Raw genomic sequence first — 246564 nt, 5'->3', positions numbered from 1 at the left:
TTATACTATTTATATGATGCATATTTGTTTTGTATTGTGCACCTTCGGGGTACCTTGCTATTGTGTTCTTGTTGTTTGCATCAATAAAAATTGTTTGAACCTAAAATAAATAAGACATGTCCAGGTTTTCCTGGACGTCTGGTCACCCTACCTAATAAACTATTGGCTCTTATAGTTGTTGGGAGGAGAGAAGTCATCTTCTCAATCTTTGGAAGCTGTAGACCTAAGACCAGTTTTCATTTTAAACTGATCTTCACCCTTAAATGCTCAGCTTTTTTTTTTTTTTTTGATAGGTGAAATCCTTTTTACCCTGCTTTTTATTCCAAAATCAGGTGGCTGTTTTTCCTAAATCACTGCTCCAGGACCTACTTTTACAGCTTAGCACAGGAGGCTCAGTGTTTTCAGGCAGGCTGCAATTTTGCATGGCTCAGACATTTGGAGCCATGTGGTGCTTGTAACCCCAATCTGTTCTCATTATGATTGTCCAGAATTGAAGGATTATAAGCCCAGCATGCACCTCCAAGTGCACAGAAACTGGCAGAGTTTGCTAGGAGTGAGGGTGAGTAAATGGGAGCGTTATGGTGTCCTATGGAAACACCAGAACACTTTCTATGTCTGTCAGGACTCACCCACCACAAAATGCTGCAGTTAGGAAAAATGATTTGTAAACAGACCATTGCTCTTATCCAGTGTGGCATATCTTACATTTTATAAATACTTGCTCAGTACAAATTTTAATTATATGTTCATGTAATTAGATCACATTTTCCTTCTAATTATCTACAAACACAAATATGGTACCCGGAAAAATGGTGATCCCCTCTCTCTCAATGATTTTCTCTTGGTTTTGCTCTTGAAACAAACAACAATGAAATCCTGGGAAAAATAAACTACAGTACCCTCAAAGCTTGAAACAAAAGATCCCAAGGAACAGAGCATACCACCTGAATGAGAAAAGTACTTCAAACCTTTCTTTCTATATGTGTCCCTTTAAAAAAAAATAAAAAATAAAGAACTTCTTATTGCTTCTATTCTAAAGTGAAAAACCAAAACTTGTTCCCCAAGGCAATCTTTCCAAATGGATTAACTCTGGGAGTTAGAAGGGCAGACGGCCTGTAGTACCCAGAGCTGTCAGGAGTCATTTTCCTAAGATTACACAGGAACCTCCTGCATAAGGTCCACAATAGTTTAGTAAATCTTAAGACTGCTACTTGGGGATGTGAAAGCCCTGCAAATTAAATATTTCCATGACTTCAGGGAGGGCAGAGGTAAATCCTGCCAAGATTTCAAACAAAATAAAATCTGATAGCACAAACTGAGTGTTATTAATCAAGACTCAGTTGTGTTAGAGTCCTAATAGCACTTTAGCCTTTTTTGGTTTATACGACTATATACTTGCTTAAAGACCTACATACAGTTTCCTTGAAAAAATATGCTATAACCTTAATTTTTTTTTTCCAAATAAGAGAAATCAAAAAGCAAACAGGATGCAGACCTCTTGGCAGAAATGCTCACAAGGGTGCACTGATTTTGTGCCATTCAGGTGAAATAAGCAAGCCAGTTTAGAACTAAGATTACATGAACTAGTAAGCTAAAAGATTATACGAACCAAGTACAGTGGTACCTCGGTTTACAAGTGCACCGGTTTGTGAGTGTTTTGCAAGATGAGCAAAACATTCGCAAAATTGGCACCTTGGAAACCGAGCATGGCTCAATTTACGAGCACCCCCCCCGCGATCTGGCACCCTCCCCCCCCCGACGCGATTGGGCACCCCCCCCCCGATGCTTCTTACCGTCATCTGGGCACCGGCACGTCCTGTGCGTTGGTGCCGGTGCCCAAAGATCGGCCTCCTCTTCTGCTGGGCCTTGAGCATCTGCGCATGCTCAAGGCCCGCGAGTTCACGTTCTATCATTTTGCATGATGATGATCTGCTTTGCATGTATTGAAATGCTTAGTTTTTACACATATTGAGCTGCAAATATTTTGCATTAAGCTGTGTAATTGGTAAATAGAGCACATTATTGCCACATTGCAGTTTAGCAAATATTGCCCCCCTCCCTTAAATTGTGACTCCTTTAGGGACACTGTTGTATCTATGGTATAGAAATGTAACCCACCTTGAGCTGAAGACAAAAAAACGTGGAACTGACGATCTTGTTATACAATTTATTTGAAAATGGTGTAGAGGTATACAATAAAAAGGACAAAAGCACACAACACAGTAAAATGTAACATAGACCCAACACGGGCCGTGTTTCGGTCGTGACAACGATCTTCTTCCGGGGTCCGGTCTTACTATGGGCCACAGGCTTAAAAATGCAAAACAGCATAATAAAAACTGTATATACAGCAAGAAACATGGCCCGTGTCGGGTCTATGCCACATTTTACTGTGTTTTGCACTATTGTCCTTTATATTGTATAACGCTGCACGATCATCAGTTCCACGTTTTTTTGTCTTCTTTGCGGTTCATTCTGTGGAACATTTTTTGGTGGACTTTTTTTTGGTTTCCTACCCACCTTGAGCTACCAATGAAAAGATGAGAGCTTAATCCAACTAATATAAGTTAATTTCTCCAATTTCCTCTACTTCTTCCATAACTAAGGATCCTCTATGCCAGGGGCGTGCAGCCCTGTGAAGTATTTTGTGCGGCCCCGGTCGAGAGCGATGCAGTGTTTTCCTCTGCTGCCCCCAGGTGTTTACCATCTCCCTCTTGTCTTGCTGCAGCGTTTGCACGTTTATGCGGCCCCAGAAACATTTTTTTCGGCCAATGAGGCCCAGTGAAGCCAAAAGGTTGGCTTTGGAAGTCCAGTATTTTTTTTTTTTTTTACATTACTCCACTCTAGTCTCATACATGACCTGTTGTAGCACTTCTTCTCCAATAAAAAATGTTTCATTATGATTATATCTGTTATATCTCTCTGTATTTCAAAAGATCATAGATTGCCCAATTACTTTATTGGTCTTTCAGAATTGTAAGAAATACTGCAGTACTGAGAATCTCTGTAAAAAAATTAAAATACAGTACTAGGGATCATCATGAAAAAAATGGCTTGTATAAAACCTTAATTTATTAAATAGATATATGAAAAGGATTCATTTTAACAGAACATATCGGCAGAAAGGAACGAATGTTTCCAATACATTTTTTATTGTCACATAATTTTTAATAAAACACTTTCAAAACATTCTGTACATTTTCACCTACTTATAACCGCGATAAAGCATGTATAAAGAGAAATTTATTTTGACTAAATGCCATGATGTCTCTGTACAAAGATGTACAATATGTACAGTCCCTTGATGTGCAACTTAAGCAAAAACAGGATCCATACCATTAGTTAAGGAAGAAAACATTACATGCAGAGAACCAAAGCTCAAAATCATTTCTTCTGTGCAAATAAATGATTCGTTTATAAACGATACCGAATAAATATATTAAGATATAGATATGTATATAAGCAAATGCAAGATCACCGGATTTGGTTTGACCATTCAGTTCAGCTAGACTCACATGCAGCTGACTGGACAGATGCTGTACAGGGGCACTCTGCTGCTCATTCAACACTGTTCTGACAGCACCATTTTGCTGGACTTCCATAACTTAGGTCTCAGGAGACTTTGGATGCCGCTGTGACTTTGGGAGGAACAGAAGAAACATCTGAAGATTTGAATTTTGGAAGATAAAGGCCAAATTTGTTTTCTATGCCAGCAAAGGTGGCTGCTGCAAGTCTGTATCCACCAATATGCTCTGGATTAGCTGGAGGAAGGTCCGATATTCTTGATTTTGGCATTGGTCCTTCCCCAGGATGTTTGCTGTTTAGGGAGAAAACACCTTCATTACCTTAAGCCACTCCCTATGTTTTTAAAAATTTTCTATTGAATTTAGCAGGATGTCAGAAGCAAAGACCTCGCCTTGTTCATCGAAGATGTACAATGTTGGTAGCCAACGCTTCCCTACACTCTCCTGTTAATGTGTCTCAACTTTATTCTAAGAAAAAATAAGGGCCAATTACATTTCCATGGCTGGGTTTTTGGCATCCCTCTTTAGCAGGCAAACAAGAATTGGTGCCAATCTGATTTCTGATCAAGGATGCTACATGCCTGTTCTCCCTGAACAACACATTCAGGGCCTCTCTTATAAAGCTGAGGTAGTGATGCTGCTGCAGTAAATGCACTGAAGCCCTTAGGAATTGGATGGGCTTTGGAGCATTTATCATGGCAGCATCGCTACAGTTTTCAGATACTGATGGGCAGAGTTTGCTTGTGTAAAGATTTCAAACCACCACCTATGGTTTAAAAGCTCTGTTATCAATCCCCTGAGCCATCTCAGGATCTATGCAACTAATTTCATAGAATTATATTTTAGGAAACAGAAAACCTAGTTCCACTTGGGTAAAATTCATATATAATGCAAAATAAATACCAATTACATGGCACTCTTTATTCATCACAGACTATTTTTCAGATTAATTTTAATGTAAATCTTGCACTTGCATGCAAGGTGGGCTTATATAAAACTTAACTGTCATTCATTATATATGTAATTTTAATTTAAAATTTACACCGTAATCAAGGTGGATTACCATGAAAGCATTAGAGCAAATAAAGGCCCCCCCCTTTTTTTTTTTTAAATCGACAGTCGTGGTGGTAATAGTTCCGATGCTCATAGGAATTCTATGAGCAGAGCTTTTACCGTTAAGGCTGGTGATAAAAAAAGCCAAACGCGGCTTCGTAAAGGGGGGTAAATTACCAACACTAGGCCAATAGAAAGGCCAATTCCTTTATGCTCACCTGGAATGATAAAGGTGTCAGAAATTTGTACGCACATCAGTACATGCCTAATCATATATTAGTTTAAAAAACGACTTGTCAGTATGGTATATCAATTCAAATTTACCTAAAAATATATCTTTACACTTGTTATTGCACAAACTTATCTGATGTGTAGATTACAGTTAGTTGCAATGATCAATCCAAGTGTTAAATCTCTGATATTTTATGAAGACATAGCAGCATGGCACACTTTCTTTTCACCTGAAAGTTCTGCCTGCACTATCATTTATTCAGCTACTTCGTATATTGTAAATATCAGAACTTACACTCCTCCAAAATCAATGTAGAACCATCGCTGCAGAAGCTCGTAAGTCACCAAAGTGACACCAAACTGAGGAGAAGACCTGAAGACTCGAGCTGAGGAATAATATATTTTCCTTAGAAGATCCGTTTTCCAATTCATTTTTCATGCAAAGAATTCAGTGTAATACATTTGAATTTGAACCTTTAATGATTGCGTATTCCCAGTGTTTCTCAAACTTTTTTTAGCTCCGGCACATTAAACAGAGCAAATGTTTTTCTTGGTACAATATAATTGAAATTATAAAATTGCAAAACCAACAAAAAATTAAATCCAACAGTTATTTATTTAAAGTTCTTTATTAAGCTATGTTTGGGTAATTGTAGCAATGGTGAAACTAAGGTAGGTAGATAGAATAGAATTGCTCATGAATGCAATGGATGTGCTTGTTTTTGAGTGCAAATTAACTCAAAACTCAGCTCAATAGTCAACAAGCAAACATATATTTCATCATCTACCATTTAATTTCTGTCGGAGTTTAAAATCCAAGTTATCAAAGATAAGAAGATCCAAATGGTTAACAATGCCTTGATTGCTTTGTTGCTCAAGTTATGAAAACTATTACTTAAAAAAATTAAAATAAAATTACTTGCTGTTAGTTATCAAGGACCAATTACATCACAGAATGATGCTTGTCTAGGCAGTTGTAACCTTACACACATGTAGATGCTAACAACACTGACAGACTCTTGCGTATGCAATGTACATGTTATTTAGTGTATACTTATGAAGGGAATTTTTTTTAAATAAAGTAAAATTCTGGAATCTCCTGTGGCACACCCAGAATCTCTTCAGGGCACATCACTGTGCCATGGCACATAGTTTGAGAGACACTGGTCTATACAGATATAGCCAATATTTGCATGGCCCATATACAGACTCTCCATGGATCAGTCAAGTTCATGTGCAGTCACTTGCTTACTATGCACTACAGAACAGCAGTGTGCATTAAAACCTGTTTAGTGCACATAGTGGAAACACAATGCATGCTAATGCCACCCAGAATGTCCCAGTTCTAAAGAACAAGAACAGCAAAAGCTTGCCACCATAACCTGAAACTCATTCCATTCAGCTAGCATCTTTCCCAAACACTGCATCTCACTTTTTACTGCAATGTGTTTGCTGGTTTGTCTGTTAAAACGCGGTCACAGATATACACAGCTGGATTGACACAATCTATACTATATATCTTTTGTGTCTAAAAACAAACACAATGCTTCCTACCTCCTGCTCCTTTCCAAAGGGCTCTAGGTCCTTCCTCTCTGAGTATCTTTCGGAAGCAGTCAATAACCCCGTTGTATGTAGTCTGGCCAGCGCGAGCTGCCACTTGCAGTCTTGTCTTGATGACATCAGCAGGGGTCACCAAAGAAGCAGCAGGTACACCTGGCAGAGGAAAACACTTTCATTTAGTCAACGAGTGTGTTTGTATGTGAGATAAAGCAGAACAATCTTTCAAGCCTTGCACATCACAACTAGACACTCCAACCCTTTGTAATCTGAAAATGAGTAAAATGGTGCGGTTGCCGTGTAAGTCCATTCTTCAAGGTAATATGTAGAAATAAAAACATAAAAGGAAAAAATACTACCTTTTTTATTGGACTAACTTAATGTAGTTTATGATTAGCTTTCAAAGGTAACCCCTTCTTCCTCCGATCAGAAATAAGCAAATGTTGGTATATATGTATATATATATATGTATATATATATATATATATATAAAAGGGAAACATGAAAGCATTTCAATGGCAGTTGGAGACAAAGCATTTTGAATTTCTTTGTAGTGGGAGACAGAGGCAAAGCAATTTAAAATAATCTGAAAATAAATTATATTAAAAACAAAAATAATATACATAGCTTTACTAAAAGCAAAACAGTATGTGTTCTGTGCTGTCATTTTGGTTATTCCATTCTAATTTAGGTTATTTCTTTCCTTCCAATGCAACACCTCTCACACTGATTTTTAATAGTCGATTTTGCAATTGTTGGGACTATAAAACATGGTAGAAATGCAGACAAACAGCTTAAAAAAAAATCCTGTTCAATTAAAAAAAACCCTGAAGAAATGCTAAATGCTTAAGACTTCTGAAGCTTAGTAGTGATTGATGAAAATTTTCCTGTGTTTAAGTGACATCTGAGGTCAATAGATGTGGAGATGAGCAGAACATACAGCTCGGTCCATTTAGAAGGCTCCACTCATTTTAAAAGCATCGACCTATCTTCCGTATATCATGGGTTATCAATCAATTTTATAATTAATATTAATACATGCTAACTTAAAAAGAGGTAGTTTCTCTGTTTAATTAATACAAAAATCAATAAAACAAATCCCTTCTTCCTGAATAAGTAAAAGAATGAGGCTGGGCTTCTTGCTTGCTCTATGTCTAGCAAAAAGTTGAGAGGATGAAGGATCCATGCTGAGCTCCAGGCTACACAATATACATTAAAAAAAGGAGCAAATTATACTCCTGGTGCGATTCTGCATAATGACGATTTTGCACAGAATTCTTCATGTGCATAATCTGCCCTCCTCTGCACAGTGTTCTTGATAAGCTGTGTTGTGTGAGCACAGAAATATGAACAGCAGGTTCTGTGAGCTGATAGGGAAGAGGAGGTAGTTTGGCTGTGTCTATTTGAAGAGCTAAGCACTACAATTCCACAGGAGGAGAGTGAGCCAGTAGCATCTCCATCCTGCACTGCACAACTCTCGCTCTCGGAGCTGTGTCGTATCCAAACACCCATGGCACTCTTGAGAGACTGAAACAGTGCAGGTTTCTGGGCAACTTGTGGCTCATACCTCTTAGAGAGCTGTGCCATGAACGAAGACAGCGGTGCCTACTTCACAACTCCAGAGGTGAGCAAGAAGAGGAGGGGGACAAGGGAGCAGACTGGTGAAATCTGCTTGAAGTGAGTGAGGTAGTGACTCACTGGTGTAGGTTTCAAGTGAGAAGAACTAGGATCAAATTTCAGAGAAAATCTGGTGGGGGGTGTGTGTGGAAGAGACAAGTTGGAGAAGGGATTGGGACGGGGAAGGAGTGAGAAAACATTTGTGATGTAGTGTATAGGAGAGGGGGGATGAGCTGATAAGATAGACAGAGTGATTGTGGTGACAACTTGGAGGGTGGTCTACTCCCATATGGGTGGTGTATCTGGTTTCATATGGCCATCAACTGGTATATGTGTCATCAATTCAGAACAGCACTAGGTTGCTTTTAAGTACTGGCTACTGCAAGAATTAGCACCATCTGTAGCTCAGAACTCCAGAAGCTGTAATTAGGGCGCATTACGACAACTCTCCAGCTGAAATGCTGCATTCAGTCTCTCTGCTATGGCTTTGTCCATTTCAGTAACCCTTTCACTCCTTGATGATCTAATGGTCCCATGGATTCCCTCATAGGCTTTCTGCTTCTGAAAAAGTTTTTACTGGTTTTGTCTCTTCATATTCTCTTTGAGACTTCTTTTTCAATGTTTTGCATCTAACTTGTCAGTGCTTACATTGCTTCTTATTTTTCCATTCTTTGGAAGATGTTCTTCTGACTCTAATAGCCCCTTTCACTTCACCTTTTAACCATGCTCTTCTTTCCACATATCTGGTCAGGGCTTCCAAGATGGTATTTTTAAACAACGCCCATGCCGGGAAGGGGTAAAACGTGGACCTCACGGACCTGACGGAACTTGCGGATCTAAAACTGCACGTCCTTAAAAATCTGAGGTCCGTGCCGCTTGTAGTTAGTTTCTGGCTCTGACAGACCTCGATGACAATTTAGCTCTGACGGATCCGTCTCAGTATAGGGAGGGAAAAGTATTAGGATCTGTCAGCGCTAAAATGTAATGTAATTTATTTCTTATATACCGCTACATCCGTTAAGTTCTAAGCGGTTTACAGAAATTATACATTAGAATTATAAGAAAGAAAGGTACTTAGAAATTCCCTTACTGTCCCGAAGGCTCACAATCTAACTAAAGTACCTAGAGAGTAATAAAGAAGTGAAAAGTAGAGATAGAGGAAAAATAATCAAGTAAACATTCTAACAAGACTGTTTTGAACTAAGTACTTTGGAAGGTAGAAGAGAGGAGAGAAAGGAATAGATGCAGAAGGAGGAACCGTTAGACAAAAGAATTCTGGTGAATTTTAAATGATAGAGATAGAACAAAAACAAAAACAAGTGGAAAAACAATGAATAAGATTAAAAATAATTCAAAAACTGGAAAAAAATAAAACATTATTTTCAATCCACTGTTTAGATAGAATGTCATCGAGGTCTGTCAGAGCCAGAGACTAGTGCTGGAGCGGCTCTAAAATGAATCCTTTAAACCGGTTTCCTGCAGTCCTAGTAAATTTAAAAATCTGAGGTCCGCGGCTCTGACAGACCTCGATGACAATTTAGCGCTGACGGATCCATGTCAGCATAGGGAGGGAAAAGTATTAGGATCCGTCAGCGCTAAAATGTCATAGAGGTCTGTCAGAGTCAGAACTATCTATAAGTGGCACGAACTTCAGATTTTTAAGGATGTGCGGTTTTAGATCCACGAGGTCTGTCAGGTCCGCGTTTTACCCCTTCCCTCCCATGCCCAGTTTAAAGCTCTAACCTTTGCAGTCAATCCTTTTAGCTTCTTTTTAACAATTTCCTAATTTATGACAGTTGCTCTTTTGAAAATTAAATGCTGCTACAGTAGATTTCCTTAGTGACTTCACTCCAGATATGAACTCAAATTTGATCATGTTATGGTCATTGTTTCCAGTGGACTCAACACGTTACCTCTCATACTGTGTCTGGAATTCCACTAAGGGCTAGGTCTAAAACAGCTCCTCCACTTGTTGGTTCCTGGACAAGTTGTATCAAGAAACGGTCATTTATTATATTTAGGAATTTTACCTCCCTAGCACTCTATGATGTAACATTTATCCAGTCAATGTTGGGGTAATTGAAATCATCTATTATTATACTGTTGTCCAATTTGCCAGCTTTCCTAATTTCTATAAACATTTCATCATCTATCTGTTCATTGTGTCCCAGCAGACAGCAGTACAGCCCTACCAGTATACTCTTTCACTTCACACATGCACAGTATAGTATAAGGATTACATGCTATACTATCTATGTCACATAAAATGTTTATTTTGTTTGACTCAATTCTCTCTCTAACATATAGCACAACCCCCCTTAAATTTGATCCACTATCATTATACTATAATTTGTACCCTGATAACACAGTGTCCCATTGATTGTCTTCCTTCCACTAGATCGCTGAGATGTCTATTATATCTACCTTTACATTTAGTGCCATTTTCTCTAACTCTCCCATCTTATTTTTAGGCTTTTAGTATCTGTATACAGACACTTCAAATTTTTTCCCTGCATCAACAGGCTGCTTAGAAGTTGATGGGGATAATTTGCACCCTTTACTCGGTTTTCCCTTTAAACACTCCTGGCTTCCTTTTACTATTCTTGAAATCTTTCTATTGGGATTTTCTAAATGTCCTGTTTCAAGGATACGCCACACCAAACCATGCAAACCAGTGTATCAAATAAGGGGCCTCAGCAGTGTTTACATCCCAGGGCCAACTCCCAGAAGTCTCTCACCGGGGGTGGACAGATCCAACTCACTTCTATTCTGCTCTGTTGCTGTTTATCCACATTATGCAAATGTAATTAGCTCTCATTAAAATGACACTAACTCAGGCAAAGAATACAAAGTGCTCAAGTGTAAACCAAGATAGGCGAGAGTGACACTGAGTTTTAAAATGGGCCTCATGAATATAATTTCCATATTTTCTACATTAGGCTTCTTGCCATGCTCCTATATATAGTGGTCTTTACCTGCAACAGCACCAGCTGTAAGGAGTTGAAATGCTCCCACGCGACCATTTTCATCAGAAAGCAAATGTTTGCCGTGAGCATAGACAGGGAAATAGATTGCCGAGAAGGGTATGTCTCTGAGGAAGCATGCTTTGGCACCCTGTTACATAAAACATAAAAACAAACATGTTACATCAGTAGCGCTAGAATTAAGAATGGCCAAGGTGCCCAAAGCCGGAGCTTACAATCTGACAGTGGGTCCTAAGGAAGCTGCCAAGTAAACAGATTCAACTCCTGCTACTTCTTAAGCAGCAAAACAAGTTGAAACCTGCATCTTTATGGATCTCAGAGACAACATGCCGCTGTCACACCGATTACATTTCTGTCAAAGATACTGCAATGTTTTATGATGTTCAACTTCACAAAATGGCTTTTTTAGAAAAGTTTCAATTATAGTTTATCATTCTTAATATACTGCCTAACTGCTTGGGCAAACCCAGCAGTTTACAAATAAAAATTGCAAGTAATTAAAATCAAGAAAAGAACACTGTACAATAGGAGAGCCTCTTGAAAGAACCTTTGCCCCAGCCTTAACCTAAAAAATATTAAAAATTAAAATTAAAACAAGAATTAATTCAGCCTGTCAACCACATCTTCCACTTTCCTCATGTGCTGATCCTCTGGCAGAGAGACCCCAAAGGCTTGATTGAAAAAGTGAGCCTTCAATCATTTCCTAAAACATGACAAAGATTGCTCTTCACGAAGGACCCCTGGTAAAGAATTCCACAATGTAGGGGCTAAATAAATTTTAAAAAATGCTCCCTTGTGTGTCAACTGAACTGCTGGAACCCTAAGCAACAAAGCTGAATTTGACCTTAGAACTCATTTTGGCACTTGTACAAACATAGATATATGATGGCAGATAAAGGGCAAAGGGACCATCCAGTCTGCCCATTGGCAGCACCCTCTTTCTCCTCCTCTCCCCGAGAGATCCCACGTGCCCATCCCACAGTTTCTTGAATTCAGACATAGTCTGTCTCCACCACCTCTACCAGGAGACTATTCCACACATCTACCACCCTTTCTGTAAAAAGTATTTCCTTAGATTACTCCTGAGCCTTTCACCTCTTCACCTCATTCTATGTCCTCTCACTCTGGAGTTTCCTTTCAATTGAAAGAGACTCGCCCCTCATGCGTATTTATGCCACGTAGGTATTTAAATGTCTATCATATCTCCCTTCTCCTGCCTTTCCTCCAAAGTATACATATTGAGATTTTTAAGTCTGTCCCCATAGGCCTTATGACACAGACCATCAACCATTTTAGCTGCCTTCCTCTGGGCCTACTCCATCCTGTTCATATCTTTTTGAAAGTGAGGTCTCCAGAATCGTACGCAATATTGTAAATGAGGTCTCACCAGAGTATTATATAGAGGCAATAATACTTCCTTTTTCCTACCTAGGTACCTAAGCATCCTTCTAGTTTTCTTCGTCACCTTTTCAACCAGTTTGGCTACCATAAGATCATCACATGCTATCACACCCAAGCCGCACTCCTCTTTCATGCCCAAAGTTCTTCGCCCTGTACCATTCCCTCGGGTTTCTGCAGCCCAAATGCATGACCTTGCATTTCTTAGCATTAAATCTTAGCTGCCAAATTTCAGACCATTCCTCAAGCTTCACTAGGTCCTTCCTTATGTTTTCCAAGCTATCAGGGGTGTGTCTACTCTATTGCAGATTTTGTTATCTGCAAAGAAGCAAATCTTACCAGTCAGCCCTTTAGCAATATTGCTTACAAAAATGTTAAAAAGAACAGGCCCAAGAACTGAACCTTGAAGCACACCACTGGTAACATCCCTTTCCTTAGAGCGATCTCCATTGACCAATACCCTCTGTCGCCTTCCAACCAGTTCCTGACCCAGTCCGTCACTTTGGGGCCCATCCCGAGGGCACTCAGTTTATTTATTAGATGCCTGTCAAAGGCTTTGCTAAAATCTAAATTTACATTTACTGCTGTCCCTCTATCCAATTCTCTGGTCACTCAGTCAAGAAATACTAAAATTGCTCAGTTTTATTGGCTGTCTGGTATATAATAATAATAATAACTTTATTCTTGTATACCACATTACCATGGAAGTTCTATGCGGTTAACAAATAAGAGACTGTACATTTACAGCGAAGTTACAATTTCAGTAATGTTACACTTACATTTAGGACGATACATTTACAGTGATGTTACATTTACATTTTAGAAGATAGATTTACGGCAAAGTTTTTTTTTTTTTTTTCTTTTCCGCTAGGTTGACATATACTGAGTAGTTACATTTGCTGTAAGTTACCTGCTGCGGTGTTACATTAGTAGAGTTACATACGGCGGAGAAGAGACTGGGGGAGAGTCGAGGTCAGAGGGGGAGGCAAACCAAAATCTTAAAATGCATCCTACAATATATACTGTATACTGGCATCCAATGATGTTTAATAACATAAAAATTTATTTCTATACTGCAATACCATTAAGTTCTATGCGGTTTACAAAATATAATTTAAAAAAAAAACTGCACTTATGCAGTTGAATATAATACATTAATTTCCTAAAAATTTTGCAAAAAATACATTTTTAATTGTCTCCTAAAATGCTGATAAGAACAAGAAGTCGCTAACTCAGATAAAACCAAGTTTTTTCTGGCAAGCCCAAATGATAAAATCAAAGATTCAAAAATTTCCTTGAACACTCAGGACTTCCCTATTCTGGGAGTGACTCTCGACCAATACCTTACTTTAGACGCTCACATGGATCTACTGACCAGAAAATGCTTCTCAACATTATGGAAGCTAAGAACCATCAAAAAATACTTCGATGCAGCATCATTTCGTCTACTGGTACAATCTTCTATTCTAAGCATGCTGGACTATTGCAACATTATTTACTTGGGATCTTTCAAGAAAACTCTTCAAAAACTCCAAAATATTCAAAATTCGTCAGTACATCTGATTTTCGGTTTAAAAAAATGGGAACACATAAGTCCCTTTTATCAAAAACTTCACTGGCTGCCCTTCGAGGCTAGAGTATTATTTAAATTCTCTTGTCTCCGTTTCAAATCAATCTTTGGTTTGGCCCCTATATACCTGGTCTCCCACTTCAATTTGGGTTGCACTATTAGGCCCACACGTAAAATTCACATATTTACACACCTAACAATAAAGGCCTGCTGTTACAAAAGATTCCTGGAGAGAACTCTAGCCTTCCAGGCAGGTAAAATGAACGACTGGCTAGGTAACATTATCATGCTCTCCACATCCTATCTAGGTTTTAGAAAATTAGTAAAAACGAAACTGTTCAACCGATTTGTCACCTAAGAATTTGTTGTTCATTATCTCTCATATTCTGTATACTGAATTAATTGCTATGTCGCTGACTGTCCATCTCTTCTTATTTGTACTTGCATTCAATGTACTTGTATTCATTGATTCTATATTGTAACTATATCGTTGACTGTCCAGCTCCTCTTATGTAAACCGCCTCGAACTACCATGGCTTTGGCGGTATATAAGAAATAAAATTATTATTATTAATAAAGAATTCAAATTTTTATCCCATATTGCTGCTTGAAACGACAAAGGACTATGATAATTTTTATATTGACAGCCTTTAACTGAAGGAGAGGTACCGTATTTTTCGCTCCATAAGACGCACTTTTTTTCCACCCAAAAGAGGGTGGAAATGTCAGTGCGTCTTATGCAGCGAAGATACTTTTTTTTTTTAAAACACCTTACCCCCATCCCGTTGTACCTTTTTAAATGCCCACGCCAAATACAGCTCTCCCTAGCGTCTGTGAGCACCCGGCTGTCTTCTCAGCTTCCCCCACAGCATCCTCCAGATTCCCCCTTTAAAGTTAATTAGGCTCGCGATGGTCCGGGGGGGGGGGGGCGCTTTATCTCTAAGCTGCTTCCCGCACCCAGCAAGAGAGGTAATCTTCTGCATTGTGACCATCGCTGAGCTAATTACGGCAGCTTGCAGAGTGAACCTAGCAAGATGCCATTGGCCTCCGAAGCATGTTGCCTCTGCCGCAGTCCTGCCCCTGACTTCAGAGAAAGGGCGGGACCGCGGTAGAGGAAATGTGCTTCGGAGGCCAACGGAAGTCTGCTAGGTTCACTCTGCAGGCTGCCATAATTAGCTCAGCGGCAGTCACAGCATGGAAAACGACCTCTCTACAGAAAAGGAGAGCTGTGTCTTCCCCGATCTCCTGCCCCAGGTAACGAGCAAGCAGAGCAACTGTTGGGGAGGTTATGACAGCCTGCCAACTCTGGAGCATGCATTCAGATCCAGACAGAAGCTTCAGCTCTGCACTATGAGGGCTTCTGCTACCCATCCCAGCTCAATCCAGCACCGTCTGGGAGCCGGAGACAATGACCTCGCAGGAAGTAGAGAAGGTAAGGCTCTGCCCATCATGAGGGCCCTGGCGGGAGAGAGAGACAGAAAAGGACCTTGAGGAGGGGTGGGAAACAGACTTGAAGACAGAGCAGATGTTGGATTAGAGGGGGTAGAGAGGGGAGGACTCAAAATGTTAGCAGAAGGAAGATACAGAGAGGGAAAAACCTGAAACAAAGAGGAGGCAGAAGAGAGGGGGGCAGATGTTGGATTTGGGGGTGTATAGAGGGAAGAGAGAGAGAGAGAGAGAGAGAGAGAGAGAGACACTACAGAGAGGTGGAAAGATTCTGGACCAGTGAGGGAGGAAGGAAGGAAGGAGAGAGAAGCAGATAAAAACCTGGAAGAAAGGAGAAAAAATGTTGGACATTGGGGGGGGGGGGAGGGCTGGGGTTGTTAAGCAGAAGAAAGACAGAGAGAGAGAGAGAGAGGCCCGGACCAAAGGGGAAAGACAGAAGGCAGATGCTGGACTATGGGAGGTGCAGACAGAAAAGACAGAGGGGGAGAGTCCTGAGGAAGAACAGAGAGATGCAAGATCATAACAGAGGAGGGAAAGAAAGGGAGACCTGGAACAAAGGTAGTGGTAGGTACAAAGGAGAACCGACATTTGATCTGGGGAGGGTAAGCAGAGGGAGAAGAGATAGAGACCTGGGCCCAAAGGGGATGGGGCTGGACTGTGAAAGAAATGTTGGATGCACAGTCAGAAGGAAGTCCAACCAGAAACTAATTAAATCACCAGACAAAAGTAGGCAAAATTATTTTATTTTCAATTTAGTGATCAAAATGTATCAGTTTTGAGAATTTATATCTGCTATGTGTATATGAATAATGAAAGGAAAAAATTGCATTACAATTAGTAGGAGATGGGGGACAGGGTGCAGAGCCTGGCAAGGAGTGTGGGATTGGGTGCAGAGCTTGCAGGGAATGAGGGGGTCTGGGTGCTGAGCCTAGTATATGTTAGTACACAATTTGGTTTAGAATGTTTTTTTGTCTTGTTTTCCTACTCAAAATCTAGGGTGCATCTTATGGAGCGAAAAATACGGTAAATACAGCATGCATGTGTTGAGTGTTTTGAATTTACAAATGTGAGCAAATCCACAAGGCTAGTTAGGTGGAAGGCCAAACAATACCTTATAGCAAATACAACCAAATTTGTAATTCACATGAGCCTCAACTGGCAACCAATGCAATTCATGAAAAGAAAAAAAAAGGGGTGACATGGTTAAGAGGGGTGACATGCTTGTAACGACCCACTCCACTCAACATCGAATTGCCATGTTTTTGCATAGTCTGCAACTTACAAACATTTATTTCCATAAGCCCTGTTAACACTACATTTGTACAGTTAAATTGAGTCATGAATAATTATCAGTCATAAATGATGAACTATTGATCAATTCACACACAGAACATAACCTCCACAGGGTAGTATTTACCCACCGGACGAGGCTAACTACGTGAGCTGAGCAAGTTAAAGTTTCATCAATCAAAATCCCAAAATATTTACAAGAAGACAACACAGGCAATGATCGATCAAGTAGATATAAGAACGCAGTGTCACATGACCATTCTGTATTCAACAGACAACAGTATTCTCAACACTTAGACATTCGATATGATATCAACTAGCTCTGAACCTTAGACAAATAATTTGGTAGAGAACAAGTCAATATTAGCCTTCCGAGTATGCCAAATTTTAAGATCATCTGCATACATGTATGAGCTAACACCAAACATCGGAATGGAACTAACCAGTGAATTGACAAATACATTAAAGAGAATGGGTGATAACAGGGACCCTTGTGGTATACCACACATCTGCACTTTGCGAGAAGATATCTGTTACTTATGCGCCCCTGAAAATGTATGCAGATGCAAAAAAAAAAAAAGCTCCTAAACCACACCAGCACTGTACCTACCATCTATTCTCAAAGACTGAAACTGTAATAGTGTTGGATCAATAGTGTCTAAAGCTGACACCAGGTCAACAAAATCACCAATGCCACATCCCCCAAATCGAGGATCACCCCCGATCTCATTCAGCACTTCTACCAATGTTGTCTCGGTACTGTACTCCTGGCAGTATGTTGCTCGTCTTGGATTCAATACCACCTTAGAGGTCATAAACTCTACAAATTGTTCTGCCACAACATGCCTACAATCAAAACTGGATCATGGAAAAAGAAGTTGCTTTGAAAAAGTTATTTCACAGGACATGGTAGACAAATCAACAATTTATCATATATGCAAAAAACAAGTACCTCCTGCCCTTTGAAGGAACACCAGCAGTATGACAAGTTGCTAAATTTACAAGTGCCCCAGGTACAAAACTTAGACTGTGAGCCCACTTGGGACAGAGAAAGTACCTGTATGTAATATGTAAATTGTTTTAGGTATACTACAGAAAAGACCAACAAACAAAAAATAAACCTACAATTACAGGTAACTTTCTATTGTATCCCTTTAAGACAGAAAAATCAGGCAACAGAATATTCATCAGGCCCACTGCTGTCACTACTAAGTCTGTTGAATTTACCTATTACCTCCAAGCAATGACACGTAGTACCAGGAGAAATGTTTTCTATTTTCTTGTTTAAGGAAAACTAATAACTTCTGCTCCATTACATCTGATCTGTATTGATGTTAGTAAGTGTACCTGCAGGGAAAGGGTCTACGTTGACTGGCATTTTGCTAAGGTAGGGTGCAGTGTGGGCTTTTCTTCAGCGGAATTCATTATTGACAAATCCCACCACTTAATGCCTTAAAGAGCTAAATCCCACTAAAGTGTACCACACTTTCACTGCTGTCACATTATTAAGATAGAGAGAGGGTCATGCTGCAAAGATAACAATGGGGATAGCAAAGGACTGAAATAAATGCTGGGCAGTCTGGTGCCCAAACGAAACCGACAAAGGGAACAGCTTAAGAAACTTTTCATGAAACCAGTCGAAAAGCGTTCTACTGCAGAAGACAGCAGTGAACAGCAATGAAAAGAACCAATGCTCTGCCATAGAGGGCCCAAGATGCGTCTCGCTGCCACAAAAATATAATGCAAAGTTTAAGCGGTTTCGGCTGTGAACAATACCAATGCTCAGGTGTTTAAAGTCAGCAAAAAAATAAATAAAAATGGATCAAACACGTCTTAAAGTACAGTTTGGAACTTAGCACAGTAGCAAACTTACTATATAGTCCTTGCAGGAATGCAACAAATACAGCATCTCCTGCAATCCACAAGAGATCTACAGCAACTTGCAGACTACTACAATGTCTGAGAAATAGAGTGACAGCCAGAAAAGTACAGAAAAAATGGGGAGGGGGAAAAAAAAAATAAAAAATCAGTGTAACCCTTATCTGCAGGTGATAGAGATCAATAATACGTGACCAACAGCAATAAACATGGCATTCACCTGTGGACATTGACGGGAGCAAGCGCTATATTCAAATCCTAACTTTTGCAGCCTAAAACTTGATCATAATATGGCTGATTATATAATCCAGTGTTTTTCAACCTTTTTTGGGCAAAGGCACACTTGTTTCATGAAAAAAATCACGAGGCACACCACCATTAGAAAATGTTAAAAAATTTAACTCTGTGCCTATATTGACTATATATAAAGTAATTCTCTTGAATAGGAATCAAATAAACACAAAGAAAGTATTTTATAATTACTTTATTATGAAATATTAAGTAAACAGAATAGTGAAAAATTATAAAATACTTTATTCAGTGAGAAACCTGGGCCTGTTTGGCTGAACACAAAGCTGATATTCTGGCTGGAATCGAAGAAAGACACACACGTAGCTCTTCGTCAACAGCTCTCAGTCTCTCTCTGTATTTGGTTTTTATAGCATACAAAAATAGACAAATATACCCTCCATCCTTTTTATTAAACCACAATAGCAGTTTTTAGCGCAGGGAGCTGCGCTGAATGCCCAGCGCTGCTCTTGACGCTCATAGGCTCCCTGCGCTAAAAACCACTATTGCGGTTTAGTAAAAGGTGACCATATTGTAAAATATAGACAGCAGATATAAATTCAGAACTGTGCATAGTAAGTGAAGGGAAGTTTTCATCTCTGGGAATTTACCCAGTTAACTATTAAGTTATTTGGGCAAATTCCTTTGAAAACTGTGGTAATACTGCCTCCACTTTGCTAAATTTAAAATAAAATCATTTTTCCTACCTTGTCTGGTGATTTCTGGTTGCACTTTCTTCTGACTGTGCATCCAATCTTTCTTCCCTTCTATCAGCCTGTATGCTTTCTCTCCTCCACACCTCATTCCCTCCCCCAACTTTTTCTTCCTCTCTCCCTGACCTTTCTTTCTTTTTTTCTGTTTCTCTTCTTTCCTTCTGTTTCCCTGCCTGCCCCCTTTCTTTCTTTCTCCCTGCCATTCCCCAAGCCACTGCCACTGCCGCTGCCATCGGGGAACAGGACCCACCAATGGATAACAGGCCCCAAAGCCGACGCCGATGCATGCTCTCCCTGACGTCAATTCTGCAATCGGAGAGGAAGTTCCGCCCAGCCAGGCAGCAATTGGCTGGCCCGAACTTCCTCTCCGACTGCAGAATTGACGTCGGGGAGAAGAAGACTTATCGGCTCGATAGATTAGATCGCCAAGACAAAGTGAGTCCTGGGTGATCGACTCACTTTGCCTTGGCGAAGCTACTGGCGCCCCTGCCTCGGGCCCCCTGTCAGCTCCGGGCCCCTGAATGCAGGACTGGTAGTACTGCCCTGATGGCGGCCCTACGGCACACCAGGCAACATCTCGCATAATCATGTTTTCTAATAGAAAAGAAACTTCAGGAAATGTGTTTTAACCTGTTTTCAAACTTCACGGAGCTGGGACTCTTTCTTATTCCGTACAGAAAAAGATAGATCACAGAACTACACCTGGATATTTACAGCCTGTAAATGAATAGCCCATGTTTATTTTCTTTTCTCTCCCTTACATTTTTTGGCAGAGTTCATGTTTTTTGGATAATATCATGTGCCAAAACTGACCATGGCTGTAAGAAAACTGCTATTGTGGTTTTCTGTACCCTGGATATTTACTACTCCAAAAAAGCCTAGTGTACCTCCCACCATCTGGCTAACAGAGAAGCACTGGAAGCTTCAACCCACACTACTGCCATGCAGAGGACCTGAGAACAGTTGCCAGATGAGGTCTTCTGTTGCCCTGGTTGGTAGCATACTGAGGAGTCAACATTCATAACCCCTGGCAAGGGAGAGGAGTGGGATTATTTCAGCTGCTCAACTTGTGACCAGGGGTGGGATAACCATATTTTTACGCACATAATGCACTCAAACATATAACGCTCACAAATTTCATGTTTATGTAAAAATAAACTCGTATGAAATGCCCCCGAATACAACACGCACTAATAGCAGTATATTTTTCAAAGATGTGCTAATTACAAATCTAGCATTTATTTTTAAGGCTTTTTCTTTTTAAATTCTTGCAAGCGCAAAAAAAACAAAAACAATAAACAACCAAAAACTTCCAACAACACCCCCACCCCCCGAAAAAGCAAAGGCCTTAAAAACAAATGGTCTAATTTTGCAATTAGTGTATCTTAATAAAAAATCTCACATATACAGCACACAAGGGATAGAGCATGGTTTGTTGAAATGTGTTTAATGCGCAGGTTATGTGAATAAAAATATGGTATTCCTATCGCCAAATGATAGTGGCAAGGGAGGATGATGGCATCCAGAAGATAAAGGGCAGAAGGTGATTCACAAAAGGAAGTGTCATAAATAAATACTGTGCTGCAGTTCTGAAGACAAAAACACGCTTACTTTGTAAAGGCCAAAGAAGCCCAAGTCCCTTAGGACCGTCAGTGCACTGACTCTGGGACCAGTAGTGATCTCTCCTGCCACCTGCAATCGGATCTTCACAATTTCCAGAGGATTAGTGAAGATTACTTGGGAGCCTCCAGCCTGCAAAGCAAATATGATGACAAATAACTGATTCCACCTGACAGAAAACCAAATGTAGTAACAAAATGAAAATCCTAACTTTGTGTCTTCCTGGGGGAAGAATTTAGAATAGAAAGGTTTGGTAGGTTGCTGCTCTCATCTTGGTAAAAACAAACAAACAAACAAACAAAAAAACCCCCAATGTTTTTTGAGACAATTAGTTCACTTTATGGCTGTTTCTGAGAAATGTTTCTTGCATTTACCCTGTTGCTGTATAAAGCAAGATTTTAAAAAGTACAGGAAAGCTTTACTGGTTCTGTCGGAAGATATTGATCTCTGTTACTAGAGGAACAATACACAGTGTCAAGGAGAACCTCCTCCTCTCCTTCTAGCACCCTGTGGACTCTCTCCATTTGTGGCATCTTTCACAGTTTCTAACATCTGTAGGCAAAAAGGGCACCAGAGCCCAGCACTCGTCATCTTTACAAAAACAGTCAGAAACAACAATGTTCCAAGCACTACCAGTCTGATTAAGATGGTGGGGGTAGGGTACAAAAGGACCTAGAGCAGGGATGAGCAACCACAGTTGAGTTTTCAAGATTTCCAGAATAAATGTGCATGAAATCTGTCTACATACATTGCAAGCAGTACATGCAAATCAATCTCATACATATTTGTTGTGAAAATCTTGAACACTCAACAGAGTTGTGACCCTAAAGGACTAAGATTGCCCACCCCTGGCCTACAGTATAACACTGAAAGAAGAGAATGAAATTCCTATCAAATGACACTTTTTTTTTTTAGTTGTTATAGTTTTACAGTGAGAAAAAAAAAAAAATTTACCACATTTTACTGTAATGCCCAGTTTTGTATTCTAGAACTGGCAATTAAAACGTCTCAATAAAGTAACATGGATGGTTGCCACGAGGTAGCCAAAGTTCTTCTACCAGGAATGCCACATTCAGAAAACAGAGCAACTATGTAGACAGTGTTACAATCTAAGCCTCAGAGTCCTTTAACTAAGCAGAGATGTAGCTAGGTAGGGTGCAAGGGGAGAGGCTGCTCCTTTAAAATGGATTTTGAATGAAATGGCACCTATGCGAATCAGCCCTTCAACCTCACACCATCACATTACATTACATTAGTGATTTCTATTCCGCCATTACCTTTCGGTTCAAGGCGGATTACATCCAAACTAAAACAAAATTACATTCAAAATTTGAAGGAATAGAATAAGCGATGACATAGAATTTTTAAGGTAATATATATTGGGTAAAGAGTTACCAAAGGGAAGTGGAGGTCTTTAGGAGATAAGAATAGGGTGAAATTATGGGTTTTAGATAACGTTTGGTAGATAAAAGAGTATTAGAGAGATCTAAGGGTAAATAGAGTGTTGGATATTGGGTTGGGATTGGTTGTGCTGGATAGGTTTTATGTGTTTTTTGAAGAGTATGGTTTTAATATCTCTCCTGAAGGTTTTGTAGTCTGTAGTCGAAGATAACAGAGTGGTGATTTGTCTGCCCAGTTTAGCTGCTTTGGAGGCTATTAGGTTATTTTACAAAAGGTCTGGTCCTCCTGACGTCAAAGCTTGGCTACTCTTCTGTTACCAAGCTGTGGCAACATGTGGTCTTAGTGTGCTCTTATTTGGGTCTTTCCTGCACACTAAGGTCATTTTTACAGCAGCCATAAAACCCCAGATTTTCTATTTATTTCATTAATGGCCATGTGTTAATGTTATCTAACACGATTCACCTAAGAAGTATTAACAATATAAGGGCAAATTCTACAAGAAGCGCTTAGAAGTTAGGTGCCGAAATAGGCATGTTCAGCACGATTCAAGTAAAATAGGTTGCTGTTTAGTGAATCAACATTGAGAAGCACCTATTTTGGAGGTGCCCAATAAATAGGACAGCTCTAGGCACAACTCAAAGTCAGGCAGCCATGCGAGCACTTGATCACGCTTAAGAGCAGCAATTCTGTAACAAGGTGCCTAACACGAACCCACGCCCAACATGCATATTTTTTTGAAGGCCGCCTAAATTTTCAGAGGCGCCTTGTTACAGAATCGCTCTTTCTAGATAGATGCCTAAGTTTCAATTATTGCTGATTAAAAAGCTTAACTGAGCTTATTATTCAATTTAGATAGGCGCTTATCTAGTTGGGCTCCTCTAAAACAGGTGCCTAACATTAGGCGCCAGTTACAGAATTTGGGCCATAATGCCTCTGCGGGTCACTTATAGCACACACCTTATAGAACACAGAGTGAACATTCTTTAACATAAAATCATGCTACTAAATTATAATGAATTGCTCAGACCTACCACTAATGTGCTCATAGGGTCGAGCAATGAAGGCTATTCATTTCTTTCTTAAGAAATGTTCACATATCGATGTCAAATCTTTTTTTTTTTTTTTAAATCTCTGGAAAAGAAAGTGATGTAATTGCAGGTAAACAAAAAATTTTCCTTGATTTACTCATGAAACAAAAGATATCCACAAAAATGTGTATTCTAACTGAGGAATAAATTAGGACACCCCCCACATATCTTCCCACTTAAAGTGGCTCAAATCACACACAGGTGTATCACATCAGGTGCACATGATTAGAACATCGTTACTCAGCATTTTAAAGGAGGTTTGCCCTACTTAAACCTCAGACATTTAGTTTGGTGTGCTCATGACTGCTGCGGTAAGAGTGAACACCATGGTGAAATCAAAAGAGCTTCTGAGGCCTTCAGAAAGAAGATTGTAGCAGCTTATAAGTCTAATAAGTGATTTAAAAAGATCTCGAAAGAATTTGACATTAGCCATTCCATGGTCTGGAAAATAGTGTACAAGTGGAGGAATTTCCAAACAACTGCCAACATGCCCAGGTCTGGCCGCCCAAGCAAGTTGACCCCCAGAGCAGACTGCAAGATGCTAAAAGAAGTCTCCAAAAACCCTAAAATGTCATCACGGGTCCTACAGCAGACTCTTGCTACTGTTAATGTGAAAGTGCATGCCTCTACAATCAGAAAGAGGCTGCACAAATTTAACTTGTATGGGAGGTGTGCAAGGAGGAAACCTTTACTCTCTAAGAGAAACATCAAGGTCAGACTGAAGTTTGCCACAGAGAACGTAGACAAACACCACGTGTTCTATGAACAGATGAGTCTAAAATTGAATTATTTGGACATCAGAAAAGAGGACATGTTTGGCGTACACAAAATACAGCATTCCAGGAAAAGAACCTCATACCAACTGTGAAGCATGGAGGTGGAAGTGTCATGGTTTGGGGATGCTTTGCTGCAGCAGAACATGGCCAGCTCACCATCATAAAATCCACTATGCTTGAGGAACATGTGAGACCATCTGTAAGAAAATTAAAGCTGAAGTGGAACCTGACCCTGCAACATGACAATAACCAAAAACATACCAGTAAATCCACCAAGGACTGGCTGAAAACTAAGAAATGGAGAGTCCTGGAGTGGCCGAATCAAAACCCTGATCGTAATCCCATTGAAATGCTGTGGGGTGATTTGAAATGGGCTGTACATGCAAGAAACCCCGCAAACATTTCACAGCTGAAATTAATTCTGCATTGAGAAGTGGGCCAAACTTTCCTCAGACCGATGTCAAGAGACTGATAGATGGCTACAAGAAACGTCTCACTGCAGTTATTTCAGCCAAAGGGGGTAACACTAGCTAGTAGGGCGTAGGGTGTCCTAATTTATTCCTCAGTTAGAATACACATTTTTGTGAATATCTTTTGTTTCATGAGTAAAATCAAATAAATTTTTTGTTGTTTACCTGCAATTCCATCACTTTCTTTTCCAGAGATAAATAAAAAAACAGATTTGACATCGATATATGAACATTTCTTAAGAAAGAAATGAATATTTCATGGGGTGTCCTAATTTTTTCCACATGACTGTAAGTAAAACTGCTTTCCTCAGCCATTCATTCAGCACAAGCAGAGAGTGTGCTATAGATTATGGTGCACCTTTTTTGGTAATTTTATTGCTTCTTCTGTATTCACTTAACAAACAAGAACTACCTTAAACTAAGAAGGAGGAGATGACCTCTGACCTCCACCCTCAGAACACACTGCTCTTTACTGCTAATATAAAGCCCTCCTTTGTCTGACACACAAATGAAGGGCCAGGGAGATAAGTCAGGGTTTCACCAATGTTACTTACATGGGTTCTAATTCACAACTGGACAGCAACTTTCACAGCAGGAAGCACACACTTCACGCTATTACTTTGGGTACAGACTTCTATTTTTCTTTTTAATTTTTCTGACAAAATACACCTAAAACCATCTGATAAAGCCTGAATTAAAAATCTTTTATTTTAGTTTTCCTGTTTAATTAAGCACTTCAATCAGGCCTCAGTGCTGGAAAAAAACCAAACCTTGTACTTTATAAAGGAAATTTTCAAGACATTTACCCTACTAACTAGGATTTTACTCAAGTAACCTGGCTGTTTGAAAATTGTCCCACCTTTATCTGATTAAATGGGGATTTCATAAGTAGGGGAGATGGGAGATAGACAATGTAGAGCAGTGGTCTCAAACTTGCGGCCCGCCAGGTACTATTTTGAGGCCCTCGGTATGTTTATAATCACAAAAGTGAAATAAAACAGTTTCTTGATCATTATGTCTCTTTAGCTATAAATTACATTATTATTATTAAGACTTAGCCAAAAGGAAAGATTTATAAACTATAAAGAGTTTTACCTCACGCAAAATTATCATTTTTTTAATAAGACTTTAACTACTTTTTCTGAGGCCCTCCGAGTACCTACAAATCCAAAATGTGGCCCTGCAAAGGGTTTGAGTTTGAGACCACTGATGTAGAGGATGCCAATTTTATTTTTTTGTTTCCAGAAATGTTTTATTGAGTCAACAAATCTATAACAGCAATTGAACCTTTAAGATTGTTATGATAATCTAGTGGGTCCTGATGTAGTCTTTAGTGTGTTAGGCTCCCTCTTACTTTTATTTCCCCCGTCTGCCTTCAACTTCTGTAGCAAATATAGCAGCGTCTCTTATGACACTTCTTTAATCTGTAGTCCTTGTCATGATTCTGTGACGATCTTATGAAACCTTGGTTTTATGATATGTGTATAAGTCGCGTTTGTTTTACTTTATGCAAGTTGCTTTTGTAATGCCACTTAGGAATAGGCGGTTGACACATTTTTAAAATAAATAAATAAATAAACAGTGCACACTTATAGCCAGTTATAAGCAAGAAGTCTGGGAAATGTTTAGGTCAGGGAGAGAAATAGCATGCACAGGTTACGTTTTTCAAACCTATGTGCATTATTTTCAAGAGCAAAACACACAGAAAAAAAAAATAGATACAAATCTCTGCAGGTATATTGTACTGGATTCGTTTTCAAAGGGGAAAGTTTGACCCAAACTACTGTACCACAAAAACCTGGTGCAAAACTTGCTAAGTAAAATCAGCTAATTACAAAAAATCTGGGAAAATTGGGATAGACTACATTATATCTTTTGGAGGGAAACCTTATGCCAATTTTATAAATATAAGCGAATGCACTTGAAACAATTGGGTCATTATAACAAAATTAAAGAGATTTGGGGTACATTAGCAAAGTTTGTAAAGAATTGATCTCTAGTATAAGCCTTTGATTTCTGAATGAATTTTATGCACATCCAGGGAGGGTGGGGGGAGGGGGGAAGGCAGGAGATATGTAATTATATAATTATTTGGTAGATATAAGTGCTGATTATTTTATCATTTGTTCATATGTTCTATTGCACTTTATGTTTGTTTTTGAAACTAATAAAGATTTATATAAAAAAAATCAGCTTTTTCTATGTTATGCTTAGTGAGCAGGATGAAACTGTTGCTTCCTACAGATAATTTTGGAATGATTGTTCAGGCTTTAGATTTAGGAAGGACGTTATCAATGTGGGCTACTGTTAAGACAGGTTATTTTATTACAAATTGTGCTATTTTAGAACAGGGTCCCCACTTTATGCGATGAGACCCTTTGCTAAAATAGTACAACCTGTGGAAAAGCAGCCCATTGGTAACTTTCCCCTAAGCGTCTACAAGATTCCTTGTTTTTGGGCACCTAGCTTCCAGTTTAAAGGCCTTATACATAAACACGCTCGAGAAATGGGCCGCAATATGACAGATGAGGTTCAACGTGGATTAGTGTAAGGCAGGGGTCTCAAAATCCCTCCTCGAGGGCCACAATCCAGTCGGGTTTTCAGGATTTCCCCAATGGATATGCATAAGATCTATGTGCATGCACTGCTTTCAATGCATATTCATTGGGGAAATCCTGAAAATCTGACTGGATTGTGGCCCTCAAGGAGGGACTTTGAGATCCCTGGTGTAAGGTGATGCATGTTGGTAACAAAAATCTTATACACGAATACAGGATGTCCGGGGCGGTACTTGGAGAGACGACCCCACCCCCACCCCCACCCCAGGAAAGAGACTTGGGAGTACTGGTCGACAAATCGATGAAGCCGTCCGTGCAATGTGTGGCAGAGGCAAAAAGGGAGAACAGAATGCTAGGAATGATTAAGAAGGGGATCATGAACAGATTGGAGAAGGTTATCATGCCGCTGTACTGGGCCATGGTACGCCCCCCACCTGGAATACTGCATTCAGCACTGGTCACCATACATGAAGAAAGACACAGTACTACTCGAAAGGGTCTAGAGAAGAGCAACTAAAATGGTTAAGAGGCTGGAGGAGTTGCTGTACAGCGAGAGATTAGAGAAACTGGGCCTCTTCTACTTTGAAAAGAGGAGACTGAGAGGGGACATGATAGAAACATTCAAGATACTGAAGGGAATAGACTTAGTAAATAAAGACAGGTTGTTCACCCTCTCCAAGGTAGGGAGAACGAGCGTGTGCACTCTCTAAAGTTAAAAGGGAATAGATTCCATACAAATGTAAGGAAGTTCTTCTTCACCCAGAGAGTGGTGGAAAAATGGAACGCACTTCCAGAGGCTGTTATAGGGGAAAACACCCTCCAGGGATTCAAGACAAGTTCCTGCTAAACCGGAACATATGCAGGTAGGGCTGGTCTCAGGGCACTGGTCTTTGACCTGGGGGCCGCCACGTGAGTGGACTGCTGGGCACGATGGACCACTGGACAGACCCAAATGCTGTTGCATGGAGTCTTTCTTGCTACCCTTGCTAAGAGCATATTACGCCACAGTCGGCCCCCTTTTAATCGGTTATCCACCCCGCCTGGAGGAATAAAATTAAAATACCTGTGATTATTTTTAAGATGTTGAAGCCAGAAGGGTCAGAGTATTTCAGAAGTCTTTAAAAGAACATCATCCACCTCACTACAGTACTTTCATTATGAAATGCCTTTGCTGGTATCTTCTCCAAAAATGTCCCATTGGTGAAGACATGATTTAGAGCATTACCAATTTCTGCTCTGATTCTTTGGAATGACCTCCCCCCCCCCTAGTTCATCTTTACCAAAAGCCCCTCTATCTGACCTCTCTCAACAAAGTGAAGGCCTGTTTCATTGAAAAATCATTTGGTCATGCATGAATTAGGAAGAAGTTGATTTTAATTAAATTTTTAGGGCTCTTCTTTGGTTTTGTTTCTGTAAGTTATTTTATTTTAAATGTGCTATTTTGCTTGTCATTTCTCCTAGTACCATGCATCACTGAAAGGAGGTAACAGGTAAATGACAAGGAAAATTTGCTTATTTTCATGTATTTGTTTTATTGTTCTATGTCGTTTTCTAGTTATCATGAATAAGCCATTGAACTCTGTGGGCAAAAAATAAATTTAAAAACACTGGTATATTTTACATCAATTGGCCCAGTTTTTAAAACTGTCCCCTTTGTGCATAAACTATTATGGAGAAAGCCCACAAAATTTACGCTTCCCAAGTACTTTCAGAAAAATGTAAAAATCCATCTGGAAAATTGAATCCAATGTGGATGAAACTCGTTTGCATAAGAGCTGGTCAAACAATGGCTTAATCTACAAAAGCACTGCAAGAAATCTAATTTTACACCCCCCCCCCCTCTCTACAAAAGTGTAGCACAGATTTTAGTGCCAGCTGCGAGGGTAACAGCTCCTACGCACATAGGAATTCTATGAACATCACAATTGTGCTAAAAACCACCCTACACTTTTGTAAAAGGGGGTGTGCGTGTGTTAATCTTTATAAATGGTAACTCTTTTCTTGGTACCTGTTATATATTGTAACAAACATGTATCAATTTGTTGACAAATTAGAGCAGGGGTAGGGAACTCCGGTCCTCAAGAGCCGTATTCCAATCGGGTTTTCAGGATTTCCCCAATGAATATGCATGAGATCTATTTGCATGCACTGCTTTCAATGCATATCCATTGGAGAAATCCTGAAAACCTGACTGGAATACGGCTCTCGAGGACTGGAGTTCCCTACCCCTGAATTAGAGCCTAAATAAAAGGTAATCACAGGTAACAGAAATATCAGTAATATGGATGTCTGTTTAACCTTGTCACAGAAACGGAAACACATCTCTAACATGAGGAAGTAAATAAACCAGAAGTGACAGAAAGGGTCCCAAGAGAAAGCAGCTTCAGATTCGACAGAATGCGCCCTATGACATGCACAGGGCTGGAAGGGATACAGCTATGACCCCTGTCACATCAGACCTCTTGCCTTTTCTAATCCTACCTCCAGCATATTCTACAGTGTCTGGAAAAAAACTTGGACCTCTTGCATAGTTTCAAAATATGAGTACTTTGCAACTGTTTAAACATTCAATATGATCTTTGAAAATAAGAGCGCGAATCAAACAATTAAAGGCAATTGTTAAATTACATGATAACCGGAACAGAGCTGGTGAAATGCAACATGCGTACTCGTACACTGCCTGTTGGATAGTTTGTTCCTGCACAGTGCTGCGTGGCCTTTAGTTATGTGGTAGTCACGAGGTCAGAAACATGGACGCTCAATTGCTAGATTGTACCATCAAAGAACAACGTACAGTAGCGTGCTTTCTTTGAGCAGAGGGAGTGAAACCTGTGGAAATTCTTTTTAAAATTTTTTTTATATTTTCAAATCAAAGAGTACAATACTTTGACAAAGGAAATAAATTTAATTAATTAACGAATACAAAATTCAAAAGAGAAAATAAATGAAAAGGGGAAAAATGCAGAGATCTTTGGATTAATTAATCAATTAGCCTGAATAGCGGGTGCCAAGGTTGGTTCCAAGAAATATTGCAATTGATCCAGTTCATTAAAAATATATCTGTTTGTCTGATAAGTAATGCAACATTTACAAGGAAAACAGAGCTGGAAGATAGCTTACTGACTGCAGCCAATCACAGAGCAGCGCAGGACCAGGCAGGAAGTGCAAATATCACTCTCCTGCATTGCGCGTCACTCTTCTAAGACAAAGGCAGCCGTCCAGGAGACCGCGCTGGATCACCACCACTAAAAAGGTACCGGGAAGGGGGGGGGGCCTATGGGTGGCTTCGGGCAGCTTCGGGCTTTGGGTTTCCCAGCACCAGATGCACCTATGTACAGAGGAAAAACCAAGAATAAAAAAATTTGGAACCAAATTTTTTTTTCTTGGGTTTTCCTCCTCTACAGGTGGGTGTGTCTTATGGTCCGGTGCGTCTTATGGTCCCAAAAAAATACGGTACCCTGATTGGCAGCAGCTCTATAACAGGACACCCATGTGAGAACTTTGGAAAGGTGCCTCTCTTATAAAGGCCTATGTATCTTTATCAAATAAACTCCCAGTGTTAGCCCAGAAAGCTTGCAAATGTACACCTGCTCTGAAAAAGATACACCTGCTCTGAAAAAGATTACCAGTTCAATATAGATCTGTTTAAATTGTTGACTTTTGCTTATAAAGCACTGTACACTGAGATCATATCTTATCTAGCATGTATGGTAACATAGAACATGGTAGTACTTTATGCTCCAGGGAGGGCTCTTAGATCAACTATGGCACATAAATGAGTGATGCCTCCTCTTTCTAAAGCATGATGGGAGTCTACTAGAGAAAATATATTTTTCTAGTTAGTTTCCTCTCTTTGGAATCAATTCCCTATTAATATTATTGCAGAAAATTCCCTTAAAAACTTCAAAAAAATGAATAAAGACAAACCCCTTCTCTTTTTATAAAACAGTAGTATGGTTTTTAGCACCAGCCACAGCAGTAACAGCTTCGATGCTCATAGGAATTCGGGGGATATTGTTTTATGCACACTTTTAGGTTAGAAGATCAATATGGTTGTTAAGTTTTAATTGGGTGGAATTATGACGACTTTCTTTCTGGGTATCTTAATGCTACAGATTCATCTTCTAGGAGTGATGGCAATAATAGTATTAAGCTGGATTTAAGGGGGGCCCATAACTCAATATGTGTGATTCACACCTTGCCTAGGATACCTGAAGAAAGATTCCAGTATCTATCTATCTATATAAAAATATATAAAAGATGAAGCTGAATGATGTAGAAATGCTTTAGAGTTGCAGTAAAAGGAATATTGTATGGTTAGCATTACTGACAAGTGTTATTTAAAGTTTTTAAATAGATGTATGTCTCAGCTGCTACTTCCTGTAAGATTGGGAAATAGATGGGTCCTAGAATAGGGAACAGGTCACTGTACCCTAAGTGAACACTTTGTTACAAGATGTCCAATAAATTGAACTAGTTCGAACGCCCCCTATATTGTTGATAGCAGTGAAACTAAATAGTGCATGATAACTAAGTCATTATATTGTTGCCAGGAAAAATTACTAATGAAATAGGATTGACAAGAAATTATATGATCAGAATTAACCAAAAGAATGTTGCTGGAGAATGCAATTTATCATTGGATCTTAATGAAGTAAATGTATTGTAACTTACATATGCTAATAAAATGGGTTGTCGCCCATGGCTCAGGGAGATTCTTGGTTGGTTTTCTACAAGTTAGTAGGTCACCAAGAACTTCCAAGGTCTTGATGTTTAAACTACATTTATGACTGGTAGCTATTTCTTGATCTCCTCCAGAGATGGAAGAAAGGTTGAGGGGGTATGAAACCTGTCCATGTAGCTATTCAGAGCAAACAGGAGGTTTTACTTTTAAAATTGTGTTTGATTAGTTTGTTTGATCTTGTGTAATGGGCCTTTTCTAGAAATAACTGGGAGTTCTTATTATCTTTATTAGTTTCAAGTTTATTTAAAATTTAATTGGATCACTTTTACAGAGTTTCAAAGTGATGTACATTTTAAAATTAATAGGAAATGGACAACTTAAAATAATATGCAATTACAAACTACTTTGTTATGTTCCATGCTTAGCGGTATAGCAAATTTTAAATAAATCATAAATCATTCACTCCAGTTTCTAAGCCACCTTGGGACCCACACTCAGACTGCTTGGTTTATTTCTCAGCATCCTATATAAAACAGTAATAAGACCTTTGCTGACCTACAAGTAAACCACATCTCTGGTCACCCAAACAAGAAAACAAATCCTGCAGACAGTAAATTTTATGCATTACAAAGCGCATTATAAGTTGCCAAATTTTCTGCTCTCAAAGTTGGGCGCGATCTCAAGATGTACATGCGTTTCCATTGATAAACAAGCTAATTAACTTGCCAATAACTGAATGCTAACAGACTCTGCAACTTCAAAAGGGAACATGAACATGGGAAGGGCATGAGCATATCAGGTAGTCGCATGCACAAGTTCTAAAATACTAGCAATTACACGTTTAACTGCCTAGATAGACAAAAGCATTTTTGCCAGCAATTGAGCTAGCATAAGTGATTGCCGCATAAAGTTAGTATTCTGTAACAGCAGCTGTGCACAGAACAGCCATTATAGAATTCACACTTAATGCACATTATCTCAACACCTAAATTTCAGCCACCTTTTGAGAGTTTACCCCTAAAATGCCTAACTTTACTAATCTACTTTATTTTCAAAACTTAACAGTACAGCATTGGGGCAACTGAGAGTCATGAGTACATCTTGCTGTGCTGTATTTTTTAATGCTGCATACCCCAAAAAGGGGCACGGGCCAGACAGTGGTATTCTCCCAAGATGCGTACACTGTTACAGAATCCGAGGGGGTCTGCGTTCAACATGTGTACCGGTATTTACACCAAGTTTCAGTTGGTGTAAATCCTTGTGATCAAAGTTGTGTGTGGGAAGAGGGGAAAGAACAATTCTATAGTGTGCAATTCTCAGAATGCCCTTTATAGAATATCACTGAGCGCTGATTTCTCCTAGTGCTCAATTTTCAACGCCATTTACCGAATCCAACTCTGTGTGTTTTATTGCTTGGAATGGCTTCCAGTTGCTACACGCAGTACTAAGAAGGCAACTCCTGCAAGATGACAGGCAAAAGAGCTCAAGTATATGCCACACTTCCAAAGTAGCCAGAGGAGGAAGCAGCCGCCAGCTCCATAGGGCATTCGGGCAAATGCTTTCACCAAATTACAAGCTTGTGGGGGGAAGGGAGGTGCCACTAACCCTGCAGCCCCAGATTTTAAAGCAAGCTGGGAGGTTTTATTCCCATCAGCCTCATGTGACTGAAAACTATTAAGGCTCAGATGTTAAATAAAAGAACTTAGACTAGTTATGAGAACATAACACTACAAGCAAACATCGGAAAGATCATAGAAAGGACACAGTCAAAGCACTAGAGACAAGTTTTGTATCATAACATATTCAAACCTTTTCTAATTACAGCCTGCTCACAGAGATACTAAGCTATATAATCCTTCCTGCCCAAGCCCAAATTCCATCTATATTTCAGCTGTGCACAGCATATTTCAAATGCTGATGTGTTGGTCTGTTTCTTATTCCAAATAGAATCATCTGCGAAAGTCCCACTGTATCTGTGTTAATATAACAAAAACTTCATTTGCTGTTCATTTAATCTCATATCTATAATGTGCATCATTTAGAAGGAAGATTACACAGAAATCTGATGGAGGCAGCAGTGAAGTGCTGTTCCTAACTTTGCTGATTCAGCCGTGAAACCGAGGCTCAGTGGAACCACTGCCAGCTTGCTCTAATGAAGAAAACAACTGTTTACCAATCCCTGTAGGATACTAAATCCGACTGCCTGTAATGCATGACTGAATCACCAAGGTCTCTGTTGTTATATCTTGCCCTATGCTGTAAGATAGTGGTGTCTTCTTCCTCTGTCAGACTGTGTGTGTTCAGCTTGGAATCTCATCCTCACCAAATCAACCTGATAAACAGATATGGCCTAGTTATGGCCTATTCAAGCCAACCTTGGTACAAGTCTGGGCAGGAGTCAAGAGTGCTGGCATGCTCATTGAGAGAGTACAGAGACAAGAGAAAATGCAGAAAGACTTTATGAAGTTTGTCTTCAACTTTACAATGAAGGGTAAACTCTTGATTCCGTATCCATTTTCCATTAGATGTAGCTAAGAACAAAGATAATTTTGTGTACATAAAAACAGATACTTACACAGCCACCAGCAAGAATCTCTGCAAGCAATGGAATTGAGCCATCCTTCTGGGTGAACTTGTCTCTGACAAAATCATTTACCTATTAGAAAGTTATCAAGATATTTTAAAAATATTCGGGCTAGTATTTCAAAAGAAGTTATACATTCACCAGCAGCCACTAACTTCTAATTCTAAAAAGTTGCACATACAAATTTGTATCCAGCTCACAAATTTGCACACACAAGTTATAGAATATTTATTTATTTTAAAGACTTACATACTGTACTTTCATAAAAGTCTAGATGGTTCACATATCAAACATTCACAAGCAAGTTCAGACAGATCTTACACATCACAAAATTAAAAACAAGAAGAAAAAACCTCAGCTTCCATCAGACCCAATATCAAGTAGTTCAGGGGTGCTCAAATGGTCGATCGCGATCGACCAGTAGATCGCAAAGACAATGCGAGTCGATCGTGTTGTCTTTGCGTTCTTTTTCTCCCTGCTGCTTCTCCAAGTCAGGCCTGGTGCGAAGAGCACCAGACTTACAAAACTTCTCCTCCGACGTCAATTCTGACGACGGAGAGGAAGTTCTAGGCCAGCCAATCACTGCCTGGCTTGTCTGGAACTTCCTCCTTGACGTTAGAATTGACGTTGGAAGTGAAGTCTTGTGGGCCCAGGCCTGGCTCGGGGAAGCAGCAGGGAGAAATCGCATTGGTGGCTTGGGGTGGGGGTAGGGAAAGAATTGGGGAAGTGGAGAAATCGGCACAATGGCTTGGGGGGGACAGGGGGAGAGAGAAAGAAAGGCAGAAAGAAAGAAATATTGGCTTTATAGAAGAAGGAAGTGCAATCAGAGCCTCATGAAATCACCTTACAAAAAGGTAGGAAAAATGATTTTTTTCAATTTAGTGATCAAAATGTATCCGTTTTGAGAATTTATACCTGCTGTCTATATTTTGCACTATGGCCCCTTTTACTAAACAGCAATAGCGGTTTGTAGCGCAGGGAGCCTATGAGCGTCGAGAACAGTGCAGGGAATTCAGCGCAGCTTTCTGCGTTAAAAACTGCTATCGTGGTTTAGTAAAAGGGGGAGGGAGTATATTTGTATATTTTTGTATAGTTGTTACTGAGGTGACATTGCCCATTTTAAAGTCATCTGCCTTGACCTCTGGAAAAAACCCCAAATACAAATGATAATTAACATTTTCTCTGGGTACAGTGTGCTTTGTGTTTTTTTAAATTTTATTGTTGGTAGATCATTTTGACTTGGTCATTTTAAAAGTAGCTCGCAAGCCAAAAAAGTGTGGGCACCCTGTTGTAGATGTTCAGCATACTGCAAAAGCCAGTTGAAAAAGCAACGTTTTAAGTTCTTTTCTAAACAAGCTCCCATTCTGGATATCCCTCAATAAAGGCAAATGCACATGTAACATTAATGACCAGAAAACTGATATTATCTGTAGAAGGGGATGAATTTGGGGACAGGGCAAGGTTGAGTTGAAAAATTATCCATTTTGCAGTGATATTCAGCCAATACATTTATAAGACAATTCTACAAAACTTGGCAGCTCAAATTATGTGCCTCGATGCAATGCAACAAGCACCAATTCTAGATCATCTTGGCACCAAGATTCCATTATAGAATACTGGCACAAGTCAGCATCGATGTATCTACATTTAGGCATGAACGCCTAAGCAAGGCCTAGGTTGCTAGAGCAACTATGGGCACCTTGTAGTACATGTAATTTATAATATTCTATAAGGTATGTGCCTAAGTTAGAATCACACCTATGACCTGTCCATGTATCAACCACATGTATGCTCACACTTATGCACTACCTTATAGAACAGTGTGTAGTGCATTTGGGTGCGTAATTGTGCAGTTATACAACTGCCTTTCACTGTAGCCCTGCTGAACAGTCAGGTGGCTGTGCTATCCTTATACAGTAAAACCTTGGATTGCAAGTAACTTGGTTTGCAAATGTTTTGCAAGACAAGCAAAACGTTTGATTAAATTTTAACTTGATACACAAGCTATGTCTTGCAATACAAGTACATACAGTATACACACCTCACAACTGAGCCGATGGTTCTTCTCTCTCTCTGACACTGCAAGAGTGTAGTGACTGTTCTAAACGAGCAAAGTCTTGCAATATGAGTACATACGGTATACACGTGTCACATCATCACAACTGAGCCGATAGTTCTTCTCTCTCTGAGGCTGCAGGAGTGTAGTGACGGTTCTAAACGAGCGACGTCTTGCAATACAAGTACGTATAGTATTTTGTATTAATGTTTTTGGGTTGTGGAATGAATTGTCTGAGTTTTCATTATTTCCTATGGGGAAATTCACTTTGATATACGAGTGCTTTGGATTACAAGCATGCTTCTGGAACGAATTATGCTTGCAAACCAAGGTTTTACTGTATTAAGAACTGCTCCCTATACGGATAATAGCATGAAATATACAGATTATGTTAAATGTCACTGTACTGACTAAATATTCTCAAATGTATGTTTTTTATGCTGTATAATCAACCCAACTCCCCCAGGTTTATTTTTCTACCCTTGGCCTTGTGTATTTTTTTTTTTTTTTTTTAATCAAAAAAAATCCTTCTTGGATAAGGTGAAAATAGCAGAAGCCAATGAAAAATGGTTAAATTTCTTCAAAATATTAGTGAAATGGGGGAGTCCTCAGTTTACCCAACTAAGAGCCATTTTTCTTTCTTGCCTTGTGACTGTGGATCGCTGGATTATCGAATTGCAAGCTTTTTCAAGCAGTGCGGATATTCCCAAAGAAGGGGGATGTTCCCCCGAAATGGAAACTGTTGAATCTAAGGGCTCCTTTTACGAAGCCACGTTAGCGGCTTTATCGCATGCACATTTTTAGCGCGCGCTAACCCCCGCGATAGCTGAAAAACTACCGCCTGCTCAAGAGGAGGCGGTAGCGGCTAGCGCAGCTGGCAAATTAGCGCGCGCTATTATACGCGTTAAACCGCTAATGCGGCTTCGTAAAAGGAGCCCTAAATCAAGCACGTGGACATTACGGCTTTTTTCATTGATTACAGCTACAAAAGATAAGCATTGTGTGAATTTTCATCACAATTTCCAGTTATATAATCTTGTTGAACTCTCTTACTATAGGCTTGATATTAACAATGCATCGTGCTTAATAGCAGCAGCCAATCCTGAATGTGTTTTTTTGTAGATTTTTTTTTCACATTTGATTTTCACTGAGGCACGTTTGTGGAGTGTAATTTTCACAACGGGGAAGGAGTCTAGGCATGTTACACTATCTAACCCTGTGTGGGTATAAAAAATAGCGCTTTGGTCTATCTGCGCTTAGTTGTGTAAACTGAGCACTCTCCCCCATTTCACTAATATTTTGGAGAAATTTAACCATTCTTCTGCTGGCTTCTGCTATTTTCACCTTATTCAAGAAGGATTTTTTTGACCTTCAATATTGTGCTATTCTTCTTTTTGGGTTTATAGTATTTGTTTGTGAAAACTTTTTTTTTTTGACACAGCATGCCCTTTGAGTTAGGGACCACAGCAGTTTGTCTGTGTTAACTGGCTGACATTTATTTATTTATCTGTGTGCAGATATTCCAGATTTCTGCCATCCTTTATAAAAATTAACACAAAAGAAATTACAAAAGGCTGAAGGAGATTGTGTGTGTCGAGATGAGCTCAATTATGTGACATAAGTAGAGGATTATAAGTGTTTGTTGGCATGAAGAGAGAGGCCTGTGTGGAAGCTGCAGCCTACTCTCAGCCTTCCGAACAGGAAAGACTGTTCACACGTGTGCTTGCACATAATGAGAACAACAAGGAGTGACGCTGGGACAGAGAATGTGGAGAAAAAACTACATGAGGAGAGACTGGGGTAGACAGTGAGTCAATAGGAGATCACCATGGCGAAACCTATGCATGAGATGAGGAATGACTAGCAGGGGAGACAGTAAGAAAGCAAAACGAGAGAGAAGTTGGAAGAGGTGGTGGGGAGTTAGAAGTAGTCTGAGAACTTGTGGGTAGATGGGGACTGAAGGAGTGGAAAGACAGAAATGAGTTTAGAAACAAAGGAGAGAATTCAAGCAATGGTACTGTTTTAAAGGAAAGATGAACTCTTTTGCAGACTGCAAACAGTGTTTACTGGATCTCCGTGTGAATTATCGAAACCACCGATGTACATAAGAACATAAGACTAGCCTTACTGGGTCAGACCAATGGTCCATCAAGCCCAGTAGCCCGTTCTCACAGTGGCCAATCCAGGTCACTAGTACCTGGCCAAAACCCAAGGAGTAACTATATTCCATGCTACTGATACAGGGCAATGAAGACCAAGCAGGTTCTTTCCTCAAATGAGAAAGGGGCCATTGTCCTGCAGAATCTCTTCTATGGATAATTCTTATGCTGATCTGCAAAAGCTATTACAACCTGCAGAGAAGCAATGGCTTCTTTTACATCTGTTGATTCACTGAAACTATCCTAAAATGACTATTAAATAGACACCAGATCTGTTATCACTCTGAATCAGAATCAGATAACTTTCATGAACAGAAATTATTATACTTACCGTAAGTTTAATGGCTTTTTCTGGGGCAACACCTACAAGCTGGGGCAACAGTCCTGTGTAAGAAAAAGAAAATCATCTGAAATGAGTATCAGCCTTAAATCATTCTTACATGGAAAACATAGTCCTATGCCCTTAGAAGATCATTCAGGCAATCTATCAAGTTGCACAAATAATATGATCACCATGAGTCAAAAACACAGGGGGGGATCTTTTACTAAGGTGCGATAGCCAATTTAGCGTGTGCTAAATTGGCTAGCACGCCTTATACCACCTGATACCACCAGATCCACCAAAAAAATTTAAACTATCCTTCCCCTCATTAAAAGGCATCATCTATGCGGGAAAATTAGGGACTTCTTTCCCCTTCAGAATCACAGAACTTTGGAATAACCTTACTACCCCACTTCGGAATCTGGGGTCCTTTCAACTATTCCAAAAACATCTGAAAACTTGGCTATTCTCAAAAATGTAACACTTTCTTCCCTCTATATTCCTCCTGTAATCCTTACTACGGTGTTCCCTCTTTATACTAAGCTCCTGTAACCCTTACTATGGAGTTCCTTCTTACTAAACTCCTGTAAACCGTGCCGAACTCTACGATTGTGGAGATGATGCAGTATATACTTAGGTTTAGTTTAGTTTAAAAGACCCCCACAGTTCTTACACTAATTAGAATCCACCTAAATAAATAAATAAATAGGCAGGCTATAGATAAGTAACAGTACATATGAAAATCAAAAGTACATACCACTATCCTTACTAGTAAATATCTACTCAACCATAACAGTTAGAACCATTTTTCTTTTCCTGCTTTAGCAATTACACCACACTGGATTTTCCTCTCCCTCATTCTATGTGCATTGTACTGAACGTACATCAATGCTGCATATTTGCTCAAGGCTTTTGTGCATATTATATGATATTAAAAAGAAAATAGGTTTACTAATCAACTTCAAAAATGTATTATTTCTTATACATTACAAAAAAATTAATATACAATTTTAATACATGGAGGAAAAGGAACTCAGTTGGCCTCGATCACTGCATTTCCTTTGGGCTTAATAGACTTGTTCGTTGGTCCAGATAAACTTCCATAATTTAATAAACTTAGATGCACCTCAGTGTCTTGACTTGGGGTTTTTTAGTTAAAATATGCAGAGACATTCATGCCTTCATTCTATAAAGTTAGTGCATAATTTTAAGCTTACTGCTCCTCGTGACCCTGTGCAAGTTACTTAATCCCCCCATTGCCCCAGGTACATTAGGTAGAGTGTGAGCCCACCAGGACAGATAGGGAAAAATGCTCAAGTACCTGAATCTAAATCACTTAGGCTATAAGTGGTATATAAATACTTAAATAAATAAAATAAATTGCACGTGCAACTTAATGCCAATTAATGCCTAACAATTAACAACCAAGGGACCTGCACAAATTAGAAGAGTGGGCAGATGAAGTTTAATGTAAAGTCTTGCATGTAGGAAACAGTAACCCAAAGTACAGCTACACGATGGGAGGGCTGGTAATGGGTGAAAGTACCCTAGAAAAGGACTTGGGGGTAATAGTGGACAAGACAATGAAGCCGTTGGCACAGTGCGCAGCGGCCTCTAAGAAGGCGAATAGAATGTTAGGTATTATCAAGAAAGGTATTACAACCAGAACGAAAGAAGTTAAAACGAAAGAAGTTATCCTGCCGTTGTATCGGGCGATGGTGCGCCCGCATCTGGAGTACTGCGTCCAATATTGGTCGCCGTACCTTAAGAAGGATATGGCGATACTCAAGAGGGTCCAGAAAAGAGCGACACGATTGATAAAAGGTATGGAAAACTTTTTGTATGCTGAAAGACTGGAGAAACTGGGGCTCTTTTCCCTGGAGAAGCGGAGATTTAGAGGGGACATGATAGAGACTTATAAGATCATGAAGGGCATAGAGAAAGTGGAGAGGGACAGATTCTTCAAACTTTCAAAAACTACAAGAATGAGAGGGCATTCGGAAAAATTAAGAGGGGACAGATTTAGAACCAATGCTAGGAAGTTCTTCTTCACCCAAAGGCTGGTGGACACCAGCAATGCGCTTCTGGAGGGTGTGATAGGACAGAGTACGGTATTGGGGTTCAAGAAGGGATTGGATGATTTCCTGAAGGAGAAGGGTATAGATAGAGGATTACTATACAGGTCCTGGACCTGATGGGTCGCCGCGTGAGCGGACTGCTGGGCATGATGGACCTCTGGTCTGACCCAGCAGAGGCACTGCTTATGTTCTTAATTGGCTATCTGCCTCTTTTACAAAGCTGCGCTAGCGTTTTTAGTGCTGACCACTGTGGTAACAGCTCCGATGTTCATAGAATTCCTATGAGTGTCCAAGTTATTACCACTGCAGCTGGTGCTAAAAACACTAGCGCAGCTTTGTAAAGGAGGGGGTATAATTGATCAGGAGTGGACTGACAGTGATCTGGGCCCCTAGGCACCAAGGCCTGGATTCTCTCTAGGGTGCTGATATTGGTGGCTACTTAAAAAGTAGCCACTAACTGATGTCAACCATGTGGCAGCACCCTACAGAGAATCACGCCTCTGCAAAAGATAGACATGTGAAATTTAGGCCAGGGTTTTCTGGGCCTACATTTCTGACTGTGAATCATGCCTAAGTAGGCACTTTAAGCCATCTAACGCCACTTCCAATGTTAGCCACGACAATAGTGGAATTTGGCAGCCTAAAGAGCCTATGTAGGCGCGATTCTGGCATGTATTATTTAGGTGCCAGAAGGTGCTTTAATGGTGCTCTTTTTTGCCATTTTAAATGGCGTTTTGTTACTTAACTTAGGCGCCAGTAGGATGCCTAGACTTTTCCCGTCATAGGCTCCTAACCACTTATCAATAGTGATTAGAATACGTAGAAACTAGGGGAAAAGTTAACTCACTACTGTTAAGGACCCTTGCGCATCGCCCTATTTTCCAAAGGTCAGTCTGCCCCTAATGTTCACTGGCACTAATTGGCACCAATTTGTAGTTAGAAGCAGTCCTCGGGTTAAGAACAAGTGACATTTTTAAAGCTGCTCTTAAGTCACATTTGTACATAACTCAGAACTTGTAGATTTTAAGATTCTTGCTGCTTACCTCTGCTCCTAGCTTACAAAAGGGACAACTGTCCCTCCAGTGTTCCCTCTAAGGTACAGTATACACAACCACACATTGGTTTTTATTTGGAGATGCATCATTCCTAAACGTGCTGCAGGAGAAACATAGGAGTCTATGGCACTGGAAATACTGCTCAGTGAAATCAATGAAGCCACAATCATGTTCTTAAGTACAAATTGTACTTAAGTTGGGCGATTTTAACTCGGGGACTTGCAACTGCATATAAAGTTTCAAGTTTCAAGTTTATTAGTTTTTCATATCCCGATCATAAAGTAAATATCTGACCGGTTAACAATAAAAATTTAAAATAGAAGAGTAAGAACTAGTTAATAGTGTATTAAAGAATATTGGGGAAAACATATTAAACATATACAGACAAACATGACCGTGAGGATGAATGGGAAGGAAGGGAAAAGTTACATAATATTAGAAGAAATGATATAGTGGGAAGGGAAAGAACATGGAGGGTAATTGTGCGTGATGTTATGAGATGCCCTAATGTAGAAGATGAGAATTATGAGAGTGTTGAAAATTTAATAGATGAAGTAAAGATTAGGATTTGGTAAAGGCATCTTGGAATAGGAAAGTTTTAAGATTGGTTTTAAATTTTTGTAGATGATTTTCGTCACGAAGAAATTGAGGGAGAGAATTCCATAAGGTTGGAGCAGTAATAGCAAAGTTAGTTTTCCTAGTATAGTATGACTCTTTTAGAGACGGAATAAAAAGAAGTTTTTGATCGGTGGATCGTAAGGATCGGGGAGAGCTTTGGGGAATTAATAATTTATCGAGGAATAAAGGTAAGTGAGATTGTTTGATTTTGAAGGTAAGCAGTAAGATTTTGTAGGTTATACGATGCGTGACTGGGAGCCAATGAGCCTCTTTAAGAAGAGGGGTGACATGTTCAAATTTACCTATTTTGTAGACTAGTTTTATTGCAGTATTTTGTATAAGTTGCAACCGTCGAAGTTCTTTTTGAGGTAGTCCATTTAACAAAGAATTACAGTAATCTAAATGTGAAATAACTAGGGAATGAATGAGGATGTTAATTGAATCATTATTTAGAATAGAGCTGAGTGAACGGATGATGCGTAATTTAAAGAAACAGGTTTTTACGACTGAGCTTATGTGGTCATGAAAGGAAAGATCTCTATCTATAATTACTCCTAATAGTTTTATTTTAGTATCCATAGCTAAAATAAAACTATTAGGAGTGGATTTGATATAGACAGTTCCTGGTAAAGTTTCAGATTTTTTGATGGGGAGCAGAATACCACAAGATTTATCAATGTTTAGTGAAAGTTTGTTAGAGAAAAGCCAATCACTTATAATATCTAGTTTGGTATTTAGATCATTTATTTCTAAAGGGTTTGAAGTATTTATCGGGAAGAGTAGCTGTATATCGTCAGCATAGGCGAAAATTGAGAATCCCAGGTGATTGGGCGAGAGAAAGAAGAAGGGAAAGAAAGATATTGAATAGTAGTGGTGACAAAATAGAGCCTATAGTTGGTATTCCATTACCTTAGTGTGAAAATCCCATTTTATCCACTTGCGAATGGATTGTGGACCTGGGAAGGGCATGGGTGTTTCAAAGGTGTGCTCACCTCTTATGCACTAAGATTACAGAATACAGTGGTACCTTGGATTACGAGCATAATCCGTTCCAGGAGCATGCTCGTAATCCAAAATGCTCGTTTATCAAAGCGAGTTTCCCCATAGGAAATAATGGAAACTCGCTTTGATAAGTTCCCACCCCCCACCCGAGGCCAGGGTGCTGCTCCCCCCCCCCCCGCTCGCAAAGTCACCCCCCGCGTGATCCGTCACCCCCCGTGAGAACAGGCACCCCCTCGCCCGACCAACTTTAACTCACCCCCCCCCCCCGTCTGGCACCGGCACGAGAACCGCTCCCTCCTGCTCGCAAAGGCTCCCCCCTGCTCGAATCGGCCCCCCCCCCCCCGCGAGAACAGGAACCCCCCGCCCGACCAACTTTAACTCACCCCCCCTTTGGCACCGGCACGCAGCCCACAAGTGCCGGTGCCGCTTGAAGATCTTCTTCTTCCCAGTCTCTGCCGGCTTTGAGCATGCATCTGCGCATGCTCAAGCCCTTCTAATTCTCCCTCTCTCCCATTTTGTTGTTTATTTTATGGTATGATACAGGACAGAAAAAGGAGGTGATAATGCCTCCATATAAGTCTCTGGTGAGACCTCATGTGGAGTACTGTCTGCATTTCTGGAAACCGTACTTTCAAGAAGATATAAACAAGATGGAGCTAATACATAGGGGCAACTACAAAAATGACCAGTGGTCTTTGTCATAACACAGTGTCTCACAAACTTTGCCAAGTCGTGGCACACTAAATGTGGTGGCCGCAGCTCGAGGCACATATGCAAAGGCCCTCTAGTTGGGCCCTGAGCCGCAAGTGGGGGGTGATATTAGGGAAGATGCATGGAGAGAAGGAGAGGTGCTGGCTGACTACCTACAGAATGTGCCTCTTGCCGCAAGAGGAATGTCCTGTAAGCAGTCAGCCAGTGCCAGCGCCTCTCCTCCTCCCCGGCGTCTTGCGGCACACAGTTTGTGATATACTGTCATAAAACATATGGAGGCAGACTTAAGGATCTCCATATGTATATTTTGGAAGAAAGGCAGGAGAGGGGAGATATGAGAGAGACATTTAAATACCTCCTCGGCATAAATGCACAGGAGGCAAGATTAAAGGGGACAGACTCAGGAGTAACCTAAATAAATATTTGTTAATGGAAAAGGTAGTAAAAATACTTAAGGGTACCTGATTACTATTCAGTGTATTGTAAACCGCTTTGGGTAATCCTCTTCATGAAAAATGCAGTTGTTAAATCCCAATAAATAAAATAAAATAAATTCATGGAACAGCATCTAGGTGGAGGTGGTAGAGATAAAGACTGTATCTGAATTCAGGGAAGCTCTAAGGGAGAGGAAGGGTTAGTAGATGGTGATGGTTGGGCAGACTAGAAAGGCCATATGGGCGCCAACCTGTCTCAAGCTGAAAAGAGGTAAAGGCTGAAGGACACTTTTTGGGCCCGCTCCCCAGTTTCTGCCCTAGGCCCCTGAATGTCTAACACCAGCCCTGTTGAAGGTAACGTAATCTTTCTGGATTAACATAAAGATAATGCTACTGTTGTAAACTCCTAGGAATGGCTAGCTTCTTAAGCTGTAACCAACTAAAATGGAATCTTGCAGGTTATAAAAAATAATATGGTACTGTAATCCATACGGGGTTTTCCTTCACAGATGTAGGTCCTAGTTTCATTACACAGTTTTCGCTTAAGTGAGATAGCAATAATAGTTTTTATTGTTTATAAACTGATGCCCATCCACATAGGTCTGCATCGATGTTGCATGGCTCCGGTGCCTACATTCAAGCACAAGGAAGCAACTTTGTACAGTTCACAGAGATCCGACTTCTCATCAATGGGCCATACTTCCAGACTCAATTAGTGGTAGAAACACACTGAATTCAGCGTGATCATAAAACCAACAAAAAGGCCATTGATTTTTCTGATTTCTGAGCAAACAAGAGAATAAAAGATAGGATAGAGCGCCTTATTACAAAAGCAAATGTTCCTAATACAAACACCTTTCAAATCAGATGGGAATTTTTTTTTTAAAAAAAAATATTTGAGAATTTTCAAAAGCACATTTTCGACAGAAAGAGCCACATCTCTAGCATGGCAGAAAATAATATTCAAAAGCCATATTTAAAAAAAAAACAAATAAGAAATAACGAACATTTTAAGCCAGGCCTGGGCTCAACCAATCCTCAACAGGAAAGCAGGATTCAGAGTGAAATTTAAAAGAAATGTTCAAAAGACAGACTTAACAGCAGCAAGGAAAACATAACATTTACAATAATGAAACCACAAAGTAGCAGGAACCACAGAGAACCATATCCCTCAAAAATAAATAAAACTAACTAATCTACCTGACAGAATGAGAAACCAAAGATATGCAAGGGACAAAAATGTAGCCTAGATATTATGACTTCACAATACATAAAATAACCAATGACGGAAGATGTACTGAAAGCAAAGGGCTGACAATACTTATCTTATATCAGCTGGATCTTAATATCCAAGAGAGTTTAACCATCATTCAAATTATTCACCAGACTCCCTCTGCCTCCCATCTCCCAGCCCTTCAGCTTGTGATTGGAGGAAGACTCCAGAAAGAAATGTCTACTGCTTTATTAACACATTCATTTGACAACTGTACATAAACAGGGCAATGCACTGGCTCACACATCAATGTGAAATTGCATGAATTGTGGTTTGAATTAAATCCCCATCCACCAAACTCTCTGGATTTGGCTCTGTGCAACTTCTTTCTGCTTCTGAAACTGAAAAAATGTCCAAGAAGAAATTTTCCTCAGATTGAGGTTATAAATGCTGTAAATAGCTATATTTCCAGTTTAGACATTTCATATTTTACTGAAGGCATGAAAGGTCTGGAGCAAATGTATTGAGTTAAAAAGAGACTACAGTATGTTGAAAATAAATTTCATTTCCCCTCCCCCCCAAAAAATGTTGTTTTTTTTCTTAGTTAGGCTGGAAACTTCATATGTATGCAATTTACACGTGTAAAAGCCATAATTTCTAAGAGCAGATGCTTCTAAAATGACCACATGTCCAGGAAAGATAGGTTTTACTTCAGTTGCTGCTGGAAAGACTTCTCATACTGCTGCTCAATTACTGGGTACAAGCTCTTCACATGCACACCCTGTAACCTTTCCCTCCTCAGCCATCTTTCCATTCCTTCTTTATTCACTTCTCCTTAGCCTTAGGGTAAGAGCTGCCATGTGGCCTAGTGATGGTCTCCTCTACTGAGTGAACAGGATGCTTCTATATCCTGTCATGAATATAAGAACAAGAGAGCTGAAACTGAGTAGTGAGGTCAGCAATAAAGTTAACTTTCTAGTTAAAATGCCACGAAATATACACCAATAAAATTAACTAGAAAAAAATATCTGGCTAATTTTAGTCTAAAGTTAAGTTGACCTATCCAGCTCTGATATTTGGTGTTGTTATTCTAAACAAAAGTCACATCCACAAAAAGCCCAAATTGCTTTTTTTAACCTGATATTTTTGCCCAGCTGAGTTGGCAAAGAAGGAAATTTTCTGGATAACTCCCAAAACTAGAGACAGATTTTTGAATACTACACTCTAGGATTTTTACCCGTTCGGTCCAGAGTGCTCAGCTGCACTTACAAAGTTGTTGCTCATCTGTTTTGCATCTTTGTTAGCTATTCCACACATTTTCTGTTTTTACTCCATGCTTTGAAGACACTGGCGAGTGATTTCTCACCTGGCAGCCACTAAACCTACAGGCTCACTAAGCAATCAAGGGCTGGAACAGAATCTTACTCCAAACAGCACAGATAAGAGACTGGTCACTAGATGGCGGTCTTTTCTTCTTTCCAGAACGATAGGACTGAAGTCTGCTAATCGCTCATATCCCTGAAGACTGGTGCTGTTACACTATGTCAAATCTTAGCTTTCTAACTACTGACATACTGGGATTTATCTATGTTTTATATATAATGATTTATTATTCAGATATTTCTTGGTAGCATTATTTTCTTTTTGGGCATACACTGCAAAGATGCCTTACTGACTTATGAAAATAACTAACTCGTAATTCATAAATTGTAATTTTGATTTCAATTCCATTTAGAATGCTTCCTGGTGTGAACACATTGAAATTCATGAGCTTCAAAGAAATCCCCCCCCCCAATAAAAACCCAGTATTAGCAATGACAATCTCCTCCACAATTCTAATGCAGGTCTAGAATCTGTAAACTCACTCACCCCATTACAACATTCCCCAACCACCCCCTCCATGAAAGCTAAAGTAACTCTGTATATGAGAAAGAACGGCAGCTAATGCCTGCAGGATCTCTGCTTTCTTCTAACATGTTCTGTCTGTAATTTGCAGGCTTACTCTGCCGCAGAAAGGTAGTTATTAAATGCAAAGAGGGCTGAAGATAACACAAAGAAATGTTTCCCTCCCACCCAAGTCTCTGATCCTTTTTAAAAAGAAAAACTCAGCTCTACAGTGCAGAGGGTCTTTAAAAAAAAAAAAAAAAAAAGCACTAGACAAAAACACCCAGACACACCTCTCAATGCCTTTCATGTGCCGGTAAGTGCAGCACACATGCTCTGAAAACTAAAGCCTACTTCATAGTCAAGGATCTGCATGTTCCAGCAAGGTGTGGAAATTAAATTCTGGAGAGAAGTCTTCAAGAGTTATGTACAGTTGTTTCTGAGATTCAGAGCAAACTAGAACAGTCATACTTGCAGAAGACAATACTTTAGTGTAGCTGCTTTGAATGTTCATGTACACATTATACCCAGCGTACACATGTAAGAAGTCAAAAATATCCAATCTGTTCTTTTCTATTGGAGTTATCTATGAATGTAGACTGTAGAGATGCCATATGTGTTTTCAGATGTAGAATTTTCCAATCCACATATTCAAATCTAAACTGAAGGAAGAACGGTACCTTGAAGACAGACTATGACACAAGATTAAGGACCGTGGCTTTGTGCAAGATTAGCATGAACAGAATTAGCATGGCTTTAGAAAGGTTTGGACAAGTTCCTGGAGGAAAACTCCATAGTCCGTTATTAAGACAGACATGGGAAAGTCACTATTTGCCCTGGATTGGTATCATGGAATGTTGCTAATATTTGGGTTACTGACAGGTACTGTGACCTGGATTGGCCATTGTTGGAAACAGAAGACTGGCTAGATAATCATTGGTCTGACCCAGGTGACGTACCAAAGCAACAGTAGCATCTAGGGAGGGGCAGAAGAGCGTGCCCTCAAAACCAAGGTCCCAAAAGTGGCATCAGACCAAGCCGCAACATCCACGCTGTAAACCGTGTAACGGTATGAAGAGAGGACCAAGTAGTTGCCCTGCAAATTTCAGCAAGATGAATCACGCGATACTCTGCCTACAACGCAGCAACCCTTCTAGTGAGTGGGCTTTAAGAGCAACCAGCGGCTGCTTGCCGCGTGCGATGTAAGTCGCAGAAATAGCCATTCAAATCCATTGAGTAATCGAGGACTTGGATGCCAGCCGACCAAAGCGAGGCGCAGCAGTCAGGACAAAAAAGTTATCAGACAGCCTGAAGTCATTAGTCTTCCTCAAATAGTAGAGAAAGACTCTCCTGACATCCAACTTGTGCAACATCAGATCCATCTGTTCTGAGCCTGTGAAATGAAATGCCAGCAAATGAACCTCCTGGTTGACATGGAAGGCAGAACCACCTTCAGTAGAAAGGAAGGTACAGTCCAGAAAACAACTCCTGCGTCCATAATATGGAAGATGGGCTTCCTGCACAAATGAGCCTGAAGCTCCGAAATATGCCATGCCAAGACAATGGCGACCAGAAAGACAGTATTTATCATCAAATCCAGAAGAGCAGCATACTTCAGTGGCTTGAATGGGGTTCTCTAAGGCCATGAAGAACAATGTTAAGATTCGACAAAGGGAAAAGAAGACCCAAGGAAGGTTGCAAACAAAGTGCCCCTCTCATAAACCTGGATGAGCAGTAGGTGAACTAATGCCTCCGCATGCTCTAAAGCCTGAAAAGCCTGAAACTAGAACTTTAAGGGAGGCCACTGTTAAACCTTTCTCTAGACCCGCCTGAAGAAAAGTTAGGACCACTGAAATGGGAGCCCTTTCAGGCTTCACGGCTTTGTCACAAGAATCTACAGTAGAGGGTTTCTTTGAGTGCAAGAGAGTCAATATAACTATATCTGAATAACTGTGCTGCATCAAGGCAGAGTGCTCAAGAACCATGTCTTAAGACCAAAGTACCGTGGGTTCTCCATGGGCACCTACCCTCGATTGAGAAGGTAGTGATGAAGAGGGAGCTGAAGTGTCTCGTCTCGCTAAAGACGGACAAAATTTGCATACCACAGGCGATGAGGCCAATCCAGAATTACCAGAATCACAAGGCTGGGATGCATCGCTATCCGGCAGATGACCCAACCGACTAGACGCCACAGATGGAACACGTACAGAACCTGCAGATAAGGCCAGGGCTGAACCAAGGCATCCAGCCCTAGGCTCCCACACTGTGTTCATCAACTGAAAAAGCACCTGGCCTTCAAGTCCATCTGGGGTTGACCCCAGCGCAGTACAATCAGACAGAATACCTTTCACGATAGGGATCACTCTCCTGGGTCTAGGACCTGTCGGCTGAGGAATTCTGCCTGAACAATGTCAACTCTGACCATATGGTTTGCTGAGAAAGACAGAAGATGTACTTCCGCCAAGTGGAACAGCATGCGAACCTCCTGGCCCAAGGGAGTGCTTCTTGTGCCGCCTTGATGATTTACGGATGTCACCACTGTGGTGTTGTTGGAGAATACTTGCCCCACTTTCCCTTCCAGAAGATTCTGGAGAGCAAGTAGCACCAGCCAAACTGCCTGAAGCTCCAGATGACCGATTGGCCAATGTTTCAAACAAGGAGTCCATTGCCCCTAAATGGAGTGGACTCCGCATTGAGCACCCCAACTCAATAGGCTGGCATCCTTCATAAGAGTCATCCACTCAGAAATCCAAAGAAGCCAGCCATGGCAGAGAGCCTCCCCCTGAAGCCACCAGCTTAAGCTACTGCGAGCTGGCACCATCTAGGGGAGAGGCATATGAAGGGACCACCAAGAAAGGAGGGACTCCAGTAAAGGGTGCATGTGTGTTCTGGTCCAGGTGATTGCCTCCAAGCTGCCATTGACCCCAGAACCTGCAAATAATGCCAGGCCGTGGGAGCCGGATGGCCCAGGAGATCTCTGATCTGTTGCTGAAGTTTCCATCTGTATGCCTGTGTGGTGTCAAAGAGAAAGCCCAGATTCTCCAGGGACTGCAAGGGCATCAAGTGACTCCTCTTGAAGTTGCCAATGCTTGCAGCAGAGACACCCCTGTCTCCACCGCACTTTCGCACGCTTGATGAGATGGAGGCCAGATCAACCAGTTGTCCAAGAAAAGATGGACCTGCACCCCCTGCCAGTGCAGAAAAGCCGCTGCAACTACCATCACCTTGGTGAAAGTGCAGGGTACTGTTGTGAGGTCAAAGGGCGGAGCTACGAATTGGAAATGCCCTTGCAAAATATGAAAAACGCAATGGAGGTAAGCCTCTGTGAGATCCAAGGACGCCAGAAACCCTCCAGGAGAGAAAGCAGCTATCACTGTGCATTCTATTTCCATGTGGTTAACCGACTTTAGATCCAGAATGGGTCTCCAACCCTCTGAGCCTTTCTGTGGCACGATGTTGATTTGTGTTCTGGAATAGGTTCCATTGCTCCAATGTCTAAGCAGACCCTGGACTCCTTTTCCAGCTGACATATCAGAATCTAGAAACAAATTCGGAGGCAGGCAAAAGAGGTCTAACTTGTGCTCCCTTCTGAATGATGGCCAGCATCCATTGATCTGATGAAAGTCGAGTCCACCCTGAATAAAAATGAAGTCGGTCTCTGATACGAGGAAGCCCTGCCTGACCCCTGGCGTTATTGGGGCTTTTTAGATGCAGCAGCTGCATAGAAACCTGAGGACGCCTGGAACTGAAACTGTTGTAGTTTAAAATCCAAGATGGCCACTGCCAGCAAATTCATGCTTAAAACGGCAAAAATAAACAAAACCCAAAAATAAAAAATAGCAATCTGGGGTCTGGGGAAGTGGTGGACCTGAATCCTACCTTCAGAAACTGTGAAAAATGATTTTAAAATTATTTTACAAGCAACCCCCGAAGTTCCCATAGGAAATAATGAGGGTTCACTCACAGTTATGCAGTGCCAGATTGGCAGCAGCTTTAAACAGCATTAGAATGGAGGAAAAGGATTTTCAGTCTCAGAAATAGCTCCAAATGGACCAAACTTGAAATCTTCAGACTGCCAATCAGCCGGACACCAACTGTGACCTCCAACCCCACCAGGGGACTCAAAGTCCCTCCTTGAGGGTCGCAATCCAGTCTGGTTTTCAGGATTTCCCCAATGAATATTCATGAGATCTATGTGTATGAACTGCTTTCAATGCATATTCATTGGGGAAATCCTGAAAACCCATCTGGATTGCGTCCCTCAAGGAGGGACTTTGAGATCCCTGACCCCCATGGATCCTTGTCCATGCGGTCTGGGGGCAGGAAAAGCAGCCTGTACCTTGAAACCCGGGAGTTTCGCCCCAGAAGTACACAACCTGTGCTTAAAACCCATGAGAAGGTCAGCAGGCAAGCAAACTCCCAGGGGAAGGAACCCTGAATCTAAGAAGGGTGGCATACAGCAGGCTGGCTCCACAGATCCACCAGAGTTTCTCTATGAAGCAGCAGTCTGGCTCCGCAGGACTGTGTCCTTTTCTTCTGACAGTGAGTCACCAGAAGGGGTCTCAAGGTACTGAAGCCACCGAACAAACGAACTTTAAATGAAAAAAAACAAAAAAGAAAAGAAGCAAAGCAACCGCTAAAGACTTTTGCATGGATTGCTTGCAGAAATTGAAATTGGATATGCTTCTAGCTTTCAGTCTAAGGCAGGGGTGTCAAAGTCCCTCCTCGAGGGCCGCAATCCAGTAGGGTTTTCAGGATTTCCCCCAATGAATATGCATGAGATCTATTTGCATGCACTGCTTTCATTGTATGCTAATAGATCTCATGCATATTCATTGGGGAAATCATGAAAACCCGACTGGATCGTGGCCCTCGAGGAGGGACTTTGACACCCCTGGTCTAAGGGGAAGGAGCATGTGCTCAGAAAAATGTTAGATTTCTGCAACTACCGGATTGTGGATTGGGATTAAACACCTAGCGTATGGAATCTGGAAGTGACGCAACAGAACAGCAATTAGGCATAATGTTGGCTTTTACTTGCGTATATGCACAGATATATGCCACTACCCTAAACACTTCCCCCCACCCCCCAATGTTAGTGTTTTATTACTGGCTGTGGAAGTAAAAGCTCTGATGCTCATAGAATTCCTATAAACACTGGAACTTTTACTGCTGTGGCCAGCAACGAAAAACACTAACGCGGCTTCATAAAAGGGAGGGGGAAGGGGTAATGCACATAACTGCTGGAGCCTATATTATAGAATCAACCCCTTTGAGTATGTTAGAAATTTTTTTTTAAATTCTTTATTGATTTTTAATCAAAAACAGTGTCATACAAATGAAAGAACAAAAGATATTCCACATATTACACTATTATCTATATAGGTAACATAAATATCATTCAATAATTTCATTTTCCTGCTTATAATAATATTATAATATATCCTAATATACAATACAAATAAAGAATAAAGTTACCCAAATATCACTATCAATATTTATTCCCCTCCCTCCAACCTCCCACCCCCCTGGATGTGTAAAGATAAATAAATCAAAGAAAAAGAGAGATATGATGAAAATACATTATTATGTTTTTACAGATTTAGTCAATGGGCTCCAAATTTTATTAAATCCTCACTAAAACCCCTACATTCTGCTTTAATTCGTTCGTATCTGTATGATGCTTTTAGCGATTAACGATCTTTTAATATTATATTTTTAGTAATTTTCCTCCCCCTATGTTATTACCTTCTTTTTTTTTTTTTTTTTTTTTTTATTATTTTGAATTTAATATGCATTGTAACCATTAATGAACTTTCCTTTTGTTTCTAACAATGTCCAATAATCTATTTTTATTTTAATATTGTGATTTGTGTTTATAACAGTATGTATTGTATATAATATTTTACCCATGTCTCTTAACTATGTGTTTTATTTTATTTTGTACATCGCCTTGAATTTTGATATGGCGATTAATCAAACTATTTAATAAACTTGGAAACTTGGAAACATTCACCCACCAAAATGTATAATTATTTCTATCATGGTTTTTCCAATTACTTGTAATCAACTGAATGGCTATACCTGTTAGGATCATAAATAGACGACTCTTATATTTATCTAGAGTGGGTTTCAAATGTAAAATTGTTCCACAAATTATAGCCTCATATGACATTGGAACATTTGAATCTAGTACTAAATTTATTTGTCCCCAAATTGACTTCCAATATATTAATATAAATGGACAAAAATACAACAGATGATCCAAAGTCCCTATACCAGTATGACAATGCCAGCATCTATTAAACTTAGATTTTATTTAATCGAACTGGGGTCCAGAAAATCCTATGTAACAAAAATAACTATTTTTGTCTCATAGATGCTGACGCTGTACATTTCAATCTCCAAGTCCAAATTCGTGGCCATCGAGACACAGAAATATACTATTTTAGCTCGATGCTCCAGATGTCTCTAAGACTATTTTTTGGCTTTTTATTCAAAAATCCAGAAATCAATTTGTACCACTGAACAGCCTGATGACCTACTAAATCAGTTTGGTAGCAAAGGATTTGCAGGCTAAAATATGTTTTAAAATTTTTCCATTCAGGGAACCCACTCTGAATAGCCTGCTTCAACTGCAACCATCTATATTGTTGAGATTTTAAAATTCCAAATGACTGTTGCAATTTTGAAAAATCAAGATTTCCATTAGACATAATGTCATCTAATGTCCGAATACCTGCCTGCATCCAATTCTTCCAAGTGATCCCAGCACCGCCTATTTGAATCTTGGAGTTTAACCATAAGGATTGCTTAATACAGAGGGGCCTTGCACTGAAAGAAGAGAGACTTTCAGAGTAAACCTTTTGTCATAGAACTATCTTTTTCTAAGTAACCTCTCAAGAACAAACTACAAAAAAAAAATGTTAAAGTGAAATTTGTTTTTAATATTTAGTTATGTTTAGAGCTTTTATATCTTGGTATTTATACATTGTAAATTTAGATGTTTATTTTTTGGCTAAATTTTTTCAGGGTTCAAAACTTGGGTTGTGTAACAAGTTACAGACAGGAGGAGATTCAAAGTGATGACATGAAATGGACATTGTAATATGTTCGAATTGTTATGTCAAACCAGATAATGGGCTCTTAGATTGGAGCTTCTGACCTAAATTGTCTGTAAATTGCAAATAAATGTATTTATTTTTCAGGCAATTAGCTACTTTCTGGAGGGCAGTGTAGTATTATCACTTGCTACCTTATCTAGTTGAATTAAATATATACATGTGTGCAGTAGGCAATCATTGAAAAAGTACACAGAGTGAAGAATCCAAGGCAGGGAAGGAAAGGGTGAGCAGTTTTCCCCCTAGTATTTATCCAATAAACCCCCATTTCCATTGCAATGTGTCTAGTGGTCCTGAACACCAGGGTTATGCATCTGAACCTGTAAGTTGCTTGCAGAATTCCGTCAATCATCTTTTCAACTCCGCCTCCTTCCCAGGGAGCTGCTCCTGCCCCTTCAGTTTTTATCTGACAAACAAGTTGCTCACAATTGTTTCTGCTCTGTGGTTTTATTATTTTTGGGTGATTTCTGTAAGTGTTTGTTTGGAGGCTCAGTGCCCAGAGGTTCTCACTTGTGGGATCCTCTGCCTGGGAGAACATGCAGACTCGTGCTGCTGAAGTCTGTTGCTAGTAGGATCAGCCCTTGGTGATACCTAACCAGCCTGCTTTTGTATTTTTTGGAGCTCAGGGGCCATCCTCTGCATTAGTGCTGCCTGATTCAAGAAAAAAAATTTCGATTCGATTCAATTCAGCCTATTGAATCTATTTTTCAATTCGATTTTTCTGCCCAATTGGGTGTTTTTTGTTTTCAAACATCCTGGTGGGTTTATTTTCTAGCCTCTTCATTCACTCTACCCCCTTTGCAGATAGAAGGCCTTTCCTGCTTCCAAGCACAGGGGGGAAGAGGTGCTCTGGCCACTCACCCAGATGTCATCCGGTTCATTAAAGAGACTCTTCAGTTGCGCCCTCCAGTGTGTCTCCCTTTCCCTTCCTGGAATCTTAGCACCATATCACAAGGTCTGAGTACAGCTCTGTATGAGCCTTTACAGGAGGCCTCCCTTCTGGATCTTACAGTCAAGATGGTGTTTCTGGTAGTGATTACATTGAAGAGATAAGTTTCCGAGTTACAAGCTCTGTCCTGCAGGGAACTGTTCCTTAAGATTATGAAAGCAAAAAGGTACAAGGGGGTTCCAAGATGGCGGCAGCTTACCCTCGGTATCTCTGACTTCGATCTGCAGGAGCGAATCTTTATCAATTTTTGCCTAACTCGTGGCCAGTATGCCACATTCAAAGAGAAATGGAGTAGTCCAAGTCGATCCTCCTGCGGCATGAACTTCTACTCCTTCACAATGCTCCATGCTGGAGTTCGTCGGGGCAGATTCCCCTTTCATCGGAGCAGAGTCTGGCGGTTCCCCGGCTGGAAGAGAGGCTGGGGTTTGGACTGGGAGGTTTCTCTTTCCCTTCTGATGTCAGTTCTACCACCGATTCCAGTGCCTAACGTGGCTGACCTGGATGAGACCCCGGTAGCAGGGGCTGCAGCCGTGCAGAAACAGCTGGAGGCAGGAGAAACTACTAAGATTTCTCCCCAACTAAGAAAACCTGAGGCAGTGTCACTGGAGAGAAGATGACGGCAGATAAGGGCCATAGCCCATCAGGTCTGCCCACTCTACTGACTCACCCCCAAGTCTACTATCCTAGGGATCCCACTCCTGGTGACAGGTTCCCTTGGCTTAACCCTCTAAGGGATCCCACATGGGCATCCCATTTGCTTTTAAATTATTGCACACTGTTTGCCTCGATCACCTGCACCAGGAGCTCGTTCCAAGGATCAACCACTCTCTCGGTGAAGAAATATTTCCTGGTGTCGCCATGAAATTTCCCGCCCCTGAGTTTGAGCAGATGCCCTCTTGTGGCTGAGGGTCCTATGAGAAAGAGAATCTCTTCTTCCATCTCGATATGGCCGGTAATATACTTAAACGTCTCGATCATGTCTCCTCTCTCCCTACATTCCTCAAGTGAGTACAGCCGCAAATTTTTCAGCCTTTCCTCGTACGATAAATCCTTGAGCCCCGAGACTATCCCAACTCTACTCTCAGCACATCTTTTCGGTAGTGTGGCCTCCAGAATTGCACACAGTATTCCAAATGAGGTCTCACCATGGTTCTGTATAATGGCATTATGACTTCAGGCTTCCGGCTGACGAAACTCCTGCGGATGCAGCCTAACAACTGTCTTGCCTTAGATGAAGCCTTCTCTACATGATCAGCAGTTTTCATGTCTGCGCTGATGATCATTCCCAAGTCTCGTTCTGTTGAAGTTCTAGCTAAGGTCTCACCATTCAAGATGTAAGTTCTGCACGGATTTCTGCTGCCGAGGTACATGATCTTGCATTTCTTAGCGTTGAAGCCCAGCTGTCAGGTCGAGGACCAAAGCTCCAACAAATGTAGGTCCTGTGTCATACTATCGGGTGAATTGCCGTCTCTCACTATATTGCATAGTTTGGCATCGTCAGCGAATAATGTTATCTTACCTTGAAGCCCCTGAGTTAGGTCCCCTATGAATATGTTGGAAAGGAGCGGGCCCAAAACTGAGCCCTGCGATACTCCACTGGTCACCTCTGATGTTTTAGAGAGGGTACCGTTAACTACCACTCAGCCAGTCATTGACCCATGTAGTTAGTGTTTCTCCCAGCCCCATTGATTTCATCTTGCTCAACAGCCTGCGATGCGGGACACTATCGAAAGCTTTGCTGAAGTCTAGGTATACGACGTCCAGCTTTTCTAAAGAAATTGCAGCGCTCGTGAGTACTGTCAATACCTAAGGAGAGAAACCACAAGGTACTATAGACCAATTTAATATGGAAGTATCCCAGGTTAAGGCTAAAGTTACTGATTTACAGACTCTAGCTTCAGAACTGGTAAAAGATAAACTTAATTTGAATAGGAAAATAGAACAATTGGAAAATTATAATAGAAGATTAAATGTGCAGATTCTCAACTTTCCTCATTCTATTGGAGCGTCACCTATAGAAATGTTAAGAAAATATCTTGTTGAAATATTGAAGTACTCATCTGACTTAATTCCTCCGGTTAATCGTATATATTATATTCCTACAAAAAAATCAGAAGCCACTCCTGATGGACCAGCTGTGGAGCAATTAAATCTTACAGATATGCTTGAATCATCTCCTACAGACTCCAGAGAGCGAGCCATTTTATTGGTTTCTTTTGTGTTTGAGCAAGATGCTAATTCACTTCTGAGATTATATTTTCAAAATTCCCAAGCACCATTTTTGGGGAAAAGGGTCTGGATATACCCAGACGTCGCAAGACAAACACAAGAGAGGCGTAAACTTTTCTTGGCAATGAGAACTGAGACGTGACACTGGGGGCAACATTTTTATTAGCCTACCCATGTTAATGTTTAGTTAAGTACCTTGCAGTGAAATATGTATTTATTTTACCTGAACACTTGTGCGCATTTCTTGATATGAAGAAGTTGTCTACTGCTAGTGTTAATTAAGTTGTACAGGCAACTTTACTGCTAAGCCTATTCTTTATATATCAAGTTATTACTAGAAATATTTTTCTCTTCACATTTTACAGGAACTCTCTAAGAAGTGATTGTGGTCTAAGAAGGTTTAATTTGTTTTCTTTGAGAACCGATTTAATTTTGTATTCTTACAGCTGATTTTCTTGAACAAGGTTATCTTGTGTATATTTTGAAAATTCAATAAAGATAAAGTTAAAAAAAAAAAAAGATTACGAAAGCAGGCTTTCTTACCGAAAGCCTTCCAAGTCAATCAGGAAGTTTGTTTGTCCACTTTTTATCCTATGGGGTCTAAGAAAAAGGATAAAGCGTTGCATTTGTTGGATGTCAAGTGAGTGTTTCTCTGGTACATTGAAGTTACCATTGAGTTTCATCTATTGAATCACCTTTTTGTTCTGACCGGTCATGCAAAGAAAGGGAGGCTGGTGTCTAAAGCCTTCAATTTCAATATTAAGGGACATCCTCTCTCAGTCGAGCGATCTTATTTCCTTTATGATGTTTTGTACTACTTTGTTTATACTCACAATTTAATCTTGGATCAAATTTGAGGACTTGAGTTGAAGTTAAGCTAAGTCTTTATTTTCCTTATATAAATTTGTATTTGAAACAACAGTGCGACAGGTGTTCCAGGCACGCTAGTTGTGTTTTAGTTGTTTGTTTTTCTTCAACTTTCTGTACAAGTGGATACTTGAATTATTAATTTTAAATCTATAAATAAATAAATAAATAAAGCTTTGATTTCTAGATGGATTAAAATGGCCATTTCCTCCGCGTAAGTGGGCTGCGGTAAGCAGCTGCCAATTGCATTGAACATAAGAATTGCTGCTGCTGGGTCAGACCAGTGGTCCATCGTGCCCAGCAGTCTGCTCCTGCGGCGGTCCTTAGGTCAAAAACCAGTGCCCTGAGTCTAGCCTTACCTGCGTAAGTTCTGGCTCAACAGGAACTTGTCTAGCTTTCTCTTGAATCCCTGGAGGGTGTTTTCCCCCATAACAGCCTCCGGAAGAGCATTCCAACTTTCCACCACTCTCTGGGTGAAGAACTTCCTTATGTTTGTACAGAATCTATCCCCTTTTAACTTTAGAGAGTGCCTTCTCGTTCTCTCTACCTTGGAGAGGGTGAACAACCTGTCTTTATCTACTAAGTCTATCCCCTTCATTATCTTGAATGTTTCTATCATGTCCCCTCTCAGTCTCCTTTTTTCAAGGGAGAAGTGGCCCAGTTTCTCTAATTTCTCACTGTACGGCAACTCCTCCAGCCCCTTAACCATTTTAGTCGCTCTTCTCTGGACCCTTTTGAGTAGTACTGTGTCCTTCTTCATGTACGGCGACCAATGCTGGATGAAGTATTCCAGGTGGGGGCGTACCATGGCCTGGTACAGCGGCATGATAATCTTCTCCGATATGTTTGTGATCCCCTTCTTAATCAATCATTCCTAGCATTCTGTTCGCCCTTTTCGCCGCTGCCACACATTGCGCAGACAGCTTCATTGACTTGTCAACCAGTACGCTCAAGTCTCTTTCCTGGGGGGGGGGGGGGTCTCTCCAAGTATTGCCCCAGACCTCATGTATAAGATTTTTGTTACCGACATGCATCACCTTACACTTATCCACGTTAAACTTCATTTGCCATTTCTCGAACACACACTCCACTAGAGAAGTTGCTCCCTCATGGGCAGAGACTCAGACGGTTTTGCCTGAGGAAATCTGTAGGGCAGCTGCTTGAACTAACTTTCATATCTTTACCAAGTTCTATAAGGTGGATGTTGCAGCCAGGAATGATGCCACTTTTGGGTCCTCTGCTCTGAAGGCAGGCTCAGTGGACTCACCCTAGACTCCAGGAACTGCTTTAGTACATCCCTAACATTCAGGACCACTAGTCACATTGGATTAGAAAGAAAAATTAGGTACTTACCTTTTACAATGAATAAAGAAGTTTATAATCATGTTTCTTGTAGATGTGCCAAATGGGCTTCGTCTGCCTTCTGCTTTAAGATCAGTGTGGATTTGGAGAATTCTCTCTCAGATGAGCTGAGAGGATGTAAAAAAAGAAAAACACTACAGAAAGTAAAGTATGGTTTAAGTCTCTGCTTGATAGCAGGATATGTGAGTAGTTACGAGCTCTATTTCAGATTAGTGCTGATTGCACTGCTTTTAGTCAGTTTTGAGCAGTTACTAGAATGTTATAATGTTAATTAGTAAGATTTGTTACAGAGCAGAACAGAATTGTAGTGCCAGGGATTTTTCCCCATCTACCTCCTTCCTGTTATGTCTTTCATTACAGTGCTACTTGACTGCTTTTGTACAAACTGAGCAGGCAACTCCCTAGGAAGGAGGCGGAGTTGAAAAGATGATTGACAGCTTTCTGCAAGCAACTTGTGGGTTCAAATGCATAACTCTAGTGTTCAGGACCACTAGACACATCTACAAGAAATTAGATTATTGAAGAACTTAATCTTTCTTTTATTTACATCTAGAGTGCTTAATGGGTGTCAATCAGTTAAATCTGAAATCAGATGCCTTATTTCATATTAGGAATATGCATTCATTCATTTGAAACAAAACCTTTACCCCTGAAATGACAAGAAACCCCCCCATAATATTGAGCTATTCCTTGTGTCATAAATCATGCATACTCTTTGCAAAACAGTGCATACTATTTACAATATCACCTACACAAATTAGAAAACAAAACGAAAAATTTACTTTTGCCTATTTGCCTCAAGACTTGCATAATAGTTGGATAACAGCAACATGATGCATTTTGCCACTAAGATTCATTTCAGTTGTACGATGCCTTAACAATTTCTTCCCTCACCTCTGTAGAGGCCAAAGAAACCTTCATAGCGCAGAACTTTCTTAAAGCAGTCAAAGCTGTTTTTGTACATCAGCTCTCCTACAAATGAAGAGCGTTGGTTCTGCATGCGAGTCTTCACCAGATCTATGGGATACACTGCAGTAGCCCCCACAGCTGAAAAGTAACCGATATGAATTAAATTACCGTTTTGATAAAAAAGGAGCAAGACAACTGCTTCAACTTCTATGTAAATAATTTATAGAATTTAAAATCTATATGGAAATGCACTTATACTATATATTTGGATTCAATAACTAGTCTGTTAAAGCTTTTATTTCAGCAACCACCAATGGATAAATCAGGTGTAATTTTTGATTTTAAAACTTTAAGTAAAATTCTAGACTGCACACACACAACAGAGCAATGATGACCAATCAGACAGCACTAATGACCCAATCATTTCATAGTGGCTAATGATATCACAAAGGCACTTGGACAATTAAAATGAACAATAATTAAAAAAAAAAAAAAAAACCCCAGCAAGAATGTATAGGCCCCCTTCAATCATAAAAGTGAAACCTGAGTTGCTGATGCAAGGCTATTTTGTGATTTACAGTTGAATTTTATCTATAAAAAGTGAAGATATGATCTTTCTATGTCCTCAGTTAATCCATGGGAATTTGCAATGATTTTTTCAGGAACAGATATCAAGAGACAAAAGCAGCTATCAAAATAAATCAGCCTGAGTGTTCTGTTTTAGTGTAGTGAATTGTAACTTGAAAAGAGGTCCATTTTTCCATCTTTTCTAGCAAAATATCACTCAGGGGTGAGCCACAGGGGCCATGGTCCTACCAATTTTATGCTCCACCTAACATCAACCAGGGCGATTTGGGGGCGACTCAGGAACAGAACTTGTTTTTTTATGGCCCTCTCAAATGAAAAGGTTCCACTGCCCTTGAAATGGACTAAACATGAAATATGATATTTATTAGATGCGGGGTTTATTCTGCCAGGGAAGGAGTAATCATTTCAGGTCAATATACCCTTCCAAAATGGTGAATTTTCCATTATTGAACACAATTTTCCTTACAGAAGTGTTCTAATATGCAGATAAAGGAAACCTGTAGTTATTATCACAAATGGTAGCAATTACTATTTATTCTTAGAGCAATAATTATAATGTTGCAGTTTTATACTCTAAGATACTGCAAGATTTCATTTATTTAATTCATTTAATCACTTTTCTAACTTCAAATGCATCAAAACCTCAGATACACCACTCCAACATCTAGTATATATTTTTCCTAACGGGGAGATTTTTGGGTGTTAATTCCTCATAGGCCTGAGCATTTTTTGATAAATAACTTAATTTAAATCATTTCTATAGTTTTTTGAAAATGTTTTAACTTATCAGATATGCAAATAATAATAAAAAATATATGTGCATCAAAGTCTACACTTCATTACTGTAAGCCTTTGGCACAATCCTTGTGGATAAGTTCAGGCACCACAGAGGTTATGAAACTAAAATGAGGTAGCATTGTAGACTATAATCTTTTTTTTTTTCTCTTCTATCGCACCACATGAAAATGTAATAGGATTCATAATGGAGCCATGAAGACATATTTTAATCTAAACAATTAGCCATGTCTTGTCTAACCATCAAAGCTCTTTGTTTTACCATATTTAGTATCTTGAACTTAATTACAATAGATCAGTGGTTCTTAAATCTGTCCTGGGGGACCCCCAGCCAATCGGGTTTTCAAGATATCCCTAGTAAACATGCATGAGCAAAATTTTCATGCCCGCTACCTATTTTATAGGCAAATCTCACTTATGCATATTCTTTAGGGATATCTTGAAAATTCGACTGGCTGGGGTGTCCCCTAGGACAGCTTTAAGACCCACGGTTATAGTTAGTAAAACACCTGTAGAAACATCATTGTATTTCCTGAGGATGCTGTATATCTTATCTTAGATATTGGTCTCTTTTTTTAAATTGAGTAAGATCTTGTGACATGTCTCTTTTTATTATGGAAGAAAGACTTTCATTAACAATTAAATAATTAAAGAATTATTTTGTGGACCGGCAAACTACTAAGACTGAAATAAAAACCACCTCTGCTTCCTTGTCCCTTCTGTGTCCCCATCCTTTCTTCATCCAGCATTCCCCCTCTGTGTCTGTCCCTATTCTCCATGCACAGAATCTTTTCTCTGGGCATCATCTCTCTTTTCTTTTCTGCCAGGAGCCCAGGCCCCCCACCATATGGCTTGCATGCCTTCCTTGCTCTCCCCATGTTGTTAGCATTTCTCCCTCCCTGAGTCCACTGTTCCTGTCCACCAAGTTACTCTCTCTGCCCCCTTCTCCACTGCCCTCACCAAAGTCCAGCAGCATCTCTCCTTCTCCCTCCCTCCAGGTCAAGTAGCAGCCCTCCCTTTCTTTTCCTCTGTCCAGCAGCAGCTCCCCCTTCACTAGTCTCTATTTCCAGTCCAGTGTGGCAACTCCCCTGACCAGCAGAAGCAGTTCCCCCTTCCCCCCAACCAGCTCTAGCTCCCCCTTATCATTTCACCCCTAATCAGCAGCTCCCCCTTCATCATCCTCTGTTTTTAGTCCAGTGTGGCACCTCTCTCTCTCTCTTTTTTTTTTTTTTTAAATGTATTTTTATTAGTACAACAGTATAATCACAAGAACCAATAAAAGGTACAGATATAGTAACAATATAGGAAGGCAACCAACTATACAGGCTTCCACTCAGATGCCAGACCCAAAAGAAATTAAACAGGACTAGCAAATAAGCAAAAATATAATCATGGAAGATCAATGTGAAGTCGTGACATACAGGCTGCAGTTTTCCTTATTTTTATACATAAAGCAAACCTTCCAATCAACCGTCTGATCTCCACTATTATAAGAAAAGAAAAACAACCCCCCTAACACACACACTACAGGCATCCAACAACCACTCCCCCCCACTCCAGCCCCCCCATGCTGTTGAGAAAAGAGAAAAGAAAAGCGGTGACACCGTAAGAAACAGAAATAGACTCCCAGGTAAGGCAAGGCCAACCCCAAAACATGCCCAAGAGCATTCATACAACTAAACATTGCTGCCAGGCACCTTTCTATCTCACTCAGCACCTTCCCTTACCCGGACTAGCAGCAGCTCAGTGTTTTAACTTGCCTGCAGCAGTGTCAGTAGCATCAGCACAACGATTCGCTTAGGCAGCCTTGGGTCCTTTGATGGGTCTCACCCACCTCTGAGGAAAGAGGAAGTTGCATCATCAGAGGCGGGCCTTGACTCAGCAAAAGCCCCAAGGCTGCCTAATTGAATCACTGCGCTGACGCTACTGGCACTGCTGTAGACAAGTTAGAATACTAAGAGCTGCTGGGAGGGGAGGAAGCCACTGTTAGTCTGGAGGCTGGGAAGAATATACACTGCTATTCCGGGGGGAGGGGAGGGAGAGAGAGCAAAACATCAACTGCTGCACAGGAGGGAGGGAGACACGTGGGTACCCAGCTCATTGGGCCACGGACCGGCAGGAAATTTTTGCAGACTGCCACCAGTCTGTGGACCGGCGGTTGAAGAACACTGATCTAGAGGAAAGCAATCTAATAAGAAAGGTCCCAGCGTTCAGAATTCCTTCTCATTGCCTGAGGTACACATATGGTTTGTGTGCATGTATTTTTAGTCACAGGGACAGAGACGTTCCAGAGAGAGAGAGGTGGCAAGAGGATGACTAGAGAGTCATTTACGCTTAGGTGCATACTTATTTTTTCATGGGAAAATTATGCACAGAGTTACAACAACAAAAGGTACACACGTTTAGTTCTTGCTAACGTGGACAGTTAAGAAATTTCCACCTAACTGGACAGCAGATTTTTGTTAACTTGAATAGGATGAAAATCAGAATCTGGAAAATCAATAAGACAACTAAGGGCCAATCTCCCTTTTTATAAAGATCTGGAGGCCATTGGAACGATATTGTAAGGAGTAAACATCATTTTCCTTGGATGAATATTTGTACACATTGGGGGGTGGGAGGGAGTTTTTCAGGAAATTTCACTAAATTATGTGTTTATATTATATTTATGATATAATTGATTATAATATTTGAAAGAAGGTGGGTGGGATGGGATATAATTTTTATGTTTATAGAATTATATGAGAATTACAAGTGTTATTGTTGTTACTAATGATATATTCCTGTACGCTTGCTGTAAATTTTCAAAATGAATAAAGAATAAAAAAAAAAAAAAAAAGACAACTAAGGGCTCCTTTTATTAAACTACAGTAGAACTTTTTACCGCGGGCCGGCAAGGTAAATGCTCTGATGCTCATTCAATTCCTTTGAGCATCGGAGCATTTATCTCGCTGGCTCGTGGCAAAAAGCTCTACTGCGGTTTACTAAAAGCCAGAGAGTGAAAAAAAAAAGCTTGAATAAAATCGCAACAGCTGTTGAAAGAGAAAGACGACTTGATTTTGTGAAGACTTATAACTAGTAACTGAGGAACAAGCTTAGTTTGGAGATTCTTTATATTACTACTATTTATCATTTCTATAGCTATGAAAGGCATACCAAGCACTGTACATTTAACATTCGATAGATTGTAAACTCTTCTGAGCAGGGACCATCTAATTTGTACAGACAGATAGGACATCTCAGGGTTGACCAGATCGAATGCTGCAGATAGATCGAGTTGAATTATCAACATCCTTCTGCCTTTGCTGAGGTGCTGTCGGGCTGTGTCTAGTAGGGTTACTAGTAAAGTCTCCGTGCTGTGGTTGGATCTGAATCCCGATTGAGAGGGGTGGAGAAGATTGTGGTCTTCCAGGTAATTTGTGAGGAATTGTGCAACTAGTCCTTCTATAAGTTTGAGGAGAGAAGGGGAGCAGGAAGCAGAGGAGACAGGCAGCGTTGGTGCCGAGCACCGAAGAAAGCAGAAGGAAGTAGGAGGACAGTAGGCTCGGGGTAGCGGCGAGAGTTCGCTCCGCCCCCCCCCACGCGTCACAGGCAGCGCCGGACTCCCCCTTGAAAAGGGGAGGAGCCAGCGCAGCACACGCGGTGCCGAAGAGAGAGAGGAGAGAAGGGGAGCAGGAAGCAGAGGAGACAGGCAGCGTTGGTGCTGAGCACCGAAGAAAGCAGAAGGAAGTAGGAGGACAGTAGGCTCGGGGTAGCGGCGAGAGTTCGCTCCGCCCCCCCCCACGCGTCACAGGCAGCGCCGGACTCCCCCTTGAAAAGGGGAGGAGCCAGCGCGGCACACGCGGTGCCGAAGAGAGAGAGGAGAGAAGGGGAGCAGGAAGCAGAGGAGACAGGCAGCGTTGGTGCCGAGCACCGAAGAAAGCAGAAGGAAGTAGGAGGACAGTAGGCTCGGGGTAGCGGCGAGAGTTCGCTCCGCCCCCCCCCCCATGCGTCACAGGCAGCGCCGGACTCCCCCTTGAAAAGGGGAGGAGCCAACGGCGCCCAGCCGTTCGGCGCGCGGCGAAGGCGCGCGGTAAAGGCGCTCGCCTTAGCGAGAGCGCCTTTGCGAAGGGCCTTGCAAGGGACGAGCGCTACTCTCAAGAACACCAGAGGAGAACAGACCGGTAAGGAACCGACAAGCACAGAAGATAAGGAAGAGACAGACACAAAAGAAACCAACCCGCACATACAATCAAGGTGAGGAAGAGCAGAGACAGCACACACGAGAGAGACAACAAGGCAAGAAACACAAGGAAGCAGCAGGTAAGGGACACAAGCACACAAAGGCACAGGCACTGTAACACAAACAGACTCACTCAAATAGGAAGACTGCAGTCAGGAAGTCAGAAGGTAAGGGGGAGGTAGGATCAGTAGGAAAAAGAGCAGCAGTAGGTCACAACAAATCACTCAGACAACCCACGAGTGAAGCACGAAATGGAAGCCCAAGGAAGTCAGAAGATGAGCTTTCCTGTCTTCTGTATCGACTGCAATATGTATGACTACCTCCCTTCGGGGATCCAGGCATACATTTGCGATCGATGCATGGAGATGGATAGCTTGAAATGTCAGGTAAGACTATTGGAGGGAACAGTGATGGAACTTGAAGACAGAATCCGAGCACAGGAGAAGATTCTAGTGGAGCACAGCCCAAACGACGAGGTCAAGGATCTAGAAATGTTCATAGAGGAAGCCCATCAGCACAACGTAGAGATCCCAGGGCTGGAAAACTGTACTCAGGAAACCCAAGTGAGGAGAGAAGACACCCATGCAAAAACAGAAGAAAATGAAGACGAGGTAGGAGACAACCGCACACCAGGAGGAATAGTGAGAGCACAGGAAGATGTCCCCCCACCCAAAGAACAGGAAACAATTTCAAGAGTATCATTGGAGGAAGATGACAGGCCCTACTCCAAGGACATAGACCTACGCCCCCCAAGGAACTCCCGAATAAAGAAGATGGGGATCATCGTAGGCGACTCCATTATACGACACGTGGACAGCCACACCGCAGGAGGAAGAGAGGACAGAGTAGTCGCCTGTCTGCCTGGAGCAAGAGTAAAGGATGTGACCAACAGGATCTCCAGGATCATAGATGGCGCACGGGGAGTGGACACCGCTGTGCTTATCCACGTAGGAACAAATGATGTGAGCGGGCGGAAGTATGACAGGGAAGAGATGAAGGGCCAGCTCCGCTCACTCGGAAGACAACTGAAGATCAGGGAGGTGAAGGTGGCCTTCTCTGAAATCCTCCCTGTACCAAGAGCAGATGGAAAGAGACAAGGGGAATTGCAAGTGATCAACGCCTGGATGAGACGATGGTGCGAAGACGAAGGCTTCGACTTCGTGCGCAACTGGAGGGCGTTCTGGGGAAAAAGCAAGTACTACAGAAGGGATGGACTACACCTCAACAAGGAAGGAGCAAGAGTTTTGGCAGGCAACATGAAGAAAGCAATAGAGAAGGCTTTAAACTGAAGGACAGGGGAAAGCCGACAGTCGACCACCGGTCGATGGCACGGACAACAGGATGCCCCGACGTAGGAACAAAGGACTACTACTCATACACAAGAGAGGTCGACCTCACAGCCAACAAAGGAGAACAAGCAGGAAGGGACAACTCAGACACAGGAGGGGATGACCACACAGCAAACATGGGAGATAACACAGGAGCAGTAAAGGATACCGTAAATGAAACTGTAAGGACAGCCAAGAGTAGAAGGTCCAAAAAGGTAACACGAAGGGAACTTAGATGTATGTATACAAATGCTAGAAGTCTAGGAAACAAAATGGGAGAACTAGAGACGATAGCAAGATATGAGAACATGGATATCATTGGCATAACAGAAACATGGTGGAATGAAGAAAACAAATGGGACACAGTACTACAGGGATACAAACTATATAGAAGGGATCGAGAAGGGCAGAAAGGTGGAGGTATTGCCCTATATGTTAAGGAAGGAATAGATTCTGTTGGAATGATTACAACAGACAGGAAAGAGAAGCTGGAGTCCCTCTGGATCAAAATTCCTGGTCACAATGGCGCAGATACAAAAATTGGCCTTTACTATCGTCCCCCAGGACAGGCGGAGGTCACTGACTCAGAAATGATGGAGGAAATCAAACAAGTATGCAAGACAGGCAATGTAGTTATATTGGGAGACTTCAATTTCCCAGGAATAGACTGGAAACTAGGAGCCTCCAACTGCGGCAAGGAGGCCAAGTTCCTGGAGGTGCTAGGGGATTGCTTCCTGGAGCAAATGGTAAAAGAGCCGACAAGAGGCGACGCCACCTTGGACTTGGTCCTAAATGGTCTCACCGGACCGATAACAGAAGTAGAAGTCATGGTTCCACTGGGAACGAGTGATCACAATGTAATCAACTTTAAACTTGACATCGGGAAAGGGAAACATGCCAAAACCTTAACCACCACCTTAAACTTTAAAAAGGGTAAATACGATTGCATGAGAGCCATGGTAACAAAACGACTCGAGAAGATGTGGACAAACTTGAAACAGTAGACCAGGCATGGTGCCTATTGAAAAATACTATTGCAGAAGCACAAGATCTCTACATTCCGAGGATTTCCAAAGATCGGAGAACTAAAGGCAAAGGAGAACCGGCATGGCTTACCATACAGGTGAAGGAAGCCATAAAAGAAAAGAAGGACTCTTTCAAAAAATGGAAATGCACGAAGACAACCGAAGCCTGGAACAAACATAAAGATGAACAGAAGAAATGTCACAAGGCGGTGAGGGATGCAAAACAGGACTATGAGGAAAAAATAGCCCGGGAGGCCAAAAACTTCAAGCCCTTCTTTAGATACGTGAAAGGGAAAAAACCTGCAAAAGAGGCAGTGGGACCCCTGGACGACAAGGGAAGAAAAGGGTACATCAAGGAAGATAAACAAATCGCAGACAAACTAAATTCCTTCTTTGCGTCCGTCTTTACGAAGGAGGACACCTCAACAATACCTGAAGTGGAGAAACTGTTTACAGGAGAAATAAAGGACAGCCTCACCACAGTTGAAGTGAACTTAGATCAGATATACTACCAGATCGACAAACTTAAAAGTGACAAATCCCCTGGACCGGATGAAATTCACCCGAGAGTCTTGAAGGAATTGAAGGTCGAAATCGGAGAGTTACTGCAAAAACTTGCAAACCTGTCAATCAGAACTGGTCAGATACCAGACGACTGGAGGAAAGCGAACGTCACGCCAATTTTCAAAAAAGGATCGAGAGGAGAACCGGGCAACTATAGACCTGTGAGTCTTACATCTGTCCCCGGCAAGATGATTGAATCACTGATCAAGGATAGCATAGTTCAGCACTTGGACACACACGACTTGATGAAACCCAGTCAACATGGATTCAGGAAAGGGAAATCGTGTTTGACGAATTTACTCCAATTCTTTGAGACCGTGAACAAGCAAATTGATAGTGGAAAGCCGGTGGACATAATATACTTGGACTTCCAGAAAGCATTTGACAAAGTTCCACACAAAAGACTTCTTAGGAAACTACAAAGCCATGGCATAGAGGGAGATATACAAAGATGGATAGGCAAATGGCTGGAAAACAGGAAGCAGAGAGTGGGCATAAATGGGAAGTTCTCCGACTGGGAGAAAGTGACTAGTGGTGTACCCCAGGGCTCGGTACTTGGGCCGATCCTTTTTAATATTTATATCAATGACCTGGAAAACGGAACATCCAGTGAGATCATCAAGTTTGCAGACGACACAAAACTCTGCCGGGCAATCAGATCGCAGGAGGACAGTGAGGAACTCCAGAGCGATTTGTGTCGGTTAGAAAAATGGGCGGAGAAATGGCAGATGAAGTTCAACGTGGAGAAATGCAAGGTAATGCATTTAGGCAGTAAAAATAAGGAATACGAGTACAGAATGTCAGGTGCAACTCTGGGAAAAAGTGAACAAGAAAGGGATCTGGGTGTACTGATAGATAGAACCCTGAAGCCGTCGGCACAATGCGCGGCAGCGGCAAATAAGGCAAATAGAATGTTGGGCATGATAAAGAAAGGAATCTCGAGTAGATCGGAGAAAGTTATAATGCCGCTTTATAGGGCAATGGTCAGACCCCACTTGGAATACTGCGTCCAACATTGGTCTCCCTACTTAAAGAAGGATATAAAACTGCTGGAGAGGGTGCAGAGACGAGCAACTAAACTAGTGAAGGGTATGGAGAAACTGGAATATGAGGATCGACTTAAAACACTGGGATTGTTCTCCCTTGAGAAAAGGAGACTGCGTGGGGATATGATCGAGACCTTCAAAATACTGAAAGGAATCGACAAAATAGAGCAGAGATTATTTACATTGTCCAATTTGACACGGACAAGAGGACATGAAATGAAGCTAAGGGGGGGCAAGTTCAGGACTAATATCAGGAAGTTCTGCTTCACACAGAGAGTGGTTGACATCTGGAATACTCTCCCAGGGGAGATTATTGCGGAATCGACAGTCCTAGGCTTCAAAAGCAAACTAGATGCATATCTCCTTGAGAGAGGCATATAAAGATATGGTTGGCTATAAAATAAATATAATAGCAAGTGGAATATTAATAAGACACACCACCAAAAAGTATTCCAGTAAATGCTCACTGCTATGGAGAAAATACAGACTAGAGATAAGGATATGTAGTTATATGGAGAAAAGACCTCAGTTTCCTCATAAAGAGGTCTCTATGTCTGCCGTACACAACTTAAAGCAGCATAGGAGAAAACATCCCTGGTCAGAAAAACTCCACTACATACTACTAGCAAAACGACTATTAGTTAGAATCAAAGGGACTAGTAGTAAGACAAAAAAACTTATCTCTTAAAGTCACAGTTCTCCAGGTGAGACAAGAATCCAGTTAGGTAACATAGGATTATCACATTAATCTTCATTCATTAAGACTCCCGACAGGCCCTGTTTCGCTATTCGCTGCATCAGGGGAAGTCTCTAGAGATGAAATTCAAATAAACATGTAAGTATTATTCCATTCATCTCAGTATTTTTTAAAAAAAGGAATAACATATCGTTACTTACATGTAACTTAAGCTGCCGCTCTATAGATTCTCTAAAACAGAATGGCGGCTCGGCGTTGTGGGCAGGGTTTAAAAAGAAGGCAGAATCTCAAGTTTAACCAATCATGATAGAGGAGGCGGATAACAACAAACCGAGTTCAAAAAAAGGCACGCCATTCAATTTTGGCATTTAACCCTGTGGGAATAATAGATTTTAATTTAAACACCCATTTCTGTTCCCGCTGTCGCAACAGTGTCTTAAAGTCACCCCCTCCCATCATTTGGGAGGACTCTGTGTTGGAATTGCATAAGTTTGTCACTTTTTTGAATACCTGCCTTCCCACAATTAAGTTTACATCTACTTTTGAAAAACAAAACATCTCTTTTTTAGATGTTAGTATAGATATTAAAGATAATATCTTTCACACTTCAATACACCGGAAAACAACTGATCGTAACACTTTTCTAGATTTTTCTAGTTCGCATCCTCGTCACTTGAAGGAAAGCCTACCTACTTCGCAATTCTTGCGCTATAGGAGATTATGTTCAACCAAACATGAATTTAAAGTTCAAGCGCAGAGTTTGAGTAAGAGATTAGCGGATCGAGGCTACCCTGAGAAATGTATTAAAACATCTTATAAGAGAGCACTGCACAATCACTCTCAACAGGCGAGACGTTTTGCCAAAGTCATCAAAAAACATTGGAATTGTTTATCTATACATTCTTGTTTTAAAGAGAGGAAGGTTTTGACTGCATATTCGAGGAATAGAAATCTGTTAGAAACCATCTGTCCTACTAGTACAGGTGCATTAGATTCCATCACTATTCCACTTGGTGATGGTAGACCTGGACATACACAGTGTGGGCACTGCACGATATGCCCAATATCGCTAAATTGTGACAACTTTATTAATCCAGTAGATCAGAGAGTTTATAAATTAAAAACGTCTACTTCATGTGAGTCTAGGGGGGTTATTTATGCAATTCAGTGTCCTTGCAAAAAACTTTATGTAGGACAAACGTCCCGATTGTTCAAAACACGAATAATTGAGCATAGATCATGTCTGAACAATAGAAAACTAGAAGCTCCTATGGTGCAACATTGTTTAGATACCAATCATTCCTTTATGGACATGCGATGTTGGGTCATTGAACAGCTGGTCCCATCCAAGAAAGGGGGTGACTTTAAGACACTGTTGCGACAGCGGGAACAGAAATGGGTGTTTAAATTAAAATCTATTATTCCCACAGGGTTAAATGCCAAAATTGAATGGCGTGCCTTTTTTTGAACTCGGTTTGTTGTTATCCGCCTCCTCTATCATGATTGGTTAAACTTGAGATTCTGCCTTCTTTTTAAACCCTGCCCACAACGCCGAGCCGCCATTCTGTTTTAGAGAATCTATAGAGCGGCAGCTTAAGTTACATGTAAGTAACGATATGTTATTCCTTTTTTTAAAAAATACTGAGATGAATGGAATAATACTTACATGTTTATTTGAATTTCATCTCTAGAGACTTCCCCTGATGCAGCGAATAGCGAAACAGGGCCTGTCGGGAGTCTTAATGAATGAAGATTAATGTGATAATCCTATGTTACCTAACTGGATTCTTGTCTCACCTGGAGAACTGTGACTTTAAGAGATAAGTTTTTTTGTCTTACTACTAGTCCCTTTGATTCTAACTAATAGTCGTTTTGCTAGTAGTATGTAGTGGAGTTTTTCTGACCAGGGATGTTTTCTCCTATGCTGCTTTAAGTTGTGTACGGCAGACATAGAGACCTCTTTATGAGGAAACTGAGGTCTTTTCTCCATATAACTACATATCCTTATCTCTAGTCTGTATTTTCTCCATAGCAGTGAGCATTTACTGGAATACTTTTTGGTGGTGTGGCTATAAAATAAGCCAGGTGTATACCTAGCAGGGCCTCCGCGTGTGCGGATCGCCGGACTTGATGGACCGAAGGTCTGATCCGGAGATGGCGCTTCTTATGTTCTTATATATTGGTATTGAGGCGAAATGAGGCTTGCGCCATAAGATGTATGAGGAGAGACTAGAAGTAGAGAATGACACGGTGGCGGTTACCCGCGGCTAGCCGCGGGTAACCCGCCGAAACGGGGAATGAAAACTAGCAGTGGCTGCGGGAACGGGGACAAGGCCATTCACCGCCCCGTGGAGCGGTGAATGGTCTTGTCTCTGCAGTGAGGCATCAAGGATCGCGCGGTCCCCGCAGCTCCCACCCACCTGCCTAATCGATACTAATGTTTAGCTAGCTCTCTCCCTTCTCCTCACCTTAGTTTGTAGGTTTTCTTTTTCGGCGACCCGCACACTATGAAAGAGCCGCACACCCGCGGCTGCTCAGTGTTCGATCTTCTGCTCTGACGCAACTGGAAACAGGAAGTTGCAGCAGAGCAGAAGACTGAACACTGAGCAGCCGCACATGCGCGGCTCTTTGGGAAAGCGTGCAGGTCGCCGAAAAAGAAAGCCTGCAAACTAAGGTGAAGAGAAGGGAGAGAGCTGGCTAAACACTAGGATCGATTGGGCAGGCGGGTGGGGGCTGCGGGGACCGTGCGATCGCGTGTGTACCCGGCTCAAACTGGAAGGAGGGAGTGAAAGGGAAAAGGATTCTGGGCCAAGGGGATGAAGACAGAAAGAAAAACCCACAGCAGGAAAGAAAGGGAAGGACAGGCAGGTGAGCCAGATGCTAGAAGCAGGGGGGGGGGGGAAGAAAGAGGGAAAAAAGCTAGATGGGGTTTAAAAGAAGAGACACACTGGTATGGAAGAGGAAGATAGGGGAAATCTGGACACAGGAAGGTAACAGAAAGAGGGGAAATTATGTGCATGGGGCATAGGGACAGAGACATAAAGGGACATGCCATGGGGATGGTATATGGACACAGGGGGGGGGCAATGGCAGATACATAGGGGAGATATTAGAAATGGGGAAAATAGGAGCACAGAAGTGAGATGGTTTGTGGGGATGGGACAGGGACCGAGCTCGCAGGCTCCAGTGGCTTGCACAAATTACATTGTAAAGTGCCACGAAAATAAGAGGGAGGAAGGTAGATAGATAGGCCATGCGAGAGGAGCTGAAGGGTGGTAGAAAGGAACAGATGTAAAAGGAGGGAGGGAAGGGTGGTGGTGGAAAGGAATAGAACAGACATTGAAGGAGGGTGGAGAGGAACAGACCCTAAAGGGAAATGTGGAAGACAGAGTGAGAAGAAGACAGATGCCAGACTATGGGGGAGCGGAGGGAAGAAGATGGGTGCTAGACCAATTTGGGGGGGGGGGTGAAGGGAGAAGCACAGTAACAGCAAATGGAAGACGCAGAGAGAAGACACACAGTGGATGGAAGGAATTGAATGAGAAGATGTGGAAAGCAGAAACCAGACAACAAAGGTAGAAAAAAAAATTCTATTTATTTATTTATTTTTTGCTTTAGGATAAAGTAGTATATTAGTTATGTTGATAAAAATTTATAAACAAAGCCCTGCCAGCCGAACATCTCTTTCTCTAGTTCAGCAGCAGGAACTTTGATTTATAAGAAAGGAATAAGCTAAATATTACAGTACTAAGGCTTATATGGATGCAGCAGGAACGGTGAAGGGGCGGTGAATGGGATGGCAGTGGCGGTGAAAGGGATGACGGTGACGGGGCAGTACAGAGGATGGTGGGACGGGGACAGATTTTTTCCCCGTGTCATTCTCTAACTAGAAGCCCTGAATATGTATACCCTAGAGCAGTGGTCTCAAACTCAAACCCTTTGCGGGGCCACATTTTGGATTTGTAGGTACTTGGAGGGCCGCAGAAAAAATAGTTAATGTCTTATTAAAGAAATTACAATTTTGTATGAGGTAAAACTCTTTATAGTTTATAAAACTTTCCTTTAACAGTTAAAAGGAAAGATATATAAACTATAAAGAGTTTTACCTTATGCAAAATTGTCATTTCTTTAATAAGAAATTAACTATTTTTTCTGCAGCCCTCCAAGTACTCTATATTTTCTGCAGCCCTCACATTTAAAGTTTAATATCTTTTCTTTCTCAAAACTGACACATTTCAATCACTATATTGAAAATAAAATCATTTTCCCTACCTTTGTTGGCTGGTGACTTTATTTTTCTGTGCTTTTAACTATGTTTCCAGGGCCTTCTTGTCCTTTGACTGTTTTTCTCTCCGTCTTCACTTTCTGCCTTGCATCCATCTTTGGCATTAACTTAATATTCAATTTTTTTGCTTTCTTTTCAAAATCTACGTTTCCATATCTTACCTTTCCTTCTATCTCTCTCTTCTTCCATCCCTATTTCCATGGTGTGACATCTCTTTCCTTCCTTTTCTCCCTCACTCCTTCTTTCCTTTTCCCTGGTCTTGCATCTGTCTCCTTCCTTCCCCCCTTGCCCTGGCATCTCTACCTCCCCCTCTCTGGTCTGATATCTCCTTTCCTTCCCTCCCTCCCATGAACTTGGCATCTCTTGCTCCTCTCCTCTCCCTCGTCTTCCTTCTCCTTCCTTCCCTTTCTTTCCCCCAATTGGGTGCAGCAGCAACAAAAGTAGAATTTCCCTTCCCCCTTTCCTGTGCAGGAGAGGCATTTCTCTTCCCCTTCCCTCCCTCTCCCTTTCCCTATGCAGCAGAAGCAGCATTTCCCTCCCCCCCTTTCCTGTGCAGGAGAGGCATTTCTCTTCCCCCTTTCCTGTGCAGGAGAGGCATTTCTCTTCCCCTTCCCTCCCTCTCCCTTTCCCTATGCAGCAGAAGCAGCATTTCCCTCCCCCCCTTTCCTGTGCAGGAGAGGCATTTCTCTTCCCCCTTTCCCTGTGCAGCAGCAGCATTTCCCTAGGGTCCTCATATCCATATGCAGCAGAGCATTTCTCTCTCCCCTCCCCTTCGGTTCCCTTCCTTTTGTAGCAGCAGCGTGTCTGGCCGGCTCCCAATCGATCGTTCCGTTCAAAGCCGCGGGTGGCGGCTCCTCGCGAGATCTGCGCCTGCGTCAGAAGCCTCTCTGATGTTGTGACATCAGAGAGGCTTCCGATGCAGGAGTGGATAGCGCAAGGAGCCGCCACCCGCGGCTTTGAACGGATTGATCGACTTGAGCCGGCCAGACACGCTGCTGCTCCACAAGGGACGGGGGAAGAGAAATGCGCGAGGAGCTGCCGCCGCTTTACAGTTGATTATCGCGTCCAGACCATGGGCCTCAAAATAGCACCTGGAGAGCCACATGCGGCCTGCGTGTTTGAGACCGCTGCCCTAGAGGAAAGGAGGGACAGGGGAGATATGATTCAGACGTTCAAATACTTGAAGGGTATTAACGTAGAACCAAATCTTTTCCAGAGAAAGAAAAATGGTAAAACCAGAGGACATAATATGAGGTTGAGGGGTGGTAGGAATTAATACCCTGTTACCCTGAAAATAAGACCTTTCCCCTAGCATGATTTTTAAAGATGCTCCTAATATAAGCCCTACCTCAAAAATAATCCCTAGTTAAGATCAACTCCTGAAGCTCCCCCCCTGAATGTCCCTGACACTCCCTGACTCCATCCCTGGCACTAGTGCTGCTTGATTTGCTGAAAAAAATCGGACTCGTCAATTCAACAACTCCCATCCCTGCTACTTTAGGAGGCCTTGGAGCGGAGGTATGTCAGTCTCACGGTGGGAGGGTCGGTGAGGTTCTGCTGCACAAGGGAATGGGTGAGAATGATGCTGCACGTGGGGGGGGGGCACGCGAAATAAAAGAGGAAGAATTGGGGTAGAGGAGAAGAAGGGAGAGATGACTGTTGTACATGACAAAAATAAGACATCCCCGGAAATAAGCCCTAGTGCGTTTTTTGGACCCCAAATTAATATAAGACAGTGTCTTATTTTTGGGGAAACACAGTAATTCCTGGGAGAGGAAAGCATATTCATCATCAAGAGTGAAATCTGGTGGCCAGATTTAAAGCCTATAATACAGAGTTCCAAAAGGAGACCTAGTGCAGGCCTCCTGGTTTCAAAATCAATGATACAAAGACCAGTCAAGGAGCAACAGGATGGTGTCAAGATCTATTAAAATAGGGGGAAAAAATTCTCAAATACTTGTGAATGAAGGATCATGGTGCCAAATCCCAGCACCCGCTCTAAGTTGGAAGAAAAAGAATAAACATAAATCTAATCTAACCTAATCTGAATTTCTGTATTATACTTATCCAGAATAGGTTCAAAGTGATTTACAAATAAAGAAGCCCATATAATATATGGGGAATTACAATGACAGCAATATTTTGATTACAAATTTTAAAAGTTTCATAGTAAGCAGAGAAGGTCTGACATGCAAATTGCAATTTTTTGGAGGTTTTTCACCAACCATCTTGGAAGAAGGAACCACCGAGCTGCCACTGAGTTATGCTGCCCTGGCCCCCACTCTCTCATTGCTTTGCTTTTTTTTTTTTTTTTTTGGGGGGTGGGGAGCGGGGGAATGGGAAAAGACAGAAACCACAGAGGGCAGATAGCAGCCTGGGAGTGGAGGAAACAGAGAGGGGAAGCTAGGGGCAGAAGCTGACATCACCAAACTTGCACCCTAAAGACCCATCTCAAGTAAGATCGACTGGGGTCCTATTGATCAACTAGCCCAGAAGCAGCCCATCCAGAGTCAGAGCTGATACTCCTGACCATCCACCTGCTTGGAGATAGAAAATACTGAAGGAGTGTGGTCAGGTAAGACATACTGTATATATGGAGCAGCTCTTCTATGTGATGTGGTCAAGAGGGACCTACCGTACATATAGAGCAGCTCTTCTATGTGAACTCTATCTCCATCTGCGGGTCAAAGGACAGAACTATCCCACTGGTCTGGAACAGTGGGAAGGATGCCATGGAAACTGCAATTTTTGGAGGTTTTTCTTGGTATATATATATATAATATATATAATAGATGTAATAGAGGTAGTTTATGAGGTTTTATTTTTGAAAGCCGAGGTATTTGACACTAACCTTGTCATGCTCCTAAGTTATTTAAACTTTTACCCTCATCACATATGTACAGTCTCTTATTGAATCTCTGTTAACCATATCAAACTTCACAGTGTATCACAGTAGACAAAGTTTTTTGTTATGCTACATTAGTTCAATTCGGTCCTAATGTTTGTTGGGAGATTGTTCCATGTTTTGATGGCTGTATAGGTGAATAGGGAATTATAGATTCATTTATATTTGACTGCTTTGGATGAAGGAAGCATTAGTGATTTATGCTATAGATCCTGGATGATGAGAAGTGTGATTTGGAGAAAAGTTGAATTATTTACTCTGAGATGTTAGCGTGTAGGGTATAGATAGTTTGAATGTGATGCGTGAATTTATGGTTAACAAGTGAAGTTTGTGGTAGTACTCTGATAAAGCGTTGTAATTTTTTAGTCTGAACATCAGTATGATTTCTGTGTTTTGAATCATTTGTAGTTTGTGTTGTAAGGAGGAACTCAGGCAAATTGCAGTAGTCAAGCTGAGACAAGACCAACATTTGGATTAGGATGGAAAAGAGGTGATTATAGAAAAAAAGTCGAATCAGTCTTAGTTGCTTCAGTCTGTAAAAGCTTTTCTCTGTAAGTTGGAGGTCTGGGGTTCATATGAGAGTGAGGAGTCAAATATGATTCCTAGAACTTTGGCAGTTTTGTCTATGTTTAGCATCTATCCTGATAGTAGTGTTAGGGATGTGAGGACTGTCTGGAATGAGTTGTGGAACCATAGTAATTTGGTTTTGGTTGTGTTTAGCTTGTTTGTTATGAAATGCCCAGGAGTAGATTTTTTTTTTTTTTGCCGTCTGATACTTTTGTGGATGTTTTATTCAAGTCAGTTCCAAGTGGAATGAGTAGAAAGATGTCATCAGCATAGGATAGGAGGCATTCACCCTTGGTGATGGGGATGTTATCTAGGGAACTCATGAATAGGTTGAATAATATGGGAGATGGAGGGGAACCCTGAGGGACACATCAGAAGGATTTCCAGGTTTGTGAGACTATGTGTTTTTCCATACACAGTATTCTCTATTTGTTAGAAAGTCTCTGAACCATTTAAGAACTGACCCGGTTAGGTCTAGCTCATTTAGTTTGGTAAGTAATAAGTCATAGTCTAAAGCAGGGGTCCCAAAAGTCCCTCCTTGAGGGCCGAATCCAGTCGGGTTTTCATGATTTCCCCAATGAATATGCATTGAAAGCAGTGCATGCACATAGATCTGATGCATATTCATTGGGGAAATCCTGAAAACCTGACTGGATTTGGCCCTCAAGGAGGGACTTTGGGGACCCCTGGTCTAAAGAATTGAAGAAGGCCGATATGTCAATTGGAGTGGGACTGATTTTTGTCCTATACTCAGCATCTGTTTGATTTTGGTTAAGGTCAGTAACAGAAGTTCTGTGCTGTGATATGCATGAAAACCAAACTGAGTGGGACGAAGGCAGTAGAATTTGCTGATGCAGGTAGTAAGTTGAGTGCAGACTAGGGTTTCAAGTAGTTTGGTCTGAAATTTGATGGGTTGGATAGGTCTGTTCCTTGGGTTTTTGGAATTGGTACAAGAGCAATGTGTCCCATACATTCTGGTAGTTTGCCTGCTGCTAATAGTGAGACTAACCATAGTCTTTGGGTTGCACATGTAGAAACGTGATAGACATTTATCCAGCACACAGCTTTTGTTGGATAATCTTTTCAGTTGACAATATGTCATCTGGGGTAAAAGGGTCAAAAGCACACTAGATTTGATTGGCTGTGCAAGAGTCTGTGATTTGGTGCATTGGGATAGTATTGTTTTGAAGGTTATTTATATCAGTTTGTGCTCCCTTGATCTTGTTTAAGAAAAAGTCAGCTAATTCCTGTGCATTTGGCTGCGAACTTATGTTGGCAATGCCTAGTGCAAGAGGTGGTAAGTGTAACAGTTGGAATAGTTTCTCGATGTTGAAGGTTTTGTTTTCGATTATCTGGTGTTTGTATGTTTTTATAGCTGATTTCCAAAATAGTTTGTGGTCATGAGTGTGGCTTTTCTGCCATCGTCTTTCTAAGCGTCAACATGCTTGCTTCTCCATCTTTAGGATCTCGGTGTACCGAGGTGAGGGTTTGGATATTCTGACACTGCACAGATATGTAGGAGCGATGGAGCCTAGTGAGTGTATGATTGTACTATCCCAGTCTCTGCTCAAAAGAACTTACATCTAATTATGACAGACAAACAGGACAAAACGGTTGAGTCTATATTTGCTGCTCAGGTAGGGAATTACAAAGGGAATGATGAAGAGGATAGGGTAGGGGACTATAAAGGGAATGACAAACAGATATGGGTGTTTTACAAGTGGGTTGGGTTAGGACTTAAACACAGCTTCAAAAAACATGGGCTTTCAGCATGGATTTGAATACTGCCAGAGATGAAGCCAGGCATATGTCACAGCAAGGTAGAAGGGACAGAGTCAGGAGTAGAGGAAAAGGGTACAGGCAAGACAGACTTACCCGATCAACGGAGTTCCCAAAGCAAAGTATAGGAAGAGCTAAGAGAGGAGAGATCCTGAGGAGCTGCAGAGTGAATACACTTGTAGGTCAATAAAAGGAGTATGAACTGTATGAGGAAGCGGACAGAGAGCCAGTGAAGTGACTTGAGGAGAGAGGTAATGTAAGCATAATGAAACTGGAAGAATTCTGAACAGATTGAAGGGGAGAGAGATGGCTTAGTGGAAGATCTGTGAGAGTCAAGTTGCAGTAATCCAGGCAAGAGGTGATGAGAGCACAGATTTATTTATTTATTCGATTTTTAGCCTGTTCTCCCAAAGGAGCCCAGAACGGGTTAAAGTACATCCATAATAATCCAGACAGAGCAGAGATGACATCGTTTACATAAATTACAATACAGACATGACAATAATTTACAATATAGACACGACAACAAAACATATGCACTAAGTAGCATCTGGTGAGATTAAGTGGCATAGGTGCGTTGACTGGGCGGTATTTCAGGGTGAATTACTTTAAGGCACTGGGTTAATAAAGAGGAAGGTTTTCACGGCCTTCCTGAAGTTCCAGAGTCCATCTAGTGATCTGACAGATGGATTGTGTGCCAAAGTTTGGGTATGAACTGTGAGTAGGAGCGTTTGCGGGCAGTTTCAGTTTTGAGGGAGCGGCCAGAAGGTATGGTCAGTTGTTTTTCTCCTTGGGACCTCAGTGGTCACTTTGGGAAGTAGATTTGTAGTTTAGTTTTCATGAAGTACAGAATCGTTTCATGGAAGGTTTTGAAAGCGAGGCGCACGGCCTTGAAGGTGCAGCGTTTTTGAATGGGCAGCTAGTGCATGGAAGCTAATGCAGGGGTAACATGGTCGCGGATGCCTAGGTTTTTCAGAAGGCGGATTGCAGCATTTTGCACCCTTTGGAGGCGGGAGAGAGTTTTGGTAGGCAGGCCCACTAGTAGAGTGTTACAATAGTCTACGCAGGATAGAACAAAAGCGTAGAGTAGTTGGGCAAATTCAGGTTCTGAGAAGTAAGCACGTATGGTTTTTAGCTGGCGGAGGTAGTAGAAGGAGGATTATACTAGTTTGGATATGTGATCTGTCATTGATAAATTAGAGTCAAGAGTTACTCCTAGGCTGCGGACGTTGTCTTTGGGTGATGAGCAGTGTTCTCAGAAAGGAAAGGCCAGATTTTAGTGACATTGTAGAGAAAGAAATTATGGGTTTTGGCGATCTGTTGGATATGAGAAGAGAAGGAAAGAGATGAGTCAAAGATGATCCCAAGGTCGAGAAACAAAGAGACAGGGAGGGCAAAATACAGAATGAATGAAGAGGAGAGACAGGTTTAAGGGGAAGGATAAGGAGTTCAGTCTTTGTCATGTTTAATTTTAGATGGTGGTAAGATATCCACGTAGCAATGTCATACAGACAGGCTGAGACTTGGGCCTGGATTTCTGTAGAAATTTCAGATGTAGAGAGGTAGATTTGCAAGTCATCAGCATAGAGGTAATACTGGAAGCCATGGGAAGAGATCAGAGCACTGAGGGAAGAAATGTAGATGGAGAAGAGGTTCTAGGAAAGAGCCCAAAGGTATAATGACCAGTAGTGGAATGGTGGTGGGAAATTCTGTAGAGCTTACACTAAAAATGCGATGGGAAAGAAGAAATCCATGAAATAACAGCCCTGAAACCCAAGTGAAGACAGTGTATCGATGAGAAAGCGGTGATCTTCAGTGTCAAAAGCCACAGATAAATCAAGGAGGATGAAGATGGCGTAAAGGCCTTTGAATTTGGCCAGAACAGGTCATTGGTGACTCTAGCAAGGGTAGTTTACACTGAATGAAGAGGGCAAAAGCTCGATTGAAGTGGGTTGAGGATAGCTTGAGATAAGAGTCAAGAAAACATCAGTGAACAGCACATTCAAGTAGCTTGGATAAAAAGGGGAGGAGGGAGACAGGGCAATAACTGGAAAGGTAGGTAGGGTCCAGCAAGGGTTTTTTGAGGAGCAGCATAACTACGGTGTGTTTGAAGGTACTGGGTAGTCACAGTGGAGAGCAATAGGTTGAGGATATGGCAGATAGATAGGATGACAGTCGGAGAGATGGTGATAAACAGATGGTTGGGGATGGGATCAGAGGAACAAGTAGTAAGTTTGGAGGAGGAAAGAAAATGTGCAGTTTCCTCTTCAGTGATTTCAAAGAAGAAAGATATGGTGGCAGGAGTTGACGGAGGGTCGGCAGAGTGGACCAGAGAAAGAAGAGGTGCAGGCTATTTGGTTAAGACAGGGTTCATCTTGTGAACCCTGTCATGGAAGTACTCAATCATAGGCCGTGAATAAAGCAAAGGAGGAGTTGGATGTGAGGACACTTTGAGTAGAGAGTTGAGTGTGGCAGAGAGATAGCGAGGGATAGAGCCAAGAGAATTAGTCAAGTGGGCATAGTAGTCTTGTTTCGCAAGTGAAAGGGTGGATTGGAAAGATTTACTTTATGCTTAACCACCATAGACTGAAACAATATCCCTATATAAAACTATTACTGCCACTCTGAATTTTTGTCTCAGGTTTCTAAAAATATCAAAGACAGATAACAACCGCTTTCAATCCAGTCCTCAGAAAAACACCCAGAAACAGGTTTTCAGGATATCCATAATGCATATGAATGATTTGGATCTGCATAATATGGGAGTATTGCATGCAAATCTCTATCATGCATATTCAATACAGATATCCTGAAAGCCTGACTATCTGGATGTGTCTTAAGACTGGGTTGAGAACCAGTAACAATGTTGTTAAAACTGGGTTAAAAACCAGTAACAATGGCTCTCCTTTAATGGGACCAAACTAAAATGTCCTTAGAAAAGCACTACACTATCAGAAATAAAGCCTGCTAAGGGTTTTAATTGTGTTCTCACACAAATTTTCTTGCATCTTCATTGTCTGTGTCTGGCCCATCTCACAGAACTGATGCATTCTCAGCCCTGTATCCAGAAGGCATGCAACAATGTCATAGGGAGTTTTAGCTTGAAGACTGTCTGGAGCCAGAAGTGCCACTGCTGTGCTCTGTCAGATCTTCTGATCATAGGTAAAAATAAAGAGCGCTTCACAGAGCCCTCCAGTTCTTGCTCTTTCGAACAATGGATTGCCCCTTAGCTGATCTGCACTAGTTTAGTGAGATAATATTACATGAAGTCAGGCTTGAAACTAGTATGCAGACATGTCACTCACCTCCAGCAATTGAGCCCAAAGTGAACCTGTAAGCAGACTCAGCAATCTGGAGCCAGATGGGTCTACCCCGATCATCATAAGATTGCTAAGAGGGAAAATAAAATGAAAAAAAAAAACTGTAAAAGCATGAGGGAAATGAAAAAGCATATGAATTGGCTTTTGTACAACACAACAAAAGGAGGTCTATAGAACGTAACGGGAGAAATTACTTTCAACATAAAGATCGGTTCCTCCTGACCTCAGAATTGTTTTGAAACTATGCTTTTGTAACACACTTACAGATTTCTGAAAAAAAGAAAAGGACCCCCCCCCCCTCCCCACCAACACAGCACAGTGCTAAAAGAAGCAATAGTAAATATGTCCTCTCTTTTAATAGATTTGCACAGTAAAAATATTTGGTGGTATTATTCCGCCAGTGGAGGTAAGTGGCTTGTAAGCAGCTCACAGTCACGGGCTGAACTAACCTTAAGTTAGTCAATGCTGAGGCATGTGGGGGTGGGGGGCTCCCAGAACTTAATATATAGAATGTGTGCCAACCCGGAAGTTAACCAGGCACCAGCTGACTTTCAGACCATCAGATCAATGTCCAGTTAACTCAACTCAGCCTTTCAGATGTCCTAACTTTTATACACTTAGTTAGCTGGTTAACGGACTGATATCGCTGCTAACTGACTCTGCCCATACTCTACTCCTGGACAATCCCTAACTTAGCTAGTCAGGGAATGGCTGGTTTGGTGGCGATGTTAAGCAGCACTACCTGATTAGGTTCCATGGCAGATCGGTAGCCAGCCAGCTCAGCAAGGTTTGGCCAGTTAAAAACCTGTGGTGTTCTGGACTAGCTCAGTGGCAGAGAGTTGAAGTCCTACCTGGAATTTTAGGTCTCCACTGGGCGAGAAGTGTCTCACATTGAAGATTTGCTGGATGTGAATTGTGACAAAAGGGTTACTTAAGGGCATATTTTTTTCACATCCTATTCTGTCCTGCCTCCCCAGCAATGGAACATGAAAAATGACAGGATTAGGATAGACCAATGCTTGTCAAAGAGGTGCTCTCTCAACATTAACACAGGCATTTATCTCTGCCAGCTAAAAATATTTCCCTTATCTGACTAGCCAGGTTGGGAGTTGGGTGCAGGGAGATGAAAAAGATGTAAAAAAACAAACAAAGCAAGCAAAAAAAAAACCAAAATCCAAATCCTCCATTGTTAAAACTCAAAAAATTAATTTGTTATAAAGGGGAACCAAAAACCGTGAAGTGCCCTAATTTGAAAGAAAGCTATTAAATTGCAAACAACAAAAACAAAAGTATTACTGTAGGCAGAACTGCAAATTATATTCCCCACTTTGAATGCCAGTCAAAATAAAAGTACCACAGGAGTCTTCCATATACACACCATAACACAAATTTGATTTAACATCTCATTGTAAATGTTTTATGACTAATCATTGGGCATGTGAAAACAATGACAAACTACAACAGAGAGGAAGCAGTAACAGTTTGGCTGGAAACCACTTTTTAATTCACACTGCAAATTTGTTTGAAGTATCCCTGTTTCCCCCCCTCACCCCACCCCCAACAATGGAGTTAAAAATAAAACACAAAAACAAAACAAATGAAAATTAAAACACATGATGGCTTAACATGTTCAGGCTTCCCAGAAGCCAAGAAAAAATATACAGTAAATAATGTCTCTCTCTACTCTTAACAGTGACTCCTAATAAGACTTAGACACTCTGCACCTCTAGAAGAGACTTCTCTTGCCTTCAGCACACCTGCCTCATTCTTATCCTTTTTTGAAACAATTCTTTTCCTTGTAAGCCTCACAAAGTCGTACCAAAACTGAGGGGATTATACTATGCTTTATCTGAAAGCCTCATCTTGGTTAAAAGTTCTTTGCTTCTAAATACTATAATTTCCTTTGAAGGGAAGTGTCACTTTCATCCAATTAATCCACCTCTAGTAGGTAATATACCCGTTCCCAATGTTTCAGTGATCACTATGGCGTATGGTTCACCTACAGTCACAGAACCTATAAGCTACAAGTATACGTTCTTACAATAATATGTAATTATATGCAATCAGTTTTTCCAATTATGAACGTGTCCACGGGTGTGAAGCTTTACGAATTCTCTTGTTCTTATATAAGAGAATTGTAATTTAGGTATCAAATATGTATCATCCCAAATAATTAAGGGTTCAATGCACCAGATTTGAGAGGAGCATAAATGGGTGAATACAGAGAGGTATTTAAAGTTTGTAGGGTTTTTTCCTCTTGAGAGCAAAACAGAGATTTGATCCAAGCATTGTGCAGAAGTATTAAGCCATGTAGTAGGAGCAGCATCCTGTTTGACTAGGAGGCAGGAGCACTGCCACATGGATGGTATCCTTGACCCAAGAAATAGCAAGTGGGGGGGGGGGGGGGAGTGATGAATGTATACAATGTATCCACTGGTGTGTCACCAAAAATTTGACAGCTCTTTTTTTTTTTTTAACATGTGGCTGATTGGGGATAGTTGAGAACCAGGAAGTCAAATATTTAAATTTCCATAACTCCAAGTGAAAATGTTCCAGGTCTATGGCACATCCTTCTCCTCCACCTCAGTTGTCACCACCATTGCATCTGTGTAGACATTCTGGAGACAAAGTCTGGGTGGGGCAGATGCAGAGTTAGTTTATAAAATAGACACACTCATTTAGGGGGTAGGTGTGGCTCACTAGTGGAGCTGCTGCCTCTGCTGCTCCTTATGACTCTGGGCAAGAAACTTCCTTTTACGCCAATCGGGCCATTAAAAACTGCCTCCTCAATATACTTCTCCTAGTACTCTTCACTATGACCAGTCTGGTCTCTAGAAGAAGCTCTGTTATTGTCTACTGTAACCTATTTGTTGTCATGACTAGTCTGTTTTCAAACAATTGTGAATGACTACCTGTATCCCGTTCTGAGCTTCTGGGAGAATGGGATAGAAATCGAAATAAATAAATAAATAAATAACTTAATCCTCCAATGCCCACTGCTTTGAAATGCCACAGTATACAAGTCCCCATTCCCTTTCTGTATACACACATATTTATACCAACTTTAGAGCATTTTCACAATACAGGGGCTGGTTCTGAGTGCTTACGTTGTAAGGCAGACACTGTAGCTGCCTTTCTTGAGTTCTCAAATAACCATAAAATCAAGCTCTACCTGCTCACCTGTCTTCTTCCTCTATTTTGTTCTTCTGGATCATTATTACCACAACACTCTACACTTACCACTTTTACTTTCTTTTTTTTTTTTTTTTTTTTTAACATAGTAACATAATAAATGACAATAATGACATAATAAATGAACGGTCCATCCAATTTGCCCATTAGTTGAACGCCTTATAAAATCATGAATAAATTGTCTTTTTTCTTTGATATTTAAGAACATAAGAACTGCCATACTGGGACAAACCGAAGATCCATCAAACCAAGTATCCTGTTTCCAACAGTGGCCAACCCAGGTCCCAAGTACCTAGCTAGATCCCAAGTAGTCAAACAGATTTTATGCTGCTTATCCTAGGAATAAGAAGTGGATTTCCCTAAGTCATCTCAATAATGGCCTATGGACTCTCTTAGGAAATTATCCAAACCTTTTTAAAACCCTGCTAACTAATTTCACCACATTCTCTGGCAACGAATTCCAGAATTTAATTACACATTGTGTGAAGAAATATTTTCTTTGGTTTGTTTTAAATCTACAAATCTACTACTTAGTAGCTTCATCACATGCCCCCTAGTCCTAGTATTTTTGGAAAGAGTAAACAAGTGATTTACATCTACCCTTTCCTCTCCACTCAGTATTTTATAGACCTCTATCATATCACCCCTGGGCCACAGAACGTAAAGTCCACCCGGTACTGTCCTTAGTTTCCAACTACTGTTTTCAGCAACGTCCTATAAGACTGACAAAAGCAGCATACAAGCAAAACTGTAGTATAGTCAACACAAGTTTGTGAAAACAGCAATGAAGATAAGTTATTTGGTTTTTTGCTAATTTTTGCTTGTATGCTGCTTTTGTCATGTTTTGTAGGACGCTGCTGAAAGACTACTACAGTTTTGCAATTTACACCCATTGAAAATGAAATACATTTCTGTTGCCATAATTTATAAGTCAGTTGTTTGTGGACTTTCACTAAAACATGGATTGAATTTACGTATGAGTGAATTTGTTTTTGATTTAAGTGGAGTTTTTTTCAGACCCGTGATGATTTGAGCTCTAGTGAATACTATATTGGTTCAAGAGCTGTTTTTTGAGGTGTTTTTCTCCACTTTATTATTGTTTTTCTTGTTTTCAGTCTTTTGTATGCCCCTTCTCTTACAATACAGATAGTAATTTAAGTAATAGGTTTTTTTTGTTTGAAATAATTTTTATTAGACAGAAAATAAGATGAATATACAAATCAGCAACAGATGGTAGATGGAGATACAAGATCAGAAAAAAAGCGGGCAAGATAACGGGACGGAGGCCTAGGCCCCACAATCCCCCCCCAACCAGTCCCCATCAATCCAAAAGTTTAAACAAATAAGGAAGGAAAAGCCCCCCAAACAGAAACACCCAGCCACGCAACTGATCATACATACCGACACAACTAGCCCCCCCCACCAGAATGATTGGAAAGGAAAGAAGAAAAGGCGAAAGCTATCACATGGAGGGAATCCCCTCCAAGACCGCCTCCCAAAGAGAACGACACAGCCATTGAGAGGGGGACACCCCCCCCACGCACTGCAAAGCTCCCAACGAGCCACCTCCACAAGGGAATCTGCCAGCCCAGCACCTCAGGGGCACACTCATCCAACCACATCCACAGCACCCCCCGCTTAGCTACCAAGAAGGCAATATAAAGGAAACGCCAATGCTCCGTCCCCAAGCGCTGGTCCCATACCTTCCATCACAGCCCAAAACAAGGAGCAGATAGGACCACTGAAAAGGCATCTCCATAATCTCAACCAGGAAATCCAAGACCCCATTCCAGTAAGCATGCAGCAGCGGGCATTCAATCAGCATATGCAGTAGAGTCCCCCTCATTCGCTTGCACTTAACACACTCATCTGATTCCCATAAACCCGCCCGTGCACGATAGGTTTTTAACATACATCTGGGTCCATCTGTGTGGAGGATTTTTTTTAATGCCAGCGATAGTATTTGCAAGCGTGGACTATGCTGGACCAATAATCTGAGGCTTTTTTCCTCCCTCATACATTCATTGGTATGATAACTACTCTAATCTATTGTGTTTAGAATTTTGTCTGGTTCCTACATATTTTAATGGGAATTTTTTTGGAAAATGTTTTTAGAGTTATGTTTCTCACTTCCTGTTTGTTTCATTTTTAGGCAGTGCCACAACAGTTCAGGGGTGGAGCTGGATCAGAGTTAGCCAGTTCATGGCAACATTCAATCCACTAACCAGGAAATTATCCAGGTAAAGTCAAGATAGCAAAGAGGTGTTTTTAACTTGAATATCCAGGTGCTGGTCTGATTAGTGTCAACAGCAGATGGATGGGCCTGATCCTAAAGTGTGTGTGTGGGGAGGGGGGCCCACAAAATTTTGTCCCAACTCCAACTCACATTGTACATACCTCAGCTGGTAGGGACCCCCAAAGCCCAGCCAGCTGAAGAGGTCCTCATCTGTCAGTGGACTTTCTATGGGTCACTAGCACACCAGCCCAACACCTCCCTTCCCCTCCTTCATGCTCAGTTTTTGCACATGTGTGAAAATCATGCAGAGACAGTGAGGCAGCACAGTGGTGGCCCATGGAAAGTGACACCAGCTGCAAATATAAAGGAGTTTCTGGCCACCACAAAAGAACCGCTTTAGCTGGTGAAGCTTGGGAGTTCCCACCAGCCATAGCAACAATGCTACAATTTTGGGTAGGCCTCAACCCAAAATAGGGGGGGGGGGGGGAGTCAAGCCACTCAGCCCCTTCTGTTGCTATGCCACTCATCAGCAGCTATGTTATACTCAGATATTCAGTCCTGGTTATCTGAGTACTGTTCAACAATGAATCCAGATAAATAAAGCCTATTAGGTAGCCAGTACTAAGTTAATGACAATGTTGACTACTGTGAGCTGAATATTGGACAGATTTTATTTTTTAGATTAGTAATTTCATACATTTTATAAAACTGTAAATCCCACGTGGAGTAGGATTATATGGTAAAGCAGGATATAAATTAAAATAAAAACAGTACTAAAAGCCAGCTATCACACTACCCGGACCCTTGTTCACGCTCTCGTAACCTCACGCTTAAATTGCTGCAATCTACTTCTAACTGATCTCCTGCAGTGTCGCCTCTCCCCTTGCAATCTGTGCAAAACTCTGCTGCATGACTAATCTTCTATCAACCCCACTATGCTCATGTCACCCCCTCTCCTTAAGTCACTTCACTGGCTCTCTATCCACCATTGCATACAGTTCAAGCTCCTATTGCTGACCTATCAAGTATGTTAATTCTGCTACCCCTCAATATCTCTCCTCTCTCCTTATACACCTCCCAGAGAACTCCGTTCATCAGATAAGTCACTCTTAGCTTTACCTTTCTCCTCCACTGCCAATTTCAGACTTCGTTCCTTTCATCTAGTTGCCCCCTATGCCTGGAATAAATTACCCGAGTTTGTCCGTCAAGACCCTTCCCTTGTTTAAAAGCAGATTGAAAACCAACCTTTTTGATAGAACCTACTCTTCTGCCCTCCAACCTAGCCAGCTGATTAACCGTTCCCCTTAACTGTATCCATGATCTGTTTGTCTGTCTTGGCTTTTAGATTGTAAGCTCTTTTGAGCAGGGACTATTTTCTTCTTCTTTGCGACTCTGTACAGCGCTGCGTATGTCTGGTAGCGCTATAGAAATAATTAATAGTACCCACGATAAATATGCATACAATATATTTTCAAATATTAACCTGGTTCTTACACCCACTATGTGCAAATACATTCATGCATATTCAATTTGAATAGCATAAAACACATTTACTAAGGTGATTGCTGCAGTTGTCCGGGTCTCGCCGCATCTGGGTAGGTAGAACCGATGTTTCAGCACAGTATGGTATAATTTTGATCTAAACGATTTTACAAAGTGACGTCATTATCAGACTAGGGCTTTGGTAAGAGAGGGTGGGGATGACACACCTATTCTTCTTGGGTCGCTTGAAGAGGCCTCTGCGCTATATACTCTCTCCCTATTCCCGGTCGACCCCACCTCACTCCTGCATTTACTGCTGCTCAACATCTCATCCTTGCCTGCACCTCACCTGCTCCAGTCAACCATGTACGAGGCCCCTTCCTCCTGTGCGGCATCAGGGGTCTCGAGAGGGGAATGGAGGCTCGTCCGGGATTTGAACCCGGGACCTCTCGCATGGCAGGCGAGAATTCTACCACTGAACCACAAACAGGTACTTTGATACTCACAGATCAAGCAAAGACTTGGGCACACTGTGTAAGAAAAAAACCAAAAACTTAATAAAGCAAGGGAGAAGGAGGCCAAGACCACCAGGGCCGAAGGCCACCTTCAATTATCACAATGAATATGCATGAGACAGATTTGCATTTAATGAGTCCTAGCTCTATGCAAATCTCTCTCGAGTCAAATTAAATCAAGTGTGCAAAAATTTACCTTAGCATAACATTTAAAAAGTTCTATATTTATCTTATTGACTTATTCCACAGTTATACTGCTCTCAGCTCACCGAAACATAACCAGCACAATCATGTTTTGAGCTAAGAAGCTCTGCCTCGGGGTTTGCAGTTTTAATTACTCTTGATTGAGAAAATAAATAAATAAAAACATAACATAACGTAACGGTAAAGATAACTAAACTTTTGAGGTAAGAGTGGAAACCAGAAAGAATAATGATATAAACTTCCCATTTAGAAAGAAAAAGTATATGTACACTTAACCTTCTAAAACTTCTATTTACACCTAGGTATATCTGGTGACTCCATGAATGTCCTTTGGAGCAGATATAAAATAAATATGTATATTTGTATTTTCTGGGATTTACAAATGTACTTTGCAGTTTTGCAAAGGGTAAATATAAACCTTGAACTCCACTCCAAGGAATGCCTACTTATAAAATGTTTAAAAGTATGAATGGGTCACGTATCTGTGCATTATTTTAGAAACAGTTCTTGCCTCATGTAATACCCACTTTTACACATGAAAAGTCCTTCTAAAATATCTTCCTAACTGTTAGAAACATTGAGGGCATTTAATTAGGAGTCAAGAGTCACAAGATGCTATGTTATCTGTGGCAGAGATCTCAATGAAACTGAGTAACATTCCAAACATTATGAGGTGTGGACAGCCATGCTTGGGGATAGGAGGGCACAAACAGACACAAATGATGTTATAAGGCCAGTCTCCTTATGAGGAAAAAAAAAGGCTACAAATGCACAGGAGGGCAAAAGTTAGAAACCTGTGCATGTTAAGAGAAAACCAGTATCTTTTACACTCTCCAACACCTGACTGAAGGGAAAAACTGCAAATTAGATGGAATTAAAACTATGGGAAGCCTCTAAAGATTCCCAAAGATTCAAAAAGCAGTACATAAAAGGCAATTAAAGATTTTAAAAGTAATTCTTCAGGTATGTGCAGTTTGCAGTTAGCAAAAGGGTTATGAATGTTGCTGCTGCTACTCCTACCATTTATTATTTCTATAGCGCTACCAGACAAACGCAGCCTGTACATTGAATACGCAAGAGATGTTCCCTGCTCAGTTTCTGTTCTAGGACCACAGTATTTATTTATTTATTTATTTAATTTATTTATTGATTTTCATTTAAGTACAAAAATGTGCTTAACAGGAAATTAACAGATATTGATACATCCAATTCACTGATGGATTTAGAAATTAAATTAAGCCAAAATGGCTGTGAAATAATATACCTTAATACATAGTCCTCAAATTTGGAGAGAGAAGGCAAGAAAGAAATTCTTCCAGGAAAGAAAACAACTTATTAATATTATTAAGGAAATTAGAGCATTAACTTCGGCTTTAATTACAGACTTGAATTACTTTATCCTTCACTGGGGTGCAAAAGAAATCCCTTTCCCTTCTAAAAAGAAACGCAACTGGTCGGGATCATAAAATATATACTTATTATCCTGATACAATAGGAAACACTTGCATGGAAACCTTAACTGAAAAGAAGCACCCAATGAAATCACTTTATCACGATAACCTAAGAATTCTTTTCTTCTTAATTGTGTCCATTTGGAAACATCAGGATATACAAATATTCTTTCTCCTAAATAGGAAACTTGTTTTAAATTATAATAAAGTCTCAAAATTGAGTCTTTATCCTGGTGAAAAACCAAAGAAACTATTAATGTAGCCCGTCCTGTTAATTCAATATCTGATGATTCCAATATTGATGAAATTTCTTTATCTGTAGTTATGTGTAGCTCTCTTAGTGTTCTTTTCAAAAAATAAACCTTCTGCAAAGGGGGCAAATGCCCGTCCGGTATTTTCAATGTTGAGGTTAGAAAATCATTAAAAATCTCCCTAGGTGTTTTAAATTTAGGTATAGGAAAATTTAAAATCCTTAGATTTAAGCTCCTATTTTGATTTTCCAGATTTTCTATTTTACGCAGAAGAAAAGTTTTATCCAATACTTGCTGTTTGGTTGAAGATTTTATATCCGCCATAGTCTTCTGGATCTCTCCCATCTTCTCTTTTTGATCCTGAATATCAGTCTCAAGTTGTTTAACTTTAGTTGAAACATTAGCCATAAGGGAAATGAAACCGGAACATACCAATTGCAAATTTTCTATGGCTCCCCACAGTGAGTCCAAAGTAACCACTGCCGGCTTGACAAGAGGCTTGAGCTCTGGCAACTGAGGAAGTTCTTGCTCGGGTGTCCTCCTAACTTCCCGGATCTCTCCTCCCCTGAGCTCACCACCAGTTGTCTGCAGTGCTGTCTCCTCCAAAGATGCTCCCCCCGGAGTTACCGGCAATGGTATCGCCTCCACTCTCAGTTGCTCCTGAGGTCCCTCTTCACGGGGGTCGATCACTGATGCCATTATCGGGGGTGGAGGAGGGTCAGGTCCCAAGGGGCTCAGCGATATCTCGCTGTCCATGCTGAGTCGCTCCTGGGGCTCAGCTAAGGAAACGCCCGACGCCGAGGTTAATGAGACTGCATAGGATGTAATGGCAGTCTGTCGCGGTGTTGAAGAAGCTGACAGAGAAAGAGGGATACTTCTCTGCCTTCCCCTTCTCTTAGGCATGTGTATCGCAGGTAATTATTATTTTTAGCAAAAAGTTCGCTGCCGAAGCGGGAGCTTAAACACGCACGTCTGCTCTGGTCACCATCTTGCCTGACCACAGTATTTATTGACAATAGCACATAAGAATTGCCACTGCTGGGTCAGACCAGTGGTCCATCATGCCCAGCAGTCCGCTCACGCGGCGGCCCTCTGGTCAAACACCACCGCGCTAACTGAGACTAGCCCTACCAGCGCACGTTCTTGTTCAGCAGGAACTTGTCTAACTTTGTCTTGAATCCCTCGAGGGTGTTTTCCCCTAAGACAGACTCTGTACATACATACATACATACATACACTCTCACCCATCAGAAGTTACAGTTCCTAAAGTGTCCTACTACTAATGCAGTTAAATGTGCATGGTATTTTACCATAGGCCCCCATTTTATGCCATGGCATCTAGCCACTAATATCAAGCATTAACAGCATTAGTGAACATTAGTCATTTTAGCTGTAAGTCTTTGTTTCCTTTTTTAATAGTTTGCAGTCTACTATGTTGGGAATACTTTTTTCTTTGTTTCATAGGGGTTTGGGATAAAATGTTCAATTTGTACCACTTTAAAATTTAAATAAAAGTTTTTTTTGTTGGGGGGGGAACACATCTGCTTTGAGCAGGATAGCTTCACTCTAGGGTACTGTACAAAAAGAATTCTACTGTTCCATGTGCAGATGTAACTGAGCTGCACAATATTCAAAAGCACTTATATGGGCAGCAGCCCCTATACCTGATTTCTAACATCATTATCCAGTTGACATTGAAAATCACTGCAGACTGCTTCAGTACTAGCTGGATAGCACAGAGTGGTCCATGAGCAGAGCAAAGGAGGTCCCTAGAGATATGTGGGTGGTGGCAATATTCAACCCACTAACTGGATAGTTATCCAGATCAAGTCAAGACAGCAAACTGGCTGCCCTAACTTCATATGGTGAGCTATCAGGACAGCAGAGAAACTGAATATTGCTGCTATCTGGATAGCATGAGCATTGGCTGCCCTATCCGTAGATTCAGCTCCATCCAATATCCTGTGTTGAATATCCAGATTTATTTCAGCCACAGCCAACCAGGATCACAGCTATATTTGTCTTCTTTGATCACACCTTACATTCTCTCTCCCCCCCCCTCCCCCCACCTACCCAGTGCACTCCAATCCTCAAATAATAATAAGACTGGACTCATTCTGTCCTGGCATCTTTTCTTTGGAACTTTCTTCCTATTGATATGCCTCACTGGAGTCTGACTGGCAAATTCAGGACAGCACTCAAAACATCACTGCTCCTAAGGGTGTTCCCTTCCTAAATTGATTTTTGTCCACTTTTTACATTATTTATCCTCCCTCCCTTCTGTATTTAGTTAGTGTTGTGCTAAATAGCTCCCTCCCACATGCTTCGAGTAATTTGACTATTACATTCTTTTTTATGCCTATTGTAGCTGTTTCTATGTCATCTGATCTAGGTAAACCTCTACAATGTTCTTTTATGAATGATGGTATATCAAAAGCCATGTAAACAAAAACATAAAGAAAATGTATTGACCACCCCCTGCTGAATATTGACAATCTTTTATTAAATCTATTAATAAACACCTCTACCAAATAAAAGCAGATGTTAATATCTATTTAAAGTGTGAAGCAAGAGTACATCTTATGAAGCATGTTAGTGAAGAGAGGACCAGATCAATAAGCCCTGAAGTAGTTCCGATTGTGAAATGATGGCCATTGGTGGTGGTGTTGATCCTCCGTGTGAAGATAAGTACTATTTTTCTCAAATAGATCTTTAGATTTGAGTCAATTGCATTGCACAAGGCTTTAAAGTTTGAGTGAAGAGGTTTTTTTTACGTCGATGAGGTTCCCTCACCCTATGGAACCCTATTACCTAGCCTCTGTCAGATATAGGTGGGGTTCTGAGGCTTTGACTTCCCACTTTTTTTCAAACTTCATTGAACCCGATTCAGTGTTAATGACTCAATTTCTAGTATTAGGGTATGATTTGCATACACATTTTGCATGCACATTGTTTAAATAGATATCAACATCTGCTTTTTTTTTATAGAAGTGTTTATTAATAGTTTTGACCTTGGGTTTCTACTTTGAGTGTGTTGCACCAATTTTTATTAAATGCCACTTTCAAAGTAGAGAAATATTACATGAAAAGGGAGAGGTTTTGGTACATATACTGAAGAAAAGCTACCAACTCTTTGAAGAGGACTAGGAAGGCCCAAGAAGAGCTGTCTTAGGTGATGACGGCATTTAGCTTGGGATAAGATTAGAAAAGTGAGGAGGCACCTGCTGGCTGATAATAGTAGAGGTATATTTAGAATGAAAAAATAAATTGCAATCCATTCCATCTGAAACAAGTGCTGCTGTCTTGCTGTTTAATACAGAAGGATATGAAATGTTGCTATGTTATAAAGCCTTATTTATCTGCCATAACCTTCTTTAGTACTGAAAAAAAGTAGCAAATAGCACACGTGAGAAAGTATTTGCATTCTTCTTGTCTTCTGTGTGCAAGTCATGTTAACAAAGATCTAGCATTACTAGAGTGTTACGACTACACAATGGAACTGACCTTCCCTCTCACTCCCTCATGCAGATAAAGCAGATGGGGAATCAGACCTCAAGGGAGCAAAGGAATGTTATCAGAGGAAAACTCAAGGCAGGGTAAAATGGCAGAATTAATGCTGGTCTTTCTTCACAGTCATACAAGTTTCAAGTTTCAAGTTTATTAAGTATTTTGATTTATCGCCTATTCAAAATTCAAGGCGATGTACAAGTAAATAAAATTTTTGGTAACATACTTACAATTATTAAATTAAAAAATGATAATCTAATATATACAAATTACAGTACATTTAGAGGGTATTTCTACAAATTATAATGAAACAAAAGGAAAATTACTTAAGTCATAGAACTCTAAATGGAATTTATAGATATTAGAGTAGCTAAATCCCTGTGCCATTGCTCTCAATTATGAATTATGTTATTTGCAAGACAATGTAGAATGGAATTTTAGAAAAGACGTTCAAATCAGACATCCAAATTGGGATGTCTGAAGTTATGCTGGCGACTTAGAGCCTGTTTCAAAAGCTGACCTATTTAATTAAACCAGAGAATCTAAGCATTCTAAACTATTATCACAGAGAAAAGGAACAGCCTTAGATTATACATGATTGTTTTACAGCTAAAAACAAATAAACAGTACATGCCATCAAAACATGGTGCATACTTTTCTGCTAGTCCGTATTCTATAAGATCTCTTTCTTTATTCTTAATAAGTGCACTACATGAACAATCAATTGTACCGATTACAATAACCAACAGAGAGGACAACCTTACGCTAGTATTCTATAATGGAACCTTGGCGCCATGATGACATTATGGAATGTAGGCAGATTTATGGGGTAATAAACTAATTAGTGGAATATAAACACCTCGTGTCTAGGTTTACACCATAACTGCAGCCACAGATTCGGCCCTTTGCCAGCTTATACAAGTGAAACAGAGAAACCCAAGATATCTGTAATAGTTTATTATAAAGGTATAAAAATAGATATTCACACAAGCTAACAGTAAATAACAACTAATAATTGTTCACAATATCTCTGAATACATATATATATATATATATATAAATATGTCAGCACACAATTAGTATACAATAATCACTACGTAAATTACTAAATATATGACTAATTCTTACACACAAGTATAATTCCTTACAATACTAATTCCTGATAATTTATCAGCAATCTATTATAGCTTATCACTAAGGGGACCGAACGTTCCTATCCACAGAACAAGAATCTATATAACCCAGCACTGTAAAAGATAATTCCTTTCTCACCCTTTGATAATGCCTCAGCAAATCCGGGAGATAGAATCCTTCTTTCTTCAGCTTAGCAAGATTTAGATATTCGTCTGGTCAGACGAGGTAGTTTCTCATTGGAGCAGCTGTAATATATTTTCCAGAGTTCCTTTTGCGATAGAAACCAGATCTGTTTAAAAGACAGTTCTGCGTCTTCACTCTCTTATGAAAGCTAGCCACAAGAGGGAACTTTTATCAGTTCTTAAGCGGTGCAAGGTAAGAGAAAACAATTTTTGATCCGAGTTCACCCAAAACCCAAATTGTCTAAGTCTTCGCAAATACCGTTCTCCTTAGGTCGTGTCAGATCACCCTCCAGGACCAATCAAAGCAGAACAGCAAGAATGAATAGTCTTTTCTTGTGCAGAGGCCTTGGAAGGCGTCATAAATGATAAGCACAAAACATAGATCATAACATAGTTCATAACTCCTCCAGGTTTCACACAGGAGCTGGACACACTAGGGTGGGCACATGTCCTTGACTACAAACACACAGTTCTTGTAAACACATCCCGAATGCATCAGGCAGGAAAGATGGTTTGAGGCCTAACATTAGGTGAATCGGGAATTACCCCTACAGGAATAGGCACCAAGTTCCCGGCATTGGGGCACAAATTTATACAATTAAAAATCTGAACTTAGTATGAGATAGGACAATGGCAATCAATGTGCAGCCTTAAGTAAAGGGGGTGATAGGATCAAATTTTTGTTAGTAATTAGTTTAATAGCATTGTTCTGCACCACATGAAGTTGTGTTGTACAAGACTATTGTAAATGCACTGCAATAGCTGAGAGAGCGAATAAGAAGCATTCATTACTAATTGCAGTTAAATCGGACTTGCTGAAAAAAGCTTGAATAGATCAAATAAACTGAAATACCAAAAATAACATTTGACGATTGTTGTTACTTGTGCTACAAAAGAAAGGTGGGTATCAAAAAGATATCCTAAAATCTTAACAGATGTTTCCAATGGAAATGTCCAACCAACTAATACTAGCACTATCATGGGAGAAGTACATCTTGTGATCCAAATTCCCTTGGATTTTAAAGGATGTATCTCCTCTAAGAAGCAATTGTACTTAAGGATTGTGTGCACAGAGTTTCAGAGTTAATTTACTTACATGACAGAATAGGCTGGTTGCCCAGCACATGTAACCATCTTATCATTTACTGCCTAGACCCCGAAGCTGCCAATGTTGGAATTTTCCCAAGAGAGTAAGATTATTTAAGAAATCATAACATTCAGTCTAAACACCAAGAAAAACAGCTTTGGTACTGGTGGTATCATGCTATTCTTTTCTGATATCCAGGAACATTGCCTTTACTGAAATAAAACTCAATAGACAACATTTAGGGCTCCTTTTACAAAGGCGTGCTAGCGGTTTAATGTGCATAATAGCATAATAGCTAAACCGCCGGACGTGCTAGCCACTACCGCCTCCCCTTGAGCAGGCAGTAGTTTTTGGCCAGCGCGGGGGTTAGCGCGTGATGAAAAGTCATGCACGGCTTTGTAAAATGAGCCCTTAAAGTCAATTACATAGGTAAATATTGATTTTCTGCATGCCAATTTGCTGTCTGAAAATCGACTTCTCTCTACCACACATACCAAGGCCAATGTCCTTCAGTATAGTGTTTTAAGAACATAAGCATCGCCTCTACTGAGTCAGACCACAGGTCCATCATGCCCAGCAGTCCGCTCCCGCGGCGGCCCCCCAGATCAAATGACCTGTAAGTCATCTATTACTCTAAAGCATACCCCTCAATCCCCTTTCCCTTCAAGAACTTGTCCAGTCCCATTTTGAATCTCACAATCGCACTTTGTTCTACCACTTCCTCTGGAAGCACATTCCAGGTGTCCACCACCCTCTGAGTGAAGAAGAACTTTCTGGCATTTGTTCTGAATCTGTCTCCCTTCAACTTTTCCGAGTGCCCTCTAGTTTCTGTTTCCCCGGCCAGTCTGAAGAATCTGTCCCTCTCTACCTTCTCTATACCTTTCATGATCTTGTAAGTTTCTATCATATCTCCTCAAAGTCTCCGCTTTTCTAGGGAGAAGAGCCCCAGCTTCTCTAATCTCTCAGCATACGAAAGATTCTCCATGCCCTTTATCATTTTTGTTGCTCTTACTTCTGATTTTCATGCACTAATCTTATTCCTGATGTACTAAGAGTTTTCAGTGCAGGAAAATGAATGAAAACCCACCACCACAGTGGACAAGCAAAATGTCATCTAATCAATACCCTTCAAAATCCACGCTAAAATTTGGTGCAATATTTAACTTTTTTTTTTTTTTTTTTTTAAATACCTCAGGCTTGCAGGATAGATTCCAGCATATGAGCAAGATAGTCATCTGAGGTGAACTAAAGCACTTTACCTCACATGACCTTTCTGCAAGGCCTCTCTAGTAGGTGCCTGTATTCCCAGCTTACCCTATTAAAAACTTTCCTGGTGGTATGGCGGGCCTGAGAGTACCACCTGATCCCACTCCCTGTATCTTCCTAGTAGTCAAGTGGATCCCTGTATTCCCCAACAACTTCCCACCTTCAAGGGATGGGTAATAGGTACGAAAATGGCAGTGACTGACACCTAGCAGTACATTAGGAAGGGCTGACCAGGAATTTCCCACCCTACATCCAAGTATACTATTATCCTTCTCACCTGCTTTCTCATACTGATTATATAGTACACCAACATAAGAATTACCCAAGTATGGTATTATATTTCTGAAAAAACTGGAGAAAAAGCCTAAGGAGGCCTGGGTTCAAACCCCACTCCTCCAGTGGCAGTGTTTGTGCCCTAGACAAAGTCAATTTACCTCCTATTACTTCATATCCATTTGGATTGTAAGATCTTTGGGGTAGGTACTTATTGTACCTATTACTATGGTATAAGCTACCATAAGCATTATTTGGAAAGGCAGGTTAAAATCTAGCTAATTATTAAGAAGAATGGATCTAAGTGGTCTTAAAAGCTTATTTAATTCATCTTTGGAATTTTTTTTTATCTTGGCCTAATAAAAAGTATCATGAAAAATAAAGAAAATAAGACATTTTCCAAAGTGTATGTCATTCTGAACCAACTTTTTCAGGGTGCCCTTGAAGGAGCCGTTTACTTCATATAAAAGGGGCAATACTTGAAAATTGGCACCTCCTTTTCAGAACCCCGATGCCATGCAATAACAGCCTATTTCTGTAACAGCATCTAGAAGCTCAAATTCAGTATCAGCATGCCTTACATTCATGAGCCTGCAATTACACCAGCCGTAGACCTTGCTTAACTACCAGCGCCTAAATGCAACAAGGTGAGCAAAACTTACAGTATTCTAAGTGGCAGCATTGCCCATGCCCCTCCCAGGCTCCACCAATATGCATTCCCCCTGCATTTAAGTACTATGCCACTTACATGCCCTTACAGAAGTATCTCAAATTGTGTGCCTTGGCACACTGAGGAGGAAGAGAGGTACCTGCCAACTGACTTCCCTACTTGGTACAGTGCCAACGCTGCCCAATTCGCTGAAGGCCTGTATGTTTCACCCTTCTCTCTAGCGACCTCCCGCTTCCACTCTGTCCTCAAGGTCTCACCTTTAAAGCTAATTACAGCAGCCTGCAGAGGATAGCCGGTAGGTAAAATGATTTTATTTTCAATATAGTGATTGAAATGTGTCAGTTTTGAGAATTTGCTGTGTATACTGTGTGTATATGAAAAATTAATGTAAAAAATTGCATTACAATTAATAAAGGGGATGCGATCTGGGGCAGAGCTTGGGTGGGCCAAAGGAAGTCTGTGGTTGGGGTATTCAGTTGATATTTGTTAGGGGGTACTTAGCTTGAAGTAGTTGTGAAACACTGCTGTAGGCAATCAGTTGGCGCCAGTGCCTCTCCTTCTCTCCGGCCCTCTTCCCTGCTGGCACCCCCCTACTGTCGTCTCAGGGCCCATCTGGAGGGTCGCTGCACATGCACGGACGTCGACATGATGATGTCACATATATGCGTGATGTCATCACGGCGATGTTCATGCACTTCTGGGTGCCTCAAGCCGTAGCCACTACCTTTAGTGTGCCCCGGTTCCAAAAAGTTTGAGAGACACTGCCTTACAGAGAAGAGTTTAAGTGCTTTACTGTCACTTACATGCATAACTGTTCCCTCACCTGCAGATTTCTGCACATGTCACATCAATGCAGATGCCCAGTTACAGAACTGCCTTTGAAATGTTTTTCCCCCATTTTGGAGGTCATTTTAAAAAGGTGTTCTTGCAGTGGCGTAGTATGGGTGAACGGCGCCCCCTGCCCCTTCCCGTACCTTTTTAACTTCTCCGGTACGAGCAGCGTGCCCAAGTCGGTGTCAACTCGCCCTTTAATGTCACTTCCTAGGCACGGGTCCCAGAAGTGAAGTCGGAGAGAGTGTTGATGCCGGCAGCAACCTCACGCCGAAGGGTGCCGTGCCCTTAGGCAGACCTCACCCGGCGTGGACCATCCTACCCTTACTACGCAACTGTGTTCTTGCATAAAATAGGATTTGCAAAACAACAACAACAACAAAGGTGACCAATGGTATTCAGTCTCTTTTTATTGTGATTGACTCGACACGATCATGCTTCAGCCCACAAGGGGCCTGCCTCAGGAGTCTTGGAGTTAAGTCTTGATAGACAAAATCACAATGCTCTTTTACTCATCATGGAAAGTACTATTCCGTATAAAATCTGCATATGCGGCTGAACTGCTGGCTTGAAGAACCAACAGGTGCTGCTGTCCGTGCCATATGCAGGTTTTATACAGAGTAGTACTTTCCATGATGAGTAAAAGTGGACTGTGATTTTGTCTATCACGACTTAACTCCAAGACTCCTGAGGCAGGCCCCTTGTGGGCCGAAACACAATCGTGTTGAGTCAATCACAATAAAAAAAAACAACTGAACACCATCGGTCACCTTTGTTGTTGTTGTTTTGCTACTCACGGTTGTGAAGGCAGATTCTCCTGTTCATATTCCAATTCTAAAATAGGATCTAACATGCAGAATTTGCCTTTCATATGGCTCCTGGATCTCTAGCATGTTAGAGGAACAAGATGATATGCAGCCATATAAAACACTTCCTTAGGTAGAAGTTCTGCATTCTGACAGCAGTAGTCAAGTTCTCTTTTTTAGCCCTTTCCAGTCACATTTTTCATGTGCCTCCTACCTGTCTCTGGACTTCTGCCAAGTTGTAAGGAAGGGAACCTTCTTCCAGTGGCTCTATTCTCTCAATGTCGGCTAAAGTCAAACGACTCAAGGTAAAAACAAAAAGCAGAAAAATAAACTGTCAGACAAAATGTAGCATTCATGTTGATGAGAGAAAAGATTGGCACTTTTTAAAAAAATGATTAGTAGTGTTTTAAGGTCGAGAATGTTTTAGACACTATAATTAGATTGTGGGTTATTTAAAAACAAACAGCATTTGTGCATGAGGAAAGGTATTTTCAAACAGCAACACACCATAGTGCAGTGGTCTTTTTTTAACTATCAAAATATAATTAAACTAACCACATTACAGCACTCAAGTAATATCACATTGCTCAAATTTGTCTCATGCTAAGTTTCTATTGCAATAATGCCTTTGAACACGCTATCACTTTTACCCACTTGAAATACAAGTTAATACCGCAAACCTCAGCCTAAAACTCAGTCTTCAGACAAATGCAGCAGATTCAAAGCCAGTTTCTGAAAACAGTATAACATATTGAATATAATTACCCCGTAGCATTGAATAAGTCCGCCAGCTGGAACAATATATCAATTTCCAGAGGTGTGACTTGTCCAAATTTGTTTGCTGCATGGGCAAACTCCTCTGTGATGAGGACAAAAAAACAGGAGAGAGATCTGTTTCAGTTACAACATTCTTGCCTCAAGTTGTTAACACTGACTGTTCAAAGACTGGAGTGGTAGTAAACCTTTTTTACCTGTGAAAATGTGCTTTTTGAAAATTACTCACCCACCCTGCAGCTAAAGGTACGAGAATAATTAATCAACATGCATTTCTTTCACTCACATCTCAGCCGAGGAATTCCAAGGGCAGGGTTAGGGTACAGATTACAAAAGTATATTCAGCAGTGCAACAGCAAGCAAGTATAAGAACATGTATAATTAAACATATGGCTAAATTCAGTAAATGGTGCCCAAATTAGTGTCCTGAAAAAAAAAAAATTAATGTGACCTAAACGCTGTTGTATTAATGGTGCTCTGAATTGGGCGCTGTTTCTAGAAGAGCGTTTAAGGCCAGGATCCATGCCCAACTGAAACCTGGTGTAAACCCTCGCACCTAAATTAGGTATAGATCGGCTGTATTCCATAACACACGTAAACTGTAGGAACACCCTGACCCATCAATGCCCCTACCATGGCCATGCCTCCTTTAAAAATTTACACAAGGAAGACCATTTGATGCCTTGAGTGAGCAACACACAGGTCTGTGCCGCTCCAGTGCCCCACATCCAAACGCGCAAATGATTTATCTCCGAGAGTGGACCTAAGGCATCATTAATCAGTAGAGCCTCGTTTTATGGACAAATTTGACCTGAAGTCTAAGACCGGGATGTTGAGCCACTCTATCCAAAAAAGAGAAAGAAAAGCCACAGAATGCTGAAGACAAGATGGACAAAGCTCCACAACCAGCAGAGACCAGCTTTACAGAGCAGCAGTTAAGAGCAACCAACTGCTGCAGTAAGCAAAGCACTAGCACCTCGGTTGTTGGGGGGTGTGATTGTGGGGGGTATCTGATGTATGCTTATTGTGACTTGAGGCCAAGTGTTAGGGTTTGATTGGGTTTGTTTGGGGGTTTTCAGCTACTTAAAATGTCAATTGTGTTGGGCGTTCAATCAAGGGGTTTTATACTACAATTCCCATATTGTTCTGTTCTGTTGATTTCCCTGGCTGTTATGCTATTACCTGCTTCCCCCTCCCTGGTTGTATGTTCCCTTTGCAATTGCTAATAAAGATATATACAAAAAAACCCCAAAAAAACAGCTGTCATCGGGAACTAAAAAAAAAAAGAACAGCTGTCATTGAGGTTTGCCACAGTGGAGATACTTCTTGCTGAAACGACTAACCAGACAGCTGCCCTTGAACAACGTGTCTCTGACCTGGAAGACCTCATGCTTGAGGATTCAGGTACGGTCATCGACCTTTTGAAATGGGTAACAGCCCAGGAAGACAAACTTGAGGACACGGAGATCCACTCGAGGACAGCAAATTTGTGTCTCCTGGGAATACCAGAGCAAGTACCAGAACATCTTCTCTCCGCACTGTTAGAACCATGGTTCAAAAAAGAATTTGCATTGGCAGACTGTTTTGGGCCTCTGTGCCTGGAACACAGGGGCATAGTAAGGGGGAAGCAGACCGCCCCAGGGCCGTCTTTATGGGGGGTGCTGGCGCGAGCAGTATCTTCTCAGCCCTAAAAGCTGTTTCAGCTTCGGCAATAAAATATTCTTAATGGAAAAGATTCAGAATGGAAAAGATTTCAAAATGGAAATGCTTGAGAATGCTGATAGAGCCAGGAATTTGAGAATTATTAATTTTCCTATTATATATTTGCTCTCACCTGAGATCCTATTGAGGAAGTACCTCAAAGAGATTCAAAGTATAGAGAATGTCACCACATTAATCTTTTTGAAATGTTATATTCCTGTTAAGAAAAGACTCCCAGGAGACCAAGTAGTTGATACTTTGGTATCCTCAGAATTGGATCTAACTGCTTTTTTGGAAGACTCACAAGATAAGATACATACTAAATCCGCCCTTTTGATGTCCTGTCTTAATGAAGGAGATAAATCTTTGATAATGAGATTATATTTTAAAAAGAAAGATCAAGATTTCTGTGGAGCCAAGGTAATGTTGTTTCCGGATGTAGCCTCAGCACCCTTCTGACATCACTTCCTGGTCGCAGGACCAGGACATGACATCAGAAGGGAGCTGAGGCCGACGCAAGCAGCATGTGAAAGATACTGCTCACACCAGTGAACATTTCAAGAGGTATGCGGGGAGGCACTCAAGCGACGGGGAAATGTGGGAGGGCGCACGGCAAAGCAATGCTGGGCGCCAACCTCCCTCGCTATGCCACTCCTGGAATGGGCTCGCCATGTTGGGTAGCCACAGGATGGTCAACAGATTCCTTGAGTGGTAATGATTAAAGTACACAGTTATCTTCACAAAATTGAGATATTACGAGGATGCCGGAAAAAAATGGGATACATTACAATATAAGGGTTCCCTGATAAAAAAAATTTTCAGGATTATTTGATTGTTCTACAGGAGAAATGGAGAAATTTTACTCCACTCTGCGCTGTAAGATTGCGCTGTGTGCACAATTTTGAGTGCTATTTAAAGAATCTGGGGGATGAGGCTGTATATTAGGACTTCTATATACAGTATAAGCTATGCGTAGAAGTTCCATCAAATAGCTATGTTTGGCTTGGACACTCCAGGTTTGTGTCAGATCCAAACACCTTCCTCTAATTCTATAATCTTGAACGCACATTTTATTTACTAGAATTTGATATACCACATTTGGAGGACATCGTGGTGGTGAACAAAGTAATGGGTGCAAAAATTTCACATGTACATGTTATAGAATAAAGGCAGATATGGGCAGAACTTAATTGGTAAATTAGCCACTAACTGGAACTCGAAATATTGGGCTACAACTGGAGTTACTTGAAGCTAATTGACATTAATATGCAGTTGTGTGCATAAATATCCTTAGTCGTACTTCTAACACCTTAGCGCATAATTTCTTTAGCGGACAACTGCTTGGAGTGGTATGGACATCGGAGGGGGCATGGGCAGATCAGGGGCAAGCCAAGCACTTAATATGCTAAGAGGGCATTTTAAAAAAAAAAAAACAAAAAAAAACAACAAAACAAAGTCCAACTTGGACGTTTCCAGTTGAATGTCCAAAGTTGGAGGAACAAAAACGACCATTTTTGAATGGCAACCTGCTGGACGTCTAACTTTATATATACCCCATTTTCGATCAGAAAAACATCCATGTTGAAAACGTACTAAACGTTTCTACCTGACAAAGATGCAGTGAGATCCGGAAACCTGCAACAAGCACAATGCCAGCTGTGGAAACCCTGAGAGAACATCTAACCCAGCTCCACGTCCCTATCAGAGACTTTTCCATTGTATGGACTTTCCCGTTAAAATTCAAATTTCTGACCAACTGACTTTCCCGCTTAAATTCAAATTGGTGGACTGCCCTGTTCCCAATCAGGTCAGTGAATCCACTATTTCCAAAGTCACACTGCAGACTTCAGAGCATACCCTGAAGAAAGCCACAGCATGGTGGCTAAAACATTGGTTTTTACCAGACAAAGATGCAGCGAGACCCAGAAACCTGCAACAAGCACAATGCCAGCTGCGGAAACCCTGAGGGAACACATCCTAATCTGACCATTTGGATGTAGGTGGGGCCAGCATAGTAATGGACTGGTCACATAGATATCCCAACAGAGCAATGGGACACCTTAGAGGGCACTGCTGTGAACTTCACATAAAGGGTACCAGCTGTATTTATCACCATAACCCACTTATAATTTAGGGTGAGCCCCCCCTACACCCCAAAACCTACTGTATCCTCCTTTGTCCCATCCCAATAGCACTTATAGCTGCAGGTGGCACCTATATGGCAGTATAGTAGGCTTGGGGTGGGTTCACACTTTCTACCATAAATGTAGTAGTTAGAGTTGCTTATGTGCTTAGGTTCTCCTCTCTATACTAGCTCACCCACCAGGCTACTTAAGAAATCTGTGTGCAGCTCTACAAGGCTTCTCCATACCAGATTCTGCTGTTTGAGAAACAGATATGTACCTGTTTGTTCTCATTTCTGTGTGGTGGAAGGGGGTCAGTGAGCACTAGGGGAGTGTGGGGGTATCTTACCTTGATGCATGCAGTGGTCTTATGGTCAGTTTGGGCACCTCTGTGGCACTTAGACCCTTCTAAAACAGGTTTAGTTCCAAACATGTAAGTTCCATCCAAGGTGTCTAGAAAATGTTTGATTATTGCTGCAAGATATCTATGTCTAAACTGCCCTTGGGAATGCCCAAAGCCCATTTATTGCATACCTTTACTATGCCCATCTCATGCTCTGTACGAATAGAGGCTGGAACACCTCGCTAGATGTACAGAAAGACAGTTTGGATTATCCACACTTGAATATCCTGGCAATTAGCACGTCCAAGTGCCGATTTAGGATGCTTTTTGGACGTCTATGTTTTTTGATTATGAGCCTGTAAGGCTATGGAATGCTATCGACTCGTAATTGACAGCAGTTAGGTGCAAGCCTTTACACAGCCTTTGATGTGGCAAAAGTGCTCATGACTAAAATTAGGTAGTAAAATGCTGACGTACGTTAGCATTCTATAATGGCAATTGTGTGTTTATTGCCAATACACGGTTTGCGCTCAGGCTGTTCGCATAAACTGAATATCAGTACTGCCTCTGGAATGCCCTACCCACATATAGCCTCTGCACCACATATAGCGCTGTACATATAATGCTGCCACAATTTTTTTTTTTTAATAAAAGGATTCATATATTTGGCATGGTGCCAAATGTCTGAATGCTCTTTGAATATTGGGCTAATTGTTTTCACTGGAAAATGTATCTGCAGAATAAAAAGTGAATTAGGACTCTTTATCCTTAGGCAATTTTAATTGTGGAAGCAGGCAAATACTTGAAAACTGATGCAAAATTCCATAGATATGATCTTTGCAACAATGCAGGCAGTGCAAAACTTTATATGCATCACTGGCCAGCCATGCAGGACCAAAGGTATACGATTAAACACATGGAGAATAATTTTATAGCAAACATGATACATAGAGCATACAATGTGCCCACTGTATAAAATTCCCTTCCCAAGGCAAAAGTACTTTTGTGCATATATATATCTGCTGGTCCAAATACATGCATAGGACTGTTTCTAATCCCGTTCAGGCAATTCTTTACCCCCTGGGACTGCCTACACATACATCACATAACAGTAAGAGGATTAAGTAAAGCTTTGTCTCACATGAAAAGCATGCATTACATACAGAAAATGTGTCTTATAAAACTGCCTGTGGATATGCAGGCATGAAGAGTAGGCACACTGCTAGAATAATCCTTGGGGGTGAAGTTGAGACAAAGTTATGATGTACCCTGCGCACACATATGTTTACACACCTCTTTGGAGAAGGTGCACATTTGTGATGCGAGACAGAATTTGTGCTACTAAGGATGTTCTTGAGAGCCTATTTTATAAAGGCAAATAGGCACCTCTGCTGCTCTTATAAAATCAGTCCCCCAGAACATTGCATATAGGTGCCCTCTTTTAAAAAAAAAAAGTGACTTATTCGTCCTCATAGTGCGTTCTTTTACATGTATATATCCCCAGGACAATTTTATAAGCACATAAAACTGAATGGGATGGGCTTCTGAACCCATGCTCTGACTAATACGTTTCCCAATGCCACATAAGGATCTTGGTGGTGGGGCTGAGGATTGGCTTGTTTGGTTCTCCTGTCAAAAAAGGTGTTCTGCAAGCTTAGGTTATTTATGTTAAATCTGTTTTATTGATAAAGTCAATAAAGATTCCAATAAATCATACATCATCTCAGTTTTTTTTCCTTTGCTAAAGAATTCCAACTCCTAAGTTATATTTAAATATTATCTGTGAAATAGCCCTACTGCTTCATTAAAAACAAACAACCAAACCAAATATATATGTTTTTGTGTTTAATTGCATAATCATTAGGTGGGAGGGTGGGGGGGGGGAAATGGTTGATTGTAAACATGTGTAAGTTTAATGTGCCTTTATTGTATAATTATATGCTAAATTTGTTGTATTGCACTAATGAAGGTTTGAAAATTAATAAAGATTAAAAAAAAGGCATTGGCTTATCAAATCATTTCAGTAAGGTACTAACAAAATACATTATATCACAGTGAATTAGAGTCACTAGGTATAAACAAACATTTAAAACAGAGAAAGTATTGCACACATGCCTTTAGTGACTTCTACATCCTTTCTTGAGCCAGCAAGAGTGCTGTATATCTTTCGAACCAGTTCCATGTTATTCAGCAAGGAATTAAACGCATTAAAGTATGAGAAGCTGACCTGATGTGCAATGGTTCCACCTGCTACCTAGAAAGGGAAAAAAACCCCAACAAAACAAGGCAAGGTCAGGCTCTGAGCATGTCATGGGTGCACAATGATAACCAAAGAACCCCGAGTTAAAACAGATGAGCCTCAGAGATGCTTTCTACTGAGAGAGAAAACTGGTCCCAAGAAATTTTATATTCAGTCCTCCTTTTGCCAGGCTAGCAATTTAGCAAGAGTGATAGCACTTCTGTAGTTAGAGACAGCCCGACATTTAATTTAGCTATCCTCAGAATTTTGTATGTTAAGTTCATTGTGATGACATTTTTCAAAAGGTTTGTACGTGAGTAAACATTTGTTTCCTGCATAAAAATGACTTTTGGAAAACTGTGTCCTCCTCAGCATGGGTTTCATAACATGCGTCTTTTGACCTGTGGTGAGAAAGGGTGGGGTTGTGGGGTTAGCTTAGGGAAGTAAAAGCACGCATATTGATTTTATTTTGAATCAGAATGAAATCTCCATATATTGAACCCACTATAAATCAAATGCATGCACATGCCAGCAGATTTTCAAACAAACTCTGCTGGACACTTTCCTTTGAAAATAAGCTTGCATATCTGTGTACCTGGAAGCAGCTCAGGAAGTCTGAAAATTGCTTTGAAAAGTGCCGCATAATTTCGCTGTACAATTTTTTTATTTTTTTTTTTAAATAGGCAATTACTTGAATAAATTGTTCCATATTTATAGACTATAGGTCTGATTAATTAGATCGAATAACACAATCGATGTTGACCTTAAAATGGGTTGACGTGCACAAAAATTGCTGAAGCTTCGTTATTTTAAATGGAGCCAATTCACTAACCTGCTTTCATTGATCCACACTATAGTTAACAAGCACTGCATTAATTTAGCACAGGTTACCACAGAGACTTAGAGCTCTTTTTACTAAGCTGCACTAGTGTTTTTAGCACAAGCACGAAATTTACAGCATGCTACACCGTGCGGTACGCTTCTAGAATAACGCCAGCTCAATGCTAGCGTTAAGGTCTAGCACGCGCGGCAATTTAGCGTGCGCTATTCCGCAAGTTAAGGCCCTAACGCACCTTAGTAAAAGGAGCCCTTAGATTTATAACTGCTCCTAAGATTTAACTGGCCTAACAAACCACAGTTTATTCCTTTGCAGCAATCAGTACCTGGAGTATCAGGTTTAACTTTTTAAAATTAACATTGCAAAAGCACTGCTGTTTCCTAATGATAAACAGTATCGGCACTGGTGTTCGCTTTGGTTTAGATACTACCTCATTGTTTCATCTCAGTTCTAAATTGTGTAGTTTCTGGGTCCAACAAAAACCAATTAACAGAACAGATACCTTTGTTCTTAAAATTATCCATGGCTGGCTGAGGAGGAAGCCATCAGATATGAAGATGCACTCAGCATCAGGCAGAGACAGTAAGCAAGAGCAGCATACAGCAAATATGCCGTAAAGAGTGGCATTGGGACAAAGAGGGCATGAAGCCAGAACAGCACATGAGGTCAGAGAAGTGTGCAGGTTCAATCACCATTACCAGAGCTGACTGCGATCACCATTTGCTGACCTATTTATTTGAACATTTGTTGCACCACCAAATGATCCTGAGATATCAAGGCGGTTTACAAAATAAAGATACACAAGTTAGTGGAACATAAAAAACTGAAATATATAAAAACAGACATTGACGACGATACCCAATGTGTTTCTTGTCCATGTGGATTATAATTACTGCTTATTAAGTATTGCTCACACTTGTATTTTCTCAATTGCAATAACTGATTTAACCATAAATATTAGACTGGGCCCTAAAGTACCAATATACCTACTACTGGGAAACTAAAATGAGCTGGACTGTTGTGCCTTCCCACATCACTATATGCTATTAGAATCAACTTCAGTTACACATGCAGAACAGGGATAGACTTCACCTTATACATACAGTAACCATTCAAATTATTCATTACTTACTGAAACTAAGTTTTCTTCTACAAAGGGAGTAAGCATGTGCGGGCGAATAGTCACCATGATGTTACTAAAGTCCAGGCCAGTAATAGTGCCCGTTCTGTTTTTGTCTTTCTGTGCAAAGGCCTGTCTTGCATGTTCCAGCTGCAGCTCCTAAAAACAGAAATCAGAAATATTCCAAAGCCATTACCAATTGTGGTTACTTGCCAACTAACTTAATAAAGTTAAAAAAAAAAAAAAAGCCCCAGTGGGACCTTCTCTCTCTCTCTCTTTTTTTTTTCTCAATATTTTATTTATTAAAATTTTCCATGAAAAACTATTCACTTAAGAAAACAGCACAACATTTAAGGTGCAAAGACAAAGACAAAGATTCTGATCCCAATAGAGAAATTAATCAAAAAAGAAAATCATAAGAATTCAAGAATGAAAATGTTCGATGGCTGTACAACAGGGACAGTAGAAGAAATTTATGGATGTTTGGGAACCGTTGACTAAATTCTGTAAGGAATGATAACTGATTTTATTTTATCAACCCTTAAGCATACACAACCAGGGTGGGAGGGGAAAGGGTTTTGCATCGGAATTCATTAGGGGAATATATGGAGGGTTTCCTGTAGGTATGTAATTTTTCTGATTATTTGGTGGGGGGGTGGGGGGAAATAGTTGTGCATTAATGTTTATAAGTTTAATGTGCATTTCATGTAAACTTACGTATATTGAAATTGTTTGTTTGCACTATGGTAGTTTGGAAATTTAATAAAGATTTACAAAAAAAAAAAAAAAAAAAAGAATTCAAGAGAGGAATATCACGTTGAATTAAGACATTTTACTCTAACAGTATACAGATAGATATGAAGCAGTGCACTCGATCACCAACAGAGGCGTCAGACTGGTGAACAGGTACTGAAATTGGGTGCTTGAGAAATCCACACAGTATGCTATGTGGTTTGACTTCTTCAGCTTCCCATAAAAGCCACCCAGGCTTTAGTATGATGCAATCTTAATTAGAAATCAGGCTCATGAAACTACACTCACACATTTAGCACAAGCAAAGACAATGGTGTTATAAACGCAGAGGAAAGAAACATGTTCTTCTGGTCATATAACAGAAAAAAAAAGCAAGAAAACAACTAACCTTCAGAAACTCTGTGAATTCAAAGTAAGAAAGATTCTTCTTTCGGTTATGTCCAAAATGCAGTCGGATAAATTCACAATCCCAGTTAAAAGGGATATGATGGTGAATAATAGTTTGTCCAAAAATCTCTTTCACATTTTCTAGTGGAAAAATACATATGTAGATCAGTTTTCTGGGAAATAGTTCAACTCTTATTTCTGTGCAACTGATAATAAGAGAGAAATATATCAGAGTTTTAAGAACTACTCATTACATTTTCTGAAGTTTTGTTCTGCATATGAAATGTCGACTATGGGTCTAGTTCAGTATATCAATATGGACAGAAAAGTCACAACATAACATATACAGTATAAGAATTTGGGGCCCTTTTACTATAGCTTAGCATTTTATACCCATGGGCCACTTAGCACATGCTAATAAATATTAGCATGCACTAAGCTTTAGTAAAGGGGTCTCTTTTTTAAATAAACTACTCAATTTGAGGTTTTCTGTTTCTAAAGTTTTGAGTTATCAGATGGAGGCAGTTGAAAGAAAAGAAGAATCAATTTCTTTGTTATTTTCTGTAAAACACTTAGGCCACCTTCAAAACAAGCCCTCAATAAGACCTATACAAATTTAAGATGTCCATGTCAAAAGACTTTAGGCATAGACATTTTCAGTTTAAGCATTTGAATTCACAGCTGAAGACAAGGCAGAAGTCACAATTTAAAGCTAAAATTTAATTTATTTTGTATAAATACGACATAAAAAACAATCAATCCACCTTTTTCTTCTAGTCTAGAAATCTCCTTCTGCTTAAGACTCTCAGGAGTCTATCATGAGCTTTCTGAAAATCTACAATACATCAAGCAGCTCACCTTTATCCATGTTTATTCACACCTTCAAAGAAATAAAGCAAATTGGTGAGGCAAAACTTCCCTTGGCTGAACCCACGCTAACTCTGTCTCAAACCATGTTTGTCTTCATGTTCCATAATTTGATTTCTTATAATAGTTTCCACTATCTTACTTACTGGTCCGTAATTTCCCGATCACCCCTTAAGCCCTTTTTAAAAATTCGCATTATGTTGGCCACCTTCCAACATTCAGATACTACAGATCATTTTAATGGTAGGGTTACAGATCACCAACAGCAGTTCAGCAATTTCATGTTTGAGTTCTTTTAAACTTGTAAATTTGGTTAAGTACGTCTTCCAAGTTCACCAAGATTTCTTTCAGTTCCTCCGCATTGTCATCCAAGAAAACCAATTCTGGTACAGGTAGATCTTTGAAATCTTCTTCTATACAGACTGAAGCAAAGAATTCATTCAGTCTCTCCACTATGGCCTTGTCCTCCTTCAAAGCCCCATTTGCACCTTCTGAAGTACCTAAAAAAGTTGTTACAGTAAATTTTGGCCTCTATGGCAAGTTTCTCTTCTTTATTAATGCTTTGCATCTAACTTGCTAGTGCATATGTTGTTTCTTATTTTCTTAATTCAGATCCTTTTTTCATTCTTTGAAGGATGTTCTTTCGGCTCCAAATAGCCTCTTTCACTTCACCTTTTTAACAATACTGGAGGGCACTTATTAGGCATCTGGAACACATCCTCCAACAGAATATTCATTTCCATCCAGGTGGGACTCTTCTGGGACAGGCCTCTACCTTAGGGATTTGGGGCAAGGGTCTGAGACTTTGGATGATAAAGGCATGTATCGTGGGAAAGAAATGTATTCTTCAACATTGGACTCAGGATGTTGCACTCTCTTTCTGGCACTGGCGCATGAGTTACGAATGGAAATCAGAGATTTGCGTTTTACTTTTAAAAGACACAGGCATGTCTATTCTGTATGGGGTCCTTTTATAGTATCTTTGCCTTCATGAACTTGCAGTCATCTTTTAAATCGCCTGGGGGACACTGCGTTACACTACTGAGATTGGTTTTGATTAGTAGTCCATAAAATCTATGTATTGTAATTTCCTTATCATTACTACTTAATCTTAGATTTCCTTTCTACAAAAAAGGGGGAGGAGAGGCTATCATTTTCTAGGATTTCCTCTGTTCTTTTCACAAGGGTCCTATAATGGGGAGCCAAATAGACTGAGTATCAGGCTCTTATACTACAGGAGGAGTGTGTGGCGCAGTGGTTGGATCTACAGCCTCAGCACCCTGGGGTTGTGGGTTCAAACCCCGCGCTGCTCCTTGTGACCCTGGGCAAATCACTTAATCCTCCATAGCCCCAGGTACGTTAGATAGATTGTGAGCCCACCGGAACAGAGAGGTATAAATGCTTGAGTATTTGATTGTAAAAACCTCTTAGATAACCTTGATAGGCGGTATATAAAATCCTAATAAACTTGAAATCTATTGTTTTGATCAATACGATTGTTGTTTCCATGTAACTGATCTGCAGATGGGACTTTATTGTTCTATTTACTTTTCTGGTTTTCCCTTGTTTATTTGAGTCCTGAGAGTCCTCTAATAGTGTGTGTATGTGTGGGGTGTTCTGATACCTTTTGTGTGTGTGTGTGTGGAGGGGGGGGGGGGGGTTTAGGGGACAGGATCTTGTAAGCGATAGTTTTTTTATGTACAGTATAATCTCATTATAACGGACTCGCTTATAACGGAACCTCGCCTATAGTGGACGAGGTCCGCTGGCTCCAGCCATGTGCCATTATATACATACAGAAAATCATCGCATATAGCGGACTCGCATATAACGGACAACCAATTTGGTCCCCAGAGCTGCTTTTAACTGTAGTTTTCCTTGGCTATAATGGACATACAGGCTCCGCCTACAGGGCGCGTGGCGTGCCGGTGATTCTGTACAGTCAAAATGGCTGAGAAGTCTGCTACGAAGCGTCGTTCTATAGCATTATATGTAAAATATGAAATCGTTCTTTTAATCGAAACTAAAAACAAAACACAAGCGGATACACTTCTCCCTCGTTATTCGAGGGAGATATGGGCAGAGCCGGACCACGAATGGCAAAAAACCGCAAATATTTGGCTCTGACCCACCCCTGCCTCCCTCCCGCCTTCCCCCGGCATCCCGGCCTTACCTGGTGGTCTAGCAGGTTTTTGGGACAGGAGCAACCTTTCTACGCTCCTGCCCCGTGCAGATCGCCAAAGGAAATGGCTATGGGGAGTTCCCGTTGTAGTCTCGAGAGACTACGGGACCTGATGGATGGCTGGATCTGTTCAAGAAGCGCAGAGCTGTTATCTTTCGTGTCCTGAGTGGCGAATCAGAGTCTTTATCACAAGAACTTGCTGCAGATTGGCTACAGACCAAACTGCCACGGCTGCTGGACCAATATGATGAATGCAACATTTTCAACACTGACGAGACTGGGTTATTTTTTAAGTTGTTGCCGGATCGCACAATGACGTTAAAAGAAGATAGCTGCCACGGTGGCAAGAGAAGTAAGGAGCGTCTGACATTAATGTTTGCTACCAATATGGATGGATCTGAAAAGCTACCGCTACTAGCTATTGAAAAGTCAATTTGGGTTTTGGGTGAACTCGGATCAAAAATTGTTTTCTCTTACCTTGCACCGCTTAAGAACTGATAAAAGTTCCCTCTTGTGACCAGCTTTCATAAGAGAGTGAAGACGCAGAACTGTCTTTTAAACAGATCTGGTTTCTATTGCAAAAGGAACTCTGGAAAGTATATTACAGCTGCTCCAATGAGAAACTACCTTGTCTGACCAGAAGGATTCTATCTCCCGGATTTGCTGAGGCATTATCAAAGGGTGAGAAAGGAATTATCTTTTACAGTGCTGGGTTATATATTATCTTTTACAGTGTGCAAAAGCAATCATAAAGCATGGATGACAGCCAGTCTATTCAGTGAATGGTTGACAGAAAATTTGTGAAGGAAAAATGTCGCAATCTGATTATCGTTGATAACTGTCGTGCACATGACCCGGCTGTAGCTGAACAGCTTATAGCAATACAGATGGAGTTCTTGCCACCAAACTGTACTAGTCAACTTCAGCCATGTGACATGGACATCATACAGAACTTCAAAGTTCTGTACATAAAGCATCTTATGCATAAACCTATCATAGCCATTGAGAGCAGCGACATGGACAACTTTGCCGTCAACATACTGCAGTGTCTGCGATGGGCTCAATCAGTCTGAGAGAACGAAATCACAGTGACAACAATCAACAATTGTTTCAGAAAGGCAGGAGTTGTCAAGAATGTTGTTTCTGACATTTCTGCAGAGACAGGAGAAGATCGTTCAGAGACACCCCCATCTGCTCGTGACAGTGATAACATTTTTGAATGGCTGATGGAATTGCATTTTTTGGACCAGACTACATCTGTGGAAGAATTTCTTGCCATTGATGAGCAGGTGCAGACATCAGCTGTGTTAACCGATCAGGAGATTTTAGCAGAAGTTAAGGCAAAGTCTGGCAGTGCCAATTATGCACAAACTGGTGACGAATCCAGTGATGAGGAGGCTCCAGGTGAACTTCCACCATCTACACGTGAAGCAAGCATGGCGTTGACACTGCTGCAGTGTTACATTGAACATAACGCTAATGATGCTGTTGAAGCTGACGTACTGATGTATTGCGTTGGAAAACTTGATGCGTACATCACTACATAAGAACATAAGCATGGCCTCTGCCGAGTCAGACCATGGGTTCATCGTGCCCAGCAGTCCGCTCACGCGGCGGCCACCCCAGGTCCATGACCTGTAAGTGATCTTATACCTAAAACATTCTATTCCCTAATCATTTAATATCCTGTATGGTAACCCTCTAACTATACCCTTCAATCCCCTTTTCCTTCAGGAAATCATCTAATCCCATTTTGAAGCCCAAAATCGTACTCTGTCCTACCACCTCCTCTGGTAGCGCATTCCAGGTGTCCACCACCCTCTGAGTGAAGAAGAACGTCCTAGCATTTGTTTTGAATTTGTCTCCTTTCAATTTTTGCGAATGTCCTCTTGTTCTTGTGGCCCCTGCTAGTCTGAAGAATCTGTCCCTCTCTACCTTCTCCATACCCTTCACGATCTTTTTTTTATTTATTTATTTATTTATAAAATTTTTTACAATATTTCCAAGCGTATACATCTTGTACAGTAAAGTGAGATCAAACAAACATATTAAATTAACATTCCAAAATTAATATTACTACAAGGAACTTCTAATCTAGCTGATCTCACACTAGTCCTCAATATTATTGGATCCATAATTAAGAGTAGAACATATATAATTCAAATTAGTTAAATAAGAAAAATCCTTATCTGACTAAAGTGCAGGGAACTAACTTTCCATAGACGTTGTTATGTTGTTATTCCTTTTTCTAGACGTTTCATTGAGAGAAAGCTAAGCAGTTGAGATGGCTCTGTAAATATATACTTAAATGATAAATATCTAACTACACATTTACATGGATATCTCAAAAAGAAAATACCCCCTATTTGAGTCACTCCAGGTTTTAGAATTAAAAATTCTTTCCTTCTTTTCTGAGTCTCTCTAGAGACATCAGGAAAAATCTGAATATGCTGCCCCAGGAAGTCTTTGGATCTATTTTTAAAGAAAAGTTTTAATATCCAATCTTTGTCTGGAGCCAAAGCAACAGACAACAAGAGAGTAGCTGGAACAGCCAGTTCCCTATCTGATTGTTCCAGTATTGCCGAAATGTCCATTGACCTCTCCTCAATTTTTTTTTTTTCTTCTTCTTCTTTGGATTTGGGCTTAGCAGGTAGGTAATACACTCTTGTAAGAGGAGGTAAGGAGTTTTCAGGAATTTCCAAAATTTCCATAAAATATCTTTTCACCATTTCTCTAGGAGAAGTTGACGGGATTCTTGGAAAATTTATAAATCTCAAGTTATTTATACGACCATTATTCTCCTGCACTTCCAACTTCTTCCTGAGTAATATATTATCTTTAACCAACATATCTTGATTTTGTTTCAGTAGCATTAGCTCCTTATTTGTATTTTGTGTCTCAGTTTTAAATTGTAACATATCCTGCTTTAAAACTTTTATTTCTTCCTTTTGTTCTTTTAATTCTTTATCCAAACTTTTTATTTGAGGATTTAAGGAATTCCCCAGATTCACTACCAAGTCCCATAATGCTTCGAGTGTGACTGTAGGAGGTTTTGTAGGTGAAAAAAGTTGTAATGGTGTAGTATCTAAATGTTCTGAAATTAGCTTTACCTCAGTGACGTCTTGTATTCCTCCAACCTCTGTTGTCCCGGTCGCAAGTCCCGTTGTCATATTCAGCGAGCCCTCCATACTAGCCTCTGTGGACAAAGAAATAACCACCTCCTCAGGTGGATTCTGGTCCCGTGGAGAGCTGGCAGCTTGCAGCGTAGGTTGGAGGGGTGGCGTCCTAACGTCGGGGCTAAGAGTGACATCATGCTCAGGGGAACCCACCGCACTACTCTCCGTCATGATCTTATAAGTTTCTATCATGTCCCCTCTAAGTCTCCGCTTTTCCAGGGAAAAGAGCCCCAGCTTCTCTAGCCTTTTAGCATATGAAAGATTTTCCATGCCTTTTATCATCCTTGTTGCTCTTCTCTGGACCCTCTCGAGTATCACCATATCCTTCTTAAGGTACAGTACTCCAGATGCGGGCGCACCATCGCCCGATACAATGGCAGGATAGCGTCCTTCGTTCTGGTAGTGATACCTTTTTTGATAATTTCCAACATTCTATTCGCCTTCTTTGTGGCCACTGCGCATTGTGCCGCCGGCTTCATTGTTTTGTCCACTAAAACCCCCAAGTGCTTTTCCAGTTTGCCTTCTCCCAGTATCATCCCCCCCATCGTGTAGCTATACATCGGGTTTCCTTTCCCTATGTGCAAGACTTTACATTTCTCCACATTGAAGCTCATCTGCCACTTGTCTGCCCACTCACTCAGTTTGTTCAGGTCCCTTTGTAGTTCTTTGCATTCCTCCACAGTTTTAACCCTACTGGAGAGTTTTGTGTCATCCGCGAATTTTATAACTTCGCACTTCGTCCCTGACTCCAGGTCATTTATGAATATATTGAACAGCAGAGGTCCCAGTACTGACCCCTGCGGGATGCCACTCGTGACCCCTTTCCAGTCAGAGTAGTGTTCCTGTTTGCCAGCCAATTTTTGATCCATCTGTGCACTTCCCCTTCCACACCGTGATTCCACAGTTTCCTTAGAAGGCGCTCCTGGGATACCTTGTCGAAGGCTTTTTGGAAAGAAATGTAGCCCAGAAGAAAATGACAGGTTATTTTTCTTTCCAGGACAGTGCGACATAATGCTTTAGAACATCTCTTAGTGTTCTGGTTTTGCAATCATTTCATGCCATACCAGTGTTTTGTTGAATTTTGTTATTGATGTTGCTGATATGCTTGTGCAGTGACTGTTGTTCATTGATTGTACGTTGTTTCAGTTGACTTAAATAAAGTTTAAAAAATGCAACTCTGGATATAACGGACTATTTTTCGAGGTCCCTTGAAGTCCATTATAACGAGATTATACTGTATAGCAAAACAAAGATTTCCAGTATCATTGTGAATTTATATTTGTTTATTGAATGATGTTTTCAATAAAAAGATTTATACTGACCATGCTGGCTGTCATTTGGTCTTCTTTCCACCTTTGTTAATATGTGCACTTCATCTGGTCTGGGCTTCCAAGATGGTATTTTTAAACAACATCCATGCCTGATTTAATGTCCTAACTGCAGGCTAAGGCACACAGACATTCAGGTTCAGCTATCTGAGGTCCCCCCACCTCCCATCAATTTGAACAGTCTCTCTGGCAAAGAGGCATAGAACATGATCCTTCAAGAAGCTGGCACAAGTGATACTGTTGCACAGGGAAACAGGTCAAGGGCAGGATGCCTTCCACCAAGAGCTGCTAATGCTGCCTCTGCAACTATCTCAGCCATAGCTGGCCCAAGAATCAACCCTCATTACCATCAGGCTGTTCCCAACCACTTATTTTAAGATTTATGTAAGCAAACCAAAACAGAACCTAAAACAGGAGAATTTGATGTATAAATTTTCACCAGAAATTAAATATTTGTACCAGTGCACTTCTGTGCACTGTGCACACAGTGTGGTAACATGGGGCACAAAAAACTACTTCCCACCTATTATCTCCCCTGTAGTAGCCACAATGCAGTGAGAAGGGTAGGGGTACATGATTATGGTTAGGGATAAAGAATGATATGGGGACAAAGTTTTCCCCATCCCTTCGGGAACTCATTTTACCATCCTGCCAAATTCTTTTCCTGCCCCATTCCTACAAGCTCTGTCCTCATCTACACAAACCTCAAACACTTTAAAATTATAAGCATTTGAGGCTTGTACAGTTAAGGCAGAGCATACAGGAATGGGGCAGGGACAGCGACAAAACTTGCAGGGACGGGACAGGAAAATTAAGTTTCTGCAAGGACGGGGAAAAATTTGTCCCCATGTCATTCTCTAGTTAGGGACACTACTGATTTGTACTCAAAAGAATCATGTCCATCTCATTTTGTGTGAGAAAAAAATGCTAGATAGTACGCTGAAAATGGAAAATTAGCAGTGTAAGCTTTTTGTAATACAAGTGGTGTATTACATTCGAAGATTAGCATGGTACTGTATCACACAGTTGAAACCAACATATTAAAACAATATAGAAAAAACAAACACCATCTTTGCAAGTTGTGATGCCTTTTTGAAGGGCCAACAGAAAATGAATACATCGAGGGGCATTTTCAATAAGACTTCTAGGTCCGACTTTGGACATTTTGAGAAAAACATCCAAAAATCAGTGGAGAAAATGTCCATTTTCAAACCTGCAAGACTTCTATCTTTTTTTTTTTTTTTTTTAAGAAAATGGTCCAGTGTGATGGGGTGTATGTCCCGTCACTAGAAACTACGAACTTGAGGAGAAACTCCTCACTGAGAAAGCATTACCAGAAGATGGCATGGGTCTAAGGAAAAGGGAAGCAGTCTACAAAATCCTGAGTGGTGTAGAATAGGGGTACAGGTGGATCAATTTTTTTAATCCATCAAAAATTACAAAGACCCAGTCCATAAAATTACAAGGGTGATACTTTTAAAACCAATCGGAGGAAGTATTTTTTCACTCAGAGAATGGCTAAGCTCTGGAATGCATTGCCAGTGGATGTGGTAAGAGTGGTTAACGTAGCTGGTTAAAAAAATAAATAAAGTTTGAACAAGAAGTTTGGACAAGTTTCAGGAGGAACAGTCCATAGTCTGCTATTGAGACAGACATGGGGGAAGCTACTGCTTGTCCTGGTTTGGTAGCATGGACTGTGAAGATGGGATACAAGGCTAGATGGACCATTGGTCTGACCCAGTAAGGCTATTCTTACGTATGCTCTTAACTTACCACAGGATGCCTTAGTGCAGGGAGGTCAAAGTCCCTCCTCGAGGTTCCGCAATCCAGTTGGGTTTTCAGACTTTCCCCAATGAATATGCATGAGATCTATTAGCATATAATGAAAGCAGTGCATGCAAATAGATCTCATGCATATTCATTGGGGAAATCCTGAAAACCTTACTGGATTGTGGCCCTTGAGGAGGGACTTTGACACCCCTGCCTTAGTGTATACCATGGTAAGCTCTTTTAAGTTGCAGTAAGCATACCCTATGCTTAGTATACCCTAAGCATAGTAAGTATACCCTATGCTTAGTAAAAAGTATACCCTATGCTTAGTAAAAAGAGCCCTAAGCTTGTAGCTTGCGATTAGCAGCCTGCTAGGGAAAAAAATGTTAGCATTACTTCAGAATACTGTAAAAAAGTAAACCATTCTTTCAAGTTATTGAATTATTTTTTCAAGAGTTTTACCCTTAACACAACAAGGGAGAAATCTTTCAGAAGCCCAAGTCAGTTTCTGTCTCCTGTAATGCATATCTCATTACATTTATGTCTAACATTAGAATTTATACATTCATTTAATTTTTACATTTTCTTACCAAATGTTACTTCTGCGGTACCACTTTTGTCAAACAACTGAAAAGCTACAATAAACATAGCATCTGGGGAACAAAGAACTGACTCGAATGCCAAAAACTCTTGATAGGAGATCAACCTAGAAAGCAAAAAAACACATTTAAGCAATTTTGTACAAGTAACTGTTCCATTCCATGACAAGGGTTCTTGGTGGAATCGCGTGCTGCTGGGGGAAATTATCTAGGGCTATGAGTGCTGCAGGAGCAGTGTTCACAGCTCTCAGTTCCATCTGAACTTGCTGAGGATAACCATCGAAGAATGATCCTCTAAACCAGTAGTACAGATAAACCAATTCTATATCAGCAAGTCTCTGAAGGAGTACCAAGTGACTCATTGTATCAAAAGCTGCATAAAACACTCTGAACCTGGTTCCTCCAGACCATGAAGTAGAAAGTCATAAGCAGACAATAATAAAGGTCTCAGAACCGATATGTTGATGGATATCCAGGACCTCATACTATGTATGATTCATTTGTCACATAAATGGCTTTACCAAGATTTACAGCTTACAAATAAAATACTTGGAATTCATACAAGAAGGAGAGGGTGATGGATCTAAAGGAAAAAACAAATAAGATAAAAAGATACCTGTATACTAATTTATAATAAAGGTGCAAAAAAACAACACACATTAAATACAAAGCCTTTGTGGAAAATATTGGGAGCTTGCCCAGCATTTACTATACAGGATAGAAATTGCATGGATAATAAGGGCATCCATGCTATCTGCCAATCCACTTACCATGGTTCTATGCATTTAGGGAAAAATTATGTACATGGTTCTCAAAGTTCAGTGCTAAAAAAAAAATCAACACTGAACAATCTCTACAATAAAACCCTAAGCCGCGCATGCGCACTTCTACTTGCGTGTTCCGTGTGTCTGTGGCCTGAAGAAGTGCGCATGCGCGACTACAACTGCCCCACACTCGCGGCCCTGTTTGCATTCCAGTGGCAGCCACTGAGTGGTGGAGAGCAGCCCCGCTCCACCCGTTGACCCTCCACAAACCTCCCGGCTCCAGCGGCGTAGGCAGCACTATAAACACGCTGCTTCGCGCCCTTCTACTGCCGATTTCCTCTGCCGCGTCTCTGATGACATCAGAGACAGACGCGGGAGAGGAAGTCGGCAGTAGAAGGCCACGAAGCAGCATGTTTAAAGTGCTGCCTACGCGGCTGAAGCCCAGAGGTTTGTCAGCGGTGGGAGGGTCAGGAGCAGGCCAGATCGAGCAGGACAATGGCAGTAAAAGAAGGGGGAGGGGCCGAATGGAGCAGGCCAGATCGCGGTAAGAGAAGGGAAAGGGGGTGGGGGAAAATGCTGCTACTGCTACACAGGGACTTGGAGGGGAAGGGAAATACCGCTGCTGCTTCTGCACAGGAAAGGGAGGGATAGGAGGGAAATGCTGTTGCTGCTGCATAGGGAAGTGGGATGGAAATGCTGCTGCACAGGGAAATGGGGAAAAATGACAGACAGACAGCGGGAGGGAGGGAGACAGAAAGAAAGAAAGACACAGGGGCAGGGAGAGGGACAGAAAGACAGACAGAGAAAGGGGGTCAGGGAGAGAGAGAGAGTCAGCAGGAGGGAGACAGACAGACATATATTCTAGCACCCATTAATGTAACGGGCTTAATGACTAGATAATAAAACCCTAAGCGGCACATGCGCACTCCTACCTGCGTGTTCCGTATGTCCGTGGCCGGAAGGAGTGCGCATGCGCGCCTACAACTGCCCCACACTCGCAAAGGGAGAAGATACAGAAACAAAGAAAGACTGACAGCCAGCCAGGGAGAGAGACAGTAAGACAGGGGGCCAGGGAAGAGACAGAGACACACAGGGGGACAGAGACAGAAAGAAAGGGGGGCAGGGAGAGAGATAAAAAACATAAAGTAAGAAAGAAAAAAATGCCTCAGCGACCCATTGTGCTAAAACTCTACACATCTATTCTAGCACCCGTTAATGTAACGGGCTTAAACACTAGTATTCTATAAGAGGCATTCTGGAGTCAGTGCCCTTTACAGAACAGAACATAATCGCAAGATTCACACTCAACTTTGTGTGCAAGGAGTTGTATCAACTGAAACCAGGTGTAAATCCCAGCAATGTAATGTAATGTAATGTAATGTAATTTATTTCTTATATACCGCTACATCCGTTAGGTTCTAAGCGGTTTACAGAAAATATACATTAAGATTAGAAATAAGAAAGGTACTTGAAAAATTCCCTTACTGTCCCGAAGGCTCACAATCTAACTAAAGTACCTGGAGGGTAATAGAGAAGTGAAAAATAGAGTTAGAGGAAAAATAAAAATAAAATAAACATTTTAACAAGACAGCATTGATCTAAATACTTTGGAAGGTAGAAGAGAGGAGAGAAAGGAATAGAAGCAGAAGGGGGAGCCGTTGAACAGTAGAATTCTGGAGAAATTTAAATGATAGAAATAGAACAAAACAAAGACAAAAGGCAAAACAATAGATAAGATTAAAGATAAATCATAAGCTGGAAAGAAAAATAAAATAAAACTTTGTCTTCAATCCACGGTTTCAGCGTCAGTGATGAAGTGGAGCAAGTAAGTTTAGGAGGAGCGATTGACGTTTCCAGAAAGGGCTTCTTCAGGGAAGAGACTTGGCAGACAGTCCCAGGATGCCTATGTCTCCTCCCCTGCGATGTTCTCCCATCCATGCATTCCCTCCCAGACACACTGCCCATGCCCCAGCCACTCCAAGGAGGCTGCCCCAGATGAGGCCCACGGTGAATGCAGGATTCTCTCCTCTGCGGGAAAGCCGCCCGGAGCCGACAGTCGATCTTCTTAGCGGATTGCATGGGGGGAAGAGTTCACACTCTTGGTAGGATCGGGTCTGTGTGCTCTCGGTGGTTGTGGCTGGTCTCGTTGCTGCTTAGGTGTAAAAGCAGTTGATCTCCACTGCTGCTGATATTTAAAAGCAGGTAGATTGATCTCTCCAATGGACTGCAGGGGGAGGAGTTCACACTCCTGGCAGGATCGGGTCTGTGGGCTCTTGGTGGTTGCGGTAGGTCACGCTGCTGCTTGTATGTAAAAGCAGTTGTTTTTCTACTGCTGCTGATATTTAAAGCAGGTAGATTGATCTCTTAAACGGGATATAGGGGGAGGAGCTCACATGCCTGGTTGGATCGGGGCAAGGGCTCCTATTATAGGCAGCTGGTCTTGCTGCTACTTAGGTGTTAAAGCAGTTGATCTTCCTAGCGGACTGCAGGAGGTGTGGAGCTCACACTCCTGTCATGATCTGGTCTATGGGCTCTTGGTAGTTGCGGTTGGTCCCAATGCTGCTTAGGTGTAAAAGCAGTTCTCCCACTGCTGCTGATATTTAAAAGCAGGTAGATTGATCTATCCAATGGAATGCTGGGGGAAGATCTTATATGTCTGGCTGGATCGTGGCAAAGGGTTCCCGGTAGTGGCGGCTGGTCCTATTGCTGCTTAGGTGTAAAAACAGTTGATCTTCTTATCGAATTGTAGGGGGGGCGGATCTCACATTCCTGGCAGGTTCGGGTCTGTGGGTTCTTTCTGGTTGCGGATGGACCCGCTGCTGCTTAGGTGTAAAAGCAGTTGTTTTCCCAATGCTGCTGATATTTAAAAGCAGGCAGATTGATCTCTCCAACAAATTGTATGGTGAAGAGCATACACGTCTGGCTGGATTGGGACAAAAGCTCTCGATAGTGGCGGCTGGTCTTGGTGCTGCTTAGGTGTAAAAGCAGTTGATCTCCTACTTCTGATAATATTTAAAAGCAAGCATATTGATTTTTCCAACGGAATGCTGGGGGAAGAGCTTACTTGTTTGGCTGGATCAGGGCAAAGGGCTCTCGGTAGTGGTGGCTGGTCCTGTTGCTGCTTAGGTGTAAAAAACAGTTGATCTTCCTAGTGGACTGCAGGGGGAGGTGGAGCTCACACTCTTGGCTGGATCGGGTCTGTGTGCTCTTGGTAGTTGCGGATAGTTCCGCTGCTGCTGAGGTGTAAAAGCAGTTGATTTCTCACTGTTGCTGATATTTAAAAGCAGGTAGATTGATCTCTCCAATGGACTGCAGAGGGAGGAGCTCACATGCCTGGCTGGATCGGGGCAAAGGGCTCTTGGTAGTGGTGGCTGGTCCTGCTGCTGCTTAGGTGTAAAAGCAGTTGATTTTCCTAGCGAACTGCAGGGAGGGTGGAGCTCATATTTTTGCAGGACCGGGACTGTGGGTTTTTGGTGGGTTGGTCCCGTTGCTGCTTAGGTGTAAAAGCAATTGATCTCCCACTGCTGCTGATATTTAAAAGCAGGCAGATTGTCCAGGGAGAGGAGCTCTGCATTCAAACTGCCATCCTCCTTGCCTCCAAGCAGTGGCGTACCTAGGGGGGGGCGGGGGGGGCGGGCCGCCCCGGGTACCAGCCCTAAGGGGGTGTTCCCGGCCTTGCCGTTCAGTCCCCCGCCACCCCCGAAGGACCGCTCGCCCCCCTGGCCTCCCCGCACCACCTATGAACAGCCGCAGCAGGATCGCGAAGTCAGCGTCAGCATCCCTGCGCTGCTTCCTACGACGCGATCCCGCCCCTCCTCTGACGTCAGAGGAGGGGCGGGACCGTGGCGCAGGAAGCAGCAGGGATCGCTGACGCTGACTTCGCGATACTGCTGCGGCTGTTCATAGGTGGTGCGGGGAGGCCAGGGGGGCGAGCGGTCCTTCGGGGGTGGCGGGGGACTGAACGGCAAGGCCGGGAACACCCCCTTAGGGCTGGTACCCGACGCTGACTTCGCGATCCTGCTGCGGCTGTTCATAGGTGGTGCGGGGAGGCCAGGGGGGCGAGCGGTCCTTCGGGGTGGGTCGGGGCATCAGGCCTTCAGGGTGGGGCGGGCGGGCAGGCAAGCAGGCTTTCAAGGGGGAGGGGGTGACAGGCAGGCAGGCAGGCCTTCAAGGGGGGACAGGCCTTCGGGGGGGGTGCAGACATTCAAGGGGTGCAGGCCTTCAAGGGGGGCAGGCAGGCCTTCAGGGGGGTGCAGACCTTCGGGGGGGGGGTGTAGGCCTTTGGGGGGGTGCAGACCTTCAAGGGGGTGCAGGCCTTCAAGGGGGGAAAGGCAGGCAGGCCTTCAAGGGGGGGACAGGCCTACAAGGGGGGGGGACAGGCCTACAAGGGGGGGGACAGGCCTTCAAGGGGGGGTGCAGGCCTTCAAGGGGGGGTGCAGGCCTTCAAGGGGGGGTGCAGGCCTTCAAGGGGGGGAAAGGCAGGCAGGCAGGCCTTAAAGGGGGGACAGGCCTACAAGGGGGTGGGACAGGCCTTCAAGGGGGGGACAGGCCTTCGGGGGGGTGCAGACCTTCAAGGGGGGAAAGGCAGGCAGGCCTTCAAGGGGGGGACAGGCCTACAAGGGGGGGGGACAGGCCTACAAGGGGGGGGACAGGCCTTCAAGGGGGGGTGCAGGCCTTCAAGGGGGGGGCAGGCCTTCAAGGGGGAGACAGGCCTTCAAGGGGGGGAAAGGCAGGCAGGCAGGCCTTAAAGGGGGGACAGGCCTACAAGGGGGTGGGACAGGCCTTCAAGGGGGGGACAGGCCTTCGGGGGGGTGCAGACCTTCAAGGGAGTGCAGGCCTTCGGGGGGGGGGTGCAGTCCTTCAGGGGTGGGGTTTAGGCCTTCAGAGGGGGACAGACCTTCGGGTGGGAGGTAAAGTTCTTCGGGGGGTGCAGGTCTTCAGGGGTGGGGTGTAGCCCTTCGGAGGGGGGACAGACCTTCGGGGAGGGGGGGCCTGGTGTAAAAGTACACAGAGGGAGAGAGGGAAGGGGGGGTTCAAAGATACATGCATATGCCAGACTTTGGGGGTTAGAAATAATGGGTCTAAAAACAGAGGAGTGGGAGAGAGATGGTGCATAATGGGATTTAGGGAGGGAAGGAACAGAAAGGGAGAGAACTTGGAAACAGGGGATGGTGTGGAGGGGGGATAGAGATACTGGATAGGAGGATAGTTGGGAACAGAAAGGGAGAGATGGTGGATCCTGGGGTGGTGGGGAGTTGAGAAAAGGTGAATCTGTGGATGGAGACAAAAAAAAGGAAAGATGCCAGATCTCCGGGAGAGGGAAGGGAAACGGAAGGGGAGAACAGAGATGGCAGACGGATGGTTAGCACGGAGAAAGGAGACCCTGGCAAGCAAGACAACAAGAGCCTGGGACCAACAAGATTTGAATATTGATCAGAGAACAAAAGGTAGAAAAAATAATTTTATTTTCTGTTTTGTGATTACAATATGTTAGATTTGAAAAGTGTACATGAGACAGCTTGAAATGGGAACTTTTCTATTTTTGTGAATGGCAAGGCTGAGTTCAGTTAAAATATATGCTTTATAAGAAAATATAATAATGTGTTTTATAAAGTTTATAAGCATTGCTGGCATACTCGGTGAGGTGTTCCTAGTGTTGGTGGTGGTGGTAGCATGTCAGTGTGTTGAGAGGAAGAGGTAGTCTGGGAAATTCTGCTGAGCAAACTCTGGGCCCATTTCCACCCCCAGTTAGTCCACTCCACTCAACTGGTTCACACACTGAGTGGGTCTTTGGGTGTTATTTCTGGGTAGTTGTTTTAGAATCTCTTCCAGTGGTTTGTCAGTATCTCCTTCTGGTCCAAGGAAGGAAACTTTGTCAACCTTAGCATTGACCTTCAGAATATGTTTGTAACAGCGCTGCTTGTGTGGCATTAGGCTATGTAGTGATCGAAAGAAAAAAACAGACCTTTGCACATTTTTACACTATATGGTGGGTGTATGAGGAGATTCATTTCCTGCACAGTTAAGTCCATTTTTTCTACTGAATAATAGTATAGGTACAATGAAAGTAAATAGCAAAAATGTTTGAGTAGATAATTAAGGAAATCTTTTTCATATTGCTTGCTTATGGACTGGGAAAAAAGACTGTTCAAGCAAATGTCTCCAGAACTGCTTTAATGGAAAAATGTGATTTTTTTTTTTTTTAAGTACTTTGTGAAATTTATTGTTGTTGTGAAATTTATTGTTATACTTTGTTTAAACTTAAAAAGCGGTGTCATTAACAGTGAATCTAATCGAAAAATCGATTCAACAGGGTGAATCGGATCGAATGAAATATTTTTCTCTGAATCGGGCAGCACTATTGGCTACCATGAGAATGGGCTACTGGGCATGATGGACCATTGGTGTGACCCAGTTAGGCTATTCTTATGTTATGTTCTCATCTGTAGGGGCCTTTGTTTTCACTTCTTATTTTAATGTATTTTTTTCCTGGGAACTTATCAGTGTTTTTTTATAATGGGAACAAAAATGGAAGAGAATTAATGTGTGTGGAATGGGGGGGGGGTAACTAATTTCTTCAGCTAAATAATTCAATCCACTTCAAACAGACATAGGAGAACTCACGCACCATTCACACACCCTCCAACCAAAAACGTCAAAAGAAAAAAACTGTTCGACAACCTCCTAGCCATTCGAGCTGCAACACTTGACCCCCAACTCTACAACCTATTGACCTCGACCACAAACTACAAAACCTTAAAAAAAGAAATAAAAACCCTTCTATTAAAAAAACACATAAAACCAAACTAACATAATCAGAACTGTCCCAAGCATCACCTGCAACTACTCCATATGTACTTCTGATGTCATGACAATTCAGACATAATTTATGTTATGTTATGTTTGGAATAATGGTTACATAAATGAGGTTCAATAAAAGAAAATTTTCTGTGGGAGCATTTGTTGGAACTTCTGTTATCCTGATTTCTTCTATCTGTGGGCTTTCTTTAGCTAACCTACTTATCTGGGGCTTTCCACTTCTGCAGCTGCCCTTTTCACGGTCCACTTTGCGCTTGCACTCTCTGGGGAGGGGGGGTTGGGTCTGGGCTTGGTGGGGTAGGTGTGTCTGGTAGTTTTGTCTGGGTGGTGGCTGGGTGTTTCTTGGGTGCTTGTTGTGCGGATTGGTGTGTCTGGTGAGCGGTCTGGGTGTTGTTGCTTGTGGGGGTTTTTTTCATTATAAAATATGGCTGAGGGTCTAGTCCGGCTTATTATTCTTGTGGGTTCTGGGGTGGGATTTGTTTGCTTGCCCCAAGTTTTGGCCTTTTGTTGTGTATTGCTATGCCTCTCATTGGCAATTTTCTCTTGGGAGAGGCTTGTTCATGCTTGTTGTTGCTGTTACTCTCATTCTGTGTTCTTTTTGATAATGTATAAGTTTCTGTACAGACCATGGTTGCTTGTCTGGACCTTTTGCCATTCTCAATAAAAATACTTTTGAAAAAAAAAAAAAAAAAAAAAGAAAATTTTCACTGCCTGTTTCTATTCTGACCATTTATTCCATTTCATGGTTATTGCAAAAAAAAAAAAAAAAAAATTTTACATGAGGGGGGGGTGTCAAAAAATGATGGGCCCCGGGTGCCACATACCCTAGGTACGCCACTGCCTCCAAGTTCCGGAACTTGAGCAAGAAAGATTAACACAGATCTTCTATAATACTTCACGCATTTTAAGGGCTCATGGCCATGTCCACTTTGCAGATCTACTTGGAACACTTATAAATGGGCATGTAAGTGTATTTTCTCCCATCCTAACTCATTTTGGCACTTTTCATGCCAATAATTTGATACAGAAGTAGCACCAAATGTTCTGTGCCATATATTGAATTTTCCCCTAAATGCCCCCCAACCCCCATGTATTATTCTGTACCCCCAATCTACCCCCTATTCTCTGCCTTAAGCACAGCATTAGTTCCGCCCCTGCAAAGCCACCCAATCCCCCTCCTCACCTCAGGACTTATCCAGGACAGTGGTTTAGTGATAGGGTAAACATGATCCCCAGATACTCTTGCCCCATGTGGTCCTGGGTTCAAAATGGCAGCTCTGACCTCTAACAGCACTACCAATAAAGGGGGGGGGGGATCATGGATTTGATATACAACCTCTCTGTGGTACAACTGAAGTGGTTTACATATATTATATACAGGTACTTTCTTTGTCCATAATGGGTTATAATCCAAGCTTTTGTACCTGGAATGCATTAGTTTTCAGATCTGCACATGCTACCAACATGCTAACAAATACTTTTTATATTTTAGCGCTTGGGGTGGATGTTTGAGAGCAGAGAGTAGGCATGCCCAGTGCTACCATAGTAACATAGTAGATGACGGCAGATAAATACCCGAATGGTCCAGTCTGCCCAACCTGATTCAATTTAAATTTTTTAAATTTTTTCTTCTTAGCTATTTCTGGGCAAGAATCCAAAGCTCTATCCGGTACGATGCTTGAGTTCCAACTGCCAAAATCTCCGTTAAAACCTACTTCAGCCCATCTAAACCCTCCCAGCCATTGAAGCCCTCTCTAGCCCATCCTCCCCCAAATGGCCATATATAGACACAGACCATGCAAGTTTGCCCAGTACTGGCCTTAGTTCAATATTTAATATTATTTTCTGATTCTAGATCCTCTGTGTTCATCCCACACTTCTTTGAACTCAATCACCATTTTCCTCTCCACCACCTCTCTCGGGAGCGCATTCCAGGCATCCACTAGCCTCTCCGTAAAGTAGAATTTCCTAACATTTTGAATCTACCACCCCTCAACCTCAAATTATGTCCTCTGGTTTTACCATTTTCCTTTCTCTGGAAAAGATTTTGTTCTACATTAATACCCTTCAAGTATTTGAACATCTGAATCATATCTCCCCTCTCCCTCCTTTCCTCTAGGGTATACATATTCAGGGCTTCTAGTCTCTCCTTGTATGTCTTATGGCGCAAGCCTCCTATCATTTTCATCACCCTCCTCTGGACCGCTTCAAGTCTTTTTACGTCCTTTGCCAGATACGGACTCCAAAACTGAACACAATACTCCAAGTGGGGCCTCACCAATGACCTGTACAGGGGCATCAACATCTTCTGCCTTCTACTGGCCATGCCTCTCTTTATACAGCCCAGCATCCTTCTGGCAGCAGCCACCACCTTGTCACACTGTTTTTTCGCCTTTAGATCTTCAGACATTATCACCCCAAGGTCCCTCTCCCCGTCCGTGCATATCATCTTCTCACCTCCCAGCATACACGGTTCCCTCCGATTATTAGTCCCCAAATGCATTACTCTGCATTTCTTTGCATTGAATTTTAGGTGCCAGGCATTAGACCATTCTTCTAACTTTTGCAGATCCTTTTTCATATTTTCCACTCCCTCTTTGGTATTTACACTGTTACAAATCTTGGTATCATGTGCAAAAAAGCACACTTTTCCTTCTAACCCTTCAGCAATGTCACTCACAAACATATTGAACAGGATTGGCCCCAGCACCGAACCCTGAGGGACTCCACTACTCACCTTTTCTTCCTCTGAGTGACTTCCATTAACCACCACCCTCTGGTGTCTGTCCGACAGCCAGTTTCTAATCCAATTCACCACTTTGGGTCCTAACTTCAGCCCTTCAAGTTTGTTCAACAGCTTCCAATAAGGAACCGTATCAAAGACTTTGCTGAAATCTAAGTAAATTACATCTAGCATATGTCCTCGATCCAGCTCTCTGGCCACTCAATCAGGTTTGTTTGGCACGATTTACCTTTTGTAAAGCCATGTTGCCTCGGATCCTGTAACCCATTAGATTCAAGAAAGTACACTATCCTTTCTTTCAGCAACACTTCCATTATTTTTCCAACAACCGAAGTGAGGCTCACCTGCCTGTAGTTTCCTGCTTCATCCCTGTGACCACTTTTGTGAATAGGGAGCACATCCGCTCTCCTCCAATCCCCAGGAACCACTCCCGTCTCCAGAGATTTGTTGAACAAGTCTTTAATAGGACTCGCCAGAACCTCTCTGAGCTCCCTTAGTATCCTGGGATGGATCCCGTCTGGTCCCATCGCTTTGTCCACCTTCAGTTTTTCAAGTTGCTCATAAACACCCTCCTCCGTGAACGGCGCAGAATCTACTCCATTTTCTCGTGTAACTCTGCCAGACAATCTCGGTCCTTCTCTAGGATTTTCTTCTGTGAGCACAGAACAGAAGTATTTGTTTAGCACATTTGCTTTTTCCTCATCACTCTCCACATATCGGTTCCCAGCATCTTTTAGTCTACCAATTCCATTTTCATCTTCCTCCTTTCACTAATATATCTGAAAAAATTTTGGTCTCCCCTTTTTACATTTTTAGCCATTTGTTCTTCCGCCTGTGCTCTCGCCAGATGTATCTCTCTCTTGGCTTCTTTCAGTTTCACCCTGTGGTCCTTTCTGCACTCCTCTTCTTGGGAGTTTTTATATTTCACGAACGCCAACTCTTTCGCCTTTATTTTCTCCGCCACTAGTTTGGAGAACCATAACGGCTTTCTTTTTCTCTTGTTTTTATTTATTCTCTTCATATAAAGGTCCTTAGCCATTTTTATCGCTCCTTTCAGCTTAGACCGCTGTCTTTCCACTTCTCTTATGTCCTCCCATCCTAACAGCTCTTTCTTCAGGTACTCTCCCATTGCATTAAAGTCCATACGTTTGAAATCTAGGACTTTAAGTATTGTTCGGACGCTCTCCACTTAGCCGTTATATCAAACCAAACCCTTTGATGATCGCTACTTCCCAGGTCAGCACCCACTCGAACATTAGAGACACTCTCTCCATTTGTGAGGACCAGTGTAGCTACATCACTGTGCGCTAACCGAATGGGAGGGCAGGAACCCTTACCACCTAGAAAACAGGTATCGGTAAGAGCTCCCATGCTAATGGGGAAGTTAACACGTGATCATTAATTGAGGAAACTGAAAATGCAGCCAATTTACAGCAGTGCTAAAGAGCGGCCTCATCGCATGGGAAACCATGCATTAGTAACAGTGCAGGCTACTTTTTAGTAAAAGGGTCCCCATAGTGCCCCTGAATGTACCTCACCTTCAGCTAGTACTGAAAAAAGGTGCAAGCAAAATCAAAATGCATATGATGGCATCAGAAGCATCAAAACTTAGTATTTTAAGAGTGACTCTCTCAAATCTACAACAATCCAAAACGCGGCTGAATCTGAAAGTGATGCCAGCATGCCACAGCAGGTTTTAGTCCTGTACAAAAGAATATATTGTTACAGAGAAAAGATATCTTTACTGAGTTAAAGTAGGTATTCCTGTCTCTCCCCCAGATACATTCTCTGGTTTAATATATATTTTTATACGCTTTGAGAAGAAAAAATGTCCAAAAAAGATTTTCCTGAGCAGCAGTGGTACTATATAAAGCAAGGCATGTTCTAAAAGGTAATTCATACCACTTCTAGCTTCAGGAGCACCCTACAAGTTTCACTTACAAAGTGAAGCAAGGACCAGCCCTAATATTGTGGAACAGACGCACTTGTCTAGGTACAGGCCCAGACAACAGTTACTCCCTGGATAATCCTTAAAAGGGTACACACAAACAGCCCGCCTAGCCTGCAAGGCAGAAAAACACACAAGTTATACCTGTTTTATAAAAAGGGTCTCTATGTGTCTGTCTTTATAAAGTAACCCTCTTGGAAGTACCTGCACACACTTTCACCTGTTCTCACTCTTGTACAAATCTCTCCACTTACTTTATAAAAGGACCCCTTCACTAAGCTGCACTATGGTAGTAAAAGGGCTTAGCATGTCTTTACGCAGGGCCTTCTCAAGAATTACTGTATATACACAAATATAAACTGAGATTTTTGGCCCCCCAAAATGGTCCAAAATTGGGGCCTTGGTTTATATTCGGGTCAGCGCTGACCCAGCCCCCTCCTGAACCTGTTGCAGACCTCTGCCGGGCCTGTCATGGGACCTGATGGTCCAGTAGTGGCCAAGACAGGAGGGATCCCTCCCGCCTCATGTCCCAGCCAATTCTAAGAATTTTTACCTTCCTCCCACCTCCCCTGCATACCTTTAGTATCCCTGGTGGTCCAGAGGTAAATCACAGCAGAAGCGACCTTCCTTCGCTCCTGCTCATGCAGAGCTGCTAGCAGATTGGCTGCCATCTCGTAGAAACACGATGGCGGCAGATAAAGGCCAAATGGCCCATCCAGTCTTCCCAGCCGCAGTAACCATCATCACTTCCTCTCTCTAAGAGATCCCATGTGACTATCCCAGGCTTTCTTGAAATCAGACACAGTCTCTGTCTCCACCACCTCTTCCGGGATACTGTTCCACGCATCTACCACCCTTTCTGTAAAAAAGTATTTCCTTAGATTACTCCTGAGCCTATCACCTCTTAATTTCATCCTATGCCCTCTCATTCCAAAGCTTCCTTTCCAATGAAAGAGACTCGACTCATGCGCATTTACATCATGTAGGTATTTAAACGTTTCTATCATATCTCCTCTCTCCCGCCTTTCCTCCAAACTATACAGATTGAGATCTTTAAGTCTGTCCGCATACGCCTTATGACGAAGACCACGCACCATTTTAGCAGCCTTCCTCTGGACCGACTCCATCCTTTTTATATCTTTTTGAAGGTGCAGCCTCCAGAATTGTACCAAATATTCTAAATGAGGTCTCACCAGAGTCTTATACAGGGGCATCAATACCTCCTTTTTCCTACTGGCCATTCCTCTCCCTATGCACCCTAGCATCCTTCTAGCATTCGCTTTCACCTTTTCAATCTGTTTGGCCACCTTAAGATCATCACATACAATCATACCCAAGTCCCGCTCTTCTGTCGTGCACTTAAGTTCTTCACCCTCTAAACAGTATCGTTCCCTCAGGTTTTTACAACCCAAATGCATTAAATTTTAGCTGTCAAATTTCAGATTCACCACTGGACCACCAGTGATACTAAAGGTACGCAGGGAAGGCAGGAGGAAGGTAAAAATTCTTAGAATCAGCTGGGACAGGAGGGATCCCTCCTGTTCCGGCCACTGCTGGACCACCAGGTCTCACGGCAGGCCCAATGGAGGCCTGCAAGTCATTGGGAGGGAGGGGGGGGACAGGGTACAAAACCTGGCTAGTCAGGGGAGGGAGCAAGTGAGAGGGCTGGATACAGAGCCTGGAAGAGCAGCGAGAGAGGGGGGAACAGGGTGCAGAGCCTGGCAGGGCAAGGCAAGCACTGCCCTTGAATATTAGCACCCTCTCCCCATCCCCGTTTATATTCGAATCAACCTTTTTATCCTCATTTTTTGGGGGGAAAAAAGGTTACCTCGGTTTATATTCGAGTATATATGGTAAGCCTATTTCTAATTGTTGCATATCTGTCCATGTTCTCATGTTAGCATTAGCATGCTCCCCAATCACACTAATGGTCAGATTATAACAAAAATGTCCCCAAAATCCTGAACAAATCAACAAACAAAACAGGGGACTATAAAAAGATATAATCCTTTAAACTCTGTATTCTTTAATTTTTTGGTTACAATTTCCCACCCCAGACCTGAAAGCCCCACAACATTCTCCCTCCTCAGATCTGATCTCTCCTCCAATTACACTGAATTCTCCTCTCCAGTAATCTCACTTTCCAACTTCAATCAAACCTCTCCCTTAGCTTGATCTTTCCTTCTCCATGTCAGGTTCAACTACCAGTTTTCTCTACTTCCTTTCTAAAGTGGACACTTCCAGCATTCTTTCCATCTCTTTCTAGCCCCAGCAAGACCTCCTAGTTTCTCACTATCCTCTGCTCTCTCTATGCCTTTCTCACACACAGCCATAGCTTTCTAAACCACCTCCAACACAGACCTCCAGCTCCCCCTCTTCCTATCTTCCCCTCAAGCCAATCAGCACAAGGGGAAAAGAAAGGAGAACCTTGGGCCATATCCTCTTCCTCTGCTGCCTGGATCTACTGACTTAAACTGTGCAAAACACCCTTATATCTTGGGGGTCAAAGCCATTGGACTCAGCAGCAGAGAGCCGCTGCATGATGGGCTGTGTCCTCCTCTTTCTCTTCCTGTGCCAATCTGTGTCAGGAGTGAGGGTGAGCCAAGCAAATTACTGCTGCCTCTTTTTCCCTGTTCAAAATTGTGCAGAAGAGGGGAATTATACACAAATTCTGCATTGTGCAGTGCCAAGAATTCTCTCAGGAATAGAGCTCAACAGAGTTCTATATACTAGAAATCACCCATCATACATCCACCTTGTAATCTGAAGTGAAAGACAATGCTCATTACAGCAGATTCTCCCATATAAAGATGGAGCTGAAAGGACTTCAGCATCAAAATGATCAGGGGCTTTTCTGATATTAAAGCTACCTTTCTCCAGGCAAAAAAAAAAGCTAAAGCAGACTGATGCATCAACACACACCACAGCATCACAGATCTGCATCAAACTGATAGAACAATGTAAATCAAGACCTAGAGAATTTGTATACTGCCCGAATACAACAACATATAAATAAAAGCAAACTATTTAATGGTCAGAGCAAATGTTTACAAACTAAAATCAGTGAAATTTATGTGAAGGAGAGGGGTGAGCCAGCTAAAATAAATTATACAAAAAAAAAGTAGGTCTTAATTGATCCAAAAGTAATCCTCAATTCAAGACTGTCAATGAGCAACTCTGTTCCCCCAACACTATGGAACCCTATGCGATTACTTGCTATAGTCTGCATATATCTGCCTATAGTGTTCACAGTACATCTCTTTCTTCTCTTCGTATTTCTCTAGCCTGTATTTAAATACTTCTTACATAGATGCTCTAATTAAAACTGTAAGCCCACTGGGACAGAGAGGGAAAATTTTCAAACGATTAAAAAGGTAACCCTCATTTCTAATGTATTAGTATTTTAAACCACTTAATACTCATATATAAGCAGTATATCAAATATAATAAATCCAATCCAATAGTTTGTCAAATCCTGACAGCAAAGAAAGAACTCCAATTCACTTCCACTCTCTAACTTGCAACAGTTGCATTAATCTGGTTTTACGTTTGTGCTGATCAATCAAAACTACAAGTGCCAAAGTATATTCACATCTTGTCCTGATACAAGGTTTGCTGCATTCCATACATGTTTGCAACAGTCCATTTCCTGATCTCCCTACTGTGGTCATGGATGTCTTCAGCATTAGAGAAGAGGGAAGGATTTATGTGAAAAAAGGGTTTGCATGCATGAAAGCACACAGAAGCAAGCAAACCAATCCATACCGCTTTTTTCTTCCTAATATAGTCAAGATTCATACATTTCCCTTGTTTCTCCAAGCCAAATCCCTTAACAATGATCTGATGAATTCTTGCCTCAAAAAGTGCGCCCCATTCAAAACCAAGTCAAAGATTATCCTCTCCCTTTAAAATGTCCATCAAGAGCTCTTAATGTAAGTGTTTTTCTCCTTCAAGGTACTGCATTCCAACATCTCAAATCTGATCTCTGCACTTTCCTATGGTACCCAACATTTCAAACATTTAGAACAATTAAAAGTAGTGAAATACAGTGTAGTAAGTTAAATCCCCTCCCTCCCCTTTGTCTCCCATACTCAAGTTAACCCTCCTAGCCATATGTTCTACTCATCTCCACAAAAGGGAGAGGAAGAAGAAACAGCCGTAGCAAAAAAAGAAAAAAAAAAAAAAGATAAGCAGACAATGGAAACAGCAAGCTGTAAAAAATACCGTATTTTTTGCTCCATTAGACACACCTGACCATAAGATGCACCCTAGATTTAGAGGAAAACCAAAAATAAAACATTCTGAACCAAATTCTCCATGCCAGGCTCTGCACCCAACCCCACACTCCTTGCCAAACTCTGCACCCTGTCCCCCCTCCCTGCCAGGCTCTGTACCCTGTCCCCCCTCTGGTGGTCTAGTGGTAGGCCGGGACAGGGCAGGCAGGGACAGAGCACAGGTCAGGCAGGCCTAGTAGCTGGTAGACAAGTAAGGAGAGGGCAGGCAGGTAGGGACAGGGCGGGTAGGTGGGTAGGCAGGCAGGCCTCTCCTCCCCCCCCTTCCCCAGGCAGGCAGCAGGAAAGGGGACTCCTTCCCTATTTTTAGTTCGGCAGGGCAGGCAGACTCCAGCTTCTCCCTCCCAGGCAGGCAGCAGGCAGGCCCCGGCCTCTCCCTCCTCCCTCCCTACCCCCACACAGGCAGGCCCCGGCCTCTCCCTCCTCCATCCCTATTTTTAATTTGACAGGCAGGCAGGCAGGCCCCGGTCTCTCCCCCCTCACCCTCCCTCTTCCTCTGCTGCTGCCCCCCCCCCCCCGCATGTACCTTTTTTAAAAAACTTCTGGCGCCTTCACTCGCTGAGAGTGGCGCACAAGGCTGGCTGGCTTCCTGGTCCCCGCCGCTTCCCCTGAGAACGGCAGATGCAGCTGCCTCCTCAGTTCAGGCGGGAAGGACCAGGCAGGCAACCTGGTGCGCCACTATGCCACAAGAGAACAGAAGAGGAGGCTGCTGCGTCTGCTGTCTGTTCTCGGGGAAGTGGCTGAGACCAGGCAGCCAGCCAGCCTTGTGCGCCGCTCTCAGGGAGGAAGCCGTGTCCAGCAAGGGAGGGTGGCAGCATTAAAATAAGGTAACCGGGGGGGGGGGGGCGCTTTGGGTATTCGCTCCATAAGATACACCCTTATTTCCACCCACTTGGGGGGGAAAAAGTGCGTCTAAGGGAACAAAAAATATGGTAGATTTTAAGTCAGGCAAATGTTTTGTTTACAATGTATCAATATAAAGATATTAATATTTTCTAGCCACAGCTATTTTTTTCTTGTACAGTGCTCCCCTGCGAATTTGCGGTCGGCGGTTCGCGATCCCGGTCATTCACGGTATTATCTGACCGCGAACCACCGACCAGGAGAGGACAGCTGGAGAGGCAGGCAGAGGCAGCTGGACTGCCGGCGAGTGAAGGAAATCACTCGCTGTATGCTCACTATATGCTTTGACACGCAGCTCCTGATTGGTAAGGCCCGACTTTAGTACAGGAAGAGGCGGTCAGAGTATACTGCGAGTGATTTCCTTCACTCGCCATACTCCGGCTACCCTCTCCTGCTGCCCTCTCCAGTCTCCCCCACGAAAAACCGTATTTGTGGTTTTTCAAGATTCGTGGGGGGTCCTGGAATGGTCCTAGAATGGAACCCCCGCGAATATCGGGGAGTACTGTATACAATTTTCAATGCTTGCAGAATTCAATAAAGACATTTAAAAAAAAAAAGAAGAAGAGAAACCTCTGGTAGTAGTGCATCTGTATTGTTCTTGTTTTGTTTTCTCTTTTGCAAATTTTTTCCCTTCTTTTTATTGATAGATAATTGTCCAACATGTTTCCAGCAACAGATGTTTGCCTCAGGGGCAAATTCAAAGGTTCTTTTACTAATAAACTGTATTTTGACAGTTACTGGCCATTTCCATTGGCAATTTCCACTATGGCTGTACCAAATATTTAAATTGGATTCAATTCAGTAAAGTATAAATGATTGGATTATATGTTACACTTCTTGTGAGCTTTAAAAATGAATAAAGATTAATTTAAAAAAAAAAAAAGAATTGCCATACTGGTCCATCAAGCCCAGTATTCTGTTTCCAACAGGGGCCAACTTAGGTCATAAGTACCTAGCTAGATCCCAAGTAGCAAAACATATTTTATGCTGCTTATCCTTATCCTACTTGGCCAAATAATAAATTTAAATTTGAATACAAACAGGTTTCTACTGTGCTAAATAATATTGAAATGGATATTTGATTTCCGATTTTAAGTTGCTTCTTTTATTATGTTAAAGTTCAATGCACATTATTCATATTCGGCCGAATAATAAAATATGCTATTTGATATAGCTCTAATTTTTATTCATCCTCACCTCACTTCACTCCACCCCACTCTCCATCACTGAAATTTCCTTGTGTGTAATAAATAGTAAGGTTTCCCCTCTTGCCAACTTGCATGAATGCATTGAAAATACTGATAGTAAGATGCAATCATAAAATTAGATATACCATATGCACTTACCTATAAACCAGGATTTTTGGGCCAAAAATCACAGGTCTCTGGAACGACCTTACTTTACATTACATTAGTGACTTCTATTCCACCTGTACCTTGCAGTTGCAGAACCTGGGCTCTCTCCAACTATTCCGCAAGCAACTAAAAACTTGGCTCTTCTCTAACATGTAATTCTATTTTCCCCCTTACTCTTCCATTCTATATATAAGCTCATGTAAACCTTTTCCTTTCTCTTCTTATATTTTAAGTTCTTGTAAACCGTGCCGAGCTCCACTTCCGTGGAGAGGATGCGGTATATAAACTTTAGGTTTAGTTTAGTTTAGTTTACAGAAAGGGTGGTAGATGTGTGGAATAGTCTCCCGGTGGAAGTGGTAGAGACAGAGACTTTGTCTAAATTCAAGAAGGCTTGGGATAGGCACATTTGGCCTCTTTGAGAGAGGAAGAGATAATGGTTACTGCGGATGGGCAGACTAGATGGGCCATTTGGCCTTTATTTGCCATCATGTTTCTATGTTGAACCACTGCAAAATTTAACAATAGATATAAATACATCAGGGCAGTGGTCTTCACTAATTTTTATGTCAGGGCCACTTTGGATCCAAATGAGCTGAAGGAGAACCACTAAATATCATCATATATGAGGACGAGACACTACTGACCAATGTGTGTCAGCAACATTCATCCCCACCAGACCACCTTCAAACATTTCATTGGGGATAAACTCAAGGAGTAGCACTTCCAAACGCATTCTTTGTTTCTATGTCTATTAAGAATATCCTTCAAGCATGCGGCTCTTTCTCCCCATCCAATATCCCCTTATGTGGGGAGCTTGGATAGAAAAGAACATTGTATCAGAAAGAAAATCCTGAATGATGAGAGGAGCTGCCCCAAAGGTCTTCAGAGGCCTTGCATTGAAGAACACTGCATTAGGGGGTTAAGGTTTCGCCAGAGCAGTTACAATGAAGGTGGTGGTACACAGATTTCAGTTCCAATGTATAGCTGAAGATCAATATATGCTACCAAATGAAAGCCTCAATAAATAAATTTTCTAGAAATATCATGTTAATGTTGTAATCTTAACATTTTGAACTGCTGAAAAACCTATACAATGACTCTGAAACTTTGAGAACACAAATCAAATTGAGACAATGGCATCAAAATAAACTCGATACAAGGTTCAGTAGAGTACACTGGACTGATTACATTGTAAAATTTGTTACCCATCTTTCGTCTGATCTGCGACTCCTGCTAGCAGCTGTACAGTCTTGGGGCTGTGATGAGGTTCAGTGTGCAGTCCCAAGTACTTCTGCACAAAGTCCGACGGGGTCATGTAATGCTCTCCATCCGTCTCAACACTGGCATACTAATATTGAACAACAACAACAAAAAAAATGACAATACATTCATTTTGAAATACAAAAGCTCCTAAGACAAAATAAAAGTAATAATGGTCACAAGAGAATCAAATTTTAGTACAACCAATACAGATGAAACAGACATCTAAGTTTCTATGATAGAAACACATTTCAAAAGCCCAAAACAATATGTAAGTGAAAGAAATTGGTTGGCCATAGATAGGCAATTCTGGTCTTTGAAAGCCGGAGCCAGATCAGGTTTTCAGGATATCCACAATAAATATGTATCAGATAGATTTGCATGCACTGCCTCCTTGAGATGCAAATCTATCTCATGCATATTTATTATGGATATCCTGAAAACCTGACCTGGCTCCAGCTCTCGAGGACCGGAATTGCCTACCCCTGGGCTAGGCCATTATCCTTTTTTTTTTTTTTTAAACTCTTTATTAATTTTTCATTCCAAAACAGTGCATTAAAATATACATACAATTGACTTCAAGATAGCACTTACAATCGATCAAATACTACAAAACATTACCCCCCCCCACCTTAATTCAAGAACAAAAACAAAGTGGATACATACAGTAAAAATCATAAACAGCACTTTCATTTGGTCAATGAATACAAGAAAATATAATACCCCCTCCCCTCCCAAGGCCATTATCTTTCAAACAGCTTCTGGTTCATTCATTTCTGTAATGTCCCAATGGGTGTAAACTCTTCAAATCTCCATGTTCCATGTTACCGTATATACTCGAATATAAGATGAGATTTTTGGGCTATAAAGGCCCTAAAATGGGGGTCTTGTCTTATATTTGGATCAGCGCCCCTGCCCTCCTGGACTTCTTGCAGGCCTCCACCAGCTTGCTGTATGACCTGGTGGGCTGGGACAGGAAGGATCCTTCCCATCTCCTGTCCTGGCCAACTCTGACAATTTTTTGCCTCCCTCCGTGTACCTTTTTGAATCCCTGGTAGTCCAGCGGTGTACCGGGCAGGAGTGAGCTTTTTGCACTCCTGCCCCATGCTGAGCCCCTCCCTGAATGGTTGCCTCGAGTTCTCACAGCCCAGTGGTGTACTGGGCATGAGCAAGCTTTTTGTGCTCCTGCCCGGCCCTGAGCCGCTCCCTGAATGGCTGCCATCAGTTTTTGCGGGACTCATGAGAACTGGCAGCAGCCATTCAGGGAGCGGCTCAGGGCCGGGCAGGAGCACAAAAAGCTTGCTCATGGCCGGTTTACCGCTGGGCTGTGAGAACTTGAGGCAGCCATTCAGGGGGAGCAAGGGGCAGGAGCGCAGAAAGCTCTCTCCTGCCTGGTACACTGCTGGACCACCAGGGATTCAAAAAGGTACGTGAGGGAAGGCAGGAGGGAGGTACAAAAAAATTGTCAAAGTCAGCCGGGACAGGAGACGGGAGGGATCACTCTTGTCCCGGCCTAACACTGGACCATCAGGTAATATGGCAGGCTCAGTGGAGGCCTGTAGGACATTAAGAGAGAGGGGGATAGAGCCTGGAGGGGAGGTAGAGAGGGGGGGGGACTGGGTGCAGAGCCTGGAAGGGCATATGAATATTACCCCCCACCCCAGGTTATATTCAAGTCAACTTTTTTTCCTCCTTTTTGGGGGGGGGGAAAAAGGGTACTTAGACATATTCGGATTGTCTTATATTCGATTATATATGGTAATTGAATCATAAAATCACCAAGAATTGTCTGTTGACTTATTTCTATGTATCTATGTGAACTAATATGACCATCACATCACTTGGCTCATTCAACAAATCATTTTAAATTATGTTCAAGGAAGTAAACAATTAAGTTTCAAGTTTATTGACTTTTAATATACCGACCATCAACAAGTATCTGGCCGGTTTACAATAAAAATTTAAAAAAAGATAAATATATAAAAAAATAATGAAAGTGTACACCAAAGACATTAACTAGACGGACTTGAAGGTGAGGGAAAGTAGGAAGGATGGGGGGAGAGTTACATGTTCAAAAGAAGAAAGGAGAGAGAGGGAAGAGGGTAAAACATATAGGGTGGGATCACTTTATAAAAGCGGTTGGCTGAATATGAAAAGAAGAAAAAGACAAAGAATGAAAGAAAGAGGAGAAAAGGAAAAAAAAAAAATATATATATATAAAAGGAAAAATCTAAACACAGGAAAAGGCATCGCTAAATAAGAAAGTCTTCAGGCTTATCTTAAATTTGTCAAGTTGATGTTCGGATCGGAGTAGCTGCCCTCAAATTGAACATATGTAAGTGCATTAGTATAATGAACTTTGACTCTGTAAACCATTTAGGTATCATCACAGCCCACATAAAGTGACTATTCTATAATAACATTTATGTGTACAACTCTTCTTATAGATTGCTAAAGTTAAGTCAGTACCAATATGCCTATTTGCAAAAACGGCTATGGCTGGTGTAAGTGGGCACGTCTATATGCAGCATTTACGAACACAACTTATCGTATTCTATATGTGTCCATGCCCTGCCCATGAATAACCCCTTGCATTTTACATACTGAGGTGTCCCTAACAGATTTAGCACACGCTAAATGTCATGCAGTCCACTGTACATCTATGGGCTTCTTAACATTTAACACACACTAATTCATTAGCACATGCTAAATCCATTAACACACCTTAGTGAAAGAACCCCTTAGTAGTTTGCACACTTAGAATTATAGAATAGTGCCGAGTGCTCTGCTAGCACTTATGCACACAAGTATACATTCACAAATGCATACACTTCTCCCTCCGTATTCGCTGTGATAGGGGATTAACAGAACCGCAAATACAGAAAAACCGCAAATAACTATTTCATATGTTATTTGCTGTTTTCTATTAAAAACCATCATGAATATGGTGAAACCGTGAATAACATGGCGGGAGACCTGGCCTGTTCCTGAAGGAGAGTCAAAACACGGTGAAGAAAGCGATTTTCTCTGAAAACGCTTGCAATCAGCAATTTCTCTATGCAAGCTGATGTAATTTGGGGGGAGAAGCCAGCAAACTAAAATCTGTGAATAATCGAAACCGCGATTGCTGAAACCGCGAATACGGAGGGAGACCTGTATACTTAGTATTAAGCATGCAAGTGGAACAAGTTTAAGGGCTCCTTTTACTAAGCTGCAGTAGCGTTTTTAGCACGCGCTGCAGATTAGCGCATGCTAACCCCCGTGCTACACTGAAAAACTAACGCCAGCTCAATGGAGGCGTTAGCGTCTAGCGCGCGCTAAAACCGCTGGCGCAGCTTAGCAAAAGGAGCCCTAAGTGTCCTATAATGAGGAGAAAAGTGCATACAGTATAGATATAATCAGACAAAGCTCTACCCACTTAGGGGCACATTTACTAAGCCAAGTTACTTGTTAACTCAGCAGTAATGAGCACCATTAGTTAACGGGGCTAATGCAGATTGGGTGGGAACTGCACTTTACAGTTAACACATACAATATGGTGCAGTCAATGCCACCTTAATTGGGGTTTTGTGTTATCTGCCATTTGGTTAAGGGAAAAGTTCCAAAAATATTTAATAGAAGAGAAAATTTATGATGGCAGCAGTCTCCATGTGTAAATATTTTAATAAAGTTCCTGCATGAATAAGGCAGGAATACATGCAGAATGCTAGTAGTCTAAGAAGGAAATGCAAAACCTGGTTGCCTCAATGAAACAGTATTTAGAATTGCTCCTGTTTTGAAAATAATGAGAGGAATATGTCTAGACATGCAAGATGTTAAGATTAATAAATATTCCCACGGTTTACCGCCTAACGACCTCAATAAGCATTTGCTTTGGTATTAAATTAACCCCCTGTTTTACTAAGGTGCGCTATGCATTTTAGCGCATGCTAAATATACGCAAGTGCTAACTGCTAATGCGCCCATAGACTAACATGCACGCGTTAACGTTTAGGATGTGATTAGCGCGCGCTAAAACGCTTAGCGCACCTTTGTAAAAGGAGCCCTCAATGTCAAAAAAATGAAACCTGCATCTGAGAACCGACAAATTCAGATTAAGGTTAAAGAGAATAATTTTGCTAGAAAATGAAGATTCTAAAGAATCTCCCCGATTAGTGATTTAAACCGATTCGATTTAAATCAAATCTATCCTTGTGACTGAAACAGCATCTTTGTTTACGTATAAATCTTTTTTATTGTTATGCATAACAAAGCAAGTACAAATACAGCAACATGTCCAAAATCGTCTCAAAAGAGGAAAAATTATATCATCCAACACTGGATCTTAGGAAAGCAATGATGGAGTCAACCAAACATGTATCAGATAATCTATGTGTAATTGAGAGAGCTGTACTCCTATCCAGTCTCAGAAGATACCACTGTCATTCCCAACAGCATTTTTGTTTGACTGTAGCATGAATGCCTGCTCCTGAGGCATTACTCCTTAGGGGCATGCCAAACGGACACGTCACCCCCATTTGTATGCCCTTTGTGCGGTCTTCATGCAATTTTGCATGGCCTACCAGGATTTGTAATTTTACCATTTTTTTTTTTTTAAATGTTTAGCTTCTTATCAGTTTTGAAATGCTTTCTTTATTTAACTTTATGTTATGTTTACCTGCCTAGGTATTAGGTCAGGGGTGAGAAAAAGAGGCAGATAATCAAAATGCTTCTAAATCAACTGCGCCAAGGCAAGCAATGATTTTTAGGTTAAGGAATAACAGTAATCCAATTAACATAAGAACATAAGTAGTGCCTCTGCTGGGTCAGACCAGGGGTCCATCACGCCCAGCAGTCCGCTCACGCGGCGGCCCGTCAGGTTCAGGACCTGTATAGTTGTCCTCTATCTATACCCTTCAATCCCCTTTTCCTTCAGGAAAGCATCCAATCCTTTCTTGAAACCCAATAGCGTGCTCTGTCCTTTCACACCTTCTGGAAGCTCATTCCAGGTGTCCACCATCCTTTGGGTGAAGAACTTCCTAGCATTGGTTCTGAATCTGTCCCCTCTTAGTTTTTCCGAATGCCCTCTCATTCTTGTAGCTTTCAAAAGTTTGAAGAATCTGTCCCTCTCCACTTTCTCTATGCCCTTCATGATCTTGTAAGTCTCTATCATGTCCCCTCTAAGCCTCCACTTCTCCAGGGAAAAGAGCCCCAGTTTCTCTAATCTTTCAGCATACGAAAGGTTTTCCATACCTTTAATCGGTCACGTCACTCTCCTCTGAACTCTCTCGAGTATCGCCATATCCTTCTTAAGGTACGGCGACCAATACTGGACACAGTACTCCAAATGCGGGCGCACCATCACCTGATACAATGGCAGGATAACGTCCTTGGTTCTGATTGCGATACCCTTCTTGATAATACCTAGTATTCTGTTCGCCTTCTTAGCAGCTGCTGCGCACTGTGCCGACGGCTTCATTGATTTGTCCACCAGTACCCCCAAGTCCTTTTCTAGGATACTTTCACCCATTGCCAGCCCTCCCATCGTATAGCTGTACATCCGGTTTCTGTTTCCTACATGCAAGACCTTACATTTTTCTACATTAAAGTTCATCTGCCATTTATTCGCCCATTTATTGACTGTCATGCTTAATCCTTGCAAGCTCCTAAGTTATTACTGGTAATACAAGATATTTTAAATCATACTCGGGGGATAGGAAAAGTAGATCATTAGCTAATTTATGTTTCTATATTAAAACAAACTGAATATTTTGATAAATATATTCCAAGTCAAGGCTTATATATTAACCCCAGATCAGTGTGTAATAAAACTGCACGGATTAGGTATTTGATAGGAAATTCCCATGTCATATTATCTTATATAGCTGAAACATAGGGCTCCTTTTATTAAGCTGCGATAGCGGTTTTAGTGCTCACTAAGCACACACAGAATTGCCGTGCATGCTAGACGCTAAGCTGGCGTTAGTTCTAGCTGCGTAGCGCAGGTTTAGCACATGCTAAAAACGCTATCGCAGCTTAGTAAAAGGGGCCCTTGGATTCCAAACCTAAACTTCTAATTTTGTGTATCTGTCCACTAGGCTATAACATAATCAACTGTTCTATGTCTAGTAGGGGAGGGGTGGCTTAGCCTTAATTTATAAAGATTTTTCTCTCTTTGAAATTAGTAGACAGTTGTTCGGGGGTGGGGGGGTTAAAATTCATGGCTCAGAGCTGATCGCATGTCAATTTGTGGACTTAGTTTGTTCCATTTCCTTGGGGGTGCTGCTATTTTACAAACCTTTTTTTGCCATTGTGCAAGACTTGCTTGACCCCATTTGATCGTGATTGGTGTGTGTTTGTTATCTTTTATGCAGTTTGCTTTATACCTTAACCACCATGGACCCCTGAGGAAGGTGTGTTATCCGAAACACGGACCGTGTCGGGTCCCTTGGTTGGCTATAAGGTTGTATATGTTACTGCATTTATTAATAAACAACGCCTGCATCTTGTACATTATCTGCAGTCTGTTCGTTGTTTTCTGCTACTTTACAAACCTCCAGAGAATGGGACTTGAATTCCACATAAATTGTATGAGATTCTCTCACACTCTTCTACCTTTTTAAAGAAGGGTGGTTGTTGTTTGGAGAGGGGGGTTCTTGGGGGGGGGGTCTAAACCTGCATTTGGATGACTCCAAAGATGTATCCACTTGCCAATTTGTTCAATTTTTACATTCCTTAAAATTTAGGTCCTTCTGCTCCTACACTTCTAGGGGAGGAGGGGGGACACAGAAGCGAGAGGGGCAAGGGCAGGTCAGGTGTATCAAGAAAAAAAGAAGGAAAAGGCCTCATGCAAAAAGTCAAAGAAACAAAAAAGTAAGACAAAAGGGGCAGCAGTTGTCAAATCAAATGTCAGTTTATTATATCCAGTGTCATGTGGCTCAAGAAGAATGATCCAATATATTAATGTTTACATCTATATTTATGTTTACATCTATACATCTATTATTTATTGTCAAATTTTTTAACTCTTAATTTGTCTTTTGTAGTTATGTTTGTACATATTTGATCCCAAAATATCTGATCCCTGATGCAGCCTTTTTTTTTTTTTTTTTCTGAAACACAGCTGTGTCAGATCATTCTCCTTGTGCCACTTGATTCTGGATTTAATAAACTGATCTTAGATTGTACAACTGCTGTGCTTTTTGCCTTACTTTTTTGCTCCAGGTCAGGAGTGTACCTAGGAATTAGGTGTGCTAGTTATAGAATTCAAGGAGTTACATACCTAACCACCAACAGTTAAGTTGCAAGCACTCAAGGGCTCACAGCTAAAGTTAGGCACAAAACTGCAGACTTACACTATTATTCTATAACAGCAGCTTTGCAGGAAATGGCTATTATAGAATTTACGCTTAATATGCATCATCCCGGTGTCTAAATTATGGCATTCACTTTCCTGAATCTATGCTGCAGTAAAAAAAAAAAAACCCCAAAAAAGTAAAGAGGGAAATCAGATTGTATGGTGTCCGATATTGCATCAAGAAAGAAACTGGAAAGACTAACTAGCTTTTATAATCTTTACTGGTCGTCATACTCTGCTTCTATGATGGGAATATCATTTGAAAGGGTACAAATAGGCATATTTCAGCGTATGTTTATATATTTATTTTTATTAGCAATATCTGCTATACCGCCTAGAAAATAAAATATTTGTTCTTCTATATATTTTTATTTATTTAAAAACGTATTGACTGCAGCATCCAACAAGTCCGCTTGGGATACAATAAAACATATACAATAAAATCATAACAAACAGACAAACAATCAAATCATACAAGAAATATAAAAACATTCAAGAAAAAACTTACAACACTGAGCAACAGCTATGCACCAGATAGCAAACACATATGTGTGGCACAGTGGTTAAAGCTACAGCCTCAGCACCCTGGGGTTGTGGGTTCAAACCCACGCTGCTCCTTGTGACCCTGGGCAAGTCACTTAATCCCCCCCATTGCCCCAGGTACATTAGGTAGATTGTGAGCCCGCCGGGACAGACAGGGAAAAAATGCTTGAGTACCTGAATAAATTCATGTAAAACCGTTCTGAACTCCCCTGGGAGAACGATATAGAAAAAAAATTGAATAAAAAAAAATAAATAAAAATATTTCACTAATTCTTTGTAGGGTTGAAATCCATGTATTTTGCTAGTTTGAGCAGCTTCAATTTAAAAACATTTTTTAAAAATTAGGAAATTATTAGTATAATTATCATTAAGCTTTTACTTTAGTCAGGATAATATGGATTTTACTAAAATGCAGGGTTCCTGGGTCTCCTATAATCTTCAGCAAGTGCCATAAAATCTTCCCCTTGCAAAATTTCCTGCATTTCAACACTGGGAGTGGGGGGTACAAAGAAGGGAGATTCCACCATGCTACAAAGTTGAAGGGCAATGTCCTATTGATGCATTCCAACACCCCCCCCCCAAAAAAAAAACCACAAAAACACACACACACTGATCATACAGTCAGAGAGAAAGAGAGTGCAAATACACACTGGGCCACTTCCTTCTTGGGCATTGGCTGCAGATTTGAACCCCGCTGACATACAGAAGTGTATCGCAAACTGTGTGCCACAGCACAGGTGAGATTCTGGGTGTGCTGTGTGACACTGGCAAGGAGGAGTCATGCTGGCACCGGCTGACTACCTACAGTCAGCCGACACCCGCACCTCTTCTCCTTGCCTCTCCTGCTCTAGCACTTCCCACTGGCGGCTCAAGGCCTTGTCTGGAGGGCCCTCACGCATACACAGACATTTAAATGATGATGTCGCACATGCATTCAACATCATCATGTCAACATGTCAACATGTCAACATCTGCACATTTCCTGGTGCCCTCCAGCCATTGCCTGGAGTTTACTGTGCCACCGAGTAGTTTGCAGGAAACTGCTATAAAGTGCCCTGTAGAATTCAAATTAGCAGTCAATCCCAGAGCAGTGGTGATTCATACAGCCTGATGTGCAATACCTCTGTTCCTACTCTTGCATGTTATCAGTTTGAGGTTGGAAGATGATTTCTAAACTGGGTGCCAGCAAAAGAGGGAAAGGAAAAGTCCAGTCTGAGACTCTGCACAGATATTCCCCAAACAAGTAAAAGGGGGGAGGGGCAAAAGGGAGTTAGGAAACAGGGAGGATAGCAGTTAGTGAAGTGATTGAATGGCTATAGAAGTGACGGGATAAGAGGAGGGTGCAGGGTGTGAGTGAGATCAGAGCAGGTGGAGGTGGAGGTGGGAAGAGAAGGAATAAGGAAACTGGAGGCACTGTGGTGTGAGAGAAGTAACACTATCACATCTTGAATATTGTAACTCTTTATATTTTGGAATTACAGCTAACTTGTGGAACTTTGCCTTCTCTCACTCACTGGCTCTTTTTTTCTTCCCTTCATATTTTTTTTTTTTTTTTTTTAAATAAATACTGTTAACCGAATCAAGCTCCTTTGGAGATGATCCGGTATTCAAAGCTATGTTTTAGGGCTCCTTTTACGAAGCAGCTTTAGCGCACGCAACTTTTAATCACGCGCTACCCCCACGCTAGCTGAAAAACTACTGCCTGCTCAAGAGGAGGCGGGTAGCGGCTAGCACGTCCAGCGGTTTAGCACGCGCTATTACGCACGTTAAACCGCTACTGCGGCTTCGTAAAAGGAGCCTTTAGTTTTAGTAATGAATACTGTATGGCAGTTTGTCTTATTTTTGGGACATCTAGATTCGAGCATGTGACTCCACTTTTTAGAGAGCTTCATTGGCTCTCGATTCAAGAGTGAATACATTTAAAAATTTCTTGCTTTGTTTCCAAAGACTTTCATAGGACTATTCCTGATCAACTGGTCTTATATAGTATTTATATTTCTTTCCTGATAAACTAGATTGGAGATTGTCCAGCAAGTTTGATTTAATGTTTCCTTCTTTTATACCTCTTCGTTTTAAGAAAATTCTAGAAGTCTTTTTCTTATGAAGCTGTAGCTATTTGGAATGCTCACCCAACCAGGATTAGAATTATTAATTCTTATGTCCTGTTTAAGTCATTTTGGCCCCCTTTTATCAAGCTGTGTTACAGTTTTTTTTTATCGCAGGTTGCTGCGGTAAAAGCTCCAGCGCTCATAGGAATTCTATGAGCATCGGAGCTTTAACTGCAACAACCTGTGATTAAAAAAAACCCCTAACACAGCTTGATAAAAGGGAGCCTTTATTTTGGCAGCTCGCTCTTCTGAATTAGTTCTTCTATTTTTATTTTTTTTTTTATTGTGCTGTTTTGTAATTTAACTAACATGTGTTTCTGTTAAAGTTGTAAACCACTTCGGGAACTAATTTTAGGGTAGAATGTGGTATAAAAGTGTAACAAATAGAATAGTAATCAGAGGTGTGGATCAGAAAAAAGCATGAGTGAGAAAAATAGAGTGTTGTGAGCATTAAAGGATCCTTCCTCCTCCTCCTCCTCCCTCTGCTCCCCATACAACCTTCATTCTGGAACTTTATGTCCCTACCTCAGATGCTTTTCTCTTCCTAGCATTAGCCACTATGATTCCCTTTCCCCAATCTCTGGAACAAAAACTGCATGCGACAACTTCAGAAAATGGTTTTCTTTTTATAAAGTAAAATCTGAAACACAACTTAATATGCAAACATGCCACATAATTTTCGCAGTATTTTGGAAACTCCACTGCAAAATTTGTTCTCTTTGCTTAGAATACTGAAAGCTCTGCCATAAAAAAAATTAAGAGGTGGGGGGAGGGGGAGAGAGGAGGGCATCTGTTAATATGTCATGCACATCAATGATTTGAAGACAGTATAATCAACTTTTTTCAGGTCTCTTTTGGGGAGGAAATCATGAGGGATTGATATCTGACTAAGACTATTAAAAAAATAAAATAAAAATCTAAATGGATTCTTTATTTAGATACTTTAACACCACATGGGATAAATTAGATTATTTTCAACAAGTACTAATGTGCCTGACACATTATTAAGATCTTTATTAACCTGGGTTACTCTGATAATTATTTTAATAAATGCCTAATGAATGGCTTTAAATTATACTTCCTTAACAATTACAAATAATTATGAGCTGTAGTGTCATGCACATATTATCCCTACAAAGCAGCAAATCAAACAAAGCAAATTTTCAGGTAACCGATGCTTAATTCATTATACACAGACAGACCTGGACAGCAGCAAACTGGGGAATTTTTTTTAAATTAAATATGCATAGCCTAGAATTGCACGCGCACTAATTCAACTGTATACAGATATATCTCATTCATATTTCTTAGGGGTATTAAAAAAATTTCTGACATTTGTGGCCACCAGGAGTAGACTTAGGGCCTATTTTACAAAGCTGCGCTAGCGGCTGCAGCATGGTAACGGCCCCGAAGCCCATATAGATTTAAAGGGCTTCGGGGCTGTTGCCGCGTGGCAGCTGCTAGCACGGCTTTGTAAAACAGGCCTTTAGTGGTTAGCACAGTGGGCTGAGAACCTAGTGAACTGGGTCCACTGAAGTAGAGAATGACACGGTGACAAAATTCATCACCATTCCCTTCCCAGAGGATAACCGCGGGAAACCATCTTCATGTCATTCTTTAAAGAGAGAGGGAAGAATCAGAGTATGAATGGCCACAACCACTGACATGGGATTATTTCCCGCGGTTATCTGTGGGGACGGGAACGGTGATTAATTTTGTCACCATGTCATTTTCTACACTGAAACACCTGGTGAACTGGGTCCACTGAAGCACCTGGTGAACCTGGGAAAAGTCACTTAACTCTTCATTGTCCCAGATACAAAACTTAAGATTATAAGCCCCCTAGGCACAGAGAAAGTTCCTTATGAGGGACAACCTGAGAAAAATTAAAGAATTATGGGATAAGTGGCGATGTTCTGTTAGGAATTGTTTATTGGACAGAAAACAGATGGTAGGGTTAAATGGCCATTATTCTCAATGGAGGAAGGTAAATAGTGAAGGATCTGTACCGGGATCAGTACTATTTAACATATTTATAAATGCTCTGTAAATTGAAATGGCAAGTGAGGTAATTAAATTTGCAAATGACACAAACCTATTCAAAGTTGTCAAAACATATGAGGACTATGAAAAATTGCAGGAAAACCTTAGGAGATTGGAAGGCTGGGCATCCAGATGGCAGTTGAAATTTAATGTGGACAAATGCATAGTGATGCACAGCGGGAAGAATAATCCAAATCATAGTTACCTTGTGATAGGGTCAGTACCCAAGAAAATGATCTGGGTGTGATTGTAAACCAACGCTACGCTGAAATCTTCTGCCTGGTGTTCAACTGTGGCAAAAAACCGTAAAGTATGCAGGAGGCTAGGAGTTATTAGGAAAAGAATGGTAAATAAGGCCTAAGCAGGGTAAACATAACCGCGCCCTAAAGCGACAGTCCCATCTGGGGTGCCACTTGAGCTGCGCAAAGCGTGCTACATTATAATGCCTCTGTACTGCATCCTCACCTTGAGGATAGCGCACAGCTCTGGTCACCGTATCTCAAAAAAGATATAGTGGAATTAGAAAAGGAATGAGGAAAAGCTAAAAAGGTTGGGGCTCTTCAGCTTGGAAGAGAGGTGGCTGGGGGGGGGAATAACTGAAGTCTACAAAATCCTGAGTGGTGTAGAATGGATAAGAGTACATTGATTTTTCACCTTTCCCAAAAGTACAAAAACAGGGGACACAATTAAATTACATGGAAATACTTTAAAACAAATAGGAGGAAAAATTATTTAACTCAAAGAATAGTTAAGCTCTGGAACTTGGTATACTTGGTTTTAAGAAAGGTTTGGACAAGTTCCTGGAGGAAAAGTCCATAGTCTGCTATTTAGATAGACATGAGGGAAGCTACTGTTTGCCTGGATCAGTAGCATGAACTGTTGCTACTATTTGGGTCTCTGCCAAGTACTGTGACATGGATTGGTCATTGTTGGAAACAGGAATTTGGGATAGATAGACCATTAGTCTGACCAAGTATGGCTATTCTTTTTTTATTTTTTTTTTATTTTCAACTTAAATTTCAAGTATTACACTTGTACAGAAAGCAAGAATAGAATAGATATCAAATACAATAGTAATATAATTCCTAAGTTAACAATTATACTATTTATGCTCAAGTCCACAAATTAAGATCCAAGAATTAAAGAAAATTGGCGAAATTATAAGGAAAAACAGCAAGTATGGCTATTCTTATGTTCTTAAATATCTGCATACAATATATGTAAAGCGCTTTGGTTGTTCCACAGAATGGCAGTATATGAAATCCATGATCTGCATTTTTAAAACTTGCCTGCATAATTTAACTTGCAACACTGCACATGCAAGTTATAGAATATTCATTATTTATTTGGTTTTATATTCCATCCTCCCAGGGAGCTCAGAACAAGTTTGCATGCATATTAGTATGTTTTTATACAGGGTGCTGGCAAACATGGTATGGCAGGACATTGTCTGACAAAGATGGAAAACAGTTAAAGCATGGTAAAACATAACATAGTATGGTGAGATATAGCATGATGAGCATTGAATGACAAAACATAGCATGAAAAACCTGGTATTACATATACAATATATGGCATGGCAACATAGCATGGGAGATATAGTATAGAAGTGTGGCTAACCTAGTATGACATGACAGTATATATAACAAGGTGGAACCTAGCACTGTAGACATGGGATGGCAAATATTGTGTTGTGTAGGTCAGTACCAAGTCAAAGAAGAGTTTGTAGGCCATTACTAGGTCTTTAAATATACATCTTTTGTCAATCGGCAGCCAGTGGGCAGCGCCGTGGTGATTGGGTCTCATATGTGAAGATTTCTCAGGAGTCATATGGCAGTGATGGCAGCCAAGTAAGATCTGTTTGAAGCTTCATGGACATATCTGACCTTCAAGCAGAACTTATCACCATAACCAAGGAATTTGACTTATTTCCCATATCCTTCTGGATGCAACATAAAATCTCACTCTTCATTCACAAAGTACTATGCACTGGCATTCCATTCTATCTTTCCAGTATATTTAACCTTACAACCTCAATTAAATTCCCCCTCCAGCCTTTAATCACCAGTTGTAAAGTACGGTATTAGGCAAATTTGCTTCTCCTACTTCAGCCCTTATTACTGAACTATCTCCGCCCCAACACCCCCACCCTCCCAAGTTAAGGAGCAAAATAAATTGTGGTTGATTTAAAAGCACTTTAAAGATTCAATTATTCAGGGAAGCTTAAGACGAGTCCTAGACAAACTCTACCTGAGCTCAAATTGAGGCAATGATATCAATGCTTCCCTTTCCTTTGTCTTTCCTATTCCACTCTCTCCTATAGGTTTCTCCTGATAACACTGCATTGTCTTCTTTTTTTTTAACCTTTATTTTTGTACTGTAAATTACTTTGATATACTGCCTTTCAAAATTTACAGAACAACAAAGTTAAACTAAACTTTACCTAGAATATTAAGCTCAATTCTGGAAACTATGGGCTCCTTTTACTAAGGTGCGCTAGCGTTTTTAGTGCGCGCTAAAGATTAGTGTGAACAAACCATGCGTTAAATGAAAAATACTAACGCAAGCTCTATGGAGGAGTTACCGTTTAGCGTGCGCTAAAACCGCTAGCATACCTTAGCAAAAGGAGCCCTATATCTCTGAAAAGTTGTAAGAAGACTGAAAAGTAATTCCACAATAGGCCAATGCCTACAACATGAGTTATATTTGGTAAAATTAAATGACCAAAATATGTAAAGGAAATACAAGGAGATACGATATAGAGTGACATTCAAATAATCTCAAAGATATAGCACAAACTCAGAACTCCATTTTCAAAGAAAACTAAATGTTACAGTATGATATTCCCAGAAGCAACATCAGGAAATATTTCTTTAAAAAAAAAGAAAGTGATGAATACGTGGAACAGCTTCTGAGTTGAATTGGTGGAGGCAGAATTCAAGAAAGTCTAGTTATGAAGATGCAATAAGGAACGCAGATCAAATTAGTCTTAATGCAATCACATCAGGAATGAAACCGACACGCTTAAAGGTCTTCAAGTACACTTTAAATAAGCTTAGTCTCGCCTCCACTTGAGGATATACTGCATATACAGTATCTTGGAAAAGTCTTCACACCTTTGTATATTTTTCACATTCTAATCTCTATAAAAATGCAATTCAAAATGCTGTTAAGTACGAGTTTGTTTCACTGATCTACTCAATATACTCCACACTTTCAATGTGAAAGTACAATTACAGAAATATTCAAAAAGTAATTAAGTACAGAAATTTTTGGTTTCTAAGACACACTTTTGTCACAGTACTCCCAAATTAGCACCTTTTGCAAAAACTGCTTAGTTTAAAGCTCATAATTGCTGGGCTCCATTTAACTTATATCCAGTCACAGCAATTAAGCTGATTCAAATACTCCTGGATAAATAATCAAGTTGTTTTTGTTCCATGAAATGAATTTGAAGCAAGGGTCTAAACATAATGAACATGCGGATGCCATAAAAACTCCAGTATAAATTTATTCCAAATTTACAGATTTAGGGAAGGCTATAAGAACATTTAAATGTGCTTGAACACCCCTTGGGTATTGTTAAGTCTATCATCGTAACATGGAAATAGTTTGTCTCTACCAAGAATTACCTGAGTTAGGCTAAACCTCCAAAGCCAGCAGCCATAGGTTAAAGAAACTACCAAGGAAGGTCACCGTGAATCCTAAGATTACGGTACTTTAAAATTATTATACAGGTCTGTAGCTAAGACTGAGGAAAATGCTGACTGTTCAGACATTTCACGATTATTCTGTAAACATACTCTGTATAGAAGGGTGGCAAGAAGGAATCTGCTGATGAGAAGCCATATGTTGTATCAGAAAATGCTGCAACCAGACCGAGTTTTGGAAAGAAAAAATTTGATCAACTGTCACCTCTGTTGAGGAAATTACATTGGCTTCCATTTCAATTGAGAGATCAATTTAAATGTGCCTGTATAGCCTTTAAAATTTTACATGGCCTATTTGTTCCTTTGATGTCTTTATCTCTAAACATCATGAGATCTTCAGGCACGAGAACAAGCTCTCTTTTCTATCATTGAGAGGAATCAAGTCCATTAGTAAAATTTCACACTCCTTTCCATACTTACTAGCTGCGATATGGAATTGACTACCTCCTCAAATTAGATCGGGTTTATCTCTTCAGATCTTTTGTAAAACCTTAAAAACCACTGTTTCATCGCTTTTTAGGCTATAGCTCCAATGAATGTTAATGGATTTTTCTTTGTGATCTAATTATGTAAACTGAATCGAGCTCATATTTCTAGGTGATGATTCGGTATAAGAATTAGATTAGATTAGAATTAAGGAATATCACATACAGGTGAAACAAGGTTTTATGATCTGGTAAGACAAAAAAGTAGACCTTTTGGCGTCAGTGATTTATGCCATATGGGGCTTACTAAACACCATCCCTACAGTAAAGCACATTGGTGGCAGTATTATGTCACAGAGATGCTATGCAGCAGCGGGGACAAGGCGGCTTGTGAAGTTCAAGGGAAAGATGCATAGTACAAATCACAAACACATCCTGAAGGGAAAATCTGGTTTAAAAACATAGAATATGATGGCAGAAAAGGGCCTACGGCCCAACAAGTCTGCCCACTCAAATAACCTTCCCCTCTAAGTTCCTCTTTGAAGTGAGCCCACGTGTTGATCCCATTTGATCTTAAAATCAGTCACGTTACTGGCCTCAACTACCTGAAGTGGAAGATTATTCCAACGGTCGACCACTCTTTCAGTGAAGAAGTACTTCCTAGTGTCACCATGGAAATCTCCCTCCCCTGATTTTCAGCGGATCCCCTTATCGCCGTAGGGCCTGTAAGGAAGAAGATATCTTCTTCCACCTCAATGCGGCCAGTAACGTATTTGAACGTCTCTATCATATCACCCCTCTCTCTGCGTTCCTCGAGAGAGTAAAGGTGCAACCTACCTAGTCGTTCTTCATAAGGGACATCCTTGAGTCCTGAGACCATCTTGGTGGCCAATCGTTGAACCGATTCCATTCTTAGCACATCCTTCCGATAGTGTGGCCTCCAAAACTGTACACAGTACTCCAGATGTGGTCTCACCATGGTCCTGTACAGCGGCATCACCACCTCGGGCCTTCGGCTGACAAAGCTTCTCCGGATGCAACCCAGCATTTGTCTAGCTTTAGATGAGGCTTTCTCCACCTGATTGGCTGCCTTTATATCTTCACTAATGATTACTCCCAGGTCTCGTTCTGCCACAGTTCTGGTTAAGGTCTCACCATTCAGAGTGTAGGTTCTGCATGGATTTCTGCCACCAAGGTGCATTATCTTACACTTTTTGGCATTGAAATTCAGCTGCCAAAGAGTAGACCAGTGTTCCAGAACAAGTATGTCCTGTGTCATAGCGTCGGGCATGGTATCTCCGCTCACTATGTTGCACAATTTAGCATCATCGGCAAATAATGCAATTTTCCCCCGAAGTCCCTGAGGCAGATCTTGTATGAAGATATTAAAAAGGATTGGGCCCAGGACCGAGCCCTGCGGAACTCCACTGTGCACTTCCGACTTTTCAGAGGGGGTACCGTTTACCACCACCCTCTGATGTCTACCACTGAGCCAGTCTTTAACCCATGCAGTTAATATTTCTCCTAGCCCCAATGAACTCATCTTGTTCAAAAGTCTACGGTGTGGGATGCTGTCAAAAGCCTTGCTGAAGTCCAGATACAACACATCCAGGGACTCTCCTTTATCCAGTTCTTTTGTTACCCCGTCGAAGAAGCTGATCAAGTTGGATTGACAGGATCTCCCCTTAGTAAATCCATGCTGGTGTGGATCCCTAAGTCTCTTGTCATCCATAACCGTGTCTAATTTGTGTTTAATCAATGTTTCCATAAGCTTGCACACTATTGACGTGAGACTTACCGGTCTGTAATTTGCAGTGTCTAATCTGCATCCCTTTTTGTGGAGCGGAATGACATTAGCTGTTTTCCAGTCTAGTGGACTTTTCCCGTGCCCAGGGAAAGATTGAAGAGCGCGGCTAATGGTTCTGCCAGGACATTTCTCAATTCCCTAAGCACTCTGGGGTGCAAATTATCTGGTCCCATGGCTTTATGCACTTTGAGCCTTGATAATTCTTGGTAGATGCTGCTGGTGGAAAATTCAAAATTCCTGAACGGATCTTCTGAGCTCTCTCTTGTTTGCAGCTGTGGGCCGGATCCTGGTGCCTCACAGGTAAATACTGAGCAGAAGTATTTGTTCAGTAGGTCGGCTTTATCGGGGTCCGATTCTGCAAAGTTGCCGTCAGGTTTCCTTAGGCGCACTATCCCGTCTGTATTCCTCTTTCTATCACTAACATACCTGAAGAAGAATTTATCCCCTTTTTTAATATTCCTAGCTAAATCTTCTTCCATCCTGAGTTTGGCGTATCTGACTGCCGTTTTGACAGTTCTAGATTTTTCTAGATAAGCTTCTTTGTCTTCTGGTCGATGTGATAGTTTGTGGGATACAAATGCTCTTTTCTTCTGTTTTATGAGTTCTGAGATCTCTGCAGAGAACCATTGGGGTTTGTTATTTCTCCGCCATTTACTCACAGACCTTATAAAAAGGTTGGTTGCCTCCTGTAGGGTAGATTTTAAAGCTGACCACATGACCTCCACATCATCTGTTGTGTCTTGGGTTTGCAGCGCCTCATAGACAAAATTTAGTCTGCAATGGATCTAGAACTGGGGAGAAGAAGATGATCCCATGCAGAAAACAAAAGCAAAGAAAGAGATGCTCAGCAAGAAGCTGAATAGCCCAGTCAAAACATATACCTGAATCCACTTGACATGACATACACAAAATAAAAGACTGTTGTCCACAGACAATTCCCAGCAAACTTATAAAGGTTTGAACTAGTCTGTCAAAAACTAAATCATTCCACTGTGCAAAGTTGGTAAATACAGTAACTTATCCTAAATGGTGCATGGCTGCTACTGCTGCAAATGAGGTTTCTATTGAGTTTAGTGTGGAGAGAATTTTTTACAAGGCACTGAACAAAACATGCTTTAATTGCTATGGTGCAAAGAATAACAACGGCTATGCGAGTCCACATTGTCTGTGTAACTCAAATGAAAGAAACAAAAATAACACTGAAGTATACACAAAGAAAATCACAGAAAGTCCAACCTGACATCATTTATTGACAATCCATACTCCCCCTACTGAAGCAAAGGTCCTCTTTTAGAAAAAATGTTTCCTGAAGAACATTAAATAGAAGTAAGCTCTTCATGAATCCGGCTTTCACCCTCCAGTAAAATGGAGTCTTGTTCATTCTTTGTGCTGATTTCCGACCAACCTTGCAATATCACAGTTATAAACCCACAAATAGCAGCGACAACTCAGGAATGAAAACAAAGAACTCAGAGCTTCTAGGAGTTTTATTGTAGAATCCAAATAATAAAATCTGATGAACCAAAAGGTACAACCTGACATGGCTATGTTTTGACATGGTGAGTCATACAGCCAAGGATAGATATGTAATGTATTGATCAATTGTCCATTAACCATTCTAAGGGCTCCAGCATCCGCAGTAACTTCATGCAGTGGGTATAGCTAATGGTGCCAATATGCTGGCACTCAGCACATGAAGTTCCTGCAGATGCCATGTTCTTTATCTCCATTTCTGAACTGAAACTGCTATTTCTGCATTTGTCTATCTGCAGATATTATTCCTTTAGCCTTTGTCAATTACCACAGTTATAAATATGGGAGCAGGACTTTAGACAGCGCCTTTAAGGCCCCACTACTTAAACACCAAGACATTTAGGCCCGATTTTCTTATTCTAGCCCAAGTTCTGTTCTCTCCGGCATCTTGGCTGTGTTCCCTTCCTGCTTTTCTCCAACAAAGCCACTGCCTCTCCAGCTCCTTCTCAGCTGCCTGGGATCCTGCTTTCCTACCACCTAAAGGGAGACTGCAATTCCCACTGCCTAATCAACAATGTGTGGAACAATCACAGGTGTCAGTGCACTGAATATGTCATAGGCATCAACTTCACATAATGATTAGCAATGCTAAATACAACACCTGAACACAGTTAAAGCATTTGCTCAGTAATGTGGGCACTTGTCACCTAAAGAGCTAGCCTCCACACCAAAGATCATAGGTGAACAGCCTCATCTAACCAGACCTGCATACGCAGATGGATATGCAGCTCTTCCTTGCAATACTGAGGTTGTGCTTCATCCACTATGAACTTTGGACTTCAGGTCCCAGGTGCTGCCAATAGCTGCCCTAAACCAACAAGTTTCCTTATAAGGTTTGCACATTCTCTGCCCTGAACCTCCACTCCCTAACTCCTACACCACTTGGTGTGTAGTCCTACCCTAAGAGTCAAGAATATTGTCACATTTGGCATTGTATGATCATACAAGCAAGGAACATTCAGGATACTATGGCACAACCCTTCCCTATGGAGGCCAGGACAGTATTTCCCAATTCCTTTGTGGCTGTATTTCGGGACTTTCATCACATTGGCTCTGTTGAGAGCCCTAGCTGTTTCAGGCATGCGAGGTTGCTCCGCCTTGTCTGAGTCACCCGAGCGCTGGAACTTGTTCAGCGTGCCATCTAAGGCACATGTCAAAGGCTTGTGCTTTGCGAAGTGACTGGGAGAAGTGGCTGCATGTCTCTATATGTGATATGTATTTTATAAATTAAGTTTGACTTAAGTTTTATAGGCATAGTGTACTATATTAAGATCTCACTGGTAAAATGGCAAAGACAAACGGTTATTTATTGGTTTTTGGGGTTCTTTATCCGATTTGTTTTAAAAGCTGGGCAAGTGTAATAGTAAATGTTGAACCTATTCCAGTTCTCTTTTCTTGGAATCATCCTTTCAAATATGGGGTCCCCCCGAGAGCCCCGCGATGCTTGTACAATTATGGCGAATCAGGTCCGTGGCAAATTCCAGTTTTGGTTTATACAAAAAGAGAGAGAATTTTGAAATCAGTTAATCAATTGACTCTGTTTTTGAGTTCAAATTTTTCTCACCTAAAGGGCACTTATTTAAATATTCATTCAATTAGAAATAAAACTAACTTAGTACTAGATTGATTAGAAGAAACTAAACCGGATATTGTTCTTTTAACAGAAACTTGGTTGATTTCAGATAATGATCCATAATCCCATTATCCAGAAGCTTAAAGAGAGAAGGTGGGTTGGCAATTATTTTAAGAGATTCTTTTGATTTTGAAAAATTAGATCTGAGATTAACCACAAATTCTGAAAGTCTTATTTGTAGATTGTCACAGTATTACCTAGATGACATTTTAATTGTTACACTATTTTATATTCATCCTAAGAAATGGAAATTTACGAAAGATGATTTTTATGAATTTATATCGTCCAGTAAAATATTTGGTTCGTTTTCTTAACTTCATCCCATGTCCTCTCATTTCAGAGTTTCCTTTCAAATGAAAGAGACTTGACTCATGCACATTTATATTATGTAGGTATTTAAACGACCATCATATCTCCCCTCTCCCGCCTTTCCTCCAAAGTATACAGATTGAGATCTTTAAGTCTGTCCCCATACACCTTATCACAAAGACCATTTTAGTAGCCTTCCTCTGGACCGACTCCATCCTTTTTATATATTTTTAAAGGTGCGGCCTCCAGAATTGTACACAATATTCTAAATGAGTTCTCACCAGAGTCTTATACAGAGGCATCAGTATCTCCTTTTTCCTACTGCCATACCTCTCCCTATGCACCCTAGCACACTTCTAGCTTTCACCGTCAACTTTTCAACCTGTTTGGCCACCTTAAGATCATCACATAAAATCACACCCAAGTCCCGCTCTTCCATCATGCCCAGACATTTGCCAACTGTCCACAACCCATGTTATGATGAGAATTACTCACATGTCCATGTGTGTATATCAAAATAACTAAATAAAAAAATCAAAGTTGAAGCTTATTTTCTCTGTTTCTGACTGAATTTATACCCTGGCACTAGAGCTTAGCAAATCATACTAGTACCCAAGTATGAACACAGGTTTATAAAAGCTGCCCTTCCGACTGGGTGTTAGGCAATTATCAACAAGTCAGACCCTTTGCCTATCCCCTCGCTATGGAATGTATAATTCACCTATTGGGCTCTTAATATAGAAGGATAGACAAAGCTGTTACCTCACCTTTGGTCCCTGAGGCAGTGAGTGAGGTACAGTTTAATAGATGAAAGACCAAACAAATATATACTACACTCTGACGATAGCCCTGCAAGCTCCTAAGAGAGGCAGCAATACTGTTGGGAATAAGCAAGACAGGAGCATAGCTAGGGAACCAGAGCGAAAGGAATTCAAGATAGGAGACAGAGTAAGAGAATCAGACCCAAAAGTCCTGGTGCCCTAAAAGGTTGTGACCAGACATCACATCCATAAACACATAAGATCAACTAAGTGCAAAAACTATGTACAAAAGGCATCTATAGAACACTAGTTTAATACAAGCTGAAAATATTATTCTGGAAAGCGTAAATCTAGATTAAAACAAACACTTACTGCTGTCATACAAGAATGGTTCAACTATAATTACACACTTGTTAAATACATTAAATCATTGGTTTGCAAGCATAATTTGTTCCAAAAGCATGCTTGTACATCAAAGCGAATTTCCACAACCCCAAAACTTTAATACAAAATACTGTTATGTACTCGTATTGCAAGACCTTGCTTGTTTAGAACAGTCACTACACTCTTGCAATGTCAGACAGAGAGAGAGAGAGAGAGAGAGAGAAAGAAGAACCATCGGCTCAGTTGCAATTATGTATTTGTATTGCAAGACCTTGCTTGTATATCAAGTTAAAATTTAATAAAAAGTTTTGCTTGTCTTGCCAAACACTTGCAAATCAAGTTACTTGTCTTATGGAAAATATCAGGGTTTGATTTAACACAGATAAGCACCACCTTGTTTTATTGTTCATGATAAAACTTGATAATAAAAGAATTTCAGAGATACTTTAAGATCTATGTGCTAAAATATATAGCTAAATCATTTGAAAATAGCTCCTATAGGAGACTAGTGTTCACTCTCAATAGCCCTCAATAAGCAGCTGAGTTTCATCTACACTTTCATAAAGTACCCAGGGAGTCTGCTGAACTATATCACATAACCAAAATCAGAAAGCATTAATGCAATGAGATCCGCCTAGTAGTTTAGGTAGTAACACTGCTTGGTGTTTCCCTGTAAGACACCCAGGTTGAGTTTCTGACCCAGCTTCTGCTCTTGACACCAACAAGGCCCAAGGATGCTGCAGAAAGAGCACTCATAGCCCCAGAGAAAAAGAGCATCCCAGCTACTGATAAAACAGCAATACTTAATGACTAGCATAAGGGCATACGTATGCTATGTTCCTGTGGGAAACCTGGTCTGTGCCCTTCAGTGAAGGCCTTCTGCTACAATGGCCATGCTAATGGAATGAGAATAAAAACAGCAAAAATATTAGGCAATTACAAAAAGACGGCAGCTTAAAGTCCAAAAGTTTTCTCTCTCAACATTAATAAACTCGGCATAACTATGAATGTCGAATTTATTAGTTAACACTATTTAAAAAAAACAAAAAACAAAAACCACCACATTTTTGCACACCAACACCTGCTATTAATATTCTCAACTGGCAACAAAATAGTTTGAACAGCCTCAGCTGCTAGAATAATAAATATTATGTTTGTAAAGGGGGGAAAAAAAAAGTCTTGCAAATGCTGATTGAAGCACAGAACTCAGGCAAAACAGGTTTCTCAACTACCTGCTCCTGGACATCTAGATGTTACCAACAGATTAATGAACACAGGGAGACCAAGATAATATTGTGTACCAGATGCCAAGCAGGATCTACATGTAATGAGCCCATTTTTAAAAAAAATGTACTCCAAGTTTTTTTTCCCCCCCAAACTGCACTTCACTGATGTATAGTCAATTTTTTTACCTGCCTGGTCCAAGTCAATTTTGCGTATGTTTTTGCTACAGAGTAATAATTAATAAACTACTTTGCACGAATTTGCATCACAGCAGCTCATTAACTATTAATTGTAATAAAACCATATCAACACAAACACATAAAATGTGCAAATGTCTGCAAAAAAACCAAGTATCATCAAGTATTGCAAATGCATGATCTGCTTAGGTCTTGAATTATGTAATGCTGATGTGTTCCACTGCACACCACTTAAAAAGGATTGTGATCCAGTTCAGCAGTTTATAAATTGCTAAATTAAACTAGCTGTTGTGTTAGTGCACAAAAAAACCCCCATGGGTTTCTATACTTGTTGGTACAATGCCTTGATGGCATTATTTAAGTACAACGGACCACAGTGCTTTTTTTTAAAAAAATATAAAACTAGCTCCTAATTCTTTGCAGAAAGAAAAGTAAAATTGTGTTAACTTTAGCTGATATTCAACACCATCCTTATAAGAGATCGGAAAGCTTTAAGAAGAGAGGGGCAATGTTGTGACATCTGTGGGTCTGCTTAAGACAGGGGTGTCAAAGTCCCTCCTCGAGGGCCGCAATCCAGTCGGGTTTTCAGGATTTCCCCAATGAATATGCATGAGATCTATTAGCATACCATGAAAGCAGTGCATGCAAATAGATCTCATGCATGTTCATTGGGGAAATCCTGAAAATCCGACTGGATTGCGGCCCTCGAAAAGGGACTTTGACACCCCTGGTTTAAGAGAACAAAATGTCCTGTTATAGACTCTTCTCAGAAAAGAGGCACACACAAACATCTAAAATTACAAAAAAATTTAACAAACATAATCAAGCATATTAAGCAACATACCTGTAGGAATATATTCCTTAATTCATTAGGATCCGCTCTTTTTATAGACTGCAATTACAAACCAAAGAAAATAAAACACTTCATAACAATAATCTTATTTTAATCTTAACAGCTAATTCAGTCTATACTAAAATAATCACAGTACAACACTCTCCTTTTATGGTGGCTACCAAGTTTAACAGTCCTAGAAATGTCTTATCAAAATTATAAAGACAGGTTTTATGGACTGATCATATCTGAACATTAGTGCACAGCGCAATTACAGACTGGAATTTCACTATATGAAGTCTTCAATCACCTGGCACTCAAACGCTGCTATATTCATAGGGCCCTTCCAAGCAGTATTATCAGAATCACTATCCCTTGTAAGAAAAAGATATTCCCTCTTGGAAATATCATAAAATAAACTAGTGGAACGCTTCACATTCCTAGACTCTGAAGGTGTAACTCTAGCAAACTGAACGTACTTAAGATGTCAGGGCAGTTTACTCTCTGTAGCCGGAAAGTTGCAGCACGGCCAACGCCCGACTACTTTCCACAATTTTGTAATAAAAAACAGTTCTGAAAACAAGGCAGCCACAGCACCCGGCGAACTGCCAGGGCAATGAATGAGCATTGCAATGGAACCGTTTGCATAGGGATTTCGCTATCGGCATCCAGCAGCAGGCAAGCGCCGCAGGCCAGCCATCAGGGCCGCACATCTGACAAGCCGGCCGCAAGCTCGTCTCGTGCAGCCGGCAGCCCTGCCTGCATTCACACGCGCTCCACCTTATCTGAACCTAAGCAAGCTGTTAAACATTCACCACTATCAAAGCCCACAAAGCAAAAAGCGCCCTGCATCGAGTCCCTTATGCAAGTCTCGGTTAGTTAGAGTCACCTTGACCGCCATGCTGAGGGAGTGATGTCAGCGTGGTGTGGGTGTGCGCGCGCGCGGACGCACCGCCTCTCCGCGCGCCCGGTTCGGTCTCGCTCGCTGTTGTCAAGCTGAGGTGAAAACGCTGAAAACGACGGAGATTGGTCGGGTTCCGTCCTCGAGCGCCCAGTTCTAAATACTCAACACTAGAGCTCTTCATTATTCCGGCCTCTGCCCTGTGGTAGAAATAAACTTACAGTATCTGTAGATTTTGCCATCCATTATAAAGCCCTACCCTATCCTTCTTCAGGGCCCGCGAATACATTAGGCAAGACAGGACAGTTGCTTAGGGCACCAAAACCACCTGCAGTCAAAGCAGCATAGTAAATTTAAACAAGCCACAGGAAACTCAAAGAACCATCACTGCATACTTTTATCTGCAAAGTTTCAGGTTTAAAAGTAGGATATCCAAAGGCATATTGTGTACTTGTATAGTTTTTGGAACTGGTGACTGTTTTTGCTATTTGACGTTGGCATTTTGTATACAAATGGTTGATATACCAATAATGATATTTCAAAATAAAAGCATTATGTCAAATTATGCTTTTTATAGAATTGTTATAGGTGATCATTCATAGGAACCAGCTCTTTGGGTGCTTGAGCACCGACAGTATTGAACAAACTCACTGGCTGTGTCCATGGAGAGGTAATTTTCATTGGGTTTAGCATAGCACCCCCAATAATTTTGAAAAGCTAACTCCTAAGATCATAATTATACACAGTGGCTAGCTAAGAACGAATAGGCCCCTGGAAGAAAAAATTAAGATGGACTTTAATTCAGGGGTACAAGAGTAGACTGGAGGGCAAGCATTTCCTCTTAGTTTCCCTATCCCCTCCAAATCATACTTTTGCTGGCAAGGACACAGGCCCTGTCAGCAGAAGAAATTCTCTGTTGGAGCCCCCATCCATGCTGCCTGAGTACAGAGGAAGAAAATGGGGTGCTCCAGCTGCCAACCTTGGCAGCTGAAGTACTCCAACAACTTCCTGCTTCTTGGGCAACATGGGTGGAAGCTGGCAAAGTCTCTGGCGGAGGGGAATGAACATCCCCACCAGCTATTCATCCAGTGCTGCAATTTTGGAGGGGCCCTGAGACCAAAGTGGAGGGGGGCAAGCCCCTGAGGCCCCCCTGATGGCTAAACCCCAACCTATATTACAGCTTTCCACATAGTAAGAGGAAAGAGCAGGTCACCTTCAGATCTCCAGAGAGCAGGGAAAAGGGTTACATTATAGAAACTGAGGACTGAGGTATACTAACCAGTCATGTGAGATGTGTAGGGACACCTCCAACAGTAGGAGTATATCAGCTATAGGTGAGATGTCTGAGGTGGGGGAAGTAGGGGCTTGAGTAAACTCGGGGGCATAGTAATGGTATGATGTGTGGGATTATTTATAGGCAAAGCATGTAAAGGTGGGGTGACTGAGATAGTGGAATAATGTTTATGTATAAGGAACAAATGTGAGGGTGTTAGGTGCCTAGGGAGTTTGTGGGGTGGACCTGGTTTGAGAAGGACTTCTGAGGTGGTGACATGGCCAACAGGAAGGGAGGGAGGAAATTTGAGATGTATCTGTAGGGAAGGTATCAGGGTGTAGGGGAGGGGAGATTTCCAATATGGGTCTTTAGGGTGAGTGGGGGGGGGGGGGTGTGTGTGGGGTGTGTGCGTGCAATTAAGTAAACATAGATAACAGCTGATAAAGACCAGTATGGTGCATCCAGTCTGCCCAACAGTCACACTCATTATCAATTCATGATTAAACCAACAACAGAAGTGATGCAAATACTTGATCACAATCTTGCTTTACAATTTCTGGGACACAGGGCTAGATTCACTAACCTCCATTGCATTCCTGATCCGTGGCCGATCTGTGCAGGCCCGACGAATTTACAAAACAAAAAAATTTAAATGAGGCCGATCGGAGGAACGCCCTCCCTCTCCGACCGCATGGATCGCTAGTGTGCGATCCTGACGCATGCGCAGACCATCAAGAGCCGTCTAGAGCTGCAACTTTTTTTATTTTTTACATTTACTAGACCAGCAAGCCCGTGGTTTTAACCCACGGGTTAAAACCACGGGCTCGCAGTGTTTTATAATTAAATAGACTTTCATTAATATAGAGTTTCATTCCAAATTACTGCTTTGTGGAGCTGTAGTGTTTACTCATTTTACTCTTAGAAAATAGTGATTCAACTGACCAATTACAGTCCTTTTCTCCTGTTACATGTTACATAAATTCTACCTCTTCTAACCAACACCACCAAATTTTATTCAAACTCATCCATCACAGAAAACCTACACTCTTATTTTTTTTTTTTTTTTAATAATTATAGAGCCCACACAATGGAAAAAAAGTAAATCTTGTAAAGACTTGTACTGAATTATTCATGATTGTTCACATGAGAAAGAAGAAAGAAAGCTGGCTAACCAGTCTTTTATTCCACCAACTGCAATGTCAGATTGGAAACAAATTTGTCCTCATTCTCAGAAATAGTTATATCTAACTCTGTCTCCAAAAAGAGGTATCCATGGGAATGCATTTCATTCAATACAGTTGTTAAGCCAACTGGATTCCATGGTGTTGAACCTGTGAATCTATCTATCTATCTATGCTATTGTTGATTTAAGTATTTTCCACAATCTCCACATCTTCTGCTTAAACTCTTGAGTCAATTGCAAAACATTTCAAGCTCTCACATTTATGTTATGCATTTATATTATGATGGAAGGTTAATCCTGCCCTGATTACACTGGACAACAAATTTTTCAAAAAGTTTAGCTTTTTTAAAACAAACTGGTAATTATGATAGACCACTTCAAAATAAACACAAATATAATTTCCCACGGACTGTATCACATAGGAATTTTGAGAAACAAGATGGTATCTTTAATTGACTATAACACAGTTTAATATATAAGAACATAAGAATTGTCACTGATGGGTCAGATCAGTGGTCTATCGCGCCCAACAGTCCGCTCATGTGGCGGCCCCCAGTTCAAAGACCAGTGCCCTAGCTGAGACCAGCCTAACCTGCATACATTCCAGTTCAGCAGAAACTTGTCTAGCCTTGTCTTGAATCCCTGGAGGGTGTTTCCCCTATAACAGACTCTAGAAGAGCATTCCAGTTCTCCACCACTCTCTGGGTGAAGAAGAACTTCCTTATGTTTGTACAGAATCTATCCCCTTTTAACTTTAGAGAGTGCCCTATCATTCTCCCCACCTTGGAGAGGGTGAACAACCTGTTCTTATCTATTGAGTCTATTTCCTTCATTACCTTGAATGTCTCGATCATGTCCCCTCTCAATCTTATTTTTACAAGGGAGAAGAGGCCCAGTTTCTCTAATCTCTCATTGTACGGCAACTCCTCCAGCTCCTTAACCATTTTAGTCACTCTTCTCTGGACTCTTTTGAGTAGTACTGTGTCTTTCTTCATGTACGCTGACCAGTGCTGGACGCAGTATTCCAGGTGAGGGCGTAACATGGCCCGGTACAGTGGCATGATAACCTTCTCCGATCTGTTCGTGATCCCCTTCTTAATCATTCCTAGCATTCTGTTCACCCTTTTCGCCGCCACTGCTGCGCATTGTGCAGACGGCTTCATTGACTTGTCGATTAGTACTCCCAAGTCTCTTTCCTGGGGGGTCTCTCCAAGTAACGCCCCAGACATCTTGTATTTGTGTGTGAGATTTTTGTTACTGACATGCATCACCTTACACTTATCCACGTTGAACCTCATTTGCCATGTTGCTGCCCATTTCTCGAGCGTGGTTATGTTGCGTTGCAGATCTTCACAATCCCCCTGCGTCTTCACTACTCTGAATAACTTCGTATTGTCTGCAAATTTAATCACCTCACTCGTCGTACCAATTTCCAGATCGTTTATGAATATGTTGAAGAGCACGGGTCCAAGCACCGAGCCCTGCGGCACCCTGCTGGTGATGTTCTTCCAGTCTGAGTATTGTCCATTTACCCCCACTCTCTGTTTCCTATCCGCCAGACAGTTTTTAATCCATGTGAATATTTCACCCTCTATTCCATGGCTCGCAATTTTCTGAAGTAGTCATTCATGCAGAACCTTGTAAAACGCCTTCTGAAAATCCAGATATACAATGTCGACCAAAGTTTCTGATACACTGTGATAGTTCACTGTGGCTAAAAGTGTATTCCTTCTGATTTTCATTTGTACTCTGTGTCCAGTGCATCTCGTTCCACTATCTAACAACAGTCAGACAGCATTGATGGATTCCAGTTGCCCTGATATTTTTTTTCCATAGTGGCAATGTCCCGGTGCAACCTTTCGCCATGTTCGTCGCTGACTGCACCAAGATTTGCAAGGAAGAAGTCCAAAAGTGAATGTAGAAAGTGCATTTTCAGTAACATGTTGTACTTCATGGTTTTGTATGCTCTAAGAAGTTTGTCAACCAGTTGAATATAGTTTGGTGCTCTGTAACTGCCATTAAAATTCTTAACAACATCCTTGAATGCTTAACAGGTGATTTTCTCTGGCCCGACTAACAGATCTTTAAATCTCTCATCTTTGATGATGTGTCTGATCTGTGGACTGACAAAAATGCCTTCCTTAATCTTGGCATCAGTTATTAATTATTAATCGCATTAGCCTGAAAGTATAACAAGAAATTGTAAAAAATGTACTTTTATGTTAAAACAGTACGTAATAAGTAATTTTAAATGTGATTTTCATGATCAGCAGCCAAAAATCTGTAAGACCCACCCAAAAGTGTTGAATAAGCAAAAACTTTGTTGTCCCGTGTAATGTCTAATCAAAGCATTTTGCCTAAACCAGTTCTCTAACGATCATTTCTCTGGCAATATTGCAGCACTCAATGGGGCTAATTTTCAGAAAAGATAAACATCCAAAAAGTGGCACCAAACCAATCCAATTTACTATTTTTGAAACCTGTATTCTAGATGGATATCTATGCTGTTCATCTACAGTTCATCTGAATCTCAAGGTGATGTGTCAGAGGCACTGTGTGGGCAGGATTGGGGCAGGCTTATGACTTGGATGTTTTTCCCATCTATAATAATAAAACCCTAGAGTGCGCATGTGCTGTCGAAAGTCCGTGAGTCCTGGTGGCGTGAGGTGTGCTTCTGTGCCAGTCCTCACGGCGCCTGCGCTAGCTGGAGGCGCGTGTGCCAGCGGCTCCTCCCTCCCGCTACCGGTCCTCTTCAAAGTGGCCTGTTGAGGTTCGCCAGCCGCTGTAGCGAACCTTGCAGGCCGCTCTCCAAAGGATCGGTGAAGAAAACTATAAGAAGGCGAAGGTGGGACAGAGGCTGCGATCAGGCAGTGGCTGCTGCTACTTCTCCAGCCGCCTAACTCCTCTCCGCCGGCCCCGGCCGGCAGCCCCCTCCGCCCCGTCCTCTCTGCTATGGTGGCCCGTGCAGGAGAAGGAGCAGATGATGTAAGGGGTTTGAAAAAATGAAAGGTGGGAAGGGAAGGGGAAAGGGAGGGGAAGGAAGTCTAAAATGAACCCCCCCCAAAAAAAAAAACAACTTTATACAAGAAGAGGAGTCTCTCGCACCCGTTAATGTAATGGGCTTAAAGACTAGTACAACATAAAACAATTGATGTGGAGATTAGTCACTTTAGAAGAAAGTTTTTTATGACAATGATATGGGCGGTGATGGTTGAGCTTAAGTGAAGGCTTTTTCTTTTGTCTTACAGTGACTCTTACGATAGCAGTTTCTAGTGCAGGGAGCCACGCTGAGTGGCCCAGACTGCTCCCTACGCTTATTGAGTTCCTATGAGCGTCGGGAGCAGCATGGGCCATTCAGCGTGGCTCCCCATGCTACAAACTGATATTGCAGTTTCGTAAAAGAGGGAGTTAGCCTTAAAGTGGGGTGTTGTTGGGTTTTGGGGTTTTTTTTTAATTCAATTGAATTCAATTAAATGGTTGGATGTTTTTCTGCCATAATCAAATATTTAAGAATACATCAAGGGCACAAGTTAGACATTTGTGGCTAGACTTGTTTTGACAATGAATAAGTGCCAAAAAGATGCCCAAACAGAACCGATGACCACTGGAGGCATGCAAACATGACTCCCCATGCTTCCCCAGTGGTCACAGATCCTCTCCCATCCTGCAAAGATGTAAATTAATCAATACATACCTGCCTTTATGATAGCTTCAGATGGTATGGTTAGTCCTAGTAGAGCAGCAAGCAGGTTACTGGAGTAGCCTAGTGGACAGTGTAGTGAACCATACTACATAGAGATGAGGACGCAGGTCCATATCCCGCTGTAACCACTACATTTATGATGGCATCTGTGTGCCTTGCAAAATCCACCCAAATCTCACTGTACCAACATGTGAAGTAATAAGGGCAAAAGGGCTATTTGGGTGGCATACAGTTGGATCCAGTAAGTTTTGGTGGGTTTGGAGGGTAACCATACACCATAAGGAGGTTAAGGTGAGATGTATACCTAGAACCTTTTATGTTTATTACAGAGTACCCTATGGTGCCCCGTTGTTCTGCTGGGATGTCTCTGTGGCCCCTCCTACATCCCAGTGGTTTGTTCTATGAGTTTTTAATTTGGATGCAGGGGTTTTTTTCTCCCAAAAATAGCTCAAAAAGATAGATGCATAGAAAACTTAAAAAACAACAAGAAGATAGACATTTTGCTGTTTTTAAAATGGGCACATTAATATTGGATTTTTGTGCAGATTCCACAAAACGTCTAAACTCAGATTTGGACATCATATCAAAAATGCCCCTCCACATCTCTTTTAAATGTTCATTTCTAGAAAATGCAATCCAGAGTTCCACATTCCTAAATAATGGTTGAAATCTACATACGTAGTTTCCCACCATCTTCTAATGATATTGGTCACTGAAAATCTAACACACATTTGTAGTGTTTCAGCTTTTCCTCCTTTCGATTGGTGCTATACCTCACGAGTGATATTTTGCTCTTTTGAAAACCTCTTTTAAGATATGATTCAGGGTTCCTCTTTTCTTCAGATTCTGTATTAAGCGAGAATCCATCAAGGGGCATTATAGCTTTAATGAGCGTTAATGGACTTAGCACACACTAAATGCTAGCTACCCATAGGTATAGAATGGGGCTTTGGCACTTAGTGAGAGCTACCATATATACTCAAATATAAACTGAGATTTTTTGGGCCAAAAAATGGCCCCAAAATGGGGGTCTTAGTTTATATTTGGGTTTCCCCCCCCCCCCCTCCTGAACCTGTTGCAGGCCACTGCTGGACCTGTCGTGAAACCTGGTGGTCCAGCGGTGACCGGAATAGGAGGGGTCCCTCCTGCCTCATTCCATCTGATTCTAAGAATTTATACCTCCCCTGCATACCTTTAGCATCCCTGGTGGTCCAGTGGTGAACTGCAGCAGGAGCAACCTTCCTTCACTCCTGTCCATGCAGAGCCACTAGCTGATTGGCTGCCATGAATTCGCGGGAATTCCATGGAATTTCTTCCATACCCACAGAAATCCTGTGAGTTCCATGGGATTCCTGTAAGCTATTTATTTATTTAGATTTCTATCCCGTCCTCCCAACAGCTCAGAATGGGTTACAAAAGGACATCCACAGTGAAGGGAGAGGACATGAAGCTACAGACAGGAACTACAGAGGACAAAAGAACTAAAAAAGGAAGTGAGGATACCGATAGAAGCATACAAGTGGACAGTTTCCTAACTATATAGGAATATTTGGAGTTCCAAGATTATTTATATGTTAAAAGGAGTACATGACATGTTATAGGACCAATGAAAAAGCTAGCAGTGGAAATTACTGTAGGTGATAGCTTGCCTTATGTGTGAAACCACTTCTGAAGGTCCTTTTGTCATTAATTATTATGAATAACAACTTAGGTATCACTATGATAATTTATGTATTGGTTTGACTATATTTTGGTGATCTTTGATAAGCAGGCATTCCTGCATATTCTGCTGACAAGAGGCCTTTCCAAACTTTCCATTGAACAAGGGTGTCTTTGCTGTCATTTGCAGTTCAGATCCAGTCTCCATCTTTCATTCAGCTCTGATTATTTTTCTTGTGCTTTTTTATTTCTTATTAATGGCCTTTTCCAGTGTATTTAATATAGATTCAGTGGGAGTTCCGTGAACCATGTCTTGCTGTTCAGCCAGGCAACACATGATCCCCAGAAATGTGCTTTTAAATTATATCAAACCATATCATCTGATGATCACTGCTGTCTAGACTTGAACATTTGTGATTATTAGATCCAGCATTGCCCCTTTTCTGGCGGTATCTTTCTGTTTCTTTCTGATTTTGCAGGTGGAATATTTCAAACCACATCCATCCATCCATCAAATTTCAGTAATACCATATCTGCATTCATTCCCACTTTCTTTATCTCTTTGATGATAATTCCATCCAGTTCTTTTTGAATCAGATGTCAGAAGTAACATTTATTCTAATGTCCAGTGTGCCCTTCCTCTTTTCTCCAAACCCCATGCATTTCATTTTGTTTAGCCTTATTTTTATTGCAAAGAGCTACTCCTCCCCCTTTTCTACTATCTCTCTCCCTCCTAAACAGACTATAGTCCAGTATGGCCATATCTCATTCATGAACCCAGGTCTCCATAATAGTCACAATGTCCAAGTCTGCTTCCGCTATTAGAGCTTTCAGATCTGGAACTTTATTGCCTAGACTGTATTTGTGTGCAAATTTTGAATGGCTTGATTGTATTCTGTATAGCTTTGTTTCAGGTCTCCTCATTCATTTTGTTTCTAAAGAGTGAATTAAGAAAATGTATTTTGTTATTTTGTCTACTATTGTGACGCTTTTGCTAGAGGTCATTCCCTTTTCTCTAGTTTAAAAGACTGGCTACATATTGTTTGAATTTCTTACCTGGAATCCTTTTTCTTGCCATAGAAAGATGTAGTCTTTTGTTACAATATAACCTTTTGTTCCATCTATTGCCACAGCAGCTGCAGTCATAGCAAAATGATAGCAACTCAAACTCAAGGAACTATCTGTGCATATTTTTACCTGTAGGCAAAGTTGGCAATTTATTTATTTATTCTATTTATTATCTGCTTATAAAAGCCTAAGGGACTCATAATCAAAACAGAAATACGTCTAAAAACCGTCCTAAATCGGCACTTGGACGATCAGTAACACAGAGCTAAAAGGGGCATTTCAGGAGGAGTGTCGAAGGTGGGATTTGGGCGGGACGTGGGCTGTTCTAGACTTAGTCATACTGCATGTATAACCAAAAGTTTTACGTTGTGACTTAGGCCATCTAAAACCAGGTCTAAGAGCACAGAAAGTATCCAAAGTGACTAGATAAGCACTGCAGACACAAAGTACAGACCCCCACACATTGCCCCCCCCCCCTCATAAAAATCGTAATAACAACTTTACATATCTGCCTCCAGAACATCAGCACCTGGCAGCCTGGCATAGGAAAGCCTAGTAGAGCTGCACAGAGGTGGCTTAAGTAGTCTTGGGGGTGGGTTAGTGAACCATGGAGAGGAGGACCCAGGCTCATAAGCCATTCTAATCATTGCATTATGGTAAAACATGTGCACCCCACAAAACCCTTTTGTACTGCCATATAAGTGGCACCTGCAGCCATAAGGGCTATTGGGGTGGTAGACAGGTGGGTCTAGTCAGTTCTGGGGGAGTGTTTTGTGGGGGCTCACCATGACCTATAAGGTTGTTGTGATGAGATGTGTATGTGGCACCCTTTTTGTGAAATTCACAGCAGTGCCCTGTAAGGTACCCCACTACTCTGGTGCAATGCTTGGGTGTCCAGCCCATCACTTTGCTGACCCCGCCCACATCAAAAGGTCTTTTTCTAGGTGTTTTTGACTTGGACAAATTTTTAGACAAAAAATGGGGTATAAAGATGGACAACTTAGCGGCCTGGATGATCAGATGGCTGGATGTATAGTTAGACGATTTTCGGGGGAAAAAATGTTGGATGTATTTTTCAAAAATGGACCTGTTCCCATGTCTGACTTTGGGCGACTTGTGACTTAAGCCCAAAATGGACTTAAACGTTTCTTTTGATTATGCCCCTCTAAGTGACTTACAATAAAACTTCAAAATTACCTATCAGTTTTGACCCTCCTATCACTGTCTATAAACCCAGTCCTAACATAATATCCTGTCCATACTTCCTTAGAAAATACATTCTTATATAATATTAACTAAAACTCATGAAAGCTTGGACAAAGAAAAAAGAGTTTTCAACAGCTTTCTAAACTGCAACATATTTTTGCACAAATATATTGATCCTGGAATGGCTGTTGAAGACTGATGTGGTGGTGGTGAGACAATGTTGTCCGCCTGGGTATGAGTGGTTTTGGGTATGTTGGGAAAGAAAAAAAGGGGGAGGAATACCGTATTTTCACGCATATAACGCGTGCATTATACACGATTTTACAAACCGTGCATAACCATGCGCGTTATATGTGTGAGCGCGTTTTACAATTTTTTTTTACATTCTGATCCGGCATTCCCCCTGCGAACCGGCATCCTCCCCCCTCCCCCCCGCTTGCATCCCCCCCCAGCACCGCAAATACAACTCTTACCCGATTGGGCACCGGCACCAGTATGCTAATCTTATGGTAGGCATGAATCTCAAATTTTGCCATTTACCTCATCTTTTGCTCCTATATTGTAAGATTATAAATCTCTATTGCTGGTGAAGAAAACAAAGAAATTTCCTATGTGGTAAAGGCAGCTTCTGAGATAACAAGCCATCTTGGGTCCCCAATAATAATGTGCCATAGTCCCAATTTATTGTTTGGAGCAATGTTTGATCTAGAATCGGTAAAGCACAATTCTTCCTGAGACAACTCTTCTCCCACATACCCCTCCCAATTCCATGCTCTCATGTATGTACACAGTCAACCACCCCCACCTCCCCCTATAACAAACCCCCTGATCACCTCCTATCCCTCCGCTGCTCCCAATCAAAAACCAAATCATAAATTGAAACAAGTCCACATGTATGCTCCACAGAGTGCCTTCCGAAGAAGGGAGCCATGATGGTGAACAAAAACCTGCAGCCTCCCCGAAATACAGAGACAAGGCATAGTCAAGACAATATGAACCAAATGCACTAACAACAGATTAAACAAACAATAAATTGAGAATCAACATGAAATCCTCTAATGCATCCCCTGGGATTTCAATATGTGGTGATAGAGCTGAACTGAAGGTAGTTAGAAATCCAATGCTTCATATCTCTGCCATTGTGCTGAACAGGTAGATCACAGCCAATTGCAGGAAGGTTGTCCAGGAAACTTTTTGCTGAATTTATGTCCAGCAAAGTGAGAGATTTCTCATCATGCCAAACCCGAAGTTTAGCAGGATATACAAATGCAAAACAAATGGTTTAAAAAAAAAAAATAAATAAAATTCTTTATTCATTGTATAATTTACAAACAAGTGCACAGTAAATATAAAAACCATTATCATACAATATCACTTGAAAATCCACCACATCCTTCAACAAAAAGATATAACCCTCCCCCCTCCCATATCCATGTACAACAAAAAAAAAAGGAATATATCACATAAATATAACATCTTATCATTCATATATATTATTATGAATTCAACCCTCCCTCCCCCCTCCCCCGATCCACATGTAAAAATTAAAAATTGGGAAAAGTATAAATTAGTCATTATAAAAATCTAAAAATGGCCCCCACACATCCTTAAAGTTCTTATAACATCCTTTTTGAATTGCCAATGCTCTTTCCATTCTAAACACTTGACACACTGAATTCCACCAAAAACAGAAATTCAACCTAGTATGATCTTTCCAGTTATATGTTATTTGTTGAATGGCAACTCCTGTCAATATCAGCAAAAGTTTATTATTTTTAGCAGATATTTGAGGCTTAGCTCTCATCAGCATGCCAAATAAGATTGTATCGTATGATAATGCTACATAATTTTCCATTAACTTATTTATTTGATCCCAAATAGAATTCCAAAAAATTTTAATACATGGACAATAAAATAATAAGTGGTCTAAAGTTCCAGCCTCCAAGTTACAATGCCAACATCTACTAGACCTAGAGCAATCCAATTTTTGTAAACGAACAGGGGTCTAGAATGCTCTATGTAACAGGAAAAACCATGTTTGCCTCATAGAAGCCGACATTGTACCCTTCAACCTTCAGGACCAAATACGTGGCCATTGAGATGCATTAATTTGATGCTTAATCTCAATGCTCCAAATATCTCTGAGTCCAGTTTTTGATTTCTTAACAATTTATACCACTGTGCGGCTTGATGACCCAAAAAAATCTGCCTGAAAGCAGAGGAAATCTAAACTAAATTGATTATTTAGAGATTTCCATTCAGGGAACCCTGCCTGAATGGCCTGCTTCAGTTGCACCCATTTATAATTTTGTTTTTTTATCAAGACCAAATTTTAATTGCAACTGTGTAAAATCCAGCAGCTTACCATCAGATATAACATCATTTAAGGTACGTATATACCTACCTTAATCCAATCCTTCCAGACAATCTTAAAACCGCTGATTTGAATCCTGGAGTTTAGCCAGATATTTTGATACGTAGAATTTTGAATAGTAAGAGGTGTTAAATTATTAACATATCTTAAAGTTTTCCACGTATCCATTAATATCTTATTATTTTTCCGCAATCTAGGCATTTTAATACTGAGAAGATGACGAAGCCTAATCAGAAACATGAGTTGCCATTCTAACCATAACCAGTCAGGTAGCTTTTCCATGAGTTCTGGAAGGACCCAATACATACCATGGTGCAAGATATAGGATTGATGGTATCTATAAAAATTTGGAAAATTTACCCCACCCTCCGCAATTGGCTTTTGTAATTCTTTCTCTTTTACCCAGCCAAATAAATTTAGATACAATACTATTTAACTTTTTATAAAAAGACCCCTGAAAAAACACTGGTATCATACCCATTTGGTAACAAACAACAGGCAATATCATCATCTTTACCGTTTGGACTCTTCCCCACCAAGACAGATGTAACAGATTCCATTGCTCACACAATTCTGTAACTTTTTGTAATAAAGTTTTTTCATTCACTCTCATTGTTTCCTCAAATGTGTTTTTTATCCATATTCCTAAATATTTTATTCCATCATCCTTCCATATAAAAGGAAAAGAATCAAATAAACATTTTATACAATGTACATTTAAAGGAAGAATTTCTGATTTATTCCAATTGTATTTTTAGCAAATTACCCAAAACTATCTCCTTAATTTGTTTAAGCACAGCGCCGATATTAATGCTGTCATCCTTTGGCAGCAGCGCTTTTGAAGGAGTCACTGGCTCCATTTTTGATCTCTTCACTGAACCAGCACTCGTACCGACAACATCCCCCTTCATTTGTTTACTTGATGCCATACTATTATAGGCAAACGCAAAAAAAATTCAAATAATTAAAATAGACAGCCGATTTTCTTATAATTATAACCTGTTGTAGAGGAGCTGCACTATCACCCCACCATCTTACTGCAGCTCCAAGCCACGCCTCCCCAAACAAATGTTTTTAAGATGTAGGGCTGTACATTTGGGTGTCATTTTTCTCCTCTGCAATGCCACCTGAGTCAGATAATCATGAAACAGGAGTTTGCAGTTTTCATTATCCAAGCATTCCAGTTTGCAGGAAGCCCTGAAGATAGCTTGCTTGTTTGACCCGTTAAGAAAGCGAGCAATAACTGTGCGAGGTGTAGTTACATTGTCCATGCATACTCCTATCTGGTGGGCCTGCTCATAGCAAAAAGAAGAGGGAATGCTAGCCAGGCCTAAATGCTTCAGGAGCCTGCCAATGAAAAAAATTATACAATTCAAGGTCTGATATGGATTTCGGTAGGCCAACAACTTGAACATAGCTTGATCTATTCTCATGTTCTTCCACTTCATCTTTAGGCTCTGCATTCTTTTGTAAAGTCCCCAATTGACATTCCATTCTCAGGGCCTAATTGTAATTTATTTAGATGGTCGTCTAATGCTGCAGACACATTACAAAAAATCTCTTGGGCCCACTCTCTGGCCAAAACTATGATCATTGCAGCGGTCTCTGCCATTTTGTGGTTGCTCTAAAGAATTTGCCCTTGGTAGACTTTGGGGTGTTTGTGAGCATACTTTATGTTTGCTATTCAGGACTCAGTTTTGTATCCCTGCACACTGAGGGACACCACTGCCTCTGAAACTGCAGAATAAACCACTAATAAAGGACACGTTTTATCTGATTTTTGCAGGTCTTCTGTGGACTCTCTTTCCTGTGATGCCTTGATTTACATGACCTCCCCCCACTCTGAAATTTATTTTGTTTTATATGTTGGAGGAAATTCAAGACAGCTCATAGATTTTCTTAAGACTAGGAAGGAACCAGATGTCTTGGATTGGCTAACCTGCCTGTCACTGAGTTCTCCTTGTCTCTCTTTGACTTTCACAAATTTTTTTTTTAAAAGTATATTTTTATTGTAAAAATAGCAAAAGTACAAATGCAAGAAAAAGCAAATACCAATTGAAATACAGAACAGTACTTCTCCAAAACTAGAGAAAATGGAGTATCCAACAAGGCAAAAACAACCCCGTCCCTCCCTCATTCACCCCCCTACGACTTTCACAATTTATCTGGATTTGCTTTTATATTTTCTTTTCATTGATTACTGTTACTGTTTTATTCAAGTTTTCTTGAGTGCATTGTTAAGAAATATTTAATAGAGAGAAAATTTAAATACCGGTAAATAAAAGTGGCTCCTGTTTTGGAACATGTTTACCATGGCAGTCCACCAATGACAGTTTTGTTTTGTTACGGTTGATTTTGAGACCCTTTTCCTCTGTCCAGACTCACACCCACACAAAACAAGTGGACAGACCTTATACACATGATCCAGGCTTTCTTTAAATGGTATGTTTGTTAGAACACCATCTGCACAAGAAAAATAAGTAAATTTATTAAAATATTTATAATCCAGTTCTAGGTGAGGTACAATAAACAATTATTTATTTATTTTAGAATTTCTTGTCCTGTCTGCACAATTGATCCCCCTCCGCTTTCATCAGGTGGGCATTCGTGACAGTCAATCTGGCCCTAACTTTACCATTTTGGCGGCAACCTGGGCTGAGGATTTACAGTGTATTATTACCTCCCATCAGCTGCAGCAAGTGGTGAAAAACTTGAGAAAGGTGTCCTCCAACATTGGGAACTGCAGCTGATGTTTACGCTTCGCCTCTACATTTCACCTATACGAGCTTGCCGGATGGGCATTACCCAGTTCCTTCATTGTCCTAAGTGTTCTCAGGCACACGCCTCATTGGGACATATGTTTTGGTCCTGCCCTCACATTCTTTAGTTCTGGCATTGTTTGGGATCCTATATTACTTCTCTCTGGGGTCGGTGGTGGTCCCCGACACCCAGAGCATTATTTGGTTTCTATGATATTGTTACACCTAAACCCAAAGACCTTTCAGCTTTTGTGTCACGAGCAATATTGCTTGGAAAAAAAGCAATTTTGACACAGTGGCTGGCCAAGGATGCTCCGACTTAGTCCACGGAGAACTTTGATGATCATACATGCCTCCTTGGAACGTAGACATTGTACTGATCTCGACACTGGGCAGTGTCAATGATTTACTTTGATCTGGGAACACTTTTGGATGACTCTTACACCTCTGGCCTGGAGTAGACTCTTGAACCTGTAATTTGTGTTGTGCTTGGCTCCCTGTGCTCAAGGATTATTATGTTTTTGTTTCTATTCGGGGGAATGGGGTGGGGGATTGTATTTGTGCACAAATGTAAGAACTTTGTTGTGTTTTGCTATGGATGTTTCTATGCACGTTGAAAATGAATACATATATTTAAACATAAAATTTATTGCCCACTTAACTCCTAGGCAGGTCACAATTATACATGCACAATGAATTAACAGAAAGACAATTACAGCTATACACATTTACAGATATTCCAAACCAGGACATACATATCAACATAAGCAAAATATCATTACTTGTACATCTTAATCATACATTCATGAATACCTGACAAGCATAACAGTATAGTACATCAAATGATAATCAGTTTAGTACATCAAATGATAATCAGAACCCTTTACTTGTTTCCTAAAAGCACAAAAATTTGTCTACATTCTTAGTGCTGGTGTCAAATTGTTTCATTCAAATAGATCTGATAAACTATGTAGTCCTTTTACTAAGGTGCAGTAGCTGATTTAGCTAACACGTCCATAGGATATAATGGACGCATTAGCACACGCTAATTTTTAGTGTGCACTAAAATGACTAACACGCCTTAGTAAAAGGACCCCTAAATGTTCTGTTTCATGTCTCAAGAAATCAATAAGAATTAGCAGCAGGAGGAACCAAATAGCCCGTTGGGTCGCTACAATAACCCCCTGAGATGTGGAATCTTTGATGAGCAAGTTGTCCAGGTACGGGAAAACCTGAAGACCCTGGTTGCGCAGAGCTGCTGCTACTTCCATGAGGCACTTGGTGAAAACTCTGGGGGATGATGCCAGGCTGAAAGGTAGTACTCTGTACTGAAAATGATGATTTCCCAACCAAAATCTGAGAAACTTGCGAAAGGCTGGGTGAATGGGGATGTGAGTGTAAGCCTCTTTGAGATCCAGAGAGCATAACCAATCGTTGTGATCCAGAAGGGGATATAAGGATGCCAGAGACAGCATTTGAAATTTTTCTTTGACAAGAAGTTTGTTGAAAGCTCTGAGGTCCAAAATAGGTCGTAGATCTCCCGTCTTCTTCGGAACAAGGAAGTAACAGGAGTAAAACCCCTTGCTCTGATGTTCCTCGATGGCCCGGAGTCGAAGAAGAGCTTGAGCTTCCTGAAGAAGGGTGGGCTGTGACAGATTGGAAGGACACTCTCTTGGAGGGAGATCTGGTGGAATTTGAAGGAATTGAAAAGAGTAACCCTCCCTGATTATGGTGAGGACCCAGAGGTCAGATGTAATCAGTTCCCATCGTTGATCAAAATGATGGAGACGACCTCCAATGGGAAGAGGGGATGACAGAGGCAGAAAGATTGATGTTATGCTCTGTGTTAGATGATCAAAAAGGCTGAGTGGACTTGAGCGCAGCAGGAGCTTGAGGTTTACGTTGCCGCTGTTGTTTCTTAGGAGGTGGCCTTGAATAAGGTGCTGACTTCTGAGGATAGTGCCTCTGATAAGATGGAGGAGGCCTATAACTCTTAGCAGTGGAAGGCTTCGCCTTCGGCCTGACTATGGATGCAAACAATTTCTCATGCTCAGACAAGCGCTTTGTAGCTGCCTCAATAGAGTCATCAAACAACTCATTCTCTTGACAAGGGATGTTGGCCAGTCGGATCCATATCTACAGTGCGGAGCCAGGCTAGACGGTGCATCGCCACCGAGAATGCAGTGACTCGAGGACATTTCATATGCATCATATGCAGCCTGAACCATATGCATGCAAAGTTGACCCAGAGTGTGATGCATGTGTTGAAACTCTGGAAGTCAATGTTGAGGAAGATACTTGAACAAAGTAGGCATGGCATTGACCCAATGCTTCAGATAAGATGTGAAGACAAAGTTATAGTTTAAAAGTCGATTTGTCATCATTGAATTTTGATACAGCCGACGACCAAACTTGTCCATGGTTCATCCCTCTCGGCCAGGACGGACGGTGGCATAAACTTTGGCAGGATTTCTTCTTTTTAAAGAAGATTCCACAAGAAGAGATTGATGTGATAGTTGAGACTTCTCAAATCCCTTACAGTGAACCATTTTGTATCGCGATTCCAGCTTTGTTGGCATAGCAGGAATGGAGTATAGTGTATCAAGATTCCTTTTGAAAGTTTGAAAAAGAATCCCATTCATGGGTAATTTTAAAGAATCCCTAGGAGGATTAGGCATACCCAGTTCTTCCAAATACTCCTTAAAGTATTTAGAATCAGACTCCAAAGTAATAGTGAGATCTTTACTCATTTGGCATAGAAACTTCGTAAAGGACACCAGATCTGAAGAGGGATGACATCGTTGAGGAGAAGGTGTACGAGAGCCCCTCGAGGTACCTTTTACAGCAGAAAAAGAAGGTGAAGCCTCTCTGGAGTATTGATATTGAAGATCTGAATCCATAGGCAGAGATGCAGATGAACGCCCACTTATGGAATGAGTCGAAGAAGCAGAACGTTTTCATTTTGAAGAACCAGCGGGTGAAGAAAACCTCGCAGGAGAAGAACTCGGCCGGTGAGAATGCTAAGGCTCCACAATAGGTTTCCTTGATAAAGGAGTTGATGGTCTCAAAGAGTCTCAATGCTTCGATAAACGAGGTCTGTCTCGAGAAGAAGACCTGGGCCTCGATGAATGCCTTGACAAATGATGTGAAGAGGAACTATGCCTCGAATCACGGGCCCGTGATTGAGTTGAATCCAGCCTCGATGAGGAATGTCAAGGAGTCTATGCCCTGTGCCTCGAAGAAAGCAATGCCTTATATGTAGAGGTAGGGCTGGAGGTTGGAGATTGAAGTCAAGACACTGATAAGGACTCAGCTCCTTCTGCAGATGTATCTCGAGGTACTCTCAAGGACTCAACTCCTTGCATAGAGTGTGTAGATTGATCTCTTCGGCACTCTCAAGGACTGGACTCCTTGTAAGACTGCTGAGTGCTCAGGCTGGACTGCAGGAAGCTGGGTTGAGGCAGGAGTCAATTTGGCAAACATATTTCCAAACTTCTGATGCAGAATAGTCTCCAACATATTCTGCAAAGCCAGCACCGAAACCACTGGAGCTAGTATGTGTGGCTATGGAATCCAAGGAAGATGACCTCAAGGAAGAGTGTTGTCTCAATTTTGAGACATGCTTCCTTGGAAGACTCGAAGTGACCAGGTCCACCAGGGCCACTGTTGACATGGTCTGTGACTCCTGAAGGTTGGCTTGGGTAGCTTACCTGATGGAGACACTGAGGATAACAACCCCTCTGGAGAGGATTTAGCTGACTTCCCCGAGGATGACGACTTCCCCATCGAGGAAGGCTTGAGCGAGGTCAAGCTTGAAGTTTTTGGCCCCACAGAAGACTTCAACGGAGTCGAGGTCAAGGCCGCAATCGGGGTCGAGGCTTTAGTTGAAGAAAGATCCATTCTCCCGAAGATTCTTTCAACCTGAACTCAACGATGTTTAAGTGCTCGATTTTGAAGTGTAGCACAGTGGGCGCATGACTCCGGACGATGATCAGGTCCTAAACACTGCACACACCACTTATGTAGGTCAGTGATGGAGATTGCAGGTTGACACCGGCTACACTTCTTAAATCCTGTGACCAGCTGGGACATGGAATGAAATACGGCCGCGGCTAAATCGAAGCCCGCAGGCTGAGGCTGCGGAACAGGCCCCACCATGACACGACTGGAAAAATTAAACAAAGACTTTTTTTTAACATGCATAACACACCGACCCTGTAAATAAGATGAAAATAAATGAGCTACAGTGAGAGAAGGCACAAGTAGAACTAACTCTCGCACAGAGCCTTGAAATGAGGGCTTCTCAGCTCGGCGGAAAACTTAGAACTGAGGAGACACCAAGAGACATGCGCCCTACGTCGGGCGGGAAGGCACTCGTGCATGCACGGTGCAGCAGTTGTGAACTTTCTAAAAGTTCAAGCAAGTCTGCTTGTGAAGCTGTCCACATCGGGGCTCCGTGTTTGACGTCACCCATATGTGAAAATATGCTGCCTGCTTGTCCTGGGATAAAATCCTTTATTAAAACAAACCCCATGTTTCACCCACTCATGGGCTGCATTAGGGGTAAATACTAAAACAATATGCAAATAATAATAAATAAACATGTAATTAAAATATCAATACAAAAAAACACATAAAATGTGAGGGATCCGGGGAGCTTTTGGAGAAAGGTTCCTGGCGAAGGACAGTGGAGCACTGTGATAATTACCTGCTGTTCCTCCTATCCCAGCGTTTTACAGCTCCTAAGTGCCGCGATTCGAGAAGGCACTGAGAAGGCCACCTGCACCATCGGGGAGGCCCCTGTCATCAGACATAAAATGCTGCAGCCTCTGTGGCGCATGACCACAGGGCGTGCCTTAAGGGGCACACAAGGCCCCTTGGGAGCCCCTTGGAGACGATTGGAGCGAGGTCAGTGATTGCGCACCCCTTGAGTTTTTGTTGGTGGTATAATTTTGAGGTTTTGTCTATGGGGAAGCTAAAATTAAAGTTTCAACCCCTGTCGCTTCAGGACCAATTGATAAACATTTGATGACAAACACTATCCAGTCTAAGAAAACGGATCAAATATCCGGAGCTTCACTTGGCTCTCCAGAAAGAACTCCTCCTCTCCCTCAAGAAGTTCCTGTTAATCTGGGACCCGAAGCTGGTCCCAGTGTTTCTGGTGAAGCCTCAGGTCTCTCAGACAATATCATATATGAAATTGACTCAAATTACTTATTTAGCTGAAGGACTTGAAAGCTCTGATGAGAATAAACAGGAAGTGTCCTTAAATGATTTGTGGCAAATTAATATCAGGATGGAGAAAATGTTGAAATTAGTCATAACCCAATCTCAGGATTTTTCCAAAGAAGTAGTGGAGAAACTGGAAAATGTTGACTGAAATATAAAAATTCTAGATGCGCACATGACTAAGGTACATAAACAAATTACTAACCTACAGGCAGTTTCCATGTCCGCTATGAAGGACTCTCATTCAATTCATGTTAAATTAGAAATAATAGAAAACACCAGAAGGGCATGGAATTTACATTTAATTAATTTTCCTGAAACACATATGATATCTCCTGAGATCCTTTTTTGGAAGTATCTCAGAGAGATATTAGGGTTTACTAATTCAGAATCAATGCTTATCTCATCACTTTATTATATTCCAAAAAAGAAAAAAATTACAGTGGAACAGGGACTAGACCAATTGGCTTCTATTGATGTAAATATGACAGAATTTTTGGAAGACTCACAGGACACAATACAAACCAGGTCAACTCTTTTAGTTTCATGTATCAATGAAAGTGATAAGGCATTGATAATGAAATTATATTTTCAGAATAAGAAAGCAATGTTCTACAGTGCTAGAATTCAAATATTTTCAGATGTTGGCTCTTAAGTCTAGGGTGGTGGAATCTGGAGCTACTTTTTTTTTAAATACCCATGTAAATGTTGTTACAGCTCGAAATAAGGATTATGCGCTTTTCAATCCACTTCAATTGGAACATTTCCTTGAACGTTGATTTTTTCTTTTGTTATGATGCTAGAATTGGAAGTTGTGACATTTCACTGAAAATATGAGTTCATAAATGCTAACCTTTCTTAAAGTAGAGGGTTTATACCCTTTTTTTTATTTCCTTACTAGTTTATTAAGATTTTTCTCTCCCCAAATTGTGGGCTTGATGGGATTTATTTGTTGACTATCTGTGATATAAGTTGTATACATAAGTTTTTTTTATTCCTTATCTGTGTACATTTATGTGGTTGACGTAAATTGATAAATCTGCAAATAAAAAAAATGCGAGGGATCCAGTGATCAAATTGTGTGCACTTACTAAGGACTGACAAATTTAAAAACTTTGTATATACAGTCATGTGAAAAATTAGGACACCCCATGAAATGTTCAGTTCTTTCTTATGAAATGTTCACATATCGATATCAAATCTTTTTTTTAAATTTATCTCTGGAAAAGAAAGTGATGTAATTGCAGGTAAATAACAAAATTTCCTTGATTTACTCATGAAACAAAAGGTTACAGCGAAAAGAATGTCTGTAATTTCCACACTTCAACTAATTATCCACCATTGAAGTAGAAAACACAGTATGTGCATGTTTACCCACTGACTGAAGAGGTGTTTTATTTATTTAGTTTATTCCTTTTCATTGGTAGCTTAAGGTGAGTTACATTAAGACAGCGTAGGTGTTTCCCTCCCTGTCCCTAGTGGGCTTATGATCTAAGGACCTTATTTATTAACATACATTAACCAGTTAACATGGGTTAATACACATCAATATGTGTTAATTTAAGTGCATAGTAGTAAATAGGTCCCATTGAGAACAATGGGAGCTTGCATATTTAACATGCATGAAATTGCATCTAAACACTTTAGTCAGCCAAACCCCAAGTTTGTACATGTGGCATTATAGAGTTAAGTGATTTACTCAGCCTGCTGTCCTCCACTTCCAGAGAGGGCAAGAAGATAATGATTGGAACAATGTGCATAATTTTGTTTATTCAAAATTATCTGCATTGTTTTTGCCCAGAATAATTATTTGCAGAGAAAGCAGGAGCAACTCAGTGGGTGATATTTTGTTAGGCAAAAATGAAAGCAAAATGACTCATGTAGTTTTGCTTTCTTTATTGCTGTGGGGTTAAAATTACCTGTGGGGTTTGCACAGTGGCAGAGAGTGATTACTACCTCATTAAGTATTATATTAATACGACTGTGAATGAGATTTGGAATATGTTAAACAATCCCTCATTTTTCTGTTGTGGGCTACTTTAGTTAATTGTTACTGTCATAATTGCTTCATGATGCCGTCAGGCACTGTAGAATAGCTTTTATATGCTTAATTTGTAAAGTTTTCAACAATTTGTTAGCAAAGTGATTAGTCCAGTATTAAATATCTTACATTTTTCTCATGTAACTCCCATCCTCTTATTCTTCAAGCATAAAGTGGGGATTTCCAAGAAACCCTTAACTCAAGCAATCCCATTCTACAGGCTACTGAGCTCCAATTGGAGAGAATTTGTTCAAGTTTCCAAGTTTATTCTGTACTTGATATACCGTCTATCAGAGTATATCTAGACGGTTTACAATACTAAATTTAAAATAACATAGTGGAAAATAAAGTAGAAAGGAAAGCCTTTTGTAATTAAGAAGGGGGAGACAGACAGGATGGATAGATACAGATATGTTAGGAGTCTGGGGATGGGATAGAGCAAAATACATTGAGATAAAAATAAAAAAAACAAAAGGGGAAGTATAAGGAAGAGGAAAGAACACTTGGTGGGGGGAAAGTTCGCTTCTGAAAAGCGGTTCTTATTCATTGCCAGAGTTACTCAAGTTAGTTGAGTACAAGGTCCTTTTTCAGGTGTAATAGGCATCACTGAATAAAAAGGCTATAGGTTTTGCTACAGTGACACCAACCTCTTTGCTCTTGAGGGCTGGAATATTGTCCTGGCAGCATATCTAGCCTTAGCTATAAGGTGGGTTTGGGTCTCAAACCCAGACTATGCTGCTGCCCAGTATTACTATAAAAAAATAATTCTGGGTCAGAACTTATGTATCCAGATCATTGACCAAGTACACTACATTTTCTCATGAAAATATATTTTTGTTATGGCCAGATGAATCTTTTCATCTCCTACAAGCGCATAACCATATTAGGAGATTTCAACTTCCTGGACTATCCCAATACATCTGGAATGAGCGCTGACTTCTTGGCAACCCTAACTGATTTAGGATTCTATCAAGTAATTGCTTCTGCGATCCACACAGCTGGCAACACCCTGTACCTAGTCTTCACTCACAGGGATCTGATCATTATGCCTCCCGAGCCAACCTACACCACCACACCGGTCACATGGTTGGACCATCACCTCATACAACTTCGCCTCCCGCCCATGACTATATCCAAATCACAGGGCTCCATCTTAACTAAGCAAACCTGGAATCCAAACACTGTTGATCTACTAGCCATGTCCACTGGAATCCGGGACCTCAGTAAAACATGCAACTATAATCTCCACTCCGTTGACCTGGCCGCCTCTACCTGGCACACAGGAATACAAGCTCTCTAATACAACCTGGCACAGACTAACACAATGCGCCTAATCACTAACAAAAACCTTGCTCCCTGGTTTAATGATGACCTTCGTTCCCAAAAGAGAGCTCTGAGGCAAGCAGAGAGAAAATGGGTCAAACACCAAAAAGAGGAGTACAAATCACACTGGAAAGAATTATCAAACACCTACAAAGCTGCCATTCTAGAAGCAAAGAAAGCTCACTACATACACCTTCTGCAGAAACTCCCTAAAATGTCCAGATATCTGTTCACCTTAACTAACCACCTGTTCACTGCCGCCCATGGATGCATTCATAATGCCCTCACCAACTTGGACAGTGAGACACTCTCCAATTTCTTCCAAACAAAAATTGTTAACATCTGCAGCAAGCTAGACTCCGCTCCCAGCAAGGCCCCCCCCCCCCGGCCATTCCCCTCACACATCCAAGACCCCACCCTGTAGAACCCTTTCCCAGCTGCACCGTCACTTATGTCTAGCTCCTAAACACACTACAAGAGCTTCAACCCTCCAATTCCACCCTTGACCCATGCCCATTCAGTCTTCTCCTGTATATCAAATACATCATTGCAGAATCAATCCTGCCTATCTGGTTGACACCTCACTGTCAACTGGGAAAATTCCTCTCAACTGGAAATCGGCCATCATCAAACCTACCCTCGACCCAAATGACCCAAGTAACTACCACCCCATTTCTAACCTTCCCTTCATCTCAAAACTACTGGAGAAGATAGTACTCCAACAACTGCAATCCTTCATAGAACAGCAAGAAGCCCTATCCCCACTTCAGTCAGGCTTCCAAGCAGGTCATAGTACAGAATTGGTCCTCATTGACATCATTGATGACAGCTAGTCGATGCTTGATAAAGGAAATGATGCTTTACTGGTCCTGCTTGACCTTAGAGCTGCTTTAGACACTACTGATCACCAACTCCTACTAGACCGACTCGCTGATATAGGAATCAAGAACACATCCCTACAGTGGTTTGCCTCCTTCCTGGATCAAAGAAAACAATCCATGCTTTTAGGGTCAGTCAAATCTAACCCCAAATTAATTAAATATGGAGTTCTCCAAGGTGCCCTGCTGTCCCCCCATCCCTTCAATCTGCATATCAGACCACTCATCGACATCATGCACAAATACAACATTAAGATTCACTCCTATGCCGATGACCTTCAACTACTGCTCCCACTAAGTGACGATCGACCAACTCAATTCACTAACCTTCTACACTGCCTCTCTGACATGAAAAACTGGATGACTGTCCGTAAACTGCAGTTGAACACCTCAAAGACTGAACTACTCTGGATCAAGAAAAAGAACACTACCTTTACCCGTCCGACCTTATCCTGAGAATCCACCCCCCTAATAGCAAAAGACCAGGTATAAAGTCTAGGAATAATACTGGATGGCCACCTGTCCCTCTCCGCCCATGTCTCACAGGTAGTTTCCACATTCTTTTACTACCTACGCCAACTGCAAAGGATCAAACTCTTCCTCCCAGAAACAGACTTAGCCCAGCTGCTCTATGCCTACGTACTCTTTAGGCTAGACTACTGCAATGGAATCACTGCAAAAACCTAAAACACCTTCAAAAAATCCAGAATATACAACCTCGGCTTCCGTGACCCCATTACTCTAGCACTCCATGCAGCCCACTGGTTACTAGTCAAAAAGTACTGTATCTTCAAAGCCCTAGTTATGACCCACAAGAGATTCTAAAAAAAACCCATCCCTGCCTACATAGCATCCAAGTTGTGTCCAGACACCCCTAACCGCTCCCTCCGCTCCAAAGCAGAACAAAGACTCAACATTCCCGCAGGAAGATCCCTCCAGATGAGCATGGTTCGTAAACGCTCCTACAGCCATTTCCTCCCTCAGCTATGGAACCAGGTACCCACAGATAAGGCCATTAGACTCACTACTGTCCTTCCATAGAGCAATAAAGACCTTCCTCTTCCAACAATAGGGCCTCAACTGAACAGCTTTCTCAATTTACTCTCCAACTACTCTTTGCTAAGACTAAGCTGGACCCTCAAATAATTCTGTAATTGTCTAATTACCTAATTGTTGTCATGACTATTCTGTTCTTAAATTGATTGTGAATGTTAAATTGTAACCCGTTCTGAGCTTCTGGGAAAACGGAACAAAAATCGAAATTAAAAAAAAAAATGAATAGAAAAGAATGAGAAACCATTCTAGTCTGCAAAGGCTCTAAGCATCCTTATCTAAGTGTATACTTTCAAAATATATAGTTTTTCAAATGCTGACAAATGCATATTTATGTCAGAGGTCCAGTGGTAATCCTCTACTTTTAATGACTACAGCAGATGTTAATTTTCTTGGCAGCTTGGAATAGCTTGTCCTTGACATGCCATTCAGCTCTTTCAGTCTAGTAATCAGCAATGCATACGCTAAGAATACAGGCTCTAGTATCCCAAGTGCCCTAGCTAACCTTTTCATTTAAGTCATCTACTAAGTGATATCTTTAGAGCACTCCCTTCCCCAACTATCAGATCACTTTGTAATTTCTTGTGGTTTTGAGCATGCTCCCTGCTTTCTTCTTCCTAGAAGACATGTTTGGAGTGTTCATGTTCTCCATATAAGAAGGTACGCCACTGCTCCAGAGACAAGTGGGTTAAGTCCACTTACCAGCAGGCAGAGATAGACAAAGTCATATACTGTATTTTCACGCATATAACGCGCACACGGGTATAGCGCGCAGGAACAAGGAATTTATGTAAGAAAATTTTGGTATAGCGCGCCCACGCGTATACCGCACATGCTGCTTGCCACCCCGACTTTCCTCTCGCCGCCCTGCCCTTGAAGTCCTGTCCCCTACCTTGAAGGCCCGCCCACCCTGAAAGTCTGATGCCCCACCCCGAAGGACCGCTGGCCCCCCCACCCTGAAGGACTGCCGGCAGAGGAAGCAGCAGGGCTCACTGGCATCGCGAACCCACGGTAGGCTGCTTCTCCACCGCAAACGGTGTGGGGGGGGGGCTGGGGATGAATCGGACGTCAGGGGTGTGCGAGCGGTCCTTCAGGGTGGGAGGGCCAGCGGTCCTTCGGGGTGGGGCATCAGGCTTTCCAGGCTGGGGGATGAATCGGATGTCGGGGGTAGGGGGGGAACCAGTAATGTAAAAAAAAAAATTGTAAAATGCGCTCACGCATATAACGCGCATGATTATGTTCGGTTTGTAAAATCGTGTATAACGCGCGCATTATATGTGTGAAAATACGGTATATGAGGGGTAATGATAAAAAAGATTTTAGGGATTGCTGGGGAGAAGCCAGCTCTCTTGGTCCATTTGGGTACCCAAAACATAGGACAGTGTGGGAAGGTGGTTCTGGAAACCTAACTTAGGTTTTTAGGTAAAAGGTTGAAATCCAAAAGCTTCAAAGTGAATAAGAGTAAGGTGATGCATGTCTGTAAGAAAAATTTAATACACGAATACAGGATGTCCGGTGCAGTACTTGGAGAGACCCCCCAGGAAAGAAACCTGGGAGTACTGGTCGACAAGTCAAGGAAGCTGTCTGTGCAATGTGCGGTGGCGGTGAAAAGGGCGAACAGAATGCTAGGAATGATTAAGAAGGGGATCACAAACAGATCAGAGAAGGTTATCATGTACCGGGCCATTGTACGTCCCCACCTAGAATACTGCGACCAGCACTGGTCGCCGTACGTGAAGGACACGGTACTACTTGAGAGGGTCCAGAGAAGAGCGACTAAAATGGTTAAGGGACTGGAGGAGTTGCCGTACAGCAAGAGATTAGAGAAACTGGGCCTCTTCTCCCTTGAAAAGAGGAGACTGAGAGGAGACATGATCGAAACATTCAAGATAATGAAGGGAATAGACTTAGTAGATAAAGACAGGTTGTTCACCCTCTCCAGGGTAGAGAGAACGAGAGGGCACTCTCTAAAGTTAAAAGGGGATAGATTCCGTGCAAATGTAAGAAAGTTCTTCTTCACCCAGAGAGTGGTAGAAAACTGGAACACTCTTCCGGAGGCTGTTATAGGGGAAAACACCCTCCAGGGATTCAAGACAAAGGTAGGCAAGTTCCTGCTGAACCAGAACGTACACAGCTAAGGCTAGACTCAGGGCACTGGTCTTTGACCTAAGGGCTGCCATGTGAGTGGACTGCAGGGCACGATGGACTACTGGTCTGACCCATCAGCGGCAATTCTTATGTTCTTATGATACCTGTTCTGCACACAGGGCTCAAAAGACAGGCAGAGCTCTTGAGTGATTGTGTAAGGAGGAGGGATTTATATTTAATAGAAACTAGGCAACATTCAAGTGAAGGGGAGAGAGGCTATTCCAGAATGATGAATACCACCTTAACCAGGGTAGAACTAGACTGCTGGCATTAATATTTAAAAAGGAGATATAACAAATTTTAAACTAGAGCATGGGGGAAGAGCAGACAGTTGCTCAAGAATGCATGGTTCAGAATAAGGTATCTTTGAAGGATATCATCAAAACAGTGAAGTTATGGCATCCCGACAAAAAAGTTGCAATAGAAGACCAGATACCTTTAAATAAAGAACAGGCAGACTTGAGAGACTGCAAATTTTCAATGTCAGCTGCTGTTGTTAAAAGCAACAAAAAACATTGTTTGAAGTGTCTGTGTAAAAATGCTGGAAATCCCCCCCTCAAGAAAGTTGGAATATATAGCACTATAGGAAAAGGTAGATACAATAGGCACCTCTAAGACCTAGTGGAAGGAAGATAAACAATGAAACACTATTATTCTAGGGCAGTGGTGTTCTAGTTACTCTTCAAAAGTAATTAATTACAGTTACTTCTCAGTTTAAAGTACATAATAATAGTCTTACAGGGTCAGACCAATGGTCCATCAAGCTCAGTAGCCAATCCTTACGGTAGCCAATCCAGGTCACTAGTACCTGGCAAAACCCCAAAGAGTAGCAACCTTCCATGCTACCGATCTAGGGCAAGCAGTGGCTTTCCCTATGTCTGTCTCTAAAACAAACTATGGACTTTTCCTTCAGGAAATTGTCCAAACCTTTCCTAAAAACAGCTAAGTTAACTGCTCTTACCACAATCTCTGTGTTAAATTACTCATTTAAGGAAATCAATTGATTACACTTCCCCTTCCCCATTCGCGGTTTCGGTAATCGCGATTTCACATATTCGCAATTTTTTGGGGAGGGGGAAAAAAAAAATACGTGCAGATCGCCATTAGGAAATAGTTGTAGGGAGTTCACGTCGTAGTCTCGAGAGACTACGGGAACTCACAGCAGCCATTTCTTAATGGCAATCTGCACGGGGAAGGAGCGTAGGAAGATCGCTCATGCCCCGAAAGCCTGCTAGACCACCAGGTAAGGCCGGGAAAGCGGGAGGGAGGCGGGGGTGGGTCAGAGCCAGATATTTGCGATTTTTCACCATTCACGGTCCGGCTCTGCCCCTATCCCCCGCGAATCCGGAGGGATAAGTGTACTGATTACAGATATCTGTTTACAGTAACTAATTGCTTTTCCTTTGTTGATACCACATCCAAGAATACTTAAGACAAAAACCTTATGGTATGTGAAGAGGTAAAATATTTATCTCATACACATAAGAACATAAGCAATGCGTCTGATGGGTCAGACTTGAGGTCCATCGTGCCCAGCAGTCCGCTCATGCGGCGGCCCAACAAGTCCAGGACCTGTGCAGTAATGCTCTATCTATACCCCTCTATCCCTTTTTCCAGCAGGAAATTGTCCAATCTTTTCTTGAACCCCAGTACCGTACTCTGCCCTATTAAGCCCTCTGGAAGTGCATTCCAGGTGTCCAGCACACGTTGGGTAAAGAAGAACTTCATCTCTTTGTGCTTATTTCAAGGAAGTTTGACCAACTCATGCCAACCACATCCTCTGCTATGTCATGTTGTGTTATTAGTAGTCTTATATACTGCAAAATTCTCTCAGGCAGGGCTGCCCGTCTGGTCGTCGAGATCTACTGGCAGGCCAGGTTTGCAGGATATCCACAATGAATATGCATGAGAAAGATCTGCCTGCACTGCCTTCTTGGTATGCAAATCTCTCTCATGCATATTCATTGTGCATATCCTGAAAACATGGCCTGCCAGTAGATCTCGAGGACCGGACTTGGGCAGAACTGCTCTAAGGTGTTCAAGGTGGGTTACAAACATCAATTAATGTTGCATTAGTTACTCTTCAAAGGTAATTAATTACAGTTACTGGGATAATGAAAAAGTAGTTAACTACTTTACCGATTACTGCAATGAAGTAGTTAGCTGCAGTAACTAATTACTAGTAACTCAATATTGCACAACACTGTACTAGGGTATAAATTACATTGTAGTGATATGATGGACAAATTGGTGGAGGTAAAGAGGGCCTTGAATTAATTAGAATAAAAGTTCTATAGGAAACAAGCTTTATGATAGCCTCCTGGCAACACATGCTGCAAAACTCGAACCTTCCATCACCAGATTGTTAACCACAACATCAGACCTCAAGACATTCCGTAAAGAAATCAAAACACTGCTGTTCAAAAAGCATATACAATCTACCTAACCTCCCTCACCCCATCCCCCAAGAAACCAAAACACTGCCGTCCAAAACATCTTCCGATGTTATTAAGTCTTTACTATCATTCTGTTATTAAGTCTCTATCCTCAAACTGTATTCTCTATTGTCATGTACCATCCTGGAAATGTCCAGTTCTCTTCTTATGTAATCCGCTTTGAACCGCAAGGTACAAGCGGAATAAAAATCACTAATGTAATGTAATGTAATGTAAACAAAGTACACCTTGGAATCCTTATTGATAGACTTTCTTTCCCAGATTTTATAAACAGCATCCAAATTTGTGCACCCTAAATTTTGCACAATCCTGTGATCTGTATCCAAATAAATTAGTTAATGAAACATTAACAATCAATTATACTGGACAAATTTTTCAAAAAGTTTTGCTTCCTTAAAACAAACTGGTAATTATGATAGACCAGTTCAAAATAAACACAAATATAATTTCCCACTGACTATCACGTAGGAATTTTGAGATACACGATGGTATCTTTAATTGACTATAACACGTTTTAATGCACAAAGTTTCTGATACGCTGTGATAGTTCACCATGGCTAAAAGTGTTTTCCAGCTGATTTTCATTTGCACTCAGTGTCCAGTGCATCTCATTGCAGGGTCTAACAATAGTCAGCCAGCTTTGATGGATTCCAGTTGCTCCAATAACTTTTTTCCATAGTGGCAATGTCCTGGTGAAACCTTTTACCATGTTCGTCGCTGACTGCACCAAGATTTGTGGGGAAGAAGTCCAAGTGTGAATGTAGAGAGTGCATCTTCAGTGACATGTTGTACTTCATGGGTTTTGTATACTCTAAAAAGTTTGTCAACCAGTTGAATATAATTTAGTGCACTGTAACTGCCAAGAAAATGCTCAACGACTTCCTTGAATGCTTTCCAGGCTAATTTCTCTGGCCCAACTAACATATCTTCCAATCTCTCGTCACTGATGACTTGTCTGATTTGTGGACTGACAAAAATGCCTTCCTTAATCTTGGCATCAGTTATTCTTGGAAACATCTGCCTTAAATAAAGAAAAGACTGGGGATGTCCTGCTAATCAAACCTGTATCACACCCTGGAAGAAAGTGGAAACTGGCAGTCAAAAATCAAAAAAAGTTGGCACCAGCAAGACAAAGATGTTGATTGAAAGGGGGGATGCATATGAGAGTGCACTAAGGGCACCAGCTACAGGGTTGCTACCCAGGTCCTAGGAGTCCCCTGTTCATACAGGCTGTGCTTCTGGTCCTGGAGATTAGTCATAAGCTTCTCTGGACAGAACACAGTCCCCTGTGTCAGGTCAAATCAGATTCCCAGGAACTCCAGAATCTGGTGGGAAAGAGTGAGTCATGGCATGATTCTCCACCCAATCTAGGTGCTCCAGGAGCAGAATGACCTGAAAGATTAAACTCAGAACCCATTGCTGGATCGATCCGCATCCTTCAACATCACATGGGAGCTACCTCACAACTAGGAGCTTGGAGAAGGTGCAAAGAACAGTCCCCAGCCCTAAGGGCAAGGCCCAAAATTGGAATGGCAACCTAGCATACAAAAAAACAATAGCATTTGCAGTCCTCCCTGAACAGGATATGGAGGGGAAAGCCTCTGTGAGTTCAAGGGAGAACAGGATCCACGAAGGCAAACATAACATAAAAATGTATTTCTATACTGCAATACCATTAAGTTCTATACGGTTTACAAAATAGAATTGTAAAAACTGCACATATACAGTTGAATGTAATACATTAATTTCCTAAGAATCTTGTAAACAAATATGTTTTCAATTGTTTCCTAAATTGCTGATATGAGCAAGAAGTAGCTATTAGAGAATTCAGATCTTAATCCCATATTGCAGCTTGAAACAACAGGAGACGTTGATGATATTTTTTATATTGACAACCTTTGACTGAAGGAAAGGTAAATACTATGTGCGTGCATCGAAAGTGCTTTGAATTAACAAATGTGAACGAATCCACAAGATAATTAGGTGCAAGGCCGAAAAATGCCTCATAAAAAATGCAATCAAATTTAAATTTCACACAAGTCTTGACTGGCAACCAAAGCAATTCATGAAAAAAAAGGGGTGACCTGATCAAACTTTTTCTGATTAAGGATCAGTCGAACAGCAGCATTTTGAATAATATGCAATCTACTCGTACATAGATTTTTTTTTGGTAACCAGCAAAGTAGACAATATTACAATAATCCAACTGGCTCAGAACCAATGATTGAACCAATAATCTAAGATGAAACGTCAAAATCTGCTTTAATTTTATTTATTTATTTACAGTGGAACCTTAGTTTACAAGCATAATTCGTTCCAGAAGCATGCTCGTAAACCAAATTACTCGTATATCAAAGCGAGTTTCTCCATAGGAAGTAAGGGAAACTCGCTTGATATGTTCCCACCCCCTGTGGCCAGTGGCGCTGCTCCACCCCCCCCAAGAACCGGCATCGCTCCCCCCCAGCCCGCGAACGCCCCCCCGCCTGCGTGAACCGGCACCGCCCGCCTGAACAACATTCAGCCTTACCCCATCTGGCACCAGCACACAGCCCACAGGACGTGCCGGTGCCAGAAGTTCCTGCCTCTTGCCTGGGCCTTGAGCATCTGCGCATGCTCAAGGTCTTCTAGTTTTCGCTCTCTCCGAGGATGGACCTATAGAAGTGAAGCTGTAGAAACCAATTCTGATTCCACAAACCCCAATGGGGCTGTGCAGACTCCCGCTGCAGAGAATCTATTGGTACCTATATGAGAAACACTACCTGAACTCAAAATTGTTTCTGTTCCCGCTGAAGAGCAAAAGAGACCATAGCCCTACTGTCTCTGAAGGAGTCTCCAGAGACACACAAGTGCTCCCCCACCCCAAGACCTTTATTGAAGCCATAAATGGTCTGTCACAGGAGGGGCATAGGGAACCGACAGCTGTATTGAGCCTAGACAAATCCAGAAGTGCACACATTGACTCTCCCCTAGCTTTCTTCAATTTATTTTTCTGCCTGTGTCCAGATTTAATTTTTTCTTATTATCCAGTCTTCAATATCCCTCATTTTACTGTGTCTACCTTCAGCTTGATATCTTTCTGTCACCCTAGCTCTACTATTTCACTTTCTTGTATTCTCCAGTCTCTCTTCTTTCTTTTTCCACTCCCCTATCCAGCGAGTGCCCTCTTTCTCTCCCCCACATTCAAGTTTGCCCCTTCTGCTTTATTTCTTCCAGTGCTATCCCTTCTCTCACCCCCCTCTCAGTTCCCCTTCCTTCCACTGTCTTTCCCATCTCTCTCACCTTTCCTTCCAGCATGAGTTCATCCCCCACCACTGCTACTACTCCAGACCAACAGCAGCAAAACAAAGGACAGTGACCACAGGGCCATACTTTACAGCTGCCAGCTCTCTTCCAGAACAGAAGTGATGTTGGAGGGGCAAGGACTGGCAGCTGTAAGTTTGCACAAAGTGTCCTTACTGACCTTGCTGCTGGTCTGGAGCAGAAACAGCAGCAGGGGTGGTGGCAGGAAGGAGGTGGAGCAGGTTCTAGTCCAACTGCTGCATAGCAGGCCAGGATTGGTGCTTGGCTTCTACAGAGAAGCTGCATGGTTGGCAGCTTAGAGTAACGTTGATGTGTACTTACACATGCATAAATATCCACACACCATTTATTTATTTGGTTGGTTTTATATCCCATCCTCCCAGGAGAGCTCAGAACGGGTTACAACTTTACATACATTGTCTGAGATTGCAAAACAGTTTAACAAAGCATGGTAAAACATAACATGACAAACAACATATGGTGAGACATATACAAATATGATATGGCGAGACATGATGAGCATTGTGTATGACAAAACATAGCATGGCAAACATTTCATGACAGGGAGAAACAAAAAATGTCCAAGGAAGTTCCACAAAGCCGAAACCAGAACAGAAAACAACAAAAATGTGGAACTGAAGATCTTGATAAGAGCTTTAATTTGAATAAGGTGCAGAAATTGACAAAATGAATTTGCACACATAAAATACTTGAAGAAATGATACTCAAAGTGGTTAAAAGGGAAAATTATTTTTAGAATTGCAAAAACAATAAAATAAAAGTAAAGGGCATAAAAAGATTTTGCATGTATACATTCCAAGACAGTAAATGTAAAAACGTACAGTGCAAGTCCACGTAAGTGTGCAAAAATGAATGCAATATTGGAGTCTAGCCTAGGAAACCCTCTTTACATGACACACGCAAGGGGACAGACACGCTCTCCTTACAGATTTTCAAGGACAGGTCCTGCACCCTTTCAACTGGCAGCTTACCAGACAACCCCAATACAAGAATTCAAGGAGGTTGAAGCCAGTCCAAAGTATTAACTGAAGTCTCCTAGGAGCTGATGCTCAAAACTAACGCCAGTGCAAACAAAACGTAAGCACATGATTTTTTTTGCACACATTATTGTGTGCAAAATACTCAAAGGGCTGAACGTCGATGTTTATGCATCCACTAAACGTTGCCGCAAATGCATTTAAATGGATGCAAACAAGGTCAGTTAGTATTCCTTCTCTAATGCACACACGACCTCCAAAGCTGCTGGCCTGTGCATGTATCAAGTGTGAGTGAGCCTTTCGACAACGTCCCGGTAGAGAGTAAGTGCGGCTGCGCTGAATGATTAAAACTGAGGAAAAGGCGCTACTTGGACCGTTGGACGTCTTTGGGTAGATGGTTTGTACACTCCCACGGGAACCACCTCCATCCCCACAGGCTTCCCTCAAACCCCGTTCCGCGCAGCTCGATTTTCGCCCGCCACAGGTCCCACTGCTTTCCTTTTCTGGCGTTCCGCCTCTCTGTGACGCAACATTTTCAATTCTCTCGTGCCTTGGCCTCCCCTCTGACGCAACTTCCTGTTTCCGGCAAGGTGGGACGCTTCTGAGGGCAAGTTCTGTCAGGGGACGGGGCACAGGAGACAGAAAGGTACGGGACTGGTGGTGGGCGATCTCAGGTATGAGTTTGACGGGAGGAGAGGGGGGGGGGGGAGATATGTTTAACTGGGAAAAGCGAAAGAGAGAGGGAGAGATCTCGGACTATGGTGAAGGGAGACCGTATGCATGTGAAGGGGGATGCTTTGCGCGTGTTTAGGCAGCCGGATGTGTGCGACTTAGTATCTCTGCGCGTGTTTAGGCAGGCTCTCGTGAACCACTTTCTAGTCGGCTCTCCATGGCCTTTCTTTTCCTGTGCTGAGGAAGCTGGTCATAGTCGTTGTTCGTATAGCTGTGAGGTTCATGGGAGGAGATAATAAAAAACAACTATCTTTTTAATGTTGAAAATTAAGGCTTCCTATGAGCTGTCATCGGCTGAAGAGCTTAGTGCAGTTGATGTTGACGCTATGTCTACCAAACTGGATCGAAATAACATTGGGAAGGAAATCTTGTTTTCCACTGGTGACATTGCTAAACAATTAAAATAGCTATAGTTGTGGAATCTGATATATAAATCTCATATGAGAAATGAAGGATTAAAAAAGTATATATGTGTAACAATAGCCGACAAGAAAGAGGAAGGTCCCAAATCTACTGTTGGCAACTGGAAAATTAAAGCGCTGCATTTTGGGCATGTACTAGAATACTATTTTTCCTGGGGTTTTTTGTCTATGTGCTTTGAAATTCTCACTAATTCTGACTGCAGAAGAGTGCGCTGATTGTTTTGAGCATATTTGTAAGATTCAGGAGCTCAAATGAATAGTGTTTCTACTAAAAGGTGCTGGACATGTGCTGTGTTCATTTATTCTATGTTGTCTTTGAGAATATAAGCATAATGTTAATATAAACGTTGGAAGATTTGGCCTTCCCTTTTAGTAAATCCTGGAGGAACTTGAGGGGGTTAAAAAATACCTAAAACTTTCTCCAAACCTTCAGCAGTGGGAGGGTAGCAGCAATGGATCTCGGATATAGAGGGGGAGGAGGAAACAGAAACCTGGGATGAGAAGACAGAAGGGGACAGAAAGTATAGTATTAAAGGGGGGAAGGCTCACACTATAGGAGGATTATGGACACAGAAGACAGTAGATTAGGGGTTCTCAACCCAGTCCTCAGGTGGAGTGGTCTAGTGGTTAGAGCAGCTGCCGCAGCAGTGACGCACCCTGAGATTGTGAGTTTGATTCCCGCTGCAGCTCCTTCTGACTCTGAGCAAGTCACTAACGCTTCATTGCTTCAGGTACAAAATAACCTGTCTAAAATATGTAAACCACTGTACATTAGAACATAAGAAAAGCCATATTGGGTCAGTCCAAGGTTCATCTAACCCAGTATCCTGTTTCCACAGTGATTTGATTGTAACCACACAGAAAACGTGGTATATGAAATCCCATCCCCTTTACCTAGCTAGTCAAGTTTTAAGGATGCCCGTAATGACTATGCATGACAGATTTTCATGCACTCCTTCCATGGTATGCATCTCTCTCTCATTTAAGTTTCAAGTTTAATGAAAATTTGATATACCACCTATCAGTCTTTAAACGGTTTGTACATAATAAAGATAGTAAAATAGGGTAACATACATTAAAACATACTGGACCAATAGGATTAAGGTAAAGAAGTACATTATAAAATAGGAAAGAGAGCCATATAGGAGAAATACAAAAGGAAGGGGGATTCTATCTGATAACCAAAGCAGAAATGAAAATAATGTTTCATAAGGTAAGTGCATTAGAGGTTCAGTATTTATCTCCAAAGGCTTCTTTATGTTTTCAGCCTGGAATCATCACTGGACTTTTAGTTGGCTTCTAATAGAGCCTATTTCCTAGCCCTTCTGTGGGCTCACTCTTGCTGTTAAACTTAGTCTAAAGCATAAGTCCAAGCAACCCAGGTCTTTATTGGAAAGCATGAGTTATTGTTTACTCTCCTTTCTTCTGACACAGCATCCAATAAATGAGGCCTGCAGCCCACCTCCCTCTCTACAGCTTCAGTTAGTTGTGGGGCCTCTCATGGTTCACTATCAATTAGTAGAGTCTTGGTGAACTGTCCATAGCTCTCTTGAGGTCTACTCTGTTCTGATGCCTTCCACACTCTTCAGTTGCAGCTTCTGGGTCTGGGAATCTGTTCCTTTTCAAGTATCTTTTCTGATGGGCTCGAGTGTGTACTGCCACTATCCTTTTTCATTTATATTCATATGGATATTTTGAAAACCTGACTGGCTAGGTGTGTCCTGAGGACTGCACTAGATGATGGGAATACAAGGGAAAGGAATCTGGGCCCAAAAATACTTGTCCAAATGGATCCAATTCCAGACCAAGGGGTCTTGAAATATGCACAAACTTCCTGGAGTTTAATCTTTGGACAAAAACTAATCCACTCTGGGTTTACTGTTTTATTTAACTAATCTAATCTAATCTATAATTTCTGTATCATACTCTACCAACAAAAGTTCAAGGTGATTTACAATGAAAACCCATCCTACTACAACTATTTAATATTTCTATAGCACTGATAGACATACACAGTGCTGTACATCAACATATTTAAGAAATGGTCCCTGCATAGCAGAGCAGGACTTACAATCTAAATTAACAAACAGGACAAGTAGGTACTAAGGGAATTTCATTAGAGCTTATAGTCTAATACAGTGATTCCCAACCCTGTCCTGGAGGACCACCAGGCCAATCGGGTTTTCAGGCTAGCCCTAATGAATATGCATGAGAGAGATTTGCATATGATGGAAGTGATAGGCATGCAAATTTGCTTCATGCATATTCATTAGGGCTAGCCTGAAAACCCAATTGGCCTGGTGGTCCTCCAGGACAGGGTTGGGAATCACTGTATTAGACTATAAGCTCTAATGAAATTCCCTTAGTACCTACTTGTCCTGTTTGTTAATTTAGATTGTAAGTCCTGCTCTGCTATGCAGGGACCATTTCTTAAATATGTTGATGTACAGCACTGTGTATGTCTATTGTTCCTCCCAATTGTTCCTCCAGGACAGGGTTGGGAACCACTGGTCTAATAGACAACAGGAAGGAGCTTAGGGAGTTTCTCAGGGTGCTTAGAGTGAGGGGGTTATGAGTTAAATGCATTCTCGAAGATGCGGGCGTTTAGTCTGGATTTGAATAGTTCCAGGGACGGAGGTTGACATACTGATTCAGGCAGTTCCAATCAATATGGGGATTTACAATAATTTTAAATATACAGTACATCTTAAATTAAATTTATCAAATAGGAATGTTTAAAAACATTCCTATTTGATAAATTTAATTTAAATTAACTTAAATTTAAGTTAAAATTAACTTCATACAAAATCTCATATAGACTAACTTGGTCCTAATAATTACTCAAAGGAAACATCACAAGAACTATTCCAAAGTTTAAAAAGGCTTAATCCCAAAAGGAAAACTCCACTAGGCTGTGAATGCTATATAAGAGTTCTGAAAAGGTTCAGTACTTATCTCCAAAAGCTTCCTTATCTTTTCAGCCTGGGATCACCACTGGGCTTCTTTTAGTTGGCTTCCAGTTGGCCCAGGTGCCTAAGGCCCCTCCTATGGGTGGGGCCTTAGGCATCTGGGCTAACCAGGCCTTAGGCCCCACCCCTGTGCATCCCACAATGCACTGGGAAGGGGCAAGCCTGCTTCATTCAAGCGGAGGCAGGCTGGCTGGACGGAGGGAAGACACATCTGTCCGGCCTTCGAAAAAGGTTAGAGGTGGTCCAGGAGGGTTTGGGTGGGGTTAGGAGGGGTTCTCGTGTGGGTAGGGATAGGGCATCCCTCCTGCCGTGATATATGGGGGGAGGTTCCGGCAGGAAGGATTGGGCATCCCTTATGCTGTGATCGGGGGGGGGGGGGGGGGGGTCCGGCAGGAGAACTTGGCGATCATTTGGGGTGGGCATGGGTGGCCGCGGCCGCTAAACTTATCGTGGCAGAGAGATTCCTTGCCGCGATAAACTCAGTGGCGACCTGCTTCGCTAACTGGCATCTGTAACATGGATGTCAAGTTCTTTCTAGGCGGGCTTAGGCGCAAGTCTGTATAAGATGCCCGTCGGCTTCTGAGACCAGGCATCCTATACAGAATCCGGGCCTAAATGTCCACCTCTAATATTTATTTAGGGTATTTGTTAAACTGCCCTTTATTCACCATATTGGAAAGGCTTATAAAATATGACCTTCTTTTACAAAGCATTTTAGTGTGGGTCAGCGCCGTAAATGCCCCGAATCCATAGGAATTTAAAGAGCTTCAGGGCTTCTGCCGCTTTGTAAAAGGGGGCCTATACCAGCAATATGAAATACTAAAACTCCTAAAAACATATATATTTACATACAATTAAACAAAAAGAAGGGATGCATAGGATTCAGTGTATAGCCAGTATACACATAAAATCTGTGATACATAATGGAAAAAATTGTCTTGGTATTAATGAATAAAAATAATTAACCTAGAAATTCAATGTTGTGACCAAATTCCCTACCAGTTCATATTTTCATCAAAACTGCATTCAAATTCTGAAGTCGTACATTAAACAGTGCAATAAAATTTGATTAGTAGGCATACCCATTTGATCCAATATAATTAAAGTGTGCTAGCAAATGGACTAGAGTGTTAGCATGGGACTTTCCGACAGGCTAAGCCCATTTCTAGTGCATCTAGAAAATCGAGCAAATTCCAGTATTTCTTATTCAGGTTGGTGCACCAATGTTAGACTTAGCACTTGTAACATGAAAAAATTGATGGGGAACATTTATTTCATTTATTTGTTCTCTATCCCATTCTCCTCAAAGAGCTCAGAATGGTTTACAGGTTGAAATACATAGTTACAGTACAAATTTTTTTTATACAACCTTTTATCCTAATTCGATACATATTTAGGGATTTAATACAGGCTACAATTTGCCATAGTTACAGTATAAGTTTTTTTTTTATACAAGTTTTTATCCTAATTCAACACACATTTAGGGATCAAATTTCCGGGTTACAATTTGCCATAGTTACAGTGCAAAGTTTTTCAATATACTGTAAGTTTTTATCCTAATTTGACACCAATATACTTAATATACAGTTTACAGGTTAAATTTGACATAGTTACAGTTCAAGATTTATCAATATAAAAGTTTTATCCTGATTCAACACATACCAGGGATCTAGTACCAATATATATTTATATTTCTTTGTAATATATTGACTTTAGGCAGTGGAGTTAGATGAGGAGGTATGTTTTTATTGTTTTCTAAAATTGAGTCCTTTAAGGGATCTGATCTGTGGGGACAGTTGATTCCAGTGGCTTGGTATGAAGTGAGAGTAGGAACGTTGTTTGGTGGTTTGCAGTTGAAGGGCACGGTGTTTTGAGGTGTATTTCATCCTGGGAGCGGAGGGACCTGTTCAGTACGTACAGAGGAAGCTTAGTTGTTATGTAGCCTGGCGCCATGTTGTACTAGGTTTTGAATGCTAGTATCAGGCCCTTGAAGATACAATGTTTGGCTACATGAGCTGATTATATAGCCTGGGAGACAGGTTCGTGGGCATGGAGGCTTTTTACTGCCTCCCGTATTTAGGAAGTGCTAAGGGCTCCCGTGTTATGGACGTGCTCACCAGTAGGTGCATGGTAATCAGAGCGTACAAGCTGGATAGTGTGTCCACACCCATTCTCTGCCCCTCCTGAAAATACAAAAAATTAAATACTATGCGCTTAGCGCATGCAAACAATTTACTTACTGCAAAACACGTTCACGTGCATATTAAGGCTTAATGCCTGTAGAAGACATACCTAAGAAACATGTTTTCTACCCTTTCAAAAACATTTTTGTTAAGCTACTACTTTGTGCAGTTCTCATGAAAGATAATTTCAAAGTATCGGAGCTACACAGCTAAATGCTGTACAGCATGGTGAATCCAAAAATAATCTCTTATGGGATAGTATAACCAAATAGTCCTCTTGGGAAGACCTTAAAAGTTTGAGATGGTTGGTATGATATAACAGAATGGTGACCGTGCATTCAGTTATTGCACCAGTGGCCCCAGGAGAGTTTCTTGCCTCTCTGGATTTCGCAGAAGCACTTGCACATTTCTATTTTTCCAGCCCATCACAAATTCTTATGGTTTCATGTTCTGGAACAGCATTACCAGTTGTCAGCATTGCCTTTTGAGCTAATAATAATAATAATAATTTACTTTCTTGTATATCGCCCTACCAACAGTTCTAGGAGGTTCACAACAAAGAAACTGAAACATTTCAGCAGAACATATAATTTCAAAAACACACTTCTACATACATCAGTCAAAGGCAGCAAAAGCTAAGAAGCGATTTCAACTCGTTGCTATCATTAAAACATAGGTTAAAAATAATTAACACCATTGTAATATATATTAAAAAAAATCAGCATTCTTGTTTATCAAATAGATAAGTTTTTAATAATTTCCTAAATGTAAAGTAAGAATAGGCTTGAGCAATCAACGGGCTCATCCAGGAGTTCATCATCCCTGCCTGATACTCCAATGTCCTGTCCAAAAAAGTATTATAACGACAGGCCCTTGGGGTAGGGAAGATGAACATACCTAAGTTTCTGGTACATTTTATTGAATACGACAATTTCAAGTAAGATACCAAATAAGAGGGTAATAATCCAAAAAGTGCCTTATAACAAATATACCCAAACTTAAAAAACACTCTGTCCCCAAATGGCAGCCAATGCAGTCTAGCATAAAAAGGACTTTTTTAAGACCTGTTTTTTTAAGACCGAAAATCAAACGGACTGCAGCATTCTGAACTAATCAGAGTCTTTTGGGCTACCAACAGCACCCTGGACCTTCACCAAAGTGATGATGGTAGTGGCGGCTTACCTATGGAAGATGGGTCTCCATATTCACTCCTTACTTGGACAACTGGCTGATCAGAGCTCCCTTGTTGGCTGAGGGTCAACATGGTGGAGTGGGTGCTCCGGGTGCTGGAAGATCTGGGCTGGATTATTAACTTCAGGAAGAGCCATCTGACTCCCACGCAATCGCTGGAATACCTGGGAGTCCTTTTCGACATGGCAGCTAACTGCGTCTGTCTACCAGAAGCCAATCTGTCGATCAAATCGGGAAGGATTCCGGAAGACTGGAAAGCGGTGAATGTTACGCTGATCTTCAAGAAAGGTTCGAGGGGAGATCCGGGAAACTACAGACTTATGAGTCTGACCTTGGTACTGGGAAAGATGGTAGAGGCGCTGATAAAGGACTGCATGATTAGCCACCTTGACGGACACAATCTGATGAGGACCAGCCAGTATGGCTTCAGCAAAGGAAGATCTTGCTTGATGAACTTGCTGCACTTCTTCGAGGGAGTTAACAGGCAGATAGACAAGGGTGACCCAGTTGACATTGTATATCTGGATTTTCAGAAGGCGTTCGACTACTTTCAGAAAGCATGAATGACTACGTCAAAAAACTGCAAGCCATGGAATCGAGAGTGAAATACTTGCGTGGATTAAAAACTGGTTGGCGGATAGGAAACAGAGAGTGGGGGTAAATGAACAAACTCGGACTGGAAAAGCATCACAAGTGGAGTGCTGCAGGGTTTGGTGCTTGGACTCGTGCTCTTCAACATATTTATAAACGACCTGGAAATTGGTACGACGAGCGAGGTGATTAAATTTGCAGACGATACAAAGTTATTCAGAGTAGTGTAGATGCAGGAGGATTGCGAAGACCTGCAACGTGACATAAACACACTCGAGAAATGTGTTGCGGCTTGACAAATGAGGTTTAACGTGGATAAGTGTAAGGTGATGCGTGTCGGTAACAAAAATCTTATACATGAGAACAGGATGTCCAGTGCAGTACTCGGAGAAACACCCTAGGAAAGAGACTTGGGAGTACTGGTCGACAAGTTGATGAAGCTGTCCACGCAATGGGTGGCGGTGGTGAAAAGGGCAAACAAAATGCTAGGAATGATTAAGAAGGGGATCACAAACAGATCGGAGAAGGTTATCATGCCGCTGTACTGGGCCATGATACGCCCCCAACTGGAATACTGCAACCAGCACTGGTCGCTGTACTTGAAGAAGGACACAGTACTACTCGAAAGGGTCCAGAGAAGAGCAACCAAAATTGTTAAGGGGCTGGAGGAGTTGTCGTACAGTGAGAGATTAGAGAAAATGGGCCTCTTCTCCCTTGAAAAGAGGAGACTGAGAGAGGACATGATCAAAACATTCAAGATAATAAAGGGAATAGACTTAGTAGATATAGACAGGTTGTTCGCCGTCTCCAAAGTAGGGAAAACGAGAGGACACTCTCTAAAGTTAAAAGGGGATGGATTCCGTACAAACATAAGGAAGTTCTTCTTCACCCAGAGAGTGGTGGAAAACTGGAACGCTCTTCCAGAGGCTGTTATAGGGGAAAACACCCTCCAGGGATTCAAGACAAAGTTAGACAAGTTCCTGCTAAATCAGAACGTACGCAGGTGAGGCTAGACTCGGTTTGACCTAAGGGCTGCCGCGGGAGCGGACTGCTGGACACAATGGACCACTGGTCTGACCCAGCAGTGGCAATTCTTATGTTCTTATGTTTTTATTGCTGGATCATCATACTTCATAGTTACTGGAGGCATTGTTTCCTTCAGGAATGTCATCCCCCCACCCTTCCTGTCATCAGCAATTTACCAGTTCTGTACTTTTTCTGCAGACCTCTGCAGATTGCAATAATTAGCACTGGTTTATTCAATTAACATTACCACACCTTATTAATGTATCAATATGTTACCTATTCCCTATATGTATCAATATGTTACCTGTTCCCAATATATTACCTGTTCCCTAAGTTATGTGTCTACTGTCTATATATATATATTATTGCATCCTGCAATAATTAACACTAAGAAATATATTAGTAATTTATTATTATGAATTTCATTTCTCTTAGAAACAAGCCTATCGAGATAAGAACCTAATCTTTCATTAGTACATGTGGTTGAAGAGTTCTGATATTACAACACTCCCCCTGAAAACAAACAAACCACCCTCCGTCCCCCCCAAACAAAACCCCAGAACTGGACAGAATAGGTCTGCTTGCCACAAACTTGATGACCTTAGTTTAGATAAGCAATCCATAAGTGGAGCATCTTGTGGAACTTGGCTAACTATATGCTTGTATGTTGTGGCTTTTTTTAATTCTCTAGGACAGGGGTAGGAAACTCTGGTCCTCGATTTCCCCAATGAATATGCATGAGATCTATTTGCATGCACTGCTTTCAATGTATATTCATTGGGGAAATCCTGAAAACCCGACTGGAATACAGCTCTCGAGGCCCGGAGTTCCCTACCCCTGCTCTAGGAAATAGCTCTGTTTTGTAGTGACAAAGTTGGCTATATTGCCAGGCTGTGCATTCAGCTCTGTTTGAATGGAGCATATTTTACTTCACTCTTCTGTGTTGCCTGCCTTGAGAAGTAGTTCATTGTGCCTAGATGTACAATGTTTCAACAAGTACCAAATAATTTGTTCTCTGAAGAATTCGGCAATCCAAAAGCCATCAATCACCTTCAAAGCACACAAGCTCAACTCACATTGGAGTAAGACATACCGTATTTATGACCTCAGCTGTTACAAAGCTGGGTTTTGGGTTTTTTCCAAACAGACTAATGCACCAGCCTTTGCTAAGAGTGAGAGGCAAGGGTGTTAAAGACGGCTGCGAAAGGGGTTTCCTTGAAAAAGTTGTAACGAAATGTAGATTCTGTGTCGGAGAGTCTGACCCTGCCGTTAGATCTCTTAAAGATATTGCCTTTCAATATTTATAAGTTTGATATTGATTAATCTAAATAAGAAATAATAATCAATTGTGATAAAAAAAATATATTAAGTAAATCTTTTGACTGATGAAGAGACTGTTGCATTAGTCTGTTTGAAAAAAAACCCAGCTTTCTAATAGCGGCACTGCTGAGGTCATAAATATATCTTACTCCAATGTGAGTTGAGTTTGTGTGCTTTCAAGGTGATTGATGGCATTTAGATGTACAATGTTACATCTTCTGAGTAAGTGACTCATTTTTACAGTGGTGGAATTTGGCAGTCTTGCATTGCTGGGACAACTGGCTTTATGCTGCAGTGCTAAAGGTTAGCTATGTTGGGTTTTCACAAAAGCTCTGCTCCCTGATATTGCACATTGCCAAAACTATTTCATACAACCTCCAGCCACTGCTGTATGGCATGGTGTCACTGAACACTTCTATTGCACTTTTGTACCTTTTTTAATTGTATTGGACAACTACATCTCAAGTCAGGTATACCACACCAGTCTGCTGTTTCAGCCAGCTGAGTTGCACAGATGCTTTAGCCAACAGCCAATGATGCTTCATCCAATGATGGTGCACAATGGCGCTTACCAGATATACAAACATTCAAAAAGTATTGAAAACTACTCTGTGGAGGCGTTTAAATGATCTGAAAAAGTATGACCACATGACACCGTTCTATTGCATAAGAACATAAGCATAAGCAATGCCTCCGCTGGGTCAGACCTGAGGTCCATCATGCCCAGCAGTCCGCTCACGCGGCTGCCCAACAGGTCCAGGACCTGTATAGTAATCCTCTATCTATACCCTTCTATCCCCTTTTCCAGCAGGAAATTGTCCAATCCTTTCTTAAACCCAAGTACTGTACGCTGCCCTATAACGTCCTCTGGTTGCATTAGCTCCCGATGGAGGCTCGTGTCTTGTTTAAGATGGGATGTCTCTGTTATAAGGTTATGTATGGTACTGCTCCGTTCTATATGGTCAATAGATTTTCTATAGCATCGTATAAACATAGTAGAAGATCTCACGCCCTGTTTACTTTTCCATCCGTACAGGGTTTTAAAAGCAAGAAATGTCTTGATCATACTTTAGCATTTCAAGCAGCTTCCCATGATAAAGAATTTCGATCGTTATTGCTTACAGCTTGTTCTTATAAACATTTTAGAACTCAGTTGAAAACCTATCTTTTCTCAAAATGCTTGTTCTTTATGATATTGTTTATTGTTTATAATCTTTTGTAAGCCGCATTGAACTTATGGTTACATGGTTAAGAAGCTGGTTTTATTGTATGGAGATAATTAAGAGAATTACATTACATTACATTAGAGATTTCTATTCCGCCATTACCTTGCAGTTCAAGGCAGATTACAAAAGAATTAAGGTTGGTCAGTTACAAGAAGAGAACAGTGATCTGTTACAAGAAGAGATCAGAGGTCATGACTAGTGAAGAGGGCAAGTATTCTCAGGGAGTTAAGAAGATAGGAGGAATGAGGTAATCGTAATGTTAAGACTTAATCAGGGATTTCTTGAAGAGTATGGTCTTTATTTCTTTTCTGAATAACCTATAGTCCGTGGTTATAATCAGAAGATTGGAGATTTGGTTATCCAGTTTTGCTGCTTGGGTGGCAAGGAGGCCATCGTAAAGTGTTTTTTGTTTAACTTCTTTGATTGGCAGGTGTGTGAATGTATTTGTTTTATGGAAGATATTATATATGATTTGTCTGTGTTTTAATATTATGATTGTATTTTTATAAGCTGCCTAGGTATAGGCGGATAAGAAATTTTTAAATAAATAAATAAAAATATATTGTACTACACCATCTAACTCTGGCTTTCAGCCACTCCAGCTATCTCTACTACTTGATCACACCATGAGATCGAATGCATGTCCATGCTAGCTCTTGTACACAGCCAAACCAGCCAGTTGTACTGCTTGGCTATACCAGCTACCTCTAGGCCACAGCTTCATCAGAGAATTCTAGTGTTTTGCCCCTCCAGCTAATCCTGACCCATGGTTATATCAGCCACCTCTAGTACATAGCTATACCAGCTATCTCGCGTGCACCGCTACATTAGCCTCCTCTGGTAGGCTAGCTCTGGTGCACAGATCTCTTGGCTAGGTCTGGTGCATATCTTCTCCAGCCAACTGTAGTATTGGGCTACATCAGCCAGCTAGTTTATACACCTACAGCATTATGTTGCTTGGCTTCATCAGTCATCTATATCAGATATCTGTATTACACTACTGCTCCAGTTGGTTGTATTACTTAGCGGTACCAGACAGAAGTAGGACATTTTTGCCCCAGCTGCCAGTATTGCACGAGTGCCTGCCATCTGTCGGGTGTCACACCACCTAGTTCTGTTGCTCGTTTGCTCTGTTTAGCTGCTGCTCGGCAGTCTGCTTGGTTGTGCCACCCAGCTTTTTTATCAGCTGCACCACCCAGCAGTTTAGTACAGCTGCATCGACCATTTATGCTACAATTCTTTGACTCTGGTTACCTCCATCTGGTTGCCTCCATCTGGTTGCCTCCATCTGGTTTTTTGGGGGTTTTCCTGAGCTCTAAGTCCCCACTATCATTAGGGAGATAATTAATATCATGGTCTGGGATAACTTGCTTGTTCTGTCACACTTATTCAAGAGTAAACTTCTATATTAAAGGATAGCACAACTTATTACACTGGTCCCTCAGTATTGTGTCGTTTCAGTTTCAGTGTTTAGTTTTTACCTTGTTTTCACACACCTAGGGAGGGTTTCGACAGCTGGGATAGTTTAGATGGGCTGTAATGAGCTTTGATGGAGACTTCAGTAGATAGAACCTAAGCACAGTACCGGACAGAGCTTTGGGTTCTGGCCCAGAAATAGCTAAGAAGAAGGATAATTTAAATTAAATCAGTAATTTAAAGAGTGGGCAAGGTTGGGCAGACTGGATGGACCATTTGGGTCTTTATCTGCTGTCATTTACTATGTTACTATGTTACTTTTTTATCCAAAGTTTGCTAAGCTCACATTGGATCAGTCTACAGCAGGGGTGTCCAACCTGCGGCCCAAGGGCCGCATGCAGCCCTGTGAAGTATTTTGTGTGGCCCTGGTCGAGGGCGACACAGTGTTTTCCTCTGCTGCCCCCCTGGTGTTTACCGTCTTGCCGGCTCCCTCTTCTGTCTTGCTGCAGCGTTTGCACGTTTGTGTGGCCCCAGAAACATTTTTTTAGCCAATGCGGCCCAGGGAAGCCTAAAGGTTGGACACCCCTGGTCTACAAATCTGAATTCTTTACCTGGTAGATTCCAAATTTACTGTGTGCACTTCTAGGTTAAAGCCACTGCTCTTTTCATCAAGTTTGAGAGCTGAATCTGAAACTAAATATTTTCAGAAAGTAGAAAGGAAGTGCCATGTTGGCTTACCAAAAGTAAAATTGAAAGAAAATCAGTTGTATACTAATGCCCTTTTTTAAGGTTGAACTATCAAAGTTTACAAAACCCGAGTTTGTATAGAACAATAATAAAGGCTAGAAAAACGAGTTCTGTAACCTAAATGTTCAATAGATTGTGTAGTGCTGCCTCAATCAATGTAAATACTATTTAAAATTTTTATTTTTATAAATTTTAAGTGAAAGGAAGACCTCAGTGCTGGATTATATAGTTAAACGAACGAAAAAACGTTCAATACTGAAATCCGTGTGTCACCACACACCTCGCCATCATAGCGTCTTCCCTGTGAGATACAAATTAGTGCCAAACTTAATAAGCGAAAAAAACACTAAAACATATGGCCTCTTTTACAAAGCCGCACTAGCGGTGCGGCAGCTGCTAGTGCGGCTTTGTAAAAGAGGCAGATAGTCTAATGTGGCAGCGCTAGCATAGTGTATAAAACATCAAAAGACTGCACAGTCCAGAAATAATGTGAAGAGACAAAAAAAACCCAACTTATCTCAATGGGGGGATCCAAAAGTCCACACCGCTCTCAACAGATTTCAGGACAAAAGTCCAAACGCTCCGTAGTTTCTTGCTGGTTAAGAATAGAATCAATAAAGGTTCAACTGAACTCAGTTTAGGATAACATCCTTCCTCAGGAACCTGCTGCAATTCAAAATTATTTCAGAGAAGCAAAGACGCTGAGATACAAGCAGCGAATAACAGCGTGTAAAAGGCAGTGGAGAAGCAAACCCATATGCCCCACTTGTAGAGCAGAAAACCGGAACCGGAAAGGCGTCACTACATAAAAATAATGAATGAATCAAATGATGGTATTCATTCAGTGGCCTTGTTTAAACCCAATGGACATATAGAATTCATTTCAAAAATCCAGTATTGTTCCCGATATTGAATAAAACATTTTTTGTTGCCTAAAAAATTACTGGGCAATGTTTCAATAACAAACCATCTAAGCTGGTCAAGCGTATGCTTTAGTCGGAGGCAGTGAGGGATCATGGGAGCTGTAGTTGTTGCTGTAGAAAGTCTACTCTTGTGCTCGATCAGACATGTCTGAAAATACGACCCACATAAATTAGTTGACACGGACAAATAATAACAGAAACAGCCCAAGCAGTCATACAAGTTGTAGATTGTCTAAGAGTGTATGTCTTATTTGTTTGAGGATTAGTCCAAGTGGTGCATATTAAAGAAGTTTCACATACAATACAGGAACTACAAGGTGATGGCACTAATTTGTATCTCACAGGGAAGATGCTATGATGGTGAGGTGTGTGCTGACACACGGATTGCAGTATTGAATGTTTTTTCGTTTGTTTGACTATACAATCCTGCACTGAAGTCTTCCTTTCACTTAAAATTTATAAAAATTTTAAATAGTATTTACATTGATTGCGGCAGTGCTGCACAATCTATTCAACATTTAGGTTATAGAACTCGTTTTTCTAACCTAGTTTTTTTTTTTTAAGGTTGACATGTTTAAAGATCAAAACTGAGGCTACTGTTGTGCAGCTCTAATCAGTATTTCCTTGTCATCAGCAGCAGATGAATCCAGAGATGAGTGGGTTAAGTCTACCTACCAGCAGGCAAAGAGAACACAAAGCTGAGCTGTTTCATGTATACGATGGTCTGCTCACTGATACTTTAGTATTCTCTATCTCCGCAAGCGGATGAGTAGTCTTTCTCCTGCTCCTGGTTTCATCTGTATGATGAGGGTCCCACAAACAATAGCGCTGTCTGACCCCACTAGGTTTGCTTGTGCTCCTGTTTTGATACTGTTAACTCAGCTAAGCGAGGGGATTAGGCTTCCTGGGTGCCAATCTGGGTATAGCTGGTAGTGCCTGTTCCCTACCCATCTCCTGGCCCCATATGAGGTTTCCCTGCACTTCAACTCCCTCATCACTTGAAAAAAACAAAACAAAACCTGTAACTCAGCAAACCTAGTGGGAGTATGATGGTTTGGGGCATTCATAAGACTCAAGGCAGCATATTGAGGTGCTTTCACTCTAAGACCGTATGTTTTCTTTGCTATGCTTTAACATCTGGTTGTTTGTATCTCAGTTATTTGCTTCCTTCCTGTGGTTGGGACTGTTTTCCCATCCCCTGGGAACAGTGAAACTTGTCTCAATTTCTCAGCACTCCTCTTTACCTATTTCCATGGCCATTCCTCTGGACACCACCTCCAGGGACATTCCTGTTCAGGTTCTATTTGGTGGTGGTATATTTATAGAACACAGCCGGAACTTCTGATCTATGGGATAACCAGTTTTTCCCTCATGCTAGTAGTCCCCTTTATTGAATCATTTGCTACAGCCTATTCTTTCAGGCAGTGGGAGGTTTCCTTTTAACTGTGCTCTTCCTAGGTGGAACGGCCTAGCACAGCATCTGTAGTTGCCTGTATTGCTCCAGTTGTTCCTGTCTACTCTGTCAAGCAGTGCTCAGGAATACTGGGTGCATTTTCTGTCTAGCGCTTCACTGGCCAGCTTTGCCTAATTCATCTACAGCTCTGAACTCTGGCTGTTGGCTGGCTTCTCATCTGATGCAGGCATGGCTCCTTATGCCTGTTTGCCACCGTTTCATCTCGGGACTAGGGCGACGAGACTAGGGGAATGGGCGACAAGATGGCAGATGAAATTCAATGTTGAGAAATGTAAAGTATTACATGTGGGAAACAGAAACCCGAGGTACAACTATACGATGGGAGGGATGTTATTGAATGAGAGTACCCAAGAAAGGGACTTGGGGGTAATGGTGGACATGACAATGAAGCCGATGGCACAGTGCGCAGCGTCCGCTAAGAAGGCAAATAGAATGCTAGGCATAATCAAGAAGGGTATTACAACCAGAACGAAAGAAGTTATCCTGCTGTTGTATCGGGCGATGGTGCATCCGCATCTGGAGTACTGCATCCAATATTGGTCGCCGTACCTTAAGAAGGATATGGCGATACTCAAGAGAGTTCAGAGGAGAGCGACACGTCTGAAAAAAAGTTTGGAAAACCTTTCATACGCTGAGAGATTGGAGAAACTGGGACTCTTTTCCCTTGAGAAGAGGAGACTTAGAGGGGATATGATAGAGACTTACAATATCATGAAAATAAAAGAACAAGAGGGCATTCGGAAAAGTTGAAAGGGGACAGATTCAAAACAAATGCTAGGAAGTTCTTCTTTACCCAACGTGTGGTGGACACCTGGAATGCGCTTCCAGAGGGCGTAATAGGGCAGAGTACAGTACTGGGGTTCAAGAAAGGATTGAACAATTTCCTGCTGGAAAAGGGGATAGAGGGGTATAGATAGAGGATTACTGCACAGGTCCTGGACCTGTTGTGCCGCCGCGTGAGCGGACTGCTGGGCACGATGGACCTCAGGTTTGACCCAGCGGAGGCATTGCTTATGTTCTTATGGGATATGCTCTTTCTATGGACCAGCCTACTTCTGGAGTGGTGCTCCAATTGTGCTTGGCCTCAGCTTCTTCGACCTAGCTCCATTTAGGGTCCAGTTCTCTGGTACAGATGGCATGCGGTGCCTTCTGCTTATTTGCAGCGACTCCATTTCTGATTCTGTTCCTCTGGGGATTCTGGAGGGACAGGTATCCTTCCTTTCACCATAGCTTCATCTTTGGCTCAGCTCCGCATAGTAAGTCTTCAGCTCGTTCAGCAAGGTCCCTTCACTGAATGTTAACTATAGCTGCATTCCTCTTGCTGGCAGTAGAGCACAGCTTTGGATGTATGTGTGCTATGGCCCCATCAAGAGCATAGATCTGGTTGCTGATCTTCCCCGACTGTTGTAGAATGGGGATTGCTGTCCCACAGTTCCATCTCTGGGTGGGCAGCGCAGCTCAGCTGCACTAGTGCCATGGTTCCATCTCTGGGTGAGGGCACAGCTCTGGCACTATTTGGGCCACTTTCCGTTGCAGGATGTGGAGAGTAGCAGTTCCAATGACATTTGTGCCATGGTGACATCGCTGGCTGTGGGAAGTAGCAGCTCTGGCTGCATTTCTGCCAAGGCTGCATCGCTGGATGTAAAGCGCAGCTCCAACTGCATTTGGTCCCATGCTTCATCTCTGGATGTACAGCGCAGCTTTGTCTACCAGGTTGTCCTGATCTTGGCACGGCTTCATCGCTGGATGTACAGGACTGCTCCAGCTCCATATCAGTGCACTGCTTCCTCTTTGGATGTATGGAGCCGCTTTGACTGCCTGTCGGATAGTGCTCCATCTCTGGCACTGCTTTCAATTCTAGAACTACAGTTTAGCTTTGGCTGCCTGCCTGACACTGTTGTATTTCTAGATGTTCAGGGCAGCTTCAGCTGCCTATCTGGCACTTCTTGCACCTTCTCTGACTGTACATCGCAGATTTGGCTATCTTTTGGCACTACTACTTATCTGGATAAGCAGAACAGCTCTGTGGATTTAGGGGGCTGTCTAGTCATGCTGCCTCTCTGTTTCTACGGAACAACTTGTTTGTTTGTTTATTTATTTATCCCCCACCCTTATCCAGGGCGAGTAACGCCTTTAATTGCTGCCTCACTGTTTCTATAGCGTGGCTTCTGTGGTGGTTTGTCCTTGCTCTATATACCGAGGGCCTTTGGTACCCTGTTGGCTCTGCTCTAGCTCTGTATGTACAGGGGAGAGGGGGCTTTGGCTCCCCGTCTAGTTTGGATACATCTCTGGAGGCTTTGGCTATCGGGTTGCCATGGCTCTCTCGCTGGATGGAGAGTGCTAATTCAGCTATCTGGGCGGTCCTACTCCCTCTCAGGTTGTAGAGCGCTTTCTACTATGGGCTTCGGTTCTTCTGCAGGGCTCCATCTCTGCATCTAGTGAGAGGCTCAGCCAGACTAATCGGTATGTCTCCCTCTCAGGATGCTGAATGCGGCTCATTGCGGAGCATAAAAACGACATCCATTTCTCAGTAGACCCCTGGTGGCTTCTGGCTGGGTGCATCCAACTCAGGCAGCTTTGTCCTTACCTGTTGTGTGTGCTCCTAAGTCAGTCTGCCATGTGTAGGGCGCAGATCCAGCTTTGGCCATCCCTGGAGTGCTCATACTTGCATATTAACTGTCTTTCTGGACTGTGGAGTACCTATCTTTGGCACAGCTCCTTAGGTCCTGTGTGACTTCTAGTCTGCTGGTTCAGCTGGCCTTGCTGCTTATTGGGGGTCAAGTTGGTCCTGGTATATCTCATTCTGTTCCAGGTCCCGCCTCACTGAAGACTGCTTTGGTACATCCCACTTGTCTCTAGATTCATCTGCTGCTGATAAGGAAGGAAAAATTATGTTTTTACCTGATTATTTTTGTTCCTTTAGTCATAGCAGATGAATCCAGAGTCCTGCCCTTTTTGCTACTTTTACTTTTGCCTTTGTTCCGTAGACCTTTGTTAAGAGGAATACTAAAGTACCAGTGAGCAGACCATCATATATCTATCTATATATGACAGAGCTCAACTTTGTGTTCTCTATCTCCACCTGCTGGTAGGTGAACTTAACCCACTCGTCTCTGGATTCATCTGCTGTGACTAAAGGAACGAAAATTATCAGGTAAGAACATAATTTTTCCCTTGTAAGGAAACAGTTTCTGTTTAGATAAGGATTTTGTTTTATTTCATTTACAGAAAGTAACTTCTGTATAATTAATATTTAAAATATTTTGCATGGGAAACATGTTTGTGTCCTGTTTTCACAGAGCTTAGCAGTATGGAAAAGAAATTGGCAGAATTCAAATGTAACACAAATGAAGCAATTAATCTGAAATTGGGTAAGTTCTTTGTTGTTGTCAAATCATTAATAAGACGATACAAACACTCAGGTTTATGTTTAACATTTTAGTGAAAACATTCTTAATTAGAATATTTTTTAATTAATATTTTCCAATTGTTAAATATAAAATCTGAGTAAAGGATGGATGCTGTTTTATGTCAATAGAAACAGTTGGCCTAATTTTTGCTGTGATACTATTAATATGAAAGGTAGAATAAAACAAGCAAATGTGCCCAGGAAAAACCCCCCAACCAAAACATTAAAATTTATACTGCATAGTTAACTGATGTTTGTGTTGAAATCTGCTTGCAACTTTCTGCTCAGCAGTATACCTTCCATTGAGTGCTTGTGTGAATGTTGAAAAAAATAGTAGTCTCCACTGTTCATTTCTAGGTATTTTTAGAAAAATGTTCCATTCAACAAATAATGTTATTTGGTGTAGCATGACATACAAGCTACAGTGAATACTTGGGAGTGAATTTGAAACCCAGGGGAAGAGGTAATAAGAAGGCCTGGTACAGAATATATAGATTTTGTGCCCACATCTAATTTGAAACAATTTTCAGATATATCAAGCACTCCCGTAGCTTCTCTTTTTCTGTAAACAGTACATTTTCTGCTGTATAGTTGGTTGACATGCGAGCATAGTTAGGGTTGATCTCCTGTCTTGTAACAGAAGCTTTTGCAGACTTTGATTTATATCATACACTAATATATAGGAGAATGAGTATTCTTGTATAATCCCACTTTATTCTGGGACCAGTGGGTTATTTCTGTCCACCCACCAGGACTTTGTAGGAAGCCTCAAACTTCAGAGACTTAAACTCCTCCCCTTCTTACCTCATCATTGTCTCTGTAAGCATCAGTTTTCCTTCCTACAAGCCAGGCTGTGGAAGCTTGTCTTTTCTGCTTGTGTTTTATTTTGTGTAATTTCAGTCTTTGTGTTTGTGGGTTTTGCCCTTGTGCTGCAGAGGTTCCCTATGAGAACAGCTCTGACTGTGAGAGATCACAGACCTTTGGAAAAGTCTGCTTCTGGTGGAAGGTTCCCTGCTTGTCAGTAAACCACATGAACAGCCTGCACATCAGATCGGGGCTCAGGGACTTGGGAGCTTGCTGACCCCAGGTTCATCCGCTAGTGGGTCGAGTGCAGGCTGTGTGGTTCTATGGAGGTGTGCCTGGGATCAGAGCCAGACTGTATTCCTCCGCCAGGCATCTGCGCGGTGTGTCCGAGGGTGGTGGAGACACCCGGCCATGAAGGTCCAACCAGTGGAGCAGTCAGAAGACTTGGAGTCCAGCTTTCCAGCTATTTGAGACAGAGGATCTCCCTGTGTGCTATTTCAGCTCTGTCTGCAGTGTTTGCCAGTCAGCACATTGTTCTGTGAGTACAGGCTGACAGCCTGAATCAGCAATTTTAGGGGTTTTTAATAAAAGGGGGTTGGGGTTGTTTCCCTGCATGCCCTATCCCCCCACCCCTAAAATCCTAAAATTGCCATTTTTGAGGATTCTATGTGGTTTTCCTTGGCTATATTTAATCAAAATAGGTACACTCGGTGCCTATCTTGGATTTTTCCCCATTTGATTTTAAAGTTGTTGTTTATACTTGCCAGCTTCATATCTGAAAGAAAACCCCATAGATGACCTTCCCAGAGTAGGATGTCATGGATTCATGCCTCATTTGCAGTGGATAAGCTGTCAGATGCAGCTGTGTTCTACATGCGCTGTGGCCCATGAGGGGTGCATGGCTTGCCCGGATTTGCTGCTTTCAACCTCCAAAGAGGGACTTCTAGCGCCTTCTGCCTCGACTTCTGCAAAAATAGTATCGGAGGGGGCCCTGGGGAGTGTGCAAGCGATGCTGTGACAAAACACAACTTCGTCTCAGGAGATAAACCTTATAAATCATCCAAACAGTCCAAAACTGGCACATAAGGGTTAGTTCCCACCGCAGAGGATGGGTTTTCTCCAGATTTTGTTAATATGCTTTATCAGGCTTACTTGGTTAAGTCTCTGCCTGTTCCCTTCTGCCAGCCTCTGTTCTGGTCACAGGGACTCCTGCTCCTGTGGATCAAGGTATTTTCTCTTGCCTTCCTTGGGGGTGCCGGCAGGTAAGTTGGTAGTGCCTGCAGTTGTGCCAAATACGCTTTCTATACCTCTGCTTTCGCAGGGGATACCATGGTGGCCGCAAATCTACAGGATCCGGATTAGTGCGGAGCCTGATTTGGGGGCTTCATAGCACTGTGTAGATTTTTCAAGCACATGCATTTTGTGGATTTGATCTCTGAATCTCTCCAGGAATTAAAGCTACAGTCTGAGCAGCCTGTCCCTGCAGAATGTTCCCTCATGAGTGACCAGAGGCCACAATCTGCCTCTTTTCCTGATCATGAACAGCAAGGTAAAGGCGGAATAGAAATCACTAATGTAATGTAATGTAATCATCCTGACCTTAGTCGGATTCTTACAGACATCTGGGAGACTCTTGAGGGTCCTTTGAAATGTGCTTGTGTCATGGTGAAGCTTTGTCCCATGGCAGATGCCTTTGACAAGCGCTTTGCTTCCCCAAAGGTGGATTCCTCAGTGGCGCAGGTCACCAAGCGCACTTCTTTCCCCAGTGACAGGGGAGTGGTCCTGAAGGATGTTGGATTTTGTCCTTAAGCGTTTGTTTGATTCGGCGGCTATTGGTGTTAGGGCGTTGTCTTCTTATTATTTCGTGGCCTGGCCATGCCATTCTAAGCTGCACCATGATCCTGACACTGTGGTGCTTTGTGACTTGGATTTTATAATCTCAGGAGTGGATTATATGGCTGATGCCTTGTATGACATCTTGAATGTCTTTGCTAAGCTTTCCACCTATTTTGTTTCAGCTGACAGGATGCTCTGGATCCAGCAGTGGTCTGGTGATTCGTTTTCTAAAGCGACCTTGAGCCGATTGCCCTTTTAAGGGACAGCTGCTGTTTGGCCAAGGTCTGGAGGACCTTATGGCCTGTGTGCAGGATTTTAGGCCCAAGTCACTGCCTGTGATCCTGCCCTTTGAGGGGTTCAGAGCATCTTAATTTTTGCCCCTTCAGGCCGCTCTCATCCATACTAAGGCCCTTTCACAGGCCAGCGGTCCTCTTTGTCTGCCAGACCGCACTTCGGTAATTCTCAATGTCAGCTGTTTACGGGGCTCCTGCAAAGAAGCAATTCTGATGCCAGGCTAGTGTCTCCCCCCTGTCTCATTGAGGGGTAGTTGTTGGCTTTTCTGGCAGAATGGCAGGCCATTATCTCCGACCGCTGGGTCTTGGAGGTTCTCATAGATGGTTACAAACTGGTGTTTCACTGTCCTCTGACTGAGTATTTTCTGGATTCCTTGGCGGGCTGCCCAGAGCAAAACTCAGGCTAGTCAGCAGGTGGTACAGAGGATTTGGAATACCTAGGTGTTTGATTTCACACGGGACAGAACAAAGTGTTCCTGCCTGTGTCCAGTCAGGAGAAGCTCTGTCAGGTTATCAGGGACCTTCTGGCCACTTCGGTCCCAATGGCATGGCAGTATCTACAGGTTCTGGGGAGGCAGTGATCAATGTTGTCTCTTGGGCAAGAGCCCATCTGCATCTGCTGCAGGATGCTCTGCTTTCACGCTGGAATCCCCAACGGAACCCATTACATGCACCCCTGCCCTGGACAACTGTTGCACAGAACAGTTTTGCATGGTGGTTGCGACCCCTCTCGCTATCCAGGGGCCTTCCGCTCCAGATCTCGGATTGGGTGCAAGTCTCAAAGGCTGGGGAGTGGTGTGTATGACCATTCCTGTTCAGGGCCAATGGGCTCCCTCAGAGCGCAAGTGGTCAATGAATCGCCTGGCGCTTCGGGTGATTTGGCTGGCTCTTCTCCACTTTAGGGTCATCTCTGTCATCGAGCAGTCTGTGTATTCTCGGACAATGTCACAGTGGTGGCTTATGCCAATCAGCGGGGGGTGGGGGGGAGGGTCACATGGAGTTCACCCCTGAGCATGGAGGCTCAGCTTCTCTTCTGGTGGGCGGAGAGACAACTAGTGGCACACATGACAGGAGTGGACAACGTTCAAGTGGATTTTCTAAGTCATCAAACTCTGGATCCCAGAGAGTGGTCTCCGTCTCAAAGAACGTTTGATTGCATAGTAAATCAGTATGGGTGTCCCACATTCTATCTCATGGTGACTACGGCCAACAAGAAAGCAAATCGGTTCTTCAGTCGCCGTCGCAAGGCAGGCAGTGAAGGCCTGGCCACTCTGGTTCAGCCCTGGCCACGGGAATGTAGCATATATATCTTCCCTCTGTAGCACATGATAAGGCATCTGTTGAGACGAATAGTGACCCATGGAGGTCCGGTGATCCTGGTCATACCCGATTGGCCGAAGTGTCTGTAGTATGCCAACTTGGTTCGACTCCAGCAGAATCAGGGGCTCTGGCTACTTTGGCTACCTTGTCATTCTCACCTCCTCATGCAGGGTCCGATTGCAATGCAGGATCTGGACTGCTTTGGTCTTACGGCGTGGCTATTGAGCATACAGCCTTAACTAGCCAGGGCTATTCTTCAGATGTGATTGCCACATTGGTTCATAGCAAAAGGAAATCCACAGTGGCTGCCTATGCGAAGGCATGGAGATATTATCAAGCCTGGTGCGTTTTGAGACAAGTGGGACCTGTCTAGTCCGTCGGTTCCTTGTGTTCTGGAGTTTATGCAGGATGGCCTGAAGAATGGCATAACGGTAGCTTCTCTCCAGGTGCAGATTGACGGTCTTTCTTGTATGGGTCCCCCTTCTCTGAGGGGCTCATTGGCAGCTCATCCGGATGTGGTCCATTTTTCTACAGGGCACTCTTCGCCTTCTCTGTCCAACTTGGAATCTTAACCTGGTTCTCTGTTCTCTGGCTCGTCCATCATAAGAGCCTCTGGAGCAGGCGTCCCTTAAGGATCTTATGATCAAGACAGTCTTTCTGGTGGCTATTACCTCAGCCCATAGAGTTTCAGAGCTTCAGGTTCTCTCCTGTTGGGATCCTTTTCTGCGTATTATGGATTCTGGTGTGATTCTGTGCACTGTTCCTTCTTAAAGTGGTTTCCGCTTTCCATATGAATCAGGAAGTCTGGCTTCCTTCTTTTGCTTCCTCTAAGGAGCAGGACTGGGTGTTGTGGTCCTTGGGCGTGTACAAGCTCTTGTTGTGGTACCTGGAGGTCACCAATGTGTTTCGCCTCTCTGACCATTTGTTAATTCTGGTGGGCCCTTCTTGCAAGTGTAGGCCAGCTTCTAAAGCTACCATTTCCCAATAGATCCATATAGCTATTTCCTTGGCTTATATGGCCGCCAGAAAGAAGCCCCCCCCCCAATTGCGATCTGGGCTCATTCTACTAGAGGTGTTTCTTCCTCTTGGGCATAGTTGTTGGCTGTTTCTCTAGACAAGATTTGCAGGGCTGCTACCTGGTTCTTCTTGCATATGTTCACCAAGTTTTACAGGATCGATGTGGCCAAGCAGGATGCTGCTTTTGGTGTCTCTGTTTTGGCAACAGACTCATCAATCCCACCCTGATTTTCCGGGACTGTTCTGTTACGTCCAACTGTTTACAGAATAAAGTGGGATTATACAAGAATGAAAGATTAGGTTCTTACCTTTGCCAATCTTCTTTCTTGTAAATCCACACTTTATTCTGGGAATCTGCCCTATAACTTGCTGATTCGCTGATTGTCTGCCTTTTCAAGTAGTAAGCTGGATTTCTGTTTTCTGACCACCCTTTATAAGAGTGTCATCAGAATGGGTTTAGCACTTACTTTTGGGAGGTCTCTAGTTCATGTGCCCCCTTCTGACAGTGCAAGCTGTCTCTCCTTTTAGTACTGTTTTGTCGTTCAGGTTTCTAATGTTGAATGACCTGTTCTCTCGTTTTTCATTGTTGCATTTGTTGATATGAGCAAAATAGACTTATTTGCCGGGGAGTGTCCCCGTCCCCCTCTCTCTCTCTCTTGTTCTTATTCTCTACAGATGTTCCTGGCTGTTTTAAGACTAACTGATGCTTACAGGGACAGTGATGAGATAAGAGGGGGAGGGGTTTAAGTCTTTGAAGTTTGAGGCTTCCTACAAAGTCTTGGCGGGTGGATGGAAATAACCCACTGGTCCCGGAATAAAGTGTGGATTTACAAGAAAGAAGATTAGCAAAGGTAAGAACTTAATCATTCGTTTTTCAAATTTTAACCGACCATTGACGGCTATCTTTTTAAAATAATTATATATAACATCACTATAAAGTGTTTGGAGTTCAGACTGTGCCCAGTTGACACATTTAGGATAAAATTTTCATGTGATTATAGGTAGCAAATTTGGTCTCTCATTATGTCTTCTTTTAGAATTATTGATCAAATGAGAATATTTCAAGTGACCAAATAAGACCAATAAGACCAATGTTTAAGCACTGTCACGATATTACTGTATTTCTGCCAATATTGTTTCATGTGAAAACCAAGAATTGGGCAGTTATGTTGACTGCTGCTACTTAATTGTTTCAATTTAGCTTACTTGTGGATATGTGATCTTCTCGGACCCATTAGAAGGGTTTTCACAAATTATGAAGTCCTTTTACCAAGCTGTGGAAAAAGTTGACCTTAGTATACCTTTATGCAGGTTTATACCACATGTTAAGGCCATTTCCTGCAGCTGGAAAATGGCTGATTTTCTACTTTCTCAATTGTCATTCACTGATGTTCACCATCCACTGTACATATCCTCTTATATAATTTTTCAAGCTTTTTCTGGATCTTCAGAGGCGAGATTCTCAATGAAATATCAATGAGAATGCAAATTCATCAAAATCTTCAGTCAATTCTTTGTAATATTCATATTACTGTATTTTTCGCTCCATAAGACACACTTTTCCCCCCAAAAAAGTGGGTGGAAATAAGGGTGCATCTTGTGGAGTGAATACCCCCCTGTACCCCCATACCTTTTTCAAATTTCTGCCATCCAGCACTGTATGGCAGGAGCTTTCAGCGCTCCTGCCCTTCCTCCGCTGACTCCAAAACTCTCATGGCAGCGTCAGAGCAGAGCACGAGACATGCGTGAGCTTTTCGCATTCCTGCCTGGTCCTGCTCCGCTCCGTGAATGGCTGCTGCCAGTTCTTGCGGGACTGACGGCAGCCATTCACGGAGCGGAGTGGGACCAGGCAGGAATGTGAAAAGCTCACGCCTGCCTCGTGCTCCGCTCTGATGCTGCCGTGAGAGTTTTGTAGTCAGTGGAGTGAAGGGCAGGAGCGCTGAAAGCTCCTACCATACAGCGCTGGACGGCAGAATTTTGAAAAAGGTATGGAGGCCTGCCTGCCTGCTTGCTTGCCTCGGGGTGGGGGGGCCATGTCTGCCAGCCACTAGCCCTGCCTTCCCTGTCCCTGCCTGCCTGCCAGCTACTAGCCCTGCCTGCCCTGTGCCCTACTTGCCAGCTATTAGCCCTGCCTGCCCTGTGCCCTGCTTGCCAGCTATTAGCCCTGCCTGCCAGCTACTAGCCCCGCCTGCCCTGTGCCCTGCTTGCCAGCTATTAGCCCTGCCTGCCCTGTGCCCTGTCCCTGCCAGCTACTAGCCCTGCCTGCCCGCCCTTTGCCCTGTCCCTGCCTGCCCTGTCCCAACCTACCACTAGTCCACCAGAGGGGGGACAGGGTACAGAGCCTTGCAGGGAGGGGAGACTGGGTTCAGAGCTTGGCAAGGAGTGTGAGGTTGGGTACAGGGCCTATCAGGGAGAATTTGGTTCATAATGGGGTTTTTTTTTTCTTGTTTTCCTCCTCTAAATTTAGGGTGCATCTTATGGTCAGGTGCGTCTTATGGAGCAAAAAATACAGTATACTACTTTATTCAATCATTGTAAATCCATTGTGCAAACTTGTTCCTTAACGTGATACATTTTACCTTACAGCTCAAAAAAGCTTTTTACTTATCTTTATCGTCTTGGGGTGGAGGTGGGGGATAGTTTCATTGCTGACATGAATTCATGTTTCGCCTTCAAGCTGTTTCAAGGTTGCTTCCCCCTCAATATTTTCCAGCTTTCAGTCTGACTTGGAAAACATTGAGGGGGAAGGAGCCTTGAAACAGCTTGAGTGTGAAACATGAATTTGTGTCAGCAATGAGACTACCCCCCCAATACGATAGGGATAAGTATGAAGCTTTTTTGAGCTATAAAGGTAGAATATATCATGTTTGCACAATGGCTTTACAATGATTGAATGAAGTAGAGTAATATGAATATTAGATAAAACAGACTGATGAAGATTTTGGTGAATTTGTATTCTCTTTGATATTTCCTTGAGAATCTCACCTCTGTAGGTCCAGGAAAAGCTTGAAAAATTATATGAGAGGATATGTACAGTGGACGGTGAAGTGTGGACAGTGATATAGCATATCCTGTGAGCACTATATTTAAATTGTGCACTAATGGCAATATTATTGCATGTTGGCCATTAATAAAAATTAGCTCGTGAGCATTTACCACCATCCATTTTGTAGGTGGCATGGGCTCACACATTAAACCTGTACTGTTCAGTATGTGGTAATATAGATGCCTGTTTAGTAAGAAATGCCCACTTTCCGTGCTTTAACAGTAAATATTCATGCACTGTAAGTTCAAAGGCTTTGTCTAGCATGTCGTCTGCAATGACAAGTTCTTTACTGCACATTAAGACTATTCTCAATTAGTGTGGATGTACTTGCGCTAACGCACATGTGACAGCATGTAAGTACTACTTCTGTTTGCCCATAACCTGCTTAGTTCATGTCACATAATACAGTATGTGATTAAGTGCATATTGTTATGCTAGTGCAGTTACAGCGCACACTGCTTAATTCTTAGTTACAAAAGCCCCATTAGTAGTTTAATTATTTTTATTTATTGCTATAAGTTGTTGATGCTAAGGGAGTAATTATGAAAGTAGGCTACTGTTAACCCAACTTGTGGTTACATAAAATGGGACCCAATGCTAAAATAACAGGACTTGTGAGGAATCCCTTAAGAGCATTCAAGGAACCCAGTTTGGGAATTGCTGGTTTACATAGCCAGTGCTAATTAATAAACAAGATTGTAATAAATATGTACCCTAGAATGTTAAAGATTGAGAGATGCCATTAAAAGGAGATTGTAGCTTGCAGAAATTTGAAGGAATGCTACGGAGGCTTAAGTGGAATTTCATTATAAGGAAAGCATTACTATGGTGACAAGGAATATGCAAAATGAGACACATGTCACCAAGCAATGAACGAACATTATTCTGTCTAAAGCAAAAAAAAAAAAAAAATCCCACATCAGCATTTGGTGGTTTATATACAATAGGCAGTCCTTCAATAGGCCTAAAAAGAAACTTGCATTTTCAGTGTCATGGGTATATTTTCATTTGTTTATGCATCAGGCATAACATGAAAATTTTACTTCCATTTATTATGGAACTGAATGAGTCTGAATGCTGTGTGATTTGAGACATATCACATGGAAGTATTGTTTGGACTACAAATATAATTTTGTGATTTAAATAAATACTTTTAATACCTTTTTCTATTGAACAACATTATTACACTACTTAAATGACAATGTTTAAAAAAATTATCTAGATTTGTAAAGTCCTACCATGGAGCCACTAAATATATAAAAGCACCCACGATAGTCTCACTGTTTTGTCCTGAATAACATCCCTGTCTTGTGGAGTAAATAGCTTTAGTGTTCATTTAGAATTTTAAAATATTAAGCTAAATACAATTTAGCATGTTAGAGAGTAGCCTACTTGCATTCAGAACTAATAAAGTGTTGTGTACAACACGTACAGACTTTTTATGAAATACTGGAAGTTTTATGGCAAACTGACTAGGAAAATAGTTTGTCAATTTTACTACCTAATTAGAGTAGTTTGAAATAGAATATTATTTGTTCATAGTCTGTTGCTTTTTATGAAAGATGTGTTGTATTTCTTGAAGTACAATAATTCTCTATTAAAAGACTCAGGGCTCCTTTTACTAAGGTGCGCTAGTGGTTTTAGCGCGCGATACAATGCCACGCGGGCTAAACGCTAATGCCTCCATAGAGCTTGCGCTAGTATTTTTCATTTAGCGAGTGGTTTGCGCGCGCTAAAAACGCTAGCACACCTTAGTAAAAGGAGCCCTCAGTTGCAAACTTGTAATCAGCAGTGGTTGACCTGCCTGGTTTCTAAACAGAATAGTGCTCTAAAGCAGTGTTTCTCAACCTTTTCAAGCCAAGTACCCCCTAAGCTAGTGGTCTCAAACTCACGGCCTGGGAGCCACATGCAGCCCACCAGGTACTATTTTGAGGCCCTCAATATGTTTATCATAATCACAAAAGTAAGATAAAACAGTTTCTTGATCAAAAGTCTCTCTAGCTTTAAACTACAATATTATTAAGACTTGGCCTAAAGGAAAGATTTATAAACTATAAAGAGTTTTACCTCATGCAAAATTGTCATTTCTTTAATAAGACATTATCTATTTTTTCTGAGGCCCTCCAAGTACCTACAAAGCCAAAATGTGGCCCCACAAAGGGTTTCAGTTTGAGACCACTGCCCTAAGCCTAACAAATACCAACCAAATACCCCTGCCCAAACTTCGCCCCAGACCCGCCCAAACTCTGCCCCTGACTCCACCCCATAATAATAATACTAATTGTAATGCAATTTCTTCCATCCATTTTTCATATACACACCATATAATCTTAATACATAATGGTAACCACAAAATAAAAAAAAGCAACACAAAGCACACTGTATGCAGAGAAAATGTTAATTATAATTTATATTCAGATTTTTTTCAAAGATGTCTAGGCAGATGACTTTAAAATATGCAATGTCACCTCAGTAACAACTATAGAAAAATAGACAAATATAGTGCAAAATATAGACAGCAGATATAAATTCTCAAAACTAACACTTTTTTTGTTTAATATTTTTATTATCTTATATTATTAAACAATAAGAAAAGTTATACAACAACTTAAACATAGGTATGACGAGTTACACAGGTATAATAAGTACACAGGTATAATATCGATACATGAGCATTTGGTAATATGATTAATAACTTATGCACTATAAAAAACTGACACATTTTGATCACTAAATTGAAAATAAAATCATTTTTCCTACCTTTGTTGTCTGGTGATTTCATGAGTCATTGGTTGCACTTCCTTCTGACTGTGCATCCAGTATTTTTCTTTCTTTCTTTCTGCCTCCTGCACGCATCCTCTCCTCCAGACCTCATTCCATTCCCCAACCAACATCTCTCTGTCCCTTTAGGAGTTCAACTTTTCTTCCTCTCACACCCCCAGATCATGTGCAGCATTTTTTACCACTGCCCACCAGCCCCATGCCCATTTCTCCTTCTATCACCCCTCTCCAATACCATGCCACGTCTCTCCCTCCATCACCATACCCAACATTCTTCCCTCTTGCATCCCCTTCAATCTATCCCTCTGTTCCCTCTCCACCACCATATCCAACATTTCTCCCTCTCTACCTCATTCCTCTCTGTGCCCAATATTCCTCTTCCTTTCCCCAAGTGCACCATCTCTTTCCCTCTCACTCACACACTCAGGCCCAACAATTGTCCCTTTATATTCCCTCCCTCCTTCCTATGTCCCTAGTTAGTGACCCCTTCGTTCCTCCCTTATATAAAATGGCTGCATTTACTGTTTTCCCTATTAATGCACCCTCCCTTCCTTCTGTCCTATTAATGTCCCTTTCCTTCATTCTGTGTCCCAAGTTCATGCATGCTCCCCTTACTGCCTCCCTATTAATGCCCCCTCCCTTCCTTCTGTGTCTCAAGTTCGTGCCCCCTCCCTCCCACTCACTGCCTGCCTCCCTCCCCCCCAAAGCCAACCTGCTGCCGAGTCCTCCTACCCCCAGTCCGCCGCTCCCCCCCCGCCAGCTCCATTTAATTATCTCCCACCGCAGCCTCAGCAAATTCGGGAAGGGAAGAGCCAGGCGCGTACAGCAGAAGCCCGAAGCAGAATGAACTGGTGGCTCCACCCTTAGTCTCTAGTGAAGGGAATCTCATGCCGAATCAATTCCTGGGTCATCCTAATGATGGATGCCAGCTTGTTTGGTTGGTAGGCTTGTTGCAGTGGTCACCCAGTTCAAGGACAATGCACTCTGTCTCAGTAGAAATGATCTATCAACAGGCTGGAACTGTGAGCCGTTCATCTGGTGCTGCAACGACTGCAGTCTTTGTTGGAGGGCAAAGCAGTCAGATTCTTCTCTGACAATGCCACTGCATTGGCCTATTTTGACAGAAAGGGAGGCACCAGGAGTAATCCGCTCTGGCAGGAGGAAAAAGCATTGTTCTGTTGGGCAGAAACTTACCTGCAGGCAATCTCTGCAGTGTACTTTGCCGGGGTGGACAATATTCAAGCAGATTATTTCAACAGTCAGATATTGGATCTGGGAGAGTGGTTGATTTTCCCTGAAAGTGTTCAAGGCCATTGTGTGATGAAGGGGGTCATCCAACGTTCGACCTCATGGTACCTGCCAAGAACACAAAGGTGACTTGGTTCTTCAGCCGATGATGTGAACCTGGATGTACAGGGCTAGATGCCCTGATTCAACCATGACCAGAGACCAGATTACTGTATGTGTTCCCATCCTGGCCCATGATAGGCTGGGTGATTCACTGAATAGCAATCACCTGGGAACAGTAGTCCTAGTAGCACCAGATTAGCCCAGGCACCTGTGGTACATGGATCTTCTATGCCTACAGAAGGAGCAAAGTCTGAGACTCTAGGTGTACCCAGACTTGCTCTATCAGGGGCCAATTGCCCTAGAAGATTGGGGATGCTTTGGTCTTATGGCATGGTTCTTGAGCGTGCAGCATTGTCCAAAAAAGATGTTCAGAAGTAGTCATTGGCTCTAAAGAGAGTAGCAAACAGCCAACAACTGTTTCAGCATATGCTAAGATATGGGAGAAGTTTCAGCGCTGGTGCAGCAGAGAAAAGAGAGAGCTGGGTAAAACCCCAGTTTCATTGGTAAGGGATTGGCAGTGACATTCCTTTAAAGTTCAAGTAGCAGAACTCTCAAGCTTCCAGGGACGAGATAAGAGAGCTTCGCTAGCGGCCCTTCCAGACTTAGGTTCTTGAAAGGTGCCCTAAGGCTGATTTGAGATCTGTTTCCATCATGGAATTTTAATATAGTCTTAGAAGGACTCAACAGGGTTCCATATGAGCCCTTACTGGAAGCCTCTCTCATGAATCTGTCAAAGCAGTCTTCCTGGTAGCAGTTACTTCTGCCAGAAGAGTCTTAGAATTGCAAGCACTGTCATGTAGAGAGCTGTTCCTCAGGATCAGGGAAGCAGGAGTGACTTTGCTTATGGTTCCCTCCTTCTTACCAAAAGATGTCTTGACGTTTCATGCCAACCAAGAGGTTAGACTGCCAGCATTTCATCCCACAGGTTCCAGGAAGAAAGACAAGACCTTAAAGGTTTTGGATGTTCGGAGAGTTCTCTTATGTTATCTGGAAGTAATTAATGAGTTTTGTGTCTTGGATCTTCTTTTTGTGTTAACTAATCAGGTGAGATGAGGCACACCCGCTTCCAAGGTCACCATCTCTAAATGGATTCATAAAGTGATATCCTCTATATACATCGGTTGTGACAAACAACTGCCTGTCTCGTTGAAGGCAGATTTGACCAAGAGGAGTGGCCTCCTCTTGGGTGGAATTTCGGGTGATTCCATCCAAGGAGATTTGTTGATCAACAACCTGGTCCTCCCTTCATAACTTTACCAAATTCTGCAGGGTGGTCATAGCAGCACAGGAGGATGCCACTTTCGGGTCCTCAGTACTACGAGCAGCTGATCTATCCCACCTTAGAGTTTGGGGCCTGCTTAGGTATGTCCCTTATGGTTCAGCATAACATCCCTATTGCACTGGAAGAAAAGATTAGGTTCTTATCTTGATAACATCTTTTTCAATAGATAGGGATGGTATGCTGAACTTCCCGCCCAACAATTTATCCGATGTGCCTGCTTTCTGATGAGCTTAATGGTCAGCTCCATAGCTAAGATCTCACTGTCAATCATTGGATTAGGAAGAGTCTGCATATAGGATTACAAGGGAGAAATGGTTGAGCTCTATAAATGTTCAGGCTGTTTGCTTCTTGAATTCATTGTTCCTCTCAGAGGCTTCTTAATGCTTTAACTACTTTACTGTTTCTTCATTGATTGTTTTAACTTCATCTGAACAGATCAGACATCTGGTTTTGGGGAATTCCCCGTATCCTTCTCTTGTCTCTTTCTGTAGGGCTGTCACCAGTTTTGGTACGAACTGAAGGGGGCAGCAGAGACCATGGAGAAGGAGGAGGAAAAGCTGTGATTGATATCTTCTGCAATATGCTTGCGAGCACAGATGGAAAACCCAATGGTTCAACATACCATCCCTGTCTACTGGAAAAGATATTATCAAGGTAAGAATCTAATTCCTTTGTATTGTAAAAAATAGTGACCAGCATGTGGTTGGTGCTCTATATATTTCTCTTTAGGTACCTACATATGTTGATTTTCTGATTTGTGATTCTTTATTGTAAGGTTTTGTATTTAGTCACTTATAAATATTGTTGATAATAAAATAGCTTGTTGCTGTTAAGCAAATATTACTTTGTAGGTTTTTAAAATATATATATATATAATTTTTTTTTTTTTACATTTTCTAGTACGTTTCCCTGATGATCTAGAAGATGAGAATACAACTTTTCATCCAGAATACACTCATCAGCTGTTCGGAGATGAGTGAGTTGTCAACAAAATGTAGGAGAGTGGATAGGGTATAGAAAAACCACACAGATATCTTTTCTTTTGCTCTTATTTTTAATAACTTTTCCAGTGCAATAGGTGAGACATTCTAGACCATAGAGTTATTTCCCCTTACTCGCATGAGCTACAGAAGAAATCCATGCCAGGTTTTGCATTCTGCCTCCAGAGTACATCACAGGCTAGTTTAGCGCCTTTTAGCAGTCTTTTCTTCTGCAAGCATGACTGCAGCTGTATGGGTTCTGCTCTCCCCATTTTATTATTTTAATTTGACAAAGTTTTGTTCCTTTCACGGGTATTTCGCATTTGAAATTGATTTGAAGCTCTGCCTGCTTGAGAATTCACAGACTTTGGTCTGTAGTTGACAGGCCAATTCCTTCGGAGGTACCTGTTAGCCAGTCTGCTTAGTCTTCCTTGGCGTTCAGGGCTGTCCCTGACCTAGTCTCACTCCCTGTTAAGTGGGGGGAGGAGGGTCGAGCACAGACTGTGTAGTGCGCTTAGGGGGCTCAGCAGTGTTCCGCAGCATGCTGGCTGCGTTTTCACACCTCCACCTTTCCAGGTGGTCCACATGGGTGGAGGCATAGACAGTGGAGTCTGACTGGCAGCCCAAAGATCGGCTTGAAGGATGCATTTCCAGCAGTGTGGCAGTGAATTCTGAATGGGCTATTGAAAAGGCTGGAAGCAGGTGCAGCAGCTGTCTCTCTGGTATTTGTGAGTACAGAGGATTTCTAAAAGTTAATTTTGAGGGGTTTTGAAGTTTTCCTAGTGTTCTTCCGTCTTCCCCCACCTGAAATATGCTATTTTTATAATTTTTTAATTTTAGGAAGTGCCGTTTTTAGCGCATTTTTGGTGTGAATTCAGATTTAGCAGCTATCTTGGATTTTTAACTATCTTTTTCTTCAACTTTCCCTGTTTCTTTAAAATTCAGAATTTTGCCAGGAAAACTGCTGGGTCTCCTAGTATGGATTCATACCAAATTTGTGCAAAATTGCTGCCTTTAGAGCGTTCTTGGCCACGTGCGATGTGGTGCGGTTGGGGGAGGTGGTAACTACTGGTTCAGCCTCCCCTTCACAGAAGCAGGTGATTGCACACTCAGCTAGCCCATTGGGGCAGCCACATTTGTTTTTGGGGCTTGGTTCTGTGGTTTTGTCTGTCCGCTGTGAGACATACCTTCCACAGCCTAAGAAGCGCAAGTATAAGTCATCTAAGGGTGACTCTATGCCCCAGGATCCTTCTCAGAATTTCTGAGATATTGCTGGTCCAAATTTTAATCAAGGGGTCTGGCTGCTGGGTGCTTTTCTGTCCCCCTGCTACATACTTCAGCAACTGAGTGTCCTTGGGAGGGTCTCTGTGCCTCCATCTGCACCATCTGTTCCTCCTTCCCAGACTGCTTCAGGGGTTCAAGTGGCTGATCTGGACCTCCTTGTTCATTTTTGGACAGTACTGCACCTCCTGGATTTGGGAATCTGGACTAGGGTGCTGGATCAGCGTTTTGGCCTGCCTGGATGCCCATTATTAAAGTCCAATGGGTCGTGGAATTTATTCAGTTGGGCTACAAGATGGATTTGCCCAGCCTCTATCAGATTAGTTCGTGTCTTCTCCTGTCGGGAGCCCAGACACAGCGAGCTCAGTCCAGGCTGCTGTTTAGTGCTTGATAGATATTCAAGCAGTAGAGCCGGTGGCAAGCGAACATACAGATACGCTGTTTTATTTTATCGTTCCTAAGAGAGGATCAACAGATTGGAGACCGATTCTGATTTTGCAGCACTTCCATCCGGCTCTCAAGCTTCCTCGGTTCTGGATGGAGACCATGCGGTTAGTCCTTACAGCAGTGGCTCCGGGGGAATTTCTGGCCTCCCTGGATCTTACTGAGGTGAATTTGCATATTCCCATTTTTCCAGATCACCGTATGTTTCTACGGTTTCATGTGCTGGATTAGCATTATCAGTTTTCAGCCCTTACCTTTGGATTGGCAATAGCTGGCAACAGCACCCTGAACCTTCATCAAAGTGATGGTGGTAGTAGCGGCTCCTCTGAGGAATATGGAGTTGCAGGATCATCCTTATCTGGACACCTGGTTGCTCAGAGTGTCCTCGGAAAAGGATCGCCCTATGGTAGTGACAGCACTCCGCTTACTGTAAGACCTTGGCTGAATTGTCAACCTAATTGGCTGAATTGTCAACCTAAAAAAAAAAAAAAAAAAAAAGAGCCATCTGACGCCCATGCAGTCACCGGAATAGTCGATACGGCAGCAGGCCATGTTTACCTGCCCGAGGCTTGAAGCTCTGGGCACAGATTTTGGATATATTGAAAATGGCAGCTCTTTTGGCGTGGGACATCCTACAGATTCTGGGTTCCAGGATTGCCAAGCTAGATGTGGTTCCCCAGCCGAAGGCACACCTGCGTCCTCTTCAGAATGCCTTCCTCTCTCACTGGGCCTTCCACTGATATGTCTTAGAGCTGAGTCTGCCGTGGACTCTGGAGGCCAGAGTATGTATGACCTGGTGGCTTCGTTCTCAATCACTCTGCCAGAGCATTCCATTAAGCATTGCCTCCTGGATTGTAGTAACCACGGATGCCTTTTCAGGACTGTTGAACTCTCTCACCACAAAAGTGGTCGATCATTGATGGCAGTGGTCTCAGTTAAATCTTCGGGGAGGAACAAAGAACTCTCCCTTGACTCAGGAGGCTCGACTTCTTTTCCTTTGGAGGGAAAGTTATCTCTTGGCACTGACGGCGGATAATGTGGCCAAAGTGGCCAATGTTCAAGCAGACTTCCTCAGACATAAATCTAAAGTTCCAGGCGAGTGGACCCTAGCGCAGTAGTTTTGAATGATCATGAGGCACTGGGGAAGGATGTTATTAAATGAGAGTACCCAAGAAAGGGACTTTGGGGTATTGGTGGACATGACAATGAAGCCGACGGCACAGTGCGCAGCGGCCGCTAAGAGAGCGAATAGAATGCTAGGTATAATCAAGAAGGATAAGAAGTTATCCTGCCGTTGTATCGGGCGATGATGTGTCCGCATCTGGAGTACTGCGTCCAATATTGGTCGCCGTACCTTAAGAAGGATATGGCGTTACTTGAGAGGGTTCCGAGGAGAGCGACACGTCTAATAAAAGGGATGGAAAACCTTTCATACGCTGAGAGATTGGAGAAACTGGGACTCTTTTCCCTGGAGAAGAGGAGACTTAGAGGGGATATGATAGAGACTTACAAGATCATGAAGGGCATAGAGAGAGTAGAGAGGGACAGATTCTTCAAACTTTCAAAAAATAAAAGAACAAGAGGGCATTCGGAAAAGTTGAAAGGGGACAGATTCAGAACAAATACTAGGAAGTTCTTCTTTACCCAACGTGTGGTGGACACCTGGAATGCGCTTCCAGAGGGCGTAATAGGGCAAAGTACGGTACTGGGGCTCAAGAAAGGATTGGACAATTTCCTGCTGGAAAAGGGAATAGAGGGGTATAGATAGAGGATTACTACACAGGTCCTGGACCTGTTGGGCTGCCGTGTGAGTGGACTGCTGGGCACGATGGACCTCAGGTCTGATCCAGCGGAGGCATTTCTTATGTTCTTATGGGGGCAGCCCTACCTCGACCTCATGGCCACGGCGCAAAGCAAGAAGTCACCACGCTTCTTCAGTCGCAGATCCAGCTCGGAATTGAGAGATTTGATGCTCTAGAGGTGGCCTCCAGAGGTTTTTCTTTATGTTTTTCCACCTTGGCTGCTAATTGGCCGGGACCTTTGGAGGATTGCGTACTCACTCGAGGAAAGCAGAGAGAGGGGTGACATGATCGAGACATTCAAGTATCTCACGGGCCGCATCGAGGTGGAAGAAGATATCTTCTTTTTCAAGGGTCCCGCGGCAACAAGGGGGCATCCGTGGAAAATCAGGGGTGGGAAACTGCACGGAGACATCAGGAAATTCTTTTTCACTGAAAGGGTGGTTGATCGCTGGAATAGTCTTCCACTTCAGGTAATTGAGGCCAGCAGCGTGCCTGATTTTAAAGCCAAATGGGATAGACACGTGGGATCTATTCACAGAGAAAGGTAGGGGAGGGTCATTGGGGTGGGCAGACTAGATGGGCCGTGGCCCTTATCTGCCGTCTATTTCTATGTTTCTATGTTTCTAAAGGCTATGTTTCTATGTTTCTTAGGTCTACCAAGTCATCCATGGTATCGGCTTATGCTAAGGTGTAGAAGGCCTTTCGAGCGCTGGCGTGACCAGGAACAGGTGAACCCTTATTCGACTCAAGTGTCGCGGGTCCTTACTTTTCTCTAAGCGGGTCTTGTTAAAGGCCTCACAGTGGCATCTCTATGGATCTTGGTGGCCGGTCTGTCTGGTTTTAGATCCCAGGATTGTCTGTTCTCTTTGGCATTGCATCTGTATGTTGCTTGGTTTTTACAGAAAGATATTTGGGTCCGGCTGCCTGTTAAGAATCTTCTCCCAGCCTGGGACCTTAATGTGGTGCTGTCTGGTTTGTTGCCAGGGCTCCTTTTGAACTGCTGAGGGATGCTTCTCTCTTGGATTTAACACTTAAGACTGTTTTTCTGGTCGCCCCCTCTTGGGTCCTTAGGGTTTCCAAATGGCAGGCGTTGTTATGTCGACACCCTTTGCTCCGAGATCCTGAGACTGGAGTTTCCCAGAAGACAGTTCCTTCCTTTTTGCCAAAGGTAGTTTCGGCTTTTAATGTCCATCTGTAAGTGTGTTTGCTGGTTGTTCAGCTGACGGGTTCCAATCAGGATCGTCTGCTAAAGAAGTTGGACGTGCGCAGGGTTCTCCTGCATTATTTGCAGGTCTCTAACGAGTTTTGCTTTCTGACCACCTGTTTGTGATGGCTCATTTTATTATGTGGGGCTCTTCCGCTTCTAAGGCTACGATCTCCAGGTGGATCCATAGAGCCATTTAGTTCCCTATTTCTGTTAAGGCGCATTGTGCCAGGAGTGTAGCTTCTTTGTGGAAGGAAGCTAGATCTGTTTATCCTGAGGAGATTTGCAGGGTGGCAACGTGGTCTTCTCTTCACATGTTTGCCAAGTTCTACAGAGTGGATGTTACTGCCAGACAGGACCCTGCCTTTGGGTCCTCAGTCTTAACCGGTGCAGCAAGCCCACCCTAGTTTTCTTGCTTTTGTACTCCCTAGAGTCTAGAATGTCTCACCTATTGCACTGGAAAAGGAGATATGTACTTACCCTGTAAGCTCTTTTCCAGAAGATAGGTGAGACCTTCTAGCCCCCCCCGCCCTGTCCTTGCTGTGCCTGTTTTTCAGCCACTGATTTCAGATTTTAGTCTCCTGCTGCTTATCCAATCTATTTCTTGGAGACTGGTCAACCCTTTGGGGGTTAAGAAAAGTTTGTACATATATATAACCTGCCTGTTGTGGGAGTAGTTCTGAACTCCTTTGACGCCTCTGTTGGCGGTTAACAGTACTGTTTTGTTGTTTGAGCAGAACAATAGATTATCCTGTCGATAAGGTGCCTCTACTTCACAGATGGGTGTGTCTTTGCTTGTGCACTAACTGCTAGAGGATGCTAAAATAGCCTGCAATGTACTCTGGAAGCAGAGTGAAAAACCTGGAATTGATTTCTTTTGCAGCTCTTGCTAGTAAGGAAAAATAACTCTATGGTCTAGAACAGTGGTTCCCAACCCTGTCCTAGAGGACCACCAGGCCAATTGGGTTTTCAAGCTAGCCCTAATAAATATGCATGAGAGAGATTTGCATATAATGGAAGTGACAGGCATGCAAATCTGCTCCATGCATATTCATTAGGGCTATCCTGAAAACCCGATTGGCCTGGTGGTCCACCAGGACAGGGTTGAGAACCACTGGTCTAGAATGTCTCACCTATCTACTGGAAAAGAGCTTACCAGGGTAAGTACATAATCTCCTTTTGTTGCAGCTCCTAAGATGCAAATTGTGTGCTGTTGGTTTGTGAAATATGTATGTGACTTCTAGCAACTTGATGTTCTACTGTGTTGATGAAAAATGAGACAAGTTTGCCTGACTCTTGAATATAAATTGTATATGTAAATTATAATTTATAATGTAATAACTCATGATCTATAGGTTTTATTTGCATTCTCAACCTGAAGAATTTGGAAAGAGAATTGTACGCACTAAATTGAAACAGTAAAACTGCAAAATAAAACTAGATGCTTGGGTTGTCCTAATTTTAATTTGTGTTAGATAAAATATAATAGAAGTCATGTAAAAGCATTTCGCTGGTGAGTGGAAGAAATCCCACTGTGTTCAAGGAATTGTCTCTTCTGCTAAATGAACAAACAAACAAAATGTTCCATAATGTAATAAAGCTAAGTGGCTTAGGTAAAAATCATTTCCTATGTGATCCACTAGAAATGTGTTCTTTGATCAGATTTTTTTCTCGTTTAGTTTATTGTGGGATGTGCTCTAGTTTGTAAGAAAACATTTTTTTCAGGTTTATTCCAGCAAAGCTGTTGTGCCAGCATGGATAAACCTGTCGGCTAAATAGCACAGCGTGGCTGTGGCCTACAGATCATATTCTTAAAAGCATAAGAAAACCTGTGGAAAATCACATTTTGTTTTCTGGGGACTTAGGTGTGATGGCAGTGGCTTATTTCAAAAGTTTACAATTTTGAAATCTATGTTCAAGCAATCAAAATTTATTAGAGATCCTATCAACTCGACACATAGTATACGATACAACCAGAAAATTAATCTTTTCTGTCACTGCTCCATTGCTTTGGAACAATATGCCCTCACACCTTTGAGAAGATTCCTCTTTTACTAAATTTAAATCAAATTTAAAAACATTTTTGTTTAAGGATGCTTTTGACTGCTATTATCACTCTAAGCTTTTACTATCCAACAGGATTTTAACATAGTAACATTGTATTTATCTCCCCTTTTCTTCCTCTGAATGTGTTTGTCTGTCTCTGTTATTGTGATTACCTTTTAATTTTATAATATTAGGGTTTTAAAAATTATGTATACCAATTAGACAATTTATAAGCGGTATATCAAATTTTAAATAATCTTGAAACTTAATAGAGCGAATGGAATTTTCTTTTTTTAGAGAAACAATGGAAGTCTCTAAAGCTGTATTTAATATTGTTTTAGAGTGAAATAAGATCATTAAGAACCTCATTTTTTTATTCTAGTTTTCATTTAGTTCATATGGGTAAGAGGTATGTGCGAGGAGGAGACAATTTAGCTCCAGGGCTGTACCAAGAGCTATGCAGGTGCAAGGGAGGTGTGGATAATAAATTGCTCCCTGTCCGTTATCTGTTCCTCTGGCCATGGTCTAGTGCAGGGGTGTCAAAGTCTCTCCTCAAGGGCCACAATCCAGTCGGGTTTTCAGGATTTCCCCAGTGAATATGCATGAGATCTATTAGCATACAATGAAAGCAGTGCATGCAAATAGATTTCATGCATATTCATTGGGGAAATCCTGAAAACCTGACTAGATTGCGGTCCTTGAGGAGGGACTTTGACAACCCTGGTTTAGTGCATGGAGTGGAGGAGCTAGATGTGATTCTGGCTTGGTATAGTCCTGTTTAGCTCTCACTCTATCCCACTTCTCCACCCCCTCCCCCCACACACATGTGTTGGCTACTCTATGATGAGGCTGTCCACCTTG

The 246564-nt window shown here is 41.7% G+C and overlaps 2 protein-coding genes and 1 non-coding gene across 13 annotated transcripts in view; 1 reads left to right on the top strand and 2 right to left on the bottom strand.

Moving 5' to 3' along the window:
• Positions 1 to 3131: 3131 nt before the first annotated feature.
• SLC25A12 (solute carrier family 25 member 12) lies at positions 3132 to 170194 on the bottom strand. Of its 5 annotated transcripts, none has more exons than XM_033944419.1 (18): positions 170159 to 170194; positions 169049 to 169096; positions 144137 to 144279; positions 124099 to 124214; positions 114187 to 114326; positions 113058 to 113204; positions 110964 to 111102; positions 104673 to 104766; positions 104122 to 104206; positions 84806 to 84890; positions 61685 to 61837; positions 39277 to 39329; positions 34722 to 34802; positions 21161 to 21301; positions 10958 to 11096; positions 6363 to 6521; positions 5104 to 5194; positions 3132 to 3817 (listed from the first exon to the last, which is right to left on the bottom strand). In XM_033944419.1, the coding sequence occupies exons 1-18, from the start codon at positions 170177 to 170179 to the stop codon at positions 3613 to 3615; spliced, it is 2040 nt and encodes a 679-aa protein (XP_033800310.1). In that variant the 5' UTR covers positions 170180 to 170194; the 3' UTR covers positions 3132 to 3612. The 5 variants fall into 5 exon arrangements, with proteins under 5 accessions (XP_033800310.1, XP_033800311.1, XP_033800312.1 ...); XM_033944420.1 differs by lacking the exon at positions 170159 to 170194 and adding an exon at positions 169926 to 170071; XM_033944421.1 differs by lacking the exon at positions 170159 to 170194 and adding an exon at positions 169516 to 169911.
• Positions 92150 to 92218, bottom strand: TRNAG-GCC. Its single transcript has one exon. It is a non-coding gene; the product is annotated as a tRNA-Gly (tRNA).
• Positions 170195 to 204890: 34696 nt separating the features above from the next.
• The window catches only part of HAT1 (histone acetyltransferase 1), a 109884-nt gene continuing 68210 nt past the window's right edge, over positions 204891 to 246564 (top strand). The window contains exons 1-3 of one of the 7 annotated variants that reach the window (XM_033944425.1): positions 204891 to 205262; positions 224108 to 224179; positions 238847 to 238922. In XM_033944425.1, the coding sequence (XP_033800316.1) occupies positions 204983 to 205262; positions 224108 to 224179; positions 238847 to 238922 (428 nt within the window). In that variant the 5' untranslated portion in view covers positions 204891 to 204982. Of the gene's footprint in view, positions 205263 to 223900; positions 223963 to 224107; positions 224180 to 238846; positions 238923 to 246564 lie in introns of those variants that run through there. The other 6 variants (XM_033944423.1, XM_033944424.1, XM_033944427.1 and 3 more) reach the window with 6 other exon arrangements.

Source organism: Geotrypetes seraphini, chromosome 5, assembly GCF_902459505.1.
Source record: "Geotrypetes seraphini chromosome 5, aGeoSer1.1, whole genome shotgun sequence".
NCBI lineage: Eukaryota > Metazoa > Chordata > Amphibia > Gymnophiona > Dermophiidae > Geotrypetes > Geotrypetes seraphini.
The sequence above is the reverse complement of the archived record's forward strand: the minus strand, read 5'-3'. Positions and strand labels throughout refer to the sequence as shown.

What these genes read in the sequence shown, in the direction of transcription:
- SLC25A12 (XM_033944418.1), bottom strand. Translation starts at nt 169,373, where the DNA reads ATGAATATAGCAGCGTTTGAGTGCCAG. An exon ending in TAGAAGAAAACTTAGTTTCA is followed by an intron (nt 111,103 to 113,057) that starts GTAAGTAATGAA and finishes TTCCCTTTCTAG; the next exon opens with GTAGCAGGTGGAACCATTGC. An exon ending in GCTTCTTTGGCCTTTACAAA is followed by an intron (nt 11,097 to 21,160) that starts GTAAGCGTGTTT and finishes TTTATGTAACAG; the next exon opens with GGTGCCAAAGCATGCTTCCT.